This window comes from Dipodomys spectabilis, unplaced genomic scaffold (assembly GCF_019054845.1).
Source record: "Dipodomys spectabilis isolate Male_0828 unplaced genomic scaffold, ASM1905484v1 ptg000006l, whole genome shotgun sequence".
Taxonomy (NCBI): Eukaryota; Metazoa; Chordata; class Mammalia; order Rodentia; family Heteromyidae; genus Dipodomys; species Dipodomys spectabilis.
Window position 1 is genome coordinate 5,285,923 of NW_024870683.1, and position 270,036 is coordinate 5,555,958.

Genomic DNA, 270,036 nt, shown 5'->3' on the forward strand with positions numbered 1-270,036 from the left:
CCCCTCTGTACAGTATGTTCTCAAATAAAATAAAATAAAATTTAAAAAAAAAAAAGATAAAAAAAATAAAAAAAATAAAAAAATTAAAAAAAAAGAATTGCTCTAGCTATTGTACATATGACCATGTAAGATGATGCTAAGTGAAATGAACCCCAACATATAGACACAAGAGTTCTTTTTTGTTTTTAATGTTCTACGTGATTTTTTCCTTTGTATGTTCTTCCCCTTATTGTATATCCCCTGTTAATCACTGTACTTTATTTTGGTACCCTGCATCTTGTATATATATTTGTCTAATTTGGGGAGGGGAAGGAGAATAACAAAACACTGAAACAAAGACACAGGAGGGCCCATTGCAACAATGATACCCACAAGACAGTATATTGAAAATTAACTTTACAACTTCAGGTGGCTGGGGGAAGAACAACAAGGGAAGGGGTAACGATGCTCAACAAGGAATGCACTCATTGCCTTACTGTAACTGTAACCCCTCTGTGCAGCATCTTTACAATAAAATAAAATTTAAAAGCAAAGAATTGCTTTTCTATGGAAGTGGTGCAGTGGCGCAAGTAGTAGAGCACTTGCCTTTAGCTGAAGAGCTCAGGGACAGCGCAGGCCCAGAGTTCAAACCCCACGACCAACAGAAAACAAAAACAAAAAAAGAATTGTTCTTGCTCTTCTCTGCAGATGCTGGTGGCTCACTCCTGTAATCTTAGAGCTACTCAGGAGTCTGAGATCGGAGGATTGCAGTTCAAAGCCAGCCCACGCAGGAAAGTCCATGAGACTCTTGTCACTAAAAAGCCAGCAGTGAATCTGTGGCTCAAGTCATAGAACACTAGCCTTGAGCAAAAAAAAAAAGGGAGGGAAGCTCAGGGACAGGGCCCAGGCCCTGAGATCAGGCCCTAGAACTAGCACACACGTGCACGCGCACACACACACACACACACACACACACACACACACACACAAAATCATCCTTCTTTTTTTCATAAGTTAAATCTAGAGTATGGGTTTGAGATGATAACTGATCCTAATTCACTACATATTTACACTAAACATTTACACTTATTTATACTAAATATTTCTGATACATCATAGACCCGTTAAGAGGAACAAACTTGGCAAGATTTCAATAACAACTACTTTTTAGGAAAAAATGTGTTTATATCTAAACTAATGAAACAGTTAACATTCTCCATAGAGGAAATGCTGACCCTTCTCCCACTCACTTCCTACCCTTAGAGAGTTTCTAAAACATTTCTGTTTGCAATAAATATGTAGAGCTTTATTTACTTAGTCTTTCCTAATGCTCACAAAAATTGATTTGTGTAGCTGGGGGTTTATTTAAGCAGCAAACAACAAAAAAATAAATAAAAAGAACTTTCCCCAAAATGAGCATTTCTAAGCCAAGCTTCTTGCCAGAGGGAATTTGTTTCCCTTTCCGTTGTAATTCTCTCTAAACAAGGTTCCATCAGGGGAAGTCTAAGGAACAGCACATGCTGCCTAGCTCACTATGAATTTATTTCAAATTTCAACACCAACCAGGACAGAGCCACACAATGGAGAAACAAATAACAACAAAAAGTTCTGGTCCCATATATGATGATGTTAAGCAAAATGAACCTCAAGATAGGGACACAAGTGGTTTTTTTCTTTCTTGCTATTGTTTTTAACATATTTATAATGCCTCATGTGATTTTTTTTGTTTCTTTGATATGTTCCTCCCTCACGGTATAACTCCTGTTTTTACTGTATTTGATTCCAATGCCCTGCATCTTGTATATATGTATTTTTCTAATTTGGGGAGGGGAAGGAAAAAACAAAATGCTTAAATAGGGATACAGGTTGACCCATTGGAACAATGAGATGTACAAGACATTATATTGAAAACAAACTTTACATCTTTGGTGGGGGGGGGGGGAGAATTGGGGAGGTAGGAAGGAAGGGATGGTAGGGGGAAAACAAAGGAGGGGATAACAATGCTCAACAGGAAATGTACTTATTACCTTATTCATGTAACTGTAACCCCTCGGTACACTATTTTTACAATAAAAAACATTTTTTAAAAATGGTCCCACCAGAAATAGTAGCTTCTAAGTCTTGGTGGGCAATTAAGAGAAGAGAATATTTCTCAAGAACAAGAAATTAGTTTTGTTCCAGGCTTAGTTTACCTTCAGAATGCTGCCATTCTACACGCTCTTGCCATTTTGACTCTCTTTTTAGCTCTCTTAGCTTGAGGAATCCAAAAAAAGAAGAAAATGTAAATAAATATATAACTAACTGAATAAATCATTGTTTTGATCCTATACAAGCTCATGGCTGCAGACAGAAAGCCAAAGAGGGAGTCAAGTCAGGCTTGAGTCTGGCAAAATGAAACAGAACTGCATCTCAACTGTAGAGAGACAGCCAATGGGCAAAGCTTGCCTACAGAAGGACATGCTCCTACAGTGCAAGCCTTGGAGCAGCTAGAGAACTCATTCCAGAGTTTTCCATTCTTCTCCCATTTACTACAGTCCAGCCTCCATAGGACCCTATTCTCCCAGTCATGATCAATTAGAGAAGCCCTGTACTTGGTTTCTAAAATGTGATTTTATGACAACCTCGAGGTGAAGCTTCATTAGAGGAAGTCGACCACTGAGGGTATACATACCTTGGGGATGGACTATATCTGCTTTTTGGCTTCCTTCCATATCCTCTTGTGTTCTGTGATCCTGGCCTCTCTGAAGAACTGCTCTGCTTTGGCCTGCCTTTCCCACTATGGTGGACTGACACCTCTAAAAACTGTGATCCAAAACAAAGCTTTCCTCTTTTATGTTATTCTGTTAGACCACAGCTATGCAAAAGTAACTCATATACCTATGGACTTAGGATCTGCGCTGGGACAACTGGTATACCTAGTAACAGTTCCTCTTCCTACCAGTTTCACCTTCTGCCCTAAAGTATTGATTCCAGACTCTGGGACATGATTTCTGCCCTGATTTTCCTTCCTTATGCTGCCACTGTCTCCTAGGAACTCTCTGGGCCCAAGGATGACTGATGAAGGAACACAGTCCATGTCAGCCTTTTCTTCTGAGAAAATGAGCATTTGTCACCTCCCTACATCTGGCCAGGGACTTCGTTCAAACTGAATCCTCCTTACCTTTTCCAAAGTCAAGCCCTTTGCAGTTTATTCTGACCTGATCTGGAGGTCTTCAGCCCTCATATCTTCTTCATAATATTCTACACAATAAAAATCTGATCCAAACTATAAACCAATGGTATGATGTAATCATGTTGCCAATAAAAGAGAGTTCAGAGTCTATGAAATAAAGGGAAAGCAGTTTGCTGTGAATGACAAGTCTCAGTCTGGCTTCCACCCAATGTTTATCCTCGAAGGGCCCTTTCTGAACAGTGAGCACATATATATGAAATCAAATGCCCACATAGAAAATACCCTCGTGATCATGGTGTGCTCAATCTACTGCCCATAAAGTTCCCATTAAAAATATCATTTCACCTCCAGACGTTCAGAACACGTGGTTCCTTCCAGATGCTCACATCCCCTGCAGAATCTTAAATCACTACCTCAAGGAGCCCACACATCCCTTCCCTCTTCTTCCCAGGACCATCTTGAGGGTTATGTATTTGCCCTTCAGCAGTGATGAATGGAGTGTGATGCTAATGCTGGACAGCACCATTATTCATGTTCCCATCCTCCATCCAGGCCCTTAATTGCAGCCTCCTAGAAGTGGAAGCAAAAACTGTACTACGGAGGGAACTTCCATCTTGCTGATTATCATACCTGACAAAAGAATGGCTTTTCTATTAATCTCAGGTACCTTCCAGAGAGGAGCATCTATTCACACTCACCATGAACTGTGCAGGCCCACATCCAGGTACCATCACACAGAAATGGAATATGGATGGGCCTCAGGAGATCTATAACTTTTGTCTGAAGAAGCTGGGCTGATAATCGTATCACTCCAATGCCATATCCTTAATCAGCCTATTATGAGCATAAATTAAGAGTTTTAGTAAAGAAAACCAGTGTCCCAGAATTCTTGACTGCCAGGACCCAGATGAGCTCCACTGAATATAAAGTATCTCGACACATTCTAGTTTTCTCATTATAGTACAATTCACACTTATTCAGAAATGCCCTGGATTTGTCAGAGTCATCTCTTTCCTTCCTTTTTAGTTCTTAAAGGGATACTCAAAAGCGGATATTTAGTTACTCAAATTATATCCAAAGGATATTGGCCAAAGATTTTATTGTTCAATGTGTGTAATTACAGTGATTTTTGTCACAATTAACAAAGAGACAAAACAAGTGACAAGATATCCAAGCACAATAAAAGCATCAATTTGGGTTACAAGCCAGTCCATTACTATAGTTGATCATAGCTTCTATTAAGTCTTAAAGCTACAAAGGTTGTAACTTTGCCATCTGTTACTTCATCAAATGACTTATGAGAAAACTTCTGGCCTGGAGAAAAACTGTAATGTAGCTGTAGGCTGCTGGATTTTTTTGATTAAGACATTTCTAGAAAAGCTATAGCATAATGTAAACTGCAGGAAAAGGTAAATTATTCTATGCAGTACAATATCCGCAAATGCTAGAGTTTACCATTCTAAAACTTGAAGCACAATTTATTTAGGATTTAATGCATATTGAACATTGTCCTAGCCAAAGGAAGCAGTAGACTCTAACCTTTGAACCATTAGGAAGTAGTCATAATTAATTATCCCTTTTCCAGATGGACACAGCATGCCTCCCTTCAGATTAGTCACCTTTAGTTGATGTGACTTCCTAAAGAAGAAGAGACTTATTTTGCCTCACTGTTCCAGAGGTTTCCACCCATGGCTGCTTGGCCCCAGGACACCAGTAAAGAGTATGTGGGGAAAAAAAGAACAACAAGAAAGATAAAATCTCTTGTGTCCCTATCTTGGGGTTCATTTCACTTAGCATCAGGTTATATGGTCATATGTACATAGCTTTTGGCCTCTTCTGCTTGTCCTAGACATATACTAGTTATTGCAGATAGGGGAAACCATGGGACCTATGTTTCTTTGAGTCTGGCTTACTTCACTCAGTATAATTTTTTTGTTTCTTTGTATGTTCTTCCCCCATAGTACAACCCCTGTTGTCACTGTATTTGATTCTAGTGTCCTGCATCTTATATATACATTTTTCTAATTTGGGGAGGGGAAGGGAAATAACAAAATGCTTAAATAAGGATACAGGATGACCCATTGTAACAATGAGATGTACAAGACACTATGTTGAAAACAAACTTTACCACTTTGCGAGGGGTTGTAGGAGTTGGAGAGGTGGGGAGGTAAAGGATGGTAGGGGAAGAACAAAGATGGGAGTAACAATGCTCAATAAAAAATGGACTCATTGATTTTCTCTAACTTTAACCCCTCTGTACAGTATCTTTACAATACAAAATATATATTTAATTTATTTATTTATTTATTTTTATTTTTGGGTCCAGTCATGGGGCCTGAACTCTGGGCCTGGGCACTGTCCCTCAGCTCTTCAGCTCAAGGCTAGCACTCTACCACTTGAGCCACAGCACCACTTCCGGCTTTTTTCTTTTTGCTTATGTGGTGCTGAGGAATCGAACCCAGGGTCTCATGCATGCAAGGCAAGCGCTCTACCACTGAGCCACCTTCCCAGCCCTATATTTAATTTTTTTAAGAAAGAGTATGTGGGAGATCAAAGATGCTCATGGTGGTCAGGAACAAAGAAAGAGAATGGAACATGCCCAGAACAAGACACACCTTTCAAGTAGATGCCTTCAGTTACCAAGTTCCTCAACTAGGCTCCACCTCCTAAAGTCTCCATCAGCTTCCAGTATTTCATTAACCGCTGAATCCCTTGGTGAAGTTAGAGTCTCATGATCCAGTCTCTTCCCAGGGGACCTTACCCTGAAAACTGCTTCACTGAGGACCAAACTTTCAACACATGAGACTTTGGAGAACATTTTATATCCAAACAATAACAGAGAAATAAATAGAAGGCAAAAGCAGGGCCCTCTCTCCTCTAGCCCTGACACTCTTTGTACCCACCTTTTCTGAGTCTACAGCAAAGATCTCATTAGCCCAAGGCTGGCTCTCAGGGCACAATAAGATAGAAATAAATAATGGATCTTTCCATAGATTCCATGTAGGCCATCTTCCATCAACAGTTTGAGGTTTATTTAAAAAGGTAAGAGTTCATGAGCAGTCTTTATACCTTTCAAACTGAATGAAAAAGATAATCAATCATAACTTCAACTGATCCATTTGAAAGAAAAGAAAGTCCGAACTGAGGGGGAAATGACACATACCTGTAATCCAACCCATAGGAGGCAGAGGCAGAAAGACCAAGAGTTTGAGGTATATGGTAAGATGGAAGGAAAGAAGGAAAGAAGGAAGGAAGAAAGGGCTGAGTATATAGCTCAGCAGTAGATATTTGCCTAACATGTGAAAGAGCCCGAGTTCAATCCTCAGCACTAAGTAGAGGGAAAGACAGAGACAGAGACAGAAACAGAGACACAGAGAGAGAGTATTACAGAGTAAGCAGGGAATTACAGAATTGACCACATTTCTGCCAATAAAATCCTTTTCTTGAGAGATGGATGTGGGGCAAAGTTGGCCACAAGACCTTGTGGTAAAGAACAAGAAGAGAGAGACAGAAAGAGACCCTAGTCAGTCTCCTAGTGGGAAAGGCTAATAAACTTTGAAAAATTGTCTATTCTATTATATGATCTCTTTATGAAAGTGGTGTGTGTGTGTGTGTGTGTGTGTGTGTGTGTGTGTGTGTGTGTGTGTAGACAGACAGGGAAATAACTTTAAAACAAACTTTTCAAGAGTACCCATTCCGGGCTGGGAAGGTGGCTCAGTGGTAGAGCGCTTGCCTTGCATGCTCAAGGCCCTGGGTTCAATTCCTAAGCACCACATAAGAAAAAAGCCAGAAGTGGCGCTGTGGCTCAAGTGGTAGAGCGCTAGCCTTGAGTTGAAGAGCTGAGGGACAGTGCCCAGGCCCAGAGTTCAGGCCCCACTACTGGACCCCCCCCCCCAAAAAAAAAAACAAAGAGTACCCATTCCCCCAAGCCTCTCACAGCCTCACCAAAAAGTTGGACAAGTAAGTTGCTGTGATTGTGAAAAGGCACATAGCACTTCACAGTGGAAGTGGCAGTATCACCCCTGTTTTCACTGTATTTGATGTTGGTATAATTTGGGGAGGGAAAGGGAAAAAACAAATTGTTTAAATAGGGATACAGCTGGACCCATTGCAACAAGGAGATGTACAAGATGCTATGTCGAAAAACGAACTTTACGATTTAGGCAGGGGGGTGGTGTCCAGTTGAGGAGGTGGGAGGGAAGGGATGGTAGGTGTAACTGTAACCCCTCTGTACAGTATTTTCACAATAAAAAACTTATTAATAAAAAAACAGTTTACCCGGGAGTATTACACATTGTCAGACCAAGGCAGGGGGGTCTCGGTTGAAGAAGTGATGATCTAATTGGCTGGAGGCAAGATCAGGGGTGCTATGGATTACAGGCATTCCAGGTATCATGAGCTGAGACTGTTTTGCTCAGATGAGTGGCTCTCACATTTTAACATACATCAGAGTTGGCTGGAGCATTTGTTAGAGCACAGATTGTTGGGCTTTCTCCCCAGAATTTCTGAATGAATAGATCTGAAGTAGATCCATGAATTTGCATTTCTAATAAGTTCCCAGGTGATACAGTGTTGAGGAGCATTTGGCTTTGATGCAGTGGGAATAGAACAGAGGTAGATACCCTGTAGGAAAGTACAGCTACAATCAATGGGCCCTGGATCCAATGCAGAGAACATTCACCATCAAGACAGGGAGACAGACTAACAGGTGCCAAGCACCAGCCTGCAACAATCACATCTGTGTATTAGGAATGCAGCTGTGATGGAAGGGTAGTTATAACACAGTCGAGTCAGTCACTCGAGAAATGATCAAATCAGATCAAAGGCCTCTAGGGACAGTTAGGAATGTCAGGAGTATATCGGAGACTACTTAAGTTGAAACAAAAGCCTGGTCTTGAGCTATGTGCTCAAAGGAGGAAAATAAATCCACTATTTCTTCTGCCTCTGGAAAATTTACACTCTTCCCTTATTAAAATATGCATTATACATCTTCTTGAAAAGGACAGAGATTTTTAGTGGCATTTACTTAACAACTATAGTTTGTCCACACATTAACAAGAAAATAAAAAAGAGAAATATCTTTATTTCAGAGTATACCCATGGGTTATTTACATGTGTGTCTGTTACTGTTAATGGTTAGGTTAAATTAGTTGCTTGGGGAAAGAAAGAGGTAGAGACCCAGAGAGCATTGTATGTGGGCAGATGCGCACAGCTTGAGGAGCAGACCAGCAATGCTATGAGAGCAGAGATGTGGCAGAACTCACAAACATTCACACACCTCTAAGGACCAGCATGAGGAATTCTAGAATGCTCCAGAAATACCTGAGAGTTGACTGAATTTCCTGTAGAAGCATGCCAGATGGGAGCAATGTTCAATATGAGCAGCAATGTTAATAAAGTAAGCTAACACTTACTGATGCTTGCTGTCTTAGCCCACATTCCCTCAGGAATAGAGCACGAGGCATGGCTGGTAGCATATTGAGGAATGAGACCCAAAACAGCAAAGGTACATGGGACAGGGGAGTAACTTGGAGAAGCAGAAAATAAAACCTAGCTACGAGGGACCTCCATATAACACTGATCACAGCTATGATCCACAGCCCTCTCCTCCCTGAGACATTTTAGGAAGTCCCCATCAGAACCATCTACCCAGAGAAGACAGAGGGCCTGACTCATCCTCTCGCTGTCTTTCACCATCATCAGTGGGATATTCAGTCTCTCACACTTGAGCTGCATACATGAGAGCGTTCACAGCAGGTGTCACAGAAGCCTCAGGCAGAACATGAGAATGGAGAGTGGCTGTTGGGTTCCAGTGGTACCAAGGGAGCTGGGCCCGTGTAGAACTGGTCACACCTAGTTGGCACCACAGGTGAGGCTACCTTGAGGATGTGTAATGGAACACCAGGCATCCAGTACACTTGCTGCAAGCCCAGCTCTAGAATAAGAGCTTCTCATACTTTTTCAGTGACTCCAGACAGAAACCCTATAAGACAACTATTGGTACCCCCACTTTACACAGCAGGAAATGTTGGAGGCTCAAAACATGAGAGGTGGGAAATGACAGGAATAGCAGGCTCTCAAACACTAACTGTTGGGGAGCAAGGGAAGTGATTCAGTAGTAGAATATTTTCCTAGCAGGTGCGAGGCCCCTGGTTCATTCCCCAGCAATACACAACACATACACACATACACACACACACACATTGATTTTATTCCTATCTCACAGAAATAATAACAATAAATAATTTAAAAGTAATAAGGAAAAGTAAGAATAACATCTAACTTACAGAAATAATAAAAGGGAAAAACTAAGAGGAACCAAGGGAAGGGGTGACACTGTTCAAAAAGAAACGTACTCATTACCTGACTTACGTAACTGTAACCCCTCCATCCATCACCTTCATCAACAAAAATAAAAAAAGCAATGTACACAAAGTTTAATGCTTATCTCAGTCTTATTTAAACTGGTTTAGATAAATAGATACTTCATAGGTAAATGAGTGTTTATATATACAGGGCTGTGTATAATGTAGTGTCATGCAATTACTTCAAATGATGATGACAAAAAATATAATAAAGACTGATTATGAGATTAAGAACAAATATAGCCTGTAGTATATAGAGTGTGATCTTAACAACAGATACTATATATTATATAATTATATAAAAATATTAAATTTTTAATTTTTAAATTTTCCTGTATTCTTGGTATTTTTTAAAAATTTTCATAGAAACACATATTGCTTTTATAATCAGTGACACGCTTTATGTTATGTTGGTGGATGGTAGAATGAGGTGCTAAATAACCCACCATGCTCCTCTCTGGAGCCCTGGGGCCACCTCCCAGCACCAACTGGCTTACACAGTCTTTCCTGTCTTGTACCCACCATTGCAGTAACTGAGGGAAGGTTCTCTGCAGCTTGGAAAGGCCCCATGGTCCTTCACAGAAAGACTCTTTCAAAACACTCTGTGTGGCTAGGCACCAGTGGTTCACACCTGTAACTCTAGCTACTCCAGAAGCTGAGATCTGAGGATTGTGGTTCAAAGGCAGCTGGAGCAAGAAACTCCATGAGACTCTTACCTCCAATTAACCACCCAAGAGCCAGATGTGGAGCTTTGGTTCAAGTGGCAGAGTACTAGCATTGAGCAAAAAAGCTCAGGGACAGCATCCAGGCCCTGAGTTCAAGTCCCAGGACCAGGACCAGGACCAAAAACAAAAAACAAAACAGGCCTGGGAGTATGGCTTTCATGCATCAAGTCCTGGGTTCAATTCCTCAGTACCACATAAACAGAAATAACCAGAAGTGGTGCTGTGGCTCAAGTGGTAGAATGCTAGCCTTGAGCAAAAGAAGTTCAGAGACAGTGCCCAGGCCCTGAATTCAAGCCCCAGGACTGGCAAAAAAAAAATAAAAACATTGCTTGGAATTAGGAACCATGCTTCTACTCCTGACTTCTAGAGATATCTCTGCCTTCCAAAGATATATTTGTCTTCTCAGCTGGGCATCAGTCCAGCCTGGCCTCCACTCTCTATGTTCATGGGAGGAGAATAATCCTAGAATGTTTGGGTTTGTGCAGATCTTAACTGGGAGGATGAGGGGGAAAGCTCTGCTGTAGGTCTGGCCTGTCAAGGTAAGTTCTCCCCGCCCCTTCCCCCCCCCCCGCCCCCCCCCCCCCCCCGACTAGCTATGTGCTCATTTCCACCGTCATCATTTTACCTTTGGAGTCTATTCCCTCTACTTCCCTTCTGGGAATAATTCCTAGAAACTCAGTACTAGAAGATATTCCATAAGAACGGTCATGTGTTTCACTGTTCTACCTGTAATAAACAGTGTGAGTTAGTTCAGGAAAAGGAAAAGAAAAAAACAGAACTGCTTGGAATGAAGCCCAGTGGGGGAAAGACAAGACTGTCTCGCAGTACATTTGTATTTCTATCTCATTATACTTCCTGGGACATCAGAAGATATTTTGACAGGGGAGTAGGGTAGAGAAGACATTGCAGCCAATAGTTACGGCTGCATGGCATGCTTTAAATAGCATTCTACATTTAAAGAATTTCCTCCCTTTTAGGAATCATTTTCCCAAAGGAAAAATTAGACCAAACTACTCTGCACCCTTTCCCAGAGACAGCTGGGAAATGTTTCACAATTGGCTTTCCGAGGAGAATAGAGGGGACCTGAAGTTTATGTCATTTCCATGGCGTAAATGCTCCTTCTACAGCCTGTTTCAAGTAAACATTTTTGAAACAATCACCTCTTGAACACTAGTCAAGCCAACCCCAACGCACCACTGAACAGGCATGTCACGATCAGATGCACCTACATGAAACTTGAGCTTTGGAGAACAAAGAGAGGACTACAGGAAGACAGCTGTTTGTAAGAGAACTGAGGAGGCATCGTGCGAGGGTGTGAAGAGTCACAGCACTTCCAGTGTCCAGTCCCAACACAGCTGCCTGCACAAGGGAATCCATTCCTCCATCAACACAGTAAGTTCATCTTCGGTCAGACTCATGTGCATCTCACCATTACACCTGACCTTAGATTCCCCTGGCTCACCTACAGTGCCTGTGAATATTCCCTTTATTGTCTTTGCTAAATACTTCTTCCTTTGCTTTGACTGAATTGAGTGAATTTTCTTAATAGCAAATAAGAACCCTAGCCAATTATACTGAGGATCCTTCAGGCATAGATAGATCCTTGCAAGCAGAATTAAATATTGCTTCCGTTAAATCTGTCTTTAGAGTTTCAGATTTTCCTCATGGGAGAGAAGTCAGGTTTCATTTAATCCCGTGTGTTTCCCACTGATAGTAGTAATGGGCAGAAACCACCTCATACGCGTATTAGTCCTCTTCGGCTCAAGATGTACGAATGTGACATCTTTAAATGTGCGATGAAGCATCTAACAGAGTCCCAGAAGGCCTTGGGAAGGGTGAAGAGTAATTCCTCCTTCTCAGCACAGCCAGTTCTCACACTCCACAAAGAGACTACTTGGAGCCCTCTGCTCAGCAACACAAGAATCACGTCTGACATCCACTGTGGACTTCGAATAGCACTTCTCAAATAGTTAGCTCCATGAACTTAGCTTTAGGTTATTTTAGAATATTTTGAACCACCTGAACCACCTCCCCCACCCCCCAAATACCTTAGATGCTTCTTAAAAAATGCATTTCCTAGTCAGGCACTGGTGGCTCATACCTGTAATCCTAACTACTCAGGAGGCTGATATCTGAGGGTCACAGTTCAAAGCCAGCCAGAGCAGGAAAGTCCATAAGACTTTTATCTCCAATTAACCACCAGAAAACCAGAAGTAGCACTGTGGCTCAAGTGGCAGAGCACTAGCCTTGAGCTCAGGGACAGTGCCCAGGCCCAGAGTTCAAGCCCCACCATTGGCCATATATATAATATATATTATATTTATATTATATATATATTATATATAAACATATATTTTTATATATGATATATATTATGTTATATTATATTTTTATATAATATATATATTTCCTGAATGTGATCAAAGTACATTATATATAATATAATAATATTAAAATGTCACAATGGAACCCATTTTTTCGCCAACTAATATATACACTAGTGACAAAGTTTTTAAAAATGTATTCCTGCCTTGCCAGCCCACCTGAAGGTGAATCTCTGAGGTCAGCACCAGCAATACAGATTTTCAACTTGGGCTTCAAATTTTTGAAAACCCAACTTTTTCTTATTATCAACATCAAGGAACTCTCCCATCCTCTCAGAGCTATAAAATTTAGCACTCCTGGGTATACAAGACAAATTACATGCTTAGACAAGACAACTATACCATTGTTATGAAACAATTTATTAAAACATCTCAAGCGACAGTTTTAGATCAACAGAACTCTTCAAAGTGTCTAGGAAATGTGAAGAGGAGTTGAGAGTTGACTTCCAGCCCATCTTCCTGGAAATTGCCATCTTTCCCTTCTTCCTGGAGTTAGAAGTCTTCTGTGTATACCTATAATCCCAGCCCTGAGGAGGCTAAATCTGGAGGATGGCAAGTTTGAGGTCAGTCTAGGCTGCACAGTGAGACTTGTCTCAAAAAATAATGAAAGGGGAAGCAACAGAGAATGAAATGGAAACAAAGAAAAGAAACAAAGAGAAAGAATGAAAGAAACAAAGAAGAGAGAACCACAGGCCGAAAGAGGGGAGGAATCAACTCTTGTCTCCACAGGGGCCCATCTGCAAGTAGCTCTCTTAAATAGTGCTTGTTTTCAGTCCATTTCTAAATGCTGCACCTTCTTACTATTCCTGGGAGACAGTAGAGCTAAACATACTAATAGCCAATCTTTAAGGAAGTCTATTCTCTAGAAACCGTACACTAAGCAGTGTAAATGGATTGACTCCTTTAGTCTTTACATCTTCAGGGTATAGGAACAAGCATTGTTGCCACATTATAGATAAGGAAAGTAGCCAAAGCAAATTATCCAAGTTCTTAACCAGTTAGTGGCAGACCTGGATTCTAGGAATCTAATCAGAGCCTAAACTCAAAAGTCTGCAGCACATTGCCACTGCTGGCAGTGGTCAGACCAAGAACAGTGAACAGAAAGATAGGATGCTATAAGGAAGTTGGCTGAAAGCCCAAGAGTTACAAGGCTTTGTAGGAGTCTGCATTTCCTTGATACCTTGTAGGAACTGTACAGGGATATAAGCAGTGAAGGTACGTCCTGAAATGTTGACTTTAATGTTTCTGAACGTTGTTATAGGTATTGTTGTTTAGGACAAAGACACAGAACCCTAGGAACTGACCTAATGTGACCTCAGGAGCCTGGAGGAACCAAAAGTTTTCCAGTGTCAAAACCCAAAAAAAGAACAGGGCCTCAAAGCAATGGGTACTGTCCCACAGTTTGAAAGACAAATCAGAACAACAATGAAACAGGAACTCCCTACATTCAACCAATCAGATGCTATTTTCCCTTAGCTTCTGTGACTTAAATTCTCCCACTACCTGCTGATTGTAGAGCTGAGTTCAAGAATAGTGCTGTCTGCTGGCTTGCTGTACAACTAAACAAACAAATAAACAAAAAGTTTTTCTTTTTGCAAAGCCTGCTGTCACCATATTGCTTTCTAAGCATGTCAGACAATGGTATTTTTATTGATACCTTCCTTGGTATCAGTGTTGTTGTGATTATTAAAACAAGTAAAAGAACCATTAGTAGAGCTTCTGCTGACAGAGTGGACCTGAGTACCCACTAAGGCAGCTCTCAACTGAATTCTCACTCCTCTCCTGCTTTTGCAGGATTCATGGGGCTAAAGCCTTTCCTTTGACACAGTATATACTGTGCCTGGGTTCAAAGCTTAACACAAGCTGAGTAACCTTGGGCAAGTGAGTCAATCTCTCTGAACTTCATCAGAAGGAAAGAAAGAAAGAAAGGAAGGAAGGAAGGAACGAAGAAACGAAGGAAGGAAGGAAGGAAGGACAGTCTTACCTTTGAACAATGGAATGGTGATTAAATGAAAATAGCATTTATCAAAGACCTGCCAGAGAGTAAACTCTTAATTAGTTGGACTGTTAAATCATCCCTATCTCTTTCTAAATTCTATAAGCATTCATTCATTTAAACCTCCATCCCTAAAGCACATGTTTCTGCATTCTGCATACTTGTGCTGTGCACACACATTCCAACAGAGACGCTGATGGATGAGGGCCGTGGGTGGGTGTGTAGGGATGGTGCTCACAGTCCCTGCAGAAGCTTTTACTGGAAGATGACTTCAGCTACTGGCCAGGACAGTTTGCTTCATCACATCTGTCTACTGTGAAGTGAGCTCTGGCATCTGGAGAGTCAAGCTGTCTCTTTCTAGCAATGACAGCACGGGGTTTCTCCACTTAGGACCAGATAAGAGCAGAAAGTTCCTCCTCCACTAATACTTTGCCTGCTATTCTTTCCTCCTATATCTGTGTTTGTCAGGACTCTGCCAAGAGACCAACAAACCAGGTCCCTATTACCAAGGCCACACTGAGGAGTGGAACAAATGATGGAGGCCCATGCCTGTTCTGATGGATGAGAGAGGTCCAGCTCCATCAACCAGGGCTTAGGACAACCTTTCAAAGGCTGTTACAAGGATTTTGTTTTCCAGCTTGTTGCTGGTGCCTCTCAGGTTCACTTTCTACATGAATTTTTGACAGGCATTCATGTGAATAAATAAATCGTCTGATGTTTCTTAGATTTCCCTGTCAAAGACCAACCAAGAAAAGAAAAATGTTCATGTATCATTTTAAGCCCTCAAACCACTGTTTACATCCAGAATGGATAATAAAAAATAAGCAGACTTAGTAGACAGTGTGTAGAAAATGACCTGTGTAACTTGTAGGCAGGGATGGGAGGGGCAAACTAAGGAAAAGCAAAGAAAGGAGTGACATTATCCAAAAAGAGATGTGCTCATTGCCTGACTTGAAATGGTAACTGCTCTGAACATCTTATAATAACAATAAAATTATAATAGCAATAAAATTCACAGACTCCAGGCACTAGGTACCCAACGAGGCCCACCCTGTATACCACCAAAAATACTGCCAAACATTGACAAATGCCCGTTGTGAGGAGGGGTACACTGCCCCTGCTGGATAATCAGTAGATTAAATAGACATATAACAAATGCTTAGAGGATACATTGAGAGCGGTAGAAGGTAGAAATCCATCAAGTGCAACATAAGAAAAATCACACTCTGTCAGGGAAAGTGACCTCACCAGAGATCATGACAGTAATCTAAATTTAGAACTTTTTGTTGGAAATAATTCCTTCATTCAACCTCAAACTAGTCTTCTTGCCTATCTTCTGTCTAGACTTTCTCATTTGACCCTTGGAAGTTAATAAATGTAAAACATAATAATAATAATCCTCTGTGCAAGTCCTGTCTATAATCCCTCATGGAGATCATACTTAATCTTGAAGAGAGAAAAGAGAGAGATCATGAGGTGCAGTTCAGCCATTGTAATGGAAAGAAATCTGAGAAGCAAGCCAGTACTGGGGTTGGGGTGGGGGGTGGGGGGAGGGAGGAAAATTCTAGAAGCTGAGTGTGTGAACTAGAATTTATCAAGTTTCTAAGCGTAAGGATCCAAGCTTGCCTAAAAATAAGTCTGCAAAAGGACAGAAAAGGTCTAGTGTATTTTCTACCATGAAATAAAACAAAAGTAAGTTGTAGTGATTACTTTTTAATTATTTGAGATTTAGATATTGTGTTTAACATATCCCCAAAAACCCTATGCACACAACCACTGCTATTGTAGATCCCAAAGGATGACTTTCATAAAGAGAAAATCTTGCTCAGATACATAATATACATTGAGTTCTTTGTAGGTTCTTGGTGTGCCATCATTATTCACTTCACCATAAAACATGTCCCTGGGCTTTTGAGTGAGCCTCTGCCGTTGAGCCTTGACCTCAATAAGAGAAGTTCTGATGAAAACAGTAAGTACTCCTCCACGATCCCCTCCCCAAAAAAGGAAAAGTTAAATTGCATAGATGATAGTGAATGCCTCAGGACTTTGCACACTATTTTTTTTAAATCAGTGCTGGGGATTGAACCCAGGACCTTCCATATTCTAGGCAAGTGCTCTACCATTGAGTTTCAGTTTATTTTTACCAAAAGTAAAAGTCACTTTCACATCTCTGACTACACTGGTTGCCATGGTTTTCTAACTTTTTCCATTTCCAGAAATCAACAACCCATTAGATTTGTGTCATTGTTAATTTGTCTCTTTATATAATATAGATAGATGAGTTGTAGCCTGAAAACCAATTTTCCTAAGTTTCCTCAAAGAAAAAGTTGGTGCCAGAATACATTCACAATATATGTAATAAGATAAGTTCTACTCAGCCTGACCTCATGGAAAGGTATGTTTCTAATGAGTATATCAAATTCTATATGCTTCTGCAGTTGCTAAAGATAGTGTATCTTATTATGCCTTTATACCTTTCAGTATTATCCTTTGTACAAGCCCTTACCATAGAGAATGTAAAAACAAAAATTAGTCTATATTGTTTCTAAAATCCCCACAAATTCTGAAGTGATAGCAATCAAATGACTGAAGTTTAAGAAAAGAAACACTTACTTGAGAATAGCATTATGAAATTATCTGGGTGTTCTCTTTGGAAATGTTTGATTGGACCATGATCATGACGTAGTAGCAACCAGATTGATATTTGTTACTTCTTCAACTGTTTTGAGCCAGAAAGTTTTGTACCATTATTAGTTGAATGAATGGATGAAAGTTTCTCTGATTGAATAACCATATACTGATTTATGACACAACTCTTTCTGAACGATTCATTGTAAAACCTAGATGATACGTATTTTTCCCAATAACCTCAGCCTTACCCCAGTATAATTTCAAAAACCACCCTTCCTCCAGACCTGAACTTGCAGGGTCCAACCTGAAAAAAAGTCCAATGATCCTAGCTACTAACATGAAGAAGGTGGGAAAATAGTTCATCACCTTTCTCCCACAGGGCCAGGCTCTGTTTTCTATCTGAATTACCTTAGAAGTTCTGAATGGAGACTGTATTCTCTTTCAGTATTGAGGAGACTTTTGCTGCCCCAAATCTTCATTATAGAACCTTCATTCTGGACATACACACCACTATCCCTTCTAACTAGGACTCTGGGCATGTAATGCTTGCCAATAACTTCAGGGCATCATTGGTTCTATTTACTCACCTTTATCATTCAGCACCTACCATGGTGCATAGATAGGTAGATAAGCATTCTTTCTAAATAGTCTGTAATAGTTTAACACAAATTTTCCATACCTACAGCATATGACAGTATTAGATATGCTGAAATGAACTGTACTAAAATACTCATTGAATAAAAAATGATTATATCATCCTTATCTTGCTTGTATCTAGTCATTACAGAGATATTTAAATCTTTTTTATTTCTATTCAACCTGATACAAGGAAGTAGAGTTTGAGGAGTCTATTGAGAATTCAAATGGTATTTATAAGGTAAATTCTCACTTTTCAGTAGATCTGCACAATAGAAAGGAATTATCATTAAGTGTTGTTCAAGCTGGTCCTCTAATTCTTGCTACCTCCACTCATCTTCAGATGGCTTAGAAGTCATTTCCTCCAGAGTATCTTCCTTGTTCCTCTCAAGGACCCTGCTACATGCTCCAAAACACTTGAGCCTTCCCTTGTCAGAGCACTTAGCACACGGTATCCTAATTACTTGCTTAATTTGCTGTCCCTCTAATTAGATTAAGCTCTAAGAAGGCAGAGCTGCCCTCAGTTCAGTCACCTGACTCTCTGCTCCAGACCTGGTCCACAGCTGACCCACTGCACATGTTCAAAACAGACTTTTATCCTTCAGTCCACACAAAGCACATTTAAAGAGCCTCAGCCAATGTGAAGGTGAAAAAAAAAAAAACATGAAGTGGCCAAACTGCTCAACAGTCTAATTGGACGTGAAAATCGACTGATGCAAATTTTCCACACTGAGTATGTAAACTCAAGGTAATAAGGCCTGTCTACCAAGCAAGGCGAGGGGTTCACTTGATACAGGTAAGAGAGGGAATGAAAGTAGAAAATGTTTTTACATTCTAAAACGCGAAGTTATGTGAGTGGTTTTTGTTCCTACCATTCATTTCCCACCTTTTAACAGAGATGCTCATGAAAAAGGGGGTGAAAGCATGCCCTGACTTTCCCCTCCTCCCTCTTCTGCCTTCTGCCTTCTAGAACACTCCAATGGAGCTGACAGTAGCCAGAAGAAGAATGAAGAAGAAAGAGAATTAGTAATCCCTGCTTCAGCTTTCCGTTGTCAGCTGCTGACAAAGGATCAGAGTCATGCCCAAGGCTTGAACACCTGGGGAGCCAATACGAAGGCTGTGCATTCAGAGAATATTCATGGTTCAGCATGCCAGGCCTCAGATCTCCTGCACATCCAGCTTCCGAATGCAACACACCCCTCCACGTAAGAACCAGGCATGCTGGAACATGACGTTCAAAACCCATCAGCATGACTGGGTGTCCACACACCTGGACAACCTCTAAGTGTCACTGAGTTGCCAAGTGGCCATCAGGACATAGAAAGGCAATTAGTGTGGCACTTTTCGATAGAGATGCTCCTTTTTGATCTGTTGCTGTGAAGATTGCTATAGCACAAGCTTGTCACTGCATCGAATGTCTCTATTACACACACAGCCTCTGGCAACGCGGACAAGGCTGAATCTGTGCCCAAAATCAAGACACGCCAAAGGCAGATCAAACTCTGAAGCAGCTCTGAAGTTGATATTGGAGGGGACTTTGCTCAGACAGTGAAATCTCTTTGCTTCTATCCTGAAATTCCAACTGGATGAATGGTGAAACCTTAAACAAATAGAACATCACCACCCCCTTCCTCTGTAACTCTCCATCTTCAAACCATTATCACCACTAAAAGCTACCCTGATTCTACTATATTAGAGAATACTCATATTGAATTCTGACAGAGAAGCAGTAGAAACCCAACATGATATCTTCCATTTCCAAATAAAACCTCCAGAACACACCACGCCATTGACAGATGCTTGTTTCTGAGCATTCGCGGCGACACCCAGGTGGCCGCGATGCACAAGCAGAGGAAGGGTGACACTTCGCAGTCCAGAGCAGCTGCTCCACGGGGTGACCCCAGAAGGTAGCCAGATTTTTACGCTGATGCTGACTGATTCATAAAGCATGGGCAAAGAGATGGCTCTCCAAATAATTAGGCTTCCAGACTGCAGGTCTTAGGAAATCATGCTGGATCCAAGCTGCCTGCGATTCTTGGCTCCTCTAATCAGTACAGTGGAGAGAAAAAAAAAGTCTTTCGTTGCACGTGGCAGAGGCATTTTTTTATAGCACAGGTGAGACACTCAGAATGGAGTAACTTCTCCTGACTCTGACCCCAGAATACAAGCCTGCTTCTCTATCTAGAAAGAATAGCAGCATTGGGGTGGCCATCAAAGCTCCTAACTAGAAAGAATGTATATTTAGGAAGGGGGAGAGTGGCTGAAGTTTAACCCTGTTCAATCCACATTGAGGAGAGGGTAAGAAAGAGCACTGAAAAAGGATCTTGCTGAGATGACTCTTAAAGCTTTGTGAAGAATAATGTATTTCTTATCACACGAGTAACTTTTATCTGTGGTAGACATGAAAAAGAAAGCAGAATCAAATAGCAATAATCCATCTTCCTAGAGTAATAATCACTGTTGAGATTTTAGTGCCTTTCTTTCTTTCCCAGTGTATGTATGTACATTTTAAGTTGTGAGTCCTGTTTTACAATTGCTCTTTTAATTATTAAAACTATTATGACTTAATAGTATTTTGTACATTTCAATGTGCAATATATAATAGTTTGTACATGGCTGAGTACTAGAACTAGCATTTATTGAGCAGGAAACTGGCTGTATCATTTCTTTTTTGTAGGGGTGTGTGTGTGTGTGTGTGTGTGTGTGTGTGTGTGTGTGTGTGTGTGTGTGTGTGTGTGTGTGTGTGTGTGTGTACAGCAATAGTAGGGCTTGAACTCAGAGCCTTGTGCTCTTTGCTTTTTGTTTTTTGCTCAAGGCGGGCACTCTACTACTTGAGACACACCTCCACTTCTGGTTTTTGCTGGTTAGTTGGAGATAAGAGTCTCTCTATTTGTCTTTAGGGCAGACCTCAGACCTCAGCCTCCTGATAGTTAAGATTAAGCCACCAGCGCTAGGCTCTGTATGATCCCTCTTGACCTACATGAGAGTTCTCTAAGTTAGATGCTATTAGATTTAGCCTTTGGATAAATAGAGAAGCAGAGGTGTAAGGGTAAGAAGTGATGTCCATCTTCTGCTTCTCCTTTCCTTCTCCTCCTGCCCTACATCACCCTTCAGTCAAGCAGAGAGAATAGAGCGCTAATTTCCTTCTCAGATCCCCACAAATCAGCCTGGCCTGGTCCGTGTGAACGCGGTTCCCAGGCAGATCTCCCACAACGACCTCTTCCAGGGCAGGAATCAAATTTCCAGCAATGGCTTCTTGTAGCTTTCCTGCAGTTCCTCTGCTGGTGTTAGCCCCAGGCTAGCGTTATATGAGTATGACAATACTGTTTTCTATGCAACGGTCCCTGTGTATCATTTTTAAGAATGATGGTCCCTACCTTAGTTTGGTTAGGACCAGAAATCACATGAATCCCATTTTCTCTTTACTTGAAGGTGCTTAATCTTGTTTCTTTCCTGCTTTTTTGTCTCTTATTTCAAATTATCTTCCTCCCATCTTTCTTCCCTCCCACTCGACCTTTTTTCATTTCTATTTGTCTTTGTAAGCTCCTGTTTGTTCTCTTACCTCCTTCGGTCCGTTTTTTAACTGCTCCTCTTTTCCATCTCACCCCAGGCCTTTTTTCCAACAAGTTATTTCTCAGCTTCATTTTCAGTAGGCCTCACTCAGGTTTAATAGATTTGCTTTGATTTTTTTCCCCCTTGATTTAACACTCTCACTGGAAGTTGTTACTGGTATAGAGAAGACTCAAAGACAACAAAGTTGACAGACCCTTACTCTGTGTAATGAAAGGGTGGTGGAAAATCATCCATCCCAGAAAGATCTGCCAGCACACATTCCCCCACTCCCAACCAAGTTAAAAACCATCTTTCCAATTGTCAGTATTCTTCTTTCCTGACCCTTAGCTTGGTAACCAATGTGGTGGTATATTGAAAAGTCTTTCCTCCAGCATCTCAGTCAGCAATCCACTTCACCTCACAGATTATCCCCCACAGATGCAAACACAAGTGATGTGTATGCAAAGATTATAATGCACTCGACAGGTGGTATCTGGAATCAGTTCTACCTGGCTTTTACCAAAGGCCAAGATGTTCCAGAAACACTTCATTGCAATGCAACCCGCTACCTAGAAACCAGGTCCAGTCCTTTCTCTTGGTCCCAGAAACTACAGTGAGACATCAAGACTGTACCCATAGTTTACAAAGTGAGGTACAGCCATCTAAAATGCAATTTCTGGGGCTGGGAAGGTGGCTCAGTGGTAATGTGCTTGCCTTTCATGCTCGAGGCCCTGGGTTCGATTCCTCAGCCCCACATAAGCAAAACGAAAAAAGCCGGAAGTGGCACTGTGCCTCAAGTGGTAGAGTGCTAGCCTTGAGCTGAAGAGCTGAGGGACAGCGCCAAGGCCCAGAGTTCAGGCCCCACGACCGGACCCAAAAAAATAAAAATAAAAAAATAAAATGCAATTTCTTTTGTTTTCTGGGCTGTCTCTCCAGCAAGGCTTCAAGGAAGACTTGCTTGTCTATTGATAATATTCTTGTTGCCTCCAATTTCTCCTGATCTTTCTTTGCACCCTGCTATACTCCCCTCCCCACATTTAAGAATGAAGTCACTAGTTGGATGGTGAATTTGAGGGGTAGACTTGACAGGAAAGCATTCTTTGTCCATTAGGGTATTTCCAGAAGTTCACATGTGAACCTGAATGGACTGGGTGAGGGAGATCACCTGCGGTGTGGGTAAGTACCATCTCCCAATAGGATGGGTGCGGGGACAGAGCACACACAGCAAGTTGACAGTCACCTTCTTCTAGACTCCTGACAGCTGTGTAGGTGCATCTCCTGCCTTGGACATCACAACTCCAGATTCACTGGCCTTCAGATCCTATGACTTACAACACTGGGGCCTCCCCAGATGCTCAGGCTTTTGAACTCAAACAGAGAGTTACGTCAGCTCTCTTATTTCTCAGGCCTTTGGACTTAGACTGAGCCATATTATCAACATTGCAGGGTCTACAGTTTGCAGATGACCTGTGAGAGATGGCGGGGGTGGGGGGGGTCATCTCCTGGGAATGGATTCTCCTAATAACACGCCCCCAATACTTATGCACATATTCTGTTGGTTCTGTCTAACGAACTTTGACTAATACCCTCACAGGAACAATAATCACTGGCTCTAGTGAAACTTTGTTATTATATTATTATTATTATCACTCAGTAGAAAATAGAGAAGAGAGAGAGCTAAAGTAGTTCACTGCTGCAGAGTTCTGGATTCTTGACCACCTCACCTGGAAACAGTGAGCTGTCCAGACACACCTCCCCTCCTGATCTGTCTTCTGGTGACAGCATTTGTAGGGGCAAGGCCAGTCTCACACACACACCTGTGTCTCCGTGGGCACACAGTTCCTACTCAGCTAATGTAAACTCACAGCCATGCCGTTGCTGTCTGCACCTCCAGCTTCTAACTCAAGACAATGAGTGACGACAGCACAACTACCATTTAGCCTTGCACTGAGCAACGGAAGAATCGTGTATGGCTTTCTCCAGGATGACAGGAATATGCAAAATATGTCAGGATACACATTTCTCACTTAAGGCTGAATGCACAGGATGAAGACAAGATGTATGGAGAAATAGGGGGAGGAAAAAAAATCAATGATTTGAGAAGCTCTTGAACAAGAAGGAGTGAGAGTCAAGGTATTAAATAGCTATGTTAGCTCTAAAAATAGGTGAAGTATAAATTTCTTCTGAATGGAGAGAGATGTCCTAAAAGGGCAGAGATAGAAATGTTTCTCAACTCTTCATAGAGGGAAAGTCACTCAAATAAATCCTTCATCGGGGAATCGATGCATGGAGAGCAGGAAGCATTTGCACAATGAAGACTACACAGCAAACAGAGTTGCTTCCTGACAGGATACTTGTTAAAAAGAATCCATTTGCAGTTCCAATATTCAGGGTCAGTAATTTCTCAGAAAAAAAACAGGTTAATGGAAACAAAACAGAATTCAGGACACATTTTTCTCAACCAGTGTATAGAATTACAGGCAAAAATACACACTTTTAGCATCTCCACAGGCTACAGAATACAAAAATGATTGCAGTCTTTTCTTCAGCAGGGTCTGTGACTGTTACAATGGAGACCAGGAGGTGTCCGGTGAGGGGTGGGACGCTCTGTGTGTGACTAAGCCAAGGACCAAATGGCCGCTGGTCATTCCCACCCTGGGTTGCAATGATGCCATGTCTAAAGGCAGAAAGTTACAGGTGTGAGTAAACCAAGTGATAGCTGGATAGAGCTGAAGACACTTTCATATCAGTTTCTATCCACCAGCTAACAGAAATTAGGAGAAACTGATCAAGAATGATACCATAAACTTGATGGCTGTTTATCCAACCTTCCTGGAAAAACTTGATCTGGATAGAAGCAGTATAGAAAGGCTGGGACTGTGGGGAAAGTGGCTTCGGTTCCAGGGTTCTGAGCACCCGTGGTCTCCAACAATACAAGTCAAGAGCCCAGTGAGAAGAGATGTCAAGAGAGAATCTAGAAACACCGTAAGACATAGATGCTTTGGAATTCTGGAACAGGATGAAGGAGCAAACATGAGGCTAGAGAGAATTCTTCCAGATGGAGAAGGCAAGAATCCTCAGGTTCAAAAGGCTGGGGGAAAATACACTACTGGCCAGGGCTGGTGGCTCAAGCCCAGCATCCTAGCCACTCACAGGAGGCTGAGACCTGAGAATTGAGGATCAAAGCCAGTCCAGGCAGACAGCTCCACAAGACTCTTACCTCCAATTAACCAGGAAAAAAAAACAGAAGTAGTTCAAGCAAGTAATGAGGCACTGAGTTCAAGCTCCAATATTGGCACCAAAAACGAAAGAGAGAGGGGGAAGGGGAGGGGAAAGACGATGGGGAGGGGAAAGGAGGGAAGAGAGGAGAGGACAGTTGTAGAGATCCACATGAATAGCCAAGGCAAGTATGATCATTCCTTTCTTTAGATTAATGTGATGAGTGGTTTGCACCAGTCTCCACTAGTTTTTATTGAAATCTCACTCTCAAGCTCAGGATTCAGTGTTCTGCATGTAACATGCTATTTCATCTTCACAGAGACCCTCCATCTTTATCTTTAATATTTATGGAGAATTGATGGGTTGTATTAGCTATCTCCTTCAATAAAACTAGGGATTCAGAAAACCAAGCTCCCAGCCAATGTTTGGAGTGTGTGGCTTTCACCCAGACCATCCACCCCAACCTCCTCTAATGGGCTGGTTCTCCTGTGTTCCTACCAGCTGAAACTCAAAGACAGAGCCCTGTGAAAAGTATCATTGGGCTTCTCATAAGGATATCCTTTTTTGCATCCCACAGCATCCTCTTCATAAAGATTGAAATGCTGAGCTTAATACCGTGAATTGTGGTATGACTCCTTGCTTGTTTTTAATGCAACTGGTGTTGTTTCCCTAATTATGCTCCTACTAGGAAACTCCAGGCTAGCTTTATAATGCAACTTCATTTCATTATCTCTTGCTACATGTTTTAGTTGCTTTTGTGTTTGCTTTCTTATCCTAAAAAATTGCACACATTGTTTAAAACCCTTTGTGTCCAAGAACAGGTATGAGAACACAATTGCATACATACAAATCTAAAACTGCTATCACCAGATATCCAAAGCAGTATAGGCAGTCAGAGTTGCATATATAGTTGATTGAAATTAGTGAAATTCTTGTCTCCTGTTAACGTTATTTCTTGATAAAATTTATAAGTAACCCACTTTCCTTGCTTCTCATTTTTATTAAGGAAATCCATTTTCAACATGCCAGAAACTTGAATTGCTTTATTCCTCATTAGAGGAGCCAAGCTTCTGATTTATATGGAACAACTGTTCCATCTACTGGCCAAATTTAATCCTGCAAATCATGTCAAAATCAGAAATGTTCCCTTGTAACTCTATAGAGATGGTTTCCCCCATATGTCTCTCTCAAAAGGAAAAAAAAAATCTACCATTAATAATTAAATACATCTACCCTGCCTTAAGCTTTATACCTTCAGGAGTTTATAAACCAAGAGATACTAAATTCATGCACTATTGCAACATTGAGAAGCTCCCTGAATCCCCATCTCTAGTTCTCAAGAGAAGTAAAGCCTGTTTTTTAAAATGATATAAAAGCATGAAAGAGTATTAAAGATAGGCCTAATACAAGACAACTTAAGATCTGATCATCATCTGGGCACCAGTGGCTCACACTTGTAGTCCTAGCTACTCAGGGGGCTGAGATCTCAAGGGAAGAATTCACTGGCATCTCCAAAATAACCAGAAAAAAAGGTAAGGCTGGAGGAATGATTCAGGGGGTAGAGGGCCTGCCTGCTTAGCAAGTGCAACCCCCTGAGTTTAAAACACAAAAGAATCATAACACACATACACACACGCACACACGTGTGCGCGCGCACACACACACACACACACGTCTTGTGTTTTCCTCTTCAAAACTAGCATTAAAACCCAGCTCTTCCACTTGTACAAAGCATGATGCCTTGAGCAAGTGACTTTACTCTTTGTGAGTTCTCTTTTCCTATGTAATCGCAATTTCTTTGTCATTGCAGCGCTGAATCGTTATGGCTTTGTTTTGTTTTGTTTTTCCAGCTCTATTACCTGGTCACAGTAAGAGGTAGACTTTAGTAGCTGCTGGAGTTGATTGTAAGAAGAAAGGTTTTTGTCTTATGTCTCCATCATTCTTTTGACCTCTCAATCATTCCTTTATTGAATTGCTGGCCTAAAGAAACAATCTAAGAGGATTTGAAAGCAGAGAGGTTCACAAACAGCAAGAAATCGTAAGGATCTTGGTAGAGACTAGAAAGGACAGGAATAACAAAAATGGAGAAGCAAATTGCTTCTTCCTCCTTGAACCTCTCTCTCCCTCCCTCACCCCACACTGGGGGAACCTCACAGGGAGCAGCCAGAGCAGCCCCAGCCAGAGCAAGGCAAGAATGATCTCATTGCTAAAATGTGTGTGTGTGTGTGTGTGTGTGTGTGTGTGTGTGTTCTCATTGTACGAAAATCTCAAGTTAGCACAAATAATACAAAAGAAAATTAACAGGAGAGGTATAAGTACAAGAAAATGCCAGATATGAGCCAAATCTTTATGTAATAAGAAATCCTAGCCCAGCGCTAGTGGTTCACATCCATAATTCTAGCTACTCGGGAGGCTGAGATCTGAGGACTATGATTCAAACCATCCTGGGCAGACAAATCTGAGGGAGAATTTTCCAGGGCTAATAAGCATATCCAAAAAAGACACTCTTTTTTACTTTATGTGTCAATCTGACTTCCATCGATATAACAGATACCTAAGCTAGTTTACTTAAAACCTTTTCTTTAAGAAGTTTTATTTTGTCTTAGTTTTACAGCTTCCAGTTTATCCAATCAAGTTGGCCCAGTTGTTCTGGGCCTGCAGGAGGTAGCACATTAAGACAGGAGCATGTCACAGGACAAAACTGCCCATCACTTCTGGTTTTTTGAGTGGTTAATTGAAGAGTCTCACAGGGGCTTTACTCCCTGGACTGGATTTGAACCATGATCCTCAGATCTCAGCCTCATGAGTAGCTAGGTTTACAGGCATGAGCCACTAGCGCCTGGCTACGAGTACTATTTTTAATAGGGCATGCATTTGTGCGTGTACATTTTCAAAGTGTTTTTGTAGTGAACATGTTGTACTTATCATGACAATGAAATTGATGTGTAGAACTGTTCCTAATTTCACCTCTGTTTAAAACCACTCTTATATTTTACTGCACAACAGTAAATGTCTCCTTCAAGAATACCTCATTTTGTTTTCTCCAGAAGTTGCATGAACAACAGAGATAATGAGCAGTTTATTTGCAGTAATAACGTATTGGCTCTACTTAGGGAACTAGCTCACAGAACTTTTCCCTGTGGCAAAACACAAATGTCATACACGGAGGCACTGCAGTGTTTATGCTAACTCTGGCATTTTACACACTTGAGCTCATTATTCTCATTAATTTTGTGACTGTTAACAGCACTGCTATTTATATGACTTAGCCTTTACAGATTTCAATCAGAGCTTTCAAAACACAATGGCGAATGTGTCTAGAATGTAAGGAGATGCATCTCTGAGTCACTGTCCCCAAATTTCAAAATATGCTACCTGGTATTTTTATTTCTATTAAGATTCCTAGTCTGGGATTGGTGGCTCATGCCTGTAACTCTAGTTAGTCAGGAAGCTAAGATCTAAGGATCATGGTTCAAAGCCAGCTTGAGCAGAAAGTCCATGACACTCTTATCTCCAATTAACCTGCAAAAATCTGAAAGTGGAGCCATAGCTCAAGTGCTAGGACAGGATCCCTGAGCCAAAAAGCAAGGCACCTAGGCCCTGAGTTCAAACTCCAGAAACAATGCAAACACACACACACACACACACACACACACACACACACACGAGATTCTTTTTTTTTTTTTTAAGATCATCTGGTAGCAAATATAATTTTTACGTACACAGTGAAATAGAGTAGAGTTGACATATGCACAGATATATAATATATAGAGATAAAACACCACAAACAAAATGAAGTAAAGCAATATAATTAGTATGCAAATATCATATAATTCTAGCCTGGTCTCACTGCCCACCATAAATGTTCTAAAAGTTTTATGTCATTGTCATCCATAAAAATAAATGCTAGCTATAGAATGTGCAGTTTCTAAATGGGTTCAGATTATTTAAAGACTCTACCTTTATGTCTATCTATGTTAGCAAATATATATGTAATACATACATTCTATATATATAATATATCAAATCTTTTTATATATCATATATATTTGTTCCCAGTATGTTATCAGTAAGGTGCATGTCCTTAGATTATTAGTGCTAGTTTCAGTGTTAAAATAAGCATATAATCACATTTTTCTTGAAAGAAGGAATACCTGGTACACAAAGAAACTGGTACATACTGTGTATCACAGCATGTGTATCTCAAACTTAATCATATATATCTTGAGATTATTTGGTATTTTCACATTAACAAAAAAATCAACATGCTTATATCTATCTTTCTCTGGAAAAATGAAGACCATCATTTTCAACTATACTTCTATGTCCTAACTAAATATAGACATAAGGAAAGTTTTAGTTTAAATATCACAGGAAATGAGTACATACAAATTACCTTCCTCCCCCACCCAAAAGAAAAATTAAAATTATCTGAAAAGACAGATTGGAATAAACAGAAGGGGTTTTGCTATATTTCTACAGTGAAAGTGATGGCATGGAACATTCTCTGTTTGTATTAACATGGAGATCTCAACATTGTATTGGCAAACATGATGATCTATAGGTGTTGTAATTGCCCAGCACTTTGTGTAACTACTGTACACAAGCTTTGCCTTTTTTTTTTAATTTTATTTTATTTTATTTGAGAACATACTGTACAATGTATTTTAATGTTTTTTTCTTTCAAGCTTTGCCTTTTAAAGCATGTGTTTCCTTTATATGTCTGGGGATATTTTTTTAAATTTTATTTTATTTTATTTGTGAACATACTGTACAGAGGGGTTACAATTACATGGGCAGGATAATGCATACATTTCTTACCAAGCATTGCAGCCTCCTCCTTTGTTTACCCTTCACATCCCTTCCCAGCCTCCCCCCTCCCCCCCAATCCCAATCCTTCTCTTCCTTCCCCCCCTTCCGTTGTAAAGCTCGTTTTGGACATGACAACTTGTACTTCTCATTGTTGCAACAGGTCCACCTGTATCCTTAAACAACTGGTTTTTCCCCATCTCCTCCACAAGTTATACTGACATCAAATATAGTGAAAGCAGGGGTTATACTGTGGGGGAGGGACATACAAAGCAACAAAGAGATAATCTTATAAATGACACATGAGATTCTTAAGGCACAAAGATTCTGGGAAAATATTTTGTTTTCCTTATCTCAAAATTGAAAAAAGTAATTGGGTATGGAGGCTCACTGCAATCTCAGCTTCTCAGGAGGCAGAGGTTGGAAGAATTGCGATTCAAGGACAGCCTGCACAAAGAGCTAGTGCCAGCCATCTCAACAGAAAAGCTGGTTTGGGTAGTGCACACCAATGTTACAGCTTCACAGAAGGCATAGGAAAGAAAATCATGGTCTAGGCTGGCATGAGCAGAAATGGAAAACTCTGTTTCAAAAATGACTAAAGTAAAAGGGAACTGTGCAGTGTGGGTCAAGTGGTAAAGCACTTGCTTAACAGGCATGAGGCCCCGTGAGTTCAAACCACAGTGCATGAAAGAATAAATAAGAAATATGTTGGGCGGGGGATATGGGGGAGAGGAAAAGAAGGAGAAAAATAAGGGAGGGAGTAATATGTTCAACAAGAAATATACTCACCACTGTACTTATGTAACTGTAACCCCTTTGTGCATTACCTTGACAATAAAAGTCTTAAAAAGAAATGTGTTCTAAAAAGACAATCAAGGGAAGAAGAGATAAGAAATGATCATTTGATTAATGAAAGTATACAAATCTTTGTTTTGTTTTGTTTTGTTTTTTGGGTCCAGTCGTGGGGCCTGAACTCTGGGCCTGGGTGCTGTCCCTCAGCTCTTCAGCTCAAGGCTAGCGCTCTACCACTTGAGCCACAGCACCACTTCTGGCTTTTTTCTTATGTGGTGCTGAGGAATCGAACTCAGGGCCTCATGCATGCAAGACAAGCGCTCTACCACTGAGCCACCTTCCCAGCCCCAAAAGTATTCAAATCTTAAAGGGCAAATTTATACATAAAATGCACAAATCTCAAAAATGCTTATGAATGAAAACAACCTATGGATAAACTTTCTAACAACCTATGGATAAACTTTCTAGGTATTCTCTTTTATATAGAAAAACTCAAAATATGTAAATAAGAACTTTTAGCAAAGAATCTTATTTCATAACAAAAGGCCTTCTAGTTTTAAATCTCTATATAGATTCAAAGAGAAACCAGGGAGCCAGTGGCTCACACCTGTAATCCTAGTGACTCAGCTACTCGGGAGACTGAGATCTGAGGATCTCAGTTCAAAGTTGGCTCAAGCAGACAAATCCAAGAGACTCTTAGCTGCAATGAACCACCAGAAAGCTAAAACTGGAGGCCTGGCTCAAGTGGTAGAACACTGGACTTGAGTGGGGAGGGGCAGGGCACCAAGGGAAAGCTTGAGGTCCTGAGTTCAAGCACCAGTACTAGCATTAAAAGAAAAAAAAACCCAAAAAGATAAAAATACAAAATGTTCTCTACTTTAATTGTTAAACAAATGCATAACCCCTCTCCCCCAAAACATTTCTCCCTTACGACCAGGAAGCTCAGTCCACCTTGCACACTCGTTTGATCCTCAGTCACTGGCTATTGGCCTGTGTAAACTGTTTCTGTGTTGGTGTGACATATTCTCACAGCATCATTAATGTCGATACCTATGATAGGTGTCAGCACAGTGAGAGCTCTAGTAGTTAAGTTCCATCTTTTGATCCTATGCAGCTGTGTAGAACGCATGCTATGTACCTGTTGTATCCTACAACTGTCTGATCACAGACATCTCAATATTTGCCTGAGGATTCTGCCAGAGATGGAAAGCTACCCCCCCCCCATCCCCAGGCAAGGCTAGTAAGTGGTTCATTTTTGTTTCACCTACTAGTTCTGGGGGAGTTTGCAGTTTACAGTGTTGGGAATCAAATCTCAGGCCTAACACCGGCCAGGCAAGCACTCTACCAGGAGCTCCCTCCCCAGTCTCTGTGCAGGGAGAAGGACAATCAGCACAATCATGATGCGAACTAGTACAGAGGTTCCTCAAAAAAAAATTATAGATAGAACACCCATATGATCTAGAGGTTCCAGCACGGGCTGTATTTCCAAATAATGTGAAAGCAGAATGTCAGAGACTTTGCTGTATTCTCCACTTCACTGCAAGGTTACCCACCATAACCCTGATAAGAATCCAATGCAATGTCCATTAATAGACACAAAAGGAAGGAAAACTGGGGAGGGGGGTGCACTCCCTAGCCTTTTCCTGCTTTACTAGAAACCACAGGCAGCCCCTGGCATGATCTCTGCTCCATCTTCAAAGCCAGCGCTGGGTTACTTCATATCCTTAGCTCTGCTGCTGTCATGTCTTCTCTGAGTGACCCTCTTGTCTCCCTCTTGGAAGGACCTGGGGGATTCTCCTGAGGCCATTCCAATAAGCTTATCTTTCATCTTCCCATCTCAAGATCCTTAATTCACCCACATATGCATAATTCCCTTGGCCATGCTAATCATGGCAACAGCTCAGTGTTCACTGGCTGTGGCAGAAACCCTAGTGGGTGTGGTGCTCTTAGGCAACTCCCTATCAGCCTTGTAGGAGGGGCTGTGGGCCAGCCTGTGCCCGTGATGCCCAGGCTGCCGCTTCCTACATCGTGAGGAGGGAGAGGCTGCCTAGATCCAGGAGTCTTGTCTTGTCTCGTCTTGTCTTCTACAAGATCTGTGACACCGTCATGGTTTTACCAGTTTTTAAATGGAATAAAAACCTCAAACCCTGATGGGCATCTGTGAGGATTTTTATTTGTTTCAGGTCTATACCTAAATTTCTTCACTAACTACTTCACTAACTTCTCGGTATCCCTTATGCCCAATTCTTCTTTTGAAAAAAAAAAAGAGAAGAAAGAAAAATGCTTCATTTTATCCCTAGTTCCATCTTTAATTCTCAGAACAATGAGTTGAATTCCTATCATTCTCCAAAAAGACCAATTAGTTCTGTTCTTAAGTAGGATAAACTCATGAATGTAGATGTGTGTGTGTGTGTGTGTGTGTGTGTGTGTGTGTGTGTGTGTGTGCCAGTCCCATGGCTTGAACTCAGGGCTTGGGCACTGTCCCTGAGGGTTTTTGCTCAAGGCTAGCATGCTTTAACATTTGAGCCACAACTCTACTTCCAGTTTATTAGAGATAAGAGTCTTACATACTTTCTTGCTCAGGTTTTGGCTTTCAACCTAGAGCTTTAGACCTCATTCTTCTTAGTAACTAGTTACAGGCATGAACTGCTAGCACCAGGTATACATCATTATTTTTATTGATGCTTCAATTAATCTATCTTTAGTCAGTGAGGATTTTTTCAGGGTGGCTCCTGACTCCTTTTGAAATAACCCAATTTCCTTTGATGACTTCCTTCTTTTCTGATATAAAATCTCCTCATTCATTTTGTACATTTCATGCTCCAGAACCTAGACCATTTCTCCAAGAAGCCCTTTTTCCTTTTGGAGGGATTGGTAAGTAGAGACCACAATCTGGGTGTCAGGGGAAGGGTGCTCACGGGTTTGTCTTTGTAGAACCAATGCCAGTTTATGTTTCTTGGCTCTTATTGTTAGATACTACCTCAAAGGCAATTGACAAAATAGAAAATCCTGACTTCAGCCTCACAGTCAGGGTATAAAAGAATTGGGAGTTGAGAAGCAATAGTTTAATAGCCCCCATAGGTGTAGACCATGGTTGTGTATTATTTTTTTCTCTTTGAAATTTTTCAAATAAAATTATCTATACTTTATATACTTTGAAAGATATCTAAGCATATTTAAATAAATACAAATATATTAAAATACATATTTATATATTATAGAATTATATATAGTTTCATATATATATATATACTTTTTCGTGCATTTAATTATTATAAAAGTGATGTACAGAGGGGTTACAATAACATAAGGCAGATAAAGAGTTCATTTACTTTTGGACAATGTCACCCCTTTTCTTGCTTTCTCTGTTTTTCCCTCCCATCCCCATCCACAAGGTTTTTTTGTTTTTGTTTTTGTTTGGGGGGGGGGGTTACTCATCATGCCAAGCTCCTAGCAAAGCCAGGACCAAAAAGGTAAGTTGTGCTCTCTACCTTCCAGAGACTTCAGTAACTGTGACATTAAGGAACTGAGGGAGGACATTTTTAGGACACCAGGACCAACGATCACTAGCTACCCAGGTACCAAAAACTTACGCCTGCAAAATCTCTTGATGTGAATTCTGCACACAGAGCAATCAAGTTGCCACTCTGAGGGAGGACTTCTTAATCCATTAATGTTTCTTAGCATTTGCTCTATTTTTAAATTCTTTTTTTCTTTTTATGTTTTAGTTGTACAAAGGAGTTGCCTTTTTTAAAAAATTTTTGCTGTATAAGTGATATACAGAGGGGTTACAGTTACATAAGTCAGGGATTGAGTACATTTGGTTTTGAACAGTGTCACCCCCACCCAGTTTTTCCCTCCCGACCCTTCTCCCCCCAAATTGTATAGTTCATTTCCAACAGTGTCTACTGAGGATCACTGCTGGTGGGACAAAGTAACTCTCTTAATGCCAAAGCCATACTCAAATTCTCAGCTTTTCATTTTGACAATGTGTTTAACTGCATACTCACAGGCCATCAATAGAGGGCAGCAGCTGACCATGATCTTGTGGACTCTTTTGTTGTTATTTGGGTTCTTGTTTTGTTTTGTTTTTGAGAAGGATCTTCCTGTATAGGCCAGCCTGGCCTCCAACTCCCAGTCCTCCTGCCTCTACCTACTGAGTTCTGGAATTGCAGGAATGCACCACCACATCTGCACCACTTAATCAATCTCCATGGCACTTTCAAGGATGAATCTGGAATAAACATATGTATCTTTCTCTGTCATAGTTTGTTTCTTCCCACAAAGAATGGGAGTTGTTTAAAACATTGAAAATGACATGTCAAAGCAATCTCTTCATAAACTAGAGCTAAAAATGAGCCACATTATCAACAAACTTGATATATATTTTTTACACTTTCATTTGTCAATGTTGCCAAATGATCTTATTGAAGAAAAAAGAAACAGTAGCAACAAACTTACCTGACATTGTATTTTGTGCTACTGAATAGACTGGATGGATAATTCATGCAGATTTATCTCCACATTGAGAAAAACAACAGATTGTATTTTACAAGTATCCAGCAAATCAACATATATGAAAGATATACTAGACATACAGAAGTTCCTTGCAGGTCTTGAAAATTCACACTTGAAAGGGGACCCAATGAAAGGATCAAGGAAAGGATCCTTCACTTCCGTGCCAGGGGACCACGCAGAGGCAGCCAGGCACAGGAGAAAGATTATTACAAGGTTTATTAGAGGAGCCATATTTCTCCCGAAGAAGAGCACATGGCAGCCTTCACTATCTAGGTAGCAGCAGGGTCTAGGGGTTAGGAAGTGAGGTAAATGGGAGTTCAGGCGGGTCTGGGTAGAGAGAGGGAGGGGCCAGCTCTGTGGCCAGAACAAGTCTGGGTGGAACTGAGGACAGAAGGGCATAATGCTTACATTCCCCACTCTGTTGTTTAATAAAAATAGGGGGTACCAGGCCGGGGGGTATAGGTGGAGATGGCTTTTTCTGGAGCTATTTCCTGCTGTAAAGGGGTGAAGTAGTCAGGGGTCCCTGTTTTGTTGCTCCGCCAGATACCATGCAAGAAGCATCTGCTTAAAAGTCCGCCTTTTCCATGACAATAGTTATCTAAAATGCTAGACACAATTAATAAAAAGCAAAACTGCTGTTAAGGCAAAAATTGCTGTTAGCAGCCCAAGGGAGGAATATGCCATGGGAAGACTGATTCCCAGAAGGGGCTATCAAAAACCTGAAATTGCCTTTTTTTTTGTCTTAGATTGGAGTTATAGCATGGTACCTGACGCCCAGCATCCTGGAGGAGGGGGAGTAAGACTTTTTCTGCTTTATGTTCACAGTAACCTGAGGAGTAGGTAGCAGAGATATGAGCCAATGGGTGTCATGGGCTCTTTTGGCTACTTCCTCTGATTCTAATCTCTCCAAGAATAAGGGCTGTGTTTACCTGGTGCTAATAAATTACTGGCTACAGTAGGGATCTCAGCCCCTGGACAGTGAGTGCAACCTGCACGTCACGTCTCCAGTGTTTTTTTTTTTTTTTTTTTGGTTGGCCATGGGGCTTGAACTCTGGGCCTGAGCGCTATCCCTCAGCTCTCTAGCTCAAGGCTAGCATACATCATTTTTCTATTAAATAACAATGTGCATGGAAGTGTACCATGCATGGCAAAGCATGATATAAGGTCAGATGGATTTCGTTCTTAGGACTCTTCAACACACTGAAAAGCCCAGCTGATGTGCCATATAACAACATTTTAACCCAGCCAACAACAGGCTTCATGAACTACCCTGTCACAAGACCTTACCCCCGGAGATATCACAGTCATCGCAGTCCGTGTCAGTACGCTCTATGTTTGCACAATGACACCGCCAGATTTCAGAATCATTCCCCAGGCCACACCAGACTAACTGAAGCCAGTGTGAAAAACACGAAGGTGTTCCTCACAGCTGACCAGGACTCAAGCACACTCCCTGTTGTTGTTCTCAAAGTAGCAGAAGCTCTGGCAGGTGAGGATGCTGGAAAAATGCTATTTCACCTGAAGGCCTTTCTTCTACTAGCCAATGATGAGATATTTTGGTGTCTGGGCTCCATTACCATATTTGGGTGGCCTCCTCTCAGAAGATAAATGATATAACTCCATAAAGTATACAAACTCTGCTGGTCTACTAGCACAATCTTTTGTATCAGGACAGAAAAACTTACTAATGAGACACTGCATGAGCATAATAATATGGCTCTCAACTCATTATTTTTGTGGTTGTTGTTGTTGTTGTTGTTGCTTTCTGAAAAGACCCTGAGACCCGAACTCAAGATGTAGAATACAAGATGGAAAAGCAAGTGGATGGGTGGAGGGGACAGATAGAAAGAATACTAATATCCCCCATTAGATATGATGGCTCACACGTGGCGATGGTTTAGAAGGCCGTGTTCCAGTCATGACATCTTCAGCAATTGGCACTGGCTTTAAAAAAAAGACTACGGTCTGGGCAAGACCAGGCTTAGTGAACTCTAAAGACCTTGCTTACCTGTAGCTATTGTCACTTGCTATGAGGAGGCAGTTGAAAAATTCCAGAGACTCACCAAGAGCTAAATGTCCCCAACATCCAAAGTCCAGAACACAGCTCAGAAGGCAGCAAAGAGTTCCAAAGAACCTCTGTATCTAAGGTCCCCATACACAAAACCCTGCTAATATTAGGAGGCAGTGGATTTCAGAGAGCTCAATCCAGAAGGCAGAAACTGCAAGTTAAGACCCAGTATAGACAGGTGGGAGGCTGTATAGAACCATAGTTGGGAGTGAAGACATAAGAACTTCAAGCTGTGGTTACTAGAAGTTTGAGAGGGTTGCTAATGCTTAAGAGCCCAGATCCTGACACGCAAAACCGAGTTGTAACTCTACCTGCTGGATTTCCAGAGCAGTAATTCTTGAATTCCTGAATCCATGATCCTTGGACTTAGAAATCTTGGGGGCATGGGCTTCTAGTTCTCAAGGCTCACAAGCAAAAGCCAAAGCCTCTGGGTTTGGAAGCCCAGCTTGTGAATTTCTGGAACTCAAAGGCCTTCAATAGTAAGAAGCTTCCCCCATGCCTATCTGATTTCTATCGGGATACAGCAAAAGAACTCCCCAGGCAGCTATTGGGTGGCATCAGCTCTTGTTCTAAATCCGTAAGAAAACAACAATAACTTAAAGAAGAGGCTGAGATCTGAGGATCACAGTTTGAATCCATCTCTGACAGCAAAGTCAGGAGACTTTTGTTTCCAATTAACTACCAAAAAGCCAGAAGTAGAGCTGTGGCTCAAGTGGAGAGTGCCAGCCTTGCGCCAAAAAAAAAAAAAAAGCTAAAGGACAGCACCTAAGTCCTGAGTTCAAGACTCCATACTGGCAATAACAACAACAACAACAATAATAATAATATTTAATTTAACTGAAAAGGAAACTGTGGTGACTTTCCAGATAATCTGGGCAGGAAAAAAAAAACCTCATCTTGGAGCTAAAAAAAAAATCTAATTACTTTTCTGAACTCACATTTACCTGGCATGGCACAAATCTAAGCAACACCAACGCAGGTCTAGAGAAGGCAGCTGCTCAGGCCTGTTTCTCAGCCATTTGTCTGCCTGCAGGTTTATGTTTCACACACAGGACGTTTTGCATTTGCTTGGACACCGCCGCTGACCATTTATCATCGTGTGTGCACGTGAACCGCGAAAGCTGGGCCCGATCCCAGAGCCCACTGGGCGTGCTTCGCACAAAGAGCCGGGCTGGGCTGGGCGGAGGCAGGGGACAGGCCGTGAGGGGCCCGGCGGCCCTGCTCCCGCCCCAGCACCAGCCCCACAATAGGATCCCTGCGGTGATGGCCCAAGCACCTTAAAGGAAATTAAAGAAGCTTGTCTTCCGCTTGGGCTCACTGCCCAGCGCCAGCTGGGCACTCGCACTCTGTGCCCCTGCGGGGGTGAGAACCAGCCCTGCCGCAGGCCCCGGGCTCACAGAGAAGGACGGAGTCCAAGGAAGCCCGGCCTCCACTTCCTGTCCCTGGGCGGTCAGCCACCTCGGGCTACCTCCCGCGGGCGAAGGCTGGAGGGACTCCGCAGAGGCCCGGTCCCTCAGTGAAGCCACGCCCCTCCGGCACGCCTGCCGCGGAGGCCCGCCCATCGCCAGAACTCCGCCCCTTCCAGGCCACGCCCCCTCGCAGCCCGTGGCCGGGGTTTGACCACCGCCGGGACCACGCCCCTCGCCACAGGCCCCGCCCCTCGCCAGTCCCGGCCCGGCTCCGCCCCTCGTCCGGTGGCCCGGGGGTGGCTGGAGGAGGAGCGTGCAGGCAGCGGACGGAGCTCTCAGAGCGGCCCGCTGCTCGGTCCCGACCCGGTCGTGAAGCCCCACCGTGCAATCCTCGGTGAGTACCGACTGGTCCCACCCACATCCCAGAGCTGGAGGCCGGGGGGCCACGCAGACCCGGCGGAGTCGCACCGGGCCTTGTGCGCGGCGTCCGGGGCGCCGCGGCCCGGGGGAGGCCGAGGGGCTGGTTCCGGGGGAGTAACCTCCCCGGTGTCGCGCCGGGGGACCCCCCCCCCCCCAGCCGTGGCTCTCCTCCCAGCCTGGTCCGTGCGCGCCGCGGGGAGGCCGTGCGGGGCCGCGAGCGGGGGTCCGGGCCCCGCGGGGTGCGGGCCTCACGGCGGGTCCCTGCCCAGGCCCGGCCCGCGCCCGGACACATCGGGAGTCCTTGTGGGGTGAGGGGGGCGGAGGGGGGTGAGGAGGAGACGGGTGGGCGCACCTCCTTCCTGCCCCCCACCCACCCCTCTGGAAGGGAGTTCTCGAACTTCTTTAATTTTTGGACTCAGTACCCCTTTGCACTCTCCAGAACGAGTGACCGAAGGAGGCTTCGTTCCTGCGATTTGTAGCTGTTATTAGTTATCTATTAGTAAAGCCGAGAAACTTTGAGTGTGAGTAGTAAGTCGCTTAAAATTAATACCAGGCTAATTGTATCTTAACGCTGCACGTTTTTTTTTTTGGTAAACTCTGTTTTCCAAAACGAAGTTACTGAGTACAATGTGGTACTGCTTCCCGTTTGCGAAAACTCTTTTTCAATCTCAACCTTAGAGAAGACAAGTGCAGAGCTAAGTGCTGTGGTACTCTCCTGTAATCTCAGTACTTGGAAGGCTGCAGCAGTTAAGATTCCAAGTGTGGGGTCAGTCTGAGCTAAGTTTCAAGACAGTTTGAGCTACAGAGGACTATCTGTCTCAAAGAAGGAAACTTTAAATAAATAAATAAATAAGTTTTTTGTACCTGCTCCTGCATGCATTCCGGTCTAATAATACATGCCAGGTAGCTCCTGGAGACTTCCACAGTGTCCAGCTAACAAAGGCAAATAGCATCTTAGGCTTCTTATGGTAGTGGTCTTGACCTTGTAGATACATAGGAGTCTGGTGCACCACCCTTGCAGAGTTGTGAGTGTAGGAAATGCTTGAGAGGCTTGATCCACTGAGCCCACTTCTTGTTGGTGATTCGCCTGTAAGTGGAACACCTCCTCCACCCCAACACCAGAGATAGTGTTAAATGTGATCCATGGGACTGAGCTTGATCACTTGGGATACCAAACACTCGCTGCCCACATTCGATGGTGGCTCCTCTGTCAGCCTTCTGAAATCTCAGCGTGGCTCAAATGAGGCTTTGGTTGTTTCTTTGCTTCTGTCAAAGCTGAGCCTGTTTGTGGTCTCAGCATTACAGCATTGATGTTGCAAGCAGAGTCGTGGGTTGAGAGCAGGGCCTCTGGAGAGATAGTGCCAAGTGTGTAGGGTGTGAGGATTACCAAGTCGTTGAGAGGTTATTTCCAAAAGAAGGAAAGAGCAGGGTTTTTTTAGCTCCTTTCCTGGTGCTCACTAGCCATGGGTTTGTTCCAAGAAGCTTCTCAGTCTTGGTGTTCTTTCATTTTCCACTTTCAGAGGTCTCGTGCTGTGTCTAGTCCTCATCCAACCCTACCAGAAAGTGGTTGTTCAACATGTCAGGGAGAGTCCTTCACTGGACTTCACTTCGTCAGCACAAGTTCCTGAACAAAATTATAGACAAAAGACACATCATAGGAAAAAACTTCTCTACTTCTGTCCTCTTCCCCAAAGATTCTGTCATTGGAATAAAGCAGCTTGGACACTGCTGCTGATCATTTATAATAGTGTGTGCATGAGAACCTGATGCATATGTTACTGCAGAGTGAACTAGTGGGAGCAGGGACAGGAACCTAAACTCTGAGCCCCTTTTGTGTTCTTTGTGGAAGATTCTACACGTTGATGGTAGAACCTCACTTGCTTATCGTGTCAGGACATAGTTGCTGATCTGTTTATGACCTACCCAGTTCTGTACTGTATGCTAGGAAAGTGGAGCACAAAAGATAACAGTCCCTGTCTTTCTGGAGATTACAGTCTAACAGTTTAGGTTAATGAGACAATCCTGCCACATGTTTATGGGAAACATGGTCCTATTCCCTAATGAAAGTGTACTTCAAAAGCATGTGCTAAAAATACCAGTGCCACATTGTGAAGATAATGGTAAAATTGAACGTTTATGAGCACATGCCTGACAAAGAACTTCCTTTGTCTTGTTTCCTCCAGCCTTTTTATGGACTAACTCACTATGATTCTCTTAAGTGTTCATTACAGGAAAAGTACTCCTAACCTGGCAAGCCTTAGGGAAGATACTTGATCTTTCCTGGCCCTAGTGACTTTGGCTTAAAAGAGAAGATTTGGACCATTGATAACAAGCGTTCATAGCAACCACTGCTTTACTGCCGCTGCCTCATATTTGTGCCTGGCTCTTCCCAACTCTATGATCAGTGACATCATATTATTTTAGTTTGAAATAAGCTACGAAGAGAATATTTATACCATGGAACAGCCAGGGCTCCAAATCTGGGCTCTTTTCCCCTGGAGAGAATAGTGGTTAAACATTTACTAGAACACCATTGTTACTGTCAGAGCAAAGGTATTTTGTGTTTTTGTTGTTCTTGGTTTTTGTTGTTGTTGTTGTTGTTTTAACATAAAACAGACTCACCTGACCAAAGACATTGGATATGGGGTGTTTTTCACGTCATAGAATATGACTCTGCAAATTTTCTGTGTAAAGTGGAAAACAGAAAAATGGTAGGGTTTGTAAACTATACTATCTCTATTGCAAATATACAGTGTGTAAGCAGTCATAGGCAATGTGCAAAGAAACATGGGTGTGTCCCAATAAAACTTTATTTACAAAAGCATGAGCTAGGCCACAGTTTGCAGGTCCTTGTCCTAGAATATCACAGCAGGAGCTCTGTTTCAAGATCATTTCATAGGAACAAAAAGTCTTCAGGACTTTATCCTAGGGACCTGAATCTCCAAGATAGATATAGCTGGGAATAGGAACTTCAAAGGACTTGGGATTAATCATTAAAGAATTTATAGCAGGTTGTTTAAAGGAATGCCACATGTTCAAGTTTTGAGGACTTAGCCATTGATGCTCAACAGAAATCTGTATTCTCTACTCCTTTTTTGGAGCAGTCCCAGGCCTAAGGTAGATGGACCTGCAGTGTAACTCAATGTGTAGATTTTCTTACACAAAACCCCATAGGATCTCTAACAGCTATCCTGATTTCAGGACCAGCACCAAAGGATATGCTTAAAAAATCCTTGTGCATCTGTATTTTACACATTGTATAGACACACAGTGTGTATTCATGTGTGTATATGCATGTATTATATACATGAGTGGTATGCATGTGCAATTACACAGTTTGTGAGTTTAAAGTAACCTCTTAAATGTATGGAAGACAGACACCAAACCTCAGTGTGTACCAGAAACAGGTTCTGAGCAGTAGAGGTAGAAGCCAATGGGGAAGCTTTATTTTTATAACACTAGATGTGTCTGTGTGCAACATTTATATATTATTTTTACAACTTTACAAAAAAAATCCTTGAAATCTCAGCAAGCTATACTTTTTTTTTTGTCAAGTCATGAGGCTTGAACTCAGGGCCTGAGTGCTGTCCCAGAGCTCTTAGGCTAAAGGCTAGTGTTCTGCCAATTTGAGGCACAGCTCGACTTCTGTTTTTTCTGGTGGTTAATTGGAGATAAGAGTCTCATGGACTTTCCTGCCCAGGCTGACTTTGAACCATAAGCCCCAGATCTCAGCCACCTGAATAGTTAAGATTACAGGTGTGAGCCACCAGCACCAGGCTAGCAAGCTACACTTTTTTAAAACGGAGCTGGGGTTCTTAGGTAATAAAAATCTGCCAGAACCCCTCTCTCTCCCATTAAAACTAATTGTCAAATTACACTTCTGAAGTAGTATTTGCAGTGCTAGCATATATAAACTCAAACTGTCATTGAAAGCAGGCCCTTCTCAAGTGAAAACTTTTTATTAAACAGTATTAATGTTTGACTCTTATTAACTCTTGTCCAAGGTTAGAAGTATTAGATCAAAGTGTCTCTTAAAGGGCCATTATGCAGTCTTTATACTGGTGTTATAAAAAGGCTATGGATTTGCCAAAAGGTTAAGTGGCTTCTCTTGATGGGGGAAAGGGGTATAGATTTTTAGGTTTTTCTTCACCTTTATTTACAAGTGTTTCCCAGCATGAACAAATGATAAACTTGATATGAGCAAAACTGGCCTCTATTGTTGTTTGCACATACTGAGGACACAGTGGCCTCCATTTTTTTTTATGCTGACTTATCACCAGCCTGCCTGGAAGCAGAACCCTGCTGGGTTTTTCCCCCCAGTGGGAAGTAGAAAGATAAGTGAGAAGAGCCAGGCCTGAGGAACTGAAGACAGGCGTACCGTAGTCACGGAGTGCTGTCGACTTCCCCCAAGGTCTCTTCTGACCCTTCTCTGCCATTAATCACAAGGGGACATGAGAAAGTTCTGCATGGGTTTAATGCCTTCCGCTGACCATCATTAATTGTCCTTCATTATTATTATCATTATTTTAAATTTTTGGTGAAAAATATCAGAAGTACAAAGAAGTGAAATGGAAACTGTAGATCCTCCCCCTCTACCATGATGAACACTGACACTTGTCCAATCTTGGTTTCACTTGGACCTTTCCTTGACCTCACTCCTTTTTCCCTCTACCAGGCATTGGCTTCTTCATGTTCAACTATTGAACTTCACACACACACACACATTCTTTTTGGTTGTGACTGTTAAGAAGCTAGAGTGTATTGCCCACCACCAAGGAAGTCTTAAAATTATCCTGTCCTAATGGCAGTCTGTTGGAGCTTCTGCAGCACCTGTACACTTGCTGTTTCTCATTCTTTCCTTTTGTATTTGCTCTTCCCTCTAAATGACTCAACCTGTCTTTCAGTCTTCTGCATAGCCTTTCTCAAATCCCAGCAGTAACGCTCTTTCTGTGGACTTTTCTTATGACCATTATCTTACTGTAATTAAATGTGTGCTAATCCGCATCTCCTCATTCAATTGTAAACTTTACTTAAAAGCAATGTGTTTTCCTTATCTTCTTTTCTCCCGAGGTTTTTTAGCTATCATAATGCAAAGAAGATAAGAAATACAAGCTAAATTAATTTGGATTGGTCAAGATCATTGGGAGGAAATTTGAGTATAAAAAAAATCATCATACTAAAAGAAACATTTTCAGATGTTACCTAGGGCCAAAAACATTTTATCCTATCTGCATATTGTTTTAAAACTCATGATGGGGCTGGGAAGGTGGCTCAGTGGTAGAGTGCTTGCCTTACATGCATGAGGCCCTGGGTTCGATTCCTCAGTACCACATAAACAGAAAAAGCCGGAAATGGCTTTTCAAGCCCCATAACCAACAAAAAAAAAATAAAAAAATAAGTAAATAAAAATAAAAATTCATGATGTACCTGTATAAAAAAGTGAAGGGGAACTGGAACTTGACTCTAAGTGGTAGAATGCTAGCCTTCAGTAAAAAAGCTCAGGGACAGCGCCCAGGCCCTGAGTTCAAGCCCCATGACTAATTTTATTTTTTAAGGATGGTTTTGTTGTTTTTCATTTTGTTTTTTAAGAAATATTTTTCACATATGTATGTTGAATTGTTAACTCTTTTCTGACCTTAAAATGCCTCATCCCAGGAAAACTATCTGAAAAAGTAAATAAAACTAAACAGAGGCATTTTCATTGAATGACTGAGTTAAATTATTTATTATGTTAAATCTTTTTTTTTGAGGCACTGGGATTTGAGCTTAAGACCTCATGCTTGCTACGCAATGGCCTTCTGAATCCTGTACTAGATCCTAAAATCTTTAGCAAAAAAAGTAGGTTATATTTAGAGCTCCCCGACCCCCCAAGCCCCATGAAGTAAATCAATAGCTATACCATGAATGATGTAGCTCCCAGCATCCACTGTGCTTCAAGTGTTAACCCATTTAATTATCCTAGCAGCCTTTGTCATTGGGGCTTAGAACTGTACTCATAGGCATTGTTACCTTAAAACTGCAAAGAAACAAACAGAGGTTTAACAAACTATAAGGACTCTGCTTACAGCAAGTAAGTGATAGAGTTTGATTTTAAGTGCAGATTAGAAACCAAAAGAATTTGGGATTAGATGCTGTGAGCATGCAAAGACATGAAACCATCTTGCTAGGCATGATAGGTCTTTTGCTCAGAACAAGTTCTTGTATCCCTTCATGCTTTGAAACTTCAAAGATGAGGTCACTTTCTGAACCCGTTGTTTCTCTGATTGCCCATGTTCTACTGTAGCTTTGTTGTCAAGAGCTAATCCAGGCACTCTGCTGAATTATCAGACTCTGTCTGGGCACATACCCCTCTGTGGTTTTCTCACATTCTCTCCTGACCTAAGAACTCTGGGTACCATGATGTCTTTGGATAATGGGATTTACCAGGGTCCCTTGCCCCAATATGGGACACTTAATCGTTCATTATCCTTGTCAGCCTGTCTGTGCCCATTATTGTAGAACTACAAAGCAAAACACACATTGTGCAAGTAGTCCATGAAGTGACCTTCTATATGATTGAGAAGAATAGCAGTAGGCAAACCACTGCTGAGAGTCTTGCATATGCAAGAGCTGAGCCAAGACACAGGTTTAGTAGGTATGGTTTTACACGATCAGGATCGTGAATAGGATCAGGAATAGCCTTGCATTTGAGGTTGTTGATTATTTTGACCCACACTGTTCAGAAAGGGAATCAGTCACCTCCTGAGTGCTGGTGATGCCTATATTGTCCACATCAACCCATCCCATCATACAAATGTTGCCCAAATCAAGGCCATTTTAGACAGCTTGAGGTTCACTATCTGGTCCTCGGCTCGTGGGTACCATTGAGTTTGAAGATTATTTTAAAGTGAGTTTTGATTTTTAAAATCGATTTGGTAAACTTGAATCTGAGTACGTAAAGTGACTATAAAGTGATATTGTGTGTACAGTCTGCTGGGTGCCTCATGGTAGATGTGAGAGAGTTGGCTCTGGCATCAGGAAGCCTAGCCTTAACCCCCTAAACAGCTTCTTCCTTGTGATTGATGTACCATCCAGGAGACCTCTGCAGGTGACTAACCCCTGTGATGCAGTCTTGTCACCATCTGCTTCACTGGGGGTTGCAGTGCTCTAGCAGCGATGGAATACTTGCTCTATAATAGTCCACATTGATGCTGTTTTTCCCAAGCCATACCACCTGAGTTCCAGGGACCCCCAGATGCATTGTATCTGAAACCAGCATCCCGCTTCCCATCTTCGTTATTGGCCTTGACATTTTCCCCAATAGAAACAGGAGTGATTTTAGACCTCTCTGTCCTTTCCTGCCCTCTGACTAGGTGACTCTGTACCAGCCCTTGCCCTGAGTCAGTCAGACCACACAGCCAGAGTGGTTTTGTTTTCAGGGCTAGTCCAAACCTTTCAGTGAGACCCCCTCATGCCCAAGACCTTTTTTTTTTTTTCCTTTTTTTTCCTCTTAGCCTTTTCCCACATTCCCCGGCTTCATGCACAGGGAAGGACTTTGTGACTCCCATAGCATCCCTCTTGTGCCTTTACATGAATTGTTTCCTCTGCCAGCATATTCTTTCATTGACCTACTACCTCCATGCATTCTAGAAGTCTGGAAATGCTGTCATCTTCCCTAAAGGCCTTTCCCCCCCACTCCCTCCCATAGTAGACTCCGTACTCTTTCTGGATACTTCTTAATTGCCCTGCATCCACCACAGCTGCAGCCTGGACAGCATCATGGAGGGATTTTACTTTCCCCTTCTTATCCTGGCGATCTACAAATACCAAGTGCATGAATGAATCCCTGTCAGTTTCTTCTCTAGGCAGCCTGGCTGGGTCAGCACATCGTGCTGCTCCATTCCTGGTCATACCTTGAACCCAATGAAGTGGCAATCATGAGTAGAAGTCATGCCACCGTGTGAGTCACTGAGAGGGAGGCAGCATATAGCTGCCTTAGAGGCTGATGGACCTAAGCTTGCATTACACTTCCCTCAACATACCTGCATCTGGCTTCAGATTTCCAGCTCAGAAAATGTGCTGCTATCCTTGTGATGGGAAGGCATGTTCTGGTTAAAAACAAAACAGGAGCATCCTTCTGGTTGTTGCCATTCTTTTGGAAAATCAATGCTACATGAGTTTATCCATCGGGCCTCTGGGAACGTCATTAGCATGAGTCATCATCTCTGAGTCTAAGCAGGTCTGAGGCCCTCGTGAGACCATGTTTACCTCTACAGCTTGGTGAATGCTGAGATAAAGATTATCCTGCGAGACCTCTGGGGGCCAGACCCAGCCTCTCATGGTGACATCCTTTCCGATTTCTAAAGTTGAAAGTTCCTTACGATTTGTAAAATGCATCCAGGAGCTTGAGGAAATGATGTAGTGGATTTTTTGTTGTTTTGTTTTGTCAGTCGTGGGTCTTGAACTCTGGGCCTGAGCACTGTCCTTGAGCTCTTCAGCTCAAGGTGAGCTCTCTACCACTTGAGCCACAGTGCCACTTCCAGTTTTCTGGTAGTTAATTGAGATAAGAGTCTCATGGACTTTCCTGCCTGGGCTGACTTTGAACCATTATCCTCAGATCTGATCCTGAGTAGCTAGGATAATAGGCATGAGCCACCAGTACCTGGCTGCAGTGTTCTTAAAGAATGACTAGGTTCCCTTATTTGAAATAACTAGTATATGTCTAGGATCTTATCAGATGAGCAGAAGAGCTCAAAAGCTATGTACATCTGACCATATAATATGATGCTAAGCGAAATGAACCCTATTGGACACAGAAGTTTTTCTTTGTTGTTGTTTTTAATGTACTAAGTGATTTTTTTTTGTTTCTTTTATATGTTCTTCCCCCTGTGGTATATCCCCTGTTGTCACTGTACTTGATTTTGGTACCCTGCATCTTATATATACACTTATCTAATTTGGGGAGGGGAAGGGGAATACCAAAATGGTGAAACAAGGACACAGGATGGCCCATTGCAACAATGATACTCACAAGACACTATGTTGAAAATGATCGTTACAATCTTGGCTAGGAGGGAGGAGTCGGGGAGATAAAGGATAGTAGGAAAATACAAAGGAGGGGGTAAAACTATTTGACAAGAAATGTACTCATTACCTTATTATATGTAACCATGTAACTATAACCCCTCTGTACAGCATCTTTACAATAAAATATTTTTTTAAAAAAGAATGACTTTTAGCATAAAAACATACAGCTGGCTGGCCCGTCCATCTGTCTTCAGGACTTTGGTACAATAGGACTTGATTGCAGTCTCTGTAGGTGTCATGGGTAACTCTGTGGAGCTGCAGCGTAGAAGACCTCCACTCCAAGAAAAGACTGAGGATGAGGTCAGGCTGGGTCTGGAACTTTCTGAGGAGCCCTGCCTCCAATTCTTCCTCTGCTTTATGGCCAAATGTTTCATGACCCTGTGATGGCTTGCTTTTCCCAGCTGATTTCTGGAATCTAGAAATGTCCAGTTCACATTATGCTTCCATTAGCCCCATGTTAGTTACCAAAATGCTGGCACAACTAATACAATGAACTTAAATGATGTGTTAGATTAAGTCTTCATCTGTGAGAGATGTGTATGACCCTGCTCCCCCTTCAAACATATCCCAGAATTCAGGAGCCAAAAGAGCCAACGGAACCCCATGCTGTAGTATACCCCAAGCCCCCAAATTCTGACCATATACATGTATACATGTGCTCAGTAAGTCACAATCATTTCTCTAAGGCAACCTGAGAGTTGTTGCTTAATGATGAAGTTGAGTAATATAAAAGATTAAATTACATTTCAGGGCTAGCCACTTTTGTGTGTGAGCTTGAACTCAAGTACCTCCACTTCTGGTGTTTTTGCTGCTTTATTTGGAAATAAGAGTGTCATGGACTTTTCTGACAGACTGCCTTTGAACTTCCATCCTTAGATCTCCTGAGTAGCTAGGATTGAGGTGTGAGCCACTAGCACCTGGAAGGAATAACCATTTCTTCATTGCAGTTTTGGCACACAATGCATTAATTTCTTATTGAACTTCAACAGATATGGATGTTAGAGACCTTTAGGCCAGATGTACAAGCAGGGGTTTGTAGTTGTCTTTACCATTCCCTGCAACGTCTGACATGTTAGGCCGCTGCTGTCTCCTTACCTTCTCTGTTTTGTGTTCTTTTGCCCTCACTCACTTGGTTCTGTAGGCCATTCCATAGGGCCACATCAGTATACTTCTACCTCAGTGCCCTTGCATGGGATCCCCCTCGCTTTGTACCCTCACTTCCTTCAAGGCTGTCTCTTCTCAGATGGCTCATGTCAGTAAGTTCTTTTATGATCATACCTCATCCTAACCTCATGGCTTCTTCATTCTAATTTTCTTGCTCTCCATTTCCACAGCACAAATCACTGTCTGACATTCTGTCTGTATGTTTATGTATTTGTGTAGTGCAGCTCCTTCCATAAAATGGAGGCATTGTACTATAAGGGCAAAGAATTTGTCTCTGTGTTCACTGCTATCTCCCTAGAACCTAAAGTAGTTCCTGGCACTCCATTCATTAGAAATTAATATAGGTATACATTGAAAGAATGAATGAACAAAGGCACAAACGAGTGAATCACAAGTTGTTTTTTTTTCCTTAGGACTGTAAAGATCATCAACCAACTTTATATTAGATCACTTGATCATTAAAGCACAGGAGAGTTATATGACTAAACCAAAATGGAACTAATTCATTGGCCCACCATGAGAGCTTTTAAAAGATCTAGAATGTATTGAAATATTCTTGTTGGTTATGCAGAGGAAGATAGAAAGCTTGGAGAAAATAGACTGATGACATACAAATTGAGTAAAGGAGAGGTTTACTACTGAGCGATGGCAAAGCACTCTGACACAGAAGCATTGCTGCACTAGACTTAGCATACAGAGCACCCTGCAGGTTATAAATGAGCACTGTTACAGTCCTGTTAAAGAGCCATTCTTTCTCCAAGATCCTTCTCTACCATTCTCTGTTTATTTGTTTTGCTAGTCTCTCTCCAAAGTGTTCTTCTGGCTTCTCCTTCCATATTTTAAAAATTTACAAGTGTTTAGTCCTGAGCTAAGAGGTTTATTTTGTTGTTGTTGTTCTAGTGAGATCATGTTTATCGAAAGCTGAAACAAAGTGGTGGCCTGGTCTCAGGGCAATTTTAGATAGTAAACTCATCCACATGCATACACATCACGTAAAGCAGAGGACTAAGCAACCCTGTGCTTGTAAAAGAACCCAGCTGACAAGGAGCCTGGTGATTTTGCTGTCTTGGAGAGTTCTGATCACAGTGTTGCTTGTGCTTACATAGACATCCTTGGAATCTTTTCTTTCAACCAGATTAGTTGTTTATAAGTCACAGAATGTTTAGATACACAGCACATACTTTAGGAATGGGGCCAATTAATTTCTCTTTAAGCAGAGGGGAATATGAAGCATGGCTAATCTTAGTGAAGTACACCCTAGAGATAAAGTGACATTACTTTGACTTTGAAGTTAGAACTTAGGAAAATGCAGTATGAATGTGTTTAAGTGTGTGGAAGAGAGGTGGGTTCACCACAAGAAATACAGAAGAAACTTCCTTTGATTTGTCTAAAAACCTACCTCTTGTGTGTCTTTCAAAATCTTAAAGTCTGCCTTGTGCTACTCATGCTTTAGACCATGGAGGGGTGATTCTCAGCTGATTACTTGAAGGTTCTTGCAAACCATATAGGTCCTCTGAAAGCTGTGTCCACACCCAAAACAAAAAGCACAAAGCACAAATTATCTTTACCTCACTACTGGTAACTCTGATAACAAGAATTCTACTGTCAGGGGTCACTTCTCTCTTCTCTTTTCCTGTGGTACACAAATGCTGGACTGTCCGTATGACGGGTTAAAACCTATACCTCTTTATCATAAGGCAGGGATTCAGTTCTGATAGGAGAGACTGACGAATCATAAACCTTTGTACTCTGTGGGATAGAGACTATAAAAGGAAAGTCTCCCCTCCCCCAACCCTGATCATTGGCATTTGGCTAATAAATAAAAGCCAATGCAAATCTCTACAGATCTGTCTGAAATGGATAAAATCATAGCATAGTACCACTCTTGGGTCAAGATTCTAATATTGACTCATTCGTTATCAGCTGGCATAGGTCCAACATGGTTTGCTAGCAAGGTGATGTTTTAGCTGTGCTTAGTCTCCCTCACAAAACCCATTTTGCAGGAATGTTGCTTGGGTTTGGAAGTTCAGCCTGGGGTCATACATAACAAAGCTCACGGGCCCAAATGGGGATTTTGCCCATGATTTAAACTAATGAGTCTCTTATCTTGTTGTGACCCATTATGTTCACAATTACGCAAGCAGAGAGTCAAATTGTGCAACACATTTTAGATCTGTCATTTGTGTGAGGGGAAATCTTGCTGACTGCAAGTCTCACACATAGATGGAGAATAAGAGCAGTCCTAGCCCTGCCAGGGTTACACAACTAAGTCTTATTCACATTAATATTTTAGTCATGTTCCTTGGAAATGAGAACATTTGGTCACTAGAGGTCACCTTAGTGTCATTCAGTTTGACCTGTTTGGCAGTCAGGCATTTTACAGAGGAAGAAATTCAGATATCTAAGAAGACAAATAAGAAATTATTCAGCTTTACTTGTTATTGAAGAAATGCCAAGATAGGTGGTTTAATCTCTCAACTTGGCAAAAATGTAAGAATAAGTTATGTTGCCTGGTTGGGGTAGCCCCATTCACAGCTCAGAGAAGGGTCATTAAATGCATTCAGACTTTACCAACACCTTAATGTATGTCACACAGGACATCAGAACCCTTTCACCCAACTCCTTCTGCTAATAATTGAAATCCAGGAATTTAAGGGAATTGACTGGGGACAGTTTAAAGCTATGTACGTGTGCAAGGCTTGCAGCGTTGAGTGGTAATACTTTGAAACACCCTAAGTATTTTAATGATAAAGCTTTCCATGAATCATTTATCTATTCATGTAGTAGATTTTTATTTTAAAGTGATGTAAAATATCATGGTTATCCCAATGAGATATTTGTGATCTACCACTCACTGAGAAAAAGTTGCAAAACAATGGGTTCTAATAATTAAAAACTACACTGAGAATTCATAGTAAGAAAAAAATCTAAACTGTATTACTACAGAGATTTTTTATTTTCTTCTTTAATTCACTTGCATTTTGTGTTGTCTATACAATGAAGATCTGTTTGTGGAACATTTTTTCCATGTTTTCAAATACATTTTTATTTTTATTTTAATTTTGTTGTAAAGGTTATGTACACAGGAGTTACAGTTACATAACTTAGATAATAAGTAGATTTCTTTTTGAACAGTGTTATCCCCTCCCTCATTTTCTCCCATACCCCCCATCCCCCCTCCTGTCTCCCTCAAGTTGTGTGAAGTTCATTTCTAACATAGTGTCTAGTAAGTATCACTGTTGCATTGATTCATCCTTTGTTCAACTATTTCTGTTTCCCCTTCCCTTACCCAAATCAGATAAACTTATACACAAGACAAAAAGCATAGAAATCAAAAACAGTGACAACAAGAAATAAACCAAAAGGGAAAAAAAGGAAAAAAGAAATAACTGCAAATGGTACATAAAAAAACCCCACAAAACTCTGAGTTCATTTTGTTAAGCACCATTTTATATGGTCATATGCACATAGCTATTGAGCTATTGTGGTCCTCTCCTAAGAATATCCTCCTATGTTCTCACTGTGCAATGCTTAGAGTAATATTTAATTAACCATGTCCAACCAAGTGTAACTGTATGTCTTTTTGGATTAACATGTAGATTTATGGACATATTCTATTAATTACAAATGGGGGAAGCATGCAGCCTGTGTTTCTTTGGGTCTGGCTTACTTTTTCCAAGTCCTTCCATTTCCTTACAAATGAGGTGTTGATTCCTTATTTTAGCTATGGTAAATAATGCTACAGTGAACATGGTTTTGCTGGTGGCATAAGTGCTGGCTGGTTTGTGATCATTTGGGTAAATGCCCAGAAGTAGGATTGCTGGGTTCTAGGGAAGCTCTATGTTTAGTCTTTTGAGGAACCTCCATACTGCTTTCCAGAGTAGTGGAACAAGTTTACACTCCCACCAACAGTGCAGTAGCATTCCCTTATGGCCACATCCCTGCCAGCATCTGTTATTATTAGTTTTCTTGATAATGGCCATTCTAACTGGGGTGAGGTGAAATATCAATGCTATTTTGGTTTGCATTTCTTTTACAGCCAGAGATGTTGAGCATTTCTTCATGTGTCTGTTGGCCATTCTTATTTCTTCTTTGGAGAAATCTCTCTTTAAGTCTTTAGCCCACGTATTGATGAGGTTGTTGTTTCTTTGAGGATTTGGGGTTTTTTGGGGGGGGGGATTTTTTGAGTTCTAAGTATATTTTAGATATGAGGCCTTCGTCTGCTGTATAGCTAGTAAAAACCTTCTTTATGGAGCATTTTCTTAATTGTCACTACCCAAGAAGGTTGCTAGTTTGGTATCCTGGCACAAGAGAAGAAGGAAAGGGAATTGGGGACTGGGTCAGAGGAAGAATCAGATTGATTGGCATTTGTGACTTGATTAAAGTCTGGGACTAAAGCTAAATATGAGCCATTCCAAGATTCTCTTCAGACCAATTTTATTCCATTAGTGGATAAGGAGAGGGATCTGAGATAGCACAGTGGATTTTATCTACAATTCTAGTCACAAATTTACTTTTCAGTAAATCTCTATCAGATATTAAAGAAAGACCTAAATATTTGATAGTTCCAGGAAGTTTATGAGCTAGTCTCTCTTTCATTCAAAGAACATTACAAAGCACCTTTTTTTGCCAGTCCTGGAGCCTTGAACTCAGGGCCTGGGCACTGTCCTTGAACTTCTTTTGCTCATGGGTAGCACTCTACCACTTGAGCCACAGTGCCACTTCTGGCTGTTTCTGTTTATGTAGTACTGAGGAATTGAACCCAGGGTATCATGTATGCTAGGCAAGTACTCTACTACTAAGCCACATTCCCAGCCTTATAGGGCACCTTTTTTTGTATTTTTTATTGGGTTGCTGGTGATCAAATTCAGGGTCTACTGCATGCCAGGCATGCTTGGAAAGTTCTCTACCATTGAGCTAGATCCCCAGCCCCCAATTCTCATTTCACAGAGATATGATTAGAGGTATTTATGAGCTGGGTTAAATGATGGTGTAGCTATTTTAAAAAGTAAGTAGTAGCTGGGTGCCATCGGATCATGCCTGTAATCTTAGCTACTCAGGAGGCTGAGATCTAAGGATCATGGTTCAAAGCCATTCCAGGCAAGGAAAGTCCATGAGACTCTTAATCTCCAAGTAACCACCGGAAAACCAGAACTGACACTGTGGCTCAAGTGGTAGAGCACTTTGCCTTGAGCTGAAGAGCTCAGGGACAGCGTCCAGGCTCAGAGTTCAAGCCCCATGACCACCACTAACAACAAAAAAGTAAGTAGTAAGAGTGCAGATTAGAAGCATCTACTGTTTTCACTCAGACAAGGGAAAGAATCTGATATCACGGAAGAGAGTAGACTCTGAAGAGAGGAAAGAATAGAAAAGTACCAGAAACCATGCAGGAGGTCACAGGGAAGCACAGAGGTAGGTACAGAGGGAAAAAGAAAAAGCAGCAGCCAAGACCTCTGAGCTGCCCCATAGTTACCCTGTTAGGGAAGAGACCATTGAAGACTGCAGTACAAGACAAAATGAGAAGGTCCTGCATTGCCAACAGACCACCAACTCTAGCTGTGAGAAAAGCCCACACATCCAGCAAACATTAACACCAGCACAAGGCTATGTGGGGCAGAGACCATCCTTGTAGGGAAGGCTTAGTGAGGAAAGGCATTGTGCAGCTTCTCCGCAGCGAACTGGGAGGGAGTCACTATGAGAGACTGGCATCAGAGCATGGCCCAAGGGCTCACTGGACACTTCACCATAACTTTTGAGTAAAATTTAGAAGCAGTGGTTGAGAAGAAAGAAGTGTGTCTGAAAGGACCCTGTAAACAAGTGTAAAACACCGGGAAATTACACTGTCAGCTTCCACACTGGAAGCAGCAGTCGTACAGGTGATAGGGGTTTGATGCGAAGGTTCCAAGTAGCACACAGCAGAGGCACTGATCTGACACCTCTGTGTTCACCCTGGGGAACGTGTGTCTCATGATGCCAGCAGAAGCCACCCTTAAAGGCATCTGAGACCCCAAAGACGGCCCTCCCAGAGGTTTGTCCGTGAAAGCCTTGCAGCTTCCTGTTGGATCACACCGTAGAGATGCTGTTTTCACCCTAGGAGAAGAGCAGCCGCTTATCACAACACGGGCATAGACTGCCAGCACACTGCCATGAGAGACAGCTGCGACTCAGAAGACAGAGGCATGGCAGTTGTCCACAGCTCCATCCTACCCTGCCAGGAGATAATCCCAATACCACAGCCAACATAACCATGATCCTTTGAGCGAACGTCTACCAAGTGCTCCTTCTCCAGGGCCTGCTCTCTGGCTGTATGTGGAAGACAGAGCTCCCAAATCGAAAGAATATGATTTCCTTTTGTGAAGAGAGGTTGTTGAAACACTGCACTATTGAGTCCCACTCTCCTGTGTGCAAAACCTACCTCCGAAAAACATGATTTGTAAGTCACCAGCTGATATTTCATGACGAGTTGGCTTTGATGCCAACTGTTCCACGAAATAATTTTCTTGGCTTTCAGAATATAGGTGCAGTGCAGATGTAAGCTGTCTCTTCAGTCCTTTTGTATACTGAGTCTTCAGCCATCTTTCTTGATTTTATGGCCAGGGAAAATGTACTTCAGCAGGTGGAAAGGACCCAGGAAGAAGTTCTGAATGATGGCTCCAACTTCACTGCTTAAAATATGTCTTGCCCTTTTCTTTTTTAAGTCTATCCTCTTCACTTTTTTCTTCTTGTTTTTTCCCTCTGGCCTCCATGTATTATCTCATCCTATGAAGAATTAGAGAGGATGGCTCCTGAACATATTGTGAAATGTGCATGCTGATTTCCCTTTCCAACAAAGAAACAAAAAAATAATCTCCAGCCCTTTCCCCTAAAATCCATGGTGTGTTCTCCAGGTTCATTTCTGTCTTTTGTTATGGAGTGAGGATTGGATGAAACAGAGAAAGAGTCTGGAACACCATGGGAGGAGGACAGGGGCAGAAAAGAACTACCAGACTTTGCCAGACTTGCATGTAGGGGCTATTTTCCCAACTTTCCAGCAAAACCAGTTTTAATTACTGTAACAGGGCTGCTGTTGTTTTCTACTGACCTTTGGCTTAGTAAGATTGGCAAGGGACGGACGTGACAATGTCTGACTTAGAATAGTTGCTGGAGGATCCCTGCAGCATTCAAACCTTAATCTTCTGCTTAGGGGCAGGTGAGTGGCCACAGCCAACATCATCTTTAGAACAGGAGTCACTGCACCTAGAGAGGTGGAGTGGGGTAGTAGAAAGAGTCAGTTATATGCCCTTGGGAAAGATTTTCTGTTGGAGTTGCAGCTTCCATAGCTAGAAGATGGGAATCATAATAAGCTTGTGTTCATGGACCTGTTGCCAGGACTAGAAAAGATGTGATGGGCAGCTTGGCGCATGCCAACTGAGTAGTTGCTTCTTCTCTCTCCTAACTTCTGCAGGTAGAATTTGCCTGCTGACTATAATGAAACTCTAGACCATTCTAGTTCCTAAGGAAACAAGGAGGCAGACACCAGAGCTCTTCCCATCCACGTTTTTTTTCAAAGCTACATTGGCAGCTCCCAAGATGCTGACTTCATAGACGAGTGACCAGCATCTGTGTGAAGGCAGTGGCAGGTTCAGGGCATCTGTGAGCTGCAGGGAAAGGAAATCATCAGACTTGGTGTCACTGAAGAATGGCAAAGCTGGGTACACCCTAGTTACTGGTTTAAACAATGAATTTCAGCAGATTCCTGCTCCCCACCTCCCTTTAGGATGTGGCCCAGAAGTAGGAGCAATTCAGAAATGTAAGGCTGTCTAGATGATGGACAACTTATCAGTAGAGCTCCCATCACCTCTTCTGACCCCTGAGTGTCTGAAACATCTCCCGCACTCTCTGGAGAGGCTCTTCTGTTGACTCATTTATCCAGGCAAATGAATCAGTAGTTTTATAGTGGGAGTTGCTATTGTTTGGGATAGGAAAGTTGAATTTGGGACCTTGGCATGGGTGACAAACCAAAGAGTGGCTAGCAGTATGGCTTCTGTAAGTAATACCTATGTTCGGAATTTCTGTTAAATGGAATTATAGTCTCGTTTTCTGAGCCAAAAGTTTTTCAAACTGCAGAGGAACCAGCATAGTTTTTGCCTTCTGTCCTGTTAGTGGAGATTTTAACAAATTTTGTGCATTTGTGTGGACTTTATCTACTATGCACTTTCACCTCAAGAACTAAATGCACCCTACTTGTGCACCCTGCTTCTCATGTAGGGTTCTCTGCCTGTACCCTGAGGGCTCCTAAGTTAGGCCGAGCCCTTCCTCTCCCCTGTATCCTGAGTGCTGTCCCACTGAACTGGGTGTGCTTTCCACAGCCCCCAGCCAGGTCTCTCAGCACCTGTGCTCAAACCACCCGTCCCTTCCTCCATCTGTTCTGATTCTGTAAATCAGATGGAGCAGAGGGAACACTTCAGAATCTGTTTTTCACAAGAAAGACACCAAAGTACTTCCAATACAGTCAGCCTAAGTTACATACTTTTATAAACATTACTGATGCCCTACTATAACTGTTTGGCCTGGCTGGGACTTTCTCTCTTAACTTTCCACAATTCCTAGAGAAGGAAGTTGGTACAGAATGAGTCCTGCCCTTTTCTCCTGCTGAAAAGCAGCTGCTGCAGATACCATGTAATACAAGAGGAGATTGACATGTTCCAAGGACAGTGCTAGACAAATACCATGTGTTTGTCCTCTCCTGCCTGGCTCAAATACCTGTAGCATGTTCTGTTACTTGCTACACTGGTAACTCCAGGAACACAGAGGCTGCTTCTCAACCAACTGGTTGGCCTCAAAACTATTTGATGCAGGTTTGGTACCTTGTATTGAAGCTTGGGATGAAAAGCATTTCAAATTTCAGATGACTTTTGAATGTTAGCATGTTTACACATTCATAAGACTCCTTGGGGATAATGCCGAAGTCAACATGAAATTAATTCCATGTGTAAAAACCTTATACACATGGCCTAAAGGTATTAATACACCTTTCACAGTGACTGTCACTTGAGATCAGGTGTGAAATTTTCCACTTGTGGCATCATGCTGGCACTCAAAAAGTTTCAGATTTGGAGGCATTTGGGATTTCAGCTTTTTGAAGAAGGGGTGCCCAACTCATACTGGATCTCAGACAGAGGTGTTTTAACATATGTGTTTTCCATTTTAAGTCATTTTTTAAAGTTATATGTGTACACAGTTAAAAACATAAATAATACTGAAGGATACACAATAAAAAAGTGAGACTTCCAGCCAGGAGCTGGTGGCTCATACCTGCAATCCTAGCTACTCAGGAGACTGAGATCTAAGGATCACAGTTTGAGGCCATCTTGAGCAAGAAGTCCATGATACTTTTGTCTCCGATTCAGCATGAAAACAGCCAGAAGTAGAGCTATGGCTCAAATGGTAAAGTGCTTACCTTTAGCAGGAAAAAAAAAAAAAAAAAAGCTCAGGGACAACTCCCAAGCTCTGAGGTCAAGCCCCAGCACCAAAAAAAGGAGAGAGAAAGAGGAGAGAGATTTCACCTGTGATGGAACCTTGCCTCCTGCTAAACAGGTAAGTCCAGATCAGAAGTCAGTGTATATATTCAGATTCCTGTGAGGAACATCCTCCATTTTCCTATTCACTGCCTCTTAGCAGTAGAAGGATACTGGGAAGTTATAGAAATAACACAAGTTGGAGTTGTATGTGGCTTGACAGGTGAATACTGGCTTTCTCAGTAGCTTTACAGAAGCCCATTTCATTGCTAAGAATATTATTCTTATATTCATTAAGTCTTACCCACCCCCATTTTGAAAAGAAAATAAGTGATTCTCTAAGTGAATGTGTACCATAATTGTTAAATAGGGCCTAACTTCCAAAGGAAAAATTAAGTTCTTTCTTTTTCAGGGAAGTGTGACCATCAGTGATCATGAAGAACCCCTTTGTGCACCTTGTTGAGTCCCTAGATCCTGCACAACCAGAAAAGAAATTCTTCAATTTGAATAAATTGCAGGATTCAAGATATGGTAGGTACATACTCTCATGTAATTGTTCTGTTTTAGTAGTTGGAATATTACTAGCTTAATGATTAAGCTTTGTAACATATTACCCTCTAGGAGAGTTGGTAGAGGGAGATAGCAAATGAATGGGAAAATGTTCTTGGATTAAGCATACTGGTATGTGTATGCAGACACACACACACACACACACACACACACACACACACTTATATTGATGACTTTTTTTAGTATTTTTTATATTATATACATATAACACAGTATTTATATGAACTTACCAATCCATGCTCTGTAAATTCCATATAAGATCTTGTTTATAAAACTTAAGGATTAGGAAGCAGAGTCTCAGGGAGCGCTACTGACATAGCTCAGGTAACAAATTATTTGAGGTGCAGAAGGAAACAAGAACCAAAGTCGTTTTTATCCCAGACTCTTTGTTTATGCTACTTTTGTTGCCTTTTCCAAATCATATTGGTAATTTTCCTATACCAAGACCAAACTTCTGTTTTGCACATAAAATTAATTTTCTTTAATTACTATAATGCTATGTTAGAAATTTCAGCTGCAGGTGACCATGTTGTGATATTTAGGATCTTCCTTTGAAAGATGTCTGCAGATATACTGGAAGTTCAATTACAATAATTGTAAATGGGTTATTTTCTCAGTTTTTGAGCTTTAGTTTTAATAAGGAATAGGTTCTGTACATATATAAATGTATTATTACTTGATAACTAACTGATAGTGAGATGTGGTGAGTTAAGGAAAACTTCATGTTATTGCAACCCAAGGCAAGGCAACCATTTAAAATGAAAAATAAACTAGAATATTTTGGTTTGCTTATTCACCTCTGAATATTTTCTGCTACCAAATATCTCCAGTGGCCTTACTATCCTTAAACTGTCAGTTACTTTGTCCTTTCCCCTGTTAGTAGAATAATCTGATGCTTCATATCAAGTTTATGTACAGATTGAGCTCAAAGAGAGCTTCTTATCTTAAGGTGCCTTACGATTTCATTTCAGGTTATTTTCTAATGCTTTCCCCTTTATTCCTAGGACGCTTACCATTTTCTATCAGAGTTCTTCTGGAAGCAGCTGTTCGGAACTGCGATGAGTTTTTAGTGAAGAAAAATGACGTTGAAAATATTCTCAATTGGAATGTCATGCAGCACAAAAACATAGAAGTGCCATTTAAGCCTGCCCGTGTGATCCTGCAGGACTTTACGTGAGCCTAATGTCACTTTTCTTCCTCTTCCCCTCTTGTCTGCCTTTCGATGACTATAAATTGTCACCCAGTATTTAGACACTTTTGAAAGAAAAAGGTGGCTCTTCCTACATCCACAAGAGTAAACTGGGATTGTTTCCTCCCATTTCTAGAAATGCTCACTTCCCACCATGGCCTCTTTTCTGTGACATACATAACCCTCCCATTAAAAAAAAAAAAAAAGATGTTACCTCAGCTGGGAATGTGGCTTAGTGGTAGAGTGCCTCTCTATCATACATGAAGCCCTGGGTTTGATTCCTCAGTACCACATAAACTAAAAAAGCTAGAAGTAGCACTGTGGCTTAAGTGGTAGCCTTAACCAAAAAGAAGCTCAGGGACTCAGGACTCAGGCCCTGAGTTCAAACCCCAGGACAGGTTAAAAAATAATAATAATAATGTTACCTTATTCCTTCCAGAAACCAAATTTTTTTTCTAAAGGAAAATTACTGATTTTTTTTAGGTAACAGAAGCAGCAATTTAAAATTTGGTGTGAAATTGAAGGTGTGTTCTATCTTCTCCAGGCCTTTGACTACCCACTTCTTTTGTAAATGGGAAGCAATTATGGCGAAAAAAGTTTCCAAGGGAACATGTCAGCCTTCCCACAGTTTCTCTACCAGTCCACAGTTGTGGCCTAGTTTTATAGCTGCATGTCAAGAGTCCATCACTCATAGCACATACTACTTATGAGATTTCTGTTCAGAGAAATATGCTTAGAAACTTCCACCTTTCTAAGTCACCCACTGTTACCTTCTCTGATGAACGGCCCCTTGTCAGCACTGTCAAACGTAGCAAAAGTGTAAAATCCAATTACCCACAGTTAAGGCTGTTTAATCCTTTCTTTCCCTAGGGGTGTTCCAGCTGTGGTTGACTTTGCCGCTATGCGTGATGCTGTGAAGAAGCTGGGAGGAGACCCAGAGAAAATCAACCCTGTGTGTCCCGCTGACCTTGTGATTGATCATTCCATCCAGGTTGATTTCAACAGAAGGTGAGGCAGGATTATGAGTTCTTGAGTATTCTGTTTTGTGAAAAATCTTGGAGTAGAAGTTGGTTTTGTCTTTGGCCTTTTCTTTTCGAAATGTGTTTACTTAGAAAAAATCTTTAAAAGGTATTGTCAGGAATATTCAAACTGAATGTAGACTTGGCAGTGAATTTCTTTTGTGGAGAGTGGACTCTTTAAAGATTTATTTTTTTGTATGTGTATTTACTTTGGTTAAGAGCAGCCTGCATTTGTATAAAGTTTAAGTGAAACAGACAATACATTAAATTCCACCATGAGTTTGTCAATATAAGTATGTACTTAACTGAGTTAAATTTGGATTGTTTTCATCCCCTGGAGCTTTTTTTAATTGTTTTTTTCTTGTTTTGTTTGTTTTCATTTGGCTTTGGTAGTAGTGGAGACTGAATTCGGGGTTACTTGTTAGGTGAATCCTCTCCCATTTGAGACATGCCTGTCAAGCCTTTTTGCTTTGGTTATTTTTAAGGGATTGGGTCTCTCCATTTTGTAGAAGCCAGCCTGGGCTATGATCCTTCTGATCTCTGCCTCCTGAATAGCTGAGATTATAGGCATGACCTGTTCAGGTGTACACCTGGCACTTTATTCCTCTTTTTAATCCCAAGTAGTTGTCTTGTATCTAGCTGTTTTGTGGGTCTTGGGGGTTTCTCTCCACTTCTGTTTATTCTGTTGTCTGAGATAGCCTCTCCTCTCTGCTCCTGTCCTCCACACTTAACTAACAGCACTGTATATTAAATCCTCTTGTAATGTATTCTGGAGATTTTATATTCTCTGTTCTAGAATTTCCACTTCCAAGCTTGCCTTTAATCAACATCTGAAATCCAGAAGAAGCCAATAATGTTCATAGCCAATAATGTCCACTAAAGTATTACTTACAAATGAAAGCCCAGGAGCAGTCCAAATGGCAAAGAAAGATGAATGGTTTGTTAAATTGTGGTACATCCTAGAAATTATTAGGTAATTGTTCCATTATGTTTATAAAGTGTTTTATTATTCTTGGAACAAGCTCATGATAACTCAGTGAGCCAGGTCCTAAATTGTAGGTGTAGAAATCTCAGCTAGACAAAAGATATATGGGAATTAAAAGATGAAAAAGAAGTACTAAAGCAATCATTACTGGAATTGCAACTGGTCTTTGTTTATTTTTACACTAACAAGATATTACTTCATAATTTTTTAAGTCATATGAAATAAACCACTCAAAGGGAAATAAAACTACCCTGGAGATTTGGTTGGGTTCCAGAAAGACTCAAAGGACATTTAGGAAATGATCATTTTTCCAATTAATATTATAATATTTATCCAGATAAATTTAGAAATGTACTTTGTTCTCTGAATTGACAATTCTTGGGCAAAGAGACTGAATTCTTGCCAACTGTCTTTTTCCTTTGCAACCTTAGCAACCTGCCTTCACACCTTTAGATCACAGGGGCTCAGTTTAAAGTTTCATTTCAAAATGAAAGATTGAAGGCATAAAATGATACTGTATTTGACAGTTAAGTATGTTTCCTAAAGTCCCCTCCAGAAATGATAGGAGTGGCCCTACAACACAGGGCCAGCTTCATCTTGGAGAGGCTCATTGATGACTTCATTTTGCCTGGCTAGAAAGTCAAAGGACTAGTGGAGACAGAAGTGTAATTTCTAAGACTTCTTGGCTTAGAAGTTGAAGTATTTATGGTTATTAGTGTATCTGCATTATCAGTTAGTTTACCTTGACTTTCCCCCCTTTAGATCTTGACTTCCAGCAACTCTGGTTTTCATTTTTTATGTCTTTCCCATTTACACTGTGAACATTGCATTATGAAAACTACAAAATCCAGAGGATGACCTCCTAGTCTTAATATCCAAATCTAAGCCAGCTGCTGATTCCAGCTACTCAAGGGGCTAATATCTGAAGGATCATTGTTTGAGAACACCCTAGGCAAAAAAATTCAATAAGCTCCATCTCCAAAATAACCAGCAAAAAGCAAGACTGGATGTATGAGTTGAGTGGTAGAGTGCCACACTAACAAGTGTAAGGCCTAGGTTCATACTGCAATACCAAAGAGAGAAAAGAGAAACGCAAAAAATAGATATCTAAATCTAGTAAACATATATATATATATATATATATACATATATATATATATATATATATATAATTGGAGAAGACAGTTAGAATTGTTTTCATTGATGGTATTTTGTTCTCTTTTCTTGTGTTTCGGTTTTGCAATTTGACCTCCTGATCTTGTTCCTTATTTTTGTTCTTACCGCTCTTCCAGAGGTAAAGGGAAAGGGTGGTAGAAAGATGCCTTTTTCCATTCTTTCTAAGCAACTTGGCCTACTTTGAATAATATTGGCTTAATGTTGTGTTTTGGGAAGTTAGGCTATAGCTATTATATATTTTGTTGTAACATTTTACATAATTACCTTGGAAGTACGTCCTCCTAACAAGAATTTCGGACAAGACGTCATGGATGTGAAAACTGTCTTATTTTTAAATATGATTTATGAATTTCTAGAGCACCATTCAGTGTGATTCTCAGGAACTGTGAACAGTGTCCATATGTGAATTCAAATCATATAATTAGCAAACAATTTTTCTGTTTGTCTGTGAGGTCATTCACATGCAGGGATCTTGCTTAAAGTTCACAAGATGGAAATAATTTAGGAAGAACTCTCAACTCTAGGTCTGTTTATTCATTCCAGTAATTAGAACTAAATGAATTGACAAGGCTGAGCGTAACAGATGTTTTATTTTCATAGTAAATAGGTTTTTACCTAGAACTACTATAACTTGGACATTTCTGCCTGCTCATCCTCCCATGAATATGTTGCTTTTGTCAGGCTAATGTCTCCAGCATTTCCTGGGGCCGGCATTTGCCTTCCACCTGACAGCCTCCTGCTGCTGGAGGAAAAGAGAACAAAAGGACAGCAACTTAGTCCAGAAGTGCTCAAAGTACAGCAGAAAAGATAGGCACGGGCCCCATAAGCAAGAATCTTACCCAGAAGTAGAAATAATGGCTGGAGATCCCTTCTCATTTTGGTTTGGGCTTTGTCAGACCCTTTAACAAGCCTACTGTGGACCAGTATTTATTGGGGTTTTTTTGTTGTTAGAATCAATTATTTATCATAAAGTGAACAATTTCAATTTTAAACATAAAATTGCTTTTCTTCATACTGAACTCAAATATGAGTGAACAGGATTTTATTCAAACTTTACAAATATCATTTACACTTATCCTGAGTTTAAGCCTGAGACAGTTCAACCTGAAGTTAGACTTCATTCTAAACAGTTAAGCATCTGACAACAGTGCAGAGGATGACCGTGCATGACCATATACAACCCAATGGTCCAGAGAAATCTGTGAACATTGACACAAATGAACTTCAACCCTTTACTTTGCTCTGGTCCACATCATCTTTTTTTTCTCCCTTTTCCAGTCCTAGGGATTGAACCCAGGGCCTCAGCATGCTAGGGAAGTGCTTTATACCCTGAGCTACATCCGAAGCTTTCATAAGATCTTTGGAGCCTAAAATTGTCTACTGTAAAATAACTTCAAAAATCTGCAAATGGGGCTGGGAAGGTGGCTCAGTGGTAGAGCGCTTGCCTTGCATGCATGAGACCCTGGGTTCGATCCCTCAGCACCACATAAGCAGAAAAAAAAAAGCCAGAAGTGGTGCTGTGGCTCAAGTGGTAGAGCACTAGCCTTGAGCTGAAGAGCTGAGGGACAGCGCCCAAGCCCAGAGTTCAGGTCCATGACCGGACCCCCCCCAAAAAATCTGCAAATGACATATTTCTGAAGGTGCACCCAGATACAAAATTTTAGCTCAGAAGCTGCTTTAGGTGACAACTTTTCAGTCCTCACTGTTCATCATGTACTTGAAAATATGCAGCAGCATGGTACTGTTTAAAAAGTTTATAAAAATCAGTACTTGTAACAAAATATAAAATACAGAGTATCTCTTTTTCAAATATGAAGTCTCTGAATGTTTCATTCATCCTTTGGTTTCAGACCCATATAATGCAGTCATATGACACTGTACACTTGAGCACTGAGACAGAACACTGTCCCTCTAACTGGGAGGGAGGTAAACTAGTATTTGTTCATGAAGCTAGTTAGATTAGAAGAAGAGACTCGTGACCGTGTAATTTTAATATAGCTGCAAAGTGCAGCCACCCAGAGAGAGCCGAAAATCATCCTGAAAGTGACTGAAGTTCTTGGAATGGCCAGTTACAGCCACACAAACAAGGGAACACATGCATGCCAGCCCACACGTGGCTCGGCTCAGAGCAGTGGCAAGGTCTTGGAGGGAAAAGGGTGCAAAAACAAGTGTTCCCTAAATGTCTCTGCCGCCAGTGTTGTATAAACGTCTTGAATTCGTTTCTTGAAGTCAGACTTCACTATTAATTTTAACATCACTCAGTGCATGTTTTCTGTCCACCATGCTTGAGGACATTGTAGGGAAGAGCCAGATAAATTTGTATACATTTCAAAATTTGACACTCCTTCTCTAGATTGTAATGGTGAAATTTACCATACAATCCCGCAAGGGGCAGAATATAGCTGCAATTGGCGTTTATTCATTACTCGCTAAATTTAACTGTTAATTTCTTCAGCTTTGAAATTCCTACAGTTAGTTTTTCTTTCTAACAGGACAGACAGTTTACAGAAGAATCAAGACCTGGAATTTGAAAGAAATAGAGAGCGATTTGAGTTTCTGAAGGTATGGGCCCGGTTTGGTTTTACAGTTCGGTCTCCTGGCTGTGGGGTATGAGGGAGGGGTGTGTAGGAGATGGACTGGTAGAAGTGTGGCAGGTGTTCATGATATTCTATCTGTGTTCAATCCTAGTGGGGTTCCCAGGCCTTTCACAACATGAGGATTATTCCCCCTGGCTCAGGAATCATCCACCAAGTGAATCTGGAGTATTTGGCAAGAGTGGTATTTGACCAGGATGGATATTATTACCCAGATAGCCTTGTGGGCACAGATTCACACACTACCATGATTGATGGCCTGGGCATTCTTGGTTGGGGTGAGTGTTCTCAAGAGTGTTCTAGAGTATTCCAAGTCACATCACATCTCAGTGGCATGAATTTATATGACCACAAGTATCGAAGGAGTGTTTTTATCCGCAGTTTCTCATTTCCTCCTATACTTACAGTGCCTGGAAAAGCACTCAATTTATATTTGGAAAACTAAACTGTAACGAGGGGTTAGGGGCACTTCGTGTAAATGAAATTCATATGGGATATTTAAAAATAGAGGCTGATTTTTTATTTTTTTATACCAGTTCTACGGTTTAGACTCAGGGCCTCATGTTCTTACTCAGCTTTCTTGTTCCCAGATGGCAGAATACTGCTGGAGTCACACTTCCAGTTTAGCGTTTTTGCTGGTTAATTAGAAATGGAGTTTCACAGATTTTTCTACCCAGCCTGGCTTTGAACTGCAGTCATCAAATCTCAGCCTCCTAAATAGCTAGGAGCCACTGGCACCCAGCTAACCATGGGCTCTTAAACCTCACTCTCCAGTGTAGTCCTGAGGGTTACAGCCGTCAGGGTGAGGAGAACATTTTGGAAAAACACTTGTTAAAATTTTCGTAGAGAGACAGAGAGAAAAAATAACTGTACCCTGTAGAAAACTCTAAACATTGTAACTGGATTTATTGAATTCTTAGATGAGTAGGTATAGTGAATTTTTTTGTCCACGCCTTTCCCTTGCAGGAGTGGGAGGAATTGAAGCAGAAGCAGTCATGCTGGGCCAGCCCATCAGCATGGTGCTTCCTCAGGTGATTGGCTATCGGCTGGCAGGGAAACCCCACCCTCTGGTGACATCTACGGACATCGTGCTCACCATTACCAAGGTAAGGACATGCTGCCTCTTCTCTGCTCTTGGAAAACGTGTGACAGGTGGAGTCTGGATTTCTGTGTGCTGTGGAAATCCTGGGAAATAATACACTCATAAAAGGGATGAGATAAGTTTTCATAATTATGTTCATTTTCCTTTTTGATAATTATGTTTCATTTTCCTTTAGTGTTCATTTTCCTTTTGCTTAATTTTTTTAAATTGTGACAGAGTGAAACTATGTGTAAATTAAGATGATGTTTATATGCCTACCACTTAGATTTGGCAGATGATTTTATCATATTTTGGAATCTGTTTTTAAAGAAGTAATATACATTGTTTATGGCTGAAGCCACCTTCCCACAATCACTCTAGTGAGGTTGAGAGATTCCCATACAAATGGTTTTTGTTTTTGTTTTTGTTTTTTTTTGGCTGGTTGTGGGGCTTGAACTCGGGGACTAGGCACTGTCCCTGAGCCTGTTTGTGTTCAAGGCTAGCACTCCACCACTTGAGCCACAGTGCCACTTTGGGTTTTTGAGTGGTTAATTGGAGATGATAATCTCATTAGGACTTTTCTGCCTGAGCTGGCTTCAAACCGCAGTCCTCAGATCTCAGCCTCCTGAGTAGCTAGGATTACAGGCATGAACCACTGGAACCTGGCTGATTATACTTTCGATATATTTTTCCCACATGGTTCTTTATATGTGCAAATAGTAAATTTGTTTCATGAGTGTTGTTTGACTCTTAAATTTTTCTTCTGTATTGCAAATTATAGTATTATAACAACATTTTCCCAAGTTGGAAAATATTAAGATGTATAGCTTAAGCTTTTATAGGAAACCATCCTTTTTTAATGACTTAGATGCTTTACCCCCCCACCCCCAAAAGTTGCATCTTGGAAAATTTTTTGGAAAAAGTACATCATAAAAATCCAAGAGAATTTCTCTTGGAATGAAGAATTGGATTTATTTGAAGACCATACTTACAGTAAATATCTGTACATTCTTTTTCTTTACATTTTTTAAAGAGTGAACTCAGAGCTTTGTGATTATGAGACAGGTACTCTACCGCTTGAGCTCATCTTCTAGCCCTATTTGTGCTCATTTTTTTGGAGGGGGGATCCAGTCATGGGGCCTGAACTCTGGGTCTGGGCGCTGTCCCTCACCTCTTCAGCTCAAGGCTAGCGCTCTACCACTTGAGCCACAGCGCCACTTCCGGCTTTTTTCTTTTTGTTTATGTGGTGCTGAGGAATGGAACCCAGGGCCTCAGGCATGCAAGGCAAGCACTCTACCACTGAGCCACCTTCCCAGCCCCTGTGCTAATTATTTTTGAGGTAGACTTTCTTTGTACCCAGACTGGCCCGGCCTGAAGTCTTCCTACTTTCACTTCCCCACACTGCTGGGATGACAGATGCATGCCAGGGCACCCAGCACTTGCGCTTGCCTCCATAGTTAGGATTACACACACACACACACCATGTACCCAGTGAGATAGAATCTTACAGTTTTGTGTCCAGGCCAGCCTCAAATCATGATCTCTTGACCTCTGCATCCCAAATGGCTAGGAGTACAGCCTTCAGCCACCATGCCTGGCCGTGCTGTGTTTCAGATAGAGTGTGCCACAAAATTTGGAAACATTCGCATAACAAAAAGCACTTTTTACAGTCTGTGAAACTGGCTTCATGCACCGCTAAGTCAGCCATGGGCCTCACCCCTGGCTGATGGCCTGTTCATTGACATGTACCTGTACCATGACTCTTGCTTATCATTACCTTTACATATAAGTCATTTAAAGTATTTTTTAAAGTAATCTGAAGCATGTTGGGCTAACTTATTGTTTGTGCAAGAGGATAGTTGTGTTTTCAACATGAGCCATCAAGTTTCAAACTTCTCTGTTGTTTTTGCTGCTCAGCACCTCCGCCAGGTTGGGGTTGTGGGCAAATTCGTGGAGTTCTTTGGCCCAGGAGTAGCTCAGTTGTCCATTGCTGACCGAGCTACAATTGCTAATATGTGTCCAGAATACGGAGCCACTGCTGCCTTTTTCCCAGTTGATGAAGTTAGTATCAAGTACCTGGTGCAGACAGGTAAGTGAGGCTTGGGGAGGCAGAGGGCTTCTGCTGAAAATCTCATTGAATACAGAGAATCCAAGCCCCACTATATTCCTGTGCTCTGGGTCAAAGTTACATATTTTGTCCTGCTTTTGGACCCAAAACATATTGTTGGGATTGAAGAGTCTATACAGGTGGTATAGCCACTAGAAAGAGCTTGGTGCCCCAGAAGCCTGGATGCTGGATTTCAACTCCTAGTTTTTAACTATGAAACCAGTGATCTCAGTAATGATGACTGTTATCTGAAGTAGCTGGTATACCAGAGACTGGGCATGTATTTACTCTCATCATCATCATCACACAGATGTGTGAAGGCAAAGTAGACTGATTAAGCAATCCAATAGGAGAGAAAACTGAGATCAGAAAAACACAAGTTATTATCCCAGGTTAGTAAATAGCAAAATCAAGATCCAGCCTGCAAAGGCCTGACTCTGGTTGTTCTAAAACAAATGAAAATCTTCCCTGGAAGACATTTTATGTCCTTACAGTTTTAACTTTGTATAAACTTGTTGAGAAATGAAAACAGAAAAATGTGCTAATGACAAAAGTGTTTTTCTGTATGGGAAGGCCAGCAGAGAATCCCTGGGCAGAGACTTGAACAGATGGATGAGGGAAGTGAGGGTTTGAACCAGGCATTGGTAGGTTTTCATGAGGCTTTTATAAGCTCCAATAAATCTCAGCTCTTCTGCTAGCAGGAGGAAATTCCTCTGGAACTAGTAATGATTGTGATGAAAAAGTTTATTTTTAAGAAAGCTTTTCTTAAGTCTAACCACATTGGAATTCCTATGCCTTTGTTCCCCGCAAAGAATTAGAAGTGAAAAGGATATAGAAGTTAAAAAAAAAAAAAGAACCAAGACAGAATAAATAGTTGAGGGCAACAGCCTAAAGAACAGGAAGGCAGAATGGCAGCTGGGAAAAGGAAGAAGGTTACAGAATGCTTCCAGAAGTAAAGTTCACTTCTAAAAGAACTGGAAATGTCACCCGAGTTCTTACTAATTGAGTAATAAACTCACCACATCTATTAAATTGAGAGGAACACTTTGATAAAGTGAGAACCTTTCCTATTCAACCCTAGGAGAACTCTCTCCTGTTCATCTTCCTGGAAAGGAAGCATAGCATGCGATCAGCAGTGGACTTGACAGTAGGCTATGTTCAGTGTGTTAATAATGAAGCTCCTCGCTCTGTTTTTCGGCTCCAAAATGAAAGCCGGTGACCTTGGTAACTCATTTGAAACACACAAGCATTCTGGCAGATGGTTGGATCCAACTTTTGGCCAGCTTAACTGTCAAAGAAGCAGGTCCACTGGGCATACTTTGTGAGCATTATTATCTTCAATATCAGGATCTTGATAAGCATTAAATATCAGAGTTCAGAGTCATATTTCTGGTGATACTGCACTTTGGACTTTGGAGACCGACTTAGGTTTGGATCCTGGTTCAGCTATTTATTGGCTGTGTACTGTGAGAAAGTTTCCTGATTTGTAAATGACAATAATAGTGCTTTTCTCATAGGATGTGATAAAAGAATGAAATACTTCACATAAAGCATTTAGCACCTAGTACCAGGCACACAGGAAGTGATCACTAGTCAGGGGCCGGGAGGAGGGGTGTTGGGCTGGGAATCAGTGGGGTGATTATTTCAGAAGAAATGTCGTATGCCAAGTCTTCATGACCAGCTGAAGGCAGATGCGGAGGTGCACTTTGACAACTGTCTCAGACTTAGGTTCCTCCTAATCAAGGATTGGAAACCAAAAAGAAGAGGGGAACCTACAAGTAGACCCAGAATTCCTTCCAGAAGATATAGCTACTTTGTGAGGAACAGCAGGTCATTCACGGCTCCATCCAAATGCAGACAGCATCAATCAGAGGGTCACACAAGCAGCTGTTGCTGAGTGTATGTGTGAACTACATATTCCTTTCATAACTGCTGATGGACAGTTTTAAGATCTGTCACCAGGAAATACTAACATGTCACTTTCCACTCTTTATACCATTTAGGTCGGGATGAAAACAAAGTGAAGTACATTAAAAAGTATCTTCAAGCTGTAGGAATGTTTCGTGATTTCTGTGACTCCTCGCAAGACCCAGACTTTGCTCAGGTATGAGATATAACGTCTTCTACCAAACACCTTTCTTCTTTCCCAAGGTTGCACTTATAGGTGTCTGTTTTCTGGGGTGGAGAGTGCAGTGCACTTGTGAGAAATGAGTCACAAGGATGAAATATGAAAGGGATAAGGAAAACCTAAGAAATGTTTCAAATACTGATTGACACCTCCTGCAGGGCAGAGGAACTAGAGCTATTCACAGGCTTAAGTTTGTCATTGATGTAGTCCTGAAAAGAAGCAAAGGTATGAACTCATCAGTTGATTCTATTTATCCTTCTATTTGCCTTTATTTCTTGGGTTGCAAACTGAACCTGTGTGTTTTGATAGCCAAGGCTGGAGGGTAAGCCAGACTTGGAATCCTTATTTTTATGTTTTATTGAGAGAAGGAAGTATGTGGTGAAACTAAAGCCTAGTTCCTGGCACCAGTGACTTACTAGCATGTCCTACCAGATCACTTTTGATATGTGTTGGTTTATGTACTGCATCAGTAGAAAACCCACCTCAACCTAATGGGAGCAATGAAAACTATATATTACAAACTGCTTCCCAGCGTGGGATAAGTGAAGATACTGCATAGCTGCTGCAGCATCTACTCTGATCTCTTGAGAGGCAGCCAGAAGTCCTGCCAGTCTCGCTTAAGTGCCCAGCTTGACCTTGGGAAATGAACAGCTCGGGTCTTAAAAGGAGTCTTGGGCTTCTTTGTTTTAGACGGTGATGATTTTGTTTATTGGCTTATGTTACATTTCGTTGCGATGGTTGGTTTCTCTAGCCTGGCTTGTGCTGCTGCTTTGTACCTGTAACGTGAATTTCGCAATTCCTTTTGGCTCGGATTTACAGGTTGTGGAGTTAGATTTGCAAACAGTGGTACCTTGCTGCAGTGGACCCAAAAGGCCTCAGGACAAAGTCGCTGTGTCTGACATGAAAAAAGACTTTGAAAGCTGCCTTGGAGCCAAGGTAGGGCCTCTGGACTTGGCCACACGTCCAGTTTCCTTCCTGCCCAGGCTTTTACCCCACTCCATGAGGAATCCTCCTGGAGCCTGCTACCGAGGGCAAGTCTTGTTCATTCTAAAATCCTTAGTGATTCCTTCACTACTTGCTAGCAAGGCAGCTTCCTTAGAGCCATGTGCCTTTGTGTAAACACAACTGAACCTTCCTTTTTATGTATGTCTGCTTTTCACATGGCTCACCATGTTGCTTACCCCACTCATGACTGCCTGTCATGGTTAATGTCAGCCTTTTCCTACATGGCCACCATGTTTCTTCTCCATCATCTGATGTGCTAGTCTGTGACATCCTTCAGACTTAGTACAGATACCAGCTCTGCAACACAGCCTGACATCTCCTAACAAAGTCTTCTTTGCCTCTCTCAGAATTTCAGGGCACTTGGTCTGACCACCTTTGATGGGATATCACTTGCTTTAAATTATGTTGTTGGTACCTTATTTACATGTACAAATTCCCTTACTGAATTATACTGTGGAACATAGGACGTGTGTCAGAATACCCAATGGAATGTCTGTACGCAGACTTTCTGTTGAATATTTTCCAAATAAAAAATAAATGATCAAGATGTGCCATGACTTGTAATCCCAGTACTCAGGAGACTGAGGCAGAGGGATTGTGGGTTCATCTCCAGCGGGAGCTATATAGTGGCAGCCTGTTTCAAGAAAATTGTAATGAAAGGGACTCACTCTTGGACACTAGCATTGTACCCTATGACAAAAAAAAATTACCATTACCGAAATATTCCTCCTCCTCCCAAAGTAAAAACTTTGACCATATATGTTTTTGCTTCCTATCTCTATGTCTTACCTTTTTCTTCCTGTATATAATATGTACTTTTTTCTACCTATAGCAAGGATTTAAAGGATTCCAAGTTTCTCCAGAACATCATCATGCCCAACAGACATTTGTCTACAATAACAGTGAATTCACCCTTGGTCATGGCTCTGTGGTCATCGCTGCCATTACAAGCTGCACAAACACAAGTAACCCATCTGTGATGTTAGGAGCAGGTGAGTGAGTGTATGTTCATCCTGTGGATCTGAGATAGGGGCCCACCTGGTCACTGTGTTGTACATGTAGCTCTGTAAAGCCTTTCCTTTCTGGATGCAGAAATAGTATCCAAAGCAAAGTATTTAAGATAGGATTCATAATATAGACTCATAATATAAACATTTATAATATAGACACACAGTAGGCTTTTTCTTTAGAATTATCACCAAAGATAAGTAGAGGAAAGCTGAATTTCTGCTGCCTAGAATCTGTACCAAATGTTAGAAAATTAAAATAAAAAAAGAATGCCTTCTGTCGTGTCATAGACTTTGATCTCTGAAAAATCTCCTGACCAGTGGAATTCTGTACCATCTTGGTGGATTGGCGGTTGCATCTGAGTCAGGGCAGAGGGCATGGGTTGATAAGGCTCAGTGCACCTGACCCTTCGCACAGTTCGGGTGGAGCAGTTAATATGCACTTGCAGGAGGTTACTCACACAAGATTTCTTTAGTTTCCAGATACTGATTCGTTGTGTGCACACATCAGGGTGACCAGGGGAACTTTCTTTTTGAAGAGTTCATTGGTTGCCACTTGAGCTTTCCTTCTCTGCAGCCACTAGACCAGTTTTCTTAGGCCACATCACAAGCTTCAGTCGCTCTTGTCCCTTTGCCATCAGCATCCAATTCTCTAGTAACAGTCTCTGAATTTGTCCAAAGTTCAAAGTCCCAGGAACTGGTGATGTTACACTTAAAAAATACCTGTATCTAGATTTTTCACTTGTAACCAGTTTTATTCCATGCCAACCAGTACACAATATAGTCCTCCAGTTCTCATCTCCAGCCACATGGAACATAATTAGAAAGATAACTTTTCCTCCAAAAAATTCGAAATTCATTTGTAATTTATTACTAAATGTTTGGGGTTTATCTCTTAAACAGAAACATAAAAGTAAGCACATCCCTTTCTTCATTTCTGCGACTGGCTTTGACTTTACTGAGTACATATATATGTTCCTGGGCCATGAACTTTGGACTTCTGTTAGGCAGAAAAATCTGGCTCTTTTCTGAGGTCCCCTGAGCACCTAGAGCAGGTGTTCATGCAGAGTACCTCTCTTCACTGTTTCACAGGGTTGCTGGCAAAGAAAGCTGTGGATGCTGGCCTGAATGTGAAGCCATACGTCAAAACCAGCCTGTCCCCGGGAAGTGGTGTGGTTACCTACTACCTGAGAGAGAGTGGAGTCATGCCTTATCTGTCTCAGCTTGGGTGAGGCATTCTTGTTTTTGTTGTTTTTTATTGCTCATGTATCTTGCTAAGTCACCGAGCAGAGCAGCTGTGGGCTTCTCGGATACGGTCTGATTACATAGTCTTCAGCAGATGGTGGATGGACTTCAACCTGCCACTCCAACTACTCAGGGCCCTGCTGTACAGTTGTGCAGCTGTTCATGGTACAAGGGTGCCCTCTAGGGGCCACGCCTGTGCTCTGCTTTCAGGACCCTGTGCCCCCCCCCCCACCCCCCCCCCCCCCGTAGTATACACCCTTTTCTCACGCGCCCTGGCGTGTGCCAGGAGCTGCTTGGTGGCTCTGCCACAGAGAGGTATATCTTTTGATATGAAAATAATTATTTACCATGGCTAACAACATTCTGATTCCTTCAGTCAAGTTGGGTATTTGTTGCCAAGTAGTTTTTCCGGTTACCTGTTATTTCTAGTTTAGACATTTATTTTCCAGGCACTGTTGGCTCATACCTAGCTACTCAGGAGGCTGAGATCTGAGGGTCACAGTTCAAAGCCAGCCCGGGCAGCAAAGTCCACAAGACTCTTATCTTCAGTTAACCCCTCTGAAAAAGCCTGAAGTAGCACCGTGGCCCAAATGGTAGAGTACTGGCCTTGAGCAAAAGGAAGCTCAGGGACAGTAGCTAGGCTCTGAGTTCAAGCCTCAGGACCTCCAGATCAATTGACTCTTTGTTAGGAGTTTTAAAAATATGAGTCAGATTCTTCTTTGATACAATATATGGAAATGCTCTACAGATGGGAGTATCACTGTCCTGGCTTTATGGCTCTCTGTGTCCCACAGCCTCCTGGATGGCTTAATGCCAGAGCAAGTCCCTGAACGTGATTCTCTTTCCGTGTCTAGGTTTGATGTAGTAGGCTACGGCTGCATGACCTGCATAGGCAACAGCGGGCCCTTACCTGAACCCGTGGTAGACGCCATCACTCAGGTAAGTACAGAGGAGCCCCGGTCTTCAGAGATGTTACTTTTCATGTGATAGATGACCAAAAAACGCTGGTATTTCAAAACAGTCCATGGAAACAGGGTGAGATTAAAAATATTAAGAATACTGTCTTTCATGCTAAAATTACATAATCTTAAAGACTTACTCTCTTTGTGCCTCATTTTACACACCCGTCCATTGGAGATGGCAAGAGTGTCTGTTTTATAGAGTTACAGGAATTCTGATGGTGAGGGTGCCTGGCACTCAAGTGAGCTTAATTCTTGCTGGTTTTGACTCCAGTAACCCAGGAATTGTTTGCTCCTGCTTATGTGACATTTGGTTAAGAGTCAAGCAAGTCTCCATGTGTTGGCTGCGTTCATGTCACAAAGTTCTGTAGCCTTGAAGCTACTGTGGAATGTGTGTGTGTCACTTGGCTTCCTTATTTATCCCTGTATCTGCACCAGTTCTCAGCCAGGCAGCCATGGCTAGGACACTCCATTCTCACCTCCCTGGTCTTTTCTCATGAGCAGAAATCACTTAATATTACTCTGTTGCTTTTGCTCTGAGAAGTCTACTGTCTGCCTTCTCCCTTAGCAGAAGAGGACCGGGTGCAAGGGCAGCTGGCGGCACAATAGGCCCCGTGAGAGGAGAGCTGATGCAAATGGTCTGTGATGAGAGAGCTAAAACAATCTCCTTGTGACTTGATTTTTCTCTCAAGGGAGACCTCGTAGCTGTGGGAGTACTATCTGGAAACAGAAATTTTGAAGGTCGCGTCCACCCTAATACCCGGGCCAATTATTTAGCATCTCCTCCCTTAGTAATAGCATATGCAATAGCTGGAACCGTCAGAATTGACTTTGAGAAAGAGCCATTAGGTAAGTTTTTTGGTTTTGTGATTGTCATTCTTTTGCAGTGAACTCCAAAAGAAAAAAAAAATGAAGTAAATTGCTGTTTTTGTTAGTGAAAAATGATGTGTCAAATCTCCACAGATAAAGACAGAGGAGAATGGTCTGAAGTAAATAATATGATGTGAGGGGTGAGAGGAGGCAAATGGGGAAAGTAGTAGGATTGGCTATTCTGGTTTCTTCTGAAGTTCATCCCTTCCCTCTCCCATGGGACTCCAGTGATAGACATTGTTCTCATATATACTTTGTATCTACACACTCCAGATATTTCAGCCTCTCAAATTCAGGAGAAGTGATACTTTGTCTCCCACCCCCTCCCATTTTTGCTGCTTTATGGCCTTGAATTCATTTTAAGCAGTCTCACTTAGAAATCTATAGTGTAGCAGTTCATATAATGGTTCATCTTTATTATTTGTGGATTCTATGTTTGTAATTTTGCTCCCTGAAGCCTGGCATCCGTGTGTCTTTTTTGTTTTGTTCTCAGGATTGAGCTCAGGGCTTGCGCTCAGTGGAAACACTGTCACTGGAGCCATGCTTCCGGTGCCATGTCCGCTGCTATCCTGGCATGTAGAGGGAAAGAAGTCAGGAAGGCTGCACTCTGCCTTTCTGTCTCAGTTGTCACGGTGTCACACTATAAACAAGTGTCATTGTTACTGCCTATTTACTTCCCATTTATATTTGCTCTCTCCCCCTCCCCCTCCCCCCACACACAGTTTGGTGCCTTTTGTAGTGACTGATGTTTAAAATGGCTGGCATCGGGCTGAAGTGCAGTCTGGTATCCTAACACAAGTGAACTGTGTTCTGCCTTGGGCTTGGACAGACTTCATTCAGGCATGAGTTAGAGCAGTGCTGTTGGCTATACATTCATGAGGCATCAATGTTCAGCCAACCATCAGAGTTCCTAGGGGATTAATTTCAGGATCTCATATACCCAAGTCTGCAGGTGCTCAAGTGTCTTGTAGCAAATGGCCTTACATTGGCGCTTAACCTATACAGATCATCTCTGAATTGAATGCCAATACAATCCAAATGTTTAAGAATAGCTATATAAATATTGTATTATTTGGAGAATAATGACAGGTACTATGTCCTTACATATTTAGTACAGATGTAATGTTTTCCCTAAATAGTTCTGAGGTATAGCTCAGTTTAGCAGATGTAAAACTCACAGACATGAAAGACCCACTACATATTGAATAAGATGTCTTTAAAAAAAAAAAAAAAAAAAGCACCTGTAACACAGGACTATGTATTGGCCAGCAGGTCTGAAGGCCTAACCTGTATTGTCTATGGGAGCAGATGACATTCAGTGATTCAGTACTGACCCTTCTAGCACAGAGGCACTGGAGAAAAGCACCTCCTGTGTGCAAGAACGAAGTGGAGACATAGGCCAAATGCTTCTCTCTGATAACATTCATGTTTTCCCAGGAGTTAATATGAAGGGACAACAAGTGTTTCTGAAGGATATCTGGCCAACTCGAGATGAGATCCAGGCAGTGGAGCGGCAGTTTGTCATCCCGGGGATGTTTAAGGAGGTCTATCAGAAAATAGAGGTGAGGCCCTTTCAGTACCTAAGAGAAATACTCTCCTGTGTTCTATCTGCATGTCTTCAGGGAGTATAAGGTATAGGAAATAGGATTTATGTCTTTGGATAACTAGAGAAGTGGTTTTCAGCCACATGATACCATTTTTTTAACTTTTTGTTGTCAAGGTGATGTACAGAGGGGTTACAGTTACCTACATAAGATAATAAGTACATTTCTTAAGGAGGAGGCAACAATGCTTGATAAGAAATGTACTCATTACCTTGCTCATGTAACTTTAACCCCTCTGTACAGTATTTTCACAATAAAAACCCTACTTTAAAAAAGTACATTTCTTGTGAAACTTGTTACCCCTTCCTTCATTTTTCTCCCTCTTCCCTCTCCCTGCAGTTCCCCCGCAAGTTGTACAGATCATTTCTAACATGTTACTTTGTGTGTATCACTGTTGCATTGGTTCCCCCTTGTCCTTTGTCTCAGCATTCTGTTGTTCCGTTCCCTTCCCTAATTCAGATAAATGTATATACAATACCAGATTACCAGCATCAAATACAGTGAAATAGGGGGAAGAACATACAAAAGAAACAAGAAATTATATAGTGTATTAAAAACAACAACAACAAAGAAAACCCTCTGGTGTCCATGTCTTGGAGTTCATTTCATTTAGCATCATCTTATATGGTCATATGTATGTAGCTATTGAGCTATTCTGCTCATCTGTTAAGATTATCCTAGACATATACTATTTATTGAAAATAAGGGAAACCATGGGACCTATGTTTCTTTGGGTCTGACTTACTTTACTTAATATGGTTTTTTCCAAGTCTTCCCATTTCCTTACAAATAGGGCAGATGACACACAATTTTATAAACCCGACACTCCCGAGATGTTCCTAGTATCACTGAAGGATAATCAGCTGAATTGATTGAACATACCATTCAGTGTATTATTTGGTTGCTTTAAGAATATAGTAAAGGGGGCTGGGAAGGTGGCTTAGTGGTAGAGTGCTTGCCTTGCATGCATAAGCCCCTGGGTTTGATTCCTCAGCACCACATAAGCAAAAAGAAAAAAGCCGGAAGTGGCGCTGTGGCTCAGGTGGTAGAGCACTAGCCTTGAGCTGAAGAGCTGAGGGACAGCACCCAGGCCCAGAGTCCAGGCCCCACAACTGACAAAATAAAGAAGAAAGAAGGAAAGGAAGGAAAGGAAGGAGGGAAGGAGGGAGAGAGAGAGGGAGGGAGGAAGAATGGAGGGAGGGAGGGAAGGAAGGAAGGAAGGAAGGAGGGAGGGAGGGAGGGAGGGAGGGAGGGAGGGAAGGAAGGAAGGAGGGAGGGAAGGAGGAGGGAGGGAGGGAGGGAAGAAAGAAAGAAGAACTCTTTTGTATTTGTATTTTAAAAAACAGTATTTGTTGTATGTCTAAACTAGAGTATTTTGCATATTTAATTTTCTGTAGGATGGATTATAATTTAATATGTCTGTATTTTTCTTTTTTCTTTCTTTTTTAAGACTGTCAATGAAAGCTGGAATTCCCTAGAAGCTCCATCAGAAAAACTGTATTTTTGGAACCCCAAATCTACATACATTAAATCACCACCGTTCTTTGAAAATCTGGTATGACTTTTTTTTTTTTTAACAATGAATTCTTTTTTTTTGATCAGTCATGGTTCTTGAACTCTGGGCCTGGGCACTGTCCCTCATCTCTTCTGCACAAGACTAGAACTCTACCACTTGAGCTACAGCTACACTTCCAGTTTTTCTGATGACTTATTGGAGATAAAAATCTCACACTTTCCTGCCCAGGCTGCCTTTGAACTATGATCCTCAAATCTCAGCCTCCTGAGTAGCTAGGATAACAGGCATGAGCCACCAGTGCCTGGCTAACAGTGAATTCTTTTTTTTTAATAAGTTTTTTATTGTGAAAATACTGTATAGATGGGTTACAGTTATATGAGCAAGGTAATGAGTACATTTCTTATCAATCATTGTTGCCTCTTCCTTTGTTTTTCCCCTACCATCCCTTCCCTCCCACTTCCTCAACTGGACACCACACCCCCACACCCCCACCCCCGTCTAAATTGTAAAGTTCATTTTTCAACATAGTGTCTTGTACATCTCATTGTTACAGTGGGTCAACCTGTATCCCTATTTAAACATTTTGTTTTTTCCCTTCCCCTCCCCAAATTATACCCACATCAAATACAGTGAAAACAGGAATTCTATACCTCCATCAGAAACAATGACATTGCCCTATTTGTTAGGAAATGGAAATACTTGGAAAAAATTATATTAAGTGAAGTAAGCCAGGCACAAAGAAACAGAGGTCCCATGGTTTCCCTTATTTGCCATAACTAGTATATGTCTGGGACAAGCTGAAAAGGTCAAAAGCTATGTACATATAAGATAAAGTTAAGTGAAATGAACCCCAAGATAGGGACACAAGTGGTTTTTTTTTCTTGCTATTGTTTCTAACATATTTATAAGGTACCATGTGATTTTTTTTTTTTGTTGCTTTGTATGTTCCTCCCCCACGGTATAACCCATTTTCACTGTTTTAACAGTGAATTCTTTAAAAAGCTCTTTGCCTTGTAAAATACACTTTACTACCCATTCCCTTGCTTAAAATACCATCTTGTTAAAAACCTTTGCCTAGTTAGGCAGATAGTGTTGTGGCTTTCGTAGGACCGGGAGGTTTGTCTGTAGGGACTGTTTCTCTATGCAGGGACTCTGTGTGACTGTGTGGAGGCCCTGGGGTGCTCTGGGAGAACACTCCATATACTCCCCAGTGGGTCGTTGGGAGGGGCAAGGCAGAGAAGCCAGAATTCCATTTGTGTGGAGAGGAAGGAAGTCTGGTTTGCTTTGTTGCTTTGGAGAGGATAGAGCCAATGACTCTGCCTTTTCTTCTAGCTTGAGTGAATTCACCTTACTTCTCTAAGCACTTGCTCAAAACCAGAAAAGGAGAATTCTGTGTGAATTTGGTGAAGAGCTGTCATTCAGTTTGGATTACTTGGTGAAGTGTTTTGAGAAAACCTGGGCAAACACTGACTTGTCATTTTCTTTGTTAGACTTTAGATCTCCAGCCTCCCAAATCTATCGTGGATGCCTATGTGCTGTTAAATCTGGGAGACTCAGTAACAACTGACCACATCTCTCCAGCTGGAAATATTGCAAGAAACAGCCCTGCTGCCCGCTACTTAACTAAGAGAGGGTAAGTCTGAATGAGGTGGGAAATCTAAGGACAAAGTCAATTTTTCTGGAGAATCTGTCAGCACATGATTGATTCCCAGCAGGGGGCAGCAGAGAGTCACCTTGTTTTTGAGCAAGTGTCATCCCTGCCCCCAGCTGGAAGTGGAGCCTGCCTGAGGCCCCGCAGTGATAGACCCAAAATGCCAGGTCCTGATTGAGAAGCATGTTTACAGAGAACTGCTTCAGCTTTGTAGTTCATTTATCCATTCATCAGTGCCAAAGACATGTCAGTGGTTATTAGATCAGTGGTATATAAATATAAATATTTTCTGTTGTACTGATGGGAATTGAGGTTAGAGGTTCTCAAGTCTGATTTCCCAGGAGAGGCTCCTGTCCCAAGTTATGATCAGCCCCTGCAGAGATGGATCCCAGAGATGGTGATTCTTCACCATTTTGTGGCATACGAAGTCTTTCAGGAATTAAATGAAAGCAAATATACCTTCTCCTCAAGATGCACCAACCCACAACATTACATAGACAGGATCTCTAGGATTCCTAAGCATGCCTGCCTGCTCCTGAAGCCAAGTTAGACCCATCACTAAACCGTATTAATACTCATGCCACTCCCTAGTGTTTTAAGAAACAGGCCAGCCATTGTATTCATTGTAAGACAATGTCCTTGATGGCGTGAACTGTCTTTTATATTGGTTCCCAGAGACGAGATTTTTCTCTGTTTGGGAGACCAGAAAAACGGATCCTGCCACATTGGTACTACTGTGATTTCATTTTGTAAAACTTGTAAATTATGTGGCCAACATATTGTTTACCTTTGCGTACATTTCTTAATAACTCAGGGACAAAGTCAAATCGACTTCTGCTTAGCTTTTATGTAATGTGAGTTCTAGGTCAGAGGCCAGGTGCAGGGGTTCTAGCATGTTAGGCCTGGCCCACTTACACTGTGTAGAGATGAGTGGTCATGAAGGGCAGACAAAGGAGGTTTATTTGATATGGGCACACTGCAGGAAGCAGGTAAGCAAGCACTTCAGTGTGTCTTTAGATTAAAGCCCACATAGTACTTTAATCAGAAGAATGGAGGCAAAGGGCAAGAGGTATACATAATCATTAAAGAATCACAGATGCAAGCAGTCTGGTGGTCAGAGGTTGTTAGAGCTATAGTTGGGTTGATCGTCCATTATCTCAGAACTGGTCAGGTGAGGCCTGGTCATGGTACGATCATTGGTGGCTCAGGGTAGTTTCAATTCTTGTTATAATATTGTATCAATCAATCCTATTCCTCCTGGATTCCAAGGTGGCTGCATGGAGAACAGCTCAGAAGACAGATATGAAATGGCAGCCGGGATGCCAAGTTTTTATGTTGTTTCTAGTTAACTTGTGGGCCCAAATAGATGCCAGTGCTTTCCTCCTCCTCCTCCTCCTCCTCCCCCTCCCCCTCCCCTTCCTCCTCCTCTTCCCTCTCCCCCTCCCCCTCCTCCTCCTCTTTCCCCTCCCCCTCCCCCTCCTCCTCCCTCTAGTCTACTCAAGAGGCTCACACTCTTGCCCAGCTTGCTTGCTCATAGCTGGCACTCTACCACTTGATCTGTGTCTCCAGTCGAGCATTTTGCTGGTTAATTGGAAATGGAGTCTCCCACTCTTCTGTTCAGGCTGGCATTCTTCCAACTTCAGTTTTTCAAGTCTCAGCCTCTTAGATAGCTGAGATTATAGGCATGAACCACTGGTTGGTGCCTGACAGTTGTTTTGTTGGTTTTGTTTTGGTAGTGCTGAGATTTAAATCAGGGCCTATGCTCACTAAGCCAGCACTCTTGCCACTGAGCCTGATATGGTTACTTTTTTTTAAAAGTAGTTTCTAATATATTTTCAGAATATTTGTTGACCTCCATCTGACTAACTATTCCCTTGTTTGTATTTTATTTTTATTTATAGCTTGCCGTGATGAATAAACAAAATAAATCTTTTTAAAGTCCTTCTTGGTTTTCCTATCTAGGTTCAAATGCCTCTAACTTTAATTCTAGAAGTAATTGATTTCTGCCCTTCTCTGTTTCTTGTGTCGCTGTGCCTAGGCGGAGCTCTAAGAACAGCTTTTTGGACTTGGAGACGAGGGCTTGGTAACATCATAGGAAGTGCTAGGTTTATTGTATTTTTATACTCTTGAGGTGAAATCTCTGCTCACTTTACTAAACTGGCTCCTCTTCTACCTGTGTAATTAGCCTAACGCCACGAGAATTCAACTCCTACGGCTCACGCCGGGGTAATGACGCCATCATGGCACGGGGGACGTTTGCCAACATTCGCTTGTTGAACAAATTTTTGAACAAGCAGGCACCGCAGACTATACATCTGCCTTCTGGAGAAACCGTAAGTACTGTTGCTTCTGCTCCTTTCAGAAAGTGGCATTTCTCAGGCTCTGGGAGACTGGCTCTTTACACAGTGGCTTTCCTTTTAGTCTTAATTTTTCTTCACAGCTTAGCCTACCATAATTCCTCTTGCTAAGTTAGGTGCCTATGTTTGTGAAGTTTGTCACTACCTGAGATTAATTCTGCTCCATCATGTACATCTTATTTCTTGGGAAGCAAGCTTAAACAGTCTTTAACATTTCATCTGTCAAGTATTTAAAGGGAAATTCCCAATCGAATTAGAGAACATTTATCAAGAAGTGCTGTTGTACATTCTTCCCAGTATTTAGTTCACTGAATCTGTGGGGAAGAGAAGGATCTACAGGCCCTTTGAGACCTGTTTCAGTCCTGTAGCAAGCCATTTGATGCTGGTGCGTGGGTAGGGGTGCTTACTCACAGGTGGGGTGTGTCGGAAGTGAGGGAACCACACAAGTCTGGGTTGAAATCCCAGGTCCAGTTCATTCCTGCTTTGGGCCCATTATTTCCCTCTGTAAGCTTACAGGTTTTTTGGGTTTTTTTTTTGTTTTTTTTTAATTAGTATAGTAGAAATAATACCTTATAGGCTTTATGGCTAAAAAAAAAAAACCCAAATGGAATGACACGAAAACTTTGGTAGTATCTACCATGGCCAGGGGGGGGGGGGGGGGGGGCGTGGTAAAGGCTTAGTGCCCCTCCCCTTCCCCCAGTGAATACTAAGAAACTGCCAATTTAACCCACTTGATCAATAACCCTGCCAATTTGTTTCAAAATGATGGTCATTAATACCTGTAGCACTTGTCATATGCCAGGAACTGTTCTAAGCATTTTGTATATTCTGGCTTTTCTAATTACCTCATAAGAACCCTGTAAGGAGGAAATTGCAATTATCTGTGTTTAACTTGAGAATGTGCAGCATCAACAGGTTACATAACCCCTGGAAAAGCAGAGCAAACTGTTTATCGGATGGTCACCTAGGCGCTGGTGGCTCACGCCTGTAGCCCCAGCTACTTGGGAGACAGATTGTAGTGACTGATCTGAAGCCTGCCCGGGCAGAGAAGAGTCCATGAAACCCCTTCTCCATGCAGACCTCCATGCAGACACATGCCTGTTACCTATTGAAGCCTAATATGAGTAGATTGTGCCCAGGCTGTGCCAGGGCAGGAAATGAGTCTGTATCTCAAAAGCAAAAACAAAACCAAAACACAACAAAAACATGAACACAATGTGACTCTGTGGAAGAAGCTCTTGCCTAGTAACCATAGGTCAAACCCCAGTACCACCACCAAAAAATTATATAGTTATATAATTTTATACACACACACTTATATAAAAGTCAACTTGGTAGAAATCAACACACACACACACATATGTAAAAAGTCAACTTGGTAGAAATCAACAGGTAGAATAACTAAGGACTTGTAGGTTGAGTTTCCCGTTGACTTCATGTTGACTCTGTCTAGAGACTTTCTGTTCTCTCTCCAGGACTCACTAAGGCCTGGGCCACTTTGTTGCCTCTTCTGCATCTGTAAAACCTTCCTCTTCTCCTCCTTAGCTTGACGTGTTTGATGCTGCTGAGCGGTACCAGCAGGCCGGCCTTCCCTTGATCGTCCTGGCTGGCAAGGAGTATGGTGCAGGCAGCTCCCGGGACTGGGCAGCCAAGGGCCCCTTCCTGCTGGTGAGTATGCAGCAGAGCCTGTGCAGGCCCTGCCCCCCCCCTGCCCCCGGGGATGGAAGGGAGGCTGGAAGGGCACCCTGGAATAAATTGCTGCTCTGCTCACCAAGAAGTCATTCCACAGCAAGCTCTGAAAAGTGTCTAATATGCATTCTTCTCCTGCCTCTGGATGGATCAGTGAAGGGGAAGGCCCTTTAGTTGCTCAGCGACCATGTCCTGGAGATCATGGACTTTTGGGGAGGTGTGCAGATGAGCTTTGGAGGAGCATTTGTGAATCTGACGTTTTTTCCAGAAGGTGTACACACAGATGTCTGTTCTGTACAGAGTTTCAAAGTGACCATAACATTTTCAGAGTTGGGGGCACCACATGTATTTTAGGCCATTGTCTTGAGGTCTCCTTTTAGGAGGCTTAATATCAAGATGTTATTTGATTCAATTCAATCCCTGACACAGGAAGTATAAGGGCAGTGCACAGTAAGGACTGGCTGCTGTGCCAGCTACTGTGCTGTCTGTGAGGCTCTCAAAGGACAGACATGAGGAGGCAGGCCCAGGCTGCTTCGGGAGTTTTTCTGGCAAGAATAGGCTCCCAGTCTCTCAGGGAAACGAGGAGTGAGTCCTTCACAGCCAGTGGAACCGCTTGCGGTGTGTCAGTGAGAATAGAGCTGTGGATGTGCACAGCCAGGCAGCTCCCCGTGGCCCACAGCCAGTTCATGGCTCGTTGAGTGTCCCCACAGACGGGAACACAGAGAGCTCTTACCTCCTGAGTGTCTGCTCTCCCTGAAGGCAGAGACGTTTCCATTTGCCTAAAGGATAAAAAAGAAAGGAACAACTACTCTGTTGGCTCTTCAGGGAATCAAAGCTGTTCTGGCCGAGAGTTATGAACGCATTCACCGCAGCAACCTGGTGGGCATGGGGGTGATCCCCCTGGAGTATCTCCCTGGGGAGAACGCAGACAGCCTGGGCCTCACAGGGCGGGAACGATACACGATCAGCATTCCAGAAAGCCTCAAGCCACGCATGAGAGTCCAGGTTAAGGTAAGTGGACTTCCCCATGCCCACACCTGCTGTATCTTTTGACAGGAAACAAGTGAGATTTCAGGAGACAAAAATCACTCAGTAGTGTGACCCAGCTATACCACTCCTGGGAATCTACTGAGCTCATTACAGATCAGGATACCATAAACACACTTGGCATCCATGTTCACTGCTGCCCTGTTCACAATAGCAAGTTACAGAAACAGCCCAGATGCCCTACAACAGATGAGTGGATCCAAAAACTGCGGTACATATACACAATGGAATTTTACTCATCGATTAGAAAGAATGACGTTATGTCATTTGCAGGGAAATAGATGGATCTAGAACAAATAATGCTAAGTGAGGTAAGCCAGTCTCAGAAAAACAAATGGCATGTCTTCTCTCATATGTGGAAGCTAGGTGTAAAATATAGCTGGACATGATAACCTAGCCAGGACTCTAGGCGTCCACACACAGAGTAAAGGAGGAACCCCAACTGTGACTTCTCTGTACATTTAGAATACTGCTTATTGAAACAAACTCCAGAAAATGAAAAAAAAAATGCTTTTTGTTGTTGTTGTTGTTACTGTCATTGTTGGTGGTGATAGTGTTTAGTTTTGCTGGTTTTTGTGTTTTTTTTTTCTGTTAAGGATGGCAAGGCAGGTGTGCGGGGTGGGGGAGGAGGGGGAGAAAGTAAGGGTGAACAAATGCAGTCTTGCTGTTGAGCAGACACTGTGGAAAATGGCCCATGTAACTTGTAGGCAGGGATGGGGGAAGAAACTGGGGGAAAGCAAAGTAAAGGATTACATTGTCCAAAAAAGAAATATACACATTACCTGACTTGTGAACTGGTAGCCTCTTTGTACAACATCATAATAGCAACAACAAAATGATATAGGGCTGCATTAGCCTGTAGTCCTACTGATACCTTTCCACCAGCCTTCACAACATGAAGAGGATACCTGTGGATTCCTGGTTGATTGCTCTGTACATCACAGGATGACCCTCAGTTCCAGTCTCAGCTCCCAGCTCCTCCCTCCTGCTTCAGTCCCACTTACCCAGAGAATCACACTGATGGTTCAGAGAGAGGACATTTTCACATCACTTATGATGTAAATACGCATTCACCACGTCCTTGAGCCTCGCCCCAGATCTGGCTTTAAAGCCTCACTGCAGAGGTAACAGTGACTGAGCCCCGTGTGAGGAAGGTCCCAGGGCTGCCATCCCAAGACACTTCAACAGGGAGCCCTGGAGAAGGCTGGGAACATGTCATCCCAATGTCACCTCCATCATTAATTCTCTACAGTGCTTTTCAAACTCCGCTCCAGTGAGCAGGTCAAACTCCTTGGGTTCTTGGGGAAATGCAGTCTTGATTCAGTGGTCTGGGCCGGGGGGCGGGGCCGGGGGGGGGAGACCGTGGTTGCTGGTACATGGGCCACACTGAGTGGCAGGCTAAGGGGCTGGCAGGCTGGTGCAGTCTCCCTGAGCTGTGGGTGATCTGCTCCTCCCCCTCAGCTATCTGCCTCTGCTTCATCCATCTTCTCTCTCTTCTCCATTGCAGCTAGACACCGGGAAGACCTTCCAGGTCATCATGAGGTTCGACACCGACGTGGAGCTCACATATTTCCATAACGGGGGCATCCTCAATTATATGATCCGCAAGATGGCCAAGTAGACCCAGCCTGGGTGCTGCTACCCACAAGGCACAGGGCTCCCAGCCTCCCCAGCCCCCACAAGGCTACAGCCTTGTGGACAAAGCCAGTGGGCTCTGCAGTATTGAATGTCGTCCCTGCAGGGGAGATATTTCCACATGCTCTACTTCTTTTATCTTTTTATCGATTCCTAGAACTCAGAAGCTGGAATCATGAGAAGATCAATAGTGTCAGAAAGACAACTAGCCTGTCTCTAAAATCACTCAGCATGGGACACTGATTTTTCTTTCTTACCCTTGCCCATTAATCTTAAGCTGAACACTAACAAGCATCCTCATAATGCTTTATATCCTCTTTTATTGTTCCTTTCTCCTCTGCTCCAGGAAGTCCTTCCCTCACCTCAGGTCTGTTGCTCTGCATCTTAGAGCAGTGTTAACTAACACAGGCAGGCTAAGACTGGTTCACACTTCAAATCATCGCACTGACTGATTCCCCTTCACAGCTCATGATTCAGACAGCTTGTGGATAGGGCAGACATTGGAAATTTTCTATTATTATGTACCTTTTTTGAGAGATCAACACAAAAGACCATTTTCTCTTTTTATCCTTACCAATTTTTCCTAGAAAATTTTTCATTTGTCAAGAAGAGACCTTTGTTTGGAGGTGGCTGGGGGAGAAAGACAGAACATTTTATAACTTGAATGAGATTAAATCTATTTTCTTGGAAATTCTGTTGACTTTGAAATTGAGTGGGAGGGTGGCCGGGGTTTTGTGACGGAGAGAGTGCATCTTCCTGAAACCTGCGTGGCTCTCATGTCTTCCTGTGTCTGCAAGGACACTGCATCAGCAGGAGATGGATGTGTGAAGGAGCCAGCGGGTCTCCTGCCCTGTGAAGTAACAGACAAGAAAGACCAGCCCACAGCATAGCAAGGTCGTAAGTATGGCAAGCCACACTCCTGTCCTTATCTTCACTGAAGGCATTGGAGGACACATCTGAGTCTGCTCAGGTAGCTAGAACAGAATACCACAGGTCGTATGGCTTAATCAATAGAAGTTTTTATTCTCCCAGTACTGGGCCTGTACGTTCTAGCCAACTTGATTTCTGGTGAGCCTACCCTTCCCTTGGCTTGCAGATGACCTTTCCTCGTATTTGTAATAGACAAGGGAGAGTGAATTGATGTTATAATATTCCTTATAAAAAACACTATTTGCATTAGCATTCCTAGCTCCGTACAAATGTAAGGGTTAGAAACAGCATATGAATTCTGAGAGGACACAAACCTGTGCCTAACAGAGAACCTAAATTAATCTCCTTCAATGATGTTTTTAAACATATTCACATTTTAAAATTAGAGCATCATGGGAGAGAAAGTGTTGTTATACTATCTCTATAAGAGCTTAGTTAGCAAGTCCTAAGTCTAGTAAATGGAGATATCAGAACTTGAAAGCTGATCTTCTGCACCAAAGCTACAGCTTTTCTTAGGTATTACCAGTTTATGAATCCTTGATTTCCCCTTAGTCTGTCTTCTCAGGAAGCCAGCATAATGCCTCCTGCCCGGGCACTCAGGCTCCAGGCCTAACAGTCTGTGCCTGTGTGACTCCAGAGCTGTGCCCCAACCAGAGAGCTAAGAACATCCGCTAGCTCCTTATTCGGTCCCCAGAACCCCAGCTCCACCCAATCAGTTTCTGATTAAAATGGAATGCTCGGAGAGGAGCTTGTTTTGTATTTTCTAAAAAAAAAAAGTTTCATTGATAAAAATCACATGTACTTGCTGTGTACAACTTGTTTTGAAGTATTCTGAAGTACGTATTATAGAGTGGCTCCATTGAGTCAGTACCTTTCAGCAGTATTACAAGAATACTATTCATGGTGGTCAGGAATATGTTAGAAATAATGTATTGTTAACTGTAATCACTACGTTGTACAATAGAGCTCTTGAACTTAATCCTGTAATTTTGTACCCTTTCACATCAGCCCAGTACTTCCATTTTGGTTTTTTTGTTTTGGTTTTTTGTCAGTCATGGGGCTTGAACTCGGGTCTGAAGGCTGTCCCTGAGCTCGTTTACTCAAGGCTAGCGCTTTATCACTTGGAGCCACGAGCACCACTTCCAGTTTTCTGGTCATTAATTAGAGATGAGAATCTCATGGACTTTCCTGCTTAGGCTGACTTCAAACTGCAATCCTCAGATCTCAGTCTCTTGAGTAGCAAAGCATGAGCCTTGAGTGCCCAGCTTCCAGTTTTTATTAGTTTTACTAATTATTATTGTCTTTAAGAAGTTGCCCAAAGGACTTTAGACTGAACATGCAATTTATGAACACAATGGGTTCCCCAGCCTTTGGCAATTACCATTCTATTCTACAGTTCCATGAGTTTTATTTCTTTTAATAATATATCCAGAGGTGGGATTGCTGGATCATATATTTTTAGTTTTCTTCAGACTGTATGTATATTGTTTCTTTCTGGCTCTGTAAATGTTTCCATCGTGGCAAACATTCTCATTGCACTTATCTTTGATCTCTTTGATAGTAACCATTCTAACATCTTTGAAATCTCATTATAGTTTTAAATTTTCAGTTCCCTGATGATTAATAATTTTTAATGATTTTTCACATATTAGCCATTTCTATGGCTTATATGTCTGTTGAGGTCATTTTAAAAATTGGATTATTTCATTTTTGTTGTTGAGTTGTAATATCCATAACGTCTAGATCTTAACTCCTTATCAAATGTATGACTTGAAAATAGTCTCTGTCCTTGTTTCCTTGTCTATAGAATCTTTTCTTTTGATGTAGTCTTGTCTGTTGTTTGTGCTTTTTGGGATTATAGCCAAGAAAAAATCATTACCTATACCAATGTCACAGATGTATTCAATACATTCCAGTACTTTCTTGTGTCAGGTTTCATGTTTAAGTCTTTAATTCATTTTGAGTTGATTTTTCCACATGGCATGAGATAAAGATCCAGTTTCATTCTTTTGCATAAGGACTTCCAGTTTTCCCAACACCATTTTGGAAAGCAACTTCTCAGTTCTTCATTGTATGTTTTTATCTCCCTTGTCAAAACTCAATTGATCATGTATGTATTAGTTCATTTCTGGCACATCCATTATACTGTGTGTTTTTATGACAGTATCATACTGTTCAGGTTGCTACAACTTTGTAGTATATTTTGGCATCAGATCTTTCACAATCAGGCTTTGGACAGAAAACTTCATTTCAGCATGTAAACACCATGTCAGTACTGGCTGGAACCCCTAAGATAATGAGGCCTGTGGTTATAGAACAGGCATCTAATCTGAGCCACCTGGAGAACTTCAAAAAATACAAATGGCTGTGTACCCTACCAGGGTGCTTTCATGGGGATTGGGCCCGTGACCATGGAAAAGAGTCCCCAGTTCTGAGGAACAGCCTTTATCAGGAAAGCCAGCGAACAGCATTTCAACTGTTGGTCAAAAGTAGGCCCATGCCTGGGAGGGGCAGGATTCCATGTAAAAGTCAAAGGAATTCTTGGTGGTCTTGATTTAGCTTTCGTCTGCTTTCCTCTCTAGTTTGAAGGTCTGTTTGCCTTCACCTACACTAACTTCTGATACACATTTCCCATAGACACTTTATATCTCCTATTACAGTTCTTAAAACTATAGCAGCAAAGGAAGGGAATCCCATATAAAAAGAGATAGTCTAATGAAATACCAATACAAAATAAGCTCCCAGCAAGTTGATTTAAGCAATCCATTTTATTACATCTTACTAAGAATATTATTAGTAATCATCAAGTGCCTACTACATAAGACACACTTTTCATACATCTTATGAAAACCAATCTTTAGGTTCTTTTTCCTCGTCTGCAAAATAAGCATCAGTGTAGAGAGAAGCTATATAACTAGCAAACTTCTCAGGCTAAGGACTGCTCAGCAGATCAAATGGAAGAAAGGCTGCAGCTCATCCCATCCACCTGCAGAGTGATGTGGGTATCTTGGCCAGCTGTGCACTGGACAGTCTTCAGTCATCTTCAAATATCAACAGGTGTCATGTTAAAAGGGTTGTGTGGTCCTGTGTGCTAACATTCTACTGAACTATAACCTCTGAAGTTTTGCAATGCCATTGATAATCTAGTGATCTACAAACATTTGATGTCTATCAATTTTAGGAAGAAGCTTAAATGAAATTCTCTGTGTGTGGGTGTGGGTGAGAAAGAGAGAGAGAGAGAGAGAATGAGTTCTGGTGCCTGACTTGAGGGCCTTCTGCTCTCCTGGGCTTTTTTGGTGGATAATTGGGCTCTCATGGACTTTCCTGCCCAGGGCTTGGCTTTGAACTGTGAACCTCAGATCTCAGCCTCTTGAGCAGGACGACAGGTGTGAGCCACCAGCACCCAGCTCAATGAAATTCTTGATCTGATAGAAATAATAAAATTCTTCCTGTTGTCTCCATGTTTCTGAATTGTCAACAAACCTTTCTGAGAGACACCAGAATAAACTTGGGTACATATTCTGATTATTTAAGTAGGAAGGACAGCCCAACAAAACTACTTTGGCAGTATCATTCAGGGGACTTGGATTAAAAACAGCCCGAGTGTTAACCATTAACTATTATTGGGTAATGGCTTCAGATTACTATTCAAAGAACATGAGAAGAAATGAACAGAACATATGAGGCTGATAAAATACCAAAAGCCCTTTTCAAGGAATGCTGTGTAACAGATGTGCCCTCACTACTGAAATGTTCCCTCTACCATGCTACACAGTGGACTGGTACATATCTGTTGCCTTAACACATACTCTTGGAATGACATAGGTATCAGAAAAGAGGAACCAATGTAAAGACTGGGAAAGAGGAAAGACAAAGCAACAAGAGTTGGGTAGTTTCCTTGATTTTTGTTTTGATGGTATGGGGGTTTGAACTCAGGGCCAACTCACACTTGTTTGGCAGGTACTCTACCATTTGAACCACATCCCCAGCCCTTTTTGGTTTAGTTCTGCTTTTTTATTTTTTTCAATCAGTTGTGGGGCTTGAACTCTGGGCCTGGGCGCTGTCCATTGGCTCTTCATCTCAAGGCTAGTGCTCTACCACTTGAGCCACAGCACCATTTCTGGCCTTTTCTGTTTATATGGTGCTGAGGAATGGAACCCAGGGCCTCATGCATGCAGGGCAAGCACTCTATCACTGAGCCACCTTCCCAGCCCCATGTTTTGCTTTTTTTTTTTTTCAACTTAGGTCTCAAGCTCTCTGCCTAGGGCTAGGCCACAATCCACCTACTACATCAGTGGGTTTGGCAGCCACAATCACCCCTAGCCTTGAGCAGAACAATATCATTAACTGGCATGTTAAAATGAAAACCCTTTGTACATATAACTACTTAATGATTAAAAAAAGAACAATTTCAGCAGATTGTTAAGGACAAAGTCCAATTTGTAGTAGGTTAGGAAAAAGAAGGTATGGAAAACCTTTCCACATCTCATTCGTTCCTCTCAATGTACACTGAGAAGTTACATGTTCATTGGCAGTAGGGTTTGTTTTGTTTTGTTTTTGGTGCTGGTCCTGGGGCTTAAACTTGGGTTCTGGGTGCTGTTGAGCTTTTTTGCTCAAAGCTAGCATTCATTTGAGTCACGGCTCCATTTCTAGCTTTTGGAGGGTTACTTAGAGATAAAAGTCTCACAGCTTCTGCCTGAGCTGGCTTCAAACCATTATCCTCAGATCTCAGCCTCCTGAGCAGCTAGGATTACAGGCGTGATTACTGGGGCCCCGCAGGCATTCAGTTCTTAAAAGAAGGATTGAAACAAGATTAACTTTTCCCCAAGCACTGTGAGTTCTGTTAACCTGCAAAGTATTCAATGCTATGATGCCCTGTGTTTTGTGTATGCAATGAGGTTCAAACTGCTGAAAACAGAAGGTGATAAATATTTAATACAGAATGAACTGTCGAATATCATCATAGAGGAACAGCAATTCATGGTTGTACTCACTGGATTAATTTCACTCACTCACCACTGCCTAGACCAGAAGACTGAGGTCCTAAGTCATATGGACATTTCTGCAGGAGCAAATTGTGTCCACTCATAGTTAAAGTCCTTCCACCTTGAGAACCATGTCTGAGCTCTGGTTGCAACATCCTCTACAACAAAACTCTGGATTTTGATGACCGGAATCTCAAATGCATTATACTTCACGTGTATTCCCCAGTCATGGCTGCAGTCTGGTCTGGCACAGAATATCTTTGCTTTCTTCACAAAACTCCCATAGGTCTTGGGCTTGGGGTGTGGTTTAATCACAAAGCGCTCTTTGAAGGCATTTCCAACTACGGTGTAATGGCAATCCTAAGGTAACGAGAGACACAGCACAAATAAGAGAATGTTCGAAGCAATCCCTGATTGTCTTTTTTTTTTTTTTTTTTGGGCCAGTCGTGGGACTCAAACTCAGGGCTGGGCACTGTCCCTAAGCTTTTTTGCTTAGGGCTAGTACCCTATCACTTCTGATTTTTTTTTTTTTAGGTGGTTAACTGGAGATAAGAATCTCATAGCCTTTCTTGCTCTGTCTGGCTTCAAACCATGAACCTCAGATGTCAGCCTCTTGAATAGGTAAGATTACAGAAGTTAGCCACCAGCTCCTGGCATTTTTTTCCCTTTTTCCTTAAAAAGGGGGGGAAAACCCTTCAAACCAAACATGGTGGCTCACACCTGAAATCCTAGCTACTGAGGAGGCTGAGATCAAGAGGACTACAGTTCAAAACTAGAACACAAAGTTTATAAGCCCTTTTCTCAACTAAGAGCTGGGCATACCAGAGCACATTTGGCATCCCAGCTACGAAGTATAACTAGGGTCATGGTCCAATTCATTGTGAGTAAAAGATGACACCCTATTTTAAAAATAAAAGAAGTGGCTGGGAAGGTGGCTCAGTGGTAGAGTGCTTGCCTTGCATGCATGAGGCCCTGGGTTCGATTCCTCAGCACCACATAAGCAGAAAAAGCCAGAAGTGGCGCTGTGGCTCAAGTGGTAGAGCGCTAGCCTTGAGCTGAAATGCTGAGGGATAGCGCCCAGGCCCCACTCCTGACAAAAAAAAAAAAAAAACAAGGAAAAGGGACTGAAGGTGTGACTCAAGTGGTAAAGCACCTGCTTAGCAAGCAGAAAGCTCCGAGTTTAAACCCCAGGAGGGCAAAAAAAAAAAAAAAAGTCCACAGTCACCTGAGATGAAAAGCAGGTATGTATGTTCTCACTTAATTTTCAGTTAGGAAAAGAAAGAAATACAAATCACCTGAGGGCCAGCTCAGGGTCCATTCACCCGGTCACACACTGGAGGATTGCTAAGTGAGGGGACCCAGAGCTCCTCACAAACAGGAGGAAGACAAACTTTCCAGCAAACCTGGCTCCTAGAAGCAGATGTTCCTCATCGATTCAGAAAGGAGAGCTGTTAAGATCTGTGAAGGGCAAGACTCTTCTTATCTAACCCTCTTACAAAATATGCAACATGTCACCCTACCAGGTTGTGGGCCCCGCAACCTACTTTTCTTGTCCAACTGTTACCTTGTCATCTGTAATCTAATCTGTGTGCCCTTCTGTAGTGACACTGTCTTGTATTCCTATACAATTAACCTTTTTACCAAGAAGGTCCTATATTTTTTAAAATACAAGAGCCATGACAACAATAGCAACAGAAGTAATAATATTCCTCCCATCAATATTTCATAGAGAACAGACATCAAGTAGGTCTGGAAAAGAAGGCTGCTTATTACCTCGATCACTCGGACCTCAGCCGTGTAGCACGCCAAGCCCTTGCACTTGCCACACAGCAGTTTCTTATTCTCCTTAACAGGAGCAGGTTTGGGTTTTTGTTGACTGTCTCTGCTGAATTTTTCATCAATCTGTATCCGGTGAACCTGCATCCCAAAAGAAAAGCCTTATTAAATGTAATTCTGAGTACTGCCACAGCATAATGATTTGCAACTTCCATGGAACTAAGCCACCTATTTGTATTGTTTTTTAAACATCTCATAGATGATTTATTGGTTCTCCTAATGGTATTCCAATTGCTTCTTCAAAATGCCCATAAAAGCACTGTACATAGAGTGTATGATTCATGTGAACCATGCTTTCTCTTTTGTGGTGGGCAAAACTTTAGAAATCCTAGGTGGGTGCTGGTAGCTTACTCTTGGCTTACTCAGGAGACTGAGATCTGAGGATCAATTTGAAGCCAGTCTGAGCAGAAAAGTCCCTGAGGCTCTTATCTCTAATTAACCAGCAAAAAGCTGGAAGCAGAGCTGTGGCTCAAGTGGTAAGAGTGCTAGCGTTGAGCTAAAAAAAAAAAAAAATAAAAAACCTCAGAGACAGCGCCCAGGCTCTGATTTCAAGCCCTAGGACTGCCTTCTCAAAAACCTTCAGAGATCCTTTACAGATAGATACATAATATTCACTGTTTCAAACATAATGACACCTACCATAGGTGTCAACCTATTGAGTGAAACAAAAGGAAGAGAGCCCCAATTGTCTAAATCTGTGTTTTCTCCCCTTCAATCCCAGAAAATGTTGAATTCCATGAGTTTAACACATATATATTTTAGTTAGTGGTGGTATCTGGGCTTGAACTCAGGGCCTTGCATTTGCTATAGTGACAAATGACTGAGCGCCTGAGCCTTCAGCTCAGCTCTTAATGTATACATAACATACTCAAATCCGACCCCAGTCTTCATTAAAGGGGATTTCTTGTTTTATGAATATAAGAGTTTTTCCACCTTGTTCTGTTAAACCTTTGCAATCAAAGTCTACCTCTTTGGACAGCAGCTGGGCTGGCTATTGATAGCAGGACAAGGATAAGCCTAAAATCTTGCTCCCACTTGCCATGGTATGACCTGTTACCAATGGCTCCTGACTATGCTTGCTTTGGGCTCCCACTCATTCTTTACTATTTCTGTCTGTGGATGCTATTAAGTAGCCTAATTGAACACATATGTAAGCTGTTTTCTCCTCACCTCACCACTTGTTTTTGTGTGCATGTGCCAAGACTAGGGCTTGAACTCAGGGCCTCCCTGTGTATTATCTCTTAGCTTTTTCCTTCATCTCCAGCACTCTACCACTTGAGGTACAACTCTACTTCTGGCGTTTTTGTTATAAATTGGAGATAAAAGTCACTGTTTCCTGCCTGGGCTGGCTTCAAAGCACAATCCTCAGATCTCAGCCTCCTGAGTAGCTAGGATTATAGGCATGAGCTACTGGTGCCCTATTACTACCCCAATTCTTTTCCTGGCACACTACTACAAAATGATGTATGCATCTGGTCTACCTCTACCTTCCTCTACAGTTACTGTGTTGATTCTGTTACATGAGAGTAGCCTGTCACTCAAGAGAAGAGAGAAAAACTGTGCCACAGTTATAAACTCAATCTCAAGCCTCCCTTCAACTTACAAACTGGACACAGCTCAGTGGAAAGAGAACCCTACCAGTAAAATTAAAGAGAGTAACTAAAGCTTTCCCTATAGTTTTCCCACCAAAAAAAGTAGTTTTAGATCTCTTACTCTCCAGACTTAGAGAAAGGTCCTTTGAAATTGTGCTGGTAATGTGGCTCACATAGTAAAACACAAGCCTACCATGTATGGTGCCCTGGTTTCAATCCCCAGTACCAGAATAAAAACAAAAAAGAGTAAACATTGACCAAAATATTGTAATTTTGGGTAAACTGGTTTTAGAACATTGCTTCTCACTACTTTTTCTAGCATAGAGAATGTGATTTTAAATTATGAACACTACAGAGTGGCATACTGAATTGTGAAGTCTGTCTTCAGGAGGTCAAGCTGTGCTTTGTGCTTCTGTCCAACAACAACTCTCATTTTTTGGCACATACTATGCTAAGCAATAGATACTCATTTTATTCTGATAATTGTCAAGTGAATTTAAAAAAAACTATGTTTTCCCAACTTTACAAATGAGGAGATTGATGATTTATAAGACATTGTCAATCATGATATAAAAGTAACATTATAAGTAGAACAGAGATTTGAACCTCTGATCCTAGTAATAAATATCCTAGGATATTTGATCTTGTCCAAAGATTCTGAGATTACAATCTCTGTAAAGGTTCTGGAGACATGGTAAGCATACATGCACTGTGGCTATGTTTTTTTACTTTCTTCATCTCTTTTGATGATTCTGTAACAAAGAAGTTACAATACAATGAAGGTCATCCCCATGAGGCTGGCCTGAGAGATTCATCTCTCCCAGGTATGCCTGACTGTCACTACCATGCAAGCACATCGCAGCACCTGTCCCGTGATCTGGCAGTTGTTCTATGAGGGCTCTTCAGGTGATACAGAGGGGAGTGTGAGGAACAGGTGAGGAGAAAAGCTGTGTCCTGCAGTGTCACAGTGTAATTCTCAAGAACTGTCTGTCAATTTATGAGCAAACTTAGCATGCCTTTTGCATCTAAAAACAGAACTTCAGGTGTGAGCACTAATGAAATCTATTTCATTACTTAAAAACAATACAATTAATGGCTATTATAGGATAGAACTTTAAACATAGACAATGTTTTAATAAAAAAAAATCTTGACTAGCCAGGTGCTGGTGAGTGACACCTGTAATCCTAGCTTGTTAGAAGGCTGACATCTGAGGATCATGGTTCAAAGCCAGCCATGGTTCAAATCCAAGAGACTCTTATCTCCAACTACTCAGAAAAATGCTACAAATAGAGCTGTGGCTCAAGTGTAGAGAGCCAGCCTTGAGCAAACAAAAACTAAGGGACAGCACGCCCCAGTACTAGCTAGCATTTTAAAAAAAATCCTGAGAAAATGATAAAAGATGTCATAATTTTCTGAAATAACTGCTTATTAAACTGGTACAAACTAGAAAGATGATTGGCAGTGTTTATCAAAACAAAAAGCTCACACACAGCTTTGACTCAATAATTCTACATCTAGGAATTTTGAGATAGAGTTAGGTTTAGAAAACTGGGTTAAAAATTCCAAGGATTGTCAGTGCTGTTATTGAGAATAGAAAACAATTTCAATGTCCAATAAGCAGGAAACAACAGTTTAGTGGATCATGGACCACACAGTTGATGTTAATACAGTTAGATGATAATAAGAGCTATGGCTATGCTAATACGGTCAGATCCTGTTAGAGTAACAGATGAAGAGGCTTACCGTTTTCTCAAACTGTGCTACATCCCATGCCTGAAGTCTAGAAATGGATTCATTCATCATTTTTTCCTTATACATGTTCATCTGTTCTTTTTCAATTACATCAGCATTGCTTGTCAAAAGGAAGCACTTGCTACCTCTTGCTCTTCCTCTGCCTAGAAAATATTTTTACTTAGTGTCTTTGAAAATTTGGATACAATATGAGAATATATAAATTAAGAGAGAAAACTATTCCTAGAATTAAACTTTGGTTCAATGAATCCTGCTTTCCAGGAAAGCTGAACTTTTAAAAATGCAGATATCCACCTTTGTGTTAAATATGCACATACACTAGGCATCTACCTAGGCTAGCTCCTTTGAAGACTCTAATGATGAAGCATAAGGGCAGCCATATTGTCAGAAATCTTGCTTTAAGGATAACCCAACATGAACCCTCAATGTGACAGAGGATCCTAAGATGAATAATAAATAGATCTTCCCTGAAGAGCCTTTTATGCAATGAGGAGATCAGTTCACAATCACCAGAACATAGGTAGGTTATTATAAATGCTATTAGAAAGGTACATCTAAAAGAATGTGGGCATGGTGAGATGGAGGCAGGAGACAGAATAAAGAATGCCAGTTCATGAGCAACTCTTTCAACAAGCAATAAGCCAAGTCTAGTGGCTGGACTGGATAATGAATCGGGTACACATAGGAAGCAAGTTAGGAAGATAAGTGGGTGCTGAAAACTTTGAAGACCCTTCAGCATTTAGGGAAATTGAAAATAACTGTTATTTCTATCCAAGGAAGTAGCAGGCTCAGGGATTTCCCTCCCCCACCCCAGAAAGGTAGTATGGCAGCTCTTCTAGAAAGTGGAGCGAAGTGGGACAAAGGAGAGACCAGTACAGAGACTCGAGTCTAGTGGCACAGAAGAATGCTGGAGCATTTCTTCTGGAATACAGTGAGTCTCCTCTGACCCTGCAGCCAGGAGAGACCTACATGTGGATTAGCAAAGCCTCAATCCAATCAAAAATCTCCTTTCATAAATACGTCAGTCATTGCTGGGCAAGGTAAGTGGTGCCATTGTTAGCTAGAATCACAGCGCTGTACAAGTTTGATGAGCAAGGCTATGACCACCCAATCCTAACCGAGTAAGTCACCTATGGTGCCAGAGTCCACTGTGCTATTGATCGCTTACTCTACCGTGACTCCATGAAGGAAAAAGGTCTAAATGACAAACACACAAATCAGGCAAGATGGGAGGCGTGTTGGGAATGGCCTCCTAATGGCATCTCACCTCTGGTTTGGATCATTTTGATGACGTTGCCCACATACTCATACAAGATGATCAGATTGCACTGGGCGATGTCAATGCCTTCATCAGCAACCGAGGTCACAATCAGAATATTGTTATTGCTGTTGGTTCTGAATGCATCCAATACACACTTCTGTGCAGGGAGGGTCATTCCTAGTCAGAGCAGGAAAACATACAACAACTCACCAACCACAGTATTTTCCCCTGGGAAACTAGAATGCTTATCACATGCTGGGTGCTGTGCTAAGTGCATCCTATTCATGATCTCCCCATCTTAGGCAGCTGGGCCCAGCCCTGTGCCTGTTTTTAGAGACAGGACATTTAGGATGGCCTTAAACAGCTAGAAATCTGTCACAATACTACCTAAAGTCAAGTCCCACTGCTGGCACTTACAAGTTGTGTGACTTTAAGCCATGTGATTCCAAAACAAATATTAAAATATTGACTTTTTCACAAAAACAAACAGCTACTAGTAATACTTTTAAAATATACATATAGAAGTCTACAGCTGACAAAACATTTTCATATCTACTCACTCATGGGAAGTTTATAAAGCCTTTTTTAGAGCAAATATTCATTTTGGGATAAATTCTATGGTGCCCCCTACATGCACAGGGACTTTCAGGTTTCATGAACTCAAGTTCTATAACCCAAATAAAAAGCACTGACATCTTCTGTAATCTATTGCCATGCCTTTAAGAGTGAAATTCTTGTGTATAATAATCTATTAAACTCTCTAGTGAGTTGACTTTAGGTTAAATCAAAAGGGAATTTGTTCGAGGCGGGCCTGGTGTATGCAGGTAACTTTTATAAAGGAGATCTTGGGCCTTTCCTGAGCTCAGAGACTTCAAATAACTCGTGGTCGTGGAATTCCAACTACCTGCCCTACAATTCTTGGGTCTTATCAGCCCAACTGTGCAAGCATACATATATAAATACACATATACATATAAATATATATATATATATAACCATGTATATGGATCATCTCCTGATTCTTCCTAATATAAATATTAAAAAGAATAGCATACTAATTTAGTACAGATATAGATGGAATATAGAGCCAGAACTCTCAACCGAGTTTTCGGCATATAAATACCTGTTACTTCGCCAGTTCTACCACGTCCTGTCAATATGCCAGGTTTTAGAAAGTTCAGAGCAGAATTTTCTTCAATCCAGTTCTTTAAAGCCTAAAATTGAAAAGAATTATCTGTTGGACACTACTTGTATCAATTCAATATTGTATCAACTCAATATTGACATATATCAAAAACAAAAGGCAAAACTTGCTGGGCACTGGTGATTCATGCCTACAATCCCAGCTACTCAAAAAGCTCAGATTGGTGGTCTGGGATGGTGAATCAGTGGTAGAGTACTTGCCTTGCATGCATGAGGCCCTGGGTTCAATTCTTCAGCACCATATAAACAGAAAAAGCCAGAAGTGGTGCTGTGGCTCAAGTAGTAAAGCACTATCCTTGAGCTGAAGAGGTGAGGGACAGCGCCCAGGCCCTAAGTTCAGGCCCCATGACTGACTGAAGAAAAAAAAAAAAAAGCTCAGATTGGGAGGATCACAGTTCAAGACCCCTTCTCAACCCATAGCTGGGCTCAGTGGTGCACATTTCCTAAATTCATGGGAGGCTAAAATTGGGAGGATTCCATTTCTATTCTCAAGCAAGAAACTTCACAAGAATCTGGGTGCCTACCACCCTAGCCATGAAAGGAAGCTAAAATAGGTGGATCCTGGGTCCAGGCATATGCTTAAGTAGGAAGCAAGACCCTATTAAAAACTAACCAGCACTAAAAAAGATCTGGACGTATGGCTCAGCAGTAGAGCAGCTGGCTAGCAAATGCAAGGCCCTGTGTTCAAATTCCAGCATTACCATAGAAAAGAAAACATATATATATATGTATATGTGTGTGTGTGTGTGTGTGTGTGTGTGTGTGAATATATGTATATATACAGTGGTGGATTTCACACCGACAAACCATTTTAAACTGTATGTAATAATTTAATAGTATATATCTGAGTGACCTATTATAGTTGAATCTTTAAAATGTAATTTACGTGAAAAACCAAAGTGCACAACAATGAGTAAAATTAGCAAATGGGTTTGGAAGACCACAGGATGCAAGATCAATATACATAAGTCATACTTAAGAATGAGCAATACACATAAATCATACACACGAATGAGAAACAATTAAAATTTGAAAATACTTTAAAGAGCTACTCTTTTTTTGGGGGGCGGGGGGAGGTCCAGTTGTGGGCCTGAACTCTGGGCCTGGGCGCTGTCCCTCAGCTCTTCAGCTCAAGGCTAGTGCTCTACCACTTGAACCACAGCACCACTTCTGGCTTTTTTTTTCTGGTTATGTGGTGCTGAGGAATCGAACCCAGGGCTTCATACATGCAAGGCAAGTGCTCTACCACTGAGCCACCTTCCCAGCCCAAGAGCTACTCCTAATAGCATCACCAAAAAAAAAAAAAAAAATGCTGAATTTCCATGCTGAAAATGACAATACATCTGGGCACCATGGTTCAAGTGTATAATCTGGTAAATAGACTTAAATCTGAATATTCAAGAGATGCTAGTGGGAAAGCAAGCTGGAGCCACAAGGAAGTATTTACGAATTACAAGTCTCACAGAGGACTTTTTTTTTTGTGTCAAAACAGAAAAAGAGCATTCCAAAATCCAAATAAGATCATCCCAAGGTCTTTCTGGTGCTGAGGAGACAAATCAAGCCCTTCTAGGCTCAACCATCTATCCTGTATCTCCAGCCTGATGACCTAATTTTATTTGGTTTTGGTTGTCTGTTGTTTTGTTTTGTTTTTGCAGTGCTCAACCATGCCTCTAATCCCGTCTGGATTTTGTTTTTAAGACAGGTAGGGTCTCTAACTACTCCACTGTTAATTTCAAACTTGTGATCTTCCTGCCTCTGCCTCCCAAGCAGTTGGGATTACAGATGGACTCCATCATACCCAGCCTAATTTTAAAATGCTCTAAAGCAATCTGACTAGACACTTCACCAAAAATGACACAGACATAACTAGTAAGCATATAAAATTGTCAACCAGGGAACAAAAGAAAGGGTGATATTGCCCAAAAGGAAATGTACATTTTGTTGTTGTTGGTGGTGGTGGTTATTGAACTTGGCCTGGGTGCTGTCCCTGAGCTGTTCAGCTCAAGAGTACTCTACCACTTGAGTCATAGTGCCACCTCCAGTTTTCTGGTGGTTAATTGGAAATAAGAGTCTCAAGGACTTTCCTGCCCGGGCTGGCTTTGAACTGTGATCCTCAGATCTCAGCCTCCTGAGTAGCTAGGATTACAGGTGTGAGCCACCAGCACCTTGAGGAAATGTACCTTTTACCTGAGTTATAGAACTGTAACTCCTCTGTACATCACCCTTATAATAATATTTTTTAATAACAAGCCACATTAGTCATTAATAGAATGCAAATCAAAATGTTAAAGTGATCCCATTGCACAACCTTAGAATAGCTGAAATTCAGAAATATGACTAAAACTACAAAAAAGGATGAAGTGCTTAGGTATTAAGACATGCTTGAGGTGCTAAGACAGTAAAGTATTGGTGAAGTATGAAGATAAATGAACAGATAATCAAAACAGATCCACACTATTGCAGAGCAGTACAGAAAGAACAATCTTTTCAATAAATGTTACTGGTCCAGTCTGTTACCCACAAGAGAAAGGAAGGCTTACATCCACAAGGGCTCTTGTTTTCACAAAGAGAATGGTTTTTGTCTCTGGATTTACGTGGTATTCTTCTTGTAGGATCAAGTAGAGGTCTTTGAGTTTAGGGTTCTCATTGCTAGGATCCAAAGAAATACATTCTAGTTCTGGCACCTTTTCTGCAAATGAAGAAAACTTTATAAAGGGCTTCTAAATCCTCAACTTTTAAGGCATGTTGAAACTCTGTTCAAACAGTTAACCTCTCAATCTTTTTTTTAAAGTAAGTTTTTTATTGTGAAAATACTGTACAGAGGGGTTACAATCACATGAGCAAGGTAATGAGTACATTTCTTATCAAGCATTGTTGCCTCCTCCTTTGTTTTTCCCCTACCATCCCTTCCTTCCCACCTCATCAACTACACTACCCCCTACCCTTACTCCAACCCCTTCCCCCCCCCCCCGCCCCGCCCCAGCCTGTATTGTAAAGTTCCTTTTCAACATAGCATCTTGTAGATCTCATTGTTGCAATGGGTCAACCTGTATCCCTATTTAAACAATTTGTTTATTCCCTTCCCCTCCCCAAATTATACCATCAAATACAGTGAAAACGGGTTATACTGTGGGGGAGGGACATACAAAGCAACAAAAAAAATCACATGGTACCTTATAAATACATTAGAAGCAATAGCAAGAAAGAAAAAACCACTTGTGTCCCTATCTCGGGGTTCATTTCGCTTAACTTCATCTTATCTGACATTTTCTGCTTGTCCCAGACATATACTAGTTATTGCAAATAAGGGAAACCATAGGACCTATGTTTCTTTGGGCCTGACTTACTTCACTTAATATAATTTTTCCAAGTCTTTCCATTTTCTAACAAATGGGGCGATGTCATTCTTTCTGATGAACTTCTCAATCTTTGACCAGAATTTTCTGAGTAATAGCTGCCAATTTAAATTTAGTACAAACTTTAGGAAGGCAATTTGGCAGTGTTTGTCAAAGCAAAAAGCCCACACATCTTTGACCCAGTAATTTTACATCTAGGAATTTTGAGACATAGTTATATTTAGAAAACCATGTTGGAAATTTCAAGGATAGTCAGTGCTATTACTAAGAATAGAAAACAAACATCCAATAAGCAGGAGTAGATCACGGACCACATACTTGATGTTCATACAGTTGGTTGATAATAAGAGCGCTACAGCTATGCTAATATGGAAAGATCAGAAACATCTTTTCTTATGTGTATGTGTTAGCCTTGGTTCTTGAACTCGGGGCCTGGGCACTATCTCTGAATTTTAATGCTCAAGGCTAGCATTCTACCACTTGAATCACAGTTCCACTTACAGCTGGTAGTTAAAGAGTCTCACAGGTTTCCTGCCCACACTGGCTTTGAATTTGTGATCCTCAGATCTCATTCTGAGTAGCTAAGATTACAGCCACTGATGCTTAGCCATATACATATCTTAAGTTAAAAACCAAAGTAACAGGACAGTTATATTCTTTCATAATATCTTTAAGTGTGTGTGCATATATTTATATATGTATATATGTATGTATGCATGTATATATAGTGATATGCTAGAGCCAGATCATGCCAGATTGTAATAGTCTATTATTGAATTTTCCAAAGTTATGAGAGCTCATCTTCAATTCAATTTCATTTGAAAATTTAGTCATTTAACAACTTAGTGGCATATTAAAAACAAATACAATAACAGCTCATGCTCTTTTTTTTCAAATCAGTTTATTGCATTTTATTATTATCTCAGCTCTTGTATTATTAACATGCAGTGTATCTGTATGATAGAAATACTATAGAATGCTGTGCTAATTTTCATCATTTTCGGCATTTGTTCAATGACATGATGTTGACTGCTTGAAACTAACTACAATGGAATTGTTTATGGAAGCCCAAATAACACTAAAAAAATCAGTACTTCATCTATACATGACAGTCTAAATTCATGAAGGTGATGAGGAAATAGAGCAGATTAAATTTAGCTAATATACTATGAAGAACACAAAAAAACTAAGGAGGCATTTTCCAAGTATTTGGAAAACTATTATGCAATTCGGCAAAAAAAAAAGGTTGGGGGGGGTGGGGAGAAACTGATTACAATGACAGATGAACAAAGCTCCAATATATGTAGTATCATTTCATTTTACTCTTAACATTAATAAAAATATACACCAATGTGCATTGCAGAACTGTATTTGTGAGTTGCAACCATTGATTGGGCTACAAGTATAAGAGTTCCACAAAATCAACAAAGGCATTTTATATGAATCATTAGTTATGTGGAATTTACACAAATGAGTACTTATTATTTCTAGGCTGTGTGCTACACATCACCATATCAGTAAAATGTACAACATCAGTAAAATTTAAACTCATGTGTGTGTGTGGTTAACATTACCAGCACAGCATTGGTTTTACATAAATACAGTAAGTACTTCAGTTTAGGCCAAAAAATGAATAATGATCGTATCTGGAGAAAAAATATTTGAAGAAAGAATAAGAGCGGGGAGGAGGGGGGAATGTAGTTGTGGAATGGGAGGGAAGGGATGGTAGGGGAAAAACAAAGGAGGAGGCAACAATGCTTGATAGGAAATGTACTCATTACCTTGCTCATGTAACTGTAACCCCTCTGTACAGTATTTTCACAATAAAAACTTATTTAAAAAAAGAATAAGACAAATTTACTTTTGATTTAAAATCTTTCCATGTTTTTAGCAGTATTGAGCATGGCATTACGGGTCACTCTGGTTTTCTCTTTATATAGAAGTATATATAAATTAGTAATTTTTTAAACTTGAAAAAATTACTAAAAGTTAAATAATAATGCTACATCCTCTTTTTTATTGTAAAACTTGTAGTATTTCCTTAATTTCCAAAAAGAATCCAGTATAAATAACACTGATATCTGACATTCATACTCAGAATGACCAAAAAAAAGTATACTCAATACATAATTCTATTGTAATTTAAAATAAAAATAATCAAGTTAATTTGCAGCTGTATCTATGGTCTGGAATTTTTTTAACTGTATAAGAAGTACCCTTTGGGAATCCTACTATTTTTCCTTTTTCCAAACAGAAAATGGTACAAGCAATAGACTATTTCCTTAGGGACTAGATTTTACTGAAGCCAAATAATTTTACCTTGGTTACTTACCTTTTTTCCGGTATTGGAGTTTCATACATTCTACCAGTGAGCTTTAACCCAATCCCTACATCTTCTTAAGACCAGGACAACAGCTGGAGCATCTCCGAACATATACATGCTAAATATGACGCCATATATGTATTATGTGTGTTGTCTTCTAAGCCACCAGGCGCCAATGGCTTTCTCCTCTAAACACATTCCTCACCTTCAAACCTTCGAGTAAGATCTTGCTCAATCTCATCAAATCCTGCTGACCGGACATTGTTGAAGAAGTCTTTCAGATAATTCAAAGCATCTTTCATTTGTGCATGCTCACTGATAATGAGAGCATCATTATATCTCTGTTTAAAATGAAAATCGAGTTTCAATATGTTTCCAAGGTGTCATATACTAGCTATATTTAAATTCTATTATCTGTACTTTTAATAAAGAGTCAGTGTAAAGACAATATTTCTCGTCACTTCCAACTGACTTTAACAAGAATGTCTCCTAATAGTTCTATGAAAATATCTGAATCAAAGACTATTTTTTAAAATGTTAACTGCCATATACAATAAGTAAAGTCACTTTGGATTCTAGAAGTCTCTCTTGGAAAAGAAAGCAAAAACTACATAGAACATGCATATTACATTTTTTAAAAATAATGAAAGCAAACTAAATTCCACATTAACTTGTGTATAATTTGGGTGTTCAACATCACCATCTTTCCAATCTTGTCAAATATGGGAATGATGGAGGCATGGCTGAGAACCTGAGCCTTTATATCAGCTGTAGCCTGTTAAGCTTCGGAAAACAAATAAAGATAATACTGAGTAGGATAACTTCCTGAGTTTTCTTCATATGAACTTTCTGGGAAGGTGAGCAAGCTCTTGGGGAAGAGGAGAAGCTGACATTCTCTCCACTGCCATAGTAGAGTTCCCAGGAGAGGTCAAAGAAGGGACATACCCGCAGATGTGAAGTATACAGGAAGAGTGCTTTGCAAATCCTGCTCTCTTCCTCTTTGTCTGCCATCTGGAATACCATGCACTCTTTATGAACCCCAACAATCCACTGTTCGTATTTCTGTGTTCCAATTTCCCTATTTTGGATCTCAAATAAGTGTCCTGGGGAGGAAAGCAAAGGTTTTTACTGTGCCATAATGCTTCTCACAGACACAACAGCAGAGAGGCATTTCCTAAGCTAAGCTATATGTCTTGGTTCAAAAATAGAAGAGTCTCTGGTGGTCCAGGCTCAAGGATGAGGAAAGTATACATCTTTGAGTTACTTTAGTATCTGTTCTTCAAGGCTTCTTGGAATGAGCACTGTACAGTGAAATTCAGTCAAGAGTTTTATTTCTGGGTTAAATGCTTCCCTGCACCTATTTCTTTGGAATAAAGGGACAAAGGAGAGTACTCAGACAAGTACCAAGGATATGTTCCTTTCCCAGCCCCAGGGACAAACAAGGCAGTCACTAATAAATTGGATGAATCAGCAAGTCTTTACAGAACTTGTGCAGGCATGAACTAATCTATACAATTAGGAAATGAGCAGAGGATTGTGGGAACAAAAATGGTGAATGCAGAGTACCTGAGGCGAGAAATAAAAAAGCAGACATTTCACACGTCCCTACTGTCACCTCACTCCTGCATGGCACAAATACACCTCCAGTGTCAGAAGGTTAGTACTTCCATTATGGAGCACAGTGCACGGTGTAACAAACATCTATTGCATGAATTAAGGAACAAGTAAAAGTGGAAGGATAGAATGCAGCGACTTCATGAATTTCCAAAAAACAATTAAAGATCACTCCTAGTTTGAGTGTAAGCCAGATGAAGAATAGCTTTAATCTAAATAAATAGGGACCTTAGGGGAGAAATAGATGGGCTATTTAAAATATGGTATTTTTTCAGGTGTGCATTTCCCAATGGCTTTTCTTTGTGTCTTTGTTTTGTTTTGTTCTGAAATGATAAGAAAGACTAAAAGAGGACTCACAGAGCTCCTGAATAACCTGTAATTAAGAAAGTCTACATATCAACATGGTCTTGACATGGTCAAGAAGAAAACAAAAAGATCCAAGCAAACAATACACGGATCTTCTCAAGTAGAGGAAACACAACACATGAGACTTATCACGCATGAAATTGGAACCAAACTTACCAAGTTGTTCAGAGACATTCTTTGCCAGACACTCTGTCTCCTTTATCAGCTGAGATATAATGAATTTAAATTTGTCAGTAGTCCGTGATTCTACTTTCCTGAAAACTAGAGCAATTAAAATTAAAGTGAGTGAGTACACTGGGAGACAGAGAGAGAGACAGAAATTATCTCCAAACCTTTTAGTGTCTTGGTTACTCTTTCTGGGAACCTGGAGGTCACAAACCTCCAGGGGGAGGTCTAAGTCATACAACCAATGCTCAAAAACTCTCCCAAAACTTCTATGCTACTCACTGAACTGATTCTCACATATTTTCCTTTGTCTGGGGCTAATGCAGCTTCTCACAGTGGCTTCCATGTTTCCCCTGTACTAACAAGTCAAGCAGACCCCTTCTTTCATTATGCGATTTTTCCAGCAAACATGTATTAACTGTCTGTCATATGCCATGTTCTACATATCATGTGTCCATGCATGTACGCACATTGCAGGCTGCAGGGTTTTGTGATGTAAGGCTGGAGGACAGGGAGTGGAATATCAAAGTCACTTAAGAAGAGGCAGTGTGTAAAATAAATACGGGAGGCCAGGTGTCACTGGCTAATTCCTAGAGTCCTAGCTCCTCAGAAGCCTGAGATCTGAGCATCCTAGTTTGAAGCAAGCCCAGACAGAAAAGTCTGAGAGGTTCTATTTCCAATTAACCAGCTACACAGGATGTGTGACTCAAGTGGTAGAGTGCCAGCCCTGATAAAAAGCCAAATAAAAGCATAAGGCTCTGAGTTCAAGCTCTAGTACTCACACTTACACAAACACACACATACACACACACACACACACACACACACACACACACACACACACACACACACGGGAAGTAAAAAAGAGGAAGCAGGAGCAGGTATAAAAGAAGGGACACAAGCTCAGAGAGAAAACAAATGACATGTTTGAAGTCAAACATAAGGAAAATAACATGACTGGGTATATGATATTTGGGGTAAGATAAAGCCTGAAGGCTAGGCAGTCAGATTATAGAGAAATCCACACACAGCTAGATATAGGTGCTCACACCTGTAATCTCAGCTACTCAAGAGTTGGAGACAGGGAGGTTTGCAGTTCAAGGCCAGAGTTGGCAAAAAGTGAGTGAGTCACCCATCACAACAAACAAGTCACAGAAGTGATGTACACCTGAAATCTCGGAGACATTAAGCAAGAGGCCTGTGGTCAGGGGGCATCCAGGGAAGTAAGTATTAGACCCTATCTGAAAAATAACTAAGGCAAAAGGGATGAGGACATGGCTCAAGCAGTAGAGCACTTGGCTTAAGTTCAACTCTCAGTATTGCAAAAAAAAAAAAAATTCACATGAAACACTAAGAAGGGTGGGTAACTTCTTTATACTCTTGACAGCTAACTCCCCAAATGGAACTTAACTGTGCCCTTGTATTTGTTCTGCCTTGGACTCAGTCACGGGCTGCTCAGAGAGCAAAGACAAAGCTATATGTGCCTATACCTTCTGTACCTCTCCCCCTTGCAGGGCTGGTATTAAAATAAAGGCAAGCTGGGCACCGGTGGCTCATGCCTGTAATCCTAGCTACACAGGAGCCTGAGATCTGAGGATCTCGGTTCAAAGCCAGGCCAGGCAGAAAAGTCCACAAGACTCTAATCTCCAATAAACCACTAGAAAACTGGAAGTGGCGCTGTGGCTCAAGCGGTAGAGTGCTCTCCTTGAGCTGAACTGCACAGGGACAGTGCCCAAGCCCAGAGTTCAAGCCCCACGACCGACCAAAAAAAAATTATAATAATAAAATAACATAAAGTCAAGAAGTGTTTGCTCTGCAATCTTGTATTTTTAATCACATTCTGATCATATGAGGATATCGGATGAATTCAGATCACTTCAACTGCAATGATTATATATGTATTCAAACTCAGTGGCTACTCAGAGCCCAGGGAAGGACTAGGCCCAGCCTCTGGCTACCACATGCTTAGATTTCCTCATCACTAGAATCGTTGGGCATTACTACTGGCCTCTTTATGAGGGTTTCATGGAGCCTAAGGGAGGAATGTTGGTTCCTTACAGGCCACTACAAAGGTTCATGCATTGTCAGAGGTAAGAACTCAATTAGGGAAACAGACTACAAATGTAACTGTTTGGGATCAAATAACTTTCCCATTTCACAAATTTTTGTACAATATGAGGGGTTTGGCACACAATATGCTTCGATCATATTCACTCTATTATGCTTGCTTCCCCCCCGCTCCCTTCCACCCCCCCCCCCCCACGCCGCCATATTCTCCTCCTTCACCTTTCTACTAAACAGATGAAGGGTCAAAGTTCAGAGTCTATCTTACATGACTGAACTGGAGGCAGCAGAGAGTAACAAAACCTAGAGAGCTTGTCACTGGATGCACTTACATTTCTGAGGTTTGTACACAACTTCCTCCAGTTCTTCCACGTTCTCTCTGACGGTGGCAATGACAGAGGCATCCAGAGCGGCACACAGTCTGCAGATGTACAACATGGCTTCCTCCACAGTGGTGGCATCCCCGACACCCACTGACGCCGTCAGCCCCACAACCTGAAAGGAGCAATCCAACAGCTGTGTATTTTCCTGACATTCTCTGTGACATTGCACCAAGAAGGGTCCCATCCGGCAACTGCACCCAATAAAGGCAAGAGTCACAACTCAGGAAACCCTTCAAGCCAAGTCTTCTCTGTTTTTGACCTTTGTGTGCCCTACCATAGGAAGAGAATCCTACTGAAGGAAAGACTGAAATGAGACACATGTTCATTCCAATCTCAGCCATGTCCCACTCACTGGCTGTGTGCCCCTGGACAATTACTTTCTGTTCTCAGTGCACTTGGAAAACAGCAGCTATCTAAAATGAAGATCTGTGTGGGTATAGTACAACAGCCACTCAATAACTACTGAGTGATTAACTCGCCAATAAGGAACTTAGTTAGCACCAACATTGTTCTAGAAGAAGCTACAAGACATGTAATCACTTTGGAAGGGTGCGTGTACACCAGAACTGGGATTACTCATCTTGCTTGTTTTCTGCTTATGTTCTACCACTTGAGCTAAGTCTCCAGTCTGGCATTTTGCTGGTTGGTTGGAGTCAGTGCTTACACTAAGTTACACTGAGTTAGCTTTGAACTTCAATACAGTTGGAGGATATAGGTGTGAGCCACTGTTGCTCAGCTTGGAAGGGTACTTTTTTCCTATGAGCAAAGTACTAATTTTCTTTTTTTTTTTTTTTTTTAAATTTTATTTTATTTTATTTGAGAACATACTGTACAGAGGGGTTACAATTACATGGGCAGGATAATGCATACATTTCTTACCAAGCATTGCATCCTCCTCCTTTGTTTACCCTTCACCTCCCTTCCCAGCCTCCCCCCTCCCTCCCACCCAATCATACCCCCCTCCCCCCCCCCCCCACCGACATTGTAAAGCTGGTTTTGACATGACATTTTGAAGTACTAATTTTCTTTTAACCTGAACATTCTAAATGCATAAATATTAGAGTTAGAGGATTTTTTTCTTTTTGTTGGGCTTGAAGTCAGGGTCTGGGTTCTAACCTGTGTTCTTTTGCTCTATGCTAGCATTCTACCATTTTGAGCTACAGCTTCACTTCAGCGTTTTCTGGTAGTTAACTAGAAATAAGAGTCTCATGGACTTTCCTACCCTGGCTGGTGTCAAACCACAATCCACTGATCTCAGTCTGTTAAGTAGCTAGGATTACAGGCATGAGCCACCAGTGGTCAGAAGAGCTAGAGGATTTTATACAAATTGTAGAATAGCATAAATAAAGCTATGCTTCCCAACCTCATTCGGGCCTTCCATATAACCAAAGGATGTTTCAATGAATACCTCTTCAAGTTTTTATTTTGTTTTGGGAAGGAAAGAGATTTGTACTCAGGGCTTTAAGCATGCTAGGCAGGTGCTCTATCACTTAAATCAGGCCTCCAGTCCTTTTTGAGTTAGTTTCTAGATAGAATTTCATGATGTTTCCTAGGAAGAGCCTTGAACCTCCATCCTCCAGATTCCTACATCCTGAGTAGTTGGGATGACAACCTGGCTTCTCTTGGTTCTCACTCCCCTCCTTCCCAGATCCTTCCCCTATTCCTACGTTAATGGATCCCAGCAGAAGATCTAGCTCTTCTATGTTCAAGAGACAACAGCAGCACTATCTTAGGAACAACTGTCTGAACTGACTCTTCTATGTGAAAATCGATGTGTTCATCCACTCGTCCCAGACCCTCTACTCTCTGCACATATAGTTCTATCCATCATTCCCTTCCCGTGCTCTACCCTGGTAGGGAAAGTCTGTGAGACTCTTACGTCCAATTAACTACTAAGAAGCCAGAAATGGAGCTGTAGCTCCAAGTAGTAGAGTACTAGCCTTGAGCACAAAAGCTCAGGGACAGTGTCCAGGCCCTAGTTCAAGCCTAGGACTAGCACACACACACACACACACACACACACACAAAGACAGCAAATATGGCTCAAGTAACAAGAGCATCAGCTATAAGCAAAATAGCCAAATGAACATGAGAGACACTTAGTTCAAGCCCCAGTATGAGCACATACAATATTCAAAACAAACTGCCTAGGTATTAGACATGTACAAAGCTTCTCCTTGCCGTTCCCGCTGAAGGATACAGTACAGTAACAATTTACATAGCATTTTCATTGTACTGAATATTATAAATAATCTAGAGATTATTTAAAAGTATGTAGGAGGACATCTATAGTTGCAAACAAACACTGTATCATTGTACGGAAGGGACATAAACATTTATTTTTGCTTTGGCTATCTGCAGGAAGAAGGTCTGAAACAACCCCCCTTGGATACCAATAGAGAGCTATTAGCTAAGTGAATAAATGAATCAGTGAATCAAAATTGACCAATGAATTGTGCAATGTGGGCTTAGAAGCTTAGGAAGACAGTCTTACAAGTGACTCAGGAGTAAGTAAATAGGACTGAGGAAGATTACAACTCTTCAAGGAAGTCCACTTAAGCGAAGATACCTGGGGCAGTGGATTTGAAGGTCCTCCTCCAAGTTTCTGATCTAGGTAGCTGAACATGATCATGTTGTATGGGTGGTGTTTACTGGTATTGTGGCATTCGTCAAATATCATCAAAGTGAAAACAGACACTGACAGAATACTTCCTTGCTTAAGACTATTCACAAGGATCTGTGGGGTTAAAATGATGATGTCATTGTTCTCAATTGTCTGCTGCACAGGGACGCTCTCAGCTGTTGCTCCAGAAATGCCTGCAACTTTGTACCTGGAAAACAATGAAAATGCCTTAGTACTAGCCAAATGTGAATGAGGAAACTCAAAGATGAAATGCTAGATCAGAACAGCAATGGATGAAGTCCTTCCTGAGTGCAAAGGAAATACTTCTGCCACTACTCAAGTCCTTGGCTCAGAATATGACATACTATAAGTGGCTCATAAATGGAAGCTGGCTATTATTATAGTATACGTTATTCTTTCAAGTCACTACGAGATAGAGAATACTTAAAAGAGTAACATCAGGTGGACATGATGGCAGATGCCTGTAATCCCAGCACTCAGAAGACTGAGAAAGGAAGATCATGAGTACAAGGTTAGCTTGGTCTTGTTTCAAAAAACATTCAAAAAATACTATCAAATAAATTTTTAAAAATCAAATAAAACAATTAAATGTGCCATTTACATGGCAAATTTATCCACCTAGTCATGTATGTTCTCTATAAGAGCAAACCATGATAGTTTAGGATTTCTGGCATAATCTAACAAAAATAATGTAAATCTATGAAGGAATTATTTCTCAATAATACAAAAGCTGAATCTAGCCAGGTGCTGGTAGTTCATGCCTATAATCCTAGCTAGTCAAGAGGCTGATATCTGAGGATCCTGGTTTGAAATGAGCCTGGGCAGGAAAGTCCATGTGACTCTTTATTTCCAATTAGCCACCAAAAAGACAGGTGTGACTCAAAATGATACAGTCTTGAGTTAAAAAAGCTAAAGGACAGCACCCAGACCCTGAGTTCATACCAACACACACACACACACACACACACAATTTTGTATTTAATCATAACTTAACAAAAAACAGAACATAGTTCAAGTGACGGTGGTAGAACACTCACATAGCTTACCTAGCAAGCACAAGACCCTAGGTTTAGTTCCCCAGTACTGAAGTAAATTTAAAAACAACAGACAACACATTGGTTACATGAAGCTAGAAAAAAAGAAGTTGAACACACTGTTGTACCTACCCAAGTCTTTCAAAATACATTGAGAACACAGACTTCTGCTGTAAGTACACAGGAACCTGATTAGCAAAAAAGGCAACTTTCCCTTTTTGTCCTTCTGGAAATTGTTTGAGATGATGTTCACAAATAAGAAGTGAAACGAAAGTTTTTCCACAACCTTTTACACAAGAAAAAAACATGTAATTACTATTACATTATATATTTCTGTAAAAAAAAAAAGGTATTTGTTTATTTGGGGCTCTACTGTCAGAATGACAAGTAAACTGGTTGTAAGTAATGGAACAGGCATACCAGTAGGAGCACATATTATTGTATTTTTTCCTTTCTTAGCAGGCAAAGCAAGCTCTAGTTGGTAATTTCGTGTTTTTAATGGGCTGTTCAAGTTGGTATGAGTCATATCTGTAATACAAAAGGAACAAAATTACCAAACCGTGTGTGCTCCAAGAACCAGGCAATAACAGTCTAGTAGACATCAATTCTGACTCATGCAAGGATCTCATGTGAAGGTTTTGGAATCTTGTCTCAATAACCATTCTAGTTTCTGCACTGATTCAAAGTACAGAATTCTCTCTCATCAGCAAAGTATCAGTGGCAAGAAGGGAAGAGAAGTCTTATTAAATTCATTCTTAAACAGTCATGAAAAAAAGAAAGTAAAGCAGGAATGGCCAAATTCAGGGCAAGGCAGTCGGCCACTGGCTATAAGCAAGACAATGCCCCATGGAGCAAAATAATAACTCTCATCAAGATCCTTGAAGGAAAGCAAATGCTTAATTTTGGATTCTCAAAGTAACTTCTTCATGAAGAATAACTATGCTCTATAATTCTTCAGGCTCTCAAATATTTTTTTAAAAAATTATCACTGGCTTTAAGCATATAAAAATGTTAAGAAAAGATTACCAAAGTAATCATCAAGGGAGTCTAAACTACCATTTTAAAGAACGGGAAAGTTTCTGGAAGGTTAGGAGAATTATCTTCATTTAAAAAATATATAAGGAGCTGTAAGCATCAGAAATATTAGACGCAAGCTATATTCATTGTTTAGTCTGTAATTTTAAAAAAGCCTTGTACGATTCCGTTGCAGAAGTAATCTATACATTCTCCTTTTATTTCATTTTTGTTTTGTTAGTGTTTTTGTTTTTTTGTTGGTCACGAGGCTTGAACTCTGTCCCTAAACTTTTTCACTCAAGACTAGTGCCCTACCACTTTGAGTCACAGCACCACTTCCAGTTTTCTGGTTAAGAGGAGATAAGAGTCTCAGACCTACCTACCCAGGCTGGCTTCAAACTGCAATTCTCAGATCTCAGCCTCCTGAGTAGCGAGGATTAAAGGTTTGAACCACTGGGGCCCAGCTTACATTCTCATTTTATTATGTTACATTTTTCTCCTCTGACACTACTCATTAGTAATCCTAATTTCCTTTCTGATAATCTTTTATAAATAACTATTTTATAAGGGCATGGCACACAACTTTCTGGTCTCACTGTGAAATATGCTCATTGCCTGACTTATGAAAAGGTAACCCTTGTACAACACTTTAATAACAACAGTAAAATTACATAAAAACACTTCTAAGTATACAGTAAGAGTCTGATACATTTCAGAATGTGAGCTACTATGGCTATGTTCTAACTAATTTAAGTCTGCTGAAGAAAGAAAGGAAGAAAGAAAGGGGAGGGGGGACCTCTCACAGCCGCAACTAAGTTCTACAGCAACCTCATGTGACTAAGAACAAGGCAGTGTGTGCACTTCAGCAACTGCCATGGCAACCATGGAAATCTTGGAGCAAATAAATGGCTCACTAATAAGAATATTTTAGAAACAAGGCTGCTTTGTGATCTCATAGCCACTGAGTGTCTGAAATTCCCTCATTTGATATCCACATACTGTCTTACTAACAAAACCAAACTTTTAGAAGAGAAGATAAAAGCAGAAGCAGCAGTCATGCAAGAAGGGATGCATATTTCTCATTATAAAATATCTATTTCTAACCCAAGTGCTCTTGTCTTTCTTAATTTCCCTTCCAAACCTTTTCACAAGGCTGATCAGACACTACCAAATCATGTTCTTCCACAAAACACCTGAAGGGCGCCATTGTGGAAAAGCACAAGCAATGTTAAGTACCTGAAGGTGGGCAGGAATTCTGACTAAGATTCAGGCAGTCTGGATCCTCCCGGAAGAAAATCTGTATGCTGGAAGCTTCTATTCTGTCATCTTCAACATCTTTCTGACCTTTATGAGACAAAATAATCTTAGAACTTTAAGGTAATCTGATCAGAGTTCTGGTTTAAAAAAAAAAAGAACTCAAAAACCCAACACTAAAAATTTAACTTTCCATTAAGATTTCTCACATTTACACCCTTAAAGGAATTATTTTGAGTTTAAAGTCTCCATTTGTATTTGAATTCCAATGTCATCCCAAACTCTTATTACTGCACGTGTGGAACATGAAGCCGGCAACTCTTCAGCTTGTAAATCCTGCAGAGCTGAAGCTCCATGTGAACAAGTCTCCAAGGGATTCAGATGAACATTACAGAAAAGGGGCTTGACATAGAAGACATGGGTGTTTTTCATCTCTGATTGACTTTTAACTCAAGAAATTAGAAATGTATTTATATAGATGGTTCCTTGATCAATTTTTGATTTGAAGAGTCTAGGTGAACTTTACACATGAGTACTAAAGTCAGCTATTTAAGCAAAGCTCTGAGAAGATGTGAACTTAAAGCCAAATGGTGGCTCAGACAGCCACAACAAATGATCCTGTCCCCTCTCTTCTGTTACGTTCCAGAGGGTTTCCATGGAAGAGAACCAAGCAAGAACTATCACTCTTGATATTGAGAGTCTATTCTGCACAGATGGTAAATTCTGATGTTTGAAGCTTGAACCCTAGAATTCTCAGGTGATTTCTAAATAACCTAAGTTCAAACTCTGCATGCCTTCAAATTCTCAGGGCTAATTCTGGATGATAATAATTTCCTTGGTCCATTCATAAGGAGTTATGAACAATCAAACTAATTCCACAGTCAAGTGCCCCCCTCACACCCAGAATGCTGGGCTGTTACTAAAGACGTTGCCTTGCATATATGAAGGAAAAACCTACTCTGATGGAACGTTAAAGTGGGTAGGAATGAGGCAAGCCCCAAGGAGAACCAAGAAGTGGGGAATGGGGGGAAATGAAAGCATGTTTCTAGAACATTCCTTTTATCCTCTTCAGAAGTCATTTTGGAATATCGTACCTTCCCCAACACACCACAGTTGACTAAATGTGTTCTCTTCTTTCTCCAAAGCAAGTTTCAAAATCTTGGGCCAGTTTTCTTTATCTGATCTGATAAGGCATTCAACCATTTTCTCTGCACCTGCCATCATTCCTTTATTGGAGCATATCTAAGCAAGGCAAATGCAGTGTATTGAGTAATCATTTCAACTGTTTTCCCTTTATTATTTTTTTCCACTAAAGAAATACCAATTCCAGTACTACCTAATTTGAAAGCATTCTAAATTATAGTCTAATGGGTATTCGTTACCCCCATTTTTGCCCCATCCTATACTGTTGTAAGGTACGCCTGCCTTCATCTTTGTCCTTCACACACATCATTAGTCAAGCCAAGTCTTCTCATCTTCTGTTTATACACACTGCCATCAGCAATATATGGAAAAAATCAGTCCATTTGTTAACTATTCATAATACAGATATATTATTGTTGGGAAAAAGAAAATGGAAGAATGGCAAATCTGTGAGATTGGAATATATTGTAAACATATGTGGAAATATAACAGTGATATCCTTCCTGTATAACAGTTAGCTAATAAAAATGCTTAATATATCAATAGATAGATAGATAGATGATATATTGCATACAGAGATATTTGGCAGGATGTAACAAAACATTAACTAATGTTTTGCAGAGTGGAGGGATTTGTGTGACTTATTACTGACCATAATAAAATTCATTGTGTACAGTTTATTATATACCAGCCTTATGTACGTTGTTTCATATATGACCTCATTTAACCCTTTAAAAGAATATTAACAAAATACAACCTTTTTTCCCAGCTTATATATAAAAAAACAAATGCTTAAAGAAATTAAGTGAGGGGCTGGGAGGGTGGCTCAGTGGTAGAGTGCTTGCCTTGCATGCACAAGGTCCTGGGTTTGATTTCTCAACACCACATAAGCAGAAAAAGCCAGAAGTGGTGCTGTGGCTCAAGTGGTAGAGTGCTAGCCTTGAGCTAAGAGCCCAGCAACAGAGTCCAGGCCAGAGCTCAGGCCCCACTAGGACAGAAAAAAAAAAGAAGGGACTAGGAAGGTGGCTCAGTGGTAGAGTGTTTGCCTTGCATGCATAAGGCCCTGGATTCAATTCCTCAGCACCACATAAGCAGAAAAAGTTGGAAGTGGCTCTGTGGCTCAAGTGGTAGAGCACTAGCCTTGAGCTGAAGAGCTGAGGGACAGCGCCAGGCCCAGAGTTCAGGCCCCATGACCATCAAGAAAAGAAAGAAAGAGAGAGGGGGGGGGAGGGAGGGAGGGAGGGAAAGGAAGGAAGGAAGGATGGAAGGAAGGAAGGAAGGAAGGAAGGAAAGAAAGAAAGAAGGGAGGGAGGGAGGGAGGGAGGGAGGGAGGAAAGGAAGGAAGGAAAGAAAAGAAAGTAAAGGAAGGAAGGAAGGAAGGAAGAGAATGGAAAGAAGGAAAAAAGCAGAGAGAAAGAGAGAGAGAGAAATTAAGTGAATTGTCCTGGATCACATCACTTTAGTAAGTGGTGAGCTAGCATTTTAGCAAATTTTACCTGTGTATGAGAGTTAAAAGTTTAACTCTAGTTTATTTGCTTTTTTCTTTTCATTTGCTGACTGTTTGACTTTAGTTAAGTTTGAGTAAAATCTTAACTCAGAAAGGCAAGACAGTAACTTTAACTGAAAATAGATTAAACTTGAAAAACTAACAAAAATTACTATAATTTACATGAAAATAATGGATAAGATATAAATGCTTTTTATTAAAAACAGTAGAGGTCCAAAACAGTAGAGAAAACAGAAGACATTTCTCATATTCTAATCATTGTCCTAAATTTAGTGTTTTATGAAAACTTACCTGTTTAATTTCTTCACATTCCTGACTAATTAAACATTCTGACATATCAGAGAGGATATCTGTTGGAATAATTCTGTCCTTAAATTCGGGTTGTAAACGTCTTAAAAGAGATCTATGCTCCTCTAACTTTTCAATTTTTTGGAAATCCCAAGTTTCAATGGCTTCATAAAGTCCAGAATAACCTGAACAGAAAGAAAACAGGATGTTTATGAGACTAAAGAAGAAATACTTAGACATCAATATCACAGAAATCACGCTTGATAGATAGATAGATATAGACATATGTATATATGTGTCTGTACATATATATTTGTGTGTGTATAACCAAAGCAAACATAAAGAAGCTTCTGTGAGCAGAAATGGCTGAGATGAGAAATCCCTGGGATTCTGTTAAAAGAATCTCAGAGTGATACCTGTATACGGATCTTTACATTCAAAACAAAGTACGAGAAATATAATCAGAAACAGATAATGGTATTATAATGCATCTGTTTTCAGAAAATACCACTGTCTCTAATGGTGACAGTTCAGCAGTATGTGCATACAATTTTCACAACATGTTTCATTATAATTGAAGTTTATGTGTTTTTGTTTTTGTTTTTGTCAGTCATGGGGCTTGAACTCTGGGCCTGGGCGCTGTCCCTTAGCTCTTCAGCTCAAGGTGAGCTCTCTACCACTTAAGCCACAGCACCACTTCCGGTTTTCTGAATGTTTTATTGGAGATAAGAGTCTCACGGACGTTCCTTCCCAGGCTGGCTTTGAACTGCGATCCTCAGATATCAGCTTCCTGAGTAGCTAGGATTACAGTCGTGAGCCACTGGCACCCTGCTCAAGTTTGTGTGTTTTTAGAAGACATTTTTTAAACAAATCATATGTAGAAAGTTCAGAGGAAAGCAGTAATGATTAGTAAATAGAAGATGTGCAACAGTAAGTTTATTGTGGTTTAAAAAAAACCCAAAACCTAACAAGAGGATGTGAAGCACTGCGGGGTCTCAGGCGAAGGTGGGCTGCAGGTGGGTGGAAGCCACCTCGGAGCAGCACCTGGAGGACATGATGAAGAATCTGTCCATTGTTGGAGTCGTGGGCACAGATTCACAAGGACTTAATCTGGGCTGCTGGAGTACTCTGTCAGATGAACATGCTGGAATTATATCTGTTCTTTCCCAGCAAGCAGCTAAGCTAACTTCTGACCCCCACTGATAGTCCTGTGGTACGTCTACAATCGGATAATGGGAACATTATAAACCAAAAAACATGATGGCAGGACAATGGCAGGGCACAAAATGGCTTCGACATCTGACAGCTGTTTTCTGTCATAGGGATTCATCCTATCTATGCTAATTACCTTGTAAAACTATTGACGTTCCAATGGTTAGATCATTCACTTAATACACTTCGGGCATTTTTCTATTTATATAAGTTGCTTTTAAACAAATCTCTCAAAGGCTGGGAAGGTGGCTCAGTTGTAGAGCACTTGCCTTGCATGCCTGAGGCCCTGGGTTCGATTCCTCAGCACCACATAAGCAAAAAGAAAAAAAGCTGGAAGTGGCGCTGTGACTCAAGTGGTAGAGCACTAGCCTTGAGCTGAAGAGCTGAGAGACAGTGCCCAGGCCCAGAGTTCAGGCCCATGACTGGACCCCCCCCCCCCAAAAAAAAAAAACCTCTCAAGATGTCAGTAAGATCATGTTTTTCTTTTTTTGGTGCTGGTACTGGGACTTGAGCTCAGTCCCCGAGCTTTTTCATGCTCAAGGCCAGCTCTCTACCACTTGAGCCACAGCTCCACTTCTCGCTTCTTTTGTGGTAGTTTATTGGAAATAAGAGTGTCACAGACTTTCCTGCTAAGGCTGGCTTCAAACTGCAATGCTCAGACCTTGGCTTCCTGAGTAGCTAGGAGTAAGTACAGGTATGAGCCACTGGTGCCTAGCTAAGAAAGGATCATCTTTTTAACTGTAACCCCTCTGTACAGTATTATTACAATAAAAAATGGACAAAAAGAAAGAAAGGATCATGTTTTGAAGCATGTTTGTGTCCAAAGATAATACAGATGCAGTAAGGAAAAAAGCATTTTCAGCAAGAAGAAATGCTATGACAATACAAACCAAAATGAGTATTTATGTAATAGCAAGTGATTTAGTTTGATTAGGTAGGCAAAAGGTAAACAATTGGGTCCAGGTTACCTTGGCTATAGAATTTTCTATATACAATTAAAAAAAAAAAACTCTATTTGGAGGAATAAAATAAAATAAAACATAACATGAAATTTATCATCCTAACCATTTTTAGACGGACTACCAAATGTTAAATAAATTCATTGTTGTGAAACAGAGCCCTAGAACTTATAAGCCTTGTAAAACTGGAACTCTACACCTATAAACAGTAACTCCCTTTCCCTGTTCCCCAACCTTCTGAAAGCTACCTTTTTCTGTTTCTACAAAAGATCAAATTAAATTGTTCATACAGAATCATGCATGATATCTGCTTTACTGAGATTGTTATTTTAATTAATGTAATGTCCTAGGTTCATGTATGTTGTATCTTATGATAAGATTTTTTATTTTCTTAAGCTAAAATAATATTCCATTGCACTTTTGCTTTTATTGTTTATGACTCTGGCATCATACCTAAGAACTCACTGCCAAGTCTAAGGTCATGGTAGGCTTTTTTTCTACTTATGTAAGACTTTTATAGCTTTGTTTTATGTTCAGGTCCTTGGGGTATTGTGGCAATTGCAAGGTTATAATTCTTCCATAAACATTTTAGAACCAGATTGTCAATCTCATTGAGAAGGCATATAGAATCTAATTCAATTGTACTAAATATAGAGAACAATGTAAGGAAAATCAATATTTGTATAATACCAGCTTTTCCTACCCATGTGCACAAGTATGACTCTCTACTGAGGATTTCTTTATTATTTCTCACTAACATTTTATCATTTTCTCCATTCACACTGTGCACATTTTTTAGACTTAAGATTTGTAAGTATATTTCATTTTCTTTGTATTGTTATAAACAGCATTTCAAACCAGGTGCTGGTGCTCATGTTTGTAATCCTAACTACTCAGGAGGCCTAAGATCTGAGGGGAAAAAAAAGGAAAGCCCAAGAAAGAAAAGTACATGAGATTTTTATTTTTATTTTTACCACTCCTGGGGCTTGAACTCAGGGCCTGGGTACTACTCAAGGTTAGCATTCTACCACTTGAACCACAGCGCTACTTCCAGCTTTTTCTTTTACACGGTACTAAGGAATTGACCCAGGGATTCATGCATGCTAGGCAAGCACTCTACCACTAAGCCACACTCCCAGCCCCCATGAGATTTTTATCTCCAATCCATCACCATAAAAGCCAAAAGTGGAGTTGTGGCTAGTTTTGAGCATAAAAGCTCAAGGATAGCATTCAGGCCCTGAATTCAAGCCCCAGGACCAGCACTAAATAAATAAATAAATAAATGGTGTTTTGTATTATATTTTTCTGTTTGTCTGCATAGGATAGAAATACAACTAGGTTTTGTATACTGATTCAACATTCCACAATCTTGTTCACCTTTTCCACTGGTTATCGTAATTTCTCTATATTTCTATTTGAGACTAAGAGGAACTATATGTGAATACTTCAAAATTAGTAGCTTTTTTTCCATCTCTAGTAGTCTACCATAGCAAAGCAATAAACGTTGATTTGTGAGCAGGAACTAACCTGCTTGGAATAGAGCATCCAAAAATCCACGAAACCAGCCTTCTTCCTTGAGGTTCAACAGGAACTCGAGAAAAAGTGAGGCAGCCTCCATCGGGCCTTTACTGTCTTTCTGAGCCTGAATATACTGCATCTGATCTACAAACAGAAACACAAATAACTCATGGGGCTACAGAACTGTACTAGTCAATGGAAGAAAAGCCAGAAAAGGGGTGTCAGGCATTCCAAATGGAATGGGAGCTGTAACAAGTACTGCCTTGGCAGAAACTTCAGGAGAGCAGCAGATTCTCTGCCCAAGTGACCATGCCCATTCTTCAGCCACACGCCCTGCCCATCGTCGACAGAACCTGCTCACTTGGTGTGCAAGTCAGAGAGCCCACTCTATGAAAAAGTCTCCCCCCAACAAGGGAGAAGTCACAGTAGCACTGGTTATAAAAGGTCAGTATCGGGGCTGGGATGCAGCTCAGTGACAAAATGTTTGTTGAGCAAAGGCAACATCCTGGGCTTGATCTTCAGTACCAAAAAAGGAAACACACACACACAAACACACACACACACACACACACACACACAAAATAATAGTTTTTAAAAAACTATCAGTGTAAAACACTTGTACATGTACATGAAGAAGTCTTTTTTTTTTAATCCTTAAATCACACCAAAAAATTCCTTAAAATCTATTGTACATAGTAATATCTTTCTGGGTATCTAATTCTATATAAATATGTACTTTTAAAAAAAAAACAATCCTTCAAATCTTTCCCCTTTCATTCATTAATGTATCATAGATGTTGTTCCCCATAAACACATATAGATCTACATCAACATCTACTGGCTGTATAACTTGAGATCACATACATGTATTTAATCTATTCCTTAGTAATACGGAACTACTATGTGTGTTTCATACAGAGACATCTATACCTGCTTTACCAAGTTTTCCTGTCGCAAGCATAATTTATGCATTAAACAGTATACATATATTTATGCTGATACATACTTTAGAAGAGCCTTTCAGAGGAGCTTAACTATTTATCATCTATGAACAATGTATCAGTGCTGGGCACCAGTGGTTCACACCTGCTACTCGGGAGGCTGAGATCTGACTGTTGTGATTCAAAGCCAGCCTAGGAAGAAAATTCTATGAGATTCTTATCTCTAACCAGAAAAAAAAAAACAAAAAACAGAAGTTGAGGTGGCTCAAGTATTAAATCTCTAGCCTTGACTGAAAATGCTAAAGGACAGTGCTGAGGACTGAGTTCAGGCTCCATTACTGACAAATACAAAAAGTATTAGTGACTATTTCCCTCTAGACATTGCACTTGCACAAACTTTATCTTTGCAAAATAAAACAAAAAACAGACCAACCAAATTTCTTTGCTTTTCATGATTTCTTTTTTTTTATTGTGAAAAATACCGTACAGAGGGGTTACAATTACATGAGCAAGGTAATGAGTACATATCTTATCAAGCATTATTGCCTTCTCCTTTGTTTCCCCTTACTATCCCATCCCATATTCGGCCCCCTCCATGCCCCAAAGTTGTAAAGTTCGTTTTTCAACATAACAACTTGTATATCTCATTGTTGCAATGGGTCCACCTGTATCCCTATTTAAACGGTTTGTTTTGTCCCTTCCCCTCCACAAATTATACCAACATCAAATACAGTGAAAGCAGGGGTAATACCGTGGGGGAGGGACATACAAAGCAACAAAGAAATATCTTATAAATGTGTTAGAAACAATAGCAAGCAAGAAAAAACATTTGAGCCTTTATCTTGGGATTCATTTCACCTAACATCAACTTACCTGACCGTGTCTGCTTGTTTCAGACATATACTAGTTATTGCAAATAAGGGAAACCATGGGAAAGAAACCATGTTTCTTTGGGCCTGGCTTACTTCACTTAATATAATTTTTTCCAAGTCTTTCCATTTCCTAACAAATGGGGCAATGTCATTCTTTCTGATGGAGGCATAGAATTCCATTGTGTGTGTGTGTGTGTGTGTGTGTGTGTGTGTGTGTGTGTGTCTGTGTGTGTGTGTGTGTGTCTGTGTGTGTCTGTGTCTGTGTGTATACCACATTTTCTTTTTCTTTTTTCTTTTTGTCGGTCGTGGGGCTTGAACTCTGGGCCTATGCGCTGTCCCTCCCTCAGCTCTTCAGCTCAAGGCTAGTGCTCTACCACTTGAGCTACAGGGCCACTTCCACTTTTCTGGTGGTTTATTGGAAATAAGAGTTTCACGGACTTTCCTGCCTGGGCTGGCTTTGAACTGAGATCCTCAGATCTTAGCCTCCTGAGTAGCTAAGATTACAGGTGTGAGCCACCGGCGCCTGGCTCATACCACATTTTCTTGATCCATTCATCTACTGAGGGGCATCTGGGTTGGTTCCATATCTTAGCTATGGTGAATAATGCTGCAATAAACATAGTTGTGCTGGTAGCTTTAGTATGGTCTTGTTTGTGATCATTTGGGTAAATGCCCAAAAGTGGGATTGCTGGGTCATAGGGGAGCTCTATGTGGTGTCTTTTGAGGAACCTCCATACTACTTTCCAAAGTGATTGAACAAGTTTACACTCCCACCAACAATGCAGTAAGGTTCTCTTCTGTCCACATCCCCTCCAGCATCTGTTGTTATTTAGAGTTCTTGATTATAGCCATCTCTAACTGGGGTGAGGTTGTTTTGATTTGCATTTCTAGAGGTTAAGCATTTCTTCATGTGTCTATTGGCCATCCTTCTTTCCTCTTCAGAGAAGTTTCTCTTTAAGTCTTTAGCCCACTTATTTATTGGGCAGTTGTTTCTTTGAGGATTTAATATTTTGAGTTCCAGGTATATTTTAGATATGAGACCCTTGTTCGTTGTACGGCTAGTGAAGATCTTCTCCCAATCCGTGGGCTTTCTATTGACCTTGCTAGCTATGTCCTTTGCCTTGCAGAAGCTCTGCAATTTCATGCAGTCCCATTTGTCCAACCTTTCTTTGATTTGTTGTGTTTCTGGGTCTCTATTAAGAAAATTTTGGCCTGTGCTAGGGAGACCTAGGGTTTCTCCTATGCCATCCTGTAATGTTTTCAGAGTTTCTGCTTTGACTCCAAAGTCTTTGCTTTTCCTGATTTCTTGTTTCCTCCTATGTATTTCTTTTCCTTTTTAAGTATATTTTCTGCTTGGCTACTCTTCTGGAGAAGTTACTCATCCTTTTTCTGAAGTAGATTTGTAAAGATACTTTGCACCTCAGGGAAATGTTGTATTTGCTAAGTGGTTTTCCTGGAACAGGAAAAGGTAATTTTTAAACATCTATTCCAATAAGACTGAGTTTCAATATTTTGAGAAGATTTTTTGGCTTTGTTCTTTATTTTAGCTTTTCCTTTCTTTGATGTTTTTTATTGCTATTTTATTATTTTTGACTGCTATTTTAGTTGTTGATGGTTTTTTCTATAATTGAGTAAGATTAATTAATTAATTACTTTCATTCCTTTGAAGTGTCAATCAATCCATTTAGGCTATGAATTTTCCTGATGAGAAGCTTTAGCTGTATCTTAAAGTGTGCAAAATGTGGGTGATTGCTATCTTTACTTTAAAAGTATCTGTTTTGACTTTCTCTTTTAGCTAAGAGTAAAAATATGCTATTTTAAAATTATTTGACAACTTTGAGTCAATGATTAATTTCCATAATATAAATTAATAATTAACAGTTATTTAGTACATGTAACTTAATCTCTCCCAAACCCCAAATCTGATCATTAGTCTTATCTTACAGATGAGGAAACTGAGCCAGTAGACTTACAAGCTATGCTTTGGGAATTTACTAAAGATTTATCTGTAATCTAATATAGGATCTAATATTTCAGAAATCTCCTTGAGAATTAGAGGAGTAGGATATAGTCTGTTTATACTGTTTAAAATTGACATAGTCATTTAAATCCACATCATTTAAATATTATAATGATCTGGCTTAATAATACAAATAAAATGCATTATAATTCCTGAATTTCTTGAAATTTACAGATTTTTTTTCTTATATGTAATGCATGGACTTGTATGTACCATAGCTTCATTGTAAACTAGATATTCCTTTTATCTTAATGGTTTATATCCCTGCAATACTTTTTTTAGTGCTAAAATTATACTTCTGGCTAGGTGCCAGTGGTTCACTCCTGAAATCCTAGTTACTCAGGAAGCTGAGATCTGAGATTTTGGTTCAAAGCCAGCCCAGGCAGGAAACTGTGTAATACTTTTTTTTTGGGGGGGGGTCCAGTTGTGGGGCCTGAACTCTGGGCCTGAGCACTGTCCCTCAGCTCTTCAGCTCAAGGCTAGTGCTCTACCACTTGAGCCACAGCACCACTTCCAGCTTTTTTCTTTTTGCTTATGTGGTGCTAAGGAATCAAACCCAGGGCCTCAGGCATGCAAAGCAAGTGCTCTACCACTGAGCCACCTTCCCAGCCCCCTGTAAGACTTTTATCTCCAATTAGCCACCAGAAAACTAGAAGTGGAGCTGTGACTCAAAGAGGTAGAGTGCTAGCCTTGAGCAAATAGGTTCAGGGACAGAAACTCGGACCTTAACTTCAATATACAACAATATACAACAACAACAAAGAGTACAATGGTATTTTCAGTCTCTTCCTGTCTGAGGCAAGGAGTTTTACATTTATTTATCATTACATTCCCTAGCCCTTTGATGACTTATTTTAAAATCCAAATTTTTCCTTTAACATCATTATATGTTTAACTATAAATTCACTTCTTCAAAACAATGTTTGGCTGTTGCATTTACTTTTATTGGCACATTTATAACGTTATTTGAAATTAACTCTACATGTCTGGTTTTGACACTGATTAGCAGGCCTTATATTCTAAGGCCACACTTTAATTAACTATTATTAATTTGTGGGGGCTTTCAATTGCTTGCAATTCTGTCTCAAGTACTTTTCATAGGGAATTAATCTGGAATAACTTATTTACAACAATGTTTTCTTTCTCACACATATAAAAAGCTGGCAAAACACAAAAGCTGGGAGATTGTATTATTCTCAGAACATGCTGAGTTTGTTGCCTAATTATGTAGTTGTCTGCATAGTTTAGAGCAACTTGATACTGGTTCCATTATAAGAGATCACAGGGGCTGGGAAGGTTGCTCAGTGGCAGAGTGCTTGCCTTGCATGCATGAGGCCCTGGGTTCGATTCCTCAGCACCACATAAGCAGAAAAAGCCGGAAGTGGTGCTATGGCTTAAGTGGTAGAGCGCTAGCCTTGAGTTGAACAGCTGAGGGACAGCACCCAGGCCCAGAGTTCAGGCCCCACAACAGGACCCAAAAAAAAAAAAAAAAAAAGAGATCACAGTCACCTTGTTTTTCTAGAATGCTTATTTCTTGACCTCAGAAATATGAAAATTGGGATGAATGAGCTAGAAATGTGAAAAGAATGATATTGGTCAAGATGCCTTGTACTCAAAAATTGATATGTTGAATGAACCCTTTGTACAACTACTTAAAGATAATAAAAAAATTAAGTACGAAAATCCCACCAGTGTGTATAGAGAGAAATGATTCTCTTGTCAGAAAACTCATAAGAAACAAGCTGTTTCTTTCTATTGCTCTTTACCTTTCTTATGTTCTCTTCTTCATTGTACCCAAACTGCACAGCTGGATTTGAGTGAACATGTTAGTCAGCATGGCCTCTGTTGGTATTTGGCAACCATGTTTTCAAAAGAATTCTCTACATTCATTTTCCTCAGCCCATTATCAACCTTCACCCACAAAACACACACACACACACACACACACACACACACACACACACACACACACACAAATTTTAAAAAACAACAACAACAGGAGCTGATCCCTCAAATGGCCTCAAAGGTCTACAATGCCAAAGTCAACCATTTACGCTGTAGTTGTTTGTTTCTCATGTTGTCTTTGTTCTCAACATTCAACCCCCATCCACTTCCTTCTTCTCCCATGGTTTCCAATTCCTCCAGATCCCATTCTCTCTGTTTGTCTCATTATTGATGGGCTTCTCAGGCTCCTGTCCCAAGCTCTTTCTACTCACCACTGAATGGGTGAGCAAAGATCTCTCTCTACATGAAGATTTCCTCAACCATACAGCTGTACCCCTAGGCCTAGCCCTAATACAGCCAACAATCTGATGATTACCTCTTCTGGATGCATCCAAAGTACATCAGAACCCTTCATCTTCTACTGCAAACCTGTCCCACCTCCAGTACTTCCTGTCTCAGAAACCATTCATTCATTCATTCATTCATAAACCTAAGCTAGGGACTACCTACTTACCCTGAAAACCTCCCTCTTGATTTCTGTTCTCTTAACAAGGCTCTCTGTCTCCAGGGAAGAAGTTTGCAGTTTGGGTTGGTGGTGTTTTGTTTGGTTTTGTGACAGGATCTCTCTGTGTAGTCCAGGCGGGCGTGGAACTTGAGCTCATCCTGTCTCAGTATTCCAAGAGTTGTGATTACAGGCCTGCACCGGGACACAGCAGGCTCTAGTCTACCACTTCACTATCCTGGAATTTCTGCATCTGCTACTCCATCTCTTCTTAATCCAGAATCTACCCAGTCCATGCTTCAAAAAGACTATGTTATTTTTCTGTGATGCAAATTCAATTTTGCCTCATTTGTTTAGTAGATACATCTCTAAACTTGACATTCCTCACTTTTACCTATCTCTTAAATCTCATTCTGCCAACCAGACCTTCCTCTCCACATTTACTCTGAAGTAATGCTGGAATCCTGGAACCTGTCAGTCCACCTTTCACCTTTGTCCTTTTCACATCAGCAGCTTTCTACCTGCAATAGCTTGTCTCCTTCTAGACGACTCTCATTCCTACCTTCAAACTCAGTTCAAATGCCACAAATCTTAAAAGCAATGCCTGGGCCCTCCAGACCAAGTAGATATTCCAGCTATGTGCCCCATGACCCAGTACCCTATGGTTTCCAACAAAGCATTTTCTTGATAACATCATTTAGTTACATGCCTGCACACATGCTCTCCGAGAGGACAGGGACCACTCTGTTGTGCTCATTATCTATTTATCCATTAGCTCTTAGCATGACATTTTCCAATAGTAAACACTCCAACTCTTAAGTAATGTCTGACACAAGTTGTTTATTTTACACAGTGAGTACATTAAAGAATAGGAGTCATACTAGTGTGCTAATGTTTCACCCAGGGATTTCTGAGATGTATCTCACATGAACTTACAGTCTTCAGGAGCCTGAACTACTCTGATTAAGATGTTATTTCTCTCTGGACACAACTAGAAATTTTGTTAGCAGTGTGTGTGTGTGTGTGTGTTTGTGCGCACACGTGCGCGCACGCTGTTCCTGGGTCTTGAACTCAGAGCCTATGCACTATCCCTAAGCTTTTCTGCTCAAAGCTAGCACTCTCTACCACTTGAACTACAGCTCCACTTATGGTACTCTTCTTTCACTCCTTGCTCCACATGCTATAGTTTGGTTTTGGAAGGCTGTTAAGCATCCAAATTACCTGCCTTGTTCTTGATGCAATTAATCAGAACATTCAAGCACTTGGAGACTTAAAAGGAACTGCCAGATTCCCTCTCTCACCTGGACGCCTTCCAAGAGCCACCTCCAGTTTCCTCAAGGGAAGCCTCTACTTATGCATCTCCAGCAGAAAGCCCACTCAACAGAACTTACAAAGTGGCTGCCATCCACAGAAACGGGTGTAGTGAAGCCTCCACACGTTCAGTCTGGGGAGAGTTTGGAAGTCCTAGCAGGTTTTGCAGCAGCTTACTTGTAGTTCGAACATCATTTTGTCCAAATTATTTGTATTTATTTTTGGTCCTGGCCTTCAGTGCCGCCCCTTCTCGGCCCCTCCAAAGCCTTGGGCTGTAAAGTATATGCTAGGTGGGCTCTGATTTTTGCTCTCATTTTTTTGTGCCAATCCTGAGGCTTAAACTCTTGGTCTGAACTTTTTTTCTCTCTCTCTCTTAAGGCTAGCTAGCACTCTACTACTTGCGCCACAGCTCTTTCTACTCCTGGCTTCTTTTGGTGGTTTAATTGGAGGTAAGAGTATCAGAGACTTTCCTGCCTGGACTAGCTTTGAACCCTGATCCTAAAATCTCAGCCTCCTGAGTAGGTAGAATCACAGTCGTGAAGCATCATCGGTGCCTTGGCAAAGGCTCTGATGCCCCCCCCACACACACACACAGTGGAAATAAATGAAACAAACCATTTCTTCCCCCAGCTTGGAGCCCGCGGCCACATCTGAGGGGCTCCTGGAGCCGAGGCTGCGCACTGGCCACACGCCCCGGCTCCACTGACCAGGCAGGGAAGACGAGGGGAAGGGGTGCTGCGCAGGCCCTCGGAGTGGCCCGTCCGGGGGACACTCACCCTCCCCCAGCCAGGGGGCCATGTAGGCCAGGATGTAGGTGGGGTCCAGAGTCTTCCGGACGTAGTCGTGGAAGGCCCGCAGGTTTCGCCGCTGCTCCGCAGTCATGCCGGCCGGGTGCCCAGCGCCGTCTCCGCCCGACAGCTCCCGGGCTTACTTAAGGCTGGGGGCCGGGGGAGGCGGGGCCTGCCGGGAAATCCGTCCGAGGCCGTCCAGACTCAGGCCTCGAACTTGAGCTACTTGCGGCGGACAAATGGAAACTGAAACTTGGGGCGGGCAGGGAGGGAAGCGCCCGCCCCTGCGCCCAGCATCTCGGTTTCCAGTTTCGGTTTCCCACCGCGCAGCCAGCCCGGTCCCCGGAGGGCAGGGCGCGCCCCGGGACGGCCCCGGGGTTCGGTGGAGCGCAGCACCGCGCGCACCGTTCAGTGTACAGCGCGACGACGCTCCACTTTTCCCACATCAGCTGGGCCTGTGTGCGTCCCAGAACACAACACACCCACTATTCACACACACAGGGCTTCCTTTAATAATAATAATAATAATATGTGCCTTACTGAGGCTTGAACTCAAGGCCTCTCTCGGCTTTCTCTGCTCAAGTCCCAGTACTGGCAAAAGAAAATGAAAAAAAATCCAAACCATCAACATGGGAGCCAGGAGCCTCGGCTTAAGCCTGTTATCCTGAGGCAGAGACAGGGAGATTTTGATTTAATGCCACTCTAGGCCATAAATATTTTTTAAAAAAGAAAATATAACAAATCCCATCATTTTGTACCATGTTTGCTAACAATAAATACGAAAACTAGTAGAAATGCAATTGTCTTTTATTTCTTGGCCGACATGCAACACTGATAAATTGACTTCTTAGCAATTGTTCAGCAGTTTCTTAAAATTTGCTGGTAAATAATCATGTCATTTGTGAATAAAGTTTTATTTTTTCCTTGGGTATCTCTATGACTTTTTCATTGTCTTTCATTCTAGTCTCACTTATTTGTTCCCAGTCATCATGCAGTTTCTTCCATTTCCTTTCCTTATTGCAATATGTAGGGAATCTAAATAACAAATAACAGAGGTGAGAGTGACACTCCTACTTCATTACAGATCTCAGTTAGCGATCTGAGGGTACATAGCTCCCATGGTAGCAAGGTGGTCCTGAGTTCAATCCACAATACAGGGGGTGGGGAGGACTTTAAGGGATTGTTAATAATGTCTGAAAACAAACTTTGCTTTCAACAATACATTCATACCCTATTCTGATAAATCTGATCTTCAATTTACAAACCAGATTTTAGCATTATCAGTTCATAGGTATGTCTAAGTTAATCTGCAGGGGCAGAGCCCTTCCCTTTGGTGTTCAAAGCCTGAGTTCAAACCACATTATCATTAAAAAAATAATCTATGGGAAAATGATCAGTGTTTCACTTTTTATGTTCTTTGGTGCTGACCTGGGGCGTGAAATCAGAGCCTGTTCCTTAACTTCTTTTACTCAAGGCTAGCAATCTACCACATATGCTATAGCTCCACTTCTTTTTTTGAGTAGTGTACTGGAGATGAAAGTCTCACAGACACTCCTGCCCAGGCTGGCTTCAAACTATGATCCTCAGATCTCAGCCTCCTCAATTGCTGGGATTACAGGCATGAGCCACGGGCACCAGGCTCAATCTTTCATATTGTGATGCTGGCTGTAGATTTCCTTACATGTTCTTTACCAGATTAACACATTTATTTCTGGTTTGTTGAGATTTTTGTCATGTATTGAAATTGAGGTGGGTGGTCATCTGTTCCACTAACATGGAATTATATTGATTCTTGAATCTGAAGCCAACCTAGCATTCCTGGGATAAATTCCACTCAGTTATGAAATGCTATCTTCTGATTCAATTTTCTAGAACTTTTGTTCTGATGTGTTCACAAGGGATATTAGACTAAAATTTTCTTGTAATCCTTTTGTCAGCGTTGGAATTTGAATTCAAAGCCTTGCACTTGCGAGGGAGGCATTCTACCACTTGAGCAACTCCCCCAGCCCTTTTTTGTGTGTATGTGTGTGTGTGTGTGTGTGTGTGTGTGTTTTGAGACGGTGATCCTGTTTGTCCTCTCCTATGTTGCTGGAAAGATAGGCATGTGTCCCTGCATCCTACTGCTGTCCTCCTAAAAATGGAGTTTTGTTTTTTTTTTGGGGGGGGGGTCTGGTCGAGGGCCTGAACTCTGGGCCTGGGCACTGTCCCTCAGCTCTTCAGCTCAAGGCTAGTGCTCTACCACTTGAGCCACAGTGCCACTTCGTTTTTTTTTTTTTTTCTGCTCAAGAATTGAACCCAGGGCCTCATGCATGCAAGGCAAGCATTCTACCACTGAGCCACCTTCCCAGCCCCCACAATGGAGTTTTATGAACTATTTTTTCCCAGGCTGACCTAAAACTAGACTTCTCCCTCTTCACCTCTGAATTAACTAAGACTACAGACTTAAGCCACCATACCCACATCATTATTAGGTATTAAGGTCAGGGTTATACTGGCCATCATGAAACAAGAATTTGTGCAAGACTAGTATCATTTCTCCCTGAAATATTTTAACAAAATTCACCAATAAAATTAGGTGGGCTTAGAATTTTCTCTGCTGGGAGATTCCCTATCATGAATTCAATTGTTTTATTAAATATAAGGCTGTTCTGATTTTCTGATTTTTTAAAAATTCATCTTGAATCTCTTTGGTAAGTTATGTTTCTAATGTCTTGTAAGCAAACAAGCTCAACCAACCATATGTGGACAACTGGGCATTAGCTACATTGCATTGAACTTCTCACTTGGATAGTTCAAATAATGTAATTGCACAAACTTTAACAAGCAAATAATTTGCTTCCAGGTTGACTCTTGCCTCCCTCACCCCGAGCCCTCCAGCCTCCCTCACTTCAGGCTTACAGCTTCCCCACTGACAAATCTGCTTAAACAAACACTTTAACATTTTAATGTGTCAAGTGTGATCTTTCAACATAATGCATTTTAGCATTTTCTCTCAATTATTAAATTTGTCTAAGGTCTTCATTATAGATATGTATATATATATACACACACACACAAATATATGTATTTACACACATATATATGTATTTACACACATATATATGTATTTACACACATATATACTGTCCTGAGACAGGACTACCTGACATTTTTGCTCAGCTAGCTGCCACCAACTGAGCCATGCCTACAACCCCTTTATTATCTTTTCATCTTAAAAGGCCAGTCTTGGAAGAAGGGCTGTGGTGTTTTCTTCCTTGTGCCACATAAATCTTTCTCTCACTGTAACTCATCTCTTTTATTTGACATGAAGTCAAATGGCCAGACCTGACCTGTGGAACCCCAAGAGTTTGGATCTGAGACCTCAAGCTACAGTTTCAGATTAAGCCAGCTATAATAGGAGGAAATAAACCTTTTAGTTGTTAGCTACTTACAGGGAGTCAATATCAGATGGAAACACTGAATTGGCTCCTTGCAGCTGACAAAATTACCTTTATTTCAGAGTACTTTCCTTATCTTTCCACTTCAGCTAGCAGTAGAAGAAAAACAAACATTAGGACTATGGGGGCCAGAAGCCTGACCTTTGGTCAGTTCTCCTTGCATCTTAGGCTTCCTTCCTTTTCCTTGATGTCAGGTGGCTCTTTGGGGCTAGTGGGGTTCATCTGAACTAATGTGGGCTCTTGCTATTTGTGACAGGGAATCTGGATGCCTTTTGGAGATTCTTCAGAACACTTGGCTTCATGTGCCATTTGTGATAAGGGATATGAGGTACACTGAGAAAGCTGTTTGTATTTGAGATCTCTCTTGTGATATGCTAGAGTGAAAAGCACTGTCTGTATCCGTCTCAAGAGAATTCGGTCTAGTCTACTATGAAGAGGAAGAAGGGAAAAGGTAGAGTAGGAGGTGAAAACAAGGCAAAAGGATGATTTATCTAAGAACATACTCTGAATTGTTTCAAATGTGTCCATTTGCATATATTGTCAATGTTGCCTTCGAGTATATTGTCTTGATCCACGCTTACGTACAAGTTTATCTCATACAAGCTTCTGTCACTACCTGGGTCTCAGTATGTAACCCATAGTGGCCTTGAATATTCAGATCTTCCTGTCCTAGCCTTCCAAGTGTAGGGTTTAAGCATCTAGGTAAGAAGCTATAGCACTAATCCAAATGAGAAGTGGTGGATGAGAATTGTAATAGTGGTGTGGAGCATGTGCAGCATGTATTATCCTAAAACTCTAGATGAAGGATATGAGTTAAACAGAATTTCATTTTGTCTAGCCTGAGCAGCTGCATGAGTGGTGATACTATCTAGTAACCATGGGTACACAAGAAGAGAGGTAAAATTGGAAGAGGAAATCAAAAATGTTTGTGCTAGCTTGCTTCTCAAACTGTATACATCAATCATCCATTACCCCTAGTCAAGTGTAGATTATGATTCAGTCAGGTCTGAAACTCAGCTTTTCTAAGCACTAAGTAGTGCTGATGCTAGGTAGTGCTGATGCTGCCTGTCAACAGGTCTGAGTACAAAGGTAGTTTAAAAAAAAAAAAAGAAGATTGCATTGGATGGGGAGGGAACAACTAATACAAAACAGGAGGCCGGACACCGGTGGCTCATGCCTGTAATCCTAGCTAATCAGAAAGCTGAGATCTGACAATTGAGATTCAAAGCCAGCCAGGACAGGAAAAGTCCATAAGACTCTTATCTCCAATAAACCACTAGAAAAACGGAAGTGGAGCTGTGGCTCAAGCGGTAGAGAGCTTGCCTTGAGCTGAAGAGCACAAGTCCCACGACTAAGAAAAAAGAAAGAATATACAGGAAATATGTAAAGGGACCAGCTTGGAACAAGTTCTCAAACTGTGATCAACAGACTCAAAGCTTAACCACCTGGAAATTGGATGAAAAAATAAAATCCTGGCACCCAAGATCATCTGAATTCAAAACTGGGGATAGGGGAAGAGGGAAGACCAGTGTGTTTCAACAAATCTACCAATTGATTCTGATACATACTAAAATTTCAGAACCTGAGATCTGGAGGAAGAGAACTTTACCCACTCAGTGTAGATGGATAGTGTGATAGGTGTGAAAGATGTTAATTCCTCACTTTCTCTATTTTTTGGGGGGTGTGGTTATTCATTTTATTCATTTATTTACCATTTATTTTATTGACTCTGATGACCCCTCTACCATTTATTACATTGTTTACATCCTATACCACAGTATCCAGATTTGTAGTTACGTTCTCCATCATGCCTGACACCCAGGACCCTCCCAGAAAAAAGTAGTATCTCCTATCAACAATGTGGTCTCCTTTCCTTCCCCCTAGAGTGTGCTTTACCTGAGGACTTTGCTGTAGACTAAAGAATGTGGAAGGGTATTGTCATTTGTCAGCCAAGTTCAAGAGATCATGCACACTTTTTTTCTCCTCCACTACCTCATCTTAACCTCTCCACCTGTAAGCATCTTTGTATGCTTCTAATTCCTTTGCTGTTTTGTCTCCTATCCATTACCAATTTACTTATTGTGCCCTGGATCATGTCTCCCATCTAGCTTTGCTTCTTAATCAATTATTGGTTGTTTTCTTGGGCTGGTCCTGGGGCTTGCACTCAAAGCCTGGGCTTTGTCCATGAGCCTCTCTGCGCTTAAGGCTAGTGCTCTACTACTTGAGGTCACACTGCCACTTCCAGCTTTTTCTGCTTATGTGGTACTGAGCAATCAAACCCAGGGCTTCATACATGCTGCACAAGCACTCAATCACTAAGTCACTTTCCCAGCCCTATCCTCCTTTACTTTCTACATTTCCTGATCCAGAAGTTCCTAAAACCAACCCTCCTTTACCTCCATGCATATCTAGTTCGAACTCAATTCTTTCCTAGTCAGGTCTCTAAGAAAATATACTTTTCCTCATCACTTTTACCTTCTCTCCTCTGCAATTTTCCTATAAAATGAATTTGCTCTACACTACTGAAATTGCTCACCACTGTCCTCCTCAGATGACAAGGTGGATGATTTAATCATGTAAACAGCCTCCTTATTCCTAAATACTTTGATTACCTCTACGGTTATTTCTCAACACACACACACAAAAAAATCTTAATGATTTAGAATCTTTTTTCTATAGAATCAAGTGAAATTTCCATGACATCCCATAACTTATCCATAATTTGTCTTATTTCATATCCTCTTATACTTTATACTGCGGTAACTCTCAAATCTTGTACTGTTCCAAATGTATCACATCATCACAGATTTGTGCTCTTGCAGACTATTCCTTTTGTGGCAGTATCAAATCGCTCCTAGACACAAATGGTTCAGAAAAATTATATAGATCAAAATAATGCAGATGTGACAAACTGCTAAAACTCTGAGGGTGGATGGGAAATTTCTGTAATACAATTATAATTTTTTCCATAAGCTTCCAAGACCAACTAGGAGCAAAAAAACTTAACAAAAGTGCTTTAAGCTTGTTTACATGGGTATGTCAGAATAAGACTGTATATCCAGCCAAAGGGGAAAAAATTACAAGAGCAAAAAATAGACGTCTAGAATAAGCCAGTCACTAGACAAAGTACTTCCAGTAGGAATGAAGATCTTAGTCAGAGATCACAGAGTTGATATAACTACTATTTATCAAATACTCGGAACCAAGCTCAGAATTGTTTAGCTTTCCATGTACATATTACCAAAAGTGTATACACTGAGCATGAGCATGTTCATAAAACTTGTTCTGTAATATCTCCATTATCAATGAAATTTAACCAGTTAACTTTTCAATTATATCTAGGTATAATGAGTGAGCTTAGAGTTAGAAATAAATTCACACGTTGAGTAGATACCAAGTTTTGATACAGTGAAGTTGTCTCTTCCTCTGCTTCTTACTCCCATTAGTAGGGAACACTGGAGCTAAAGATAGCCCAAACTTGTAAGGTTCCCAGGACGTCTGAAAAAAACTCAGAAACATGTTCTAAAAGACTGTGACCAACCATACCCGGCAGTGATGCAAACCATTATCTTTCATGAAAAGAACCACCAATTAGAACTGTCGACTTGCCTTGCATAAGGCACGTTTCAGCCATCACCACTACAGACTGGATGGCTGGTGTAACTTCCACACTTGGCTAGCCTGGTGAGCTGAATGTCAGAGTAGGAAATAAAATAGTAAGTTGTGGGGTTGCAAACCCAAGGATAATTAATAAGCGAGCATGAAAGTATTAGTTTCCCTTATACAAATCAAAATCACAAAGATTTGAGAAGCTCAGGTAAAATCATGGACACTGAACTTGGGTGAACACATTAAAATAAGAGGCCATTAAGTGTTTTCCTTTCTTTTGTGAGGGGAAAAAACTCCAAAAACAAGGTCAGAAAAAAATAGTGGGGGACTACAAGGTGAAAGGTGAAGGGAAAAGGGACAAAGGGGGAGAATGGAGCATGAAAATGATCAGGGTGCATACACAGTTGAAACATTACTAGCCAATTTAAAAATACCTACTCATGTAGTTTTAAGCACATGTAATGTGCAATAAGGATACGGGAATGTACGACAATGTAACTCACAGGATTTTCAGACTACTGAAAAGATATTTTGAAATCATTTACAGCACACTGAAAGTTCAATGTTCAAAAATCATTAGGTGAAGTAATGGAGGGACAGTTTGATAGTATATCCAGAATGTTCGGTTCCCAGCAGAATGAAAATGTCAGAGAAAGGGTGTAAAGAAGGAGTGGTACCTGCAGAGACCACCCAAAGCCGATTGCTACAGCCAGAGTACAAAACTGTGAGAGAAGTGTTAAAAGATGGATGGGACCTCATTAGGCACAGATTTTTAGGGCACTACTACACTACTGCAATTTTTTGTTTTTAATATCCTAAAGATAATGGAAAGCTACTAAAGGATCTTAAGTACAGACATGAAAGAAAACTTTTTGGATTTTTTGGTAGGACTAGGATATGAACTCAGGACCTTGATCTTGTGAGGCTGGAGCTTTACCATCTTGAGACCAGCTTTTTGCTGGTTATTTTAGAAATGCAGTCTCAAGGACTTTCCTGCTCTGACTGGCTTTAAACTGTGACCCTTTGGATCCCAATCTCCTGAGCAGTCAGGAATTAGCTACCAACAACCAGCCTGAAGACAATTCTTAAAAAATCCTCTACATGCTGACTCAAAGATGAGACAAAAGCAAGTGTGGAACTGTACAGATGAAAGCAGACCGGTTACAAAGTAAAAGTGAGAAATCCTGGCTGCAAAGTAGAAAACACAGAAATACTGGAAGAAAGACTTGGTGACTAGATGAAGAATATGAAAGAGCAGGAATGAAAGACAGGCACTTTTGCGTGAACACCTAGAACTACAAAATGTTTTCATATTTTCCAAGTTTATTCCTTGATTTAACTAACTCTACAGTCTTTCCATGAATTCTCAAGGTTGAACTTACTAAAAATTGTTACCATCAATTTTAGATTGTCATTTAAAAACATTTTACAAGGCTGGGAAGGTGACTCAGTGGTAGAGCACTTGTCTTGCATGCATGAGGCCCTGGGTTCGATTCCTCAGCACCACATAAGCAAAAAGAAAGAAGCAGGAAGTGGCGCTGTGGCTCAAGTGGTAGAGCGCTAGCCTTGGGCTGAAGAGCTGAGGGACAGTGCCCAAGGCCCAGAGTTCAGGCCTCATGCCCGGACCCAAGAAAAAAAGAAAACATTTTACAAAAAACAAATTCAACATGATCTACAATGCTTGCTTCCCTCTCTGCCCTTTGGCTAACCTGATTTTCAGTTTCTTACACAACATGTCAGGTTTCCCATCTGCCCTTTGATTGTTGCACGTATTTTCCTTCATTAACCCCAAATACTCCTAGTTAATCTGTACTGAATTCCACCTGAGATTACATCTCTACAATCTCATAAAGAAATTACTCTCTTTAGAAAACTTACTAGTTTGCCAATAATATATTTACTTAAATATTGTGTAAAATAGTTCTTGTTGGACTAACAACCTGTAAAATCCAAGTTTATCTGCTTTGATCTGTACTAAAACACAACCCAGAAATGCTACACTGTAGGAGATCCCAGTTTCTACTGAATAAATGTACTCAGTAGCAAAGCAAATTGAAAGCTGAATTTAGTTATCACTCAAGTGATTATTCACTGCAGTCCTACATTAGAAGAGATAGCAATTTTATCTTCTCTAAAACAGGATTAAAGTAAGTTACTCTGGATAAAAGAACAAGGCCTCTGTTTTTAGGAAAGCTAACTGCACCAAACTACATTTTGCTGGAGAGAGAAAGTAAGTAAGCTATTCCATTCCTCAAGGTCTGAAGGCATTTGAAATAATCAACAAAACCAAGAGACACTTGTAAATGCTGACCACCTATTTTCAAGATTCTTGGCTCTAGGAAGATTGTTTAAAAAGCAATATTACACAGGAAAAATTTGAATTCTTGCTTTAAAGTGTTACTACTTTATTTTTTCTTGTTGAACACATTTATTATGTTACTGACAGTCCAGAAAGACAAGTATATAAATATTAAGTTTTTTCTTTTGGCAGAAGTCAAGATAAACTGTGCACACTAAAATGCCCAATTTAGCCTGAAGAAATGAATCTGAACCATACAAACCTTAAGAAAAATAAAAGACTGTCCAAAGGCATTTGCCTAGCTTTTAACACATTTCCAGAATAACTCTCAAAAACAAAATCAAAAATACTCATTGACTACTTAAAAATATGTCAATACCATATGGCTTTATGAAATAACTTTTAAAATTTACATTTTTTATTTAAAAAGGATCCCAAGTTTTAAATAAACTGCTAGCAGTATCATTTTCTTCACTTAAAAGTGCTTAACTCAGAGTAGGACATACATACTTTTTGAACAAATAATTTTTACAAACGAACACAAAATAAAAATCACTTAAAACATTTTTAAGGAGGAAAAGAACTTTTACCAAAAGTCATCTTTAAATAAACTGCAGTAGATGACATGTTCTTTTTTTCTTCTTTTTCATTTTATACCATTCAAGATTCTCAATGAGATGCTTTGGCAGGTTTAAGATACATCACAGTCTCTACCAAGAGACACTGACATTAATGATGTCCTTGGAGATGGCAATTGCCTGGATGGCTCAGTGTGAATAGAAACATTAATGGGCTGGTTTTCCAAATCAGAGGCAAAGATGCTCTCTTCTCTTACATCAAGAGTCTGTTCAACTTCAGCTGCTGCCTGGGGTGGAATATTATTCACAGTTCTGCTGGCATTATTCAAGTTGTCAGTAAGTGTACTAACATCACACTCCTTGTCAAGGACAGTAAATTCATCTTCTATTGTGACTACATCTTTATTAGTTTCAAACGATTCCAAGGAAGAAGCCAAATACTCATTTTGCAGAGCCTCTGGAGGAACACCATTGTCACATTCCGTGTTTGCCTTCACTTCCGAATCCTTGTCACTGTCACTGTCAATGGTAATAACAACTGGGGACCTAGTATTATCTCCATGATGTTTTTTGTGCTTTTTCTTGTGTTTCTTCTTTTTCTTCTTATGGTGTTTAGCTATATCGGTAGCTTTCCCTTCATAAACTATTTCTACACTGAGGCTACGGGCCCTCCTTTTCCTCCTCCTGTGTTTTGTCTCTCTGTCTGATGATCGTCCATCTGACAAGCTGTCACTCTCATTTTTATAGCTTCCATCCAATTTTGATGGCTTTTGGTAATGGCTGTCCTTTACTTTAGGAGTGAACTCATGAGTTTGTTGAGCCACCTCATTAGTACTCTCCAAATGCCGGGTTTTGTATTTTCGCTTCCCTCCAGGCTTTTCATTTCTCACCCGGTCAGGTCCTGTAGATGCAGTCCTTGACCTATTACTAGACAGGCTCCTTGATCTGTGCCTTTCATAATAATAATATTTCCGCTCACTGTGATTATTTTTTTTCCGAGCATTTGTTCTTTCAGAAAAGGACTGAATTCTGAACTCTGGACTTGAAGACTGTCTAGAATAATGGGCTCTGGACAGAGTCCTCCTCCTGTAAGATGACTCATAACCATCCCTGTCCTTGTTTCTACTATAATAAGTATATTCCCACTTATATCTGCTTCCATAGTTATTTCTTAAATAGTAACGGTCCCTGGTTCTGCTCCGTGATCTTCTCTTGCCATGATCACTGCTACGAGACCGTGATCTGCTTGTGCTTTCACTACTTAGAGAAAGAGTTTGGCTTCTTCTCGACCAGCTGCTATCTCTAGTTCTCGAACTCTTCTTATCTCGTCTCCCTCTTGGTCTGCTACTACTCTCCCTGCTCCTGGACCGTTTGCTCTTCATCCTTTTTTTCCCATGGTGCTTCCTGTGATTCCGCTGATCATGCCCACTTCTACTCTGGGAACGTGAATCTGAACTTCTAGATCTTCCCCTCTTCCTGTGTCTATGGTTAGATGGGGAGCATCCTCGGTCTTCTCTCATAGATGAACTCAGATCTCTGGAAGATGACAATGATGTAGATCGCTTCCCTTCCTTCTTTGATTTCATTCTTGTACCAGAATCATGATGAACTTTATTCATTTGCTCATCCTTTCCAAGTACAGATCGTGGAGTTGAACATCTACTAACATCACTATCACCAGAACTAGAAGACTGCTCTTGTTCTTGTGACTTCACTGTCTCCATTTTGTCATAGGAGCCCAACTCCTCAGAATCAGAGGATAGTTCAACCAGTTCTGGGGTTCTCTCAGCTAATGGCTTAACAAAGCCAACAATGACACAGTTGTCTGAAGATGAATCACTGTCATTATGTAGGTCGTCATTGGTTTGTACACCTTGATTCTGAGAAGTGGCTCCTCCTGTGACAAGTTCTTCATCTGAACTATCAGAAGTATTTAAGAGGGAAGACATGGCTACATGTACCTGCTCTGAGCTTGAGTAAGATGGTCCTGGAGTTTCATCATCCCATGGTGCCTGACTGACAGTGGCTACATTAATATCTAACTCCTGGGTCTCAGTTTCATCCGGAGATATTGTTATGACTGAAGAATCAGAATGGCTGCCTTCTTCATATGAAGGAGCAGGGCAGTCATAATTAGCATGCTGGTCAAAGGCAGCCATGTTAAAAGGAGATCTAGCAAAACTGATAAATTCATGTATAAAATGCTCAGTCCGATTCAGTAAAAATGGTCTTAAATCAGAAACAAATGCCTGACTTTCCAAGTCATAGCGAGTAACATTACTCATAATGATGTGCTGGACAATATTGACTAATGATCCATGAGCTCCAAAAAGAACTGTAAGTTCACGTTTTAGCCAAGGGACTAATCTGTGAAGGCAAGCTGGATTCCTACGGAAAAATTCAGCTGAAATATCCCTGTAACGACCACCATCTTCAATATTTCTAACTCGAGCACCAGCACGATAGAGGGTTCGTCTAAAATTAATAATATCTTGCTCTTGAATTTTCCGTAAAGTTCTATCATCTGCAGCAGATGGTCCCCTTATTGTAATCTGTCTCATAATTGGAGGAATTTCAACATCTCTAGATCTTGAGATGCCTAACCCTTCAAACAGCACTCCACTATCTGGTGGAGTTGTCGTTCTTCTATTTACAGTAGTAGTAGGTGAATAGATGGAACTACTTCGTTCCCGTGTCATAGTGGTACGGTAGCGAAATCGTCGATCAGGAGTGGCAAAAGAACCATTATAAGAAGGTCTCAGGACATACTCCTTGAAGTCATCTTCTGCCCTCACAGAATGAAATATAGAGTCAAAGGGCTGTTTACACAGTGGACATTCAGCTTTGTTTTTTGACCATTCCTGTACACAGCGAAAACAGAACTTATGCAAGCAGCGATCTAAGTAAGACACATTATCAAATCTGTCCAAGCATATAGGACATTTTGAATCTGGAGATGCATCAGCTGGTACTGCCTGCTGCAATTTGCTAGTGCCAGCTTTAGGTGAAAAGTTGTCCATTTTAAATTCCTTAGCTGCTGATGCCATTATCTGTAAAAGGGAAAGAAATATATCAGTAAACTGATGAAAGAATAACTAAAAAAGTGAAAGTAATAATACAGGGCTTAAAGTATACATTCATTTCCTAAGATAAAATCTATTTCAATGCTGTGTTACTCTCTCTGTGTAACATCACCTGTAGATTAGTGGGAAGAAAATCTGCCTCACAGGTCTGCAAAAAGATTAAAAGCCATCAGAAAAGGCCACTTGTTATTTTTTTTTTTTTGGGTCCGGTCATGGGGCCTGAACTCTGGGCCTGGGCGCTGTCACTCAGCTCTTCAGCTCAAGGCTAGCACTCTACCACTTGAGCCACAGCGCCACTTCCGGCTTTTTTCTTATGTGGTGCTGAGGAATCGAACTCAGGGCCTCAAGCATACAAGGCAAGTGCTCTACCACTGAGCCACCTTCCCAGCCCCAAGGCCACTGTTATATACACAGTAAAGTCAAATATTAACATTTTGCTGTCCAAGTTTGAGAAATATGTAAAAGAAATGTTAGCTGTGGTTATTAGTATCATAATATTACTATTATCACACGACTATTGCCACATTATTATATTCAGTTCATTATACTGATTCCTTTCTAAGTATTTTCAAGCTTGTCTTTGCTTTATTTTATTTTTTGGCAGTAGGAACTGAAGACTTACTAGGCAGTCCTGTGTCCATTAAACTCATAGTTGCTATGCAGACACTGTATCACTCACCAGAGCCATACCTCCAGGCCAGGACATCACAAGTTTTTTAATTTAATGCAAAGCAGAGCCATGAAGATTTTGTTAAAGCTCATCTGTTTCATCTATTAGTTTATATTAGCTCATTATAAAATTGAATTTGCTAATGTTAACATCTGCATTTTGGCCTTGTTATTTACAACCTCCCCACAACTCCCAATCTCCCGTTTGTTTGGGTATATAGTTGATCTCAGTCCCTACCTCCCCCAAATCAAATGGAGGCTGAACTCAGAGGCATTCACTCAGTTCTCTTACTCAAAACTGACACTTCTAGCATTTGAACCATATCACCAAGCCTGGCTGTTTGCTGGCTATTTGGGGAACTTCAGAACTTTTCTGCCCTAGATGGCTTTGAACCACAATCCTCCAAATCTTAGATTCCTGAGTAGCTAAGATTACAGGTGTAAACCACTAGCACCTGGCTAAAAGTTTCCAGTTCACATAAAAACTGAAACTTAGGGCTAAGGGTTTGGGTTATAATCTAATAACCTAGCCCAGTGGTTGAGACTTGCCTTACATGAGCTTTTCTTCCATTTCCTCCATCATAGGAAATTCTGTAAGTCAAATGTTAAGTAATAACTGTAATTTTCTAAATTATAAACTCATCGGCCTTAACCTATATGAAAAACAAAACCCATAACAAAAACCTGTATTTGTGAAACACAAGTACCCTATCATAGATTTTTCAAATTAAAGTCACTAATCAAGGACACACACCTTGGCTTTCTCAGACCCTAATTATTAAAGAGAGATTCAATAGTAAAGAAACATCTTAAAGATCTATTTCTAGTATTTATCTTTGCTGGACTGAAAAATTCAAACTTTACTACTTTGTTTAAATATTTAACAAGTCTTGGAAATTTGAATTATAACTATTTTCTTTGCATTTTTGTTTTTATGATCCTAGGGATTTGAACCCAGTAAGTTGGCAAGTGCTCTCTGTTACTGAGCTACCATTTCCAGCCTTTGTCAATATATAAATTTCTCGATGTACTCCTCTACTTATAATGCTCCATTCAAAAGAGATAAAAGATGAAAAATCAAAAACTTACAGGATCACAGATACTATGTACAACTAAAAGAAATGGGGAACAGTGAAAGAAATCAAGAAAGTTCAAGACTTAGATTCACCTACAACTAGCACTGTATACCAAAGGAATGCACACTAACTCTAGACTTTAAAGAAGGAATAGCTAGACTTTGGTCAGGGAGGGGACTTGTAAATTCCAAGTTAATACATCTTAATTTGTTTCTTTAGAATGCAAATTTTTAGTGTTTACTATTTCTACTTACATAAAAATTACACGATAGGGCACAGCGCTGAGAACTTAGCTCAGTAGTAGTGCACTTGCCTAGCCTAGGCAAAACTCAGGATCTATACCCAGCACTATAAAAAGAAAAAAAAAACATATATATTTGTATTTGTGTGTGTGTATATATATAAAACTATGAAATACAAAGTTTTTTCTTTCCTGTTTTATGTCTACTAACCAGTTTGAAGGGATAGACTAATGACCCAATTTTGTCCTCAAAACAGGTAAAAAGAACAAGAATTCTTACACTTATACACAAGAATACATTTAACTACAAAAATTGGTACTGATTAGAAACAATTCAGCCAGGCACCAGCAACTCATGCCTGTCATCTTAGCTACTCAGGAAGCTGAGATCTGAGAATCACAGTTCAAAGTCAGACCAGGTAGGAAAGTCTATTAAGAGTCATCGCCAAGTAACCACCAGAAACCTGAAAGTGGCCCTATGGTTCAATTTGACAGAGCAACCAGCCTTAAGCAAAAGACCTTATTAGGGACATTACCTAGGTCCTGAGTTCAAGCCAAAAAATCCATTATCAAGTAAAGGATTATCTTCTAAAGATTGTTTTCTGATAAATAAAATTTGTATTCATACATAAAACTGAATTACTTGATATATACTACAACATAGAGAAGTCCATTTCTTGACGTAAATGAGAAATTAGTTACAAAGATTACTTACTGCATGATATCATTTAATAAATATGTACAATAGGTAAATCTATAAAGATGGAAAGTGAACTGGTGCTAGTAATGAAGTTTCCTTCTAGGAAGATGAAAATGTTCTGCAATTGAATTATGGTGATGCCATCACTCAGTAAACATACCAAAACCTACTGAATTAGCCGGGCACAGGTGGTTCATGCCTGTAATCCTAGCTACTCAGGAGGCTGAGATCTGTGGATCACTGTTCAAAGCCAGCCCTGGCAGGAAACTCCTTGAGACATCTCCAATAAACCACTAAAAAACCGGAAGTGGTGCTGTGGCTCAAGCAGTAGAGCACTGGCCTTGAGCTGAAGAGTACAGTGAAAGCACCCAAGCCCAGAGTTCAAGCCCACGACCGACCAAAAAAAAAAAACCACCCTACTGAATTATATAACATTAAACAAGTGAAATGTATAGCTGGTATGTAAATTATACCTCAACAGCGCAGTTAAAAAAAAATACAGATTAAGGCATAAAATCAGGACAGCCAGTAAGCTAAGATTGGCAGATTTGCAGGAATGATTTTGAAATTTAGGTTACAAAGGTGGACCTGTTTACATTTAGTGCTACAGTCTATTTAAGAGTCCTTATAAAAGTTTTTCTAGGGCTAGGAAGATGGCTGAGTGGTAGAGCGCTTGCCTTGCATGCATGAGGCCCTGGGTTCAATTCCTCAGCACCACATAGGCAGAAGTAGAGCTATGGCTCAGGTGGTAGAGCACTAGCCTTGAGCTGAAGAGGTGAGGGACAGTGCCCAGGCCCAGAGTTCAGGCCTCATGACTGGCCAAAAGAAAAAAAAGTTTTTCTAACCAAGTATTCTAGGGATTGGTACCACAATTTACTATTATCCACCCTCCCCCCATGGGAGAAATGCTCCATCAATCCCACTTCCCAAATCCAAAATAAAGTTTATCTAAAAATTTAGAACACACTAAACCTAATCTTTCCTTTCTCAAATCTTCGAATCTGTTGTTTCTAACACAGATTGGAACCCTTCATGCCACAATGTGCGAGGACTGGAGATAATCAACAGGAACACATACAAGTTGAAAGGTATAGAGGGTCAGAAGACTGAGTCTATGTGAAAATAAAATATTTAGTAGTGCTCTCATCACCCAGAAGTGGCAAATGTCTAGAGAGAGGTTAGTGAATAATAACAAATAATCATACTTAATATAACTATTGGACAATCTACGAAAAGTGGTAAATAAAAAAGTTCTCAGTGGATAAACTAGAAAGCCATTCTACATGTTAAAACCAATTTGAGTCCTACATTTTGTTACCTTAAAGAAAAATCCCCATTTCCAAAAACGTGGGACGAACAGTGAAGGATATAACAGTTAACAGATACACTGACCAGATTTGACCATTACCAAGTTTAATTTCAATGCCAGGCATAAAAGGAAATGCTTGAGCTGGACACTCAGTAGCCGGCTACTTCTAGGTACTCTGGAGACTGACACCAGAAGGAAAATTCCAAGAGACTTCACTCTCCAAGTATCCAGCAAAATGCCAAACTGAGGCATGGTTCACGTGATAGAGGTGAGCAAAAAAGCCTAATGCCCAGAGTTCAAGCTCCAGTACTCGCACAAGGAAAAATAAAACAAACTGTGTGACAACTTGCGCCCCCCATTCAAAGTAAGCATGACTTAGTGTGGCCTAAAGAATTCTGTACATCATACACGGCTGCCGTGCAGTCAGGAGACCGCGAGCAGCCCGCACTGACTGGCAGCGGGCGGAGCAAGTCGAGCGTGCAGCGGGCTCGGGGATGGCTTTTTCCTGGGCCTTCAGAACCGCAGCCGCTCGGCGTTACATAACCGCCGTTCCCATTCTACGGACCGGAGCCGCGGCGCGGGCGCTCGCGAGGTCACGCTCCCCGCCAGCGGCGTGCCGCGGTTCACGGCGGGCCGCCGTGTCTCCGGGACGGCTGTCGCGCGCGCCCCTCACCTGCCCACCGGCGCCGATCCACAGGTGCGACGCGGGGCCGCCCGCCGGACCCCGACGCGCCAGCCCGCGCGGCCCAAGGGCCGCGGCCAGGGCCCCGCTTCCCCGGCCTCACTCCCGAAGCGGGGCGCCGGACCACCAGCCTCCGACCCCGAGCCCCATCGTTCCGGACCCCACTCACCTCCGAAGACACTGACGCAGGCCCGGCGGAGGCACTCGAGGCGAGGTCCCGGTGGCCCAGGAAGGTAGGTCGATGCCGGCAGGACCCGCGAAGGCGCACACGGCGACTTCTCCGCCTACCCTCCGGGGCGGGAGCAGGCGGAGGCGCCTCGCCCTCCTCGCGAGACAGCGGAGACCCCGGCGGCTGCTGCGACCCCTGTGACGTAAAACGCTCATTACCAAAAGCAGCCCGGGGGCGGGGCAGGAAGGGAGACCCAGCCCCCTGCCCAAACCGCGCGTCAAAACACTCCACACCTGCTCTCGCGACAGCACCGACCGCGCCGGGCGGCTGGGGGCGGGGCTCGGAGCGCGCGGCCCGCCCTGCCCCCCGCCCTGCCCCCCGGACGCAGCGCAGGCTCGTGGGGGGTTAAAGAGCCCCCCACCGAGGTCTACTTCCCCTTTACCACGCGCACACACACACCTCCTCCCGATCACTAAACCTCCCCAACTACCCCGAGAAGTTACTAAACACTACGTAGATTAAAAGGAAGTGCTACACCCGTCTCGAGTGAGCACTTCAATTCGAGGGAGAGCCACAATCAGGGCCCAGCCCAAGTCCGCCGACGTCGTCGGGAAGTCAGGGCGCAGCGCGCTCCCCACACAGATCCGAACTGTTCTCTCAAAGACGGCCCTGTCCCTTGAAAAGGCCTCCCAAGTAAACCAAGGACGCGCGGGGCGGGAGCCCCGGCGCCCACGCCACACCGGGCCACTCGGCCTCAGCTGCGGGCGTCGCCGGCGTCTCCAGGCTGGGGGCTTGGCGGGCCACGGTGTGCACAGGGCATTGCACCCAGGCCTGGGTCCAAAACGCCGTCGACAGACGCTCGTGGACCGGCTGGGCCACGAGGCCCCGAACTCGTGCGCCTAAAAGCCTGTCGCCCCACCTTCCTGGGACTCCCGCGAACTGTTTCGCACAAGGCCCCGAGTTGCACAGACGGCCGGGTGCAGTTATCCATGCCCAAGGCGGACGCTTCCCGGTGCTACGCGGGAACCGGGGCGGGGCGGGGGAGGCATGGATGCCTCCAGCGCCAGGCGTCGAGGTCGCGTGTAAAACCGTGGACCGCGTCCAAGGAAAGCTCGGGCCTGCATCCGAAGGGACGCGCGGCGTCCGTGCCGCGGGCCACGGGGGCGGGGAGAATGGCGGGAAGGACCAGCTTACCCCTCCGGAGAGCCACAAGCGAGCAACTTTAAGCCCATTTTCTCCCCGACTCCCCGGATCCATCGTGCGAGGCAGGCTCCGGCCCCGGTCACGTGACCGCGCGCCCAACTCCGGGCGGAAGACGCCGGCCGGCCCCGCGGCTCGCGTCCCGGCAGCCTGTGGGCGGACGTTCGCGCCCGGTTGAAAGATGGCTGCGGCTGCTCAACGGCCGCCGCCCCGGAGCTCGGTGTAGGCCCCGCAGCCCCCCGCCTCGCCCCGCGCGTCGCCGCCGTCCGCTTACCATGAGGCCGGTGAGCCGCCGCTGTCTGGATTGGATTTATTCCGTGGTAAGTGGCCGGGCCCGGCGGGGGCCCTCCCAGCGTCGGCGCCCGGGGCCCGCCGGCGTTAAGGCCTCCCCGTCTTCTTCAGCAACCACAACCCCCAAACCCCATTCCAGAATCAAGCGGTTCACCCGCTCACCTCGACTCCGCCTCTTCCTGCAAGACACGCTCTTCCGCCTCTTACGCAAGGTCTGCGGGGTGGGCTCCGCAGTGGCCTCAGTTAATCCCCACCTCCCAGGCCTCCCGATCGCCGCGGGGCCGGGGCCGGGGCGGGGCGGCGGGGGCGGCGGGGCAGCGGGGGCGGCGGCTCCGCCTCTCCACTCGGCCGGCAGGGGGCGGGGCCGGGCCGGGGCTATCGCTGTGTTCCTGGCCGCAGCGGGGGCGGGGCTACCTCGCTGTGCTACTGCTCGCCGCCGGGGCGGGGCCCGCGGCTCTCACCGGGTTACCGGTCACTGCGGAGCCTTCCGGTCCGGCCGTTCCCGGGCTCGCGGGGCGGGGCGAGGCGGGGCGGGGCGGGCGGCCGCGGCCGCTCACCTCCCGGCCCGCTCTCGCCCCGGCCCCGCCCCCGTCCAGCTGCTGCTAACGGTCGTGGCGCTCTCGTGGGGATCCGTCATCTACGCCTCCACCGTGGCCGCCCGGAGACAGCTGCACCGAGAATACCCCGACAAGATCTGGGGCATGAAGGAGCTCTTCTGAGGCGCCCGGAGTCAGCCCCTGACCGTGGGGTTCCTTCCCTCATGTAGGGCTCGAAAGCGTATAAAGTTCAGTTTCCAGACTTGACGTGTGCACGGTAGCTTTCATGACCGCACTGTACCCAGTTGGCTGAAAACTGGACACAGAACCCGTCCTTGCACTCGTTGACTGAACCACCTTTCCAGTCTCATCAGAAACATCATGTGGTTACTTTTCTGCTTCCTGTTTTTCAGATCATGAAAAGGCAGATATTTCGTGAAATTATTATAGTGTTAAATTATTTGCTAAACGATACAACGTTTGAGAAGTAACAGAATATTTTTCTGAGAGCACTCTTTATTAGTTACTTTTCCAGGAATATATTCAGTAAGTACAGATAGTACAAACGGGCCGTTATATAAGCCTTGAAAATTGTACATAATCTTCAGTGATGCTGATCAGGAAAATCTTTCATTGGAGGAATTATTTCTCCAGTCTCCAGAATTCTATCACCCTAGGAAAACAAGGAAGCATTTAGTAGAAACTCTTAAGTCTGCACAAGGTTGTAGATATATTCATGTTAGTACTGCATGGAAAAGGTAGTTGTGTTCTAGCACTCATTTTTTTTTTTTTTGGTCATGGGGTTGAACTCTAGGCCTGGACACTGTCCCTCAGCTCTTCAGATCAAGATTAAGCGCTCTACCACTTGAGACCCAGTGCCAATTCCAGTTATCTGGTGGTTAACTGGAGATCAGAGTTTCATGGACGTTCCTGCCTGGACTGGCTTTGAACCATGATCAAAGCCAGCAGTTCAAAGCCAGCCTGGGCAGCAAAGTCCATAGACTCTTATCTCCAATAACTTAACAAAAACTAAAAGTGGAGCTATGGCTCAAGTAGTAGTCTTGAGCAAAAGAAGTTCAGGGACAGCACCCAAGCCCAGAGCTCAAGCCCTAAGACTGGCACCAAAAGAAAAAAAAAAGACTTTAATAAGGCAGAAGCTGTTTAAAAATATTAACTAGTACTTCACAATCTTAAGGTACAAAGGAAAAAACAATTTTCATTCAGAGACACAGTAACTGGAAAAGGCATGAATGTTATGTATCTCCAGTTGATTGGTATGACATACTTTTGTTTGCATGACCCTGAGAAAGAGAAGCCCTAGAAAGAAGTTACAGGAAAACATATTCCGTTCAAAAAAGACAGTTATCTTATTTCCAGCAGATGAAAATGCTAATCACCAGTTTCCTATTGGCTTAGATACTGGAAACAAGATGCAAACTTTGGCTTAGCAGGTTGTTCAAGTGTCTTTTCAAACCTAGATATATGTGGTCCAAGAGCACGGGCTTTGAAACCAGAACTACATAATGAGAACGTGAAACCACTAACCAGCTAAATAAATGTTAAACAAACGGCTTTCCTTCAGTTTCAGGTTTACAGTCCCTACATGACTGGGTAGAGTAATCTCCATTCCTACTCCTACTCCCACTCTTGCAGTTCCCTGAGCTGGTGGTATTGCTCAGAACTGTTAGCTGGCAGAGAAACACACTTGTTTTATGTTTCATAAGCCACTATACATTTTCTTGAGTTTATTAACACTATAGCATTACTCTAACACAAAATTATCACATCAGAACTAATTCTAATGTAAAAAAAAATCAACCTATATGGTACTGGCTTAGCAATTTATGGGCAGAGACAGAGGCTTTAAGGCTGAAAACATGTAAACAAAGGTAGTGGTACAGAGAATGATCACAAGTTCAAAGCCAACCTCAGTTCATAGTGAAACTCTCTAAATAAATAAAGGCAGTGTCAAATTTCATGACAAAATGTCTCCTATAATTTGGAAGCAGAGTGCCTAGTTGCTTGAGGTTCTAAAAGTAGCTCTTTCCAGAAAGGGGAAAAGTTACTATATAAAGTATGTGAAAACTGTTGGCTGCCGTGGAAATACACATTTAAGAAACATGAGCTCAGGCAAGAAGCAGTTGTATCTGAAAGAAAAAATAAAAGGCTAGTATTGGGACACCAGACTGCTTCCAAATCCTTAAACAGAGATAATGCCAGTTAAACTCAATAAGCAGAGAGACTTGGTCCTATGGCAAAGATTAAATCAAAATGAAGACAACCTTTGAACCAGTCTTTTAGATGGCCTCCAATAGTTGCCTGTGACTTAAAGGCAGGTGCTTGAGGACAAGAAAACTTGTTAACTAGAGAAAGAATGGATGCTGACATGTAGTGTTGACTAGAAACACATTAAATGCCTGACCGGTATTTTTTCCTTCTCACCAATTATTAAGGGGAATGGATAGTCAATAAGCTACACAGACAGACTACAAAAGCCTGTACATGCCTGAAATTTTCTTCTAGCACTTGACCTGTAATCAAGAGGCAAAAATCTTTTTTTCTTCCCTTATGTGTGTTTTTGCTGGTACTGCAGCTTGAACTCAGGGCCTGGATTCTGTCCCTAAGCTCAAGGATAGCAATCTACCACTTGAGCCACAACTCCACTTCCAGCTTTTTGGTGGTAAATTGGAGATAAAGAGTCAAAGGAGCTGGGAGGGAGCTGGTGGCTCATGCCTGTAATCCTCCCTCTAAGGAGGCCGAGAGATCAGAAGATCATAGTTCAAAGCTAGCCTAGGCAGGAAAGTCTATGGAGACTATCTCCAATCAACCAACAGCATATGGGAAGTGGAACTGTGGCTCAAAGTGGTAGAGCATAAGGCTTGAACAGAAAAGCTCAGGGCCAGTGCAAAGGCCCTGAGTTCAAGCCCCAGGACTGGCACCAAAAAAATAGTCTTACAGGCTTTCCTGCCTGGGCTGGCTTTAAACTGTAATCCTCAGATCTCAGCCACCTTAGTGTTTAGGATTACAGGCATGAACCAACAGTGCCCAACTCAAGGAGACAAACTTTGAAGGCTGTACACCCCTAATAAAGTTACTAAATACCTACTCAGTTATGGCATAGGTTGATAACAACAAACCATCTGGACAAAGTAGGAACCAGGAAAGACAGAAAACCAAGGTGTCTCATTATCTGTGACTAGAAATACATATTATTGTATTAAACAATAATCTCACCAACAGTTCATCAAAATTTCAACTAAGCCAGGTACTTATGGCTCACATCTGTAATCCTAGCTACTCAGGAAACTGAGATCTGAAGATTGAGGTTCACTTCTCTCTAATTAATCACCAAAAAGCTGGAAGCTGAGATCCAGAGGGTGGTTTGAAGCCAGTCTGGGCAGGAAAGTCTGTAGGACCATCTCCAATAAATCAGCAAAAAACTAGGGTACAGATGAGAATCAAGTGGCAAAAGTTCAAACCCCAGTACAGGCCAAAAAATAACCCCAAAACAGATATATATGTATATATACACACATAAATTGCCTGAGTAGTATTAATGAAGACCTCATTTTGAATTATTAGGGCTTACCTATTCAAAGAATAAAACTTAAAACATTAATATATTTTAAATATAAAGAGGCATAAAGCCACAGAAGAATGACGTAACAGAAATTCGGCTGCTGCTACCATGCTCAGGCGTCAGGCTTGTGCTCTGGGTATTTTGTACTAGAACTCATTGTAAGATCAACAAGGTCAGCACAAAGCTGAACATTAACATGTCCACTCCTCAATTTCACCTGTAGTTATTACCTCCTCATACTCTTCCCTAATATATAAAATGGGCACATAAACTAAACAACATGAAGAAAAAAACATTTTAGTCTAATAATTATCAGTTGGAGATGGAAGAACAGTAATATACAAAAAAATCAGTTTTGAGACTTACTGGGAATATTCTGGGCTTCTTTTCAACAATGGCATATGGCCTTGTCTGCAATAAAAATAGTTGTTACGTATAATGTTAGAATTTCTGCTGAAAATAAAAGATTCTATCCACAATTGTAACTTAAACCTTGAGCTTTCACAGAATTCCATATTCACACCTGCAACTGTTCATTCAACATCTCTAGTTAGCTCTCAGGAGATATCTCACACTCCAACAAGTCCACCACAAACTTCCTCAGCCCCAATTGCTGTTCCCATATTCTCTTACCCTCTGTGCAAAGGCCCTAACCTTGATTCCTTAGCAGATTCTGTTGAGGGTGCCCAGCAACGCCTATTGGCTTCCTTGCTTTCACCTGTGTCTGCTACAATTCAAGCATACCCTTTTAAGATATATCACTTCTCATATTATGTTTAAAGCAAAAGGGAAAAGTCCATTCTGTGGTTTCAAAAACACCACATGATCTGACTCTGGGCTTACTTGTCTGATTACTCACTCTCTCTCCCTCCTTTGCTGTACCTATTGCCATTGTAGCCACTAGGTCCTGACAGCCTGCTGTGCCTCAGGGCCTTTGTACTCACAAATACCTCCACATGAATGAAGTAGTCTCTTAGATATCTGCTTCATTTCATCTGTGTTCCTATTCAAATATCACTTCCTTGGAAAGGCCAAATTAGAAGAGGCCAAACTAAAACAGCAGTCCCTGCCATTCTCTAATCCTTTGCCCCTCTTACTTCTTTTATTAGAAACCTGATCTCTTCCTATGACATGATAAACTTTTTTCATAAGTCTATTACCAGTCTCTAAAATTGGAACAAATATTTCATGAGGGCAATGACACAATCTGCATTGTTCATTGCTGTATCCCTGTTTGTAAAGTGCCTTGCACACAGGAGATACTAAATAAATAACTTCAATAGAGTTATATATAAAAAATACTTAAAATACATGGGGACATTAAAATGTCTTTATAAGAACTGTGCCCAAAGGCAAAACATCAAAATGTTTTCAGGGAAATGCAGAATTCAATTGAGCTGAAACAAATTGGCTGCAGTCTTATTAAAGATGCAGGCTCCTCCCCATCCAAATAGAAATAAGGTAAAGCACTAACACAGCTATATGTCTGCCTCTGTTTAAGGAAAATTACCTGGAAGTGAGACTCCTTCATATAGGCAACCTTAATACCCTGTGTTATCACCCCAGCAAATGCAGCTTGTTAAACCTGCTTCTGAAAGTATCCCTCCCATCCTAGAACAAGTTAGTTATAGATATAATAAAGTAAATCTAGCAGTATGAACAAATGCCAACTTTTTAAAAAGTGTGAAAACACTGGGACAATCCAAATGCTTTGTTTTGTTTTGAAGCTTTGTAATATATAAAAATAATCCAGCTATTTGAGGGTCTAATGGTTAAGTTTAAGATTCTAATTAGATGTATAATGGACTTAGGCTTCTGATTTTATGTTCAAAATATTTGCTTCCTAAAGTTACAAATTTGCCCTATGAATAATGAAAAAAAAATACCAGTCTTTGTACCAGAAAATACCTGTGGATCCCAGCTATACTAGTGACTGAGATGGGAGGATAATAGTTCAAGGCCACCTAGGGCAAAAAATCTGCAAGACCCATCTCAGAGACAAGCCAGCCATAGGTGGGGTTGCAGTCCAATGCTAGCTCAGGCAAAAAAAAAGCACAAGAGTCTATCTGAAAAACAAGAAGTGCCATGGGCATGGCTCAAATGGTAGCACGTTTGCCTAGCAAGTACAGACGCCTGAGTTCAAAATCCCTATACCACTTAATAAATAAACAAAAATGTATAAATGTAGCTTAAAACATTAACAAGAATGTAACAGAATTTGAAAACTGAATTTAAAGAAATAAGAGGTTTTAAAATTTTAAATAAATACATTAGGGGCTGGGAAGGTAGCTCAGTGGTAGAGTGTTTGCCTTGCATGCAAGAGGCCCTGGGTTCAATTCCTCAGCAACACATAAGCAGAAAAGGCCAGAAGTGGTGCTGTGGCTCAAGTGATAGAATGCTAACCTTGAGCTGAAGAGCGCCCAGGCCCAGAGTTCAGGCCCCACAACCAACAAAAAAATCAAATAAATAAATCAAATATTAACTTATTTCCAGATAACTATGAGTAGTTTTTTGTGCATATGAAAAACACACTTGGATGTTATTTTTTTTTTCACTGAGAGCACTAGCTGAACACAAGAAAGTATAGTTAGTGCTTAAGGTCCTGAGTTCAAGCATCAGTACCAGCACAAAACAACATAAAAACTTCCATTGGCAGTAATATTTTCTTTATAGGGCCTTAAGTGCTAAGACAGTGAAGGAAAAAAATAACGTGTAAATGATTAGAAATGGCTACTATACATATAGATTAATATACAAAGATTTTAAAACCCATCAATTACTAATCTATTCCTTGGAGATCTAAATTGTCAGCCCCATTAATTAGTTGAGAAAGACATTTTTGATTTATAAGGCCAGAACACGGATGTAAATTTCAAAAAAAAAAAAAAAAATTCTACTAGCCCCTAACTCATGATCTGAACACTGAAGACAGGCCATATCCGCTTGAACTCTAGAAACTGCTAGGCCAACAAACTTATTTCCTCGAGATCACCACCAAACCTCCCTTCCTGAACACCCTAATTACAAATCCCAAAGCTAGAAGCTGTATAGTCCTAAGGAAGTGAAGGGGCACTTGGATTTTATCCTCAACCAATTGTTCCTCCCTTTAAAAATGTCTTCTGGCTTCACCTCTCCTTTTTCTTCCCTGCTGCTTCATCCTCACCTTCACTAAAAACTGGCCTCCACCTGAACTGCTGTCAGAAAGTTCACCCTGGATAGCAGTGTTTTTCTACATTTCCCTCACATTCATCAAGTAACTCTTCCCTTTTACAATGGAATTCCCCAATGACTATTGAATACAGTCTTCTGCCTAATTTTCAAGACCTTCCCTAAATTAGTCTCAGCCAACTGAGCTGACAGATAATTTCCATCCCAATTATCTCTGTCTTGGGTACAATCATTATTCACTCCCTATCTTTCCTGGTAATTGGGATAACTTTTCTTCTCTATATTCTCAACCAAGGGGCTGGGAAGGTGGCTCAGTGGTAGAGTGCTTGCCTTGCATGCATGAGGCCCTGGTTCGATTCCTCAGCACCACATATGCAAAAAGAAAAAAGCCGGAAGTGGCGCTGTGGCTCAAGTGGTAGAGCGCTAGCCTTGAGCTAAAGAGCTGAGGGACAGCGCCCAGGCCCAGAGTTCAGGCCTCACAACCGGACCCAAAAAAAAAAAAAAAAAATTCTCAACCAAATAAAATCTATCTCAAATACTATATACATTGCTTGAGGTTAGGTATCTAGTCTTCTATACTGGTTGCTTAGTGTCTTAATATCTAAAATGCAGCACTGTTCCCAGGCCTTCTGAGTGGACAGAGATGGAGAATATATAAACACACATTCACATTTACATTCACATTTCTATATCTATCTCTGAATATAGAGTGAAAACCTTGAGTTCATATCAATACTTATAATTCTGTTTCAGCACCACAAGGGTTTTCTCCCTATTCTATACCTAACTCCCTTCTCCAGCAGTGAGAATTTGAGGTTCTTTTATTATTACCATCATATATGCTTATTTATTGCATCTCCTTATATGTAATAAATCTCCTATCATTACCACTATTCCCCAACATGTATAACCTCCTCAACTGTCACCAAAATGTACATCTCCATCATCACCAGGCTCCAGTAGCTATACCAGCTTGCTGTCACCACTGCTCCCCATACAGGTGTGCTCACCTTCCCTACAATCTGCTCAGTATCTAACAGCCCTCACTCCATGTTTTAATACTCCACTCAGGGCAGCCCACTGCTTCTTTCCATGCTATTCCAGAAACAATATATGCTCTCCTCACCCTGTCTGGGATCCAACACCATGTACCACACTGTGCTCTCCCTAGCTTTTAATAAATGGACACTGGCTCCATTCAATCAGCCCATGCAAGAACTGTCAGTAGGAGAGTTCAAGTTTTTGGACATGCTGAATTTTAAGGTATGAAAAACCAGGCAAAAATGAAGGAAAGAGAAATAAGACGATGAAAAAGATAACCTTTGTCTTAATTTTGAATTTTATCTTATATTAGAACTGTGCTCCAAAAAAGGAGCAGAAAGTATTTTTCCCCTTTCTCCTCAGGATTCTGATGTTCACACTAGGTCAGTTATATTCTTTTTCTTTTCTTTTTTTTTGGTCAGTTACATTCTGATTACTCAAATACTACTTCTATGAGGAAATGCAGCTCAAGTTATAAACGAAAGAATAATATTTTGGAAAACCATACTGACTTACATACTTAACCATGAATATGTAAGTTTCATTAATTATTTTTACATAAAGAGGCTCAAAGTACTTTGAAATTAGCTTATACGTGGCAGTTTTTCTCCATAAACTACAGATATGGTATACCCATATAGGAAACTGTTTTGAATTAGATTTAAAATAAGCTCATACTTAGAACATACTTACAGACACATGATATTTGATGTAATAATGAATAATCCAGGCAGGTATAAGTATACGAGTAACAGCAAACACAGTGTTATGGTATGTGCTGTAGACCTGTGGAAAAATATATGCAAAAGAAATAAGCAGAGAATCCATTTTTTATGTATGTGGTACAAAAACCCAACCATCAATGGAATATCATGATTACTCTACAAATCTCTAAATAAAAAATATTTCCGTATATTTTATAGTGAACCTTATCCAAACAAATATTTTTACTCACTGTAGGGTCTGTCAGGAGATATCTACAGCATCTAAAACAAGGCTTAGGACAAGCAGCATTTTGCAAGACTATATAATAATAAGGCATTTATCAATACTTTTTTTGAAGAATAAGGTCTCTAAAGATATCCATATTTTAATTTTGTTAGACATATCATAAATAAAAATTTTAATGAATTTAACAAGAACTACAGAATTTTTAAGGTAATAATTTATCAACTAATTTATCAACTTTAGTACCCAATTTTGAATGTAAGGCAGACATCCTTGAGACACACTGCTAAAAGAATGCTTTACCTACTAAGGTAAAGGTATTCCAAACTCACTTTGGATTGCTTTCTGCCACACTGTTTCCAAACAGAAAAACAAAACAATGGAAAATGAAATTTTTTCCATGGCAACTCATTTGATTGAAACACACATATAGCCTGCTTTTCAGGGTATGTAGCAGTATTGCAACAGATATGATTACAGAATATAAATTCATTCAAAGTTAAGATGGAATTCAAGAAATGGTTGCCTACTGCTTTCAATCCCCAGGCTGACAGGTAAGAGATCAACTTTTCAACTAGTGATTGCCAAAATCAACAGGAGGAGAGAAGAAAACATGTGGATTTCAACATGAACTCCTTCAATCCCTAGCTGTGACCATGGGTAAATCATTGAATTTTGGTAGTCTTCAGTTTCCTCACATTTGAGGATAGGAAACAGTTTCTATCATACAGGAATAATGTATATAAAGTCTTTAGAGTACTAGGCATGTGCACAGCAAGAGCATCACAATAGTTTTTTTCTTTTTTTTTTTTTTTTTTTGCTGGTCCTGGGGCTTGGGCCCTAGGCCTGGGTGCTGTCCCTGAGCTCCTTTTGCTAAAAGCTAGCACTCTACCACTTGAGCCACAGCACTACTTTGGATTGCTGTGTGATTAATTGAGGAAGGGTCTCACGAACTGTGATCCTCAGAGCTTAGCCTCCTGAGGGGCTGGTATTACAGACTAGCTAGGATTACAGATGTGACCCACCAGCACTCACACAGCACGGTATTTATTACTATTATTAGCCAATGCTGTGGGTAACTGGAAGCAATTGTAACAGTATTGATCATTCATAATTGATATAATTTAACAGACCAAGGAAATACACAGAATTATGAAAAATAAAAGCCAGACTTAGGCTAGTAGCACCTTGTCACTTGTGCCCAAGACCAGTCTTTGACTAGTGAGGCTTTTTTGTTTTGGAGGAACAATGCTAGGGTTTGAACTCAGGACCCTGCACCTGGCTAGGCTAACACTCTGCCACTTGGGTCTCTGATAACTGACTTATCCACCTGGCAAAGTCCAGAAATGCAATTTTATTTTATGGAAGCAATGTGTGAAAAGCAGATAGTGATGGTTTAGAGAGGTAGCTTTAAAGAGCTTGACTCCCTGAGCGATACCTAGTTACCTCGTCCTTTTATGTGATGAAAAGAGGCTATGTGCCAGCGAGAAGCTTGCGGTCTAAATTCTAAGATCAAGAGATTTCAACTGTAGCGAACTCTTGCCTGCTATTCTGAGGGAAGAGGCAGACAAGCAGAACCTATCAACTGCGTCCTCCTCCATCAGGCCTGGCCGGCAACGGGGCAAGGTGCGAAGCCGGACGTGCTCGAGGCCTGCTGAGGTGGGCGCGGGCCTCCAGAGGACAAGCCAGCGTCCTCGATCAAGCCGGGCCTCTCCCAAGCCGACTCTCCCCGGAGCAACGACACGGGCCGCGGGGGGTGTTCACTGGGGTGCCAGGAGGCCCCTCAACTCACCATCCTCCTCCAGATGGACCCGTTCCGCACGAAGTTCTTCCAGAACTCCTCCATGGGCCACCCCTTCTGCGGGGGCAGCACGGGCTCCCGGGGACTCAGCTCCTGGTCCTTCAGCCATTGCCTTCTGAGCTCCCGCAGCTGCTGCAGCCGCAGCTTCTCATCCGGGGTGTACCCCGTCATGTTGTTGCGGGGGAGAGGGCTCCGGGGAGGAGGCAAAGCAACAAGGGCGCAGCAGCACCCCGGAACCACGGGCCGGTCACCCTCGGCCCCGCGCGGAGCGACCTTGCGGGGACGCTTGGGAACGGCGCGCGGTTGTGACGTAGCGCCGGGATGCCCAACTGCTGGCCAGGACGGCAGCGTCTGGGCATGCGCAGTGCTCGCCACTCGCCCCTCCCACCTGATTTGAAAGGAAGAGGGCGGAGGAGGGCGGGGCCGGGCTCCTCAGTGATGGGATTAGGGCAAAGTGGTAGGGAAGAGTGTGAGGGTAGGGGAAAATGAAGGAGGGTGTAACGATGCTCGATAGGACTCTTAGTAACCCCTCTGTACAGAATCTTTACAATAAAAAGTACGTATTAAGAACAACAAAAAGAAAGAATTTGTGAGTCCTGGAAGCCGAGTTGGAGAAGGGTCTGTGTTTCCGTGAATGTAGTGTCCAACTGCAAAATCCCTTTTGTGTGTGTTCACCCCCCTCCACCTGAATTCCTCTCTTCATGATCTAGACTGTTAACTACCCAAGTTCAACTCCCAGCCCTATTAGTAACTGGCAAGGAGATCCCGAGCCACTATCTCAGTGAGTCCTTCCATCTGTACAGCAGAAGGAATATGTGGATTAATACCTGGGAACATTTCATAAGGTTACTCTGATCCAGCAATCCCACCTGTGTGAATATCCCAAAGGTATGGTGATAAGAACATGAAAGAATATACGCGAATAGTCACTGCAGCATGATTCACTGCAATATGATTCACTGCAGCATGTAATAGAAAATACTGGAGATTACTCCAAAAGTTATTCAATGAGGACTAGTTAAGCACAGTGCAATAAAGCAATGGGGTGCTACTGCAGTTGTAAAAAGTAATATCTGTGTAAACAGTTGTGATTTCTAAAATGCGTTCAGTGGAAGGGAAAAAACTAAGTGGAAAGAAATGTACATTGTTATCTTTTATCCACAAAAGGGAAAGTTACTTGTAATGCTCCCCCCCACACACACACAGAAATATACTTGCTGAATTTTTTTGTAAAGCAGTGGAAATGTAAACAATGGAGTTTTAGAACAATGCTACTTATATGGAGAAGGAAGAGGACAGGAATTGGACATAAATAGACTCGACTTTTCTGAGTAGGGCCTATCTCATAAATTTGACATTAGAACCAATTACTTCACATAATCTTCAAACAAAATTAAACTCCAAAAGTGCAATCTTTAAAACTCAAAAGTAAAAACAGTGGGATGGAACTGATCGACTTGGTAGCATAATATCAAAGATGTGCAATTAAAAAAAAACTTCAAACAAAAAACCCTTTTAAACCATCTGAGCAGTCGTTGAAAAAAATCAACCTCAAAATCAAAGTAACTACAAACAATAACCATAACCTACCTGAAGTAATTATTGTTGGTAGTGGTTGGGGTGGTTGTGGCATTGCCCATCTTAGCCTGAAAATAAATTTTTGTGATTATTTTGTGAAGATCTGCATTTTGTATTGTCTTGTTTTTTCATGGTGCTGGGGGTTGAACTGGGGACATCAAGTACACTAGACAAGGACTGCCACTGAGCCATAGCCCCAAATCTTTTGGGGGGGAGAGGGGAGTCTGGTCGTGGGGCCTGAACTCTGGGCCTGGGTGCTGTCCCTCAGCTCTTCAGCTCAAGGCTAGCGCTCTACCACTTGAGCCACAGCGCCATTTCCGGCTTTTTCTTTTTGCTTATGTGGTGCTGAGGAATTGAACCCAGGGCCTCATGCATGCAAGGCAAGCGCTCTACCACTGAGCCACCTTCCCAGCCCCTAGCCCCAAGTCTTTAACTGGTATTTTTGGTTTGAGAAAAAGATACTTAAGTAAATTATGAGTTTAAAAACCCTGTAATCATGAATTCTAAATAGGATGAGTCAACATGAGCTCATGACAATTTTATCTTTCAATATGTATGTATGTATGTATGTATGTATATATGGTTCTTCTTGGTTTTATCTTTTGGTAATGTCCTAAAAAATGACCAATCCTGTAACAGAGTATCTCTAGTTCCTAGATTTTTATCTCTAAAATGCTGCTTTTCATTGAAAGGAACCAAGCTTTCTCAGATAGCCAAGTATCAAATATATTGCTCCAAAGAGCTCTTTAAACACTTAAATTGTTGAAGACTCCAGAGAGCTCTTGTGTTGTGGGTTCTATCTATTAATGTTTACTGCATTAGAAATTAAAACATTTAAAAATACCAATATACCTATTAATAAAATTATTTTGTGAAGCTAGTTTTATTCTTAAGCAATTTGTTTTATATTTGTAAATACCTTAATATTTGCATTAGTAAATGACAGCAGAATTCTTATAACTGCTTTGGTATTTATCGATAATGTTATACATGGTAGTAGCCCTTGAAAAACTCATTGTACATTTGTAATCATTTTTATTTTTTATTTTTTGTCCATTGTGGGTCTTGAACTCAGGGCCATGGCACTGTCCCTGAGCCTCTTTGTTCTCAAGACTTGCATTTTACCAATTGAGCCACAGCACCATTTCCAGTTTTTGAGTGGTTAATTCAAGATAAGATTCTCACTGGGACTTTTCTGCCCGGGATGGCTTCTGATCACAATCCTCAGATGTCAGCCTCTTGAGTAGCTAGGATTACATGTGTGAGCCACCAGTGCCTGGTATTCCATAAGCATTTTAAGGAGAAAAGATCACCCTAGTATTGTCATTTTAAAAATTTGACTTCACAGACCCAATTTTAAAAAAAATCACAGGACTCCCAGGGGTCTCTAGGCCACTCTGAGAACTACTGTGGTTAATTCCAAGTCTGCATTAGGAAATGCAAAATGAGTCTGTAGTTTTTGCCATACCAGAGAACTCTTCAAAGACAATAAGGTCATGTCAAAAGGGTTCAGTAGCAACTTGAATAGGCTATCACTGGTCAAAGATGTAAAATTTTCAATATCAGTGACTATTACATCAGTGAATTTTGAAATATAAAATGTATTCACACAAATTCAAAATAAATTTTAAAATTTATTTGTTACTTTTAGATGTTAAGCAAGTTATTTTTGAACTCTATGGTAAGAAAAAAAATCAAGTACTTTTTTCCCTAGCCACTTTATTCAAATTACACCATAAAGTAACAAAATAGTTGACGGGAAATTTTTTTTTCTAAGAAGCACTTAAAACCCAGTACAAGAAGAAGCATGGATAGGGTTAGAATATCACTGTTTTGCAACCATTCACTAAGCACTGTAGAAATCATTCATCAATAGCTGCACACCTAAAGAAAAACAAAAACAAAAAAACAAAAAACTATGCCCTCTGGTGGAAGTCTACCTCAACGTTTGTGAAATAGAATTGCAGAACAAATTGAACTTGAATGCAATCAGCTTCTACACTAATGCAGAACATAGACTCATTACATAACACCAAGAGATATAGTCAGATGAATCTAGACAGTAGGGATTTCCTGAAAGTTATTTCACTTTTAAACAAAAACTGACGGGAAAGTGAGATAAAATCCACAAAGAAATTGGAACAGTACATTGGCATTTTATATTAGTAAATTAATGTTCATTTTTATTATAATGATATTGTGGATATGTTTTTAAAGAGATTTCTGGGGTTTTTAGAGACACATTCTATAATATAGGTGAAAGGTATGATGCTTAGAATTTATTTCTAAATAATGAGAGGGAGGAAGGGGGCAGAGAGAAGAGGGAGTAAATATCAGTAATGAGTTGACAATTGATGAAAGTGTATAAGAGGTAGAGGGGGGCTCATTATATTTTCTCATGTGTTGTTTTGTAAATATTTAAAGTTCTTCCAAATTTAAAAAAAAATCCCTAAGCCTTGAAGTACTAAGTAAGCTATTTAAGCTATTATTACTCCAAATTGTGCTTAATTGGAGCTACATTTTTTTTGGGGGGGGGGGGGTCCGGTCATGGGGCCTGAACTCTGGGCCTGGGCGCTGTCCCTCAGCTCTTTAGCTCAAAGCTAGCGCTCTACCAATTGAGCCACAGCACCACTTCAGGCTTTTTTTTCTTTTTGCTTATGTGGTGCTGAGGAATCAAACCCAAGGCCTCATGCATTCAAGGCAAGTACTCTACCACTGAGCCACCTTCCCAGCCCCATGGAGCTACGTTTTATACTAAACTCTTCATCTTACCTAGGCTAGGACCCTCAACTTTTATGAAACAATTATTGCTCAAGTGATGGTGAGTCCTTCAGTGCTTAACCATGCCAGTAAGGAACAGGTTCAATCCCCAAAAGGCATTTGATAACCCAGGTAAATGTTTTCCTTTGCAAGTCCACTTGCATTTAGTAATTTCTTGACTTAAACACTGTTTTGTCTTCTCTGGAAAGTCTCTTCTCCCCACTAAGAAAAGAGATCAATATGGTTAAGAAACATATATTGTTATACCACTGGCAACTCCCTACCATGTTCTACCCCTTCTCATTTACCTAAGCCTGTGAAACTAAGACTGAGTTGAATGAGAATAAAGCAGAGAGTATGTTAGCTGGAAAGTGTGGATTCAACTCAACGGCTTTTAACTTACTGAAAGAGAGCAAGGAAATATGGATTCCCTTCTTAATTCCTTGTTGCAGGCTCAATCCGGTGAACCACATACTGCACACCACCTGAAATCCACACTCTTCTGTCTGCCACCAACTTCGGTACATTTACCCAGGGCAAACCAACACCGTCCTACTGGCTTCCAAGAATGTAACCAGCACTATTCATTGAGTAACTACTACTAGACATTTCCACTAGAGGGCACTCTGGCTTGCTGAAAATTTGTAACTACACCAAGATTGGGTTTTATATAAATCTTGGAAACTAGTCCACAAAACTGGGAAGGATCTGAAGTTCATTGGGCAGAGAAAGAAGACCGAAGATAAGATTGAAAAAAAAAGTCTTCTGTTACTAATCACCTTTTCAAGGTTGATCTGTTTCATAACCTGGCACTTGCTAGGCAGGCACTCTACCACTTGAACTATGCTTCCAGCAAATTTTGCCTTGATATTTTCAGGATAAGATCCTACTTTATGCCTGGGCCAGGCTGGGCTGCAATGTCCTACTTCCCAGTGTGAGTGTGGATGCCAGGCTCACACCACTGTGCCTTGGAACTGGCTAGGATGGAATCTGGCCAATTTTTATGCCAGGACTGGCCTCTACCTCCTAAATAGCTAAGATTATAGGCTTAAGTCACAGAGCCCACTTCTAGCTATATTCTTGAAAGCCAGTAGGAGTCTTAGTTCTCCCCCCATACAGTGTACTAGTCTAGACAGACAGAGATTGTGGGTTTCAGGTGGTGTGGACAGAAGGTTGATCTGAGTGCAGGATCTGGTTCACCAGATTGAGCCTGCAACCAGGATTGGAGATGAGAGTCCACATTTTCTTGCCTTATTTCAGTAAGTAAATTGAGAGCTGTGTTCTGCCATCATTTAAAGAACCACTTAAACCAAATAACTGAAAAAAAGTTATTCTTTTATCTCCGTATAAGATTCTCCCATCTTATTTTTTATCTTAGGATACCTGCACAATTCTACACATAGGTTTGTATGTCTTTTTCTATCAGTAATTTAATAGCAATTTGTGTATACGTGTGAATGTCTATGTGTCTGTGAGGCAGTCCTGGGGCTTGAGCTCAGTGCCTGGGCACTATCTTTAAGCTTTCTCACTTAAGTCTGGCACTCTAACAGTTGAAAAACAGCTCAAATGGTAATTGGCTCTTTGTTTCATCAATAGGAAATCAGAGTCTCTTGGATTTATCTGCTCAAGCTGGCATTGGACCACACTCTTCAAATAAGCCTCCTGAGTAGCTAAGATTATAGACAATAGCCACTAGCACCCAGCAACAGCACCTTTAGAAACATTTCTCTGGGCTGGGAAGGTGGCTCAGAGGTAGAGTGTAGAGTGCTTGCCTGGCATGCATGAGGCTCTAGGTTCGATTTTTCAGCACCACATAAGCAGAAAAAGCCGGAAGTGGCACTGTGGCTCTAGTGGTAGCGCGCCTGCCTTGAGCTGAAGAGCTGAGGGACAGCGCCCAGGCTCAGAATTCAGGCCCCACAACCGACCAAAAAAGAAAGAAAGAAAGAAAACATTACTTTGCTTTAATGGTAGCTTTTTAAAAAGATATGTTTGAGACTTTTCAATAATTTAATGAAGGCATTGTCATTTGCAAGATGAAAAGGAGGAAATTTTGCTGCACAAATCAGAAAAATCAGTAAAGATGTGTCAAACAGGACATTCTCTCCCAAATCCCTACTTTGAAACAATGTTTTGGAGTTATACAAAAGCCAGTATAATCTGCAAGTTCATGGTGAAGTTCATTCCTTACAGAGAAATACACTTTAGCTCTGTTTGCAGAAAGATAATAAAATAAATTTGGTGAACAAATGTTCCATCTCATTGGGCCCATGGTTAAACATGCTCTCCACTTGTCTATGGGCTCACACTTTGACCCCTCACACAATGCCAAGAATGTGTTTGATCTGTCATATCAGTTCAATCACATTTGAAACAAACATCTGGATCCTGGATCATAATCTTTTGTTTTGCCTCACATAGATACTTCTTAATTCTCCATTTAGATCTCAAGGTTCAAGAAGTGGTCATGTGAGAGGAGGCGGATGAGAAAAACCTGTCCTCCATCGGAAAGAAAAATAAGTACACAATTTAGAACTTCTGGAAACTTAAAGTCTGCTCGCAAAACAGGGTCTATACCAAATTAATCAGTGCTAGAATTTCAGTGAAAATGTATTCATGTATGAGCAGGCTGATTTCTACCAGAGATAGTTAACTTGGGTTTAGATACATTTAAAGGGGGCCATTTTAAAGACTAAAGAAAGATATTATAGGGTCCACTCACAGTTTCTCAGTAGGGCATTCCACTAGATGGCCCTGCTTTTAAACACTACAAGCTGGAAATAGATGAGGCGCTTTCTGATGAACTACAACTCTCAGACCTTTTCAAGAATTTAGGGTACTTCATTATCCACTGTAGCTGGTTTTCTTAAACTATTATGGATGTTGCAAATTTTATCTTTTAGTCTGACACAGAAAATATTTTGGCAAAATAATTTAGCCCAAGTCTTCTTTAATGGAGAGTATTTCATTTTGAACGAATCGTTGAAAATGAAAAACCTGCACCGAAATGACAGCCTGTCCCCCAAAGTGCCGAATCAGCGGGATGTGGTGAGAGTCCAGAGAGAAGCTCAAGTTGTAAATTTGCCTTGCTCCAAGTGGATTTTAAAACCAACACACATTCTCCCTCCTCTCTTTGCTCAGCTCTATTTTGAGACACACATTTCAAAATCCCTCAGGTTATTCTGCTATTTTATATGGATTCTGACAACTCCAAGAAAGTCCAAACCACCCAATTAAAATATTCTCAGAAGCTAAAATGAGATGATTACAATAAAAAGCATCAACCAGAGCCAATCAGGAGGCTAGTATAACCATCTAGACCCAAGGAGGTCTGAAAAGCAGCAGGATGCAAATATATGAGGTATTTCAGCAATAGCATTGGCAAGATAGACTGCGGGCTGAGTGTGGAGGGGAGAATGATATTAAGAGGGGAAGCCATGTCCCAAGATCGCCAGCTTACAAGAGATGCACACATCCAACAAGCAAGCATTATTCACAATCAAGTTACCAAGAGAAGAATGGCAGAACATTAACTCTATTCAAGGGAGATCACTCCTTCCTTGCCCCCTAAGTTAAGCTATAAGAAGAGTCATATTCTGTTGTTCTATGAGGTGCATTTTGCTTCTGAAATCCTTGGATGCTAAATCACAGATGGGGATTGTAGCCTGTAAGACCCAGGTATACGGTGGAACCATTAACCCAAACAGAGAATATCTTTCTTGAAAGGACTGAGCCAGAGTGCTAGTAGAGGACTTCACGAGTATATGTCAATAATCTCCAACCCATGAGTGAAGTGTACATGGACTGTGTTTGATATTGATGGAGGATGGTCAGAGCAGGGTTCCATCAAGATACTAGAAAATACAGGGTGCTGGTACTATCCTCTGCACCCTTGCTCCTACTTCTCTGCTACAATGGAAAGAACTGTTGGAAGTTCTCAAACTGTGACTTCATATCTACCCAGATCATAAACTACTTAAAATCTTGCAGATGGCAGATGCGCAGCCTGTTGAAATTGACACAGCAGGCAGGTGTCATATCCTTTAGTTCCTGTAACTGCTCACACTATTAGGATCACCACCTCACCAGAATTCAGAACTCAGCACCTTTGATCTTGCTGCCTACCACCAAATCCAATCGCAGAAGCCCTAGTGTTAATATTGTTAATTTCACTGAAGATTCTGAGTGTCCTGGAGGCAAGGGAAGGAAAGTTCTATCACACCACTAGAAAGAAAACAGGGTGAAGAATCCACATTCTACTCTTTGACCTTTAAAATCCTTTCTGGAAGGGTGACATTGATCGAGATGCATTACACGCATCAACCAACACACTGACTTGAAACACCTTTGTACAGCTACTGAAAGATAATAAAATGAACTGAAAGAAAAGAGAATAAATAAATAAAAATCCCTTCTTCACTATGATCTTTATCCCCTAATGCCCCCAGACTCTGTTGATTACTTCTCTACCTTACATTCTCAATCCCAGCACCCCTCAATTTCAACAGATTTTCTTTTTTTAATGCAAGCAATTTAGTTCCTTACCTAAATCCAGTTCACAAACTTGCAGACCCAAACAATTGCGGCTCAAGCTTCCTTAGCATTAATAAGACCCAAAAGAAGCAGTTGGAGTGGCAAAGAATGAGAAATTAGCTGCTATTTCATATAATTAGAACAATTTGTATAAAATATAAAAATAAAATATTAGTCACTTTGCTTTATGGAGATCTAAAATCATCAATACTATTCAGTAAAGAGGGGCTGGGAAGGTGGCTCAGTGGTAGAGCGCTTGCCTTGTATGCTCTAGGCCCTGGGTTCGATTCCTCAGCACCACATATGCAAAAAGAAAAAAGCCAGAAGTGGCACTGTGGCTCAAGTGGTAGAGCACTAGCCTTGAGCTGAAGAGCTGAGGGACAGTGCCCAGGCCCTGAGTTCAGGCCCCACGACCGGACCCAAAAAAAAAAAAAAAAACACTATTCAGTAAAGAGGAAAACTAAGCCCAGAAATACTAACTATAGACCTGAGAGAGGTGGGCTAGGATTGAAGCCAAAGCTTCAATAATGTGTGTATATATGTATGTATACATATCCATATATGTATACATACATATATACAGTATGTGTGCATGTGTACATTGGGGGGGGACACTCATGCAGCTGCCAGTCTTAGACCTTGAACTCAGGGCCTGGGCACTGTACTGTCCCTGAAATTTTTTGCCCAAGGCTAGCACTCTACCATCACAGTTGCACTTCCAGCTTTTGTTTCTTCAGTACTTTATTGGAGGTAAGAGTTTCACTGACTTTCCTGCCTGGGCTGGCTTCAAACCGTGATTCCCAGATTTTAGCCTCTTGAGTAGCTACGATTACAGGCATGATCCACCAGCACTCAGTGTGTGTTTTAAAGAACTGTTTGCTGGGAAATATTTAGCTTTAAGCCATATATTACTCCACCTGAAAGGCTAAAGAACATAAAATGAATCTGAGTTGAACAAAACAAAACAAATCAGTGCGCAGAGCAATTCTCTAGTACTGAGAATGCAGCAGGCTCTGTGGTCCAGCATTCATATCAGTTTTCTTTTCCCCTTAGTGGTCATAGGGAATAGGGATTTTTTTTTTAATTTTGAGAAAATGTGTCGCTATGTAGCCTAGGCTGGCCTTGAACTTGCAGTCCTCATAGTCCAGCCTCCTGAGTGCTGGGATTACAGGGATGCACCATCATACTCAGCAGAGATGATTATTTTACGTTACCAATAATGAGACTATGAACCTCAAGGAGCATTAAACTGATAAGACACTGTCAAGCAGATAAAGTTTGACAGTTACATTTTACTTAAGGTAATCTTGGACCTTTCTGTGTAAGTATTCAGTTTCTCTGTTCTGCTCTAGTCCATCTTTTCTCCTGAAAACTTTTTATCACCCCTGTAGATAGCGATCTGAGGGTGAGATCATACTTGCTATTACTTTTCTGAGGACTTGAGGGTGGGTCAGTCCTTGCTAGGATAGGACTGTGGGCTGTTTTCTGAGTCCCAGCAGTATCCTTCACAAAGGCCAGTGGTCGTAGTCAAGGAGAAGCAGGCCTGGTTGGTCAGGGGTAGTGCTTCCCTTTGCTGGGCTAGGACCTTGGGAATGATGATGGCCTTGTCAACCCTGCTTTCCTCAGCTTAGCTCTGCGGTGGAACCAAGAACTCTGTGAGCCAGGTAGTCCTCCTCCCTCACCACACAGCCCTGGCCTCTTCAGCCCTCTCCTCTTCACATCAAGGTGAGTTCAAGAAACACAGCAGAATTTTGTTGACTCACCTTTCCTCCGTTCTCTTTCTGGAAAGCAGATGTGGTCAGCAAAATAAAGAGACACTTTTCAAACTTATCTAAAACCTTCCTCCTTTTTCAGTCTCGATTGCTGCTTGTGGTTTGTTTTTCTTTCTGAAACTCAACATTTCTGTCCATTTCATTAGGTAGAAGAAATGTTCTCTCCTCTGACAACCTTGAACAGAAATTTCAGAACAACATTTACTGAGCTCTGCTGGTGATTTCAAGTGGGTGGTTTGGGAATTACACTTAGGAAAACATAAAGCACAAAATTCAGTGTCAGGGTAAATAAAACATAATAAAAATAAAATAAGGATAAAAGGAGCAAAAAAAACTAACATCCTTATTTCATAGTGCTTCTAAAGATTGAGATGGTTCTAATTTCATATTTACTTAAATCATATACTTGTTTCCAAGAGCAAAAAAAAGAACAAAGGGATTGAATTTTTTAATAATCTTTCCATGCAATAACAGTAAACAGTTGCAGAGATGAAAAAAATCTCATGTAATCAAACAGACTTTAAAAATAATAACTACCAAAGCATCCTCATAATCTCATGAGTTATCAGAGTGGCATTAAATGTGTTCAAGTACACAGGCTTCCTCCCTAAGATGTCTCCTTCCACCAGCAAGTGCACTGAGCATCTGACCTGAGCATCCTTTGCATTCGTTTATCTTACAGAGTGAAACGAATTCTTTCATTACTTGTAGAGATTAATTCTGGGTGCTGACAATGTTTTCCACTTGTGCTTAGCCACATTTTAAGCAACACCCGGGGAGATAGAGTCCATGCTGTGTACAGGGATTTAACTGCACCAGTCACATCCAGATCAGCAAAAGGGTGGATAAATCCCTAGGTGCAGGTTTAATTTTATTGCCAGAAAAGAAGAAGGAAGAAGAAGGAGGAGGAGGAGTAAGATGAGGAGGAGGAGGGGAGGGAGGAGGAGGAAGAAGAGGAGGAGGAGGAGGAGAAGGAAGAGGAGGAGGAGGAGGAGGAGGAGATGGAAGAGAAGAAAAAGAAGAAGAACAACAAGAACAAACAACCACCACCACCACCCAACCAGTATTGAGAGAGGATCAGGCTTAGCTTTTCTAGTGGACCTTTGAGAAAAGCAATCTTAGAGCACATCCTGGAGCCTGACCCCTATCTACCCCCCACTCCCCCACCCCCACCTAGATTGCAGATTGGCCGTCCAATCCTTGGAGTGCCACCATCACTGCTCATGATGCCGGGTCACGAGCTCTTGAGAGCTGCTAATCTTGTTTCCAGTGTTTGTGCTTCTGCACTGGCTCATTTCCCTGTGTTCCTTAGATGATTCTGTGGTGCTGCACATGTCATCTTAACCCAGTGAGCACATTAGGAAGAACTGGTCTTCCATTTTAAAGTACAATGGTCCCTTCTAGTCACACTGGGTGGACAGGCCCTGGTTTGCACCACAGGGATATGCATTAGATCTGTGTATAGAGGAAGGAGATTGGTGGTTAAGCACCTTTGGGCTCAGGACCTTAAATCCCCTCACTACCTGAATGACAAGGCAAGGTACTTAGCCTTGCCTAGGACATCAGGTTCCTCATTTGTAAAATGGAGAGATCTGGGGGGCCAAGGCTCTTTTTATCCCATTCCTGTCTTTCTTTGTGTCAGCATATTCATGGTCTAGAGACTCACCTTTCTGCCATGTTTCTACAGATCCTGTCTAGACATTAATAAGTTCACATTTTGGCTGTTAAAACCGAGCATCTGGGGCTGTAAAGGTGGCTCAGTGGTAGAGTGCCTGCCTTGCATGCATGAGGCCCTGGGTTCGATTCCTCAGCACTACATAAACAGAAAAAACCGGAAGTGGTGCTGTGGCTCACGTGGTAGAGCGCTAGCCTTGAGCTGAAGACCTGAGGGACAATGACCAGGCCGAGTTCAAGCCCCACGACGACAACCACCACCACCATAACCACCACCACCATAACCACCACCACCAACAACAACAAAAACCGAGCATCTGAACAGAACTCTTAAGTTAAGCAAGATATTCATTTCTCAGGTTAAAGACTATGTTGGCAGTGCAGGGTTCACATGGAAGTTCTGAAGGCGATCACCAGCGGCTGCGGCTTCCTCCTTGATGCCCCAACCTCTTGTTGGGGCACCTCTACGATGGTGACTCTAGCTTTTACCGTCATGCCTACTTTCCAATCAAGGATGAAGAGAGAGGTAAAGGGTTGTCTCATGTCTTCTGTTGAAAAGCACACAATATTTTTGCTCCCATGCCATTCATTTGAACTTAGTCATCTGACTACCTCTAACTGCAAGGGATGGTGGGAAATGTCCTCTTTGGCTATTCCCATCTAGAAAAATTCTATTTCTGTGTAAGGAGAGGAGCCTGGACATTGGGATACAATTAATTTCCGCTGACACACATGCACACTAAGCTTTAAGTAGTGTGACATTTTTACAAAAGTAGTAGAATTTTAGATTTCAATACAACAGCTGGAAGGTATATGAGGCTCTGGGCTTCTACAGAAGATAATTAATCTATTTCTTGAAATGTGGTTTAGGGCAGAAACTTCCTCTTTAGGATTTACAAAAGTAGCATGGGGTTCTACACAGTCTTTGCAATATTTACAAAGCCACTGAATAAAGACAGACAATGACAAGTCTTGCACAAGATGTAGAGAAATTATAACTTGTAACTCTGCCAATGGGAATGTAAATATTACAGTGGCTTTGTGAAACATTTGGTAGTTTCTCAAAATGTGGAGTTACAATATAACCAAACGATTCCTTACTACTTGCCTATTCAATGAGACCCTATAGTCAGTTAAAGATTTATGTGTGAATGCTCATAGAAACATTATGCACAATATCCCCAAAGTGGAAATGATTCAACTCTTTGTTGGTGAATAAAGAAACAAAACATGATGATTCCATAAAATGGAATGCAATTCTGTATAATGGAATTCCAGTGACAGAAAAGGAGCAAAATACTAATTTAAGTATTCATATGAATGCATCTCAAAACTATGCTGAGTGAAATTAGAGAGACACAAGAGGTCACACATCATAGGATTTCCTCGATATGAAATTTCCATCACAAGCGAACCGAGAGATATGAAATAGGTCAGTCAGTAGTTGCTCAAGGAAAGAGGTGAAGTAAAGAGAAGAACTGAATGAATATGGGCACAAAGTTTTTCTGGAGGGGATGACAGAAGTGTTCTGAAACTCAATGGTGGCAATTGTCACTGCACTCTGTAAACTTACAAGAAGTTATTGAATTGCACACCATTTATCCACATTGTCAATGGACCTGACTGGTCCAATGAGCTAATTCTATAGGTCCAGGGCCAATTTAGGTGCTGGGAACAGCAGAGATGAATATGTTTGTTCTCTGCCTACAGAAAGCTCATGTCTTAGAGGTTGTCAAGGGAATTTTCACTGAAAGATTATGATGATGGTGATGATGATGACGATGATGATGATGATGATGATAATGATTGGTTCCAGGCAAGATACATTAACTACACTGTTTAAGGTATCATGCCAGGCACCAGCTCTGCATCATTCAGAGACTCCATTCAACATCATGTGGCAGAAAGAACCTGATGCCTGAGTTCTCTCTACATGCCCCATGCAATCATGAGCAATAGTGAAATGGTTATTGTCTTATCTGTGGTCATTCATTAGAAAGCAATAGATAATGGGAAAATCTAACACGTGAAGCAACAATTCACTTAAAAAAAGAAAACGTGGGGCTGGGAAGGTGGCTCAGTGGTAGAGTGCTTGCCTTGCATGCATGAGGCCCTGGGTTCGATTCCTTAGCACCACATAAGCAAAAAAGGCCAGAAGTGATGCTGTGGCTCAAGTGGTAGAGTGCTAGCCTTGACCTGAAGAGCTGAGGGACAGTGCCCAGGCCCAGAGTTCGGGCCCCACTACTGACAAAAAAAAAAAGAAAAAGAAAGAATGAAAAGAAAAAAGAAAGAAAAGAAAAGAAGCCAGGCACCAGTGGTTCACACCTATAATCCTACCTACTCAGGAGGCAGAGATCTGAGGATTGCGGTTCAAGGCCAGCCAGGGCAGGAAAGTCTGTGAGACTCTTATCTCCAATAAACCACTAGAAAACCGGAAGTGGCGCTGTGGCTCAAGCGGTAGAGCATTAGCCTTGAGCTGAAGAGCTGAGGGATAGCTCCCAGGCCCAGAGTCCAAGCCCCATGACCAACAAAAAGGAAAAAAGAAGAAAAGAAAACGTGTGATATGGATCTAGATCTGGAGCTGGAGCATCTACATCTAGATGTACAAACACACACACAGACAAGCTTCCCATGTTGCTAGTACAGCAGAGGAAAGGTGATGTTCTTAGCTGACAAGAGTTGGTGTGACCTTTCTGGAAGGCAATAAGGATACAATGATCTATGTGTAAAAATATCTCCTGTAGAATATATAAAACAGAGAAAAGCTGATTACTATCAACTCAGTCTAGGACTGAGTAATTAAAATACACGCACCTTTCCAATGACATTGTGGATATTAATAGGATGACTACGTGATTGTAGGTTTACTTAATTGATTACAGTGTTCATCGCGGAGTCTAGAATTATGAGGGGCATTCATTCATTTTATGCTTAATGTTTTTTCTCTCTTACTATGCATTACTTTTATAAAAGAATAAAGAGAAAATAAATTTTTAAAAATCACTGAATTTAAAAGTATTTCCTCAGCCTAACAGGAGTTCTACTCTGGAGCTTGTTTTGTTCAAGTGACAAAGACTCTACAATCTTCAGGATTGTCATTTGTATATGTGTGTGTGTGTGTGTTTGTGTACATACATATGAATATACGATGTAATACATACATAAATTATAAAATTGTAGGTAGAAAGATTATAGTTTGAAAATGGCCCCAGGAAAAAGCAAGAGACCCTACCTGTGAAACAACTAAACCCAAAAATAAAAAAAAAAATTATACATATATATATTCATAGAATACATAGAGTATATGTATCAGTATACTATATATATGTATATGTATTTTTTTCCTCTTGGGACCATGTAGGTATTTGGTAACAGCTAGAATTCACAGCTCAGGATCCAATGTCCTAACCATCTGCTTCTAATTTAATTTCTAAATATCTCTTGGTACCCAGAGGTAGAACCGTGTGTATACATGCTATAAGCAGAATTTGTAAATAGAATGAGTTCACACCTCTTAGCCCTGATATTAACAGCATATTACAAAGACCGTTGTCTTTGACTAAAATTGGAATCTATACCTCATAGCTAACTAATATCTTCACTATCCTACCTTCCACTCATTGCTTTCACATCTCTCAGGATCAGTTCCCTTGTCCCTTTTGTTTACATCTCCTGTACTTGTTTCTTTGTGTTACCCATGCAATGAAATGCAATTGGGAGGGCCTCAGCCTGGGCAAGGTTGCTGAACTTCTAGGGCCTCCAAGAATACCAAGATGAATCTTGCTTAAATCCAAGCACAACATCGTTTCTTATAAATTACTTTGTAGCCATGGAAACAACCAAGTATCAGTAATAACAAGAAGTCTTCATTGCAGGAAAACTATTTTATTGTTAAGGCAGCTGTGTCTGCCTTATCTAAATGAGTCAATTATTCATTTCATTATTTAGTGGAGCTTTCTCTCGAATGGCTCAGATTAGAAGCAGAATTATGCCTGTTTAAAACAAAGCTTGGAATATTAAGAATGGGAGGGGAGAGCAGTCTTCCTAGATGATGCTGGAAACACTGAAAAATAGATGGATTTGTGGCTGGTTTCATTGTCATGGCATTTCTTCTGGAGGGTTCTAAAATAAGCAATAGAATTATCTAGGATTTTAATTTTAAGGAATTATTAGTCAAATAAAAATATGAATATAAAAATCCTAATTCTTCCTGAAAAGATGTGCTTATTGCCAAAAATGTTAAAGTGCAAAGGAATGCATATCCCCGCTGTTCATTCTTGTTTACAACCCATACCCACAGACACAAAAAGTTACCAGTTTGTTCTGTATACTTACCATTATTTTATGCATGCACATGTGCATAAATAAGTAATTTTAAGTACAAGCAGGGCCTGTAGGTATCACTTAAGATTGGATTTGTCAGTGGCTCACACCTGTAATCTTACCTACTCAGGAGACTGAGATCTGAGGATCACAGTTCAAAGCCAACCCAGGCAGAAAAGTCCATGAAACCCTATCTCCACTTAGCCACCCAAAAGCCAGAAGTAGAGCTGTTACTCAAATGACAGAACATCAGTCTTGACAGAAAAAGCAAAGAGACAGTGCCTAGACCCTGAATCCAAGCCCCAGTATGACACAAAAAAGGTTAAAAAAGATTAAATATGACTGTACAAAATAGAGACTATTCAGATATGACTGGAGCAAGACAAGCATTTTACCTCTCTCACGGAAGAGAAAAAGGACACAATCTTCTCCTTTTTTTTTTTTTTTTTTTTGTCAGTCATGAAGTTTAAACTCTGGGCCTGGGCACTGTCCCTGAACTCTTCAGCTCAAGGCTAGTGTTCTACCACTTGAGCCACAGCGCCACTTCTGGCTTTTTCTGCTTATGTGGTGCTGAGGAATCGAACCCAGGGCCTCATGCACACAAAGCAAGCACTCTACCACTGAGCCAACTTCCCAGCCCACAATCCTCTCCTTTTTAAGGAAACAACTGACTATATCTGATTGGACAGAATTTAGGAGTTGTATGTGTGTGTGTGTGTGTGTGTGTCTCACACCCAGGCATGCACTCACTCATACACACACCAACAGCATTTCCTTATGTGCCTCCTCTCCCACCATATCTCACCCCCATGCCTGAGGGCCTGATTGGCTTGAGTTAAGAGAAGACAGGAGCCCATCACGAAGCACCAAAGACACCAGAACACAAGTGGGTTGTTGCATGTGTTTATATTTATTCTGTGCTGTGCTGTTTATCTTAACATTAGTATGCTGATTTTTTAAAAATATACAAGTAAGCTGGGTGCCAGTGGCTCACACCTGTAATCCTAGCTACTCAGGAGGCTGAGATCTGAGGATCAGGTTCAAAGCCAGCCCGGGCAGGAAACTCTGTGAGACTCTTATCTCCAATGAACCACCAGAAAACTGGAAGTGGCATAGTGGCTCAAGTGGTAGAGAGCTCACCTTGAGCTGAAGAGCTGAGAGACCGAGTTCAGGCCCAGAGTTCAAGCCCCGTGACCGACAAAAAAATTATCTATCTATCTATACATATATATATATATATATATAGAGAGAGAGAGAGAGAGAGAGAGAGAGAGAGAGAGAGAGAGAGGGAGAGAGGGAGAGAGAAAGAGAAAGAGAGTCAAACATTAGAAAAACTGGAAGGAACAGTGGCCACGAATCCCTAGCTACTAAAGGTAATTATCAACAATTTTAAAAAGAAGAAAAAATATGGGGTACTGATCAAAGGGCTACTACTGAGGAAGGCAATGCCCCCAGGCAGTGGAGGAGAGATGGACAAAAGGCCTTCAAGCTTTCATGGTGGCAAGTGGTACAGAAAGGGCATCAGTAAAATCTACCGATCAAACTAAAAGGAACATCTATTGATTCAAAGACTCTTGCCCAAAGATTAGCCATGTCCCAAGACTTGCCAAATATTGTCTGTCCTTACACTGGATATCAACAGTGAGGGAGAAATGGGGAACTAGACGTCTGAGCATGGTTCCTGGGCATGTCTGCAGGACAGAGCACTGGAAATGGAACCTTACAAGGTGTCCCAGTGCACCACAAAGGACATGCCCCTTCAGCACAGTCACTTCAGAGTGACACCAGCAGGCCAGCTACTCTGTTTGGTACTCATTAGGCTATAGACAATGTAATCAACAGAGTGTGTGCGTACCCGTGCATACTGGAATGCTTCAATGAGAACATACACAGGCAATGTGGCTTTGTAACTTATATGTATCTTTGAAAAATTGGAATCCGTGGGTCAGTGCCTTTGGGTCCTAAGCCTTGTATTTCTTGTATTTGTGGAAATATTATTCTCACTTTCTCTGGCTTTCTTTGTTGCTTGATCTATTGTGCTTCACAATTATATTTAGAATTGCTTCTCCCTTTCCTTATGTCCTTAGAAAACCAATAATATGTGTTAAAAAGTATAGAGATCATGTGTTAGCAATAGTTAATCATGGAAATGTTCTCTAGGCAAAGGAGTTATCTAGTCCCATGTTTCATACAAATGTGTATGTATGCATGTGTATATTTATTATTCAAATAGAAATTTATAGTACGACTTCATAGAGAAATCTTTTTGCTATTTTACATTCTAAATACTATTTATTTGGCCCAAATTTTCTTTCTTCCTTCTTCATTTTCTTTCCTTTTTTGTGCCATTACTGGGACTTGGACAAAGGGCCTCAAGCACTCTGCTTGCTTGTTCCCATTTGATGTTCTTCCACTGGAGCCACTCGTCTGGTCTGACATTTGCTAGTTAATTGGGGATAGAGTCTCTCAAACTTTACCTGGGCTGGCCTTATACGATGATCTTCCAGGTCTGTCTCCCAAATCACTGGAACTATAGACATGAGCCATAGGCACTTGGCGCCACTTTTTTTTTGCTCGTACTGAGACTTGAAGTTAAGACCTTATGCTCTTGCTTGGCTCTTTCCCTTCAGGCTGGCACTTTGGCTACTTAAACACACCTCAACTTCCAGCTTTTTATTGCTTAATTAGAGCTAAGAGTCCAACGATTCCTCTGTCCCAGGTGGCCCTAAGCCACAACTCTCAAATCTTAGTCTCCTGAGTAGCTAGAATTATAGGTGTGAGCCACCAATGTCCAGCTTTCCAAATTTTCCTTTATTGCAAAATGCCAGTTTTGGAAGTTTATTGTGCTGTCTACTGCATAACGGAGCCACCTCAAAATTTTATTCTAAAATGTAAGTATTACCAATTAGAGTGCTATGTAATTAATTCACAATTGTAACTTATTCTTGAAATCCCTCATGGTCTATAAATATCCACATGTAGGTTGAATATACATTTATAAGCCATGTTTCACTTAATTTCATTTTTTAAAATAATCATATTCAACTCAACTCAATGCTCTAAAAAACCACATTTGTTTCTTAATCATTAAGCTGGAGCACTTCTCAACTGCTCAGGAGACTCATCTTCTAAAGCATATGTCTGTGTTATTGGCAATTATTTGCTGTGTCCCATGAGTAAATATTTGGGAAACGCTAATTGACATATATATTATGCACACAACTCCTATTTTAAATAGACAAGCAAGAACTGGAACCTAATTTTATGCTTCATCAGTACCCGTCACTTTGTTCATACATAAGAAAAAATGTATTCATAATAACAGCAATGACATTAAAAAAGAAGAAACAGAATCGTGTTAAGATTTAAAGCTCAGGAAAATCTTGACTTGGTAAGCTTGGATATGGTATATGGAGAATGATAATAGCCAGGCATGTTGCTTTGTTTTAAAGAAACACTTTTTTAAATGTAATTTTTTTTCTTTTTTTTCCCCTTAAGGAGTTGAACAAAGGGGTTACAATCCTCAAGTCAGGAAATGATTACAATGCTTCTAGGATAATGTCACCCCTTCCTTCACTTTCTCCCATTTCCCCCCTCCTGTCCTTGCCCATGAGTTGCTGAGTTCATTTAAAAAAATTTTTAATATCTTTAAGTGGTTGTACAAAGAAGCTCCCATTCCACAAAACAGTCTATGAATACGAAGTGTCTGACAACGTTGCCACCCACTGCACCTAACTCACCCCTTCTCTCATTTTTATTTTTTTACAAAGTGCATATTGAATACCATGACTACATGTGTTTATCCAGCATACAAATTATTAATAGCAATGGATAGTAGGGTGCGTAAAGAGATTTTAGAATTAACGTGCTTTTTCCTCCGTGTTTAAGATCTTAAGTTTCTTCTGGAAGGGCAAAATTCTGAGTTGCTTTGGAACAGATGACTGGAGGGCAAACCATCAAAAGTACTATGAAAAGAATGGAAAAGACAAAACCTCACAGAAAGGCCGAACTCTGGCAAGATCCCATACGTGATATTCAAGAGACATAACCTCCAATGTGAGAAGTGGATGCAAGCACCCTCTGCTAGCGGCAAAGCAACACACCAGGTAGACAAAGGTCAAAGGTTAAGTATTGAGTGGAGTGGCGGAATTTATTTTTTCAAAAAAGTAAAGAAAAAACCCTACACGTCTCCAACTATAACATTAATCCTTTTCACCCATGCCATGCTCACTCCTCCAAGTAACCGTGCACAGTTTGTTTCCCCTCTAGGTGTCCATGTTACTATAGAGCACTGAGATTTCTACGGGAATATACAAGGACTGAATATTGGGTTATCTGAGCATCTATATTCTTTCCTGGATTATAAAAACATCTAACTGTCCTTGTGTGTGCCTCACATTGGTTAAACTTCTCTATGAAACCTCTGTCATATACCAGTTTCAGACTAAGAAATGCAACCGGCCATGATGTCATATTTCTTTATTTTTCCAAATCACGATAAATGGACCACAAGAGTCTACTCTCTACAGCTGGGGGAAGTCATGATTAGTCATTTAGGGAATGAGCCAAATTGAAAGCCATTGGTTTGCAAAAGCCAATAGGTAAAAAGGGAGACACCAGTCCTCAGTCTAGTTTACTTTTGCCATCCAGGTTTTCATCAAGGGTCCTAAATGATCATCTCTGTGGTGTTAAGAAAGAGAAATACAGGGTATGTGATGAGCCCCTTGGGCTGGGGGGAGCACAGAAAACATCCCAAGATAAGTGACAGTTAACCTGGGACCTGAAGAAAGAGTAGGGTGTAGCTGAGAAGAGGGTAGGGGATGAAGGAATAGGAACACGGGGCTATAGTCAAGGGTAAATGAGCCATGGGTAGATCTGGTGACAGAACAGAGCCTACAACTGTGAAAAGACCAGGGTTTTCTCTCTGTCCACAGAGGGAGATGTGTTTTCTGTCGTGAATAATAGTTACCTTGGGCATAGTCTGCGGGAATCAGCTCCCAAAGGAAGTGATTGAGCAGCAGCAGATCATCATTACAAGGCTAGCTGTGCTAACTGGAAGCATGCTGCTTTGCTGAGTGGGTCGTCCTGATTCATTACAAAGCTAGCTCTTGCTAACTGGAAGCATGCTGTTTTGCTGAGTGGATCATCCTGATTTAGGGATCCTTGGAAAATTCACGTTTCTCAGACCCCTGCCGCAGACAGTGTCACACCTGCCTGAATCACAGCAATGCCCATCGTTTAGGTTCAATGGGCACCATTCTGTCTTTCCCTACATGCTCTCCACAACTGGCAGAGTGTTGCCATGTCTAAGAGCCTATGTGCTTATGGAAGCTGGGAAGTTTGGCAGGAGGAAGGAGGAGACTTTTATATTGAAAACATACAGGGACTGGGAAGGTGACTCAGTGGTAGAGCGCTTGCCTTGCATTCATGAGGCCCTGGGTTCGATTCCTCAGCACCACATAAGCAAAAGGAAAAAAGCCAGAAGTGGCGCTGTGGCTCAAGCGGTAGAGCACTAGCCTTGAGCTGAAGAGCTGAGGGACAGCGCCCAGGCCCAGAGTTCAGGCCCCACGACCGGACCCCCCCCAAAAAAAAGAAAGAAAAGAAAACATACAGACTATTGTTTCAGATGTTATATTGTCTACTTTGTTTTCCTTTATGCTACTTGGGGGCCTTAGACTCGCTCGGCAGACATGCCTGAGTCCCACCTTCAGCCCTTATCTACAATTCTTTTTTTTTTGTTGTTGGTCATAGGGCTTGAGCTCTGGGCCTGGGCACTGTCCCTCAGCTCTTCATCTCAAGGCGAGCACTCTATCACTTGAGCCACAGTGACACTTCCAGTTTTCTGGTGGTTTATTGGAGATATGAGTCTCATGGACTTTCCTGCCCAGGCTGGCTTTGAACCATGATCCTCAGATCTCAGCCTCCTGAGTAGCTAGGATTACAGGCATGAGCCACCAGTGCCCAGCTTCTACTATTCTTTTTAAGTGAAGAAAATCTGCTACATACAAGACATTGTCCCAAGCAATATGAAGTCACCACTTAGCACCAAGAAAAATGAACAAGATTCAATTAGCCATTATTACTGCTAACACCAAGCAAAATCCAAAAGTAAATATCTAAACTTAGACAAACTGAAACCCAAATCATCACAAAAAGTAAACAAGCATGAAAAGAAAGAAGAGAGAAAAGACACAGAGAGAGGAAACAAGCAAGGTAACAATAAACTAATAGGGAAGTTATTTAGCTGTACATTTTTAGTATCCTTAATACGAGTCTAGGCCTTAAATTCCAAGTCTACGGCTACCTGCTGCTCTGGGTGATGTAAAACATGGGCTGAAGCAGTGAAGCATCCACACCGAATGCCTTTCCAACATCCTTGGCTTTCTGGCTGTGTCACAGGGGGCCATGAGCCAAACCACAAGGGACAGCAGAAATGACTGAAACAGCACCCAGTCAGATGAGGGAGGAAGCAAGCAGGCCAAACAGAAGGGGAAATGTGAAGTGATACGATGCGTGACCTTCACTGCCCAGAGGGTTTATCATCATCCGCGCTCAGTGACTTTGGTATGTTCTGTCAGTCATTCCCAGAGGCAACTAAATGTCAAACTAGTTCTGAAAGAGTCAATGTGGGCTGTTTTAAAAGTGATTCTTCCAGCTCAGGCCTGTGATCCTAGCTACCCAAAAGGCTAGATAGGAGAGGATCAAGATTCCAATCCAGCCTGAGCAGAAAAGTCTTCTCAGCTCTATCTCCAATTAACCAGCCAAAAACTGGAAGTATGACACAGGTGGTAGAGTGCCAGCTGAGTTAAGCATGTGGCACTCAGTTCAAACTCTAGTGCCAGCAATATGTTTAAAGTGATTCTTGCTAGGCACTGGTGGCTCACATCTGTAATCCTCGCTACTCAGGAGGCTGAGCTCTGAGGCTTGCAGTTCAAAGCCAGCCTAGGCGATAAAATCAATGAGATTCTTATCTCCAATTAACCACCAGAAAGCTGGAAGTAAAGCTGTGGCTCAAAGTGGTAAAGAGCTGGCCTTGAGCAAAAGGGATCAGGGATTGCTCCTAGGCCCCTAGGTCAAGCCCCACAGCCTACAAAAAAGGGGATTTTTCTCAAACAAATATTATTGAGTACTATCCCATTATGTGTTTGTAACAGTCCATTTATTCATTTACCAGTTGATAAACAAACATTTGTGATATATTAGAGACATTTAACATTTGCTACAATAGAAACTGGCAGGAAGTGGCGCTGTGGCTCAAGTGGTAGAGTGCTAGCCTTGAGCTGAAGAGCTGAGGGATAGCGCCCAGGCCCAGAGTTCAAGTCCCACGACCGACAAAAAAAAAAAAAAAAGAAAGAAGAAGAAAAACTGGCAGTGTTTTTCAGGGTTTTTGTTTTTTTTCTTTCTTTCTTTTTTTTTTTTTTTTTTGCCGGTTGTGGGAGCTGAACTCTGGGCACTATCCCTCAGCTCTTCAGCTCAGAGCTAGCCCTACCACTTGAGCCACAGCGCCACCTCCAGCTTTTTCTGCTTATGTGGTGCTGAGGAATCGAACCCAGGGCCTCATGCATGCAAAGCAAGCACTTTACCATTGAGCCAACTTCCCAGCCCAATTTTTCAGGGTTTTTTTTTTTTCACAACTGTTTTATTTCTTCTACACATCACATTTATCATTTAAAGATTTGTTATGCAGATAAAATAATGTTAGGCTAGCAGCTTTTCTTTCTTTTTGCATCACAAGTGTCTTTCCAGTGGCCTTGAGTTTCCACTTTTGCTGTTGAGACATCAAACTGTTACTGCTATGTTGATGATTCTTCTTTTCCTTTGGCTGAGTTTAAAGATTTTTCTCTTTTGATTTGATTTTCCATAGTTTCACTCTGATTCGTCTCGGTACATACTTCTATCTATCCAATTTAACTTTATTTGACCTCTTTTGAACTTAATGAAAAACAAAATGATGTCTTTCACCAAGCCACTGGATAATATTATGTCATTGTTTCAGATATTTCCTGCTCTATTTTTTCTCCCTTTCCCACATCTTCTCATTTTATTCGCTCTTTCCTACTCAATATTTTCTTCTTTCCTAGCTTCCAGTCTTCAAATTCTCTCTTCAGTTGTGTAAAACCTTCTGTTAGACCAATCCACTCAGTTTTAAAATGTGTTAACTATAATTTTTCATTCTATAATCTCTAATTTGCTCCTTTCTGGCTTTATTACAGCATAGTATTCAATCCCCAAGCATTTGCACCATAAAGCACATCAGGATTGTTGCTTCATAACAGCTCTCCAATAATACTATTGTGTGCCTGGCTTTATTGTCTACTATTGTATTTGATTCTACTTTGAAATGCCTTGATTCTTGATTTGCTTTATAATCTTTCATGGCTTGTTGATTATATTTAGCCATGAAAACCAGGATAATGTCATTTCCCTCCATACTTGCTTTTAATTTTTCCCCTTATTCATTCCTGAAACTGGAATCAAGATTTGAGGTTTGAAGGATAGATTAAGATCTATACCACATGTTTCTAGGTCATAGCATTTGTCTCAAGCCAGAGGAAAGGATATTGCATAAGGGCATTTCTGCCTTTGAAGGGGACGAAAGACCAGTTCCCAAATGTTCACACAGCTCACACAAAAACTTAGCTCCATGTCTCAGCTGCATTCAGAGCCCATGTGGCAGCTCATGGGGTTTCAAGGTAGCACAATGATTTCCCCAGGTCTCAGTGAAGCTCTGTTCTCTAATTGCTTTTAACTCTCAGCAAATCCTCCTTTCCCAAAGGGTTCTGGTTTATGTCTTAGGTCTCTAATTATTTCCTTGTTCCAATTCCCTCTATATTGTTAGGTCTCTGATGCTTGTCAGAATGTGTGTGTGTGTGTGTGCAGGCGCGGTTGCGCGTGTCTCTTTGGTTCAGCTTTTCAAATTGTGTTCAAAGAGGGAGACTCGATAGGAATCATCTAGTAGTCACAGAATCTAAAATATGGGCTCATATTTTAATAGGAGAGATCAAAAGTAAATAAGTAAGTATTTATTATGTCAGGCGGAATGCTAGGGGGAAGTTAGGCAGAACAAGGGATATAGAAATGGAGGGGATGGAAGAAAGAGTTGCAAGGGCAGATCTGTCTAAAATAATGGCACTGAAGTAAATTGAGTGATCATTGTTCTAGGCCTCTCTTTGGGTGTATCTAGGGCAGAGTGAGTGTGAGAGAGACAGGTAACAAGAGATAAAATAATGAGGCAAAAGAGTTAGCTAGGGCAAAACCAGAGAGGCCTCGCAGGTCATTATATTGTCTTCAAATCTTACTTTGAAGGAGTTGAGGAGCCACTAAAACTTTTGAGCAAAAAGAAAGATTTGCTGTTACCTGAGTTCTGTACAGATGACTCTGACCTCTATATCAAGAACCTACTCTAGTAAAGGTAGAAAATGGTCCAGTCGGGAAGTTACTGAACTAATTCAAGTGAGAGAGCACAGCATAATGAAAGCTTAGGCCAGGAGAGTAGCAGCGGAGGTAGCAGAGTGTTCATATTTTTGACATTCAGTATTTTGAAGGTAAAACCAATAGGATTCACTGATAGATTCACTAGGGAGTGTCACAGAAAAAGAGGACGTAAGGGTTTCTTTCCCCACTCTGGGCAACTAAGAGAGAGAAACCATTTCTTGAGGAGAACACTCAATCTTTGGACTGCTGAAGTTTGAGATCTCCATTAGATATTTGAATGAAGATTTCAGGAGATTGCTGATCACAAGTCTATAATTTTAGAAAAGAGATCAGACCTAGAACTATAAATCTAAGAGTCATTGATAAGGGACTAGGGATGGTATTACCTAGAAAGTAAAGAAAAACAGTTCAATTTTTAGAGGTCCTCAATGAAGTGTTGAATGGTTAGAAATTAGTACAATAGGAATGCACCCAAAGGAAAAGATATCCTGCGTAAGCAAGAAGGAGAAATTGGTTTAAGAAAGAACTGTGATCAACAGTGGCTGATGGCCATGGATGGACAAATGTCAAGCCCAAATTTTAGGAAGGTAAATTCAATAAATAAACAGTATTTCACAATATTGGCATGGGGATAATTCTTTTAAAGAAAAACCTAGAAAGAAGAATTTTACTGGGATCCTCTAAGTAACATCAAAGAACGTGATACCAACTCAAAAGACAGAACTGCTTCACCTTTTCTCATGAGAAATACTGCATGAAGCCAGATGGAGTGGCTTATGCCTGTAATCCTAGCTACTCGGAAGGCTGAGATTCTTGAATTCCCAAACAGAATGAGAAATTCCATTTTCTTTCATACTGGATCCATCTTCCAATTCATTCTTTGTTTAAGTGAGATATTAAACATCTTAAGACATTTAAAGTCATAAACAATTCTTTTAAAGAAACATATTTTGATTTTACAAACATAGAAAACCTTTTTGGTTTTAAGAAAAGTAAGGTGAACTCGTAGCATGGACACAATGTAACATAGTTAAGAATGACAATGGAGTTGGTCACCCTTAGGTTCAAGTTCCCAGGTCCACTACTGTCTAGTTTCATAATCTTGGGGTAAGCTACTTAATCTCATTGCTCACATGTAAAATGGAGATAATATTATAAGGGGGTATTGTAGTGATTTTATAGGGATGAAAGCATTGACCTGCAAGTAAACAGCTATGTGACCTTGGTCAAGCATTGTGTTGCTACTGCATAAAAAATAATACCCTTCTCGTTATCCTTCTGTCATCATCATCTTCTTCTTCATTTTGGTGTGGTCATCATCCAACAGTCTCCAAAGTAAATAATTTAAAAAATAATGTGGGTAAACACTGGCATTACCAGAAGTTGGAATTAGGGTTCCCTGTAAGACGTTCATTTATAACCAAGTTTTAACAATGAAGACAAGAAGGGGAAAGTGAGCAGGATTTGCTTCATTCCCTGTATTCACACATCACTTTTGGTTAAGCCTGGCAACAATTCCAAAAGAAAAGCCCTGTGTGCCCGTGTTACAGATAGAAATCCATATCCAAGAGAGGAGAAGTGACTTGGCCAAGGTCAGATGCTGCTTACATAAAGGATCCCTGTGCAGCCCCACTTCCTAGCACTCCCAAGTCCAGGTGTTTTTACTAACCATCCAATTAGAATTGCTTTCAGGGTGTGTTCAGACAGGAGTTTCTACTCTTATTTTGTCTGGGTCTGAATCTAAAGCATGAGCTAGTGAGTGGTACAGGCTTTAATGGTCCCCTGATTTCACTTTTTCCATCCACAGCCTAACGAGACTCAAGGAATCCCAGAAGCCCGAAGGTTGGGAACCATGCCTGCTGCCCGCTTATAGCCCAACTCTACTAGATCTTCTCTGCAAGGACTTGGAACAATTTGTATCCATAGGTGCTTTTCACTGGCAAGAGATTGGAGAGAGTTAGGTCTTGGATGCCTGTCCCTCCTGTGGCCCCATGCTAATTACCAGTCACCCTTGGGTTGAAGAAGTTGCCTGACACGGCAAAACTGCCATTTCCTCCTACACAATTCTTCCCAGCTTGTTGGCAACGGTACCAGGAGTGGCTGGAGAATTCTGATAACAGCTTGCTGGGTTCTAGGGGAGCAGCTCAGGCCCTGTGGAAGACTCATCAGGAGGTGAAGAAATACTGACAAAGGGAGTTTATAATGACCATTCTCGAAACTTTGATTTCTTCCACAAACACCTTCACTACTATTTAAAGCACGTCCTTGGAGCAAACTGAAACACCAGAAAATGAAACAAATTCCATGAATGGAAATTAACAGTCTGTGACCCATTTAAATAGATGCTATGTCTTTTGCCAAAAACCTTGCAAAGAAGAGCAGACCCTAAGCAAATAAATGGCTAGGGCTTTCGTTCTCATCACTCTCAGAAATGACACAGTGGCCTTTCTAATTCCTGTGCAGGACTGCGTCCTCTTCTGCCTCAACTCCATTCTTGGTAGGTTTTTTTTTTTTCTCCCTCCCTGGCTACTTAATTACTTCATAAAATACAAGAAGCACAAAGGCCTGGAAAAAGAGGTTGGCTACCATTGTAGATATTGACATGTTGAAGGTCTATAGTTTCCATGCAACATTAATGTCATGAAACCTGAGTGAAAATACTGTGCATTTTTGTTCACCATAGACAAGATTTAAACGGAGGGATTCATAGGTTCTCCTTCAACACTTTCCAAGCCTAATATTTAATCAGCTTTTTTAGTCACTCCTTCCTTATTATTTGTTCTGTGCTCTTATCTAGCACTGCCTAATAGAAATATGGGAGCCACATACATCTTTGTTTTTTCTACAGGGCTGGGGATTGAACCCAGAGCCTTGCACATGCTAGGCAAGTACTCTACCACTGAGCTACACTCCAAGCTTTTTGGAGACAGGATCTTACCATGTAGCCCCATTTGGTGAATTTCCTTAGGTAACATGCAAAGCTTCAGAAAAATGTGTCTAGTTCTAGTGGTATGAACGAAAGTCTAACATAAAGTGTGTGAGCCAGGGGTAACAGCATCAAAATCCTGCAAGGCAATAAGAACCCAATACCTCTCAAAGAACCGGGGGCTTAAATACATGATAATGCTGTACCTTCTTGTCTCACTAAGGACACAAGTAAGGTTTTCTATACATGGTCACTTGTGAAGGATCCACTTTGTTTTGTTTTAGTGTAAGAAGAAAAAATTAAAGAAGCACAAGATTTATTGGCTGTCTCTGTTCAGCAACACACACACAGGGATGTTGTGAGAAGTGGTGTCCACAGTCATACATTTATATCATCCATTTATTCTGGAAACAGCACTGCTCATCCTTGGGGTGCTTAGCATTTCTAAGAGATCATTCTAGCCAGAGTTACCTAGCCAAGCTCCATTTTTCTTTTCCTTTTTTCTTTTTTTTTTCTTTTTTGGTCAGTCATGAGGCTTAAACTCTGGGCCTGGGTGCTGTCCCTCAGCTCTTCAGCTCAAAGCCAGTGCTCTACCACTTGAACCACAGCACTCCTTCTGAGATTTTCTGGTGGTTTTATTGGAGATAAGAGTTTCACTGACTTTCCTGCCCAGGCTGGCTTTGAACCGCAATCCTCAGATCTCAGCCTCCTGAGTAGTTAGGTTAATAGGCATGAGCCACTGGCACCAGGGCATACTCCATTTCTCAGGATCCTGATATTGTGTTCCTGACAATATTCTGGCTAAAAGCAACTATTTTATTCCTCTTTTGGGGGAAATGTAGTAAACACAGGCAGACATCCCTGGGTTCTAACCTATGTCCTGGCAATTGTTAGCTTGGTGACCTGGGATAAATCTCTTAACCTCTCTGACCCCCAGTTATTATGACTAATAGTACTATCACTAAAGGAAATGGAACTAGGAAGACTAGAGGGATGAGTGGGGGCAGGGAGAGATGGGGGAGCACGATGAAAGGATTGACATCAATCAAGACGCATTGTATCATACACTGATGTGCTCAATTGAAACCCCTTTGTACAACTACTGAAAGACAATTTTAAAAATTAAAAATAATCATATCACCAAATATAATACCCAAGGCTTACTGTATGAAAAACACCTTACAAAGCATACAATGCTTTATCTCATTTAACTCTCAGATGCACTGTAGGAAGTCAGCACTGTTGTTATTCTCAATTTACAGATCAGAGAAAGTCCCAGTCACCCAGCTAATAAGAAGCAGACGAGCTGAATCCCTGACTACAAAGGCCAGGTGCTTGGTGGCTATCCAAGACATGGTAGGTACACCAAGCACCCCCTAGGGGCTCTTATCTGTAACTTTTTGTTCTGAGACAAGAGTTGGTCCAGAATAGTATCAGCGCTGATCTCTGTGGAGCTGAAGAAACTCTTTTTTGTGGGCACAGAGGTTTGAAACAAGCTCCTTATTTATGCTAGTGGGAGTATTTAAATATGTAACCATGGCTTATCATTTTCCATTAGGTTCTTATTGGGGTTGGGACCATGCTGCTGCAAACTCCCCCATACTCTAGAGACAGATGCCTGCTGGTGACTGCCTGTGGCCACGTACCTAAAAGCCCATGACAGCCTGGGCAGGTTCCCAGCTGCTGAAATTAGCCTGCAGGATCCTTGTAGGCAAAGGTATATTTTAGTACAGCTGTGTCGATCACAAAAAAGCAAGTAATCAGAACACACACCCTTCCGTGTCTCAAGTATCCAAATAGCTCGTGTTCATATTTGACCCTGTTTAATGTGTTGCTTGTATAAAACCCCAGAATCTACCAAGTATCCAAATAGCTCCTGTTCATATTTGATCCTGTTTAATGTGTTGCTTGTATAAAACTCCAGAATCTATTTGTTGGTACACCAACAAACATCCATGTGCATAAAATTAAAAAATGGAATATCAATGACTTTTTTTTATAGTTATCGTCATTTTTATTTTCAAGTCAAGATGTTATTATCAAAGCCAGGCCCAAAGAAACATAGGTCCCATAGTTTCCCTTATTTGCAATATCTAGTATAGGTATGAGTCAAGCGGAAAAAGTCAGAGAATGTGATGTTAGGAAAACGAACCCTCAAATATGTATTTTAATGTTTTCGTTTCTTTCATGCATGTGTTTCTAACGCATTTATAAGATTATTTCTTGGTTGCTTTGTATGTCCCTCCCCCACAGTGTAACCCCTGCTTTCACTACATTTGATGTCAGTATAACATGTGGAGGAGATGGGGACAAACAAGTCGTTTAAGGATTCAGGTGGACCTGTTGCAACAATGAGAAGTACAAAATGTCATGTCAAAACCAGCTTTACAATGTCGGAGGGGGGAGAGGGGGGTATGATTGGGTGGGGGGGAGGGGGGAGGCTGGGTAGGGAGGTGAAGGGTAAACAAAGGAGGAGGCTGCAATGCTTGGTAAGAAATGTATGCATTATCCTGACCATGTAATTGTAACCCCTCTGTACAGTATGTTCTCAAATAAAATAAAATTAAATTAAAAAAAAAAAAAGACGTTATTATCAGGTTGAGTGTGGTGGTAGGTACCTGTGAATCCCAGCACTTGGTAGGTAGAGACAGGAGGATAATGCGTTTGAAGCCAGGCTGGATTACATAGTGAGGCCTTGTCTTAAATGGATGAGAGAGAGGAAGAAGGATGAGGGAGCAAGAAGAGAGAGGGAGAAAGAGGGAAAGAGAGAGCAAGGAAGGAAGGAAGAAGGAAGGAAAGAAAGATGAGAGGGAGACAGGCAGGCAGACAGGCTGGTTCTTGTCCTTGACTTGTTTGATCATACAATTAAAATAGTCTTCCTGGTCTACAGTCTTCACAAGTAGGCACTGTGACTTTTTTTAAACATACCATTGCTCATGCCCTTCTGAATAATCTTTTTATGACAAAGTTAAATTATAACAAGACACATTCTAGTTAGAAAATTCCTTTTCTGTGAACGATTTCATTACATGCTAACATTTTCTAAGGCAACCATTTAGAATTTTCAATAATAACCATGACTAATGCTTCTTCATGAATTACCCTGAGCCATAAGTATGACAAAATAGCCCAGTATGGAAAGTAGATTGACAAGGTTCAGGACAGAAGAAAATTTGGAGTGTATTTATTTCATACCACCGTGGGCTCCCAAGCACAATTTACGAACCAGGAAGGAGGCTCACAGAGTCAATGTCATTTTCAAGGTCATTCTGAGAGGTAGAGGCACAACCAGAGGTTCTGACTTCCGCAATCTGCACAGTTGTGGGAGGAATGGTGAGCAGATAAGTCGCTACCTCACTGTCTTTCAGGTTATCACAGTTATATTGACAAGTAGAATTCAAATGTTTGGTAGGAATCCAAATGTGGGAGCAATATGCAGAAATGTGGATATTCTACACACCCAGCCTCTCATTTCATCTGTACAATTACCCTTGAGCTAGATGTGATGGTCCCATTTCACAGGGGAAAAAGGAGGCTGGGTAAGGGCAAGTGGTGATCCAGGCACTAGAAGTAACGGAACTTGGGTTTCATAGGAGATGTTGTGACTCCAAACCAGGTGCTTTCTTTTCCCCACAGTAACAGTGTATTAAAACTTCCAGAAACATCCTCAAGGGGGAAAACGTACAGATCATTGTCTCTGTGAATGCCCCAGAAACTCCACTGTACAATATACCCAGTGCCCTTTTTAGCTCTAGACACATTTGATTCAGTAGGAAGCAGGAACTATAGTCCTTACTCCTGAGGAATCATTCTTCTTTCTGGCTGATAAACTGAAATTATTCAGAGAGAATTTGGGTAAATCTGACTGCTGGCATCAACCACAATACTAAGTAGAGTAATAATAAAGTGCAAGCTAGGTGCTGGTGGCTCACATCTGTAATCCCAGCTACTCAGAAGGATGACATCTGAAGATCATAGTTTGAAACTACCTGGGCAGAAAAGTCTGTGAGACTTTTACCTGTAGGTAACTAACAAAAATCCGGAAGTGGAGGTGTGGCTCAAGTAATAGAGTTCCAGCCTTGAGCAAATAAACTAAGGAAGAGCACAGAGTCCTGAGTTCAAGGCCCAGTATTGGCACACACAAAAATATGAATAATATGCCGGGCGCTGGTGGCTCACGCCTGTAATCCTAGCTACTCAGGAGGCTGAGATCTGAGGATCGCGGTTCAAAGCCAGCCCGGGCAGGAGAGACCGTGAGACTCCTATCTCCAATAAACCACCAGAAAACCGGAAGTGGCGCTGTAGCTCAAGTGGTAGAGCGCTCGCCTTGAGCTGAAGAGCTGAGGGACAGTGCCCAGGCCCAGAGTTCAAGCCCCATGACGGACAAAAAAAAAAAAAAATATGAATAATAAATTACAAACTCAAGCATCTTCCCTATGGCTCTGGCTTAAAAATCTTTTTGTTCCATGCATAAATCCCCCAAGGAACATAGAAAAAGTATAAAAACCAGCACCTACATTTTACTTGCATTGACAGTCACATGCCAATGGGTTTGATATTAAGAGGTCTGAATCTAGACATACCATCTTTGACTTGCATTTGATTCTCCCAAATGAGCAAATACTCCTTTATTCATTCCTGCCCCAGCCGTGAATTAGTAGCTTATAGCTCTTTACTGAAACTCTTACAACTCCACCCCCCCCCTCTCTTTCTCTCTCTCTCTCTCTCTCTCTCTCTCTCACACACACACACACACTCACAGCTTTAGCTTGCTGTGCATGCTGGAAACCTCTAAATATTTCAAGTTGTAATTTAGCAAACTATGGAAAAGCTAGAAATAGAAGTTTTGGTTTTAAACTTTTCATTTATAAGAAAGATTAGAAGGGCACCAACTGAGAGGCAAAAAGACCGAATCTCTCACATGGACTTGGGAAATTGCTGATATACTGTCTTTGTATGTCATCGCCCTGCTACCGCTGTGTAGAGGCAGAAGGCATACAGTAGACATTGCCTAATTGTCCCTCCTTTCAGAGTCTTTCCTGCCAGAACCAACACTGCTTCCTTCTGCCCAACTTTCCACTCCCTCCCCTCACCCCATCTACAGGCACCACCAATGGCCTTCCAGCTGCTAAATCTAGTAGGTTCCTTTTTGTCTTTAGCATATTTGGCACATAGTTGGTCATTTTACCTTCTCAAAAATTCTCCTTTTTAATAAGCACTGCTTATTTTGTTATCTTGTAAGTTTATGACTGTAAGTTTAAATTCATAGAGTATGATTTCTGAGGCACATGATATATATTATTCACAGACTATTCACTCCCTGATGAGATAGATATTATTATTCTTATATTACAGATGTAAGATTGACACACAAAATATTAAGCAATTTGTCCATGATGATACAACTAGTAAATGGACAAAGCCAGACTTTTTTTTGTATATGTGTTGGTCCTGGGGCTTGAACTCAGGGCATGGGTACTGTCCATGACCTTTTGGCTCAACGTTAGAGCTCTACCACTTGAGTCACAGCTACACTTTCAGCGTTTTAAGTAGTTTATTGGAGATAAGAGTCTAACTGGCTTTCCTGACCTGGCTGGCTTCAAACTGCTATTCTTAAACCTCAGACTCCTAAGTAGCTAGGATTACACATGTAAGCATTTTATTTGGAATCCCTGAGAGATTCATAGAAATACTTGACTCCATTTTGAATCATTTGTCATCAGACTGAAACTTTAAATGATATAGATTAAATTTTAAAATTGCTAAAATTGCTGTAAATTCTACTTCGATGTTGTCTCTAAAGATAACTACTCTATCCTAGCATTATGGATCTAGGTTCATATCCACATGGTCTCTGTGTTGTTGATTCCAAATAGTTTTTATTATCTTTAAGTAGTTGTACAGAGGAGTTGCCATTTAACAAAGCAGTTTATGAACACAGCGCATTTTTTAAAAATCAATGTCACCCCTTTTAACATTTTTTTCACATCTCAGTCATCTTTTCACATTGAATCTTGGTTGTTAGTCTTGCTCTCCTTTGCCAAGTTGCCATTTGGCATTTGCTTACAAAAGGGCTTCATTTTAAGACCTTCAGACGCCACATAGAGGAACTTGGTAGACTAATAACTTGGTGCTTAATCAGTTGGACATTTTAGATATTGATTTGGCATTTATTTAGTGTCTGTAGGGGAAACTGACTTCTAATAAATATTATACTCACCTCATATTGAAATTTTAACATGGTTAAAATGATTGAAGTGCAATTGGAAAGTTACTGTCATGTGACTATCACAGCCTCTCCTACTTCTAAGGATGATGGAGTTGGCTAGTTCAATTCGCTCCCAGGCTTTCTGTTACTCTGAAAAGGAAAGAGATACAGTAAAAAGAACAAAAACATCAAAATGAATCAGAAAAGAGAAGAGAAAAAAGCAAAGAAAAGAGAAGACAAGAACAAGAGCTAGGTATAGTCATACAGGTCTGTATTCCTCCGCTACTTGGGAGACTGATGCAGGGAAATCACAAGCTCAAGGCATACATAGTCTATATAACAAGTTCAAGACCAGTTTGGGTAACTTAGCAAGAACCTGTTAAAAATTTCTTAAATTAAGGGATAGGAATATAGCTTGGTGGCAGAGTACCGGTCTTGCATCCATAATGTCCTAGATTCAATCTCTAGCACCAGGAAAGAAAGTGAGAAGGAAAAAAGTAGGTGGAGGAAGAAAATGATGGGAGATGGTAAGAAAGGAGGGGGAAGAGGGAAAGAGAAAGAAGTATGCTTAAAGAGTACCTTATTTGGAGATAGGGTGCTTATAGAAGTAATCAAATTAGAAAGAAGAGAGGAGTGAGGGAGGAAGGGAGGGAGGGAGGATGGGAGATACAAAGGGAAGGAGGAAGGGCTCTCTTAGAAAGACAAGGAGAAAGCTGGAGGGGCAGTGGCTCACACCTGTAATCCTAGCTACTTAAGAGGCTGTGTTTCAAAGCCAAACCTGTAGGAATGTGCACAAGATTCTTATCTCCAATTAACCACCAAAATCCAAAGTAGAGCTGTGCTTTAAGTGGTACCCTTAAGCACAAAAAGCTCGAGGCAGTGCCCAGGTCCTGAGTTCAAGCCCCAATACAGACCAAAAATGTTTTAAAAAGAGGAGAAAAAGAAAGGAATCACATGGCTATATGCTAGAAGATAATGAGGGAGAAGACAGAATAGGATCATTTACGGTAGGAGTCACTGCCAGATATACATATGTGTTCTACATATATATATATATATATATATATATATATATAAGAAGACAAGAAAAGAGATAGTTACTTCTCACACTTCTATTATTGATTACAGATATATGCCTAGCTCAGCCTTTTGTCAAAAGATACTGAAAAGATACAAGCACTTTCTAAGTATGTTATAATCATGGGATATATTTTTCTACCCATATAATAAAGCATGATAGTCAAGACAGAGCTCCAGATATGTGTGGACTATAAAGTGAAGGCGTTATAAAAGAAATGCAAATCAAAACAACATTGAGATATCACCTCACTCCAGTTAGAATGGCTATAATCAAGAACTCTAATAACAACAGATGCTGGAGGGGATGTGGACAGAAGAGAACCTTACTTCATTGTTAGTGGGAATATAAACTTGTTCAACCACTTTGGAAAGCAGTATGGAAGTTCCTCAAAAGACTCCACATAGAGCTCCCTAACCCAGCAATCCCACTCTTGGGCATTTACCCAAATGTTTACAAACAAGACCACACTAAAGCTACCAGCACAACTATGTTTATTGCAGCATTATTTACCATAGCTAAGATATGGAACCAACCCAGATGCCCTGCAGTAGATGAATGGATCAAGAAAATGTGGTATATATACACAATGGAATTCTATGCCTCCATTAGAAAGAATGACATTGTCCCATTTATTAGGAAATGGAAAGACTTGGAAAAAATTATATTAAGTGAAGTAAACCAAGCCCAAAGAAACATAGGTTCAATGGTTTCCCTTATTTGCAATATCTAGTATATGTATGAGTCAAGAAGAAAAGGTCAAATAATGTGATGTTAGGAAAATGAACCCTTAGATATGTATTTTAATGTTTTTTTCTTTCATGCATTTGTTTCTAACGCATTTATAAGATTATTTCTTTGTTGCTTTTTATGTTGCTCCCCCACAGTATAACCCCTGCTTTCACTATATTTGATGTCGGTATAATTTGTGGAGGAGATGGGGAAAAACAAGTCGTTTAAGGATACAGGTGGACCTGTTGCAACAATGAGAAGTACAAGTTGTCATGTCGAAAACAAACTTTACAACTTTGGTGCGGGGGCGGGGGGGGGGGGGGGGGGGAGGATTGGGGGGGGGCGGGGCGAGGGGAGGCTGGGAAGGGATGTGAAGGGTAAACAAAGGAGGAGGCTGCAATGCTTGATAAGAAATGTACTCATTATCTTGCCCATGTAATTGTAACCCTTCTGTACAGTATGTTCACAAAAAATAAAAATTAAAAATAAAAAAATAAAGTGAAGGCGTTTGTAAGATATACTAACCACAAAAATACTTAACATCCTTGAAATTGCCATCATTTCATAGTTTTTCAATCTTTTATGATTAGACAGTTATTTGTGACTAATACAAATACAATGATAAGAGATGACTTAAGTATACACAAACACATGAATTTAAGATATGTTTAAAACATGTTCTCCACCCAGGTTTTCTGATGGAAAAACATTTTATGATGTTTGGTAATTCTTGTTTTCTCTATAAGTTTCTTTTATGATTAACAACAACAACAACAACAACTAGACAGTTTCTTCAGAAGTATATTAAAGCACTTCCAATTTATATAATAAATAAATTGCTCACCCCAAATACATAGCACCATGTGAATTGTGTCCCTTTAAAAAAAAGTTATGGTGGGTCCTAACCCCTGTACCAAAAAATGTCCACTTACTAGGAGAAAACAATAACTTGAATTAAAATATGGCTTTGGTGATGCTGTAGTCTAATATGACGAATGTCTTTATACAAAGGAAAGTTTGGAGGAGACAGATGTGCACAGAGAGGAAATACTATGTGTAGAGACAGAAGGACATCGCCTTATAAGGACAGGGAGATTGGAGTGCTGCTGGCACAAGCCACGATAATCTTAGGGGCACCAACACTGGAAAAGGCAAAGGAAGCTGCTTGAAAGATTTCAGAGACCACTGCCTAGCAAATTCCTTGTCTTCAGATTGCTGTCTCCAGAACTAGGAAAGAATATATTTTTGCTGTCCAAGCCTCGTCCCCCACAGCCCGCCCAGTACCTGGATAAGCAGTTCCAGCAAACGAGTAGAGTCTCGTCATTCTGGCTGACTGTATTTTGCCATGAGAGGACAAGGGTCTGGGTGTTCCCAGGGCGATTGTGGTCTTTCATTGTACCAGATGAGCTTCCACTACTGCATTGTAAAAGGGCTTGACAGTTCAGTGTCTTCCCTGCGGGGAAATTTCTCTTTCTTTCTTTCCCACCCTTCTCTTTCCCTTCCTGCCCTCCTTTTCTTCTTTCTTTTTTTTCTTTCAACTTGATTATGCTGTCTCCCTCAGCAAGAGTGGGCCAATTTGTACTTTTCCAGTTACATAAGCAGTTGCTTGTGGAAACTTGAGTTACTAGGAACCATATTTCTAATGCATTTGAAATTTAATGTTAGCATTTCATCCTGAAGCTCAATAGAGCCTCACTGTTGACCTCATGACATGACTTGGTATAGCCTTAGCCCTCATCACACCTCTGTGGCAGAGCTCAGGAATGCAGTAAATAAATGTCAGATTTGCATTGTTAAACGAAAATGTCATTGTCGCCATTTGAGGCTTGTCACAATATTCCTGGCTTCAAAGTAGCTGTATAACAATGTCTAAGTAAGGTAGTTGGATCAAAAGGTTAGATAAGCATCTGTCGCACACTAGAGCAGCTCAGGTTCAGACACATTTGGGGGGTTTCCGTATTCCACCTCAACTAGGACAGGAAGAAGATAACACTTCAACAACATCCCTTACCCCAACACTCTCTCCCAACTCCTGAGATCCTCAAGGAAGCCTCAAGATGTATATTAGAAAACCCTTGTAGCAAAGATGAAGACATAAAAAACTGGACTGCAGGCTGGTACTACTGGATGGGCAAACCAAAATCATTGCCAGGCAACCAAGTGTCAGATGATTGGATTGCTTTTTGTTCGGCCATTTGGGTAACAACTTCACAGTACTCACCATATTCCATTAAAACATGTTTTTCTTTTTTTAAGTAAGTTTTTATTGTGAAAATACTGTACAGAGGAGTTACAGTTACATGAGCAAGGTAATGAATACATTTCCTATCAAGCATTGTTGCCTCTTCCTTTGTTTTTCCCTACCATCCCTTCCCTCCCACCTCCACAACTACACTCTCCCCCACCTAAATTGTAAAGTTCATGTTTTAAAAGTGTCTTGTACATCTCATTACTGCAATGGGTCAACCTGTACCCCTTTTTAAACAATTTGTTTATTCCCTTCCCCTCCCCAAATTATACCAACATCAAATACAGTGAAAAAAGGGGTTATATCATGGGGGAGGAATATACAAAGCAACACAAAAATCACATGGTACCTTAAAAATATGTTAGAAACAATAGCAAGAAAGAAAAAAACCATTTGTATCCCTATCTTGGAGTTCATATCGCTTAACTTCATCTTATCTGGTCATATGTATACAGCTTTTGACCTTTTCTACTTGTCCCAGACATGTACTTACATAGTAGATGGATTACAATGTGCCCCCCCCCCCATTTTCCTCTCCTTTCTGTTCTCATGGTACTTAACAGCGTGATTTTGTAGTTCTACCTGTTAGAAGAAAGATGTCATCTAGTAATTCTCTTGGACTAACAGAATGCATCAGAAGTGATGGGACCAGGTCCTAGTGGCCTCTTCGGCTCTGTCATGGGAAAAGCGTGGTAAGTCTGAAGGAGGATGATGGACTTGGCAAAGACATAAAGAGAGGCTCTTGCTGATAGCCACACCATAGGAGCCAAAGCAATTATCTAACCTACAGCTCACCAAAGACATATAAAGAAGCTAGATGAAACCAAAAGACCCATTCAAACTGAACCAAATCTAAAATACAAACCTCTAGCATCTATATCTATTGATATGTCGATCTATTGCTCTATCTATCTATCTATCTACCTATCTATCTATCTAGTGAGCCACTATGTTTTTCAGTAATTTGTTTTACAACAATAAAAAACCACAAGGACTTTGAATTAAATCGCCTTAAAAAAATAACTGTGGCCAGACATGGGAGTGCATGTGTTTATAATCCAACTATTTTTGTAGGCTAAGAAATCGCAGAGTGATTACAAACTCTGGGCTAGCCTAGATCACATAGCAAGACCCTGTCTCCTAAACAAACAAAAAATACATAGAAAACCGTAAGTCTGGCAACCTAGTATACATTTTCCTAGTATATAGTAAGAAAATTTAACTACTAAATTATCTAACCAATGTTAAAGAAGAAAAAAGAAGATATTCAAGCCAAGGGATGTGCTCAAGAGAACATTTAGAAACTTAAATTGGATTTGGAAAAATATGTAAGATGTGGCTCATAGAGATCAGCCAGGACAGAGAGAGTGGATTAACAAAAAAAGGATAATCTATAAATATAAACTGTACTGGAGTGATTAGTAAGTAAATCTCCTCAGTTAAAACATAGTCCTTTGGTTTACTTGCTTTGTGAAATTCTAAGCCTGGAAAAAAAGTTGAGTTTTCTTTAGAAAAACTTATGCTAGGGCTGGGATAGTGGCTCAGTGGTAGAGTGCTCGTCTTGTATTCATGAGGCCCTGGGTTCGATTCCTCAGCACCATATAAGCAGAAAAAGCCTGAAGTGGTGCTGTGGTTCAAGTGGTAGAGTGCTTGCTTTGAGCTGAAGAGTTCAGGGGACATGCCCAGGCCAGAGTTCAAGCCCCACGACCAACAGAAAAGAAAGAAAGGAAGGAAGGAAGGAAGGAAGGAAGGAAGGAAGACAGACTTATGCCAAGGCCAATGCTTTTAGTTGAATAGCTAAATAAATAACTAATCACCATCTGTTCTGTCGAGCTGAGAGCAATGCAGCTCTACTCTCACTAATTTTCAAGAGACCAAAAGATTCTTTTAAAAGTCCTTCTTTTAAAGTCCTCCTTGTTTTGTCACGAGGGATAGAGAATGACTTGCCATCCCTCCATTAAATAATCCAAACTCAGCAGAGAGCAGATTCTAGAACGACTAATAAGGTAAACAGAAAACGCAGGTGACCAAAAGATAGGGCACTGGCTGACATCCTTATTCAGCAACTAATGAGCTGTGTTACTTCAGGCAAGTGACATGTCTCTGGATGCCAGCCTCTTCATCCATCAAATGTGTGGGGTTAAACCAGATGATCTCCAAGATCACTTCCAGCTCTCACATGCTTCACTCTTCGTCAGCAATTCACTAAGATAAACAGTCATCAAGAGACCATCGAGTTTAGTGCTGATTCAGCCCACTGGGCAATGGCACTTCTGAGATCCGAACCTAGTGTGGAGTCCCACTTTGTCAAATGTGAATGATGCTCAACATGTAATGACGCAGTCTAATTTGCGTGCTTCTGAGGAGGGAGAGGAGGAGGAGAGAGAGGGAAGAAAGAGTTTATTGAGGTAAAGGTGAATAGTGAATAAAAGTGAAAGTCTTCCAACTATATTATATTCATTCTGAAAAACATGTATCACAACGCTGTGAAACACCCAGTGTATTACTGAAGATTAGTTCACATTTTGCCTGCAAAATTGCTGTCAGGGTCAGCAAGTTTCCTGATCTAGAGCACTGTTAAAAGGGAGCTCCTGGTGATCCTGTCTAGGAATAAGACAAAGCTTCAAACACAGAGTAGATTTGCTAGAGTGAAAGATAAATGATAAAAGAGAAGGCAAAACAAAAATTGATGATCCATTTGTTCAACATCTACTCATTTAATCCCTTCCTGTAGTCTGGCAGGCACTGATCTAGGTGCTGAAAATATTTCAGAGTACCAAGCCAGTGAAAACACCTGTCTTTATGGGTCTTATAATCTCTTCCTGCTATTGTACACAAGTTGGCCTCTGGAGTGTTTGCTATTATTTTGCTTGTTAGTTTGCTGTGGATGGACAGTACAGCATTGAAAGGGCTGGAGGCAGTTTTCTGGTGGAGGTGATTGGATGACTAAGAACACCTGGAAGATCTTTACTTGGCACACCCCTTTCACCCCAAGTAGAATTCGGTGCCCTGGCCTCAGCTGGCCTGGGAAGAGGCACTGGCCAGCAGGTACTGGTTAGATAACTGAAGCCAAGTCATTTCTCCTTGCACCTTAGCCTCATTGGTTTACTCCAGTCTCAGGAATTGGATTAAACAATCATTTAAAAGACTCATTGGGAAGCTCTGTAATTCCATAGAAAGCATTTGTGATATGGTTTTACTTAGCTAAAAATATACTGTGCCCCTTTTCCTAGATATGAAAGCAATTAATTAAAAAAGAAAGGTTTGAGAAGGCTAATACTTTAGAGATATTGACTAACATTTTGTCCCTAGAAATATCCCCTAGGCTTCTCTCTCCAGTTCAGGTAGGCAGTCGAGTCTGTGCTTATTTCAGAAGAAAGGTTGTCTCTCTGATTTGCTTTTTTTCCCCCTTCCCATCCACACCCATCTCCCCCTCCCCACTCCCCCCTCCCCCTGGCCCCTACTCCCCCCCCACCCCACCCCGCCAAAGTTGTAAAGTTCGTTTTTTCGACATAACAATTTATACATCTCATTGTTGCAATGGGTCCACCTGTATCCCTATTTAAACGATTTGTTCTTTCCCTTCCCCTCCACAAAGTATACCAACATCAAATACAGTGAAAGCAAGGGTTATACCGTGGGGGAGGGACTCTCTGCTTTGCTTTTTAAGCCTTTGAGGCTGAGGCTGAAAAGTGGAGGCCTAGGACAAAGCTGGGCTACAGATGTGTTTTGTTTGACCCATTGTGATACGGTTTCTAAATGCATTAAAAAGTTAACATTTCAAGTCAGAAAGATTTGCCTAAAGAAAAACTTTCCAGCTCTTCCTTAAAAAATAAGAAAGAGGGGCTGAGAAGGTGGCTCTGTGGTAGAATGCTTGCCTTGCATGCCTGAGGCCCTGGGTTCAATTCCTCAGTACCACATAAGCAAAAATAAAAAATAAAAAAAATAAGAAAGAAACCCGTTAAAGAGAAACTCAGATTCCCTTTCTTGGCTGGAGAAACTCTGGGAAGGAGATGATACTGCACAGCTGCAGTTGGGGCAGACAGAGACACAAGTGCTGCAGAGACTCACCATGAGTATCATGGGAGATCTGCCCAGGCTGGGATCGGAAGACAGACAGCTCAGCTCAGTGGGGACATATGTAGTCCCAGGGCCAAGGGTCCAAGGGGATGAAGGGTAGAACTCAGCAGATTCCTCTATAGACAAACTTCTTAGAGGATAGGATGATACCCTGTTACTCTTAGTCCTAGATCAATGCCCCTGTCCTAGTAAATGACTCAGAATTGAGACACATTCCTTAGAGTCAGAGAAAGGAATAGAAAAATCTCCCTAACATCAAAATTAAGTCTAGAACAGTGGCTCACAATAGAAATAAATATGAATTATGGAAGAGCAAAAGAAAGGTATAATTTCTGCAGGCCTCAGTTTGGTGCAAAATACACCCATTATCAAAGAAGGTAGGATTTCACTTATATACTTGTTTTCTAAGTGCACATACCCTGTTCAAATGGTTCCAGGTGTGCGTGAGGAGCTTGGTGAGAGAATATCAGTTGTGACTGAATCTTCTCTTCCACCATAAAATGAAAAGTTAGTTCCAAAGAATGTGAAAAGGGGGTTTCATTGTTCAACGCTGTTTGTTTTTGACATGTTTGAGTCATGGACTCTGTTAAAGATCTGACAAATGATGCCTCCTGCTCTGAAAATCATACTAAGACATGAAAATCCCACAATTCTGTACAAAAACAGGGGCTTCAGAACCCTACCTCCCTTGAAAGTCTATGGCCCCAGGCAAAGGGACAAAGGGACTCATATATATATATATATATATATATACACATATACATATATATACACATATACATATATATACACATATACATATATATACACATATACATATATATACACATATACATATACATATACATATACATATATATATATATATATGTTCTCAGATGATTTGGAATACAAAGAAAACTGCCACCCACAATCTATCACCCTGGCACCCTTACCATCTGCAGCCTCCAAAGCCCTTGCCTAGACCCATCCACACAGAGCCGTTCCTGCTGCAGGCCGATGCATCTGAGCTCTGCCCTGAGCACTCTCTTTGGGGCTGTCTGACACCAGTGCCTGTTATAAATAGAAGAGGATGAGACCCTGTGTGCTCACTCTACTTCTGGCGGTGCAAGCTTAGATTTGCTGCCTGCCAAAAATTCTCTCTGAACACAAAAGTATCCTAGGCAAGAGATGCTCAACCAGAAAAAGTACAGACATATATAGCTGAGAATGAGACAAAAAGCATTTTCCACTAGTTGGAAGCCACAACATCCTCTTCAGTGAATTCAGGCAAAGCAGGCATCTTACCAACATCACATTGATGGAACCTCTTTTGCTTTATCTAGCCTGAGGCACTATGGGAGAAACAATGGAAGAGTCACTCGCAGACCAAGTATGTCTTCAGCATGTCTATGTATGCTGCACTGGGCCAGGCACTCTGGAGTCTAGATACCTCCAGACTTCCAGAAAGGTATGTTCTACAGCAAGGCAATGCCCACCTGTACTCTGTATGAACAAAGGCCTCTTCCTGGCTGCACTGGGCTATGGTGAGGCCTTCAGCAAGTTGTTGTACCCTCCGGAGCCTCATTTTCTTCACTCATAATACAAAAGCATTGAAGATGATGATTTAGTTGCTTTTCTTTCAGGTTACAAAGATTCTCCAGTTCCATCTGGCCTACATACAAAGCTTTGCAGATTTCATTGCTATCTTTGAGCCACTAGATGGCAACTGTATTTAGTTTAGGAAGAATGCTGTTTTAGGAGAATCACTGCGCGCGCGCGCGCACACACACACACACACACACACACACACACACACACACACACACACACACACACACACACACACTAGGTTGCATAAAGCAGTGAAGAATTATGGAGTTAAATGTACAAAACTGAAATGCAAAGCAACTGCCTGACTGAACAATTATCAAACCAACACATCTACCAGGCTCTTTGCCAATTGACTGGGGATGTTGGAGAATCTCGTGGTTGTGGTTTGGGATCAGACAGTAGAGTGCTGGGCAGTGATGTCAGGAGTTCAAGCCTTCCCTCTAATACACTGTTTGACTTTGGAGAATTGCATGTGCTTCCTCTGCTTTGGTTTCTGCATCTTAAAAACAAAAGAGGATGTCTGCTTTTGCTTTGAGGTCTTTGATCCATTTGGAGTTGGTTCTGGTGCAGGGTGATATATAAGGATCTAGCTTTAGTTTTCTACAGTTGCTTAACCTATTTTGCCAGCACCACCATGTACTGAAGAGGTTTTCTTCCATTCTATTTTTTTAGTTCTCTTAGTGAAGATTATGTGGCTATAGGTCTGAGGATTCATTTCTGGCTCTTCAGTTCTATTCCATTGGTCCTTAGGTCTGTTCTTGTGCCAGTACCAAGCTGTTTTGATTACTGTGGCTTTGTAGTAGAGTTTGAAATTTGGTATTGATATTCCTTCAGCACTGTTCTTTCCACTAAGGATTGCTTTTGCTATTCAGGGTCTTTTATTGTTGCATATGAATTTTTGGATTGCTTCCTCTATTTGGGATATTGATAAGTATCGCACTGAATTTGTAGATAGCCCTTGGCAGTATATACAATCCTCCTAATGCTAATCCTCCTAATCCAGGAGCATGAGAGATTTTTCCACTTCCTTAGCTCTGCTTTTTTTTTTTTTAAGTTTTTGAAGTTTTCATCATAGAGGTCCTTTACTTCTTTGGTTAACTCCTTGGTATTTTATTTTTTGTAGGGATATTAGAAAAGGAGTTGCTTTCCTGACTTCAGCCATTCTCTTCTTGTTATTGGCATACAGAAAAGCCATTGATTTTTGAGTGTTAATTTTATACCCTGCTACTTTGCCAAAGTGTTGCTGTTGTTTTTAATGTACTGATAATGTACTATGTGATTTTTTGTTTCTTTTGTATGTTCTTCCCCCATGGTATAACCCCTGTTGTCACTGTATTTGATTCTAGTACCCTGCATCTTATATACACATTTTTCTAATTTGGGGAAGGAAAGGGAAATAACAAAATGCTGAAATAAAGATACAGATTGACCCATTGTAACAATGAGATGTACAAGACACTATGATGTTGAAATGAACTTTACAACTTCAGGGGTAGGGGGTGGGGAGGGAGGAGTTGGGGAGTTGGGGTGGGAAGGGATGGTAGAGGGAAAAACAAAGGAGGAGGTAACAATGCTCGAAAGGAAATGTACTCATTACCTTATGTAACTGTAACCCCTCTGTATGGTATCTTTACGATAAATAATATGTTTAAAAAGATGTTCACATATGTGTACAAAATATGGACGTGGGACTGTGAGGTTTCATCTTGGAATTTAAAATAAGCAGTTGTCAATTTTTTTCTAGAATAAATGTAAAAGTACAATTTAAAAAATGAGGATATTTTCACAATTAAAAAAAAAAAAGAAGAGGCCCAGGATTCAGTGACACAGGCCTGAAATCCTAGCTGCTCAGAAGGCTGAGATCTGAGGATCATGATTTGAAGCCAACCTCAATAGGAAAGTTCATCAGACTCTTATCTCCAATGAACCAGTGAAAAGCCAGAAATAGAGCTGTGGCTCAAGAGGTAGAATGACAGCAACGAAAGCAAGAAAGCTAAAGTACAGTGCCCAAGTCCTGAATTCAAGCCCTAGTACCACATACACAGAAAGCAAGCACATCAGACTATATTAGCCCTCACTCTCCAATAAGATGGTCAGATAGCCAGATAGCCACATTTCAGCTGTTAAAAGCTCCAGCACTAGACCCGGTGCGGGTGGCTCACTCATGTAATCCTAGCTACTCAGGAGGCTGAGATCTGAGGATCACAGTTCAAAGCCAGCCTGGGCAGGAAAGTCCGTGAAACTCTTATCTCCAATAAACCACATGAAAACCAGAAGAGGCAGGCGCTGTAGCTCAAGTGGTAGAGCGCTAGCCTTGAGCTGAAGAGCTGAGGGACAGTATTCAGGCCCAGATTTCAAGCCCCACGACTGACAAAAAAAACAAAACAACAAAAAAAATTCCAGCACTAGATATAGATGAGAGCTTCAGTATTCTTGGCTTCTAAGACAATAGAAGGAAGTTGTATTGTCACATACACATTTATGACACAACATACTGTCAACACGATTTGAGACAGCTTGAGGGAGTCTCTGCCCTCTGCCAACTTAGACAAACCTGAAATCTCCTTCAAAGCCAGGGAGAATGATGAGTCCAACTTGTCAAGCAGGCAGACTAATTGGTTTCCCCTCATAGTTAAAGCTGGTCGCTTTGGCTTCCATTCCATTTTTTTCTGGGGCAAACAGTACTTCTTTTTCTCCTTTTCTGTCTAAAGAAAGACTTCATCATCTCCTACTTCTGTTCCTCTGAGGATATCAAAGTTTATTGTGGTCAAAGAAGGAGCTCAAGCCTCTTGGAAATGGCAATCATCCTTGTTAGAGCTCCTAGGCCATGAATGAGCTAGTACCCCAACCACAGCACTCAAAGTGTGATCTATCTACTGTATGTCTGACTGTATGTCTGCTAAAAATAGAGATTCCAGGTCCAAGATCTCTAAGGGGAGGGGCTGGAACCTGCTTATTCATAAGCACTTTGGATGGGACTGAAGTTTGAGCCTCGTTAACTCATAAGGTTCCTCATCCACATTGAGGATTCTGGGATTACAGACCATTTGTTGGCATTCTTGGCATGGAAACTAGAATATGGGGCAACAACACATGATTTGACAAACCATAGATGGTATTTGTTGAGACAGAAAATGTAAGAGGTTGGTAAGAGGTTGGTAGTAGCTCACCCAAAAATTCTTGGTATGGCCATGTTTTTGTAGAATCTGTGGCTGTTCATCTTCTATCTTCTTCGTTTGTTTTTTTTCAGTCCAAGACCCAAACTTGAACTAAGTGCCTGACCCTTTTGTTCATTGGCTAGCACTCTACCAACTGAGCCATGCTTCCAAACCCAAGGGTAGGTTATTTCATTTTCTCTGTGTTGTTCTTTGTTGTTCTTTTTGTTGTTGTTGTTCATCTCCTTTAAGGGGAAATTTACATTTTCTTTCTCAAATCCATGAGAATCAGGGGCAGCAATTTATCCTAATTAGTCATCTCACAAGAGACTGGTAAATAAACCGCAATGTTATTTCATTAATTACAAAGAAAGACAAAACTGCTAATCGAACTGGAATATTCATGTCAGCATGCCAAGGAGTTGCTCTTTTTTTTTTTTTTTTTTTTTTTCAGAAGAATCTACATAGGAAGGCAAATTACCCCTAGCAGTTGGTTTATCATGCAGGGACTAGGTGCATGGGAATTAGATGATGTTAAAGTCATGAGCGGCGCCAGCCAGCAACACAATCCCTACCAAAGAGAAGAAGACAGATTCTACTTAGGACTGTTTGTTAAGCATTTACTAAGTGTGGACATCATCCTACTTCAATCTTGTAGAAGTATAATTGACAAAGGGAAAAGAATTGTCTTACTAGATGGTTTGAGCACTTTGAATCCATCAGAGTGGGAAATTCAATGATACTCTTTGCTCTGCTTTTAGTTTGCTTTTTACTATGTTGTTTCCTAAATCCTGGAGGCTACAAGTATAAACTCAATCTTTATTCTGCCCAGTTGCAAAAGCAATGGAGTAGGATTCCTGAGAACAGCTTGATCCTACTGACTAATAAAATCTTTTAGGGAACTGTGTCTCTGCAAATGAGACTCCAATTCATTACCAGTAATTGCATTGATATCTTTACCTAAGCTGCACACTTGCTGAATGCCTATTTTTGTAACATAAGCCATAACAAAGATTTGGTTTTGTACTGAACTGTGTTCAAATTATACACACACCTAATCCTTAACATGTCTTCTAAAAGTACACCTAAATCGACCTTAGATGGATTTGTACCTCAGTTATGTACAATGCACATCTATTCTAACTGCATCTAACTGGGTTTCATGCTTAAATTCCAATCTAGGTCAGAATGGTGCATAAAGCCTCTCTTGCATTCCCCATCATTCCCCGGGGCCCACTTTGTTACTATTAGTCATTTGTCATACAAGCTGTAGTGATGTGATCTGTCCTTTTTGAGTTTCACAGGTGACATTTTTCCTATAATTAACTCAAATTTAAGGAAAGGACAAAGCCAGAGAAAACTTAGATTTATAGTAGCTCCTGAAACACAAACTGGTATATTTCCCAAGAGTTTATATTTAAAATAACAACAACAATAATAACTTTACATATAAAATGGTCAAAAGGCTGGGTGCCAGTGGCTCACACCTATAATCCCAGCTACTCAGGAAGATGAGATCTGAGAATCACAGTTCAAAGCCCAGACAGAAAGGTCGATGAGACTCTAACATCCAATTAATCATCAAAAAAGCCAGAAGTGGAGCTTTGGGTCAGGTGGTAGAGTGCTAGCTTTGAATAAATAGCTTAAGGACAGCATCCAGGTATTGAGTTCAAGCTCCAAGACCCACACCAAAATAAAAGTCAAAACATTAGAGACAATTTTCTCTCTGTTTCCACACATATACATACACATATACATATACCTATATATATACATATACATTTTTTCACCAGTATGGGGGCTTGAGCTCACCCTCATTCAGCTTTCTTTTCATAGCTAGCACTCTAACACTTTAGCCACCCTTCTACTCTAGCATTTTGCTGGTTAATTGGAAATGAAGACTTTACTGCTTGAACTCGTTTTGAACTGAGATCCTCAGATCTCAGCCTCCTGAATAACTAGGATTACAGTTACAAGCCACCAGCACCTGGCTGAAATAAACTACTCTTTAAGACTTGGTCCACATTTTCCTGTTTAAACAAAAAGAAGAGGAGATCATCACTTGGAAGAGAACCAAAGACACAAACTGAGAAATAATTTACCGAACATTTGTATTTTCAATCATAATGTACAGCACATTGTATAAGCTGAGTAAATAGCCCTGGAAAGCACTTTTTTTTTTTTTTACCACACTGTCCTGTCTTTTCAGCCCAGCTCTACCCCTACCTGATTTTGATTTTAAGATCGCCTCTGTACCCAGAAAACCCAGTTTCCTTATTTCTTGCCCTTCCATTGCTGCTTTACTTTTATTTTTATTTTTTGCTGGTCCTGGGGCTTGAACTCAGGGCCTGGGCTCTGTCTCTGAGCTTTTTTGCCCAAGGCTAGTATTCTACCACTTAAGCCACAGCTCTACTTCTGGCTTTTTTTTTTTTTTTTTGGTAGTTAATTGATATTAGAGTCCTATGAACTATCCTGCCTAGGCTGGCTTCAAATCAAGATCTTCAGAACTCAGTCTCCTGAGTAGTTAGGATTATAAACTTAAGCCACAAAGGCCCAGCTCACTGGTGCTTTGAAAAAACTCAATCCTGGAAGTGGCCTGTGATTCAAGTGGTAGCATGCTCACCTTCAGCTGAAGAGCTCAGGAACAGTGCCCAGGCCCAGAGTTCAATCCCCATGACTGACAAAAATAAAAAAATCAATCCTGAACTCTGGATTAACCCAGACATACCTCTTTCTCTACCTCAAAACAATGGCAACCAAGCTTTAGAGAATGCATACAGCTAGGTGCTATGCTACTGTACATTTGGAATTTCCATATCATCTGAATCCTTGGTGCTTCTAGCCATCATTTTTCTTTTTCATTCTTCTCCATGGTATGTCCAAACATTTACCATTCTTCTCTTGCTCCATAGTCCATCTCCAAATACTCTGACTTTCTTTAAGTGACAGAATTGAGATAGCCAGGCACAAGCTTTCCATTCCACACTTGGAGGTAAGAGTCTCGTGGACTTTTCTGCCCAGGCTGGCTTCAAACTGTGGTCCTCAGGGCTTAGCCTCCTGAGGAGCTAAAATTACAGGCATAAGCCACTGGTGCCCAGCAAGAATTTTGTTTTCAGTATTGATTCCTCTCCTGATTCTTACACATCTCCTTTCTGGTTTTATTTAGTTGTTTTTTTACTTCTATATTTTAATTGTTATTATAAAGGTGATATACAGATTACAGTTACATAAGAGTATATTTCTTTGTTGCTTTGTATGTCCTTCCTCCACAGTGTAACCCCCGCTTTCACTATATTTGATGTCAGTATAACTTGTGGAGGAGATGGGGACAAACAAGTCGTTTAAGGATTCAGGTGGACCTGTTGCAACAATGAGAAGTACAAAATGTCATGTCAAAAACGAGCTTTACAATGTCGGTGGGGGGGGGGAGGGGAGAAGGATTGGGTGGGGGGGGAGGGGGGAGGCTGGGAAGGGAGGTGAAGGGTAAACAAAGGAGGAGGCTGCAATGCTTGGTAAGAAATGTATGCATTATCCTGCCCATGTAATTGTAACCCCTCTGTACAGTATGTTCTCAAATAAAATAAAATAAAATTTAAAAAAAAAGAGTATATTTCTTTTTGGACAATATTACCCCTTTCCTCATTTTCTCCTAGCTAGTTTATTATTTTTTATTCATTATCACTTTATCATGCTCAAGTCTCTTCAAACTTTAAAATAATCATAATCACAATGATAATCACAAACAAAACTCTGACTCCCTTGTATGATTTCTACAGATATCACTCCCTATATTTTTCCTCTTCTGCTCCAGGCTTCTGGAGAGGTAACCATTTGACTTGGCTAATTCTTTGCTATCCTCCCAATCTTCTATCAACTATCATGTGACTTCTGCCCCTTCCAACCTGCAAAAACCACTTATTCCAAAGTCACCAACAACTTCCTTACCGTTTCTTAAAACTGATTTTTGAAATTATCTTCACGTCATACAAAGGAGGTGCCACATAACAAAGCAGTTTATGAATACAACACATCTTGGGCAGTACACCTCTTTTAACACTCTCACCCCCTTTGACCACTCCGTCCCTTACTTTTCTCAGTTTTGCAGTATATACAATGAAATCTTGACGGCATTATCCCTGCTTTCCCCCTTCATTTGTCTTTGCCTGTCCCCTCGCACACCCCTTTTGGTATACACCCATTTTCTTGGGCTTTGACCTAGTCTTTCTAAAAGATTATGCTATTTTAGCTCTCTGTAGAGTCTATTATACTTCAGTTAACTCATTTGTGACTGCTTGCATACCATGCAGTGTATTTACTCATAGATTTACAGACACATTCTAGCTACTGCAAATGAGGGAAAACATGCATTCTTTGTTTTTCTGGTTCTGGCTTACTTCACTTGCGATCATTTTTTCCAAGTCTTTCCATTTCCTTACAAATGATGTAGTATCATTCTTTCTAATACATGAGTAAAATTCCATCATGTATATATACCCAATTTTCTTGATTCATTTGTCCATCGAGGGGCATCTGGGCTGATTCCATATCTTGGTTATGGTGAATAGACAGTTTCTTCTCTCTTACTTGGCTCCTCTGAGATATTTGGCATTATTGTCTGCTGTGCTTTTGAAGTTCCCTTACTTCTAGGCCTTACTTATGCTGCTGACTCCCAAGTCATAGCTTCTCTGAATCTTTAAACCCTCCTATTGCATAGGGTCTCAGTTATTTCTCCCCAGACTCCTTCTGTGTATGCCCAGTCACTAAATCAGAGCTTGTCTTCACACATCTCTTCCCTTGCAGGCAAAGACATTATTTCTGACTTACTTATGCAAAGAGTCAACGTCTGTTCTCCTGCTTCCCATCTCACCCCAGAGAAACCCTACGTGGAAACTGGGATTCTGCAATTCACCTCATTTCACTCCTCAGATATGACTTCTACTCACTGAAGGCAAACATCAGACTTAGGAGGGGTGAAGCCAGCTACACTGAAGGTGCCAAGTATCAGTGTGATTTCTCTTTTTCATATTTCTGCTAAACAAATAGGATTTTGCAAACAACAAGCATCCTAAATAATGGATTGCTGTGCTGCTTTAGCAGAAAAGTTTAAAAAAAACATGTGAATATTCAGGGGAAGATTGGCCAAGAAAATTATCATGGTAATGTCATTTGTAGGACCTTGCCACAATCTTCTAATACGAATGAACCTTACCAGTTCCTTCTTAAATGGAGGGACAAAGGGTTCTGAATCACCAAGTCCTCCTTCATGCTCTAAGTAGAACCTGAAGATTAACCAGGCGTGTGCCTGCCACCCCTCATTAATCCTTTTGCACATATGGGTGGATGATCACCCCACTGTTAGTAGCCCTGTTCAGGGTCATGAAGCATTTTCCAAGATGTAACTACGAACTGTTTCAGGGAGAAAAGGCCTAAGGGACTTCAAAATTCATGAACTATTTTGTCTTAATCAGGTTCAATTTTTATATCAGAAAAAAAAATAAAGAGTAAAGATGAAGCAAACACCAGACACAATTCAATCCTGTTAAGTCACTCAACTGTTTTTTAACTTTGGTGGAAGTGACAAGAATAGTGCTGTAGACTCCTTCAAGAATCCAATATGAGATATAGATTCTTTTTTTTAAATACTTAGACACACATCCTATATATATATAACTTAAGATGTTCTGTGTACCCTATTTAAGACCTCCTGGCTATAATTGGGCACTAACTAGGGATGAATTGGAATTGGAATTTTTTAAATAATTGGATAAACATAAAGTAAGGTAAATTAAAGTAGGTCACTGATGAAGAGAACACCACGCGGTATTTAGACAGGAAGAGAAGTTTATTTATTGAAATGCTGTCCCACTGTGCATGGTGGAGACCACATGGCTGAAAAGGGTGGACTGAGGTTTGGCCTGGATTTAAGTAGGGAAGGGGCAGGGAGAAGGTGCGGCCAGGTGAGAGAAGGTGTGGCCACACCAGATGCAGACCTCAAGGCCTGGGACCCTCCTTCGGTTGGCTGGGAGGTGTGATGGGGGGAGCCCAGGATGTGACCTCGGAGGAAGGAAGGAAGGAAGGAGGCAGCTTCCAGGGGTGGCAGTTACCTAGGTGACACACGTGTACTGGGTGAAGACTAGCCAAGAGGTAGGGAATCAAATACAGTGACAATAGGGGTTATACCATGGGGGAAGAACATACAAAAGAAACAAAAAAAATCACATAGTACATCAAAAAACATTTTAAAAACCTACTGTGTCCATAACATGAAGTTCATTTCCCTTAGCATCATCTTATATGGTCATATGTACATAGCTTTTGAAACCTTTTTCTAATTAGGGGAGGGGAAGGGAAATAACAAAATGCTGAAACAAGGATATAGGTTGACCCATTGTAACAATAAGATGTACAAGACCCTATGTTGAAAACGAACTTTACAACTTCGGGGAGGGGGGGAGGGAGGAGTTGGGAAGGAGGGGAGGGAAGGGATGGTAGAGGAAAAACAAAGGATGGGGTAACAATGCTCAATAGGAAATGTACCTTACTCATGTAACTGTAACCCCTTTGTACAGTATCTTTAAAAAAAATTTAAGGAGGTGGGAAGGTCAGGGTCTGTATGGCCCAGGGCAGACCTTACACATAAGATTGCCACTCAGTGTTCATCTTACAATCACCCAGCCTTTCAAACTTGTTCCTTTGCTATTCTCCCAGCATTCTTGCCATGAAGTTACGTGGAAGGAAGAAGTCTCTCAGAGCCCAGAATAGAATACTGCTTCTTCGTTCTGGTTAAGTGTTTCTTGAGCAAGTGCCTTTAAGAGAACTTGGACCTTTCCTGATTTCCATGTCTAGAGTTGCAGAACTGGCCATGCCAGGAAGGACAGTAGTTAAATTTTAACTGTCTTCTCCAACTGAGTCCTCAGCCAAAAGGAACCAGCCTGGAAATGTGGAATGGAGGAGGGTAGACAGTTCAATATGCTTCTTTCCTGAAGAGACAAGACAAAATTGGTCTGGCATGCAGATCTTAAAGTCAAGATAGGTTCCCGGGAGTTGAATAGAACTTATGGAAGTGGAGTTTGTAATGAGGGGTTAAGACCAGAGCTATGTGTTCTTCACACTTTGGTGTTCTCAGTGTTCAGATCAATCCACAACTCTGAATAAAGATGTGGGCAAATGTTAGTCATATTAGTAAAGTGCTAGCAATGGGGTAGTAATTAGTCTTGTTGCTGGGTTCCCACCACTGTCATGTGGACCCTGGTCACTGTTACTAATAATCACCAGATCCTGTACTTTTGGATACCTTTCTACATAATTCACTCAAGCTCATATATTTACCATTTGCATTGTCCTACAATCCCAGGACTTATTCAAGAATGTTCCAATGAAGAGTCAAAATCTCTTCTTCCCTCTAATCACAAAGCATGAGAAATTACTTTGCGTGTGATAACAACTATGTAGACATAAGGATCAATTTCTTCAATTGGAGGAAAAGTCAAGTTTCATGGTACTTCCATAGAATCCGAGACCCAAACATGTTGGTAAAATTCCACCAAGAAAATAATAATTTCCTCCATTTCACCTCATCCCATTACATCATCACTTTCCAAACTCACCAGTTATTAAACCATATTGTAAATGTCACTAGCAATTTCCCATTTCCTATCTTACAGAGAAAAGAGAACTTTGTTGTGTGCCAGGAGAAAGAGTAAAAGGGGAAACTTATACAAGTGTCTTGTATGTCAGCATGTGCATTTGCTTATTACAGTTCCAATAGACGCATGAAGAGATTTTGACAACGTTTTAGTCCACAGTGTTTATTTCTAAAAAAGAGCAAAACTGCCGACTTTACTTTGCATTATAGTTGCCACAATATGCTCAGTATAGTATGTTGAATATAATATTCATAAAATTCAGTGTTCATAAAATAGACACTTCTGGTGTATCCTAAGAATAAAACCTAAAGAGTCCTAGTTCTGTCTGCTTGGAATTCTCCAGACTATATATGCTTGTGTACATGTGTGTGCATGCACAGACACACACAAACACATACTGCTTTCCTTCATTCTAAGATACTTTTCATTTTTTACTAGATTAGACAAATGATTGTAAGTCCAATGTGGATGGAGAAGAGGATCTATTCCTCAGGATGTAATACTATTCTGTTAAAAAAAAAGGAAGAAATCATGCCAGCCCAAGATTTCTTTATTTTTTTTTATTGTAAAAATGCTGTACAGAGGGGTTACAGTTATATGAGCAAGGCGATGTATACATTTCCTACTAAGCAGTGTTGCTTCCTCCTTTGTTTTCCCCCTACCATCCCTTCCTTCCCACCTCCACAACTACCCCTCCCCTAAATTGTAAAGTTCATTTTTCAACATAGTGTCTTGTACATCTCATTTTTACAATGGGTCCCTATTTAAACATTTTGGTTTTTTCCCTTCCCCTCCCCAAATTATACCAACATCAAATACTGTGAAAACAGGGGTTATACCATGACAGAAGGACATACAAATCAACAACAACAAAAAAAAATCACATTGTACCTTATAAATACATTAGAAACAATAGCAATAAAGAAAAAACCACTGTTGTCCCCATCTTGCCCAAGATTTCTATAGAAACCATATTATTCTCTTTCTATCCCAAGTCCTGGGGCACTGCAAAAGTGGGAATGCCAGGGCTGGGAAGGTGGCTTAGTGGTAGAGTGCTTGCCTTGCAGGCATGAGGACCTGGGTTTGATTCCTCAGTACCACATAAGCAGAAAAAGCCAGAAGTGGAGCTGGGGCTCAAGTGGTAGAGCGCTAGCCTTGAGCTGACGAGCTGAGGGACAGCACCCAGGCCCAGAGTTCAGGCCCCATGACCAGCAAAAAAAAAAAAAAAGTGGGAAAGCCAAAGTTCAGCAAAATAAAACGCAGGAAGGGAAATAGGTACTCAAAAGGGGTAGGGTTGGGTCAAAGGGAAAGGGGTAGGCAAATGAAGAGGAGAAGAGGGAGAGAATAAAGTCAAGGATCCAATGTCTGTCCTACAAAGTTAAAGAAGAGTGAGGGGAGGGGAGGGATAGATGAATATTGAAAGGGAGGACATTGATCAAGATATATTGCATTCGTAAACTGCTCTGATAAATGGCAACTCCTCTGTACAACTATTTAAAGATAATTTTTAAAAGTAGGAACAAACTCAGTCCCAGCCTGAAAGAAGAGTACTCCACTCTTGATGTGTATAAGCAGTGAAGCCGTGTACTGACTGTAGTGGTGGTGCACAAGTGTAGTCCTAGAACTTCAAAGGCAGAGGGAGGAGAATCAAGAGTTCAAGGCTAGCTTGCCACACATATAAGAACCTGTCCCTTTCCCTACTAAAAATGAACACTAGAGGCGCCCCTGGATTTGACTCTTAGCTTCAACGGGTATTGCCTCAGGTAAATCATTTAACCTCTTTTTGGCCTGTTTCCTCTTTGATGGAGAAGGAAAATGGTAACAGTGGTGGTGATGATTCCATGTGAATGATAAACAGTATAAATAAGAAATAAGTGAGTTGCATGCCAGCAGCCCAGCAACTAGTATGCATTATAAAAAAGAAAAATACAGGATGACCCGTTGCAACAATGATACTCACAAGACACTGTGTTGGAAATTAACTTTGGGGTGGAGGGAGGAGTGGGGGATAGGAGGGAGGGAAGAAATAGTAGGAGAAAAACAAAGGAGGGGGTAACAAAGCTGACAAAAAATGTACTCATTACCTTGCTCATGTAGCTGTAACCCCTCTGTGCAGCATCTTTACAATAAAATAAAATTTTAAAAACTACTTGCTTCTTGGCCTCAGATGTCTAAACTATTTTACAAGATATAAATATGTTTGAAACATAATAACTGATCTTTAGCAACCCAATGGCTGCGCTTCATCCTCATCTGACACTCACTAGACCACCGTTATCCAGAGAGAAGGTTAGCATTTCCCATGATCCCTTGGGAAGAACACCAGCTTTCCCTTCCTGAGGCCACAGGACCAAAATTGAAGAGTTAGAAGCAAAGCAAAAAAAGAGAAGAAACTCTGATGGTATCTAAGGAGGTCCTCGCCTCCTATGTAGTCTCGGCCCCTAAGAATTGCTTTAAATGAGAAAACAGCAAGAGTGGAAGCTTGAGAGGAAAACAGATCTGCTCTGCACGCCAGCTGAATTCAAATGACATCGGCCTCAGAGAAGGCCCTGCTCAATCACAGCAGGGCTGGAGTTGTGCAGAGATGGTTGCAGACTTTGCTGAGGAAGAGAAGACCTAGAACACCACCACTGAGTTTTCCATGAATCAGAACACCTTCTCTAGGCCCCAGAGGAGTATGGGAAATTTTCTCAGGGAAAAGGAAGAAAAAACTAGCCTAAAGAGATACCCCAATGCAGGAACAACATGGCAGGTATCAGTCACGAGGACTGCATGGCTAGAAGCCAGCTTGGAACTTGGTGGTTCTATAAGTGACAGTGTAGAGGGAAAGCAATGATGAGGCACCAGGTAGTATTTTGTATATTTTAGTTGACCCTAAAATGGAAAGGCTTAGTTGTCAGAATCCGAGTTGCCAACTCTGGGGTCAAGGTTGGGATCTAGAAGGATAAACTCTTTAACTCAAAGCATAAACCTAAAGTAAATGGCTTTACCTGAAATTAATCAAGAATAAATTTTCTACTGAGAAGCAAAATAGAGCTTGAAATGTGTACTTGAGGCTTAAAAAAACAAACAAACAAGAGCAAAGGGGCTGAAAACCCATACTTTCTAACTTAGTAGAAATGGCTAGGACTCCTGTTGCTTTGTAATCTGAGTAACCCACATTCCACAGTCCAAGGTGTCATCTGCGTAGGAAGTCTTGGTTACTATAATTTTCTTTCTGCAGAAAGAAATTCCATGACTGGATAGCCCGCTAAAAACAGCACGAAAAAGAAAACACATTAAGACATGGAGCAGATAATGGAGGAAGCAGGCATCTGCTATTTCTTTGAAATTAAGGTGTGACTACTGTAGGAAACAGGCAGGACAGCCTGCTATAAAAATCCAGAATTTGCCAGGTTCATACCCATAATCCCAGCTACTCAGGAGGCTGAGATCTGAGGATCACAGTTCAAAGCCAGACTGGACAGGAAAGTATGTGAGACTCTTTATCTCCAATGAACTACTCAGAAAAAGCCAAAAGTGGCACTGTGGCTCAAGTGGTAGAACACTAGCCTTGAGCACAAAGAGGCTCAAGGACAGTGTCCAGGCCCAGAGTTCAAGCCCCAGGACAGGGAAAATAAATATTTTTTTTTAATCCAGAAGTCAGGTTAGAATCCAAAATTCAAGTTCTAAGCCCAGCCAGGACCTAGTTCTGTAATCTTGGACAAGCAGCTTAGTCTCTCAGCACGTCAGTCACCTCACCCGCAAGTGGTTGCTCCAGGTTAGGTTTCAGTAAAGGCAGCCATGGAAAGTAACCTCTGGTAGCCAAATATGTGATAGATGCGCAGTGAGTACCTGAGGAAGAACCGGCCCTCTCTCCAAGTCCTTTTGACACAAGACTGCTTTCTTTTTTCAAGTCAACAGTCCTACTTCTCATACATACTTCCTTCTCAGGCTGGGGCTGGCCTGGAATGGTTTGGGAGAGCTAGCACATGATTCTGACCCGTATTCATTCAAGAATTGTTCTTGGGATTCTCACAGGTCTACTTGTTCAACAGCTGTAGCCACTCTCACACACTGCAATGACCCCCCCCCCACACCCACACACACACACACACACTTCCCTTTCTAGCTGTGCCCCTCATAGCCAGAGCAACTATAGGTTTTATCCTGGAAACAGGAATTTGGACCTTATAACCGAGGCCATCTCAAATAAACAGATGGTTTGGGCTTTCAGTTGAGCCAGAGGAAATCTGAGCAACAATATCCTACTGTCTGACTTTAATGATGCTCTTCTCCAGTCCTGAAAGAGGCTCCTGGGGGATCAAGGTGATCCACCCTTGGTGATGAAAGGTATAGAATGTGGAAAGAGATATCACTTTAAAAGGAATGGCTCTTCACACCCTGAGGCTGATCATAAAGGAAGGGGGGTGCACTGGGAAAGTGCTTGAGATTGTGAGGGGCCCCAGGGGCTTAGCTGTGGGGGGTCAGCATGCCTCCTGACAGCTTGATGTATTTCAGGGATGGGAACTGCTGACTAAACTCTTCCAAAACAAGCACATTTTGTTGGCTTCCTTGTCGGCATTGAGTATTTCCCTCCCACCCAGTATCCTCTCTGTATTCACTTTTCTCCCCTTAACAGACTTTGGTCTGGGTCACATTCTTCATAATGAAGTCAAAACGCTCTTCTGTCAGGACTTTCAGAAAAACAAACAAAACAAAAAACAACTGAGCACAAAGAAACTGTTAAGGCAGCTGAGATTACACCAGGGATAAATTCAAACTACATTCTATGAAATCTGGAAAACTCCATCTGCCTTTCAGTTTCTCTCCAACTCCCATATACCTAAGGACCTCATGGTCCCTAAAGAAACCCATTAGTGCACACAGCTAATGAGACCCTCCAGTCACCGGAACAAGGAAGCTCAGCAGGGAGTCCATTTCTGCATACTTGGCAATAGGCTGCTGGAAACACCTGATCCTCTCAGCCACCATTCCTCCCTGGCTCCAGTCAAGGTGGCACAGACTTCAACCTCCTTCACCTTTGGCTGGTGAGGACTTCTGCTTGAGAGACAGGAAGCTAGGAAACTTCTCTGATGGATTCCAGCCATGAGGCTGAGACTCCTGCTCCCACGTGGAGCATGGTGGGTCATTGAACAACGCTTGGAGGAAGGCTAACTTGTAGCTTGAAGAGGTGTGTGTGTGTGTGTGTGTGTGTGTGTGTGTGTGTGCCCTAACCTGGGGCTTGAACTCAGGGCCTGAGCACTGTCCCTTAGCTTTTTTTTTTGCTCAAGGCTAGAGCACTACCACTTGAGCCATAGCTCCACTTCCAGGTTTTTAAGTAGCTTACTAGCGTTAAGAGTCTCATAGACTTTCCTGCCCCAGCTGGCTTTGAACCAGGTGGGATCCTCAGATCTCAGCCTCCTGACTATCTAGGATTAGTGAGCCAACAACATCCAGCTGAGACTTTCATGTGGCAGCATTGATGAAGAGCGTCTGTTTATTTCTGAATTTTGGAATTATTCCCAGATTTCAGGTGGGAGAACACATGGCTGGCATAACAATCTTTTCAGCATTGGATCAACCTTCGCAGAGTAAACACGCTTAACTCTTTTGATTCACGCGTTTTTCTTTTCTAATGGAAACCACTTGGTGCCTGGGGAAGCTCAAACTTACACAGAAACAAGTTGTGCACTGACCCCATCATCTCCTGGTAGAACCACCAAGAAGGCCATCAGCCCCTGCCTTGCTAATTTGTTTCTCATGATGGTGCCAGACCATATCCACTTCTAGACAATATATACCATGTTACTGAAGTCTATGTAATACGTTGTAACTCTCAGGAGCCAATCATCTTCCCACAACTTAAATATTTCCTATGTGACCCGGGGTAAGCCACTTGATCTCTCTGAATCATGATGAAATTTGAAGACATTATATTTCATGTGGAGTTATTGAGAATAGTAGATTTAAGGTCTGGAATATGATCCACCACCTAAGAGGTATGGGAGCTGACTGGTGTCTATAGTAGTTGCAATCTAGATGCATATTTAGAACAAAGAGTATTTATTCTAGCCATGCATTTAACTGATCCAGTTTAGTGGCTTTCAGATGATATGTGGGAGTTAAATCCTTTTCCTTTCCTAATGAAATCAGACATGCACTGCCCCCCCCCACACACACACATACTCCATTTTATAAAGCCAGGCAGAATTCCCTCTGAGAGACACCCCTAGGCCACTCTGGTATAGTGTCCTCTCTCCTTGAGAAGTGTTTCAAAAATGTGCTGCAAGGACCAGGTGATTCCCATTGAAGGTGCCCAGTCCACATGGCTGACCCTACACTTCCCCAAAGAAGGGAAAGTCATCTCTATTCTAGAGGAACCTCTTCCTTAGCCCATGGAAATCCAGCCATACTTCCAGGATTTCTCTGCCTGTTCTGTAGTCTTCTTGGGAGCATCCTAGAATGATTGGTCACCAGCTGTCTCCTGTGGGAGGCTCACATCTGGTCCAGGAAAGCACTGTGTCATTTGTGTCCCACAGCCAGAGGGGAGACTTTCATCTGCCTTTAGAGGGGGACACGTTCCCTGGACCTCTTTCCTCACAGGCCAACTTTCTTGTATTCAGGTGGGGGAAGAAATACAATAATGAAGCACTAGCGCATTGGCTCTTTTTGCAGGCTCTATTTCCAAAGGAAGTTAGCCTAAAATATACCCTGTGTTAAGGATGCTTACCAAGATTCTTGCTGATCTAGCTTTCCTTTAGCTTTTTGTATGGGTTCCTAAAAGATTTTGCATGAAATTCCAGAGTGACAAAGAATAATAAACCACAGGTATTTTTGTTTTTGTTGTTGTTGTTGTTGTACAATTGCCATCTCATCTATGAATAGTAGAGGACTGGAAAGTCAGAGATTGAGCTCAGGAGTTAGCAAAAGCATGGTTACCATGGGTACAGGGCTTTGGCATACAGGCTGACCCTTCCTCAGGTTGGGGCCTTCCCTTTGGTCACCTAGACTAGTGTGGGGTCCTGGGCTAAGCCATTCCTATCTCCAGCTTTTTTATAACTACCTTAAATCTCAGTCTCCATATATACAATCCATACTTTTATCTCCCTCTCAACCTGACAATCACAAATTGACCTTACCTTTGCTTGTAAAATGTCATCTTCCATTGTATGGGTATTTTTGCATTTATTTGTTGCCTTATACATTTATCTAATTGAATGCTCACAGTAAACAAGCAGCAGGTTTGTGGAATAAGACATGAAATCAAAGTCTCAGCAGGAAAATCTGTGAGACTCTAATCTCCAATTAACCACCAGAAAAGCAGAAGTGGAGCTACAGTTCAAAGTGGTAGAGAACTGGCCTTGAACAAAAGTGCTAAGGGACAGTACCTGGGCCCTGAGATCAAGCCCCACGACTAACCAAAACAAAAATCAGCATATCCTCTCAAGTGAAGATTTGATTCAATGCCAAATAATTTCCAACATGGTTTTTTATTAAGTAAGTATGAAATTCTGGAGAACACAAATTTATACAAAATTTAATGTGATTAAGCGTGAACTTTTAGCAAAGTCCTTCTTACAGGAAACTACTTTCTGGTTTTCTTCTGGGCCTTCAGGGTTCTGCCAGTGTCTCCTGCCATAAAGCATACACAGAATACAGAGTTTAGGAATGGAGCCCCCAGGTGGAGAAAGGGGAAATGGCTTGTCATAGAAAGCACATGTACTGTAGTGGTGATTGCATTTTGCTGTGAGACTCCATTTTAATGTCATCACTAGAGGAATATAAATTATAAAAATTCACGGGTTACCAATCACCTTCTCACCTAACACACTCTCAGAAGGCTTCTGGTGTGCACTAAGGATCTACCACTGAACGAAAGAGCCAGAGGCAAGCTTACTCCACTTTCACGTCCTTACCCAAGCCAGTTCTATTTCTCTCTCCAAACAACTTCTCCCAAGTCCTAGAAATTTTTCTTTTCACAAAACACCCAGAATCATCTTCCAGGTGGTGTAGTTTTGACCACCACAGGAACATGGGACCTGGAGAAAATGCCCAACACACAGAAGGGGCTCTATGACAGTCCTCTGGACAAAAATTACAAGCATGAGCCACCGCAGGCGCTAGTGGCTCATATCTGCAATCCTACATACTCAGGAGGTAGAGATCTGAGGGTATTGGTTAGAAATCAGTCCTGGCAGAAAAATTCCTGACACTCTTATCACCAATCAAGCAGTAAATAGCCAGAAGTAGCTGGACACCGGTGGCTCCCGCCTGTAATCTCAGCTACTCAGAAAGCTGAGATCCAAGGATCATGGTTCGAAGCCAGCCCAGGCAGGAAAGTCCATGAGACTCTTATCTCCAATAAACTACTCCGAAAAAGCCAGAAGTGGCACTGTGGCTCACATGGTAGAGCACTAGCCTTGAACCCAGAGAGACTCAAGGACAGAGCCTAGGACCAACCAAAAAAAAAAAAAAAGCCTGAAGTAGAGATGTGACTCATGTGGTAGAGTGCCAGTCTTGAGTGGACAAAGTCAGGTGATAGCACAAGGCCCTGAGTTCAAACCCCAAAACTGGCACACACGCAAGCACGTACACACACACACACACACACACACACACACACACACACACACACACAGGAATAGGCTTTAGGTCCCTGAGAGGCCCTTGGAGAACTGGAACAGCATGCACATACACACATACATACACACACACACACACACACACACACACACACACACACACACACACACAGAGGAATAGGCTCTTGGTCCCTGAGAGGCCCTTGGAGAACTGGAACACCTTTTTACCTGGCTCTGGAAGCGTATAGCAGCAAAGGGAAGCTTTTGAGAGGACTGACACGGGAGAAAGAGCTCATGAAAACAAACAAACTCCTGCCATGTATAGTGACTGTGAAACTGGAAAGATTTTTTACTACGGAAACTCGGCCTAATGAGGGAAACCATTAGGAACACAATAGCGATGACAGATTGCTTCAGTGCAAAGCTGGAATGGGGAAACTGTGAAAAACAAACTGGGGTGAGCAATGCAATCACTTGCACACTAATCTTAAAAGTTTTATGAGGAAAAAATGTTTTATGAGGAAATAGTCACCAGAACTTTGAAACATAGTTTGTAAAGTAATTGCAAGTGAATAAAACTCATACATGCAATTTCATTTATGTAGTCACTCATACATCAGGTATTTGGAAGGTACTAATTTATATTACACTAACATCTATTCTTCCGAAGGCACTGGAGAGATTTAAAGATGACTGTGCCAGCAGTGCAGAGTCAAGGAGTGGAGATAGAATTCATTGCAGTCAGAGACAAGTGCCAGGTAAGCCAGGATTTCTATTTCTGTTGTAAGATGTCCCACTTGGCTTAGCTAAGAAAGGGAATATGTTTCCCATGTAATGCTCATTCTCAGGATATCTTTAAAGCCCGGGTCTGACTCCCCCAGGGGCTTGGATAATCTATGCATCATTTCTCCAATATCTTGGCTTTGCCTCATTCTGGCCTGGCACTGTTCTCAGGCCCCATGATGGTGGCCAATCACAGCTCCAGGATATTTTCCAAGGGTCAATTTGACCTGAAAACAGAACGTATCTTCTCTTACAGGTTTTAATGAAAATCTATCTAGGGTTTTATTATCTTTGGCTTGAGTCATACCCATGAGTCCTCCTAAAAGCCAAAACACTGTCCACATGAATGGAATCAGCTGATTGGTAGATGTAGGTCACCTGCCCCACCTCCAGAGTTGATGTGGGTTCAGGTCCACCCCACACCATATGATTGGTGAGTGCCATCAAAGCCAACCTAGTCAAATGCTGACACAATCTCAGCATAGTTCTGCATTGCAACAGATGAGAAAAGTGAGGTTATTTGAAAAAGCCTGGGGTGGGACAATTTTTCTTGTGTGAGACTTTACCAAGCATAAAATGTTTTATATGCATGACTGTCCTACTCTCTCACACACTTTCAAAGGCCCACTTAGGGGTCAGCATTTCTCCCCCGTTTGATATGCTGGATTTGTTTATTTTCCAGTGCTGGGCATTAAACTTAAGCCTTACTATGCTAGGCAAATGCTGTTCTACTGTATCCCCAGCCTTACCTTCTCTAGTTGAGAGAAAAAGGTTGGCACAAATGAACCTTATTGTTAAGGGTTTTCATACGTCTCAGAAGTTAACACTAAGCTCTAAACTCTGATTTCAGGATGGACTGAATTATGATTGGACATAGGTTAGAAATAATCTAGACTTGTCCACCCAAAATTTGAAATCTCCACCCCTTGGGCGAGTCCTTAAGGCCTGGAGAAGAAGGGATGGTTGAATGTGGGAAGGAAAGTTGGGTTGGTACTATGGTTTGGACCCAAAGGTCCATGTGTTAATGGCTTGGTCCTTAGGCCAAGGGAGTGGAACCTTTAGGAAGTAGAGTCTAATAGGTCATTAGGGCCATGTCCTTGAAGGGCTTTTGGGCCTCTAGTCTCTGCTTTCCTGTTTCTATTTCAAAGCTTCAGGTGGAAGCAGTTTGCTCCATGGTACTCTTGCCATGATGATCTGCTCACACTCAAAGCCAGGTTATGGGGATGCCTGAATTTTAGATTGGAACCTCTAGAACCACGAATCTTATCTCTTTGTAAAATGTAATACCTAATTGCCTCAAGTATTTTGTTATAGGAATGTGAGGCTGACTAATACAACTGGGAATGCAGCCATTCCTGGGATGACTATGAGGTTGGTATATCTCAGTTTCTCATCAACACACCTCTTCTTCAGAAAGTAAAACCACAGAAAGCTCCCATTTTTATAGTCAGGATTCTTTTGGGGGTTTGTGTTGGGTTTTTTGAGTCAAGTTTTCACTACATAGCTTAAGCTGACCTCCTTGAAGGCCGTGGCTTGGCCTTGAACTTACAATTGCTAAACTGATCTTGACTCTGGTAGAGCAGAGTAGGTGAGAACTTAAAACCCATTATCATCTGAGAAAAACCATGCCGGAGAAAATACTCAGAACGAACCATGGAATTGGTCTCAAGATACTGAGGCGAAGTAAGCCAGGTCCAAGAAAAGTAGGTTGCATGGTTTCCTTATTTGTAATAACTAGAATATGTCGATGACATTTATAACAGGTGATCTCAATAGCTCAATTGCTAAGTGCATAGAACCATATATAATAAAGTGTTTCAACATGAACTCCAAGAATTGGAAACAAGATGTTCTTATTGTGTTCTGTATGCAGTTATTTCTTTTTTCTTTCTATTTTGGTTTTCTGTACACTTTGTTTTATATATGTTTATCCGATCCATGGAAGGGAAAGGGAATCACAGAAACATCAGGAAAAGGGATGAATTCATGCAACAATGATACTCACTTTACACTATGTTGGAAATGAACTATACAAGTTGGGGGAGAGGCAGTAGGGAGGGATAAGCAGGAGAAAATAAGGAAGGGGATAACAGAGTTTAAAAAGAAATGTACTCATTACCTGTAACCCCTTGTTCATTAGCTTTACAATAAAGTTTTTTTTTTAGATTAGTTTTGTTTTTTGTTTTGTTTTATCAGTCATGGGGCTTGAACTCTGGGCTTGGGCGCTGTCCCTGAGCTCTTCAGCTCAAGGCTAGCACTCTACCACTTGAGCCACAGCACCACTTTTGGTTTTCTCATGGTTAAGTGGAGGTAAGAGTCTCACAGACTTTCCTGCCCAGGCTGGCTTTGAACCGTGATCCTCAGATCTCAGCCTCCTGAGTAGCTAGGACTATAGGCGTGAGCCACTGGTGCCAGCTACAATAAATTGTTGTTGTTGTTGTTTTTAAATACTGAAGACCATTAACCATGCAACTTACTTTTCTTGGACCTGGCTTACTTCGCTTCAGTATCTTGAGACCAATTTTATGGTTCATTCTGAGTATTTTCTCAGGCATAGTATCATCCAGTATCTAGCCTGGATGGGCAGAACCCGTTCTACTACAAACTGGAAGTACTTGGACAAAAAGAGGTATCTAAGTGGAAGATAGGGCTGTAGTACAGGAGGTATCCAAGCACACACTGAGATGCTGAAGTTGGCTTGAGGCTCAGCTTGGCATGTTCTAAAGCAGTACAAAAATGGACCAAGTATGAAACTCTCCCTGTATGACCTACAGAGATGAGGCTGAGAGTGATGCTCAAATTTTAGTAGAACAACTGTAGAGTAAAATCCTTTCCTCTCTCACCCTACGTACCAAAAAATCAGAATTGGAAGGTGAGGGACATAATTGTAGAATAATGTTCATCTGTTTTGACAAGGGAAAATGGAAAATTGTAACAACTGTCATACTTTATTGACAACACAGTATTTTGTCAAAACAAATGATCACTTGTCTAAGAATTGCTGGCTAAGTGGGTGGACTAGATGAGGTTAATTGCATGCTTGTCACGACCACCTCGACCAGCAAGGAAGACAGCAACACCAAGCTCTTCTCTCTGCAGTTTATTCAGGACCTTTGAGCAATCTTCTGACTTCTGACCCCGGGGAGAATCCCCCACAGCCTTAAGTACCCGCTGGGTAGCCAACCCTGATACGCCACGTGAGAGCCATTAATAGGTACAGGTGCACGGAAGCAAGCCAGATTCTATGCCTTAGCCATATTAGGAGTTGTTTACCACAGAGAGCGCTCGCCATCAGGAAGGCGGAGGGCGGAGGCCGGCGCCATCTTCCAGGTGCGGCTGCACGCAGCTCTCTACACATGCTGGATAGCCCAAGGACTATCATGCTAGAGGGCACTTAGCGCTGCACCCATGGAAATTCTGACGTAACAGTCATGCCATTATGCTTTGACTATCTCACTGGCAAACAGAAGCCCACAGATGACCAATCACTGAGACCAGACCCACTTCATCCCTCCCCCTACTGTGGCTGGAACTCAGTGCTGGCTGTTTCGTAAAGCAATTGGACTTGGTTGTGTCATTCCCTCATCTGAAGAGTTGAGACGATTCTCTTTGTACAGGATTGTCTCTGTCCAGCAACTGAGCCAGGATAGAAATAACATGTGGCATTTCCATCCTCTATCAAGACACTTAAAATCAGAAAATCTGTAGGTGTGGGATGCTACAGCAGGTAGCGTGACGCTGGAAGGTTCCAGTGTTATCAGGGATGTCTCTCCACTTGCATAGCCACAGCCGCTGGAAGTAAGCTCACTGTAGGCTCACATTTCCATGCCTGTTCAGTTCCTGTGAGCAAAAGTGTTGCTGTATGTCACAGTGCAAGATCTGGCATCAATGCTAAGCTACAGGTTAAATGACAAGAATGGTGTTTCTGGGGGACACCAAAAGTCTTGAGATTGTCTGGGTCAATATACAACAAGATGCAGAAAAGTGAGATTTGGTGTTTATCATGCTGTCCTGAGAGACTGTGCCTTGGTCTTTTTCCCTGTAAAGTTATAAGTGAATCTCTCATGCCACCTACACTTGCTTCTTCAGAGCACCAAGGTCTCTTTTTTCTGTTATTCAGAGTGAACGGATGTCATCCCTGCTTATTGCTAGGGCTCATGGGAGCAAATACTCTTTTTAACAGCCCTGTAACCCCAGGCATGGAGCTGCCCCCAACATTGTTGCTATAGTTAAAACTGATCTTTTCTTCTAACCTTCTGTGACTCTGTGTCAGCAACACTGATTTGCACTAATTGCCCTCATGCTGCCCTCCTCCTTTACAGCTTATGGCAAAATGGAGCAAAATTGAATATCCGTATATTTGGAGAAAATACGCACCATATAAGAAAGTATATTTTTAAACAAGGTCTTATAAGTTATTTTTTCTTAAAAACAATCTACCCAAATAATGAATCTTAAACAGGGTTTAAAATAAAAATCTGAAAAGATATTCAACTCGGTTAGTACCTATAGATCTTTCCAGAATGTGAATCTGATTGTATCAGCCTCTCCATGCTCCAAACGCTTCAAGCATTCCTCGTCTAGAGTAAAGTCCAGGCTCCCTGGAGGAATCCGACCTCTGTGCTTTCTCCCCCTTTGCTGCTTCATGTTCTTTTCAGTTCCATTTTTACACCGGATGGGTAGTTTACTGCTTCCTGATGCGTATCTTTGATCTGGAGCACCTGAAGTCTTTCTCTGCTTCATCAGTCAGATACATTCTTATAATTCAAATAATTCTCAGAAGCAGCCTCTTCCTTACAGCCCTTCCCGTCTCTCCTGCTCCTGTCTCTGTATGCTTTACTAGAGTAATCTGTCATTCTTAGCCCCTGGTCATCTCAGTGGGGCTTCCCATCAGGCCAAAAGCCTCTTCAGCCTCTCATCTCTCTGCCTTTTCAACTCTGGGCTGTGCCTGGCATATGCTACCAGCAAATGATTCTTTGTAGGTGTAGAGATGCTTTCTACTCAAGACCAAAGTTGGAGAGGGGGAGTGTTAAAAAGTCATTTAGTCCTTCAAAGATGCTGGTTTGCATTTCCCTCTAAGGACACATGATTCCTTGTGTCTAGGAATTTTTCAGGATCTCTTATTGTCCTTAATTGTGATGGAAAGTTTCTAGAGATGAGGAGGAGGTAAACTGTACTGCATGAACATGTAAAAAGTATCAAAAGCAATGATAGGCATCCCAGGATCACTATGATCTTGAGAGAGTGGATAAGTTGGAAGGAAAGAGGAAGTGATCTCTGGGGTATTAAGGGAGCACCTCTGTTACAGGCAGGAACTAGGCACTCTGCTCAACAGCAAACCCACCCTGGCTGGTGGTAAGGGAAGTGAGATCCAGGCGGGGCCTGAGGAAAGGCACACGAGTATCTGGTTTTAAGGTGCCTTAACTTCCCATGTCATTCGCTCTGTTACCCCATTCTCCCATCATGCTTTATAACCAAATTGTCCCCATCTTAGTTGAGATTTAAGGAATGAATACAGTGGTAGTCTAAAATGAAGGCATAGATTATTACCAATCAGGAAAAGAATCCAATTCCTTGAGAAAAGTCAGCAAGTCTTCCCCAAGTTGAAAATGAAAGGGACAAGAAGAGGAAGGGATATACTTCCCCCTCCATTGCTGATCAGTTCAAAGTAAAGTTACTCTTGAACTTAGAATTGATTTTGAATCATTGGGGCCCAGACATAGCTCTCACAAAGGTCCAGAATGGGCTGTACAAGGCTCTGGCAGGTCTCACTGTTACTCAGTGGGCAAAGAATAGAGCTTCTACAGAGATGGAAAGTTCAAGGCCTCAAGTTAGGCCACGGTGACAAAACAAACAACAGCCAGGGTAAAATGTGAACTGTCTAAGAGTTCATGGGAGATTCCCAGGGTATTCTGGAGAGGCTCTTGTGGTAGAAGAGGAATACCTTGCTAAAGGGAATGTATCTATGGAAGACTCCTGAACCTAGGACATCTGAAGCTTTTGGAGTGATGGTGGCACAGTCCCCTCCCACCCTCAGAATGAAAGCATGAGAACTGAATTCTTTTCTACAAGTAAAAATCTTGTCTTACCTTCATATCAGTTAAACTCAGAAACTATCACAACAGAGTCAGAGATGAGAACTTACATCAATTCTATACAAAAACAATATTGTTCTACCTTAAAGGCCAAAACCCACAGATACTGGTTTTGTCTATTTAAATAAGGCAAACTTCCATGCTTTTTCCCATTTTTTTAAAAGAAATCATTATCTTTCCTTTCTATGAAAAATTACCACTGAGGTGTTGGTCTCCACCCCCCAACACAATAGAAGTTGTACGTGGTAGGGAAGTTTTTAATTAGTCCATTCTGAGCAAGAACTGTGTGTGCTCACTGCAGTAGGACCTAATAAATTGCTTTGTAATCGCAACTGAGGCTTTGTGTAGGAAAATGCTCATTAGCTTGCACCAGCAGCCAGAGACTTCTGTGAAAGGTCTCAGAAACCTGCTGCAATGAGAACAGGCCTGGATGTTTAGAGAAGCTTCTAGGATCTGAGCTGCCAGGTCTGGGAACAAAAGAACTTTGGGAATCTGCACATTGGCTTCTTCTGCTCATTCTATTTGAACTTCCTGCTTATAAAGTTCTCCTCCCAACCCGAAAAGCTTTTCCATTTCTGTGCCATTCCAGTGCCCTCTTCCTGTAAGAACTGGAAAAATCAAATCTTTGGGAAACAGTTCTCACAGACAAGGAAATAAATGGTTATGCTATTCCATTTAAGTGAACAGATAGAGACTAGGATGGGTGAGTGGGTGCATGGATGGATGGATATAAAAATAGGAGGACAAAAATGTGTTTACTCAGCTAGTAAGACAATTACTCCTTGATTATAATAGTATAATATGTTGCTACATCACTTGAAGTGAAAAGGTATGACCCTCAAAGTAATACTCTTAGGATAAAAAAGTAGCCCCCATTATTTGTGTGTGCTGGTCCTGGGGCTTGAACTCAAGGCCTGGGAATGGTTCCTGAGCTTCTTTTGCTCAAGGCTAGTGCTATAACACTTTAGCCACAGCTTTACTTCTAGCTTTTGGCAGGGGGGGGGGGGGGGAGGTGGTAGGGGATTAGTTTATTGGAGGTAAGAGTCTCAGATTTTTCTGCTCAAACTATAATCACAGGTCTCAGCTTCCTGAGTAGCTAGGATTACAAGCATAAACCACCAGCCTCCTGGAATTCCTTTTTAAGGAGAGATAGTCCTGCTGAGTTCTTTTGTTACATCTTGGTAATTTGATAAGTAAATTTGGAGGTAGATTGTTCTGTAAAATAAAGGAGCAAGACTTTGAAACTGAGGGCTGGGAATGTGGCTTAGTGGTAGAGTGCTTGCCTAGCAGACATGAAGCCCTGGGTTTGATTCCCCAGTACCACATACACAGAAAAGGCCAGAAGTGGCACTGTGGCTCAAGTAGCAAAATGTTAGCCTTGAACAACAAAAGCAGCTCAAGAACAACGCCCAGGCCTGAATTCAAGCCCCAGGACTGGCAAAAAAAAAAAAAAAATGAAACTGAGAAAGAAAATTCAAGGAGAAGATAAGTCAATAATCAAGGCCTTAGGTGCAAGACAAGAGAGAAGAAACTACCTATCTTAGCAGAGGAAGAGAGCTGAGAGATTGAGTTATTTTCTGTAGGATGTACATGGCAGACTGCTCCTTCCAGCTGCCCTGTTTTGCAGAGGCAGACTTTGAGCCCAGGATTTGTGTGCAAGAAGTTTATTAGGCAGACGTTCCCAAGGGAGATGAGTAGGGGAGGGAGAGAAATAAGATAGGGAAGAGGAAAAAGTCAAGCAAAAGGGAGCTCATAAGCAAAGTCCTTCTTGATCCTGCAGAGGAACTCTGGAGTTGCCCCATCCAGAGGGCAACCGAGGGGTTGCTAGTGGTTGGCTGGCAATGAAGTAGGGCGAGGGAATAAATTCCCAAACATTTCTGGCTCTCTGCTATGGAGGAAAAGTGGCTCCTGGACCTGAGGGAAGAGCTGAAGAGCTACAGGTAATGTGTTGGGGGGGGGGGGGGGGTAGTGTTAGTTTGGGGGCAGGGGCAGAAACAAAATAGTAAAAGAGAAACTAAGGAAATCTGACAAATATTGTCCACAACACCGAATCTGGTCATCAATCCTTGTGTATGAGTCATTCTTGATGGGAATAGAAAGAGAAACTGACACATTCCTCCAGGTCAAATGTGCAGGGAATAACAGCCAAACCTATGCCTGTAGTAGGTGCAGAAAATGGAGAACATCGACGGGCACCGGTGGCTCACCCCTGTAATCCTAGCTACTCAGGAGGCAGAGATCTGAGGATCACAGTTCAAAGCCAGCCCAGGCAGGAAAATCCAAGAGACTCTTATCTCCAATAAACCACTAGAAAACTAGCGCTAGCCTTGAGCTGGAGGAGGAGGAGGAGGAGGGGGAGGAGGGGGAGGAGGGGGAGGAGGAGGAGGAGGAAAGGAAGGAAGGAAAGAAAGAAGAAAGAAAGAAAGAAAGAAAGAAAGAAAGAAAGAAAGAAAGAAAGAAAGAAAGAAAGAAAGAAAGAAGGAAGGAAGGAAGGAAGGAAGGAAGGAAGGAAGGAAGGAAGGAAGGAAGGAAGGAAGGAAAGAGAGAGAGAGAGGGGAAGGAAGGAAGGAAGGAAGGAAGAAAATGGAGAACATCTTGTACCTGAGTCCCTGTGCTCTTGGAACCAACTTCACAATTACATCCAATGTACTATACATGCTAGTGAAGCTACATGGTGGGTGTCATACTGAAGTAGAATTCCTCTCAGCAAAACAGATGGAAGGTGCATGTGTTTACACCTCTGATCATTTCTGCTAATAACACATACTCCTTAATCCCCACTGTCCACCTAACACGGGTAGGCATTGCTAACTCTCTGCAGTCTGGTCTGCCTCACCTTCCAGCTTTTCTCATCCAGTCTCCTGCCATGCGCTGCCCTCGCATATTGTGTATGGCCACTAAGATTGAACATGCACTGAGCTATCTTGGGTTTGGGGTTCTATCTAACCCCAACAATGTCTCCATGCCTTAGATGCTGTTCTATTTATTTCACGAGTGAGGAGATTGCATTATGAAGTTAAGTTCAAGTTCTCTGAATGAGTAACAAGTGAAGTTGGCATTTAGACCAAGAACTGGGTGACAAGTTAAGTGCTAAACTCACTATGTCATCCTGTCTCCATGAAACCATCCCTCTGGCTAAAAGCTCCTTCCTCGGTCAGAATGCCAATGCAATCATCCAAAGACCAGTTCAAATGCCGTTTCCTTCCCAAATGCCCCTAAGTTAGGCAGAGTTCAGCAAGGAAAAGGAAAAAAATACAATAAAGGAAATACTGTTTTCAGTGGTTAGGAAGAATATTGAGGGACTGTCAGAGGCAGTAGGATTAAATGAAGGACTTACTGCAGCTGGAATTTTGTTCTATCTCTTTATTTTCATCTACCTCTTTTACAGCATTCCTCCAGCCCATTATCCTCAGAAGTAGGAGGCTTCTCCTATCAATCCAAAAAGGCTCTGATAGAACCTATTTGTACCAAACACTTTGCTCCTTCCCTAATATAATCTCAAGGAGCTGAAGAATTATGATCAGCCAGACCCTAGAGACTGGATTTTTCCATGAGGCTGGGGATAAGAGGAAAACATGCCAGACAATTCACAGAACTTGCTCTTATAGTTCATTACACCATCTGTGAAGAGCTAGAAGAACTACTCTAATCCAGTTTTTCCTGACATAAATGATACTTATTATCCTCACATATTCTTTGGGTTAAGAATTTTGATGCATGTTGGTGGGAGTGTAAACTTGTTCAACCATTTTGGAAAGTAGTATGGAGGTTCCTCAAAAGACTCCACATAGAGCTCCCCTATGATCCAGCAATCCCACTTTTGGGCATTTACCCAAATGATCACAAACAAAATCACACTAAAGCTACCAGCACAACTATGTTTATCACAGCATTATTCACCATAGCTAAGATATGGAACCAACCCAGATGCCCCTCAGTAGATGAATGGATCAAGAAAATGTCATACACACACACACTCACAATGGAAATCTATGCCTCCATCAGAAAGAATGACATCACCCCATTTGTTAGGAAATGGAAAGACTTGGAAAAAAATTATATTAAGTGAAGTAAGCCTGCACAAAGAAACATAGGTCCCATGGTTTCCCTTATTTGCAATAACTAGTACATGTGTAGGACAAGTAGAAAAGGTCAAAAGCTATGTACATATGACCATATAAGATGATATTAAGCAAAATGAACCCTAAAATAGGCACACAAATATTTTTTCTTTCTTGTTATTGTTTTGAATGTATTTATAATGTATCATGTGATTTTTTTGTTTCTTTGTATGTTCTTCCCCCATGGTATAACCCCTGTTTTCACTGTATTTGATGTTGGTGCCCTGCATCTTATATATACATTTCTCTAATTCGGGGAGGGGAATGAAAAAAACAAAATGCTTAAATAGGGATACAGGTTGACCCACTGTAACAATGAGATGTACAAGACATTATGTTGAAAACAAACTTTACAACTTTGGCAGGGGTGGGGCGCAGAGGGGTAGTTATGGAGGTGGGAGGGAAGGGATGGTAGGGGAAAAACAAAGGAGGAGGCAACAATGCTCAATAGGAAATGTACTCATTACCTTGCTCATGTGACTGTAACCCCTCTGTACAATAATTTTATGACAAAAAACATACAAAAAAAGAGTTTTGATGCAGGGCTAAGCTATAGCTCAAGTGGTAGAGTGCCTACTTAGTAAGCACAAGGCACGAGTTCATATCCCAGTAATTTCCAAAGTGGGAAGGAGGAGAGAATGGATTGAGATAAACAACTTTAAGCTAGGGGTTGGCTCCATCTGAAGCTCACTCACTGAGCGCCTCCCCATTGGTGTAGGCTATTAACCTGGGGGGTTCAGTTCCTTGCCACGTGGGCTTCTCCATGGGGTCTCTCTTGTAAGATGGCCTAGGTCTTTTCACAAATGGTGCTGGGGGGCCATAGCTGAACATCTTGAGAGAGTGGAAGAGGGAACACGGTGATGCTGAAGTGCCTTTTCCAGCCTAGTTTCCAGCATTCTGCTACATTCTAGTTGTTGAAGTCTCGTAAGTCTGCCAGGTTCAAGGGAAGAAGGAATAGACTGTGGGTCTTGATCAGGAGCGGCACAGGTGGGATCAGAGATACTGCTGTAGATGTGCTCAGAAGATGCAGACCATTTTTTCTCTGGTGAATTCTCTTCAGCTATGCTTTCCAAAATATTCTCTCTCTCTCTCTCTCTCTCTCTCTCTCTCTGCAGTATGTCTAACAGCACTTCATATGGGAGGCCTTCAAAAATATATTGACTGGTGAAATGTCTCTGAAATAAAAAGCACCATCTTCGGACACAATTTTCAGTGACTGTGAGAAACTCTACAGGATATCTCTGAGACTCCATTGATAAAGTGCCGATGTTGAGCTAAACCATTTGTAAATATTCTGGTTTAGCAACAAATTACAAATTGCTGTCTTTGAATGACATGTAACACAGAGCCTCTATTTTTTTTTTAAAAAAGCGCAGATGTTTGGTTTGAAGCAGGACCAAAGAACTACCTACTTCCTTTCCCTCACCATGGCTACTATGATGGGTTGCTGTTTGTTTTCTGGGTTTAGAAAAGCCCATGCAACTCATTCAAGGCCAATGAGAGTCAATTCTAAGACTTTTTACTGAAAATATCAGGGAAAAGGATGTTTTTTGTTCTAGCAGAATAAAAGCCAGGAGCTGCTTTTGCCTATCTCTGCTGCTTTATGAGATAAAAGCTAAAGGAGAATGAGGCTCCGAAACTGAAGGAAGATACCTAAGAGGTAAGGAAGGAGAGGGAGAAAGTAGGAGTGATTGGATATGCCCAATAACAAGCTAGGCATATCTGCCGCTATTAACGTTGAATTTTCCCAGATGGTTTAAGTTGCTTTTGATTTTTCCAGGTAGTTTCACTTCTGAGTGAAGTTTTCTAAACACAGTTTGAAATCCACCGCTGGTTGCTAAGGCTTCTCACCTTCTTAATGAACCTCAGAAGCGGAGACCTTTCAGCTTCTTGTCCTTTGTTGATGTGGCATAGAGGCATGGAAATGCTTTGGTGTCTCTGAAATAACAAAAGATCTGCTGGTCATTGAGTACACCAGGAAAAAGTCACTGGCGATGTTCACTGGGCTCTAGGACAGCTTGGTTTTCAGTTGCTAGTCTAGAACAAGGTTTGTGATGAGTAGATTCTGAAGCTTTTCATTCCGCATAAATTCTGTAGTAAAAAGCCAGATCTTCCAAATGTTGTTAATTGTGGAGAGTGGAGAACAAGCTATATAACTAAATGCTCGTTTTGGCAGGAGACAGGGAAGAGATTGACAGATCCGGTCTATCAGTTAGTTGTGTTGGTTTCTGCAAGGCGTGGCTCACATAGCCATAAAGGAACCATCACCTCCATGTTCTCCTAGGCATGCTTTGGTGGTTGAAAGCAAATTTAGGTGCTTAGGATTTCTAATAGGACTAAAAGGTGAGCCCCTGTTCTGTGTCACGGAGGTTTTCACACCCTCATGAGGATCATTTGTAAATTCCTATGAAGAGCAAGAAGCCTAACAAAGCATCTCAGTCAGTGTGGGCTACTGTGAGAGCTGATGGCCTCAGGAGAGCTTATTATTCCAGCATCTCATCCCTGGAGAAGTTTTGGCATTGAGTCACCCAGCCAGTTGAGTCAACGCTTCCTCTCATCTTCCTGGTTCTCATTTGAAAGAAATTTCATAATGGAGAAAGATTACCACCAAAGAAGATCTCTGACTCATGAAGGCACCGCTGGCCTTTCTTCTAAGCTCTTCTGACGTACCTTTGTGCTTTTTCCATGTGCAAATTACGTCCTTGAAATGTTTTAAATTGAGTCCCTGCTACTTGCAAAAATTATTCTCTCCTCTTCCTCCCCCCCCACTGCTGTCTCATCCTACGTGGAGTTTGACTACTGTGTCACAGTCATTTTTAGAGACGCAGAGAGTGTTACTGAAGAGGAGCCAGATTATGATTTTCTCCACATAGAACACGATAGTTTCCAGGGCATTGAAATACTTCAATAGTGCTTAGAAATATGTACTTCACAATGAACATGGAGAGGAAATAATAAGCAAGAGAGAGGCCCTGAGGCTTCATTTCACCTGTCCCCTCACCCGGGCGTACAGGCCTCACTGTAGTCAGGAAGGGAGACTGGGCAGGGCTTCAGCACACAGCAGGTACTTAATAAGTGCTGAGTAAATGAGTGAGGGGTGGCATACAACGTTTGATTTCTTCTTATTGAAGTTATATAGGAGTCTAGTAGTAAAAGAAGAAGGAACAGTATTTAATCCTCTCTTGGACCTCTGCGGATGTACTTGAGGATTAAAAAGTAATTTCCTAAATACTATTTTCTAGATGCTTAGCTTCTTGATCCTTAGAATCAATGAAGATCAACATTGAAAATAACCTTCATGCCAAAATCCTCTTGGCCCTAAAGCCTCCAAACTGTGTGTTGTAAAATAATAAGAGGTATTTTTAAGCAAGCTGGGCTTACTGGCACTGGCCTATAATCCTAGCTACATGGGAGGCAGAGGTAGGTAGAGTCCAGTTCTAGACAAAAGCATAAAACCTTCCCTGAAAAATGAACTAAAACAAAAAGGGCTGGAGCCATGATTTAAGTGGTAGAGCACTCACCTAGCAAGCACAAGGCCTGGAGTTCAAATTCCACTATTCCCACCCCCCCTGCCCCAGCCCTTAAAAAAAGAGGTGTTTTTGGAGAGGGAATTCTATGGTAAAACAAATTTGGGAAAGCACCAGAGTAAACAGAGGTAATTAGGCGTCTTTTCTGTAAGACTTCTCATAGTCTTTATTGACTACTATTATTTACCATAAATCCCAAAAGGTCTAAATAGTAAATAATGTTTATCCAATACTTTCTTTAATTTTCTAATTGTTATTTTATAGGTGATATACAGACAGGTTACAGTTTTATGAATCAGGTAAAGAGTATCTTTGTCGACAATGTGACCCCTTCCCTCACTCTCTCCAAGTTTTTCCCTCCCAGCCCCCACCCACCAGTTGTATAGTCATTTTCCACATAATGTCTAATGAGAACCACTGCTGCATTTGTTCACCCTTTGTCCCTCCATTTTTTGTTTTCACCACTGTTGATACAGAATTCCTTCTGTGATGATCCCAAGGGCCTTTGAAGCCCATTTTTGCAAAAGCCATTCCAGAGAAAAGTTCCAATTCTATTCCCTTTATATTCCTCTCATAGATACATTTAGCATAAAGAGGACTCCATTCTTTCCCTTGCTGCATCAGATTATGTCCTTAATAATGTGGCCCTCAAACTATTTACCACCACACCAGTTTTCGCTTGCTTATTTGACAAAATGTGGATTAAAAAAATAACAGCAGGATTTTTGTAACTCAGCAGATGATCTGATATTCAGAGGAAAAACACAGATGAAGTCACTGCCAGATGTCAAAACGCATTATGAAGATGTCGTAAAACCATACAGTACTGGCACATGACCAAATCAACAGATCAAGGCAACAGAACAGAGAGTCTAGAAATACAGCTAATATGTAGAGGTACCTGAAATTAGTGGGGGAAAGAATGATTCATGCAAAATATAAAATTAGGACGCTGGCTAGCCACTGAGACAAAAATAAAGTTGGATCCATATTCAACATCTTACAACACTGTCATAAATTTGTTTAATATAGTTGCTGCCTCAGCATTCCTTTTTAGGCCTAACGTAAGTTATTTGCAACCCAGTACTACCTCATTACCTTTGGCCTAGTTAAGACTTCCTTTTCCCACGTAGTTTCTTGTACCATATCTCATTGACCCCAAAGCCAATTGACCCTACAGCTGCTGACCATGATAAACCCAAATGGTCAACATCAGTAAATAAGTCCCCCTATCCACAAACCCTGAGGGAAAGCCTAACGGTGAATACTCTTAATAAAAGCATAGATCAGTCATCTCTTTGTCACTCCACATCTACTGGACAAACTCCCTGATACCCCCAGACTTTCTATTGGCCTCTAGTCAGCACCTCTAACCTCACTAAGACCTTTGAGCATAAAAAGTCATCTGTTTCATGATTTTTTTAAAATTTTGTTTCTTCATCAGACACACACCTGGACCTAACTTTCCTGTGGTCAGGGTTCTCTCACTCTTAGATATGGTTTATTCAGATGATGGCTGCTCTTGAGAGAATGACAACATCAAATTTAATAAAAAGCCATCACAATACAAATCACAACAACAGGAATAAACACCCAATGGATAAAATATTTAAATGTAAGATGTAACATTATAAAAGTAGAAGAATGGTTTTATAATCTCAGAATTGGAAAGGCCTAACTATAAAACATACACAGAAGCCAGAAAATAATTACAAATTCGATTTGTAAACAAACAAAGGGTGGTTCTGGCAAAATCCAACACCAACAGAAAGCAACAAAGTAGGAAAATGTTTCCAGCTTCTATCACTGAGAAAGGGTGAGCTCCCTAGTATAAAAGAGTTCCTATGGATCAATAAGACAAAAGACACTAAAAATAGCTCATGATGGGACATACTACTTCACAGGAAAAGAAATTAAAATGTTCTTAAAATATCAGATAGCATAATCAAGTTCCCTTGAAAGACATTTAACTGAACAGGTGCTACAATCTCACCTATAAAAACAAATAGAGATACCACTTAAACTAATATGAATTAGGAGAGGCAAAGAAGCAATGTAGAGGTGATGATATGAGATCTGCAATAAGACATCTGTAGGTTTACCCTTGAACAATCTGACATTGTTGCTTGTAGGGAAATTGGGTGGATGAGAGATTAGAGAGGAAGGGAAATATCATTGTCTTTTCTTTGGTACCTTTAGAATTTTGAATCATGCCTTTGAAAAGTCAAACAAAAAAAGAGAAAAAGAAAAGGAAAAAAAGAAAGGGGAAAGAACATTGAATGAAAAAGTCTATTTTCATTTTCTTTTCTCTTTTCACTTTTCTGCTTTGTTGGGCTCTGGCACCTTCCCCACCCCCCACCCTGCCCGGCTTTCCTGGCTCCCTTCAAGGACAGCATAGACTGCTCAAAGTCCCCCTGATGCTAGAGCTGGTTCTTCAGTTCATGGAATCAAAGTAGTCCTTAGAACACTGCCAAATGGTTTCGGAACACATTTTAATGTGATGTTTCTGACAGAGCAGCTGCGGCTTCATTTAGCAGAATATTTGAACATTTTAGTCTGAATACAGCAGTTGGGTTCCTGGAACAAAAGGTAGTAAAGGGATGGAAGTGTGAAAATATGTGACCAGATTGATCTACTGTGTGGCACGTATTAAATTTCAAGTAGAATTTTATCCTTTGCAATTCTGGTTGGATTTAGCATTATAAGTAATGGTTATCCCAATTCTGATATGTAAAGTGTATTGTTTTATTTTTTGTCTCTATTTTTGTCTTATAAAATTTTATTATTCTCATTTACAGCACTTGATAGAATAATAAAACATTAAAGCTTAAGTGAACAAGAAAGCTGACTTAATAGTTGAGGATATTCCAACAAATAATCTATTTGTTGGAAGTCAAGGCAATACTAGATGAGATGTGTTTGAACTTGTGGCTCGTTTCTGGTAGACTTCGCTTACAATAATCCATTCTAAACCTTGAAAAGACAGAAGGGGCCAATGCTTTCTATTGACATATGCTAGCTCCAAGAGAATTAGTGTGAAGAAAATTGGAGGGAGGGGGAGAAAATTAGAGGAAGATTCTAGTCACAATGCAGATACCTTCTTGGTCTATAGAATCACAGGAAATGATAGAACTTACAAACATCTTCAGAACAAGTAACACAAACTTAATTCAAACAAAATTGGAAATATGTATGTTAAGTCCCCCTACACATTGCACCATCATCTTATAATTCAACCTCTCCAGTTTTAAAAACAAAACAGTCCTTAAGGATCATACCTACTTCTCAACCCAGCCCTCTGGAATACATCATAATCTCCAGCCTTTGCTAAGCAGTAAGGAACTAGGATAAAGACTAAAGCTGCAAGTTCAGTGCAATCTTTGTTCTCAATGTAGATGAGACACATCCAATCATTCTCTTCACATCTTGTTAGTGCCTTAAATTCTGTACCATTCAACGTCTGTCTTTGACCCTGAAAGGGTCTCAAATGGATCCTTTCCTGATGTTTTGATACATATCAAATGTATTTATTTCAACTGCAGAAGTTCTGCTATTAATGGCTTTCCATATCTTCACCATTTGGAAAGTGAGTTTGCAAATAAAGCTAATGATCTAGACTATGTAAGCACCCTAACAAGAATATAATAATAGTCAGAATGGCCTTATCCACAGACAGTGGCATGTAAGACTTACAAGCACTACAAAGCCTGAAGAATAGAAGAATACCATCTCCTGAGAGTTTGAGGAAGCTGTTGAGCTCAGAATTCCTGCTCTTAGGCTAGGTGATTACTTACTGCTATCTCCTCAATCCTCATTGAAGCGTTCCCAATGGGATAAGGTGTTGTTACTGCTGATGGGATTCTCTCCATCTCTTGTTTCTAAGGTTATTTCTAAGAAGAAGCCATTTAGGAGCATACTACCAGCTCTTTCCACTCCTGTGTGGGGATATGCTGACTTCCACTGTTCCACAATCACCAGAGGGTGGAACTTTGAATTAGAGTAAGGACAGGGCTGGCCTTTATTTCTTATTCTCCCAGCTGTTCCAGACTTGATCTAAGACTCTATGTGGAGTGTACCTGTGCTTCTGGCTTGCATTCAGCCTGTAACCAAGTGCATCTCTGTTCCTGGCTCTAACCCTTGAGCCTACTGCTCTCATGACGGCCTACTCTCTTTCTTGGGGTATTCTCCTACATTTGCATAGATACAAAGTTGGCTCCATTTGAGCAGCTGAAAGGGTAAGTGGGCATAGAATCCGCTGAGCAGATTCAAACTGATGCAAATTAGACCCAAAGTCTAGGCAGAAGTGAAAGAGGCAGCGAGGAGGAGGTTTCGTTCTGCCAAAGCCCAAGCTATGTTCTCTAGAGTGACAGATTGAGAGCCCAGTCTCTTGGACCATATATCTAATATTATTCTTTAAGCATCACTTCTCTTTTAGTATTTATTTCTGGAGTTATTAAAATCTAAAGTGAAGAGCTTAGTAGTTAGTCCCTTGTAAACCTCCCACATATACCATAGGGTTAAAATAGTCATAGGATCTTTCTATCTTGTGTGGATATTCAGTCAGGTTGCTTATAAGACAGCCTCAAAAAAGGCTCATGGCATCTCAACTGCCCCCAGAAGCATTAAAAAAAAAGAAGAATTAGAGTCATTGCATCATAGTGCTTCCTATGGAGATAAGTACAAATATCAGTGTCCTGAACTGGGAAGAGGATAACCATTGCCATCCATCAAACTCCAGTTGAAATTTTAACTCCCAGGGTCACTCTATGACTTTGAACACATTCCTTAAGTTCTGTAGGAGACTGAAATAGAAAAAGAGATAATCAGCCAATAGAGATTATCATTCCTTTCTTATAAGTTTTTTTTAAGATTAAATTAAATCATGCACATTAGGCTCCATAAACTGAGCCTATTAAGAGTAGCTATATTATATATCTATATGTATATATATATATATATATACATATATATATATATTATACAAGAAGTTCTCCTTAGACCACAGAGCTGTGCCAACTCAAGAACAATATGTGCAATCTCATCCTGAGGGTTACAATTCTAGAAGACTCTGCTTCTGCTTGCTAGAGGCATATGGCGCTGTATAGGCTGGGGTGCCATTAGAAGAGGGGAGCCCATGGTCATGTGAACTCTGCATCTGAGTTTGGGTGGGAGGTAGTGAACCTCTTGAGAGAAACTGCCTTCATGAAAAGGAGTTAGTACACTGGGAGCAGCTTTTAGTAACTGCTTCCAAACCAAAGAGAACAAGTGAGTGGGAGGGGAGAGGCACTGGTGGGTCTGAGGGTGAAGGGCGCTTGGACCACTGCTTAGGCACCAACCAGTCTTTCTTTTTCTTTCTTATTTTTTTTTTGTCAGTTGTGGAGCTTCAACTCTGGGCCTGGGCACTGTCCCTCAGCTCTTCAGCCCAAGGCTAGGACTCTACCACTTGAGCCACAGCACCACTTGTGGTTTTCTGGTGTTTAATTGAAGGTAAGAGTCTCACAGACTTTCCTGCCTGGGCTGGTTTTGAACCACAATCCTCAGATCTCAGCCTTCTGAATAGCTAGGATTACAGGTGTGAGCCACGGCGCCCTGCTCAATCAGTCTTTCTGAAGCAGCTGTGATACAGTCTGTGGACCCACTGAGGCAGTACTGCTGAGGCGGAGCAGGCTGGCCTGACCTTGCTCTGGATCACTTGGAGATAGCAACGGCTACAACAATGCGATCTTGCACCACTTCAAGAGCCACGATGAGCGCCACCAGTGTGAGCTCTGCAGGAACAAGGGCTCTGCAGCTCCCTGGAAGAGAGCTCAGGGCTGCCATATTTCTATGACAAGTTTCAAACAACCCTGATGGTCAATGTCATGGAAAAGTCCATAGTGCCAAACATCCAGCTAAATTTTCCCAGTGCCAGGAATTTACCTGGTGAGAAGGCAGTAAGCTTGCTTCAATGAATTCTTTAAGGGTTACAAAAGAAAGGCCAATGTGTATATATTCTCTTTGAAGATTCCTAGAGCATGAAAGAGTTGGCATTTGGGCAGAGATCTTATCAACCTGGGCTCCTTGCCAGCTGCAGTGGACTGATTTCAACGTGGGGCTTGTGAAAGTTCATCAGGGACCTGTGGATACTCCTTGCCTTTGCTACAGCAATGGACCACGAAGACTTCCTGATGTCTTAGTAGGAAATTAGATGTCTGTAAAGAAGACCCTCAGAGATTACTTGAGCAACTACTCAGTTTTCTTGCAGAGGACTAAATACCCATACTATTTGTGTCTTTAACCAAGTCATCCTAACCACAATGATGCATTTGACAAGACAGTCAAAGAAAAGGTAAGACCCAGTGCTGGATGCTGTATTCCCAGCATTCAGGGCAAAGATCTTAGTGTGGGATGTCCAGACATTTTTGGTGCTATCATGATCCAAAATTCATAGCCCTTCTCAGTGGAGAGGATGCAAGCTTGGAGAGCAGAAAGTGGGTATGATTCAGACATGAGTCAAAGACCATCGATGCCCCAGCCAAACCTACTTTTCTTTTGCCAAGAGTCCTTCTTCATCATGCCCTAGTTTCATGATACCATTTCACTGAAATTAAAAATTAAACTCAGAAACATAGAGTTGATTACATTTGTATTCACTCACCAGACAAATCCACTTAAAGAGTTAGGCCTGTTTGGGGCCTAGAGCAACCAGGGCAATCAGGAGGGACAGGTTAGGAGTCCTCACCTTATGGGGCACAAAATAAAGTGATCATAAATAAAGCCCTGGTATTAGCCTAGCTGAATACTTCCAGGGGAGAAGGTATTGAATTAGAACCACACAGCAGAAGCACAGATCAGTTTTCCTTTCATATCCTAGTAAAAGTAGACCTTTCTTTTTCTAGAAAGCTAGAAAGGTTTGAAATAAGGGCTGGGAATGTGGCTTAGTGGAACAGTGCTTGCCTAGCATTCATGAAGCCCTGGGTTTGATTTCTCAGTACCACATAACCAGAAAAAGCCAGAAGTGGTAGAGTGCTAGCCTTGAGCAAAAGAAACTCAGGGACAGTGCCCAGGCCCTGAGTTCAAGCCCTAGGACTCGGGGGGGGGGGGAGGGGGGGGGAAGAACTAGTATAATATCCTTGTACCGCGGAGTCCTTAAATTCTCATTTGCATATTATATCAGAAGATTTTTATAGCTGGGGATTGGCAGCTCATGCCGGTAATCCTAGCTGCTCAAGAGGTTGAGATCTGAGGATCACGATTTAAAGCTGCCCCAGGAAGAAATGTCCCTGTGAGACTCTTATCTCCAATTAACCACTCAAAAATGAGAAGTGATGCTGTGGCTCAAAGTGCTAGAGCACTAGCCTTGAGCAAAAGAGCTCAGGGACAGTGTGCAGGCCCTGAGTTCAAGCCCCACAACTGATGGGGGAAAATGTTTGAAATGTCCCTCCTATGTAGCAACATGAACTCCACGATATCGGAACAAGAGGTTCTTATTATATGTCTTGTATGTAGTTTTATTTTGTTGTTGTTTTTCCCATGTCTCATAGTTTTCTGTACTTTGTGTCTTGTACATAAAACTATTCTATTGGTAGAAGGAAAGGGGAATCACAGAAACAACAGGACAAAGGATGAACTAATGCAACATTGATACTCACTTGACACTGTGTTGGATATGAACCTCACAACTTAGGGTGGGAGGGGAGTAGAGAGAGGTAAGCAGGAGAAAATGAGGGATGGAGTAACAGTATTTAAAAACAAATGTTCTCATTAGCTTACTTATATAACTGTAACCCCCCTGATCGTCAACTTTTCTATTAATAAAAAAGAAGAAATGTCCCTTCCACTGGCATGGTGAAAGAGGAAGGGCACTGAACTGCACTCATAGAAGTCTGCAGCATTTTGCTAAGAATGCTGTATAGGCCTTGAGAGCCACAAGTTTGTGAAGTACTTGAAGATGATACTTCCAACAAATTACAGATACAAATAAAGAAAAGTAATAAAACCTGGTGGGGTATATGCATGTAATTCAAGCATTCAGGAAGCAGAATCAGGTGGATTAAAAGTTCAGTAATAGCCTAGACTACAGAGAGTGAGAGAGACAGAGACAGGCAGAGATAGAGGGAGAAAGAAAGAGAGGGAAGGAGAAAGGAGGGGGAAGAGAGCAAGAAAAAATGAAGGAACGAAGGAAGGAAGGAAGGAAGGAAGGAAGGAAGGAAGGAAGGAAGGAAGGAAGGAAGGAGGGAGGGAGGGAGGAAGGGAGAGAGGGAGTGAGGAAGGGGAAGGAGGGAGGAAGGGGAGGGTGGGAGGGAGGCAGGCACAGCAGAAAATAAACATGTAGGACAAAACAATACAGGGCCAATTGTTTTAGGACTGAGAAAAATCCCTAAACATTAAAGGAGGAATATAATCTGGATCTTAGCTACTTCATTGTTACCAGCTTCCTGATGAGAAGTGACTGAAAAATAATTCCAGAATCTATCCCCAAATTAAACAGCCCCTTTAAGTACTATCATGTGAAGGATCCTAAACCAAGGACATCCTACCTATCTCTGTTAAGTTGTTGGTGCTCAGCTGGAATGGGCAATACCAAGTAGGTAATGCTCCTAACGGAATGATTCCTAATAGGCTTATCTCTGCTTCAGATGATACATATTAGACAAATGTGAAGGCTTCAACTTCACAGGCAGGCTGCACTTCAGGATCAGGAGCCAGCAAACCAATGGCTGCATATTACTTGCCTAGAACTTAAGACAAACATCCACAGACATCCTAGGTAGATTCTGATGTATTAGCTATTAATCCTCAACATAGTATTTTGTTGGTCTAAGAGCTAGTCCCTAAAGAGAGCAAAGATCATTAGACCCAAACCTTATGATCAATCTGAAACAGACTGAAATGTTAAGAAATATGTTAACACTAGGCAACTAGAAAAATGCAATTCTTTTTTGTATAGTTAGGCAAATTCTACTACAAGATTAAGGTATTTACTTCAGTGCTATGTTTGTGAATTGTGTTTCTAAATTGGCCAATTCAGTTGTGGTAACTAATATATATAGTTCAAAATGAACCATAAAAAGTGGAAATACATATGAGCCAATAATCTCATTTTGGGGTATATAGCCAAAAGAATTGATCTCTGTATGTCAGAGATCACCAGGCTACTGGTTCATTGTCCATAAAAACAAGACTCAACATAGGCTGAGTATTCATTAACAGATGAATGGATTAAGTAAGTGGAATGATCAAGTAACTTAAGAAGGAAATCCAATCATATAACAATGTTGAACATAGAAGACCTATATGAAGTAAAATAAGCCAGGCACAAATAAAGAAGTAGCATGTGATCTAACTTTCATGTGAAATTTAACAAGTCAAAATCATGAAAGTAAAGAGTAAAATGGGGATGGCCAGGCTGAGGAGTCGGGGTGGGAGGAATGAGTAATAGTTGACAGAAGGGTACAAAATTTTTCTTAGGAGGAATAAATTTTAAAAGACAGTAACAATGAAAACAAACAAAAGGAAAGAAAAGGAAGCTTTAAAATGAGAAAGTACTGAAAAAAACTTCATATGTGAAAATTAAAATTTGGCCAGTTTCAGAATCATAACTGTTAAAAAATTGTGTCCTTTTTGTTTCTAATAACAGATCTTGCCTTAAATACTGGGCACTGGTAGCTCATGGCTATAATCCTAGCTGGGAGGCTGAATTTTAGCAGGATTGTGGTTTGAGGCCAACCCATGCAGAAAAGTCCATGAGATTCCCCCCTTCTCAATGGAGAACTGGACACAGTGGCACACACCTGCCCAACTAGCTAGATATGAAGCTTAACACAGACTGATTGTACCTAGGAATGATCCTAGGCATGCTGGGTACCAGTGATTCACTCCTGTACTTCTAGCTACTCAGGAGGCTGAGATCTGATTATCACAATTCAAAGCCAGCCCAGACAGGAAAGTCTATGAGACTCTCATCATGAACTAACCACCAAAAACAAACAAACAAAAAAACAGAAGTGCAGCTGTAACTCAGATGGTAGGGCACTAGCCTTGAGTTAAAAACCTCAGAGACAGTGCATCGGCCCTGAGTTCAAGCCCCAGGACTGGCACAAATTTTTTTAAAAAGCAAACAAGGGGCTGGGAAGGTGGCTCAGTGGTAGATCGCTTGCCTTGCATGCATGAGGCCCTGGGTTCGATTCCTCAGCACCACATAAGCAAAAAGAAAAAAGCCGGAAGTGGCGCTGTGGTTCAAGTGGTAGAGTGCTAGCTTTGAGCTGAAGAGCTGAGGGACAGCGCCCAGGCCCAGAGTTCAGGCCCCACAGCCGGACCCCCCTCCCAAAAAAAAGCAAACAAAAAAACCCCAGCAAAACCAGTGCTGGAGTGTGTCTCAGTGAAAAGAGCTCCAGCCTAACAAGTGCTTAGCACTGGAGTTCAAATCCTGGTATCTTTCTAGTGCCTTTTCTATTCCTTTCTGCTCTTTAAGTTTGTCAGGTAATAGTTAGTGTAATTACTCATATTTGAGTTTATGCCTCTTTTGTTACTTTTTTGCTTTTGGGCTTGGGATGGAACCCAGAGCCTCACATTGTTAACCATGCACTTGACAAGGGAGCTATACCCTCAGCTCCTATAGTTATCTTCTTAAAATTTATTTTCTAGTCTCTCTTTTGTGTTTCTTTTTCTGTTGTTGTTTTTTTCTTTGGGCTACTCAAATGTTTATCATACATTTCTCCCCTATTAGAATTGTTACAATGTGCCTACATATATTTTGTTTCTGTTTATACTACTGTGCTTTACAACGTGTCTTAGAAAGCAACAGCTTCATAACTTCCCTCAGTTTTGGATAGTTGATCCTGCCTGTCATGTGAAATATTATTTCTAAATCATTCTTCCTTTTTAGGTTTGAGATATATGTGTGCTTGTTTGTGTCATCTATCTCAGACCTCTCCAAGGGTTTTGTGTACATATTTTCTATAACTTTTTAATTTTTATTTTTTGTCCTCCATGTTTCAATCTGGATATTTTATACTCATCTAGCTTTCAGATGACTCATCATCATTTCCTTAGATGGCTCTGCATTTCCTTAGATGGCTCTGACATGCTGTGAAACCCATTTATTGTGTTATTCATTTCAGAGAATTTAAGGAAGTAGCTAAGCGGCAAGCGGGGGGCGGGGAGGGGGGCGGGCGGGGGGCGTGTAATTTTGCAGTTCTAAAATTTCTTTAGTTGTTAAACAGGGACTCTCCCATTGGGAAGACCTGAAATTCAATTCTTACCTCACGCCATGGTGAGAACACTCTGGCAACTTTGCCTCTTTTTGATCCACGCATGCCTTGGTGGCTCAGACTGCCTCATTTCTCTGCAGGATTTTGGCTTCTCAATTTTTTTCTGTCTCTTGTAGTACTAAGCTCCAGTTTGGGTCTGCTCAACCATGGGAAACTGATGACAACTCTACTTGAATTCACTGCCTCTTAGAAGTCACTTTCTGCTTGGTTTCTCAAGCACTTGATCTTGGCTGCTTAAGAATTAAAGAAATGCCTACAAGGCAAAAGCTGTTTGAAATATCAGACTCAACTCAGTGAACTTGCCTTCTATTCAGAATTTCTTCCATCCTGGCTATCTACATGCCTCTCTAAAGCCTGAAACTATTTTTTTGTTTTATTTTATTTTATTTTTTTTGGGTCCGTTCGTGGAGCCTGAACTCTGGGCCTGGGCGCTGTCCCCCAGCTCTTCAGCTCAAGGCTAGCACTCTACCACTTGAGCCACAGCGCCACTTCTGGCTTTTTTCTTTTTGCTTATGTGGTGCTGAGTAATCGAACCCAGGGCCTCAGGCATGCAAGGCAAGCACTCTACCACTGAGCCACCTTCCCAGCCCCTTGTTTTATTTTTTTAAACAACACATTTTCTTTACTTTTTTCAGTGGAAAATGTAGTTGGCTACACACTCGTCTACCATACCAGGAGTAGAAATCAATCCCAAACCAAGTCTTTTACATCCCATTTCACCAGTGCTACACATTCCAGGACCCCACAAAGCAAAAGCTCCTGACCCAGAGAACCAAGTGTTAGTTCAACAGGACTACCAAAGCCCAAAACTATATAAAAAGTCATGTGCATGTGTGACAATGTCTTCAGAAAGATCTCCAACGTCTAAATAGTTAAGGACCACCTCTGTAGCATAACCACAAATAGTTTGTGTTAAATACAAAACTGTTTGTTAAATAAGTATATAGATCGCCTCTATTGTCTACTTTACTAAACACTTACATTAACATAATGCTACTAGTATTGTCCCAGAAAATATTAGGGTTTAAATACTTGATTCCGCTCCAAATATTTTTTTCCTTTAATAATGCTCTCCTTCCATTAAAGGAAACTATTACCATCATGATGTAGACTTCTTTCATACTTGAAGAATGTTTATTTCTAAAATTTCAGCCTAAATTAGAAAATCCTACCCCTGGTTTTCTTTCAGGCTGTCAGACACAATGGTCATCAATACGAGGCTATCCTGAGGCTGCGCTCACTGCAGCCTTCTGTTTCCCTGCTGAAGCATGTAAACATGAAGCATGTTTTCTTTTGGCAACTTCCAGTCATGTATCTTTTGCATTATTACTGTAGATCCGCTTTGAACTATTTGACTTCTCTTTTTGGACAGTCATCTCAGAGTTCTTTCCTAGAAAATACATTATACACAAGCTGTTTTTATTTCCTTTTCATTCTTGGAAATTGCTGAGAAGGATTGGGGTCTTGAGTTGTGAATTCCACTGAAAATCAGTGGACTGTCCAAAAAAGACAGTGATAGGATCAGGAGAAGATTCCCACAAGTCTGTGTTCTAAGGAAAGTTACATTCTAGAAAATAAAGCTGAGAGTAGAATGTACATTTGGCTCAGGTCTTTGTAATAATGTCTCCTATCCCTTACTAAGCTTGTTGTGACCAGTCAGTCTTCCAGGGCTTTTGGTTCAGCCTACGGTTCAGCCAGGACCCCACTTGGGACAAATCCACCCCTTTCCTACCCACCTCCTCCACCACAGGATGGCTGCCTGCCTTCCCTATACCCCATCATACGCAAACCACCATCTGCCGCCAAGGCCACACAGAATTTCAGTGAGTTCCATCTCTGAAGTTGAAACACAGGACTATCAGAAAGCTATGGACATAGCACCAGGACAGTGCTTTGGCACATAGTACGTTCTTCAAGAACATAAGAATGGATGGATGGAACAAACATGAGAAGAAGTCTAAGAGAAAGTAAAACTCAGGAGCTAGGTATTTCATTTTGCCACTGGCTCCTATTCTTCTCCTGACTTTTTGCTAAACTTTCTGCTAAAATCACTTCCAGCCTCTATGTGCTCTCTTCCTAGGATTGGGTGCCCTTACCAATGTCATGAGCTCCTGAGTTAGGGGAATTTATGGATCCTAATCTCTGGAACTGGTCATAGGACTATTTCTCCTGGCTTGGCTTGATCCTATCCAGATTTTACTCTACTTTCTGGGTAGCAATTCCAGATTGACAATCTGAAAGGCACTTCTTATACACAGGATATTTCCTGCAGTTGCACTTGGCTCTCTGGAGATTTCACTCATTGCTTTTCTAGGATAGATCTGTAGATGAACATTCAATACATTAGGGACCTGGAATAATAGAGGCTTAATTAGTGATTTTTAAAATAAATCCCTGTGGATCTACTCAGTGAAAATCCTGCAGTAACACTAGCCTGTAGAAGTTTTAAGATGAATAAGATGTGAAGTTTACTTTCATGACACTTACTTATAAGCCACATCAAAATTTCTTAGAATCCTTTTGGTTGCAAAGCAACAATATATTTTTTTTACTTATATAACTAAATCATAGAATGCAGCCTGAACTCCCTCTCTTCTCAGCCTTCTTTCTGTATGTCAGTTACATTTTTTAAGTAGTCTCCAAGTCACCAGAAACATGACTGCCAGTAGCACCCAACTCACATCACCTAACTTTGTCTCTAGACATCACCCAAGATAAAAATGAATCCAGGAAAGGGTTTAGCTGACCCATCTTGGCTCAGGTTCCCATTCCCAGAAAATCTTCAGTGACCAATGGGATAGGTAATACAATTGGATCGACTTAGACCAGATATCTATCTCTGGCCAATCAACAGAGGACTGAGAACCATAAAAACACAGCAGATGTCATTTACATTATATGTCTAGAGTCATATATGTCTAGAGTCTAGAGTCATATATGTCTGGAGCAATGAATAACTACTGCTACTTTCATAAGATCGAGTTCCTTCCACCTGTGGAAACTTCCAAGAGGCATCTCTCAAAAGGGCTATATAGTTTCCAGTGGAATATAACATTTTTCAACTGTAGATAGATGCCTCAGATGCATAGACTAGAGTTGGCATTTTCTTTGCAAGGACCCTTCTGTCCTTCCAATCTGATCATTATCTGGTGCTGAGTACTTCACTGAAAGGATCAAATGTATATGTTCTGGCCTTGAAAATGAAATATATCCTTAAGTGTATTTAGTTCTGATGGATAACATTCTACCTTTAAGTCCTAAAGTGGCCTGGCGAGGGGGTGTCCTATAGATGACAAGGAATTCGAAGATGCGGGTTCTGATCCCTTTGCCTTCCCAAGTCAGATGCTGTTGGCCACTCACTTCTCTGAGGACTCAGGAATCCAGCATCTGTTTTTCTATCTCACAGGATGCAGATAAACTCTGAAGATGAGTGCCTACACGTGCACTGTAGGAGGCTATGTGGACACAAATGTGGCTGGTGATACAGGACCACCTGCAATGTCTATTCGAGCTGCCCAGCTGGCCTTACATACAGGAGCTCCCTCCATTTCATTCTTTCTTTTTCTAACATGCAATCAACAGTTTTTAATTTAGAGATAGAGTCTAATTGAAATTACAATTACAATTATGCAGAGATTAACAATAATTATCTTGGGTTTAGATGTACAAGCACAGAGATTGATGACTCTTTTCGGAACTGGCTACCCCTAGCTGAGTTTGGTGATCTAGTGGGGGGGGGGGGCAGTCTATGTCCCTCTATTTCTTTAAGAACCTGTCTGTTCTGCTTGTGGCCATCTTAAAGACCTCTGGTTCTGGGATTAGTGGTAGGGCACAGATGATCATTCTTGCCATTAAACTCAGAGTCAGTTAAGCCTTGTCACTCACACTGTTCCCACGGTATAGGAATTGGTCCTAGGACAGACTCTCTGTCATTCTAGGACTTGCGGCCTTAGAATGACAGAGAGTAGGAGGGTAGTAGGGGGAGAAAGGAAATGTTTACCATCTGCTCAATCTGGAGGACACTGGGAGATCAACTTTTCTGACACAAAATGTTACCAAGGAATAATGACAATTTTCAACATGTTTAATAGTAGAAAAAACTTGAGATGAGGAGACAAGGTACCCAGGTTTTCCTGTTGACTCAGCCACTAGCTGCTTACATTATCCCAAGACTATAATTTCACCTCCATTTTCTTATCTGTGAAATAGAGTGATCAGATCAAATAAATTGTACTGGCACCTTCCAGCAGCACAGGAAGAAGTGGGCAATGAGAAGAGATATATCCTGTCTAGTCCTATGGCACTTGACCTTGCCCATGAACTCTTAGGAGAGAAGGGGTTCTCAAGTCCATATGCAAGACAAACATTGTCTAAAGACTGAATTAAAATGTTTCCTACATATTTACTGTTTTCAAATCTCCATAGGTTCTTCTGGCATTAATTTAAATGTCAATTTGTTTTAAGCAATCTTTACTATAACGTATTTTAATCCAAAAATAGCAATGGAACAACTACCATCACGTGGGCATCTTGTTTGACTGTAATGAGTTCTTCCACAGTAGAGAATAATGAGGAAAGCACAGTGAAAGACATTGTGCTTGGAGATGTCTAGATTTGCCTATTGCCTTTGAAGCATGAGAAATGAAAACAAGTATAATTTTTGATAAAATCCTCTTTAGCTTTTAAAGCCTCCCCTTCATGAAACCTATTCATGAAACCTCCCTGCTGGGTCACCACACTGTCCACCTCTAACAGGATGAGACATGCCACCAGTCAAGGTCCCAGGGGAAAATGATACCAACTAAGAATAATTTGACAACATCCTACTAAAAACTAGTTGGTTGTTTGGTTGGTTGGTTTTGATGAAGCATTGGGTATTGAACTCAGGACTCTGCACGTAAACCATACTCCCAGTCTCTAAAGGATTATTAACAGATGTATTCCCAGTTTATAGGGGAAAACGCCAGGACTAATGCAGTACCCAGGGTACTAAGAGGAGTGCCGTTGACACCAAAAGCCACATAGGCAAAGAGAAGAAGGGCTGTTGGACCCATGAGGAAAGTTGTGTGGAGAAGCTGCTTTGAGGAAGGGATGTAGCTGACCAAGATCACAAGGCAGAGGCAGTCAGGTGAATAAATGTCAAGTCTCTCCCTTCCCCCACTTCCCATGGCCACAGTTACCTCCCCACTCGCATCCCTGCGCCCCTCCCCCCATGCACCAATGCACAGAGACCAAAGACAAGGGCACCTCTTGCTGCAGCTCACAAAAGTCAGCCTCTTAAGGCAGAGGGCTAGTAAAGAAGGGTGTAAAACGGACATAGAATACACACACACACACACACACACACACACCATGCTCTTTTCTGAGTCCTGTAGCCCTCTTTGTACCTCTTTTTAGCATTTTCCATAGTCAATAATAATTATCTACTGAAATGGAACCAGGTAGCTTGAAGGGATGGGTACAGTTGGGAGAGAGAGAGGAGATAGAGGAAAAGGGGTGAAATCCATCAATACGTATGGTACTCATAGCTGACATGTTGAGTTGAAAACCCTTTGCATGCATACTTAAAGATAATTCAAAGGTATAAATAAATAAAAGTAATTCTGTGCTGATATTTCCCTCTCTCCACTACAGAGATCCCAAAGAGCAGGAATCAAGTCTCATTAGTAGTTGTGCCATCCAAAGCCAAGCTCAGTGTTGATCCCTAAGAATTATTTGTTGAGTTGGAATTTGAGGCAATAGCTTTTAAAAAATAAGTGCCATATGGCCTGCATAGGTGGCATCTGCTGTTGCTGCTGGGTGTTCCTAGGGTCCTGGAACATATCTCCTTTCCTACGGCACCACAAGGGATGAATGAAGAACATGGCACTATTCATGTGTTTATGGAGCGAAGGCTAATGAGAGACTGTGTCCAACAAATCTCTTGATCACATAAGTGATATAAAAGAAAAAGCTCACAGAATTTACCTAAGCCTCCCCAAAGTCTTCATTAGGTAACTCCTTTCTCTTGATGTCAAAGTGTCCTCACCTATTAAGTATCCCTCATTTGTTTCCAGAGTCATATAACTTGGAAGAAATGGAAACAAAGCATGTGAGGAAGCCTTTATGCCAAGATCTACCTCATGGATTCTGGGACCAGAAAGGCCTGCTCTGAGAACTGGGACAGGGAGGCTCAGTACTCCAGGAAAGCTTCTGAAAGGTTAAGAGATGATGGAACTCTGTGGACAGTGTTTCTGCTTGCTGCAGGTCCAATCACGCTTGTTGATGGACTTCCTTTTCTTCAGCATTGGAGGAGATGGTTGGCAACTAGGATGTAGATGATCCCTTACTCTAGGATACACACTTAAGTTGAGGGACACAGGACCATGCCATTGAAGGACCTCGGCTCAAAAGACATATCTTCCCAAGTTTCATATTTCAAATTGCTTTTAATTCCCAAGACTAGTTTTTTTTCACATGCTAGGAAATGGGGTAAGAGGTGAGAAAGATGCATTTATTGTTCTGTGATTTGGCAAGAAGGTGAGGAGGCATACTTGATGTGGGGGGTCCATACTATCCCTATGGATGATCATTGAGTGCCCAGAAATAAGGCCACACAGTGAGACTGGTTGTGCTGATGGAGTAAAAGGGAAAAGAGGCAGTGTACTCTGGGGGGACGTGCCTTGAACTCTGGGCCTGGGCACTGTCCCTCAGCTCTGCAGCTCAAGGCGAGCGCTCTACCACTTAAGCCACTTCTGGTTTTCTGGTGGTTAACTAGAGATTGGAGTCTCATGGACTTTCCTGCCCTGGGCTGGCTCTGAAGTGCGATCCTCAGATCTCAGCCTCCTAAGTAGCTAGGATTACAGGCGTGAGCCACTGGCACCTGGCCAGAGTATACTTTGTAGGTCAAACCTACTCTGTTCACACAAGGTCTTCTCTGGTCTTGAAGAGAAGTTGTTGTCAGACATTAATTTGCAGCACTTGAACCAAAGTACACTCTGATAAATTGTCGGAATGCAAAAGGGAGGCTGAGAATGAGAAAGAGGTGTGTGCACATAAGATGGACACCATCCCTTCAGCCATCATGGGCCACCATCGCCTTGGCCAGTGGGCAAAGACTGAGAAGGGAAGAGCCCTATGTGTTTCTAAACAAAAAGAACAAATCAGGCCCAAATCTAGGAAAGAATCTGAGGATAAAACAGGGTTTTATGCTGAACGCATTATAGAGGCCACATAGCCAAAACCAGATGTCCATCCAAATCAAAGAGGTAGAAACAAAGGAAGATGATGACAGAAATTCATGAGAAAGAAATGTGATGCCAAGGATCAGCGAGACCTCATGATTGTTCTTTGCAAAGATTAACTTGAATGACAAGCCTTGTCAAGATAATTAGGTTATAAAAAAGTAGAATCACAATACCATCAGTGAAGAGAAGAGCCTCAGGTGTCATAATGATAGTTATTACCTTTAATTCCATTACATCAACAACTCTGATAACCTATATGAGATGGATGATTCCTTTAAAACTATAAATTCAAACTAATCCACAAGGAGGTGTCACATATGAAGAGTCCATCCTATTACATTCCCAAAATTGAATCTAAAATATCTCCTACCCTCAAACCTCAGGTCTGTTTATTTTACTACGTTCTATCAATATTTAAGTACAACTGTAATACCCAAGGTTTTTCAGAATGTCTAGGTTTGCAGTACTGTGATTCTGAAACCTGGGGACAAGAATACAAGAATGAAAATATCTGGCCAATATCACTCACAAAAATGTTTACTCCAGGACAACCCTTGAGCAAGCAAAATGTTTAAATTAGCTATTAGCAAAGTGAATTCCACCTAGGAATATGACATTGCTTTGTCATTAGAAAGCCAATAAGTAGTTTGCCACATTAATAATATAGGAAAAAGTATATAACCATCTCAATATATATTTTTAAAGCATACAACAAATTTCATACCCTTTCATGATAAAATGCTTATCTGCCAAAAGTACAGCAAATGTCATACTTCATGTGGACTACTAAATGTAGCCCTTTTGTGGTAAGAACAGAAAGATCAGGTGTCTGAACTTTTCCTGCCTCAGCCCTGCCCTAGCAATAGAGCCAGGTCAGAAGAACAACAGAAAACATTTGCAACTGAAAGTAGGAAGGAGAGAAGCAAAATTGCCATCATCAACAGATAATACAATTACATCATGAAAATCCAAACAATTCTATAGACAAGTGATTTTAATTTAGTAAAGGTGTGCTAGCAAGGTTGTTGGATTCAAAATCAATATACAAAAAATCAGTCATGTTCTGAAATATCCAAAAAATATTAAAAATGCCATTTAGAAGAGGATGAGTGTACACGTGTACATGTGTGCATGCATGTGTGTGCATGTGTGTGCATGCATGTGTGCGCACGCACGTGTGTGTGTGTGTGTGTGTGTGTGTGTGTGTGTGTGTGTGTGTGTGTGTCCTGGGGCTTGAACTCAGAGCCCATACATTGTCCTCTAGCATTTTTGCTCAAGACTAGCACTGTACCACTTGGGACATAGTTCCACTTCTGGCTTTTAGTGGTGAATTGGAGATGAGAGTCAGCCAGCCTAGGCTGGCTGTGATTCTCAAATCTTAGCCTCATGGGTAGTTAGGATTATGGGTGTGAGCCATTGGCAACCAGCCTAGAAGATTTTCAAAGTATTTAACAAAAATGTGTGAAGGCTTCACAGGAAAATGATATATAAAAGAGAGGTAGGATGTTCATTCTAAATGATTTACTACAATCTTTTTAAAACTATATACATATACTATGGAACATGAGAAGCTAATGTTGAAACTAATATAGAAGGCAGGTGTTGGTGGCTCATGCCTGTAATCCTAACTACTCAGGAGGCTGAGATCTGAGGATTGCAGTTCAAAGCCAGCCCAAGCAGAAAACTCTGTGAGACTCTTATCTCCAGTAAACCACTCAGAACACCAGAAGTGGCACTGTGGCTCAAGTGGTAGAATGCTTGCGTTGGGCTGAAGAACTGAGGGACAGCGCCCAGGTCCAGAGTTCAAGCCCCATGACCGACAAAAAAAAAAAAAACTAATATAGAAATACAAAGAATAGCTAAGATTCTCTGGGAGGACAAAGTGAGAGAATTTCCCTGCTCACTACAAAGATATCAAAAATATCAAGCACAGAAAGACAAAGTCACCAGGGATTAAGCAGCCCAGAAACAGATTCTTATATATGTCTACATAACACAAGATAAAAATAACATTGTAAACTGGGTGCCAACAGCTCGCTCACATTTGTAATCCTAAACTACTCAGGTGGCAGGAACCTGGAGGACTGTGGTTTGAAGCCAACTCAGGCAGAAAAGTCCTCTAGATCCCATCTCTAATAAACCAGCAAAATGTCAGACTGGAGATGTGGCTCCAGAGGTAGAGCACCAGTGTGTGGGCAAGCAGGCTGAGTGAGAGCACAAGGCCTTGAGTTTAAGCTCTGGTATCCATACCAAAATTAAAACAACAACAACAACACATTGCAGATCAGTGAGGAAAACATGAGCTTTTCAACAAATAATGTATCTATAGTAGAAAAATAAGAAATTGTACTCCTGCCTGTTACCATAGATAAAAATAAACTTTCAAATGTATTAATGTATCAAAATCAGTTAATAGAAAATATAAGAAGGAATAATCCCATGACCTTGGGGTAGGGGAGAAATTCTCATTTAAGAAAGAAAAAGTACTAATCATAAAGAAAAAAAGTTGATAAATTTGCTAACATGAAAATTGCTTGGGGGCTGGGAATGTGGCTTAGTAGTAGTGCTTGCCTAGCATGCATGAAACCTTGGGTTTGATTCCTTAGTACCACATAAAGACAAAAAGCTGGAAGTAGTGCTATGGCTTAAGTGGTAGAGTGCCAGCTGACTAAAAGAAGCTTAGGGACACTGCCCAGGCCCTGAGTTCAAGTCCCAGGACTGGCCAAAAAAAAGCAATGATAAAAAGGAAGTGGTGCTGTGGCTCAAGTGGTAGAGTGCTCACCTTGAGCTAAAGAACTCAGGGACAGCACCCAGGCCCAGAGTTCAAGGCCCATGACCGACAAAAGAAAAGAAAAGAAAATTGCTTGACAGCCAAGCATTGGTGGCTCACACCTGTAATCCTAACTACTCAGGAGGCTGAGATCTGAGGATCACAGTTCAGATCCAGCCCTGGCTATGAAACTCTTATCTCCAATAAACCCTGTTTTCACTGTATTTGATGTTGGTATAATTTGTATAGGGGAAGGGAAAAAACAAATCGTTTAAATAAGGATACAGGTGGACCCATTGCAACAATGAGATGCACAAGACGTTATGTAGAAAAACGAAGTTTACAACTTTTTTGGGGGGGTTGGGGGGCTTGGAAGGGCGGGAGATGGGAAGGGATGGGAAGAGGAAACAAAGGAAGAGGCAACAATGCTTGATAAGAAATGTACTCATTACCTTGCCCATGTAATTTTAACCCCTCTGTACGGGATTTTTCACAATTAAAAAAAAAAAAGCCACCAGAAGTGGTGCTGTGGCTCAAGAGGTAGAGCTCTCATCTTGAGCTGAAGAGCTGAGGAACAGTGCCTAAGCCCAGAGTTCAAGCCCCATGACCAACAAATTTTTTTAAAAAACTTGCTTGGAAATATCATAAAAGACAATGGAAAGAACAGAAGACAAGTGCTATGGTACACACCTGGAATCTCTACCCCTTAGGAAGCTGAAGCAGAAAAATCATGAATTTGAAGCCAGCCAGGGCAATTTAACAGATCCTTGTCTCAAAAGTAGAAGATACTAAAGGGGCTGTAGATATAGCTCTGGGTAGAGCAGCTTACCCAACACATCCAGGGCCCTGGGTTTAACTCCCAGTACCAATTTATAAAAAGAAAACATAGGAGATTCTAGCCAGGCACCAGTGGCTCATGTCTGTAATCCTAGCTACTCAGGAGGCTGAGTAGGCTAAGGATTGCAGTTGGAAGCCAGCCCAGGCAGTAAAGTCCCCGTGAGACTCTTATCTCCAAAAAACTACTTAAAAAAGCAGAAAGTGGAGCTGTAGTTCAAGCGATAGAATGCTAGCCTTGAGCACAAAGCGCCTCAGGGACAGCGCCCAGGCCTGGTGTTCAAGCCTACACTGGCAAAAATGAAAGTTGGGGGGAGGGTGGGGGAGAGAGAGACTTGAAAGACATAGAACCAATAGAAGGTATATCTAGAATCTATAATGATAAGAAGCAAATAACTAGGTAGAAAATAGTTTCCTGTGTTTTTCAGATGTTCTAATATAGCTTCTCATAGTTTTAAGAATCATTAAAACCTTGAGACTCACCAAATGCTGAGACTGTCAGGCAACTTGAAGAAACGTGGGTTTCGTGAGAGCTCAGCAAGCCCTGAACTTCTCACAGCCTTCACTTTGTCCTTCTGATTCTCTCTCCTGGCTTTCCAGAAGCTAATTTCGAGAGCACAAGTATTCCAGGCTTTTCAAAATCGACTCTGATAAAAATTAAATCAGCACCTCTTAAATTCATTCTTGGGCAAGAATAGTATTGCCAGGTCCTTGATTCAATGCTCAGATGGGAACTGACACTCAGCAATGTTAGGGGAAAAGGAGAAGGACAGAGTGATAAATTGGAGTGTCTCATGGTCTCAGTTTTGAATCTCAGTGTGCTGAGAATGTGGCTGCATGGACTTCTTTGCAGGTCTTCTACAAATGTTCCTTCTCTGATTTATAATCATAATTGGAGAGACTGAATGCAAAAATCCACAGGAAGTTATAGAGGAGAGAGGGAAGGCAGCTCATGCTGAATGAATGAAGTCTGTGGTATCCAATCTGCTGAATAACCTTGTACACATGTCTGGACCCCTTTGTTCCTGCTTCTTGGCAAATAGGACTAAATTGGAGATATAGTCCTATCCTAGAGGGCCACTATGAGAACAAGATGACACAATGTATGTTATGTATTTACGGCTGAGCCCAGAATGTCCAAAGAACTGGATGAACTCTAACCAGCAATATTGGCAGCCTGGGCAAGGCCGTGTGGGGTATCACAGCAGATGTCTACACAGAACTCGCCATGCACATTCCCAAGATCTTCAGCTCTCGTGCCGATTTCACATCTCATCTAATCAGCACAGTAGCGGGGAAACAGATATTGCCACCCTCATTTTACAGATAAAAATCAGAAGATCTGAGGTTCAGTATCCAGCCCAAGATCACAGTACCTGAATACTGGAGCAGTAGTTAAAGCTACAGCTATTTCCAAGCCCTCTGGTTTTAGCTGGGTGTGGTGACTCATGCCTATAATCCTAGCTACTCTGGAAGCTGAGATCAGGAGGATTCAAGCTAGCCTGGGAAAAACATTTATGAGACTCCCATATTGACCAATAATTGAGCATAGTGGTACATGCCTGTTGCTCTTCATACTCAAAAAACTGAGGTTGGGAGGATCGCAGTTCCAGGCCAGCCAGGACACATGGACACACACACACATACACACACACACACACACACACACACACACACACACACACACACACAGAGTTAATGAGACACCATCTCCACTGAGGAAGCTGGGTGTGGTGGCACAGGCTTGTCACCACCCAGCTACATTGGGGAGTGTAAAATAAAAGGAGAGTGGTCCAGTTCCAATCCAGACAAAGAAGCAAGGCCTATCTCAAAAGTAACCAGTGGAGAATGGCAAAAAATATACACTGGGATATGACAAATTATACAGGACTCAAGACATTCACCTAGTGAGACCAAAGGAGGACATTTTTAGGAGAGGATCTCAAAGGCTCAATAGCTATGTGCATATTATCATATAAAATAATATTTATCAAAATGAACTCCAAGAAGTGGAAACAAGAGATTTTTGATGTTGTTGTTGCTGGATTTGTTGTCTTTTCCTTTTGTCTTGTTTGTTAGTTTATATGTTTTTGGGAGGGTAAAAGGGGGGCAAATGTAGCAGTGGTACTCATTAGACACTATATTGAAAATAAACTATACAATTCATGGGTAGGGACTGGAGGGAAAAACTGGGAGAGAGCGAGGGAAGGAGAGACATGGTTCAAAAAGAAATGTACTTATTACCTGACTTATGTAACTATAAACCCTCTGTATATTACCTTTACAATAACAATAATATATATGGTCGTGGGGCTTGAATTCTGGGCCTGGGCACTGTCCCTTAGCTCTTCAAGCTCAAGGCTAGCACTCTACCACTTGAGCCACAGTACCACTTTTGGTTTTCTGGTGGTTTATTGGAGATAAGAGTCTCAAGAACTTTCCTGCCCAGGCTGGCTTTGAACCGTGATCCTCGGATCTTAGCCTCTGGAATAGCTAGGATTACAGGCGTGAGCCACCAGCACCTGGATATAAAATATATATATTTTTTATTGTGAAAATACTGTACAGAGGGGTTACCATTACATGGGCAAGACAATGAGTACATTTCTTATCAAGCATTGTAGCCTCCTCCTTTGTTTCCCCTTCTCATCCTTTCCCATCCTCCCCCCGCCCCCCACCCAATCCTCCCTGCTCCCCCCCACCCCCCACCCCCCGCACCAAAGTTGTAAAGTTCACTTTCGACATGACAACTTGTACATCTCATTGTTGCAATGGGTCCACCTGTATCCCTAGTTAAACAATTTGTTTTTCCCCTTCCCCTCCACAAATTATACCGACATCAAATACAGGGAAAGCAGGGGTTATACTATGGGGGAGGGACATACAAAGCAACAAAGAAATCATCTTATAAATGCATTGGAAACAATCGCATGAAAGAAAAAAAAATTGAATACATATCTTAGGGTTGATTTCCCTAACATCCCCTTATCTGACCTTTTCTGCTTGACTCAGACATGTACTAGATATTGCAAATAAGGGAAACCATGGGACCTGAGTTTCTTTGGGCCTGGCTTACTTCACTTAATATAATAAAATATATATTTTTAAAAAATAAATTAAAAATAAAAACACAAAACAAAAATAACCAGTGGGGGGGGGGGAATAAAAAAAGGCCAGAGGTATTGCTCAGCTTTATAGTGCCTACCTAGCAAGTACAAAGGCCTGAGTTCAAACCCAAGTACTGCAAAAACTACATTCCTTACTCATTTGGGAGAAAAAGAGGATGAGAAGAAGGGCTTACCACAATCTAACAGACCAAAGAGGAGGGCTAGGCATTTCAGGAAGATACACTCTCCCTTTCTCCCTGCAGAACCCTTCCATCACTGAAAATACAACTACTCTGAACTCTGGCTGGTGTGAATGTATGTAATAAGCCCCACAGAGACTGCCAGATGAGACCCAGCCATGTACTTGATATGCTGCCAGCTGTCATGAGAGTGTGGCCAGCCTGAACACTGAGCACTGCAGAAGAGAGACCTTTGAATGGACCTGCAGGATCATTTTTGGCCTCCTTATGTAGGTGTTTGTGTGGATATTGGATGGGACATCCCTTTTCATGTGCCGAATGGAGAGGGGGAAGGAGAACCATGGATACACAGAGAGGCAAGGGTTCCCCTTGCCAGGGTTTGTGGAGAAATCAAAAACAGAACTTGCCCTTCCCAGAGTTCTAGGCCCACCTCCATGCCGCCCATCAGCTTGTTTCCTTTGCAGGCAGGGCTGGATGGGAAAGAAGGGTTTGGAGAACAAGGCTGGGTACATGTAATTATGCAACAAAGCAGACCAACATTCTTCTTCCTTCTGGTCTTTGTATTTAGGATCACTTCACTGCAAGTTAGAAATGTATGCAGTCTGCCAATGTTGGAAAACTTGGTAAGGCTTCAAGTTCAGGCAAGTCCTTCCTTCTGCCTCCCCCTACCATCGCCCACCATCTGCCACCATGTCCCCCCAGGCTAGAGCTTTTAAAAATATTTCCCCTTTCTAAAATATTCCCCCAACAAGAGTATGACTCCTCTACACTCACTTCCTTTTAAACCTGTAAGGAACTTAATTTCCCACAATTCCCCAGCACATTCTTTTTTTTTTGGGGGGGGGGGGTCCGGTTGTGGGGCCTGAACTCTGGGCCTAGGTGCTGTCCCTCAGCTCTTTAGCTCAAGGCTAGTGCTCTACCACTTGAGCCACAGGACCACTTCCGGCTTTTTTCTTTTTGCTTATGTGGTGCTGAGGAATCCAACCCAGGGCCTCAAGCATGCAAGGCAAACGCTCTACCACTGAGCCACCTTCCCAGCCCCTCCCCAGCACATTCTATCAAGTCCTAATGCAAAGGCCTGGGGGGAATTGGAGTGAGATCCCCTGGTCCACAATGCCCTTCAAGGAGCAGATATTCATATTATCACAGGCTTCAAGTCAACAGGGTAACAGGGCTATTATCTTCACTAGTAAACATTTGTCTTTCCAGTGAGCCGTCATCCATACACAACATTGCCTTTACTCTTCAACTCTCAAAGCGCTTGACTGATCACATAAACCTCCTGAGAGGTAGAGAGAAAAGCTAGGGACAGAGGAGGAGACAGGTGAGAAAGCATGGTCCAGTGCTGAGATGTCCTCTCCACTACCACAGGCAGTGGAGCCCCAGGAAACCTCACAGGTCATTCACAATCACAAAAATGGCCACTAACAGTGGCCATGTACAAATGGATAAAAAAAATGTGGTGTATATACACGATGGAATTTTACTCATCCATTAGAAAGAATGACATTGCACCATTTGTAGGGAAATGGAAAGACTTGGAAAAAAAATCATATTAAGTGAAGTAAGCCAAACCCAGAGAAACAAAGGTAACATGGTTTCCTTCACTTGTGGCAGCTTGAATGTGCCTACAAATCTACAAGTAAACACACTAGGTGGTATGGAAGCGGTTACAAATGGCTTACAATAGACTATGGCGAGCTCAAATAGTATAATTCTTTAAAAAGATTAAGTAAAAGCCTGACAATATAAGCACCAGGAAATGGGTACTTGCAAAAGGGGAGCCAAGGAGAGAGGGGTAGAAGAATGAGGGAGGGGGAGGAGAGAATGCAATCAAGAATTCATTACATATACCACAAAATTAAGAAAAATAAGGGTAAGGGTGAGTCGAAGCGGGGGGTGAAAATGTTGAAAGGGTAACACAAATCAAGATGAATTGTGTTCATAAATGGCTTTGTTAAATGGCAAACAAATTCAATACCTATTCTACAAAATTAAGAAGAGTGAGGGAAGGGGTGGGTTGGGAGAGATGGGTGAGAATGTTGAAAGGGGTGATATTGATCACGACGCACTTATCCCTAAACTGCCTTGTTGAATGGCGACTCTTTTGTACAGCTACTCAAAGATAATAAAAATATTTTTTTAATATTAGAGCCACAAAGTACTGGGAGCTCAAAGTATGGCTGGTATAATTTCCTATGTTAGGGCTACAGGCTAGCTGCTTAGAAAAGTGGGAGTTCAGAGGCATGCATGTGCTGGCACTGAGTGCTGGACCTGTGGCTGATACACCCAGGTATGTGCCCAAGCCACCTGCCCACAGGACCAGGAACAAAGAGCCCAGGGGCTCTACCATGCCTCCTAATGAATGACACCTTGATTTTGGGTGCTGGTAGCCAAGTTACTCAGGAGATCTTAAGATTGAGGTTCAAAGCCAGCCCAAGCAGGAAAGTCTATGAGACCCTTATCTCCAATTAGCCAGCAAAAAGCCAGAAGGGGAGCTGTGGCTCCAGTAGTAGAGTGCAAGCCTTGAGTACAAAAGCTTAAAGCTAGTACCCAGGCCCTGAGTTAAAGCCCCAGTACTGGCACACACACACACACACACACACACACACACACAAACACACACACACACTCCTTTGCATAGCTTCTACTCAGCATTATGTCACCTAGTGGCAAGGCCACTGTGTTATAAAGGAGAATACCAGGGTGAGAGCCTCCTGCTAGAGCAGAGCAGAGCCCAAGCACTGTTCTACCTACATGCCAGAGGAGGAAGAGTGTGCTCGT

At 41.4% G+C, this 270,036-nt stretch overlaps 5 protein-coding genes and 1 non-coding gene across 7 annotated transcripts; 2 read left to right on the forward strand and 4 right to left on the reverse strand.

The window, feature by feature from the left end:
• Positions 1 to 33,803: 33,803 nt before the first annotated feature.
• LOC122124380 lies at positions 33,804 to 34,012 on the reverse strand. The gene has a single exon (XR_006150530.1). It is a non-coding gene; the product is annotated as a U11 spliceosomal RNA (small nuclear RNA).
• A 4,533-nt stretch (positions 34,013 to 38,545) lies between these two features.
• On the forward strand, positions 38,546 to 88,036 carry Aco1 (aconitase 1). The gene is made up of 21 exons (XM_042697610.1): positions 38,546 to 38,649; positions 58,815 to 58,933; positions 59,977 to 60,145; positions 61,032 to 61,169; positions 65,834 to 65,903; positions 66,030 to 66,213; positions 66,902 to 67,041; positions 68,934 to 69,105; positions 71,127 to 71,227; positions 72,071 to 72,187; positions 73,089 to 73,248; positions 74,356 to 74,491; positions 75,363 to 75,447; positions 76,160 to 76,316; positions 77,775 to 77,899; positions 79,392 to 79,496; positions 80,948 to 81,090; positions 83,294 to 83,441; positions 85,011 to 85,133; positions 85,980 to 86,165; positions 87,709 to 88,036. The coding sequence occupies exons 2-21, from the start codon at positions 58,837 to 58,839 to the stop codon at positions 87,820 to 87,822; spliced, it is 2,670 nt and encodes an 889-aa protein (XP_042553544.1). The 5' UTR covers positions 38,546 to 38,649; positions 58,815 to 58,836; the 3' UTR covers positions 87,823 to 88,036.
• Positions 88,037 to 93,675: 5,639 nt separating this feature from the next.
• Ddx58 (DExD/H-box helicase 58) lies at positions 93,676 to 132,844 on the reverse strand. The gene is made up of 18 exons (XM_042697609.1): positions 132,607 to 132,844; positions 124,250 to 124,384; positions 120,555 to 120,736; positions 118,708 to 118,855; positions 117,596 to 117,703; positions 115,766 to 115,873; positions 115,478 to 115,631; positions 114,237 to 114,498; positions 111,617 to 111,779; positions 109,212 to 109,316; positions 108,021 to 108,178; positions 107,281 to 107,416; positions 103,937 to 104,085; positions 101,317 to 101,407; positions 100,200 to 100,370; positions 98,924 to 99,075; positions 95,525 to 95,668; positions 93,676 to 94,111 (listed from the first exon to the last, which is right to left on the reverse strand). Exons 1-18 carry the CDS (start codon positions 132,710 to 132,712, stop codon positions 93,815 to 93,817), a joined length of 2,769 nt encoding a protein of 922 aa, XP_042553543.1. The 5' UTR covers positions 132,713 to 132,844; the 3' UTR covers positions 93,676 to 93,814.
• Positions 132,845 to 142,045: 9,201 nt separating this feature from the next.
• Positions 142,046 to 152,028, reverse strand: Topors (TOP1 binding arginine/serine rich protein, E3 ubiquitin ligase). Of its 2 annotated transcripts, none has more exons than XM_042695219.1 (3): positions 151,945 to 152,028; positions 150,471 to 150,665; positions 142,046 to 145,591 (listed from the first exon to the last, which is right to left on the reverse strand). In XM_042695219.1, exons 1-3 carry the CDS (start codon positions 151,945 to 151,947, stop codon positions 142,655 to 142,657), a joined length of 3,135 nt encoding a protein of 1,044 aa, XP_042551153.1. In that variant the 5' UTR covers positions 151,948 to 152,028; the 3' UTR covers positions 142,046 to 142,654. The 2 variants fall into 2 exon arrangements, with proteins under 2 accessions (XP_042551153.1, XP_042551146.1); XM_042695212.1 differs by lacking the exon at positions 151,945 to 152,028 and adding an exon at positions 151,665 to 151,753.
• On the forward strand, positions 151,907 to 152,759 carry Smim27 (small integral membrane protein 27). Its single transcript, XM_042695241.1, has 2 exons — positions 151,907 to 151,990; positions 152,558 to 152,759. Exons 1-2 carry the CDS (start codon positions 151,946 to 151,948, stop codon positions 152,678 to 152,680), a joined length of 168 nt encoding a protein of 55 aa, XP_042551175.1. The 5' UTR covers positions 151,907 to 151,945; the 3' UTR covers positions 152,681 to 152,759.
• Positions 152,760 to 152,993: 234 nt separating this feature from the next.
• Ndufb6 (NADH:ubiquinone oxidoreductase subunit B6) lies at positions 152,994 to 163,352 on the reverse strand. The gene is made up of 4 exons (XM_042695230.1): positions 163,027 to 163,352; positions 160,980 to 161,072; positions 156,444 to 156,488; positions 152,994 to 153,170 (listed from the first exon to the last, which is right to left on the reverse strand). The coding sequence occupies exons 1-4, from the start codon at positions 163,204 to 163,206 to the stop codon at positions 153,102 to 153,104; spliced, it is 387 nt and encodes a 128-aa protein (XP_042551164.1). The 5' UTR covers positions 163,207 to 163,352; the 3' UTR covers positions 152,994 to 153,101.
• Between the last annotated feature and the right edge of the window lie 106,684 nt (positions 163,353 to 270,036).

What these genes read in the sequence shown, in the direction of transcription:
- Aco1 (XM_042697610.1), top strand. Translation starts at nt 58,837, where the DNA reads ATGAAGAACCCCTTTGTGCACCTTGTTGAGTCCCTAGATCCTGCACAA. An exon ending in CCTGGGCATTCTTGGTTGGG is followed by an intron (nt 66,214 to 66,901) that starts GTGAGTGTTCTC and finishes TTTCCCTTGCAG; the next exon opens with GAGTGGGAGGAATTGAAGCA. An exon ending in TGGTAGACGCCATCACTCAG is followed by an intron (nt 75,448 to 76,159) that starts GTAAGTACAGAG and finishes TTTTCTCTCAAG; the next exon opens with GGAGACCTCGTAGCTGTGGG.
- Ddx58 (XM_042697609.1), bottom strand. Translation starts at nt 132,712, where the DNA reads ATGACTGCGGAGCAGCGGCGAAACCTGCGGGCCTTCCACGACTACGTC. An exon ending in TGTATACTTCACATCTGCGG is followed by an intron (nt 107,417 to 108,020) that starts GTATGTCCCTTC and finishes CATTTTAAACAG; the next exon opens with AGATATAATGATGCTCTCAT. An exon ending in CTGAGGTCCGAGTGATCGAG is followed by an intron (nt 94,112 to 95,524) that starts GTAATAAGCAGC and finishes TCGTTACCTTAG; the next exon opens with GATTGCCATTACACCGTAGT.
- Topors (XM_042695212.1), bottom strand. Translation starts at nt 151,727, where the DNA reads ATGGATCCGGGGAGTCGGGGAGAAAATGGGCTTAAAGTTGCTCGCTTG. An exon ending in GCTTGTGGCTCTCCGGAGGG is followed by an intron (nt 150,666 to 151,664) that starts GTAAGCTGGTCC and finishes TTTACGTCACAG; the next exon opens with GGGTCGCAGCAGCCGCCGGG. An exon ending in CTGCGTCAGTGTCTTCGGAG is followed by an intron (nt 145,592 to 150,470) that starts GTGAGTGGGGTC and finishes TCCCTTTTACAG; the next exon opens with ATAATGGCATCAGCAGCTAA.
- Smim27 (XM_042695241.1), top strand. Translation starts at nt 151,946, where the DNA reads ATGAGGCCGGTGAGCCGCCGCTGTCTGGATTGGATTTATTCCGTG. An exon ending in TGGATTGGATTTATTCCGTG is followed by an intron (nt 151,991 to 152,557) that starts GTAAGTGGCCGG and finishes GCCCCCGTCCAG; the next exon opens with CTGCTGCTAACGGTCGTGGC.
- Ndufb6 (XM_042695230.1), bottom strand. Translation starts at nt 163,206, where the DNA reads ATGACGGGGTACACCCCGGATGAGAAGCTGCGGCTGCAGCAGCTGCGG. An exon ending in GGTCCATCTGGAGGAGGATG is followed by an intron (nt 161,073 to 163,026) that starts GTGAGTTGAGGG and finishes ATTTTTCCACAG; the next exon opens with GTCTACAGCACATACCATAA. An exon ending in AGAAGCCCAGAATATTCCCA is followed by an intron (nt 153,171 to 156,443) that starts GTAAGTCTCAAA and finishes TTGTTTTCCTAG; the next exon opens with GGTGATAGAATTCTGGAGAC.